At 44.6% G+C, this 277,566-nt stretch overlaps 1 protein-coding gene, 1 long non-coding RNA gene and 1 other non-coding gene across 7 annotated transcripts; 2 read left to right on the top strand and 1 right to left on the bottom strand.

Moving 5' to 3' along the window:
* The first annotated feature begins 111,122 nt into the window (after positions 1–111,122).
* LOC102549787 (uncharacterized) lies at positions 111,123–218,149 on the top strand. Of its 3 annotated transcripts, none has more exons than XR_360903.5 (6): positions 111,123–111,289; positions 192,681–192,883; positions 193,729–193,882; positions 213,350–213,580; positions 217,102–217,202; positions 217,798–218,149. It is a non-coding gene; the product is annotated as an uncharacterized LOC102549787 (long non-coding RNA). The 3 variants fall into 3 exon arrangements; XR_596662.3 differs by having other exon boundaries at positions 217,793–218,149; XR_010059118.1 differs by lacking the exons at positions 192,681–192,883; positions 193,729–193,882.
* LOC120098037 (U6 spliceosomal RNA) lies at positions 156,979–157,085 on the bottom strand. The gene has a single exon (XR_005495967.1). It is a non-coding gene; the product is annotated as a U6 spliceosomal RNA (small nuclear RNA).
* A 16,134-nt stretch (positions 218,150–234,283) lies between the features above and the next one.
* On the top strand, positions 234,284–255,948 carry Mylip (myosin regulatory light chain interacting protein). 3 transcript variants are annotated; one of them, XM_063276374.1, is made up of 7 exons: positions 234,284–234,615; positions 235,724–235,914; positions 247,593–247,778; positions 249,033–249,230; positions 249,920–250,078; positions 251,677–252,103; positions 254,354–255,944. In XM_063276374.1, the coding sequence occupies exons 1-7, from the start codon at positions 234,529–234,531 to the stop codon at positions 254,441–254,443; spliced, it is 1,338 nt and encodes a 445-aa protein (XP_063132444.1). In that variant the 5' UTR covers positions 234,284–234,528; the 3' UTR covers positions 254,444–255,944. The 3 variants fall into 3 exon arrangements, with proteins under 3 accessions (XP_063132444.1, NP_001100814.2, XP_063132445.1); NM_001107344.2 differs by having other exon boundaries at positions 234,303–234,615; positions 249,920–250,084; positions 251,683–252,103; positions 254,354–255,948; XM_063276375.1 differs by lacking the exons at positions 234,284–234,615; positions 235,724–235,914; positions 247,593–247,778 and adding an exon at positions 247,785–248,515.
* Positions 255,949–277,566: the final 21,618 nt, after the last annotated feature.

Genomic DNA, 277,566 nt, shown 5'->3' with positions numbered 1-277,566 from the left:
ATACATAATATGCTTACATGTTTTAATTAAATATTATTAAATATCATTTATATTTATAATTAATAATTATATATTATTCTAATTAAAGAATAAGGAAGATATTCAAGGAAGAAGAACATTACCCAGAAGATCTACAGGCTGAGTACACTCAATCTAAAAGCCCCAAAACTTCTAAAATTCAAAATCTTTTGAGAGCCAAAATGCCACAAGTAAATTTTCCATACTCATGTTTATATGAAGACTCAAGTTATTCACAATGTTATATATAAAATTATTTTTAGGCTATGGCTTTAAAGTATATATAAAAGAAAAATGAATAATTTTTTTGGCGCAAACTTTGGTCCCAGCCCCAAGATATCTCTTTATGTAAATATTCTACCTCTTCTGTTTAAAGCAACCTTCGAATCTGAAACACTTTTAGGTTCAAACATTTTTGACTGCAGGCTACTCAACATTTATTATAACACACATGGTATATTTGAATTTTTAAATATTATTTTACCTTAATTTAGTTTTGGGTGCTGGGGTTGAACCCAGGGCCCACACATGCAAAGCATATAGTCTACCACTGAACTACATTTCCAGCTTCATGCATCTCAATAAGAAGCATTAAATGTTCAACCAGCCACTGTGGAAGACAGCGTGGCATCATCGGATGCCTGGCCTGTAGCAGGTTGGTGTGTTGAGTATGAAATATTAACTAATCCTGTTTAAATCCTGAAAAAGAATAGGAACTTCTCTGAGTCCTACAGCAGCATGGCTGGGACATCTCCAAGGGAAGACCATGTCATGTGAAATGTTAACAACACAGTGTGGATTCAACATTATATTCCAAAAGCCCGGAGGGAAGTGGGGGTGAGTTCTGATTGGATATGGAGCACTTCCTGCCTACTATGGGGATGCGGGGCATTTCTGGCCTCTGTTTGCTCACGGCCAGGAGCACCTGTACACAACTCAAGGCTCTGGTTTCAATTCCCAAGATGTCATTACAAACGTCTGTTTCAGACCCTGTAAAGGTCACCCTCGGGAAGATGAAAAGCCTTGTAAGAGCTGTGTCTTGGTCTAGTATTCTTGCTTTTGCAGGATGGTATGGAGCAGTCTCCTGCTCACCCAGATGGGACACGTCTGGGACATGGGACTTCCAGAAGGACATGTCTGGAAGTCGTGCCCAGAAGCTGCTCATTAGAAAATGTTGCATGAATGCTGGGCTACACAAACTTTCCACCAGATGTTTTCTAAGGATGCTTGGAGGAAGTGGCTGCCTTGTGGTAGGAGGCATTTGATGTCCCTTGTCATTGTCTCTGAATACGGCGTGTCACAAACCTGATCGTCATGGTGCTGTAACATGACCAGGTAAATATGTTCAGCTTCCAGCTGGTGCACACGGTGTCACCACTTGTGCTTTAGGGAATAATTTGCTTATTCCAGGGGTCTTCCTTATTTTACTATTTCCCTGAACATTTTCTATTGTCTTTGTCCTGTTTCTTGGCTTACTTTCCCCCTTTCCCTTTTTCTTTCTTTTGGTACTTGGGTTCAAACTCTTTATGTGCTTGACAAGTGCTCTCCTTCTGACCCATATTCCTAGCTTTTTTTAAAAAAACTTAGTGAGACTTTAATTTGTTAAGTTGGCAATTTCCTCTTTTTCTTTCTCCTTCCCCTCAACCTTTACCTCTTCCTTTACCTCTTCCTTTCTCCCTTCCTCCTCCCCCTCCTCCTCCTCCTCCCTCTCCTCCTCCTCCTCTTCCTCCTCCTCCCCCTCCTCTTCCTCCTCCTCCTCCTCCCCCTCCTCCTCCCCCTCCTCCTCCTCATCCTCCTCTTCTTTGTTGTCCTGGTCTTCATCTTCATCTTCTTTGTCTTCTTCCTCTCCCTCTCTCCCTCCCTCTCCCCTCCTCTGTGTGTCAGTACTGGAGATGGAACTCAGGCCTTGTCATGCTAAGCAAGTGTACTACTCCTGAGCTGTATCCGAAACCCTTTCTTTACTTTGGTTTTGTTTTCCAGGTCTCATGTAGCCCAGGCTGGCTTCAAGGTTTCTATGTGAGCAAGAACGACTTTGAACACTTGACTCCTCCTGCCTCCACCTCCTAAGGGCTGGGTCTGCAGGCATGAGCCACCTCTTTACTTTTTATAGTAAGAGGGGGGGTCTCACTATGCTGTCTAGCACTGTGACTTGCTCCATAGTTCAAAGCTTTGAACTTGTGGTTTTCCTGCTTGTGCCTCTTGAGTTCTGGGACTATAGGTCTGTACCCCTAGGCCTGGCTTCTAAGTTGTCTTCAGGAAATAAGAATTTAGCTTTGGTCTCCCAGGATTGCTGTTGGGATGTGTGTATGGAGTCATGTCATACCTTGGTTGAGAGAGAACTGTATTAAGCTATGGTCTCTGCAGCCTGAATTCCTTTTTCCACCTATGTATCACCCCTCACCACCCATCAGACTCACTCTGGAAAACAGAAGACTGTGCTATAGATTCTCTTGAGTCCCACTCCTGTCTTTCCATTTAGATTCCCACCAAAGCTCTGGGGTTTCTAAGTGTGCGGGCCACAGAGATAATACTTTCTTGGCAGTGGTGCATCCTCCTCATGTAAAGACGTACTTGTGTCTGAAGGCCCTAGAACATGTGAGTCAGGATTCTCTTGCACATATGTTTGCACATATGTTTGTCAACTGGAAGTCCTGGAACTCAGCCTGTTTGGCTTCATATGAGGGCTTTATTACATAGGTATGGTTGACTAAATCATTCTGTTGGCGACCAACTCAACCTTTGGATCTAGCTGACTGCCCTTTCTCTACCTTAGCAATTCTCTTTCCCCTACTCGACTGTCTGCCTCTTTTGTTTCCCCCACCCCCTCGGCCTGGATGACTTAGAATGATGGTTTAGCCTTCTGTTCATTCACAATATGACTTGGCTGGTTTCTTATAACCATGGTATTTTTCTGAGAATGCATTCTCTTTCATTCTTTCAGCAGTTTGGTAATTTGACCACAAAGCCGAGGCAGCAATTTCTTGGTAGTTTTTTTTTCCCCACCTAATGGTATCTGTCCAAATATGTCATTTCTTACCTTGTTTCCAAGTTACATTTCATATTCTTCAAGCTCAGAAGTTTGAAATGCTGGAGTAGCCCGTGCAGCAGTCCCCAGGAGCTCTCTTTGTTGATGTTATCGACAGGTTTCTCCCCTGTGAAAGAGGGGCACTGTAATTAAAAAAAAGAAAGAAAAGGAAAAGGAAAAGCTTCCAGGGGAGGGGAGAATCCTATTCTTCAGTGGTGTAGAGGCTGTAAGTTGTCCTTGTTCAAGTAAATGGCTCCCCACCCAGACTCCTGAAAACAACACTAGTTAAACTGGGTGCCTCCCTCAAAGACACTGAAGTAGGAGGGCATGGGTTTAGTGGGCAGGAAAGGGTGAGAAATAAGATAATGGGAGATCAATATGTGATCTGTCTGTTTATACAACTGTGAAAAGAATGAAAGAACACAAAGCATCTATCTTAGAGGAACATAAGCCCTTGAGGTCTAGTGGAGGAAGAAGGTGGGCTTTTCTCACTGGAAAGTGAACCAGTCAGGTAACTGCTCCCATCATGCTATGGGGGAAGCTACCGTCACTGCCATGTTAGGAATTAAAACTTCCTCCCTTTGTAGATTTTGGTGATGGTGCATTAATGACTTCCGGTGAGAAGCACTGAGGACTGAACCCAGAGCCTTGGACTGCTAGATAGACATTCCATCACCAAACTACACTGCCACTACCTTTTATATTTAACTTTGTGTTGTTCTGTTTATTTAGAGACGTAGGCTTGCTGTGTTGCCAAGGGTAGCTTCTATCATCTGAGCTTAGATGATCTTCCTGCTTCGGTGTCCTGAATAGCTGGTACTAATTCAGGCCTGGGCCTTCATACCCAGCTTCTTTGACATCTAAAAGCTATTTTTGCTATGGTTTGGATATAAAGTGTCTCTCCAAAAGGCTCATGTGTGGGCTGTTGCCATTTTGAGAACTTTTAGAAATTGTAGGAGGTGGAGCTTAATAGGTGTTTGGGCTTGTCCTCCGTCCCTTCCTCTGTTTACCTTCTGCCTGCTGTTATGAGTTAGGCTGCTGTCTAATGCCTTCCTTGGCTAGAACAATCTGCTCCCAATGCCCCACCCACCACCATGAAGTGGAAACCCTGAGACAGCAAAACAACTCTTTGCTAACAATGCTTATGCCAAGTGTTTCGATCACAGCAACACGAAGTCAGATTGACTCACCTCTGGTTAGCGCCATCACCCTTTTACCCTCTATTTTTAAGGGCAGAAGAGACTTTAGTAACTTAAGCCATGCTAGTGAGTGATTTCTCTAAAGCCACATGAGGAATTAGAGACAAACCCAGGAATAGTAGTAGGAACATATTTCAGGGTCAATGGCTGAAATATTTACTTTGTTTTTATGGCTGGTTTCTTTTAATTCCCCTTTTTATCTGGGGATTGGCATTTCATTTTAAACTCAAAGTAGGGTCTTGGTGTATTGAAGAGGACATTTTGACCTTTGGAAATGTAAGAGCTGTCTACAGTAAAGCAGTGCTCGCTTATAGGACATTGGAATCCTCACAGCTAAAGAGATGGTTCAAACAGCACTGAAGTTGAACCTGGGGTTTAGGGTGTGGATGGGGTTAAACCCCGCCATGCTTATGATTTGGATCCTGGAGAGGGTCAGTTTTATGGTGTTCTGATGACGTATTTCTCACCCTTGTTTGGAGCACATAATGGGATTAGTTTGTGTGAGGGGAGGGCTTCCCTCCTCCTCCTTTCCTAGAGGATGTCTGTCCCCGAGCTTAGCTTCGCACCTCATGAGAGGCATCATTTCTTAATTCAGCAGTCCGCTCTCTTACCCAAGTACCATCACTCTTAGGTGCCCAGAGGACCCCTTAGGTGACACCTCTTTCAGTGGGCAGCCCTCTCTGACTTCGGTAGCTCTCTAAATGTTGGCTCCAGAGCAAACACTAATCCTCCTCTTCAAATCCCACTCTAAGTAAGAAGAACAAACCCCTGTGTTCGCACAGCCAGCCATTCCGGTGAATGACACTCTCTCTCTCTCTCTCTCTCTCTCTCTCTCTCTCTCTCTCTCTTTCTCTCTCTAAAGAGGGATCTAAGTGTTTTCTTATGATGTTTCTTCCTTTATGCTACTTTCAAAGACATCCAGTTCATTTAGTTTTCCAAAATAGTGGGAAGATCTTGCTATGTAAGCAATAAAAAAAATATTTTCTGAAAATGATTAATTCTAATACTGTTTCTAGGGTAACCAGGGGGAATAGAATAAAATGGAGTATCGGCTGGAAAATTGGTGTAAAATTCTGTGTATTTCTAAAATGAACCATTATCTTTTTAAAAAGTGTAAGCTGAAAAACTATTGTTTGGCATTGAGAACTTAACCCTGGATCATTTGATATAAATGGGAATATAAATTAGAAGGCTATGGAAGCAGATTATAATGCCCCTCCTTTTCTAAGTATAATTTCTGAGCTAACAGGTTATGTCAAATTTCTGTATAAGGTATTCTTTCTTTGGACATAGCTCAGGGAATTAACATTTGAATAATACAATCTCCTTCCTTTGGTGTTCAAAGAAAAGAACCAGACATGATGGCTTCTGAACTTAGCACATAGAAGGTCCAATTAGGGAGGTTGTGTGAGTTCTAAGCTAGGCTGGGCTACCACGTGCCAGCCTGGGCTAGAGTGTGAGGCACTTTCAAAAAACATACAACCACATTAAAACTTACTAATGTCAATTTGTATGCAGAATTCTTAAAGCACCCGCAAACACAAGAGTTAAAAGTAAAAATGTATCAATGGATTACAGGAGGCATAAAAGGACTCTGGTCCATTTACAAAGAGTCAAATTCTTTTTCTGTTTATAGATTGGCTTTTCACTCAAATCATCTGTTGTCTTTTATTACCTCTACAGATTAGTTCTCTCAACTGTCTTTCTCCAGAAGGTGATCTGTGTGGGGTGGAGCCTGGGACATTTTCAATCTTCTCCAGACATTTCCAGGCAATGAGATAAAGTCCTGGTTATATTCAGGAAACAAGTCCTGTTCTACACAAAGACTTAGCCAGTGGTTCTGGGTTAGAAATCTGAGGGGCTCAGCAGACAACACCAGGCTTCTCTGGGGTTGCAGGCAGTGAAGGAAAGAGTCAGAAGCCTGAGGGTTAAGCACATATCCACTGCATTGATGGTGTCCCAGGGACTTGGTCTCCTCCCTGCTCTGATAACTCTCGTTTCTAGTTCCACAAATGTGGACAAAGTCTTCGCCAGCTGGTTGCCCATGAGCATCCCTTAGGCCCTGATACCTGGAGGGTCACCTTCTCTTGTGGTCACCTGGCCCCTCATGCTTAGTTCCTCTCAAGATGCCCCAGCCCAGTCCCCCTCTCCAGGGCCATGCTCTCCTCTAGGGAACTCTGGCACCCTCTGCTCACCAAGTCATTGCCTATCAGCCAGCTTCCCTCTCCCATCACAGCTACCTACCAGCCCCTTCATCCCTCTGATTCCAAGGACAGAGAGAAGCTCTCAGGGTGGCTCACATTGAGCATTCTATGTCAGAGACAACTCCCAAATGACTCTGGAAAATGTTCTTCTGACAACAGTGGTACATTGTCTATACTTTCAAAATGGCTGCATTTTAAAGATACCTACGTAGATTACATTGTAAAGACATAAATGCAATGCCAGGCACTGGATATGCTTCTAATCCTATAATTTAATTTAATTGTTCAAGCTTCTTTTCTTGTATTTTTAAGTCATTTCCCTTCTTTATACAATAGTGTTACAGTGAAAGAGATAAGATTGGGCCACTGTCATCCACAACGGAATCCAGAGGTTTGGTTTTTGCACACACTCACTAAGCTGTGAGAGAGTCCTTTGCTACCTGTCAGTTATGGACTATTACTCCGTGAAAGCAAAAGAGGATTGATTTTCCCTCTGCATCAGAGTTCTTTCTAACCAGGCTCTCTAGGTATAGAAGTGACATCTAGACACTGAAATGTCTTCCATTTAAAAGTTCAACACAAAGTTCCTTCAAATGGTGTCAGGGTGCATTAGACCGAGAAGGCAGTCATGAGGTCCATGACTGGGGCATGGCTGACAGCACGAGGTTGTTCCAAGGAGGCAGAAAGGGCAGCAGACAGAGTACTTGCACCTTCCATGTGTTAAGGGAACTAATGTCTAGGCCTTTAAGAAGTCCTTGCCAAATGCTTTCAAATAGCAATATTCAATGATCGAAGACGTTGGGTCCAAGTCACGATGACAGTTAAAACAACATCACTATGTTTATCCAGTGGTTTGTGTCTTTCAGTCTTATACTTTTATTGTCTGATCCAACCCTCACAAAGGATACTCCCAGAATGCATATGGGGTTCTGTTCCTTCCCAACTTAGAGTCCTTTACTTGCCTTTCTATGAACCCAATGTTTTCATCGCAGACATTACTATTCCAAGTCCCACTGAGCTAGCTCCTGCCTTTCTCTGACTTCTCCCACCTCCCACCCAAGCCTGCCTGCTCCGTGTGTCTTAGCTGTGCTTGGCTTTTCCTTTGTTATGAGAGTTCATCATGCTTCACTCCTATTCTAGGGCTATTCACAAGCCAGTGCCCCATCTTCCTGTTCGCAATCCCCCTCATCATCCAGGACTTTGCCTGAACGCCATCCGTCTTTAGTGCCCAGTCTGAAAGGAAATTCTGTCTGCTCTTCCGTGTTGCCTTGTGTTACCTCATCACAGCCCCCTAAATTACCTTAATATTGAACTCAGTCACTAACTACTGCTCCATGCATTTAACTGGCATTTACACACTTAATACTAGGAGCCAGAAGTGGTGCTGAGTGTTTTTGCAATGTTGGCCTTAATATACTTCTTTTGGGCAAAGAAATGGTGACATAAGAATATCTTCAAGGTCACTTACTGCAGAAGGGCATAGACACAAGTATACTTGTTTTTCTATGAAGGTCTTGTCTATTCTACTCAACACCGAATGTCCATCATCTAAAAGAGTGTCTAGTGCTTAGTAAGTGCTCAATTAATGTATGTTGAATGACAGTGACCCCGAGTCTGACTTTCTATAAGGTTATCCTGCATGTACCCTAGTATCTGTATGACCCTTAATGTTACCCAGGAGCTGTCCCGTCTAACAGGTCCTGAGATATTTCAGTGTCTTTAACCAGAAAATTGTTAGACGTTAAAGGCTTCATCCATCTGGTCTCTTCCCAGTTGCAACTAACATCAGCACGGTAATGTGCCGTTTCTAGAGAGCTCTCCACGTGTGTCTTGCCATAGAACAGTAGCACAAGGAAAGAAATGGTTCCTAACCCCTTCCAGAGACAGAAGCAGTCACTGCTGTTAGCACTCAGCAGGTTAACAGAGTAACTCCGAAGCTGCAGTTAAACCGAGATAGGATCACCCACGGGCTACGAGTTGGCTTGTGTCGTTTATGTCACAGGATCTTGTATCTGTCTTAGTAACACTAATCTGGAGTAGGGGTGGATCTTACTGAGAAATCCACGTATAAGAAGTTTTTTTTTGGGGGGGTGGGACAAGTTTTATATATATTTGGCAAGACCAGGTAGAACCGACTTCATCAAATAATGATGCTAGTTTATTTTATTTTATTACTGGGCCGGTAGGGCAGCTCGAAAGTAGAGTGTATATCAATATGTGTGGAGTCCTAGGCTCAATCCCAGAGCAACAAGAACAGATTGCCTCAGTCTTTCTGTTCTCTGTGGAGCGGTCTATGACAATGCCAGCAGTTCACTGTAACACTAATCTTTCCAAATCCTATTTTTAATGACGGTTCTTAAACACTTTAACCTTCCTTGTAACCCACCGCCCACCAGAGGTATTGGAAAAGAAAGGATACAGGGGAAGCGAACCTGTGTAGAAAGGTTCTTCAGAGTAGCTCCTGTCTGTGTCGTCTGGAAATCGGCAGTGCAGTTCACAGGTCAGCAGGCAGCAGCAGCTCGATCCATTCGCAAACACCTCACGGATGCACCAGCAGTCCAGTTTGGTAGAGTTGGGTTAGCAACAGCAATGATGTGGCCTCGTAGTAGAGATAGCCAGGCCTCAGCCAAGTCAGCAGGAGGGACCTGGAGAGACACCAGGAGAAGTTCTCTGCTGGGCAGCAAAGATCAGTGAAGATGAGAGACCCACAAGTGTTGCATAGCTAGCTCTACCAGCAAGCTACGCTCTGTCTCCACCACTCTGTGGAGTCTAATACCCTCCAACTATCACGTGTCCTCGCGTGCCTTGCCTCAGTATGTGTATCCAATCGGCCCAAGTCCTTGGAAGCGGCAAGAGACTGCAGCACACCACCGGAAGTTTCTTGGTGCACTTCTCTCTCAGGCGTCCAAATGCAGCTCAACTACGCAATGTAAGGTAGACTAATACACATGTGTAGTTAGCACAGAATCTTTCATCACGTGTCCTTTTATGTGTTTGCTTTCGCAGAACGTCCTCTCTCCTGTGTCTGCTTCAGGGAAACATTCCTACACCGGTCGGCCTTAGCCTTTCACACCTGTGTTCACTTGAGTGAAACGTTCCTTCACGTGTTTGCCCCAGCAAAATACCATCCAATTGACTTTCCAAAGAACCCTTAAGTTTCCACTTCAGCTCGCACTGGCACATTTCCCTTATTTCTCTTGATCTGACTCAAACATTTCCAATGGATTCCCTACCCTTGGCTGATTCTCTACCTTCGGAAGCCCCCTTTCCAGTGCCCATTTACCTCATGCATCTGTTGAGCTGTCCGGAGATATTTGATGTGCTCCCTCTCTGTGTTGTTTATACCAGCTGGCCTAGAGGTGTCTGAATTGCTTGGTGTCTAAGTCTACAGATTTTCTTCTGCTCATACACAGCTCCTTAGTTTAAATTGATATTATTAGAGCTTAAAGGAGCTCCCTTTGACTCCCCCACGATGCTGAGAACAGTTGAAATCCTAAACATACTTGAGGTGCAGTTGATTCCAGAAAGTCATAAAGACATTCCACTGTCCTGAACTCACCTTCCTCTCATCTGAGCTTGGGTTGGTCATAGTTAACTGAAATTGTAGGATTTTAAAACCCAGGGGCAAGGGGAAACTATGAGCAGTTGTGTTGGGATGGTGGAGCGTGAGAGAGCTAGGCAATTCCTGATGGTTTCAGTTGTTAGGCTCTTAGATGTAAGTGATTTTACACTCTTGCCTCCTGCTGCTCAGCCTTGGCATATCTCCTGGACAAGGTTGCTCCATGCTCGAGTTTGGGAAGCCTCTGGGCATGGAAATGGCTATAGGGCCTCCTATATCATCCATCAGCTCTGGATTCCGTCTCTTCCCCAGGACCACATGCTACGACAGCAATCTGTCATATTTACAATGGCAGCCTTACAGAGTAGGACGAGCTTGGATCGCTACGTTATTGGGTGAAAGAGAACATAGAAGACCAGTTTCATGACCTGCACAGACAGACTGTTATTATTTATTGGTTTGTTTTTTTTTTTTTTTTTGTAGCACTGGGAATAAAACCTAGGGACATGTGCTTGCTAGACAAGTTCTCTCTTGGTGAACTATACTCCCAACCTTTACTTTTTTTGTTTTTTTGGTTTTTGTTTTCATTTATTATATATAAGTACACTGTAGCTGTCTTCAGACACACCAGAAGAGGGCATCGGATCTCATTACAGATGGTTATGAGCCACCATGTGGTTGCTGGGAATTGAACTCAGGACCTCTGGAAGAGCAGTCAGTGCTCTTAACCGCTGAGCCATCTCTCCAGCCCAACCCTTACTTTTTTTTAAAGAAACTTTTTAGATTTTTTTTTTTTTTACTGAGTTGATGGCAATAATGCCTTGGCCTCCTATGTATTTGAATAAGGATGACCCCATGGGCTCATAGACTTGAATGCTTGGTCACCAGGGAGTGGCACTATTTGAAGTGATTGGGAGGTGTAGCCTTGTCAGAGGAAGTGTGTCATTGGGGGTGGGCTTTGAAGTGTTCAGAAGCCCAAGCCAGGCCCAGTGTCTCTCTCTTCCTGCTGCCCGCAGATCCAGATCTAGAGCTCTCAGCTACTTCTCCAGCATCGTGTTTGCCTGTGTGCCACTGTGCCTTCCGCCACGATGATAATGGACTAAACCTCTGAACGGTAAGCAAGCCTCAGTGAAATGCTTTCTCCTATGAGTTGCCATGGTTATGGTGTCTCTGCACAGCAACAGAACACTAAGACACAGTGCCGTCAGGCCTGGCTAAATCGGTGTATGACTGACTGTGGAGATCTGGGGATTATGGCAAGTGGAATTCATGACCACCACTGATGTAAGAGGCTGAGGAAATGAAAACTGAGGCTCCACTGTACATTTTTTCCCTTTTCCTCAGACACTGAAATGGCCCCTGGTATCAGGATTCGCATATGTTTCATGGATGGGCTGTACAGCTCTTTGTCTGACGTTAGTGAACAGGAGGGAAGGGGAGCGGATTAAAACTCTGCATGAAGCATTCTTGTCTAGAAGGTATCCCCAGGCTGAGTGGCGGGAGCCAAGAGTTTAAAATTACTTATGTCTAAGAGCCTAACAACAGTAACGACCAGGCGATCGCTTGAGTCTCTCTCTCTCCCAGGTTCCAACAGAACTACACAGTTTCCCCTTATCCACAAATTCTAACTTCCTCTCAGTTTCAGTTAACTATGACCAACCCATTGTTAGATGAAAGGAACGTGAGTTCAGGACAGTGGTATGTATTTTGAGCAAGTAAGCGAGAGAGAGAGGAGAGAGAAAGAGAGAGAGAGAGAGAGAGAGAGACAGAGACAGAGACAGAGACAGAGACAGACAGAGAAACAGAGAGACAGACACAGAGATAGAGAGACACAGAGACAGAGAAGAGAGAGACCGGGAGAGACCAGATCCATACATTTTATTATTATATATTGTTAAATATACTCTATTTTATTTTCAGATATTGCTGCTTTCTTACCATGCTACATTTATGAATAAAACTTTAGCTAGATGAAAAATACAGTAAAAAGTATAGCTTGCATAGGATTAGGTGTTTCCTCAACTGGGGTTCCTGCGGTTCCCGGAACAGATTCCCTACATAGAAGGAGGACAGACTGTATTCATACCCGATTCCCAAGAGACCCCCCTCCCCATTCCCGCTCACAAAACCCCATGTCAGAAACAAACACCAAACAGGAGGGAGTTACTACGAGACCCAAGAGAGTGCCAGGGGTTTAAATGAGCTCGGAAGTCTCACCGAGGCAAGGATTTTAAGTGTGTCTCAAAGCACTAATAAGGTCCTTAACAAGTAATGAAAATGAACCCAGTCCCCACAGCAATGACCTAGAAGTGTGTCTTTGTTGTTTAAATTATGATTACAGTGTCCTGGACTGCATTTTATTAATGAGCTCTAAATGGAAGTGTTTATCTCAGGAGGAAGTACTGTTTCTTCCTCTTGTCCCTCGTGCCACGCTGAACACACTAATTGATATGAAGCCGATGTTTCAGGAGACAGGAAAGCCCCAGGGCCTTTGTCACACTGACAACTGGGGCTGGACTCATGACGGGGCCTGTCAGATCCAGGCTGGAAACACAGTCTCATTTCCCAGCATCCCTGGGCACAGAGCTTGCATGACTCGCCAGTCACTCTGCGTGTGGGGAAGAGTGCCCTTTCTTTTCCTGGATTTGCTACTGAGTAGGGACCTCCTGGGCCTCTAGAAGGCCATCCACTCCTTGCTATCGTATGAGAACTCGCCCAGCACTTTACCTCACCCTCTCCAAGTTCAAGGGTGAGAGAGTCACCGACCAAAACGTCAACCGTCTCTTCAAAACTGTGGGAAACTAGAATGGGGTGTGGCTCAGTTGCAGAATGTCAGTCGTGCATGCACAGACAGGGTCATGAGGTCAATCTCCAGTGCTGTCACAATGTAAAGTAATAATAATAAATAATAATAATACTCGATGATGATGATGATGATGATGATGATGATATAAGCTTTAACCTTAATGGAAGACAAAAGGTTTATTCCTAAGGTATAAGGAAAAAAGTACTCAAATCAAGGACAAAATACTGAAGAGAGTAATGGAAAATTCTGGGGTCCGTGAGATGATGTTTTAGTGTGTAAGGTTGCCAAACCCAAGGACCTGGGTTCTCTACATAGAACTGACATGGTGGAAGGAGGAAAGCAACTTCCACGAGTCATTCTCTGACCTCTGTGTATATCCCATATGTGTGCACTATGCACATATCCATCTATCTATCTATCCATCCATCCACCCATCTATCTACCTAGCTATCATCTTTCTCTTTCTTTCTTTCTTTCTTTCTTTCTTTCTTTCTTTCCTTCCATCCATCCATCCATCCATCCATCCATCCATCCATCCATCCATCCATCTATCTATCTATCTATCTATCCGTCCATCCACCCGTCTATCTACTAACTTATTTATTTATTTGTGTATGTGTGTATACATGTGTTCATTAATATGCCTGCAGTAGCCTGCAGGAGCCAGAAGAGGGCGCTGGGTCCCTTAGGGCTGGGGTTAAGCTGGCTGTAGGTGCTCTGATCCGAAGTCTTTGAAAGAGCTGCGGGTGTGTTGAATTGTTACATCACTACCATCCTTAACGAACATTATAAAGTCCCTCCCCCAAAAGCAAGAGACAAGCATGGAAATGGGAAATACCAGGGAATGTCTTAAATTAACTTTTGCAGCAAGTAAAAGAAAATATGAGCTATAGTATAAATGCCACAAAGAGAAATAGCTCTTTACCTCCAACCAGATTAGAAAAATTCACTTCTCATAGTAACACCTAATCACGCGGAAGGATTGCGAACACTGACATTTTTCAAACACTGCTGGTGGCAAAGCAGGGGAGATTGAACGACTCTTTAGAAATATTCATCTGAGATCTTAAAATGTGTTACTCTGTAGCAAGCCTCTTAGAGATGAATTCCAAGGAGTCAATACGAGTATATGTAAAAATTTACGCGAAGGGCACTTAGGACAGAATTATTTAAAACAGTAGAATTGGTAAGTACCTAAAATCCAACAGTAGGAAATGTATAAAATAAATGGGACATCTCCATAGACTGTAGTACAATGTAGACAGGGGGAGCTGTGTTCTAGAACACGTCAAGACAGAGGGAGGCTTTTCTAATGCATGGCTAAAGAAAGATGGCAGGCCATGAAACATGTTAGTATAATTCTGGAAAAATAAAAAGCAAGCAAATATATGTATGTGAAAAATAGAATAATGAGTGTCAAAATATTTAATGGTTATTACGTAAAAAATAAAAACCGCATATGGCCAGTAAACCTATGAAAGGATGTTTGATTTTATTGTGATTATAAGGATATATGTCAGCCCACATATACAGATGTGTGTAACTAAGGATGCGGACAAGCATTAGAGGGTAGGAGGCCCAACAGAGCTCCCCCATACATACTGGCAAGCATGGACGTACTCTGGAAAGCAGTTGGCATTGCCTTGGGAAGTTAAATATTCACATACTATATAATCCAGCAGCTCTGTGCATGTGTCTTAGGGTCTCTATTTCTGGGAAGAGACACTGTGACCATGGAAATTCTTAATAAGGAAAACATTTACTTGGAGGTTGGTTTACAGTTCCAGAGGTTTAGTCTTTTAGGGTCATAGTGGGAAGAATGGTGACACAGAAGCAAACACAGAAGCAGACATGGAGCTGGCAAAGGAGCTGAGAGTTCTACATCCAGATTGTCCGGCGTCAGGAAGAGTGATACTGGGCCTGGCTTGAGCTTCTAAAACCTCAAAGTCACCCTCTGTGACACACTTCCTTCAACAAGGCCACACCTACTCCGACAAGGCTGCACGGCTGAAAACGTCGCTCCCTTTGGGCCTGTGGGGGCAATTTTCATTTAGATCACCACATCATATCTGAGAGAGCAGGAACGAAGCTGAGTGTGAAAATCCAGGCAGCTGGGAGGTGGAGATAGAAGATCAGGCCTCAAGGCCAGACTTGGCTGTGGGGAACGTTTGAGACCAGTCTGTGTTACACGGGACGGTCTCAAAACAACAAACGGAAGGCATGAATTCTTTATAATAGCAAAACTTTGGGAATAACCCAAATGACCACTGACCAGAGAATAAATGTGAAGTGTAAATACACAGTAGAAAATTACATGCCAATTAAATGAATGGATATGAGTGAATCTGTGCAATTTAATATTCTGTATAAAGTGGTGAATCATAGACTATCAATAAAAGTATGGTATCCTTTTTAGCTATCAAGAAAATGCCTCACCCCAGACATGCCACTGGCCTGTCTGATGAGGGAATTTGTCAACTGAGGTTTCTCTTCTCAGGTGTTTCAAATTGACAACCAAGATTAGTCATCACAGTAGATAAATACATTTAAAAAGAATCTGGAGAGAGACATGCTTGAACTCGCAATGAGGGTGCAGTAGAGCAAGAATGTTATTTTAGTTCCCTGCACCTGTGCTCCAAAGTCAAGAAACGGGGTAAGAAAAAGGCAGGGAACTTTGGTTTAAGCCCAAATAATTTCGGGGAGGAAAGGGTTTATTCAGCTTACAATTCCAGGCCACAATCCATCCATCACTGAGGGAAGTTAGGGTAGAAACTCAAGATGGAATTTGAAACAGAAACTGTGGAAGAATGTTGCTCGTTTTACACAGTCCATGACCGCTTGCCTAGGGATGGTACTGCCTACAGTGGGCTGGGACCTCCTGAGTCAATTAATAATGAAGAGACCCCGCCACAGATACTCTCACAGACTGATATAACCTAGGCAACTCCCCAGTTGAGGATTCCTCCGTCAAATGGCTAGTGTCAAGGTGAAAATTAAGGCTAATCAGGACAGTTCCTAAACTATTTTTGAGATGGCTCAAACATAGGTTCTGTCTGCCAGGACCTCTTAGAACCTCACCAGAAATGGAAAGAGTATAAAGAACACTACATGTCCTTTCAGTCACTCTCTTACCCCTCAGAGAACCTAGAGACACCATGGGTATGAGTTCTTCTTAGAAGACAAATCTATTCAAAGTAGAGTCTTGATCTACAAGAATTTTGACACTTTTGGTTATCTCAAACAATTCATAAGGTGCAGGGGCATTTTATTTCAGGAGAGGGCACTCTGTTTCCAGGTGTTTAATTCTAGGTAACAGATCCGCCCAGCTAGGATTAGAAGCCCCTGGGTAAGGAGCACCCCCTTGAGAAGGCAATCAGAGCTTTTAGAGGTAGGGCATTTCCCAACCCGAGAGGTTCTACAAACAGAATGAAGGAGACATAAGGAGGATGCTACTGAGGAAATTTGAACCAGATAACCTTGAAGGTCTCTTTAACCCAAAGAAGGGGTGGGGATGGGGGAGTGGGGAGCTCAGGCTTCACTGCCTTCGATGGGTCAATTAGAGCAGTGCCCTGTCAATTAAGTGACAATTTAATTCTATCCATTACCTTGCAGCAATTTTGTCATAATAGACTGTCCATTAACTTAGATTACAACACTAATTAGGTACCTGGCATATGGATTTTTATGAGCCCTGAAAATGGAGGCCAAGAAGTCATAAGGCCCGAAACATTGCATGAGCACACCTCTTCCCCTATTAAAGATTCCCACATTAACAGGTATGAAGTAGAAAGAAGAAATGTGGTTGACATTCTTCATGTCTGCCATTATTTCTCAAGATAACAAATATCTTTAACTGATCTTGACAGCCAGAGAAAAGTTTATTCAATATGTTTCATAAGGTTCATTTGATAATTTGTCAGGATTTCAGGCTTCTGCAGATGACTTTGTGATGGGGCTGTCTGATCTGGGAACATTAGTCACTAATATTGGATGTATAAAGAACTTAGGGTATTTCATATTTTATTTGTTGAACAGAAAGTTCATGTCAGTGGTCTTATTTTTTTTTAATTGATTCAGTTACTTGTTACAAAGAAGCTTAACGACAAGTCTCCAAGGATGTGGTAAAAGATATATTTTCTATTTTAAAAGCTAGGTTTGAAATATAGGGTAACTCAATGAATGTCCACTGGGGCGAATGGTTTGACCCATAAGAAAATCATGAATTTGTCCGTTAGCCACTTGGAAAAAGAGCCAAGATTTGGGGGAGAAAGGAGGTATAGGTAAGGGTTTGGGTAACCAGTGCTTCGTGTCCATTTGAGACCTATCATTCTCTGGTACTATAATGTTATCTTCAGGATTGAAATTCAGAGTGAAAGCTGCTTTTATTTTGGCTTAATAAATTCATTCTGAAGATTCTCCTTAGTGACTGTTTTAGTGACTGTCCTATTGATGTGACAAGGCACCATGACCAAAGCAACTTGTAGAAGGAAGAGTTTATTTGGGGTTTATGGTTTCAAAGGTTTAGAGTCCGAACATCATGACAGGGAGCCTGGTAGCGGGTAGGCAGACCTGGCACTGGATCAGTAGCTGAGAGCTCACAGATTAAGACACAACCATGAGGCAAAGACAGAGCTAACTGGGGGGGGGGGGAGGTGAGAGTCTTTTGAATACTCAAAGCCCACCCCCAACCCCCCAGTGATGTGCCTTCTTCAACAGGGCCATACCTCCTAATCCTTCTCAAAGAGCTCCACCCACTAAGGACCAAGCATTCAATTGTGTGAGCCTATGGGGGGCATTCTCATTCAAACCACCTTAGTCACCATAAAGATTAGGTTCTGATTGTAAAATGATTGAAGATGTAGCCTTACATGTGAGCCACCTAGGAACCCAACAAGAGTCAACTTCAATACATCCAGAGAAGGCAGGCATTTATGAGGTGCTGCTAGGAGCCAATGAGCAGCCATGCAAAGCAGGCAAGACTTAGCCAGAAGGTTCAAAATGGTATATGAGAGGTGAGGTCAAGAAAGTTTTTGAAGAAGCAAAGTGGAGTAATAAGCTACTTTGAAATTTCTTACTGCTTCAGCAGGGGACAAAGAAAGGATAATTATGTGTATCCAGGCAACAGAACACAGACTTCAAAGTGTTCTTTAAATGCCCTCTTATCCATTATGAGTGTGTGCTCCAAGACCCTTACAAGATGCCTAGAGCCTGCCAGCGTTGAGCTCTATAAATACCACATGTTTTCTGCCCCATATACCCTACAGTGTTGTCCCAGTATCAGAGTTAATATTTCCTCTCTTATTTAATAACCTTGATGCATACCTCTTTTGAATCACTATCCTTGTGGTTTAGAGCCATTATCAAGTAAAATACGAGTACCTCAACACAAACACTGGTGTATAGAAATAATTGACCTTGTTAACCAAGATGAGGACTGAGTGACGAGTGGGTGGGCAATGTATTCAGTGTGGGTTCCTGGGACAAACGGATCACTCTTTGGGCGGGATGGAATAAGGAACGAGTTCATGGCACTTCTCAAAGTAGCCCATGCTTTAAACATGAGAAATTGTCAGTTTCTTGAGTGCTTTTGGATGGGAATTGACTGCAAGTCACCGAAACCACAGAACGTGAAACTGGGTAAGCGGGAAACTTACTGTGGTGTGTCATATTGTTGAAAGCCATTGAATTGATTCGCACTTGTTTTTATGTTGCTTTTGAGATCTTCAGTATAACTGGTGAGATAACAAGAGGTACTTTATGTGGTGGCCTTAAGGCAATATGGTTAATTTTTGTTTGAGGTTGGTATATGTATTTTGAAGACTATCCCAACATTGGAACCAGTGTCCCCTCCTCTGTACTATGAGAGCCAAGTGATTAACCATGGCATCTATACCGACGCCCCTAGCCTCCTTTGAGGTCCTGTGGCAGTTCCTAGGAACTCTTAGAAATAGGAGCATGGTAATTGGAGAAATTTTTCCTGAAAAACAAAATCTGCTGGAAAACAAAAGGGCTGAAATATTGTCTTTTGCTTCACCCCACCCCCTACTGAAGTCACACATGAGAAGAAGGAAATTCTCACATCCATATGCTCAAAGGACACACAAGCCTGTAATTACAGATGAGCTGAGAGCATGAATTTTAGAGTACTAAAGCAGTTAGTGATTAATGACTTGATTAGGGACAAATACTTGGTTTCTTCCAGAATCCCAAGCCCATCAGTCCCTCTGGAATAGTGGACACAAACAAACAAACGAACAAAAACAAAACCTTTCACAGAAGAGCTGGATGAGGAAGGGAACAGTTAGAAAGACTCTTGTCTCCAATAAGGTTCTACTGAAAGTCCAGGTGTATCATGGTAATGAGTCCAATTAAAATGAAAAAAAAATGGCAGGTTGCAAAAAATTTACTCTTCATAAGAGGATAAAAAGAACACTTTAGAAATGGTTATCGTATTGGCTAGTTTTATGTCAACTTGACATAAGCTAAAGTCATCAGACCAGGGACCCTCAATTGAGAAAGTATCTCCTTAAGATCAGGCTGCACGCAAGCCTGTAGGGCATTTTCTTCGTGATTGATGGGGGAGGGCCTGGCCCATTGTAGGTGACTTTATCCCTGGGCTGATCCTGGGTTCTATAAGAAAATAGGCTGAGCAAGCCATGGGGAAGCCATCCAGTAAGCAGCACCCCTTGTGGCCTCTGCAGCAGCTCCTGTCTCCAGGTTCCTGTCTTGCTTGAGTTCCTGTCCTGACTTCCATCAATGACTAACAATGATATAGAAGTATAAGCCAAATATACCTTTTGGTCATGGTATTTCATCAGAACAATAATAACCCTACCTAATATGCCTACCCTTGAACTTTCTGTCAGCCACTTAAGGAACTGAATTCTGCAGCTTAGAACCTGTAATTAGTTTTGTACAAAAGCCATGTGAGCATATTATAGCCAGTCTTTGCGACGTTGTGGGTTCTTCTTTTTCCACCTTTTTTCCCCTCAGTTCCACCCCCTATCACTAGATAGAAGAGAAAAGATAGAGGGCAGAGAGATAAAGATCTGTGAATCTAATTTCTTTCTTTCTGTTTCTTCTTCTAGCACAACTGTTAACAAATCACCACCAGCTCCTTTTGAACCACCAACCCCTCCTGGGGCCCTTGCATTCATATACTCTAAAAATTTCCCAGAATTCCAAATGTCATACAATCCCAGAAGCTATCTCTAGTGGGCAAAAAACCACGCTTCTGCCAGAGCATGAGGCAAATCCTAGAGCACGAAGCAGCACCATATTCCCAGACCTAAAAACATAATATTTCTGTGGTTGTTTTTTTTTTTTTTTTTTTTTTAAAGAAACCAGAATTCCGGAATTGTCCCTATGGCAAGATGGCTGGGGGAGGAGCTGGAGAGGTGCCATGCAAGCTTGACTAGGACCTTAGTTTAATTCCTAGGACCCATGTAAGGATAAAATCAGAGAAACAGCACAGCACGAAGGTGTCTCTGACCTCCACACATGTACAACCTCCCCATGCATATCCTCTGCACAAATGATAACTTAAAGCATTTAAAAACATGTTAGATTTAGAAGCAGCTAATTAAAAAAAAAAACCACAAAATGGGGCTGGAGAGATGACTGAGTCATTAAAGGCTAGGCTTGCAACCAAAAAAACCCCCAAATGTTCTAGCTTGCCTGTTTGTTTGTTTATGTCTTTTTGCTATGCAGCCAGAGCTGCTCCGAATGTACTTATAACCAGAGCTGGTCTATATGTGAAATCTTCCTGCTTCAGCCTTCCAAGGGCCGAGATTATAGGTGTGCACCTCCGTGCCTGGTGCTTCTTTTTCTTTAAAATTTTCTTCACAAATACAAACGTCTCCATATTTCTGTGTATTGGCTAAGCTGTACATATTTAGAGACACCATCCCTCTCGATTATTTGACTTGACAATGGTCCATTTTGGAATTATACAAGCCAGAACCTTGAGCCTCTACCTCATTGACATTGTTCACAATATTTTCAAATTCATGGGTGTAGCTATTTCAGATGTGATTTTTTTCCTTATTTTGAATTTCTGCTGTATTTTAAAATGATTTTTATTACATCCTTATTTCTGTATGTGTGTGTACACATGTCTGTGTACATGTGTGTGATCTTGTAGCTGTGTGTGTTCTGTAGTGCCCATATGGAGGTCAGAGGATAACCTGTTCTCTCCCTGCATCAGTTCAGTCCCTGGGATCGAACTCAGGTCCCCAGGCTTGGCAGCAGATGCCTTTGCCTGCTGAACCTTCTTCCTGACTCCCGCCCCTTTTAAAAAAGAATTAAATTTCTGCTTCTCCTCCTATGCTGCAATCAACATGATGATACGGTTATAAGCATTGTTATGCGGCCAATGATCTTATGACAGTAATACTACAGCAAAGCTGTACTAGAACATTTAATTGTGTCATAATCATGATCTCAGAGTCTTAAACTGTATTCAGAAACGCTGGCTAGGGATTGATCTGCTCTTTGAGTGACTTACAAACCCTTTGCGCTTAGTTTCTCTCTAGCTATAAACCAGAGGTTAACAGTGTCTACCTTCATGCTTATAAGGGGGCATAAAGGAGACAAGGTGTGTAACGGTGGCAATAAACTCGAAGCACTATAAAAATGAATGGTGGGGCTATAAAAGCAGACACAAAGGCATGTCGGGTAATGGCCACTCGGAAAAGCCCCTTTGTCTTTTGCTCTCACAGAATCTTACTGTTCTGGCACAGGGCTGGGTAAACTTAATGAAATGTGTGTGAGCGGATGAATTGGTTCCCACCTTTTTGAGTGCAGCTCTTGTGTCTTCTGCAGACAAGCAGCCTAAACAATCCAAAACGGGCTTCTAGGCAAAGTGTCTGATGTTTTACAAGCTTTGTGTAATAAACATACATGGTTTCAACACAAACAGAACAAGCCACGATCCAATTCTTTTTAGACTACTTTCTAGGGAAACACAATAGGCCATCTTGTGAGATTTTTTTTTTTATACAATGTCAATAGGACTGTCTCTCCCATTTCCCCCTCTTTTGGGGCTGGCAAGAATAATGTCTTGGTCTGTGAAGCAAAACAGTATTATTGACTTAATGTCAGGAATTCTAGTTTCTAATGTTTAAGATAGTTTTGAGTGGTCAAGGTAGAATAAACTGGGCTCTATTAAGAGGGCACAGGATGGCGAGAAGCAAAAATAGAATGTTCCTGGAATAATAATAGAGACAAATTGAATCCCCAGGCCTTTATTTGTATGCATGTGCATGTGCATGCATGGTCATGTGTGTCCATGTGCATGTGTATGTGTGTGTGTGTGTGTGTGTGTGTGCACTGCAGTGCACTCATATGTGCCCATGTATGTAGAGTTCAGTAGTCTTCTTTGATCTCAATCCACCATAATTTGAAGACAGGGCATCTCATTGATTTTGGAATTCATTGGCACTCATAGGCTGACTGGCCAGTGAGTTCTAGGGATGAACGTTTCTCTGTCTCATTATGCTGACACTGTAGATAGTCTGGCTTTTCTTTTTAAATATACGTCATAGCTAGGGATTTGAACTCAGCTCCTCATGCTTGTGTGGCGAGCCCTTTACTGAGTCATTTTCGTCTCAAGCCAAATTTCCAGAGTTACAATGTCCTTTAAGCAGAGGTTGGGGTGTAGCTGAGCAATGGGGTGTTGGCCTAGCACTCAGTTCTGCTCCCCAGCACCAGCCTCTCGACCCCCCCCCCCCGAAATCTTTTAAATTTATTTCAGTGACGGTAGTGGTTGTCGTATAAGGTGGCTGTGGTAATTTTTAAAAGGAATGTGACTAAATTGACCAGTCATTCTTTAGTCCCTTCATCATCTCTGAGCCTATGTCCCTGCCATGAGAGCCTTCTCTACCCAGGAGAATCCTCCTACAAGACTCCTTGCCAGCTTTCCCTGTTAGGACCTCATGAACCACGAGGGTCTCAGTCATGCTTACATATGCACCCATCTGTAAGTGGTGGTGCACACTAGAAACTCAAGCCCTTGGAAGGCTGTAGCAGAAGGATCCTGAGTTTGATGGCTCTGAGCTACATGGTGAGTGTCTTGAAATACCAACTGATGTGACCTAAAGGCTTGCCTTGGTGTTAAGACTTCAGATCCACAGGAAGGCAGGTTTTTATAGTAAACAACACAAGGTGGTACGGGTTGGATCTCGGGTGTCTCCCCCGAAGACCTGTGCCAAGTATTTGCTCATTACCCAGTGATACTGTTGGAAAACAGTGCAAGTTAGGAGGCAGAGTCTAGTGGCAAGAAGTGAAGTTGTTAGAAACTTGTCCTTAAGGAAATTTCTCTTCTCTCTCCTCTTCTCTCTCCTCTTCTCTCTCCTCTTCTCTCACCTCTTCTCTCTCCTCTTCTCTCTCCTCTTCTCTCTCCTCTTTTCTCTCCTCTCTCCTCTCCTCTCCTCTCCTCTCCTCCCCTCCCCTCCTCTCTCTTTCCTTTCTTCTCTCGTCTCCTTCCTCTACCCCTCATCTCTCTCTCTCCTCCTTCCTGGTCATTATGAGATAAGCAGCGCTCCATGCCAAAATCTGCCTTTCCATAAGCCCAAAGCAACAGAGCCAAGTGGTCATGAATTACCATCCATGATACTGTGAATTAACACCATTCCTTAAGTTGAGTGTCTTGGGCGCTTTGTCATTAATTCTCTTTGTTTTTTAATTTTAGAAAAAGAACGAAAAAAACAACCAACCAACTAACAAAACACCAAAGCTGTTGTGCTGACATGCCAAAGCACCCCGGGTCTGACTTCCACATATCCTGTTGAATTCCACCTTAAATTTGGGAGCAGGTTGAAGTTAGAAACCGCCAAGCATTTCTCATTATTCCCATTCTCTTTCATAGGATGATTAAAAAAAACTGGGGTATATAAAGCACACCCCAAATAAATTGCAAGGGGAATAATTTAGAATTAGTTTTTATCAGAGTTTTGGGAGAGCTTCTAAAACTCCCAGAGTATGTGTAGGTGGATCCTGGCAGGGGACACAGACAAGCTGGGGGCGATGTGATCAGCAGACCTGGAAGGACGCAGTCTGTGTCTTCTCCAAGTGGAAGCTGGGTCACCCACTTCTTATTTTGTAATCCTTTTTTTAACTTTTTTTTTTGTATTTTGTATGTGCCTGTATGTCATATAACATATGAGTGCCTGTGGAGGCCAGGAGAGGGCATAAGATACTCTGGAACTGGAGTTACAGGCGGTGGTGGGCCACCAACATATGTGCAGGGAACCAAATTCCAGGACTCAGCCGGTGCTTTTAACTGCTGAGTCAGCTCTCCAGCCCCTCTGAAATGTTTGTTTATTTTTTTATTTAAATTTTGCTGTTTCCTAACAATCTTCCAGATTCCACTTAAATCCAGTTCATTTGTGACAATGTATTCCTTTTTCTGCTTTTGGAGAACTCCATTTTCATCTTGCTTTTCAGATGCTCTAGTTTCTGAGTCTGAGAATGGGAAAGGGTTGGTTTTATCCTGCGCGATGAAGTAGTCCTCCTGTCTTTAGGGTGTGAGTGAGGCATGAAAATAACCCTTCCTGTAGTATTTAGAATCAATATCCTCCAATACAGAAATGTGTTTAATACACATTAATCTCACATAGTGTGAGAGTCCTGAAAGAGACTGAAACTACTTTCTTTTAATAGTTTTCCAAGATTATAAAACAATTATATCACTGTGCATTTCACTTTTTTTCTGTCTCCAAAGCTTACCACCTAATCCTCCTTTTTAAATTCAGTCTCTTTTCTTTAAATTGTTATTACACACATATGTTATACGTATACATGTCCTACATATATGAATACAGCCTGCTGAGTCTGTACAATGTTATCTGTATGGATGTTTACAGGGATGACCATTTGGTATTGAATGACCAATGGTGTGCTTTGTCCTGGGGAGACTACTTTTTCTGCTCTCAGTATTCCTTAGTTGCCTGTAGTTGTTTGTCTAGGGTTGAGGCCTTGTGAACTTTGCCCCTTCTGCCTTAGCATGTTGGTTGATGTAGTCCTTGTTCAGATCATGTTAAGGCAGTCCTGTTGGCAAGACTTCATGTCTGTGGCATCTGACTTTTCCAGGGGACACAATCTTACAGCAAACCTCTGTTCCTCTGGGTCTTACAGCCCTTCTTCCTCCTTGTCAGTCTTTATATCCTTAAGTCTCAGGTGTAGGGACTGTGTTAGCGATGGATCAGTTGGGACCTAACTCCACAGTTCTACCTTTTGATCAGTTGTGACTGACTGTAATGGCCTTCATCTCTTACAAAGAGAAGCTTCCTGGATGACGGGTAAGGACCACACTTATCTGTGGGTATAATGGCAAAAATGTAGGATGCAGATAGGATTTTGTACTTTAAGAACTCATTTTTCCCCCCCTTGAACATCATTTCCTTCCTAACTCCTTTGAAAACTTTAGTGCTGTGCTTTGTTTTCAAGATTTTCCAGGTCAGAAGATTTCACTTCAATCTTGTCTTGGTTTTGATGCTTGATAGTCCTTGAAATCGGAAAGTGATGGGGGCGGGGGAGGGCTTAAACTCTTGCAGCCTGTCAGTGCCTGACCCCGCTTGTCTTAACCCAACAGGAGTCTGGAATATCAATAACCCATGCACTTGATACAACTCATTTGTAGCAGTCTCCAGTGTTTATAAACTCTGGCGTGGGCCATCTTGCTTGACCTCCCTCTAGGAACAGAGTGACTTTCCAATTGTATTTCCCATCTTGCACTGTTCCAACCCCCAGTCTGGGCTGACTTTTCCCATCCTTGGAACATCCATCTCTTTCCTGTCCTTGTGTCTGTGCTGTGTTCCTGCTGTGTCCCCATCTGGCATGCCCTACTTTATCTTGGCCATCCAGATGTCAACTCCAGGAGTTTCCAGGCTAGGACTCTACTACTTTTGTTCACAGTTGTGTCATTAAGTGCATCCCAGCTGCACAGCTCACAGCAAATGCCTAGGACATCATTGGGCCCACATTTATAGATGCGGATTCAATGACAGTTGAAAACGACTATCGAAATCCTACCCAGACTTCAGAGTTTCTCCAGGGAAAGAGAAGAACTGAGCCCATCATTCATTCAATACAACTGAATGACCATTCCCAACAATCCAACATTTGCTCCTTCACATGTGGGTACTGGCCAAGGCCTTACTAATACTGAAATGGATGGAGCCTCAGCTCCTCATACAAAATGGCAGTAGTGCATGTTACCAATAATACCCTCCCACAGAATTCAAATCACTTCTAGATTATTTATAATACTAAACACAATGTAAGTATTGTGCAAATAATGTTACACTGTATTATTTAGAAAAGACAAGAAAACGGGATCACGTGTGTTTATTATTAGTACCGATAAGCTTAATTTTCCTCCTTTTTTTTCTTTTGAGACATGGTCTTGACATGTGGCTTAGGCAAGCCTTGAACTTGAAATCCTTCTCCTGCAGTGCTGGGATTGCAGTCACTAGTGCTTGGTTGAGTCTGCTGATGCAAAGCCCCTGGCACAGAGGTTGTCTACTATGGTCTAAGTCTGTTGAGTTGTTTCCACAACCACATTCATATCTCCCTGAGGCACAGAGTGTGCACCCTGCAGTTGTTAATGAGAGAAAACACAAAGGCAAATCCCCTCATTGCAAACTCAGGTCACCACGAGATAATACTTAGTATGACTAAGAGTTTGGTCCATTTGGCAGAACTGACTGTGGGCCAGGTTCTGCCTTAATGCCTCTATATAGCTTAACTCATCAATACTTTTTACCCTTGTGTACATTAGTTGTAATCATTATTTCTGTTTTATAAGTATGGATACGTAGAAAAAGAGATCAGATAACTGGCCCAGCTAGCAAATAATCACTCAGCTAGCAGACTCAGGAGGATCCAGGCCTAGTCTAGCCTGGGTTTTGATCTCTCTGTCATATTGCTTATGTCTCTTGATTTCAGGTCTTCTGTTCCTCTCATCTGCTTTTCACCTGAGAGGATAGCCCCTGGCCCCTTTCTACTTTTACTAGAAGACCATTCCTTCTATGTGAAAACACTGGTATTAAAAGTGAAAATTTCAATATTAAAAAATATAGAAGGTAAAATAAACATTTTGGCAGGGTGATAGTGACACGTGCCTTTAATTCCAGCATTTGGGAGAAAGAAGCAGGTAGACCTCTATGACTTTAAGGCTAGCCTGGTCTATAGAACCAGTTCTAGGACAGCCAAGATTACACAGAGAAACTGTCTCCAAAAACACTCCCCCATTTTTTTTTTAAACCTAAAAGTTATTTCCCTTCTGAACTCACACTCACCATGTGTCCTGATTGGTTTTTATCATCAGCTTCATACAACCTGGAGTCATTTGAGCAGAGGGAACGACAACTGAGGAATTGCCTCAGTAAGGTTGGCCTGTCATCTTGATTGATGATTGATGATTGATAATTGATGTGGGAGGGCCCAGTCCACAGTGGGAGGCACCATTCCTAGGCCGGTAGCCCTGGAGTGTGTAAGAAAGCTAGTTGAGTAAGCCACAATGCAGTCCAGTAAGCAACACTTTCCATAGTTCCTGCTGTACTTTTTCTTGGTTGTGAGTTCCCAACTTCTGATACAATGCTTTGCGGAATAGCAAGGAATCCTGCCTCAGGCTCCTGCCTTGATCTCCTGCTCTGACTTCCGTCAACAATAGCCCATGAACCGGAAGTGGAAGGCAGCTAAACCCTTTCTTTCCCAAGTTGTCAGATTGTTATATCACAGCAAAGAAATGAAGCGAAAACGGAAAAAAAAAAGTCTCTAAAATCCCATGTTTACGGCATGCTTTCCTTTATCCCTTTGTGTGACAATACATCTGTTTCCCGTTAGACCAGAAGCAACTTTAAGGAAAGCAAACAAGGCTTCCGCATTTCGCCTGCTACTCCCATGCTCCAGAATGCTGTACAGTGCATTGTATAGGGGTAGGTGTTCACAAAGGTCTTTAGAAAGAATTATTTATAGACTGTTGTTTTCTTTCAAAGCTAGTCTGCTCATAAAACTGAAAAAGTTTAAAATGTATCTGTCATATCGGAGATAGATTGTAGAAAAGAATCAATAATCTACTGCGGCCGTGGGAGTCTAAGCCTGGATGAGCAGCTGCGGAGGCCCAGAGCTTTAAGGATTAGAAATTTTCAACATTTATAAGGTATGTTGGAGTTTCAGTGGCACAGTGGCCATTGGATGAAAGAGACGCCATGACCAAAGCAAACTCTTATAAAAGAAAGCATTTAATTAGGGCTGACTTCCAGTTTCAGAGGTTTAGTCTATTATTATCACGGCAGGAAGCATGGTAGCACATAGGTTGGCATGGTGCTGGAGAAGTTCCGGAGAGCTCAACATCAGGATCCAGAGGCAGCGGGGGTGGGGGTGGGGCGGAGGTAGGGGTGGGGGGTGGGGAAGTGGGGTGGGGAGGCTGATTCTGGGCTTGAAACTGGCTTTTTGAAATCTCAAAGCCAGTGACACACTTACAGATAAGTCACCCCAATGATGAGAGCCCCCCCCCCAACTCCTAACTCCCAAGCAGGAGCAGTCTTTCAGTGACAAGATCTCAGGCTGCATCCCCAATTATAAGCAATCATTTTAAGGTGGAAACTGAACCTCCCTTCAAACAGCGATTTCTCCAGGACCTCATAGAACCAGACAAGAGATAATAATCAACCAGACCACAGTTCAACCAAAATTAACTAATTATCTATTGGTCTTGCCATCTTATTTTACATTTAATTAGCTTACCAGAACTTATTTATAGCCTGTCTTAATTTGGGTTTTATTGCTGTGAAGAGACAATATGACCGTGGCAACTCTTACAAAGGAAAACAATTAATTTGGAACTGACTTACAGTTTCAGCGTTTTAGTCCATTATTGTCACATTAGCAGGCAGACGTGGTGCTAGAGGAGGAGCTGAGAGTTCGACATCTTGATCCACAGGCAGCAGAATGAGACTGCGTGCCACACTGGGTGTAGCTTGAGCATAGGAGACTTCAAAGTCTGCCCCAACAGTGGCACATTTCCTCCAACAAGGCCACACCCACTCCAACAAGGCCACACCTACTCCAACAAGGCCACACCTCCTAATAATGCCCCTGGCCAAGCATTCAAATTCATGAGTCTATGGGGGGCAGGGCACACCTATTTAAACCAACACATAGTCTTATAAAGATTTTAGTTCTTCAAAGGCAGGGTACACTGTTTATCTTTGTATTATCTGAACTAATTGGCTTTATATTCTATAATGAAATACCGAGACATAACTTACATAAATGTCATAGCTTAGCTGTTAAACGTGCCGCATAGATTCACGTGTTGGAACGCTTGGTTTGCAGATGGTAGCATTGTTCTGGTACAGTGTAGAACATTTGCTTGCTTCAGATTGATCCTCTTGAGAGAATTAGAGAGGTCACAGAGGTGCATCCTTCAGTCACAATGCACCCCCAACCATGGCACCATCAAATTTGTCGATGGCTGGTCTTAGCTAAGAGAAGTAGTTTGCTTCAGGGTGGACCTTGAAGGATGTATCTAATTTTGATTGTGTTCCAAGCTCTCTTTGCTTCCTGATATGCTAAGATCTGAGATGTGGCTGTGGCAAGCTTTTGCTGTCATGGAGAGAGACACTTCATGCCTCCCTCACCATGATGTACTAAAACCGCAAAGCAAAATCAATGCTTCTTCTAAGAGTTGCTTCTCTCAAGTATTTTGTCAAAGCAAAAATATAAAGAACTAGCAAAGTAGAGAGAGTTCTCATTTAGCTCACACACAGCTTAGACAGCTCAGAGTGCAAGATCAGGAAGAGGGAAGACATTTATTTGTTTAGTTGATGGCAAGGGTGTGGACGGTGGCACATCATGACAGGAGTCCTCAGGGAGGCAAACAGTCACATCTCAAGCAACAGCAGAAATAAAGAAAGGATGAGGGGCCCACCTTTGCTTGTTTCAGATCAGTTAGAGAGGTCACAGAAATGCATCCTTTAGTCACGATGCACTCTTGTGGAACATCAACCATAGCACTATGTTCGAATTTGTTGATGGTTCATACAGTACATTCAGTGGATGAACATACAAGGTGCTATGTGCAAGTATGTTACTAAGACAGGGTCTAACTTCTTGGGGTGCATCTAAAATTGGGATAATAAGATGCATAGATATCTAAGATGGTTCAGAAGTGCCAAGTGTGTGCACAGGAAACAACTGCAGGAGACTACTGGTCATTTTCCATTGAGGAAGGCCTTGAAAGTTGGAAAAGATCTTAGGAGCTGGAAAAGATGAAAAAAAAACATGGAAAAAGAGTGGCTTGGAACATGGTTCAGTTTGGTAAATTATCTGCTATGCAAGCATGAAGACCTGAGTTCACATCCTCAGTGCCCATGTTAAAGTTGGGACAGTGGTGTGTATCTGTAATTGTCATGCTTGTAGAAGGGGACAAAGATATGTCAATCCCTGGAACTCGTTGGCCAGCCATTAGAGATGCCACGTCAAAAAATGAGGTGGAGGGCAGTAGAAGTCATCTAATGGTGACATCTAGCTTCCACACACGTGTGCACGCATGCGGTTATATACCAACACGAACATGTACACACAACACACACAGAGGAAATAAGTCACAGGAAACAGAAAGGCATCCATAGAGCGACACAGCACCATGAAAGCTATTGAAATTGTCATAATCAGAGCAATCAAAGTAAAACCTAGGTTTACTATGTTTCTGCACACCTAAGGTCCTTGTCCTGTTGACTGACCAGCAAGAAAATCACTCTATAGCTTTTTGCATTTCACACTTTAATGTAGTTCCTGGACTAATCCTTCCTGTATAATATAAACAAATAAGTCCTCATTTTTATTTAGACTCTATACCCTACAGGACATAGTCTTTCCAACTTACTGGGGAGTTTTGTTTAGGAGGTGTGTGTGTGTGTGTGTGTGTGTGTGTGTGTGTGTGTGTGTGTGTTTTCTGTTCTTCTATCAGCAACTTGAAAACCTCCCCACTCAGCTTTTTGCCTAAGATCAAGGGAAAGTCATTAGCACCCAAGGCTTTCTTCCCCTGGATAACTCTAATTTTAACACTTGTGTCACAGACACAAGGAGTTACCAGGCAAGACTGGTGGCTCCTTATGTAGTTTTCCATCATGAATTCCTTGGCCCTGCTGATAAAGCCAGGCCAAGATGGTCATCCTTCAGGAAGGAGACAAACAAGGAGACGGTTGGGAAGGGAATGATGTGGTAGGAAGGGAGTAGAGATAAAGTGGTCTTGAGTGTCCGGGATGGACTTAGGAGGAACTGGTTGGAGAGCCGGTTTCCTGTTACATCTCCAGCATCCAAGTACCTACTGGGCTCTCAGATTTGTTAGGGGAGCTGTATTAGATGCGCTGGTGATTGTTAGGCAAAAATAAAAGATAGGAAATACTTACCCCCTAAACCCTCTAGTTTTGCAAGCTCTTTAAAACATATGGGCATGGTTCATCCTTTACCTGTGAGTGCACACATGCATCCTTTGCGTGTGAGTGAACACACATGTATGAGAGCCAGAGGTCAACCTTCTGTGTCACTCATTGGATGCCATCCTACCTGTTTTCTGTCTCTTTTACCTGATGAGTACCAATTTGGCCAGGCTGACTGGAGGTGGAGCCTAGGCACCTGCAATGCTGCCCAGTGCTGGAATTACAAGCAATCCCTCACACACTGTGTGTGTGTGTGTGTGTGTGTGTGTGTGTGTGTGTGTGTGCTGAGAACAGAACTCGTCCAGCAAACACTTCACCTACTGAGCCATCTCAGCCCTGGGACCCCTTTTGCCCTTTCTAGTCTGTTCTCAAATGCACTCAGAATTCCTACACATCGAGATTCTCCCTGCACCTGACTGTCTCTGACAACAGTTGCTTCCTGCTCATCTGGCCCTCAGCAGCCTGCTTTATACTGAGTATCATTTTCCCTATGGGGCATCTTTCCTTCCCCCGATAGCCCCACGGTCCTGCTTCTCCATCTATACGAAGCAGTGTAGTTGTTACCTGTCTCTCTGCTCAGTTGCCTTGGGCCCCCCCCCCCACCCCCTGTTCACTTCTCTTCCTCTGGTAGATGAGGCTGTGTCTGGTGCATCGTATCTCCCCACAGATATTTGCTGCTTGAATGAATGATGAGTGATGGGTAAACAGAGAGCAGACCCCTTGTGAGCAGGGGCTGTGCCACTCTCTGTGTCTCTGGTGCCTTGACCTGAGCCCTGAGCAGAACTTAAGCCTGTGTCTTCTCTTTCTTTATTGTAACTGGTGCTTGGGGAATGGCTACATGTTCTTTCTTTTTTTCACTCTTTCCTTTCTTCCTCTCTTCCTTTTTACTGAAGGCACCACTGAACTACACTAGCCAATCTTAAAAAATTGCTCTTTGAGACAGGTTGTCATTCTGTAGCCCAGGCTGGACAGGTACTCACTATAAAGCCCAGGCTGGCCTCAAACTCATGGCAATCCTTCTGTCTCAGCTTTTGCAGATCTAGGACTATACGTTTTTTTTTTTTTTTTTAATTGTACCTAGTCTTCCTCCCCCAAAGAGCTTAAAGTAAGTGAATTAGGCTTGGTTTAATTTTCTTTCCTTTTCCTTTTTCCTCAAATGTCACAAACTGCAGATGGCTCTTGGGTCCTCTAGGGTTGGTTTCATTCTTCATGAGAAGGCCCTTTATGGAGGAAAGGTAGGTGCTGTGTCTGTAGGATTTAGCTCAAGCAGTTCCCCAACACGAACAGACATCAGATGACCTGGTAGCTTTTAATACTCCATCACAAGTACATCTCTGTCTGGACACTCAGTTACAATATATTGATTTTTTGTTTTTAACCCACTTCTCGCATCAGCATGAACTTCCCCTGGAGTGAAGGGTCATGGTTGGGTTTATGGGATCATGAGGCAGATCTTCCTGTGGCAGAGTTGGATCCCACCTCAAATCAAATCAAACACACGTTCTGACTTCAGTCACCAGTACTGTCCCTGGCAGCCCAGACCTCCTCAGTTCACACCCCCTGTGCGATTCTCTTCCTCCATTTTGCCCTTCCCCCACCCTCCTCTTTATCTCCGCCCCTCAGTGAAATCATCCGTCTCCCAAACAACCACGGTGGAAAAGTCATCAAAGTGGCTATATTTCACTTTAAAGATTACCCACCCTGGACACCCTGCTGTGTGTGACCAGATGTGCTGGCCCTGGCGGGGCGCCAGCTCTTGCTATCACTCCTCCAGGTGTGTTCTCAGCCCTGAGTTTGTCACGGTCCAAGAAGCTCTTTCCAGAGAGAGTTCTCTTGCTGACATGGAGGCGGGAGGAATCTCTCCATCTGTGCTTTTTCTGACCTTTGATTTGAAACCTCATGTATGGAACAGTTTGAAGGTGGGTGACTGGGCTCCATGGTGTTTTGGACTCTCAAAAATCAAGTTTTCATGTTCTTTCTTTGTGTGGGAAGGTGGTGGTAGTTGTATGTGTGTAGGTGCACATGTCTGTGCAAGTGTGAGTGTCAGTGGAGATTAGCCGCTGCTCCTCTGCCTTACTGGTTGTTTGAGACAGGGTCTCTCAGTTGGTCTGGAACCCAGCAAGTAGTCTAGATTGGAGAATCAGTGAGCAGTGGGGATCTTTCTAGAGCTATCTTCCCAGCAATGGGGTTACAAACACACACCACAATGCCTGGCATTTTCTACATGGGTTCTCCGGTATTGAACTCAAGTCCTCAAGCACTTTACCAACTGAGCCATTTCCACCCTAAGTTCTCATTTTCTGACTTACTGGGATAGGCCTAGAGATTCCTGACCACTGTCAAGTGGACGTAAATTAGACTTGACCGTGACCCTTGCCACTCCTCCTTCCGGCTGGAAGCCATTCTCCCTCAGTCCCCATTCAGGGTTCTCTAACTCGGCTGTTACAGTATGAATTGTGTCCTGGAAAAGAAAAAAAGCAAACTCTCATCTTTGTAGCTCAGAATGTGACCTTGGAGGAAAAGGGTCTGTCAGAGGTCATATGAGTGGTCCTAATGCAACCCATTGGTCTCCTTTAAGACAGTAAGAGACAGAGACGTGCCCAAACAGAGCTCACAGAGGGATGGAGGGAGATGTTGGTAAGCTAAGAAACACAAGCATGCATGCAAATGGGGATTCCCCCCAAGAACCATAATGAAGACTGCAGCAGAGATCTTGATTTTAGGCTTCCAGTACATCTAGGACAGTGAAAGAGAGAAAGAGAAAGGGAGAGGGGGGAGGGGGGAAGAGCGAGATGGGGAGGGAGAAGGAGGGGGAGGGGAGAGATGTTTTAAGTCATCTGGTCTTTGGCCCCTTGTTAGGCAGCCTCAGGAAATGAACACAACTCTCTCTCCCACTCCTTACCAAAGCAGCCACACAGCCTGGGAGGCTCCATGGTTGTATTCCCTCTGGTCACCTTCCAAGGGACAAATCTTTCCCTGCCTGTCTTTCTGCTCCCTTTGCCTTCTTGCGGAATGACCAGCTCCTGGTGAAGCACCTCCCACAGAACAAAAGCGGCCGGCTGGCAGCAGTGATGCCTACTGGGAATCACACTTCTGAGGAAGATCCTGGGGTTAAGTCAGTGCAGGTTTTAAGATGACATCATCCTTTAAATCAAGTTCCTCAGATGAGGGTTTGCAAAACACATTTTCCTCTTTACACAAAGGGTGCTTTATTTCCTCCTAATGACATCTGATTTTTAATGTGTGTGTGTGTGTGTGTGTGTGTGTGTGTGTGTGTGTGTGTGTGTGTGTGTACATGGACATAGGTATAATGCGTATGATGGTTAGAGGGCAACACTTGAGAGCCAGATCTCTCCTTCCCTATATGGGTTCTAGGGATTGAACTCACGTCATCAGGTTTAGCTGCAAGCACCTTTACCTACTGAGACATCTCATCTACCCATTTCTTAGAAACCTGAAGGAAATAGATGGTCTGCGTAGAACCTGGTCCAGGAGGCCCTCTGGTAAGGTTGCTGCTCAAATCTTTCTGCCTGCTTAAAACAGCCTTTCTAAATACCGCTTGTCCTTGCCACCCTCTGTAGAGCAAATATGCTCTGAGCTACTTTAAAAAAATCAATTATTCAGAGTCTTGGAGGCTGGAAAACACAGTCGAGTCCTTGGGAGCATTCTGAAGTCAGCATCACATCAGTAATGAAGAGCTCTTTATGGATAGGCTGGGGAGTGGGACAGACACTGTGTGCATGGGCTGGATTCCAAACAGCTTCTCCCTGTCTAGACCGTCAGGAAAATTAATTCTCCAGCAGGGGTCTCGGTTCACCTGCTAGGAAGGCTGTGGGAACCCTCAGAGGTTGTGGATTCTCTGTCTCCAAGTCTGGTAAAAAAAAAAAAAAAAAACAAAAAAAAACATTCTCTGGTAAACGTTTGTGTGTATCTTGCTTGGTTTTGTTTTTTTTGTTTTTTTGTTTTTTTTTTTTGTCATACTGAATGCAGAACCCAGGGCCGAATGCATGCAAGGCAAGCACTCCACACCCGAGCCCCTGGATGTATTGCTGAGAAAGACCCATGTTTCTCCAGGCCTACCTCCTACCTTCTGGTCATCATGTAGCACTAAGAACGATTTGCTCTCTCAGTTAAGGCCACACTGAGGGAGGTCCCCATGGTGGGTAGGGACCTAGAGGGTGGGGCAGGCCTGACTTTGATAGGCAGAGAGCCCTCTGCTGGCTGTCTAGTCCTTTCAGGGCTTACCCAGAGTGGCAGGCTTCATGGCTTCTAAGAGCAAAGTGTATGTGACTAGGAAACAGTTCCATAGAATATGAAAGACAGTCTCAAGTCGACTTTGAACTGCAATATGGCTAGCACAGCATTTATGATTAGATTCCTCTGTAGTTTGGATTTCCAAAACGGACCATTTCTGCTTCTTTCTCCTTTGTGGTGGAGCCCTCTCCACTGGGTGTGGCAGCCATTACCAAATTAGTCAGAACAGCTGTGCTGATCTGCAAGGCACTCTCAACAAAGATCAGGCTTTTCGAGGTTCCTTCACAGAAGGAAGAACATTCTCTCCTGTGAACCCCTCCCAGCTTACAGAATCCTGCCCTGTTGGGCTTCGTTTGGGGGAGATGTTTGAGTATTTAGGAGGTGGAAAGTTAACTGGAATCCGGTGGGGTAGGAAGAATTACTTGGTAACTCCTTTTGAGCAGCTAGGAGGAAGTCAGTATCCACACGGGAGGGAAGGAGACTCTTCAGTGAGGAAGTGGTTTGGAGTCTCCTACGGTTCTGTAAGCGACTCCTCATTCACATTGCTTTTAGGATGCCAAGTAATCCCATTGGCTCACCAGGTTAAACTTGAGTCGAATCTTTAAATTGGCCCAGTGTGCGTGCCTTATCTAGGGTGAGCAGACATTTGCTCACGTCTCCCCGGGAAAACGTAATGTAACCTCTTCACAGGCAGCTGTGGAAAGTGTAAGCAGCTGGAAAAGCACCTCTGAGGTAGGAAGGCTGCTAGGCTTGGCTGAGAGAGCACGGGTCACATCGTGTTTGCCAAGTCCCAGAGCAATCATGGTAAGCAGGTACACACAAAATCCTCACAGCATGCATTTTTAAAATATTTTTAAAATAACACATGCACACGATGAATTCATAGCGTATTAAAGTATATTCAAAAGCCAGGTGTGCTGGATACTTGAAACCCCAGCTACTATGAATACTGAAGTAGAAGGACTGTGAGGTCAAGGTCCGTTCACACAACGAGACTTTTAAAAGAAAATCCATGCACAAAGAAGTAAAATAGAATGCGTTTCAGTATATAACTGCACGAAACAAAACAGAAGCAAACACCCAGGCTTTTCTTCCACGAGAGACTCTCTTCAGAGATGACAGACGTGTCCTTCCAATTATCTGTGCATCGACAAAGCTAGGCATTCACCAGTAATCATATACTTGACACTTTTATTAGTTATTTGATGTGTGTATGTGTGTTTATCTGTCTGATGCTGTGTCACACATGTGGAGGTCAGAAGACAGTTTGTGGGAGTGGGTTCTCTTCTTACTCTCCTTTTTCTTTCTACTTATTTGTTTAGAAACAGGTCTTACTATGTAGACTTTGCTAGGCAGGAACTTGCAGGGTAGACGAAGCTAGCCTGGAACTCAGAACTCACAGTGACCTGCCTACCTTTGTCTCCAAAGCGTTGAAATGAAAGCTACGAGCTACCATACCTGCCTCTGAGTGCCCCTCTAACGCCTGCACAGCACGAACTGATGCGTTTTAAAAGCCTTCATCCTCTGGGCACCCCTTGCACATTGTGCATACACATCTCTTCTTGGGTATGCAAGCCTGTTTGTCAAACGTGGCTGTCAGAGAAATGGAGCCGTTAGTTCAAAGGCGTGTGCATCCTCCATGGTGATCAACGCTGACAATTGCTTTCTATGGAGAGCATGCTGGTTCCTATTCCCTGTCTCTCTGCCCTCTTAGCCAGGTGGTCCCCCTTTGCCTTCCTGAATGTTGCCAAATAGGTAAGGAAACAAATGTATCTCTCATGGTTCTGTGCCAGCCAGCCATTCTCCTTTTTCCTCGCAGTGGTAGTATGGATATAACCTGGTACCTCAGGTACATGATATTCTCCCTCCTCCTTCATTGCTTCCCCCACCCTCCCCTTGTCTATTCCTCCCTCTTTATCTTCCTCTGTAGCTGCTACTGTGGTTCATTTTACTTGCCACGTCGTGTATCAACAGCGGCGGCGGCGGGCTTCCGAGTGACACGTGATCTGCCTTAATATTGTGACTACAAGGTGCACGCGCTCATTCTTCTGCAACGATCAGATCCCGCTCCTGAGGTCTCATTCCTGACACCGATTTTACAAATTAAATGCTACCGCCTACTCGAATTAAAGACAGAAGCCTATCACTCGTGGAATTTAGATCAAGATAATAATAGTAACTGCAAGTTAATGAGGGCCCACCAAATGCCAGACACACCGTGGATTTCATTACCGAGCTTCGCCACAATTCTGCCAAGGCAGGGATGATGATCACTTCCATTTGCAGATGAGGAGGTGAGGTTCAAAGGGTAGAGGATTAAATCAGAGTCACTAAGCGTGGACGTGACGGAGACAGTTTTTGGGTCTCTGCAAACCCAAGCTTCTTCTTCCCCCCATAGCAGACAGCAGCTCGGATAATGCAAGACACAGCATAAAGCCTTTAAAAAGAGTTTCCTTTATCTTACTTTTTAAACTCGCCCCCAACTCATCATTTTAAGAAATAGTTCTCATTAATTCTGAGTTGTAATCTTTGCCACTTTTAACATTATATTGAATATTTACTGAGGATTGTAGAATGGGGAGCTAAAGAGAGGGTTCAGTGGTTAGGGCATGTACTGCTCTTATAGATGGTAGAGGAATCGAGTTTCAGATCCCATCACCTATGTTGGATGGGTCACACCTATCAGTAGTGTTGGCTCCACACGCCTACACACAGATACACACACATGCATACATATAATTTTAAAATAAGGTAAATCTTAAAGTATAAAATGCAAGGAAAAGTGAGTGCGTAAGGGAAGAGAAATGGGGTAATATGTTTCTTTGGAAGAGGAGTAAGGAGGTATATCTCTGGTCAGAGGTTGCTTTAAGTCGGGGAAGGAGAGAATTTGTAGAGGTGTCAGGGGTGGAAGCTAGGACTTGTCCCTGGGCCGAGTGTTCTTGGCTCTGTATGCACAATAATGTGGAATTTCAAGCCGATTTGAGCTGTGATTTTGTTATTTATACTCGATAATGGATTTCTCTATATTCTTCTTAGAAGGTTTTTTGTTTTTATTTTTAATTATGTGCATGTGCTCATGAATACAATTTCCCTTTGGAGTCTAGAAGCCCGGATCTGTAGTTAGGGGAGCTGTGAGTCACCTGGATTTGGGGAATTGAACTTGGGTTCTCTGCTCATCGTGGCTGAGCCATTTCTCCAGCTTCTCCCTTATATCTTAGAGAGGATATTAGCTTGGGGAAATTCTGTAGGCATACATTTTGGGCTACTTTATTGGTTTCTTATATCTACCACCCATTCAACCCTTATTCCACCCCAGTCCCTTTCAATGTACCAACACTAGGTAGGAGAGAACAAAGGTTAGAGAGGAAAAGAGGCGTAGACCTCTCCAGACTACTGTTTACTCACTAGGGGTATGGAGTTCCCTGGGGCAAGTCCAATATTCCTTGTCAGACTATGTCCAATATTCCTTGTCAGACTATGTCCAACCAGCAATAGCAAACATAGCAGCAGCAGGAACCAGCAGACCCTCTCAGGGCTCTCCCGTTTATACCCTCTCCAGAGTTTCCCAAAGGCAGCTGGCAAAAGTCACGTCCCTCCAAGAGCACGAGACAATCACAGTGGACAATCAGCTGTGGACAATCTCAAACAGCTCCATAGCCCACACCCGAGATTAAAACAAACAAACAAACAAAAAACCATTCACGTGGTTTAAAAAAAACCCAAATCCTCACCACAAGATTCCCTTACACCCTCAAAGCCAGCTGTCTCTCCTGAAGTCAAGGCTCTCGGTCACCTCTGCTTGGCTTTGCAGGACCTGCCCCTTCCCTGGAGGAGCAAGAGTGAAATGCGAATGAAACTTGCCTGGGAGGCTACTGCTCTTCTGGGAAGTCAGGGGCTTTTCAGCAAGGACTCATTCACTAAGCAGAGACCCAAGTCCCTTGTGTATGGGAAACAGGGTCCCGTTTAAATCACACGTGTATTCTTACATCACTCAGGGCAGGCTTGGGGCCTTTCACACCAAATACTTCACTACAGGGGACTACAGGAGATTTTCTAAGCAGGAAGAGATAGGGGAGTGAAGTGGGAAGAGGAAGAGATGGGGTAGAGAAGGAGGGAGGGAGAGCAAGAGCGAACAAGCGAGCATGACAGACAGCTATAGGGACAGACACCGGAGAACGAGTACAGGATGGGTGGAGGGAAAGGGCTTAGTTCTTCTTACAGCTTGTAGTCCATTGTCCTGAACGGAAGCACAGACCACGGAAGGCTGCTACTTACTGGCTTACTCTACCCCACGGCTGCCGTTCTCCTTGGTGGCACTGGCATCTCCAAAATGCCGGGGTCTTCGCTGCCACTGGATTGGAACTTTTACTGATAACATAGTGCTAAGCCTCCATTTCTCTCCATGATTCCTTTGTTCCCAGGGCTTCCACTGCATGTAAAGCTGTTACCCCCGCCCCCCAGTGGTATCTCTTGGCATCGAGCCTCAGGGGCGGGACTCTCTGTGACCCCCATTCACACCTTCAAAATCAGAACCACCTGGTAAACTCTTAATACATTAGCAAACTCTGCTGCCAGAATAAGGTATGGCCTTAAGGGCTTCTGAGCCATAGGTTATATGTGTTGGCCTGGAGGAAACTCCTCCCAGAAGATTTTGGCCCAATCGTGTTTGTCTCTTCTTAATCACTGATAATTCCGTTCTTGCAGAGGACAAAAATTCATTTCAGGCAGCCCCCAACCACCCGTAACTACAGATCCAGGGGGATCTGACACCCTCTTCTGGTCTCCATGGTACCTGCCTGTGCACATAGACTCCGCCCCCGCCACACACACACACACACCCTCACACAGAACTTTTAACAAAGTCTTCTGAAAGATCAAGAATGAAAAGAAATACCACTCAGATAAGGCTGCTGCATATTAGCTTTGGGACAGCCAATAGAACTAGAGAGACGGTTAAGGTGGGCGGAACTGCCCACTCTCCTAACAGCCATGCCCGCAGAAATAGAGGTAGAACTGTAAGTTAGACGTGAAAGGAAGTTAAGTCACAGCCATGTTGTGTCAACACATTGTGTGCTGCTTCAATTTAGCTGCGTGAAGCAAGCACCAGGCTTCTGCGAGCAGGATGCTGCTTTCTATCCAATTAATCACTGAGGTGCTCTCCCAGGGGAACCATCTGTCAGGAAGACACATTTAGGATGACAGGAGAAAACCACAGGCTATTAGCCAGTGGACTGATGTGAACCTTAGACTCCCATCCAAGGTTTGAGAGAGCCACGCTCCAGACAGACCTGATGCATCTTACTTTGTTGAATCTCTTTCTTCTTTCCACTTTGCAAACTTTATGGAAAACCAGTATAAGTTTTTATGTGTTTATGGATTCTCAAAGAACGTTTCTCCTGGGTTATGATTTACATAAACTTAGAGTATGCTATAGATGGTGACAACTCTGCTAATAAAAAGTGACTCCTACTATTAGCATAGGTCAGGGCATTGTGGTTATATAGGACTTTTCATTTGTGTGAAGATGTTTAATCATAAATAGCAGGTCTGGCTGCAGCCCGTGGTGGCTGAATTAGGTAGAGGCGAATAGGAATCGTTAGTTAATTCTGTGCAGTACTGTGTCCTTTATCTCTCTTAGCTTTCCTTTCTTCTGCCAAGGAAAAACACTCAACACTCCACACTGACCCTCGCTCTGTTTTCTGGGGGACCAAGGATCTAGAGACACTAGATTTCAGCCCTCACATGCTGCAGTGGTTTGAATGAACATGGCCCACATAGGCCCATAGGGAGTGCCACTATTAGGTAGTGTGGCCTTATTGGAATAGATATGGTCTTTTTTGGAGCAAATTTGTCATTGGGGGTGGACTTAGAGACCTCAGATGCTCAAGCCTGGCCATTGCTTACATTCTCTTCCTGTTGTCTGTGGATGTGGATATAGAACTCTCACGTCTGCCTGAATGCCACCATGCTTCCTACTCTGATGAACGAAATCTCTGAAACTGTAAGCCAGTCATAAATTAACTGCTTTATAAGAGTTGACTTGGTCATGGTCTCTTTTCACAGCCATGAAAACCCCTCAAAGTCACACGTAGAACTCTTAACCACACAAAGACTCAATGAAGAAAGAGAATTTCAGACCAATTTCCCTCATGAACATTGATTCAAATATACTCAATAAAATCCTCGCAAACAGAATCCAAGAACAAATCAAAAACACCATCCACCATGATCAAGTAGGCTTTGTCCCAGGGACGCAGGGATGGTTCAGTATATGAAAATCTATTGGTCTAATCCACCACATAAACAAACACGCCATCTTATTAGATGCTGAAAAAGCCTTTGACAAAATCCAACACCCTTTCATGTTAAAAACCTTAAGAGCAAGGCCCTGGGTTCGGTCTCCAGCTCCGAAAAAAAAAAAAAAACCTTAAAGAGATCAGAAATACAAGGTACATACCTTAGCACAATAAACGCAATATACAGCAAGCCAATAGCCAACATCAAATTAAATGGAGAAAAACTTAAAGCAATTCCACTAAAATCAGGGACAAGACAAGGCTGTCCACTCTCTCTGTATCTCTTCAACTTAGTACTTATAGCTACAGCAATAAGACCACTAAAGGAGATCAAGGGGATATAAACCGGAAAGAAAGAAGTCAAAGTATTGCCAGCCACAGATGATATGATAGTATACATAAGCGACCCCCAAAATTCTACCAGAGAATACTCCTATTGCCAATAAACACCTTCGGCAAAGTGAATAAAGGTCATCAAAGAAAGCTGACAAGGGTCCCCATGAGAGCTGCATCTCTCTCAAGGGCATTGGCCCCAGTGACTTAATTACCTCCTACTAAGCTCTACAGTTTAAAGATTCCTCTGCTTTTTAAGATTGCCACACTAAGGAATGAGCTTCCAATGCACAAAGCTTCAAGGGACGCTCTCAAACTATCCAAAGCCTAGATAGCCACAAAGCACAATGGCGTGTAAATGAACCACTTTCTGAGTACCGTTGAGCATGTGACACACACACACACACACACACACACACACACACCTGGATTGTGTGATTTTGAGTGGAAACTCTGGTTTTGATCACTCTGGGGAGTTGCGAAGAAAGTAAAGCTACTGAAGATAGATCAGATGAGTCATGGGATATATGTTGTTAGATCAGATGAGTTATAGGATGTATGTTGTTAGATCAGATGAGTCATGGGATGTATGTTGTTAGATCAGATGAGTCATGGGATGTATGTTGTTAGATCAGATGAGTCATGGGATGTATGTTGTTAGATCAGATGAGTCATGGGATGTATGTTGTTAGATCAGATGAGTCATGGGATGTATGTTGTTAGATCAGATGAATCATGGGATGTATGTTGTTTAGAAACCTTGAGGAAGAGTAGACCTTAGTGAGGGACAGTGGGTCCTGAGCAGTCAGGCACAAGTAGGACTAATAATAGCTACTGTTATGACACTTTCCCCGTGCCAGGTTGTCTTGTATGGGCTTTACCGTTACCTCACCTAATCTGTGCACATTAGGGGGGTGCAGCTGTCACCCCCAGTCTCCGGTAAGAGAATATATATGTAAAACTGCATGATGAGTAGACAATGGGGTGGTGCCTCTTAATTTTGGATTCGAGAATCATAATTTTAGAGTTAGAAGAGACTAGAAGTCATTAGTGGTGGTTTGGGAGCCTGACTCAACAGCACAGCACTTACCTAACATGAACATGGGCCTGGGTTCAAGTCACGGAAGTACAAAAAAATTTAAAAAATTGAAAAAAAGATAAACAAAGCTAAACTATGTCCTCATAAGCAGAGAAGGGAAGGATAATTGTGAACTCAAAACCAGGCTAGGTGACAGAAAAATCCTGTCTTAATAATAAATAATATAAAATAAAATAGAGCAGGGATATGGCTCAGTGGTAGAAAACTTGCTCAGCATGGATGAGGCCCTGGGTTTGAGCTACAGCACCTCCAAACACAATTCCTGTAATAGAAGATTTCAGTATTTAGGGTGTACTCACGATTAATCAAGAAAATGCCCCCGCAAAGTTGCCTTTTGGACCAATCCAATGAGGCAGTTTCTTTCTCTTCTTAGACAAGAAGCTGTGTCAAGCTGACAAAAAACAAAAACAAAAACAAACAAACAAAAAAACTAGGATGTGTTTATGCAGTAAAACAGCTTAGAATGACCAAGCATGTCAATTACAGAGCTATACAGGGGTCTGCCATTGTTCCTTCATTTACGGGGCAACTGTTCATTCAGTGAACTAGCGTTTACTGAGCACTCACCAAGTGGGGCCTGCTGTAATCTGTACCTAGATCCTTCTTTAGGGGTGAAGTAATGACCAGCCGTTGACAATGCTCCAGGTAAGGAGCCTGCAACTGTAGTTTTCCGTAAAGAAATTCCTCTAAAACCACATTATGTTGTCCAAGGTCTACCCACCAATTGGTCCTGTGGCTGCTCTCTTCTCACAATGCATTAAGCAGAGGTATAATTCCTTTTTGCCAACACACGACAGTTCTGAAAGTTCATCCCAAGCTCAGAACTCCCTGCAGGATTGGCCTTGGCTCAGAGCCTCTTCCCCATCCCTCTTCCCAGTATATTAAGTCATTCAACAAATATTTATTAGACATTTTTAATGTGCCAGAGTCTTCAGGCAAGGGCACACTGGATATATATAGTCAATATATTCTATATCGCATCTATATATCATGTTTATGATATAAAATATGTCCTCTAGGATGGAAGGCATCTAGCAAAATATCAATATTAATTCCTTCCTTAGATGTCCGCCAAGGAAAAAATGTAAAGACTTTCATTAAGCTCTTATTTGATAGGAAGAAATAATAGGAAGAAATAGTAGTAAATTAAATCAGTTCCCGTAGAACTAATGGAAAAGGGAGTTGATAGATGCCATCCCTAAGATCTAATGAACTCATTTGGTTGACGTCCCAGATAGTATTTGTGGTCTTCTATTTGTGTGGTATAAGTCTCTTTGCTACAACCTACAAGAATGATTACATGGCTATTTCTAGCACAAAGTCAGAGTCATCTGAATGTTTGTGTGAGCATATGAGGAGTGTGCCGGCTACTGTATGAATCTGTAGCAGAGTTAATAATGATACATACCCGCATAAGATATAAATACCAGAATGTTTTCAATTGGGTAGTACATATCAATGATAAAAGCTAAATCCAGGTACAATGGCTCATGCTTGTAATCTTAGCATTCAAGAGGCTGAGGTAGGAGGATTGCTAACTGAAGCCAGCTCCGGCTACAGGTGACCTCGCCCCTGTTCTTCTAAAGCTATTACGACGGCTTTCACACTGACCTCCAATGTTTGTGGTGTACAGGCAAACTGAAGTCAGTCTGGGTTACAGTGTGAGTCTCTGTCTCAAAATGCAAATAAGGGACTCGAGGTGAGATGGCTCCTCGGATGAAGATGCTTCTGAGTTCGATCCCTAGGATGCATGTGATGGCAGGAAAGAGCCAACTCTGCCAGGTTGTCTTCTGATCCCCAGTTGTACATGGTGTACCTACACTCCTACACACACAGACACACACACACATACACACACACACACACACGCACGCACACACACACCCCACACACACGCACACGCACACACACACCACACACACACACACACACCACACACACACCATACACACACCACACACACACACATACGCACACACAGACACACCATACACACACCACACGCACACGCACACACACCATACACACACCATACACACACCACACACACAAGCACACACACGCACACACACCATACACACACCACACACACACGCACACACACCATACACACACCATACACACACCACACACACACGCACATGCACACACACACACGCACACATGCACGCACACACACACACACACACACACGCCAAATAAGTAAAATGTAATGCAAATTTAAAACAGAAACAAAAAGCAAAATGAATGATCGATAAAATATGTTCTCTTTGAGCAAATTCTTTGCTGAAGGATAATGAGTTGCAAACATTCATGACCTTTTCCTGTCTGGAACCAGTACTTGAGGTTTTGTGGGCCACATCTGCATTGTCCTGTGAATGAATACATGCCACTAGTACACACACACACACCCATACACACACACACACGCACACACACACACACAGACACACACATAGACACACACAGACACACACACACAGAGACAGACACACATACACACAGACACACACAGACACACAGACACACACAGACACACAGACACACAGACACACACAGACACACAGACACACCTACATACAGACACACACACAGATACACAGACACAGACACACACAGACACACTCACAGACACAGACAGAGACACACAGACACACACAGAGACACACACAGACACACACACACACACACACACACACACACAGCCCATTTGATTTCACCCTCGGGCTTTAATTTACTGATCTCTGATTTAAACGACAAGAGCAAATACAGTTGCCCTAGTGAAGCAGGTTGACTTGAGTCTAGTGAGTTGGGGGAGCTCCTAGCCCTCTTGACACCACCCCAGCATGTGGTGGCCCTGTAGAAGAAGGTGAGCTTGCATAGCCCAGTCTTTCTATTTTTCTAAAAGTAGCCAGAAACCTGCATTTTTCGCCTCCTGGTTTTTAAACCTGCACAGTTAACTCACACAGCAGGGCCACACCTAGGGACTGCCACTTGGCAGATGGCATTTGGCCTGCTGTGTAGCTTGTGTTACACAGCAAGTTTTTAAAATCATCTCATCTGCTTAAGAGACAGATCGGAGATTTCTGTCACCAATCTAAGATAAGCAAACACCAAGCCGTGCTTACGTGGGAGGCATGGCTGTGCTTGTTTTGTATGTAGGTATTCATGAATTATCCTCATAGCAACCTTGCAGGAGAGTGTACTTATTTTGTCTCATTGCTGTAACAGAGTGCCTGATAAATCACCTGACAGAATAGTTTAACTTTGGCTCATGGTCTACGGTGGTGACAGGCACGGGAGTGGGTGGTCACATTGTGTCTACAGTCAGGAAGCAGATAGGGAGATGAATGCTGGTGTTAGCATTTCCTCTTTCCATTCAGTCTAGGACCCGGGCACATGGAACGGTGCCATCCATGTTTTGGCTGGGTCTTTCTCGGTTCAAGCTTCCTGGAAACACCCACCCATCTACCTATTCCCACGCCTACCCACCTACCCCGCCATACCACACACACCAAGCACGTGTGGATGGTTTGTAATCCATTACCAAACTGATAACGAAGACATTGATCATGGTAGTAGGTTTGATAGCTGCTTTACCAGATCACTCAGCACAGACAATGTGCAACAGAGCTGGGACTCGAACCCTAGTAGTGATAGAGTCCGTGCAGGTAGTGTCCCTATGCTGGAAAAGGCTTCCTTTCTCCAGCTGCCTCCTTTTTTAACCCTGCAGTAAGTGCCAGCAATCGAGTATAGACCACAGACTCATTCTGTTCCGGTCTCTCTTCCAGCTGGATTTGAGCTCCAGAATCAAGGTCCCTTTCCATCTACTTGTCTGTGGGCTCAGCTCTGGACTTGATGGCTCTGGGGGCTTTATTAACTTGCTGAGAGGCCAGCTCCCAAATGTTGGGTCATAGAGGTCTTCGTCATTACGTCTGCTTGTGTATTTATTATAATTCATTATTTCCGGTAAAGCCCACTGCTTTGGAATTTGGATGAGCTCTACAGAACAATATATGGTTTAGTTATCCATCCTGCTTTCCCTTATTTGTCCTAACAGGCCTCAAGCACACGATTTTAGATATACGCAGATTTTTCCCCCCCTCATAGCGTCACGGCACCAATCACAGAAAAGAAATCAAGCAGAATCAATTAGAATTGGTTTGGAAGGACAGCGAGGAATCCGAGTCTAAGTTTGGTAAGGCGCAGTTTTTCGAGAGACGTGGAAATTTTTATTTTCTCCAGCCAACTTAAAAGAAACGACAAATGGGGCGAGGGTTTGTTTTTTCTGAAGTGCCGCTATGAGTTTTCCTGTTGGTTTTGAAGATAACTCTGAAAAGCAATTTCAGCTACAAAGGGAATGAAGGAGGCAAAACAAATTATGGCTTCTCTGTTTTTAAAAGATGCAAATACCTCAGGGAACCCACGGAGCTGCCGGTCATGCTCAATTCAAGACGCAAGACTTTATTCAGCAGTCCTCCCCTTCTGATGCTCAGGGAAGCTGGGTCCCTGCTGCGGAGGGAAAAGCTGCAGTTTTAGAGCTCAGGGGCCATGTGAGGTGTGAGGAAAGAGTGGATGTGGACTCCGGAGAGAAAGGTTTACTTAGAATTGCTCCGGTTTCAAAGCTGTCACAGGAATGTCCTTAGTGTCGGACAAACTTGGTGACCCTAATAAGTTCTTTGGACCACTTCATGAATCCCTTCTTCTTTCTGTTCCCACTTGCTCCATTAGGCCTTCTTCATTTCTAGGAAGGCAGGCTTCAGGGCTTTGGGCAGTCTCCTTAGGTGTCTTCTGGATTTCCTGAATGTTCCACAAGACCTAATTTCCCAGCATCCCCTGCTTCGCATCCACAAGTTTGGAGTAGCTCCTGGGAGGCTGAAGTTCACCAAATCCATGGTCTGGAGTTGGGTGGGGGTGGAGGTGGGGATTGGAGAAGACAGACTATATGGCTGAGGCCAGCGCTGAAGACAAAGCAAGACTGAAGAAAGGCTGAGAAATGGAAGTCATTTCAAGGCCACTTCCCTGTAAGGTGGGGTCAGGCAAACAGAACAGTAGAAAAGTAACAGGATGAGTTAACTATTTCAGGTGACTCGAGGTGGGAGGGTTAATCAGAGGAAAAGTCCTTACCGTATTGACACAGACCCAGTCTACTGGGCTATTGTATTCTGTTTCTCAGTAGGTCGGTTGGAAGCTGAGTTTTTGCTCGATGACTGCCTTAGGGTTTCTATTGCTGTGACAAAAAACCACGACCAAAAAGCAAGTTGGGGAGGAAAGGATTTATTTGTCTTAGGCTTTCATACTCCTTGTTCATCATCAATGGAAGTCAGGACAGGAACTCAAGCAGGGAAGAAGCCTGGAGGCAGGAACCGATGCGGAGGCCATGGAGGGATGCTGCTTACTGGCTTGCTCCCCATGGTTTGCTCAGCTTGCTTTCTTATAGAATCCAGGACCAGTAGCCCAGGGATAACACCACCTACCATGGGGTGGGCCCTTCCTAATTTTACAGATGCCTTACAGCTTGGTTTTATGGTGCCATTTTTACAGTTGAGGTTCATTCCTTTCCAGCTTGTGTCAAGTTAAGACTAGCCCCCACAGTGACCTTTTAGCATAAGTGACTTTTTGACTCTTTTCTTGTCCAGTGGAGCAAGCTCTGGGAGGAGCTTCCTCCCAAACAAAGGCCTCTTATAGTTTCATTAGCAAGCTTGGGGCTTAGGACAGTCAGGAGCAGTCCACACCAGGACTCGCTGTTAGCCTCCGGGTACCCAGAACAGTCCCTACACACACATTTAGAGACTCTTCCCCAGGGTGACCATCTAAGAGGGTCTCTGGTGCTTCCTGCTCTCCTAAATCTTTGAAACTAGCTTGTTCAGGGGTTCTAATCATCAGTCACTGTTCTCTAACAATGCCTGCCTGTCCACAGACAGGAGCTTGGAGGCAGGAGCTGACCTGCAGACTGCTGAGGGGACACTGTCCCACTGTCCCCCTGCCACTGGAATTGCCCCTGATGAGCCTCCACAGGCCATGAACTTCACCCATTCTCCCCAAATGTTTCAAGAGATCCCACAGTAGGGGAAGAATGGGAAACAAGATGATAGTCTGGGTGAGTGCCCTAGAGACAACTGTAGAGGCTGAATTCAACAGTGCAACCCTGGCCTTAGTTTCTTAATCTGAAAAGGGGGGGGGGGAGGCTCGTCTAGATTTCATTTCAGTATGTGGTTAGAACTTCAGAACGCTGTCTGATACACACTAAGCTCTCTGTAAATGCTAGCATCTAACTCATTACTGACACTCTTATTGTTGTGATTATTATCTTTAGCAAGAACTATGAGAAGAGTGATAAAGGAAGAGATCTGTCTGTCTGCTTATCTGTCTATCTACTGCTTATCTATCTATCTATCATCTATCTATCAATCTGTTTATCTGTCTGCCTAATTTATCCATTTATTAATTTATTTTGTGAGAAGGTTTCATACAGACTAGAACCTGGCCTGGCCCTAAACTCATGGCAATCCCCCTGCCTTCAGACTTCCAGATATTGGTTTTACAGCAATGTCGCAATGATTCTATAGGATTTCCTCTACATTGTGAGTTCTTACTTTGTTTTTATGAGACTGGGGCTTCACACTGTACATAATTGCTAATTAAATAGTTTTGCTATGCAGCCCGGGCTGGCTTAGAACTTTCTGTGTAGCTGAAGCTCCCCAGAACTCAGACTTCTGCCTTGACCCTTAATTGCTGGTGTTACAGATGTGACCCATAATGGCTTGCACTTTGGGGTTCTAAATAAACCGTCTCCCTCTTCTTCATGTCGATATCCTTCCTCACCAAGCCATAAGATGATAATACCAGCCACTGTTTCCAAATGAACATTGATCTGCGGTGGGAAGGCCAGTGATACCAGTGGGATTCTGACTGTGCCATTGACTTTGCTTAAAGGAGGGAAATTTGAGGCTAAGAATGTCAGGTAAAATTACACTGGGTACATGGAAGTGTTTTGGGAGGAAGGGGATATCTTTAAACCCAGTCTCCTTTTGTGTGGTAAACACATTCAAAATTACAGGAGCTCATTGTTTTTGATTAACCTCCTGTGTTGGGCCCCAACAGGCTACACACCAAAATGGAGTCATCCGTGCTAAAGTTCCTTCTCATGAAGAAGGGCTGTAGAGGGGGACACACACTTCCTGAGAAATTAGGACTAGAGAAGAAACAGACAAATGTCCCAGCAGGCCAATTCATTCCCTGTTTTAACCCTTATAGAAAAGCTAATGTGATATTAACCCTTTCCTCCTGTCGGCTCCCTGTCCCTGCCACAGTCACAAGTCCTAGAGCTTGCTCTGTATCTGGAGCCAGATGGAGGGCTGTGAGCCCAGCCAGCGCTTGGAAGCCAAGGCAAGTGGACTGGGAATTCAAGGTCACCTTGTCAAGGAAGAAAGAAAGGAGAGAGAGAGGGGGAGAGAGAAAGAGAGAGGGAGAGAGAGAGAGAGAGAGAGAGAGAGAGAGAGAGAGAGAGGAGGGACAAATCCCAATAGCCAACTTGCATCTGGATTTTAGAGATATAACCCATTGCTATGACAACCCTGGCTGTGTCATAATTTGTCCCACACCGGCGCCGGAGTACTCTTCAAAGGGAAACACATTTACATGAAACAATTTATCTTTCATCTCGTATCAAAGAAGCCAAGCAGATTATCTCTGCCCGGAGAATCTGTAACTGGAGAAACAATTTTTCCTTTTAGCCTCTGCTCACTGAAAAAACATCTTGTTTATGGTACTCACATGAAAGGCAAGGCCCTCTACACACGAAGGGAAGCCCACTGCCTCAGCAGAAACCCCCTCAGCAACCTCACTGCTAATTCAAGAATCTCCCGATAAGCTCTCTACATTTAAGCACGGTGTTGAGTTTGAGCCAGGAAAGCTATCCTATACCCCACAATGTTCATGTGTTTGAACACTTGGTCCCCAGCTACTTGGGCTATTTGAGGGGATTGTAGAACTTTTAAAAGGTAGGACCTGGGGGCTGGGGAGATGGTTAGGTGGAGAAAGCATTAAGGACCAGCATTTGGATCCCAGCATATAAACGCTAGGCCAGTATGGTGATCTTCCAGTGTTTTGTGTATCTGCCCATGAGGTGAGCCCATATGCATGCAAACACTCATGCACAACCCCCACCCAAACAGTCATACACAGGTGCGTGCATATCACACGCAGACATATGCCAAGAAGGAGGAGTGAGGCCTGCGTGTGAAAATGGGTCACTGGGTCAGAGCTCTTGAGACTACAGCTCGGCCAATGAAGGTGGTTACCACCAAGCCTCGTGGTAGAAGCAAAAAACCAAATCCCAAAAGTTGTCCTGACTTCCACACGTGCTCTGTAGCACACGTGCACTCTCATTTACACGTAGCATACTCTAATAATATTAAAAAATTTTTCAGAAAGTGATGGCCTTGCCCCAGTTCTAGCCTGAAGTCCATCCTCCACGATTCACCAAAATCCTGCTAGTGTGGAGTCACCGCTGCCATGCCCTGCCCCCTCCCATCCCTCCTCAGTGTGATGGATTGATCGTAGCCCCTCAAACCAAGGGCCAGGATACATCTCTCTCCTTTTAAGTTGCTTTATCACATCGAAGACAAATGTGCCTGATGTGCCTGATGTGCCTGATGTTAGTGTGTTCTTGAGTTGACCTTCATCAGAAACAGCTCCAGTTTCTAGTGTTTGCATGTAATAGCTGGGATTGCATGGGTGTTACAAGCGAAGAAGGGCTGAGATATATCCGTTGTGGCTGATAACTCCCTCCCTCCCTCCCTCCCTCCCTCCCTCCCTCCCTCCCTCCCTCCCTTCCTCCCTCCTTTCCTCCCTCCCTCCCTCCCTCCCTCCTTTCTTCCCTTCTTCCTTCCCTTCCTCCCTCCTTCTTTCCTTCGTTCCTTTCTTTTTTCTCTCTCTTGATGAACCTTTAAAGTAAAAATGGCAGGTATTTTACTTAGTAGGAGATTTTACTCATTTTTTTTCTCTTTTGCTCACTTGTTTTATTTTAAAACAGGGTCTTGCTATGAAGTCCAGGCTGGCTGATCCTCTTGTCTCAGCCTAACAAGTGCTAGGATTACAGGCATGCACTACACTGGGGCAGAGGAAGCCCTGAGGAGATGGAAGAGTGTGGACTCATTGTGTGAGGAGACCCGTGAGCAACACTGACATCACTCTACTTTGGGTCAGGTCTCATGGGATGGGGATGCAGTGGCTGTCATGGATGGGGATGCAGTGGCTGTCATGGATGGGGAGGGAGTGGCTGTCATGGATGGGGATGCAGTGGCTGTGTTCTTGGAGGTAATGCTAACAGCTCTGCTTGCTGCTCATGAGACTCTTGACAGTAGCTCAGTGGCATTGGGGGCCTTCGTGCTATGCAATCAGCTGTCTTCCACAGTGCCCTCCCCTTCCTCATGGTTCCACTGGAATCACAGCACTTGGTTGTACAGTATTCCTTCTTCCTGCTTTCCTTGGTTGCTAGAACCTTTGCTGAAACCAGCTAGAGTGGACGCTAGAAGATGCTGGACTGACAAGGGGGAGTCAGGGTAACAAGAAAACACTACATATAAGTAGTCTTTTACAGGGCTCTCTCTGTTCCTGCTTTGGTGTGATTCTCAAGGCCCAGCTATCAAAGTACTGAAGTCCAGCAACCAAAGCCCCTTTTGGGTCCCCTAATTAACATGCCCAATTGAAATTAAACACCTCATCCTAACATAGACTTTCCCCATGTACCCTTATAAACAACCACCTTCCTATGTGCATATCTGTCTCCTCTTTATCCAGAGGCAGGCCTTTGTCCTCCGAGACAAATACCCTTCCCCCTTTTTCCTTGTTCCCTTCCCCTTCTCCCTGGTCCTCTATCTCCTGTCTTTGTCTCTCATTCTCTGCCCTCTGTTCCTCTGGAGCAAATAAATATCCTCTGTCACAGGGGTCATGAGATGCACGTTTCCTTTCAGGAAGAATACCCAATGGGCTGTCATCCGATTATTTTGAAATCCACATACCCTTTTGCCAACTCTCTCCTATCCTTACTTGGATGTGAGCTCCCATAACCCTTACCCCAGCTGTAGTGAGCCCAGGAAGTTCACTCAGTGCTTAGAAAACTCCAGAGACAGTGAACCCATGGGCAGACAATGGAGCACACCCTCCCCGTGCCTCAATTCTCTATCCAACTCCAATCCCTTCCAGGCCAGACTTCCCTGTTATAAAGTATCAGTCCACACGACTGAATCAGGAAGGGGTTGTTTTCCTCCAGGATCCTAATATGTGGAAGGGAACATACAGAAGAACAGAAAAGAGGAAAGAAACCTACTTCCCACCACACTTAGCTCCCATACTGGTATTTTTAGGATCGAAGTCTGGACTCTCCTATCCCCATCAGACTAGCCTAGCCACCCATCCCCAGTTAAAAACCCAGGTAATAGTTCAAACTAGAGAAGGGAGAGCTTTTCGATGTGGTCACACTGCAGAGAAAAACTACAATGGAATCTAGGAAAGTGGGAGTCCATCTTCAGGGTACTGGCATAGCGTTTGGGTATGCGTAGAGGGTGAGAGATCGACACGGTTAAGCAATCTGGTCAGTGTGGTCCTGCCCACCACTGACTCACCTTACCACTGCTCTGTTTTGCCCACTAAACTGCTCAGTATGGAGAAAGGGTGCCTTACTAGCAGGTACCAGGCATTCGTCATGGGACTCGTGGGGAAGATGAATCACTGGTCTCATTTCCACTGTTTCAATGACAGCCAAAAGGCTGGGCACCTAAAATGGCCCCTCTTCTGCCAGGATGCATACGTTCTTAGTGGGCCCATCTTTCCTATGCTATAATGTGTGGCAGTGAATAAGACTGCCACACAGGAATTTGGGGTGCCCTTCCCCAAAGACATAACTCGAGGGGGTTCCACCCAATGTCTGGGGTCCACATAGAGACTAACATTGCTTGTTTCCCCTACAGGAATTGTTTTAAGATTTCAATCATATGCCTACACTTTAGTGTGTGTGTGTGTGTGTGTGTGTGTGTGTGTGTGTGTGTGTGTGTGACTGTTTTTTTGTCTGCTTGTATGTATTTGTACCACATGCAGGTTTGGTCTCCAAAGAGGGAATTGGATCCCTGAAACTGAAGTCACGGATGGTTGTGAGCCACCACGTGGGTTCGGGGAGTTGAATCCTAGTTCTTTGCAAGAGCAACAGGTGCTCTAACCACTGAGCCATCTCTCCAGCCCCTCCTGCGTGGTTCTAAAAGGTCTTGAATCTCCAGTCTTATGCTGACTCATGGAATTGTATATTTTTCTTTTTCTTTTTGCCCTCTTTCTTTCTTTTTTATTATCTTTATTTTATTTTATTTTTATTTTGTTTATGACGTTTTCTTGCTATGCCCATTTTACTACAAAAGGAAAATTTTAATAGGTCAGAAATCAAAGCTTGACTTTACTTTAAGGTATATGAGGTCAGAGAGGTCTGAAAATGTCCCCAATTAGAGGATAAAGAGGAAATGGGACAGGCAGGGCGCAAGGAAACACTTCTTTCTTACCCATAGGTACATCACAGAAAGACCCGATCTGTGAGAAAGATTAAACAGATGCTAGAATGGATTCAGGACAAAGGCCATAGCGACAAACACGAATAACCACATTTCTGTGGTCTGAGCATTTGTTTATTAAGGTTTCCATTGTCTCAGAAATGGTGAGAAGATGCCTGGCTAGTCCAACTGGACTGAAGGTCTTTTCTGGAAAAGAGGAGCTTAGGAAAGCAGAGAAATCACCATTTTGCCTGGTTACATCAGGGACCAGAGCCCTTCCCTAGCAGAGGTGTGTTGTGACGTAACAGTGGGGTCATCTGCTATCATCTCTGTAATATAGTGTGCATGTAAGGCCTCGTCGACTTTCCCCAGCTTGGGAGTGTCAACGCATTGTGTTGGCACCTGCACCGCCAGTGTGTGAGTATCAGGCGTAGGTCTGCGGGATTGAAAGAAAACACGTACACGGGTCACCCGTTTTCAGCGAGTGCCACCAAGGCTTTAATGAGATCTCCTTATATACCCCAGGCAAAAACCAAGGAAAACAAGGCAGGTGAAAATCCCCAACCAGGAAAACAGGAAAAGTCTATGTGGTGAAAGTTCCAGCCCAATCAGGGGCATAAACAACTTCTTAACAACAACAAGCAAGAAGGCACAGTGGGGAGGAAGGGTGCCATGGAAAATCTCAGCCCCAAATCAGGGGCTAAGAGCAGCTCCCAAGGGTGTAAACAATTTCTTGCTATAGCAGGCTAAAAGGCTCAGCGAGGGGGGAGGGAAACACCAAGGTAGAGCCCAACAGCATTGATTCATCACACCTAACATTTGACCCCCTCAGTCAGGAGTCAATAGGCTACTCTGGTTGACTAATTCAGTGACTCTTAGTAGCAGAACTTACCCATTCATTCTAGAAACATCTGCTGAAGTTCTGCTGGATGCCATGTCTTGCTCCTGAGAGCTCACCTAATGAGGAAGACAAACCCAGACAATAGGGGGAAAAGTCTATCAGGGGGAGACATAGGCATCCCCAGAGAATCCTCTGATTCACTAAATACCAGTGTCAGTAAAGATGAAGGGGTTAGTGGTCAGAGCACCAGGGATGGGTGTACATACGGTATGTGAGGTGTGTGCGTATGTTATGTAAGGTGTGGGCATTTATGTATCTATGGTTTATGTGTGTTATCAGACCCTTATATTTGTGTTTGTCCAAGGTATATATCTATTGTAGATATGTATGTGTGGTATGTAAGGTGTGTGTTTATGTTTTTCTGAAGTGTTTGTGTGCATGTGAGATGTGTGTGTGTGTATCTATGGTATGTGTGATGTGTGTGTTTTTCTGAAGTATACACATGAGTGTGTATGTGGTCAGCGTAGCAGTAGGTGACAGCTACAGATGTTTACAACCAGTTTAGGAAGTGGAAACATGAGGGTGGAGGAAACAAACAGGTCAATACGGAGAAGCAGGCTGTGTCGAGATGCTGTTTCTCGGGGACCAACCTTCACCGGATGAAGCAGGGAGCATTTCCAATCTCCGGTCATGAGAGCCCTCCTGGAGTTCGACAGGAAGTGGAGTAGGTTCTGGAAATTGTACAAGGACTTCAACGCTGAGACGAACAAGCAGGTTGAAGAGGGCATGGGGTTACTCAGTCCCAGGTAGGCCTGTTACAACACGCCATGGCAACCCTAGCAGCAAATGTTACTGAGGGGAGCTTCGGGAAGCCCCGGGGAGCAGGTGGTCTTCAAGGCAACTTTGTGATTCTCTTAAGTGCAAATCCTACTCCCTGATTTGTATTGTATGGTCAACAATACAGGAGTAGACCATCTCACGAGGGTCTGTGAAGGGAAAGAAAAGAAGCCAGTTATTGTCTGAGGATGTCCTCCAATGTGCATGTGTTGGAGATGTGAGGACCATCCTACAGTGTGAGGATGTTGAGTGGTAAGGTTCTTAAAGTGTGATTAGTTTATCTCTCACGGGATGGTTGCTCATCATCAACATACTGGGTGTAGAATCACCTGGGTTCAGTTTCCCCGATCCACATAGCAGCCTGCACCAGTTAACTCCAATTTAAGGAGATCCGATGGCCTCTTCTGGCCTTCACAGTACCATATGCATGTGATACACACACATACATATAGGCAAAATGCTCAAACACATTAAATAAAAACACACCTCAAAAGAAATGATTTTAATCAACAAGAACTTAAACATATATAGAAATTTCTAGGGTCAAATATAAGGGTCTAAATTTAATACATTTTAAAAAGTAGTCAAAAATCCACACTTCTCCACATCCAAGTCATTAAATAGTCTGGGACTATTATTCTGGAATTTCAGAGTAATGAGATTTGAAGTATTTTATGCAGAACCTGACTCAGACTAATACTCATCCATTTAGGAGATGCTTAGCACAGATTTCCCTAAGAAAAATGAGAATTTTTTTTTCTAGTAAGTTATCTGATTAGTTACTTTGAAGAAAGATAAGGAACCGCGCTTCCTGAAATAAGACATTCAAATTACAAAATACTGTGCGAATTTTGATATTCTTTGAAAAAGGCAATTTATCCCCAGAGAAAGGACAAATTTGGAGTGCCTTCTGGAAGTGGGCTGCTCTCGATACTGGTGAAGACGGCGGCACCATTTTAAGAGGAGTTGCATCGCTTTACCATGGGAAGTGAGTGTTTAACAGAGAATCAAGCTGGGTTTGGAAAACAGCCTGGCATGTCAGCCAGGCTGGTTAGGCATCTACCCTGAACCAGGTTATACATTTAACCAAGATTGTCAAAAGATCGTGCTTATTACTGACTGAGGTAAATTATCTCTACACTGAACAGCTTACAGCTGTTCGATTAGATTAAATTACCGTGTTCTATCTCCGATGGTCAGGAATCTGGAGAGTGTTTCTATCAGTGTTTCTCAGAATGTTGCGGTCCAGATGTTAGTGTAGGGGAGAGCTTCCATTTTCTAGAGGTTTTCGAAGGTCCGTCTCATGATTACTAGTTAGATTATGGTTTACCTCCCTCCCAAGCGTACATGTTCTCAAAGCTTGGCCCCAGTATAAAGTATTGTTAGGGTGGCAGCATTGTAAGAAGTCAAGTAGACCACAGGGCATGTTTTCACGTGGATTCATCTTTCCTTTCAGGAGTGAACTGTATTTGTTTTGGTCCTGTCTCACACACATGCTGTTGTTCATGTGCCTACTTTTCAACCATGTCATAACACAGCCAAGGAACTCTTGCCAGACAGTGTACTATGGTGTTTCCACCCACCTGAATGGTTAGACAGTACTTGGCTATTACAGTTGCTATCTATGTTGGCTTTAAGTGCCAACATGCCACAACTTAGACTCACCTGGGAAGATAGTCTCATTTGAGCAATTGTCTTTATCAAGTTAGTCTGTGTACATCTATTGTCTTGATTGTGGGTGGTACCACTGTGGGTGGCACCATTCTCTACGCAGGATGCCTGCCCTGCATATGAATAGGGAAAGCTAGCTATGCATCAAAAAGGCAGACAGTACTGGTGCACTAATTTCTCTCTGCTCATGACTATGGATGTGACTAGCTGCTTCCTTTATTTCCTGAAAATGATGGACTATGACCTGGAATTGTGACTGAATAACCCTTTCCTCTGCTATGTTGCTTTTTGGTTAGTAACAGAAATAAAGTTGGAACAGCATGCTGGTGAATATGAGGTGGCATTTCATCGTGGATTTGACTTGAATTTCCCTAATGTGTAGGGGTATTAAACATTTTTTTCCTCATGTACTTTCTGGATATATGTGAATCTTTGGAGAAATGTCTAAATCCTTTGCTATTTTCCGCCTTTTAATCATGTTGATTGAAGGAAGGAATTCTGGGGGAATTGGAGGCATTAGCCTCTTAGTGTTTCTGAAAGTTTTCTCTCATTCCACAGGTTTTCTTCTCTTGATTGTGCTCTGTGAAGCATAGAAATGAATACTTTTGACATGCATGTGACCCTCTTAAAGGAAATATACAAGAGACATGCACAAATAAATCAAGACAGTAATTTTCCTAAGCAAAAATGGGCCTCCCCCTTTTCTCCCCTTCCTCCTCATCTTCTTCCTTTTCTTCCTTCTTTTCTTTTCCCAGGATCTCCTGAGTTCATTGAACTGAAAAACCCCCGGAGTGGGGAGACCCTCACTCAAGTCTCGGGATGATCGACCCCCCAAGAACTCACGTGAGACCCTCCTTGCTGTAATAAACATGAGGTTTATTGATAGGAACCAGTGCACTGGGGTCGAGACTCATATCCCACACAGGGGCAGTGGACCCCGAGAGGCTGGGAGAAAGGGTATTTAAAGGGAGAAACCACAACCCAAGGGGGCAGGGGTGGCGTCATTGGAAAATCACAAGAATACCAGTGAAAAATCACAAGGAGAAACTCCCTGTTTCTCAAGATTGCTCTCTAAGATTTTAATCTAACTTCATGGTCAGCTAGTACAGGTAGAGGGCAAGGTCTGGAGTTTGAGGTATTTAGGGCTTTTTTTAAACTTCTGACTTCTTAGCTGCATTTTTTATTCTTTCATAACAAGGTTTAGCAATGAACTATGCCCCTAGAACTTAGATGTGGTTGTTTTGTTTGGTTCAAGGAGGTGCCATAAATGTTTTTTTCTTATTTTAAAATGAAAAGAAGAATGGGGAGAGGGAGGGAGAGGGGGAGAGGAGGAGGACAAAGACAAAGATGAAGACAGAGAAGGAGAAGGAGTAGGAGCAGGAGGAGGAGGAGCAGGAGGAGGAGGAGGAGGAGAAGGAGCAGGAGCAGGAGGAGGAGGAGCAGGAGGAGGAGAAGGAGGAGGAGCAGGAGCAGGAGGAGGAGCAGGAGGAGGAGCAGGAGGAGGAGCAGGAGGAGGAGGAGGAGCAGGAGGAACAGGAGGAGGAGGAGCAGGAGGAACAGGAGGAGGAGGAGCAGGAGGAAGAGGAGGAGGAGGAGCAGGAAGAGGAGCAGGAGGAGGAGGAGCAGGAGGAGGAGGAGCAGGAGGAGGAGGAGCAGGAGGAGGAGAAGCAGGAGGAGGAGAAGCAGGAGGAGGAGGAGCAGGAGGAGGAGGAGCAGGAGGAGGAGCAGGAGGAGGAGGAGCAGGAGGAGGAGCAGGAGCAGGAGGAGGAGGAGCAGGAGGAGGAGGAGCAGGAGCAGGAGGAGGAGGAGCAGGAGCAGGAGGAGGAGGAGAAGGAGGAGGAGCAGGAGGAGGAGAAGGAGGAGGAGCAGGAGCAGGAGGAGGAGCAGGAGGAGGAGCAGGAGCAGGAGGAGGAGCAGGAGGAGGAGCAGGAGGAGGAGCAGGAGGAGGAGGAGGAGCAGGAGGAACAGGAGGAGGAGCAGGAGGAAGAGGAGGAGGAGGAGCAGGAAGAGGAGCAGGAGGAGGAGGAGCAGGAGGAGGAGGAGCAGGAGGAAGAGGAGGAGGAGGAGCAGGAGGAAGAGGAGGAGGAGAAGGAGGAGGAAGAGGAGGAGGAGGAAGGGGAGGAGGAGGAGGAAGAGGAGGAGGAGGAGGAGGAGGAGGAGGAGAAGGAGAAGGTGGTTTCACTCATGTTCTCTCCAGTTTCCATCTGACCAAAGACAAGAGAGAACAAAATAAAGGTAGAAGAAGCAGAAGCAGAGCTCTGTGCCAGCGCTGACCCCTCTTCTACACAGGAATTGAGCCAGCTCCTAACAGACCCTTAGCTGCTCAAGGTGAAGGACAGGATACCTCTGAGTTCAGGGATAGACTGAGAACACCGGTCTCAGCCTCCTCTCTAATGATTATCTTGTAAAAACTTGCAAGCGAGAGCAATTCTCCTGTCACTCTTCTCCTTTGAAATGTAATAGGCTGCAGGTCTCACTTTTATTGTTTCTCAACATAATCTGTTGTCTCCTGGTTTCTGGATGGGACAGTGGTTTGAAATGTGATCTGGTTTCACTGCAGGAACAGTAATTATCTCAACACACCCTGCCGAGGTGCCATTTGGCCCCTTGATAGACAGGCTTTCCTAGGGTGGCAGCTGTCAGTCCCAGGGCTATTCCCGAGGGCAATCCCAGAGCCAGCTGGGAGTCATTCCTGTGACACATTCTCTTCCCATAAGGCCCCAACCTGTAGGCCCCTCTTAGAAGACTCAAATTTCAAAGACCAGTGGCTTTCTCTCTTAGGCAGCTCACCCCCATGGCAGTAGTGTTATGCTGTGGGCGTGTGAGGTTTGCACGGGCTACATAACATATGAGTGAATACAGCCACCGTCTGGGAGCAGCAGCAATCCAAGTCCTCAGAGTCAGTGTTACCATCTCAGATGGAGGTTGTAAAAGGAGGCTCCCAGAGTCAGGGAGTTCTAGGAAGTTGTGAACCCACCCTTTGAGGTGGAGCAAATGCTAGAACTTGATTCCAAGCCAAAGCTAAAGGGGAACCGGGGAATAAAAGAACTCTGCAGGGTGTCATTCACCCGCAGGTGGAAAGAGCACAGCATCAAACCCTGGTCCTCTATTGAGAAAACAAAGGCCTTAAGACCATAACTTACTTTCTTCATCCCATCCCGTGTAACTGGATAAAAGGTCTTCTGCTGCACGGCTATGTTCCAGGGATCCTATAGGGTGTGAAGGAGCCAGCACCCAAGACGACCTCAATTCTTCCCTCCCTCATCAGATTCATTGCTTCCCATGTGACACTTTCCCCTGTTCTCCTAACAGACACTGGTTCATCATCACCACCAGCACCACCATCATCACCATCATCACCACTGCCACTGCCACAGCCACAGCCACCGCCACCACTCCACACAAACACACACACAATGAGGAAGAATTAGAAGAGTTCAGGAAGCATTTGATCAATTGTATCTCCTATAGGGTGGCCAGACTTACAAATAAAATTACAGATGCCCACTTAAATCTGAATATCAGGTAAAGTGAAGTCAATCTTAGTAAGGATGTGTTCTAAGTCTTTGTGTTTTTAAAGGCAACTTTCTTCAAGAAAAATAACAGTGAACATTCTGGGGTGTGTGACTAGTATAACAGTGGTGACAGAGGGGGGCGTGTAATGGTCTTCAGATTTGGTTCCCAAGGGAGAAAACAAAACTTTTTTTTTTTTTGGTCATTTTATCTATGATAAGGTGGCCTTAAGTTTCTGAAAATTACACTGAAACTGAAACTCTGATCTTGTGAATTCAGGTTCCAGCTTATTAACGGTGATCTCTTGTACATCTGAATTAATTGACTATTGAATTAGGAGGAGGGCAGTTAATTCATCAAGAGAACTATAATTTCATTGTTGAAACATCTGGCATCTGGCTCTTTAAACACAGCGCTCAGGACTCACCTATGCTAAGATCAAAACTTCTCCATGCAAAAGGGGGAAATGGAGCTGCCTGCTAAGATTAAGAGGGACAGAAATATATGCTGTTTACACAATTAAGTGAGTTATATGTGATCATCTCTATGGTAACCAGGGCATCCAGGGTGAGGGAAGAGCAAAGGTTTAGTGTAATAGAGGGTTTACATATGGATGTTTAGAAAAAGGAAATTGAATGCATCTGTGATGCCTCTAATGGAAGACACGAAGGCAAGTCTACTCAGAGAAGCGTAGCTCTAACAGCGTTCATCAAGTAAAACCTGCGTCTTCCTTTTAACTTCAAGCCAAGAAAAGTTCTGAGGATGCTGGCAGAGAATAGGTGATACCCGAAAGATCAAAGAATGGCTTTAAAGCCTGGTGTTCTTTGTTACATCCAGTGGGTGACTCAGATATATTCATCCAAATTGGACCAGCGCAGTGTGCACATGTAGACAGTAGTCGTGTGGTGTTGCTTTCTACCCAATTGTCCTAATTAACTCTAACTGTTCATCTAACACAGCCTAGAGTCACCTGAGTCTCATTTGAGGCACTAGCCAGATCAGACTGGTCTGTGGGCATGTCTGCAGAAGACTGTCTTGATCACTAGTTGATATTGGAAGGCCTAGTCCACTGTGGGCAGCCCAATACCTAGGCAGCTCGTCCAGGGCTATGAAAAAAAGCCAGCTCAGCAGGAGCTGGTGAGTGAGTCATTCTTTCATGGTTCCTGTTTTCAGGTTCCTGCCTTTATTCCCTCAGCGATAGACCGTGACCTAGACAGTGTGAGATGAAGTAACCCCTCCCTCCTCTAAGTTCTCTTTTGTCACAGTGTCTTATCATATCAACAGAAAGGGGAGTGGAGCATCGGCTCCCACTTTCTTTTACAATCTTAAGACCAGATTGACTTCACTCCAGGTTAGGGAAGCACAGTAGGAAAACTCCATTTTGGGGAAGCAAAGCAAGGTATTGAATTGCTGTAGCCATGGAGACAGAGAGGGCTATGATTGGGCCACCAACAAGGTAGTGGAGATTCATTGATTTAGCAAGTCAACAAGTATTCAGTCCAGAGCCTCTGGGCTAGAATACAACCACCACCCCACCCCCAAAACCCCAGCAATCAAAATCCCTGCTATAAGGGAGGGACCACATTCTAGTGAAGGGGGGCCAAGGATCTGTTCATTTATTCACTTGGTAGCAAATAGTTCTTGGACCTTGTGTGCAAGGAATTACTATAGACACTGGGATATATTACTGAGCAAAACACACAATAACCCCATGGCCTGTGCATATAATATAGAGGCATGGGAGGGGGTGAGAATCATAACAATTTGGTAGGCAAATTCCATATTTGTAGATAAGAATGGGCACGGCTGTTTGATGGACAGAAGAGAAATATCACCAGGAACTTGGCAATTGGGTGAAGGTGGCCCTCTCAGTGTTTGTGTGACTTCATTTGCTCCATGAACTGAAAGGGTGGGTGTTGCCCCCTGCGCCCCAGCAAAGTACGTCTCATTCCCCTCTTCTCTGTGCGTGCATGCTCTGATCAACTTACACGTCACAAGGGCTCTAAGCCGTTGTTCATTCTCACCCTTGTCTTAGGAAAAGGCAATGACTTGAGGTTTTTCCATCCATATAAAGGGCTTTTGGTGCCTATGTGCTGCTGGGTGAAAACTAGAATGGTGTCATGTTAAAGCCTAGAGAAAACCTAACCAAAGCTTCTAATCGTTTCACAGGGCAGCTGAAGCCCAGGAAACTGAGTCGCCCGGCAAATTCTACTCCAGAGTTACATCTCCTGGGCTTGCTCAGTAGAGATTAGAGAATGGGATTATGTTCATCCAAGCTCAAAGCCTCTGTCTTCTGATACACATATTGCTGTATGACAGTGGTCTTCCAACCTCTGTTTTTTCGTTGGTACAAAGAATTCTAATGACAGATACTTCTAACGCTTTAATAAGAGAGGATTAAACAATACCTATAAGGTGCCTTATATAACCTCTGATGCCTTAAATTGCTGACTTGCCCACCTTCTGCTAACACTCCACTCCCTCATGAAGATCTAAAAGAACTCAGTGTTCTCCTCCCTGTCTCTATTAGGCAGGGCTGTCTGAAGCAAGGATTTTTAAATGGTGGGTCGTGACCCTGTATGAAGTTGTTCAAGTGATGCAAGGGGTCATGAAAACTTCGTCAATAGTAAAAGATTTCTGAACATGCAATCGCCAGACATTAATTCGAAGTCTAATACGTGACTAGTTTAGTGCGGTTCCAGAAGCTCTCCTCTGTGCTGCATCGTATGACTTTCCTGCAGCCTTGGCTCTCAGTGGCCTGCTCACTTTGTACAGAGCAGGCTAGCAGGCCTTGCTATGCTACAGAGTGCTGTCCGAGGAGACTCCAAGACTCAGATTTTGAGGTGGCTGTTATGAATGGCAGGGTTTTTCCTCGACACAGGAGTTTTCTGTCCTTTTAGAAGCATGGCGGTTTCATTACAGAAAGTGAAGGATTTAACCACTTTTCTACCACAATTCCTTAGGAGGTTGGGTTTCAAATCAGTATATCTTTGGGTTATACTGTGTGAGGATGCTTGTTTTTTTTTTTTTAAATTACTGTTTGAATTGTTGATTTGAGTTTCATAAAAGAAAAACACTAAATGAATTTTAATTAGGGATTAAGACAGAATTCCCAACAAGTTCTGAAATGGCCCTAAACCATCCTGTGTATGTTATTTATTCAGTGTGGAAGAATATAAAATCAAAATGCCATCAACTCTGAAAAATGCTGATGCCATATGTCCTGCAGTATCAAATATTTGGTCAAGATGTACACGCTTTAAGGATAAATAAGCACACTTATCCCATTAGTATGCATGCAAATTTGCTTTTGTCTTTAATAAATGATAAAATTTTATATATCCACGCACACACACATTCAAACAATTGCTTTAAAATAAATGTTTTTATGGCTTGTTACCAGTAAATGTGTCATTTATAGTCATATACTATATACCTATATTCAGTCCATGTTTTCCATGAATTCTGTCCATGTAAACATCCTTGAGATTGCAATCAAGAGCCAAGAAAATGGTCACAGAGGGAGGAGGAACAGAAATGCTAGCCCAGGTCTTGGGATCTCTAGTGGAAAAGGTCCAAGGAGAAAAGAAGCCATAACACTTCCTGGAAGCGGTGGGCCACGAGGCGGAAATCCAGGAGACTGTGGTAGCTGGATGGACAGAGCAATCTGTAAGGCTGCTTTGTAACAGTTTGCAGAAATGAATAGCAAGGCAGCAAACACTCGAGAACAGGCAGGAGTGAGAATCCATGGCTGTCCCAGGTCCCTGAGAGCTTAGAGCAGCGCTGCTGTTAGGTTCAAATGAAGGAGATCTAGGCAGAAGCCGCTTATGAATTTATACTTTGACCTTTTCTAATCAGGTTGTACCCGGGGCTATGCACGCAAAGGAAGTCTATATGAGAAACCAGACACATTCAGAGGAAAGGAAAAAGTTAACCTTTGGATTAGAAGCTCATCTCAACTACGAGATATTAAACATGACTCCCATGCTGCTTGCTAATACCTAACTATCCATCACCCCCAAATCCCCAAATGCCGAATTCTCAGTGGCCTAAGCTGTTTCACCCAGAAGGACATCGGAAGATGAAGGTCAGCCTCTCTCCTCAGTCATGAGTTATGTTGGCCCTCCGTCTTCTTCCCTCATTTGTAAGAAATGGAAACTTTCACAGTGTTTAATGGGCTTCTTCACATGTTATTTCACGGACCATTAGCATAACTGGATAATAAAATTGATGGCTAAAATCCCCTACCTACTCCATGCAAAGTGGGAATGTGCAATGACTAACAGGAGGGCGGGGTGGAGGGAAAGCCACCGGACACAAATTGAGGATGGCATTGGAGCACAGTGAGCTGAGATGTATGTCCTATCCTCATGTTTCCATCTCCCGACGTGTGGTCCTCACTTGGAGAGAGAAATACTTTTTGAGGCAGAGTCTACTCTTACCGTGGAGCTCAGATTGTCCTTGAACTCTTGATCCCTTTGCCTCAGCCTCCCAAAGACTGGGATTATAAATGTCTGCTACCTCACCTGGCTCTGAGCGGAATCGTAACTAAATAGAATTATTAGGTATCTCTGTCAAGAAGGATGTATTTGTTTTATCTTTTGAGATTTTTTTCCCCTGAAAAAGGTTCTAACCCCCCAGGACCTCAGAATGTGAGGAATTGGGAGTTGAAGGCATTAAAGAGGTAGCTGTTACATACATGGGTCATGTGGGGAAGACCATGGGGCTGTGTCCTTAGAGAGAAAGAGTAACATGCTTCTACTGAAAGGAAAAGGAAGATGGTCACACAAACACCAGGAAGGTAAAGAGGTGGCCGGCTGCAGGCCGCAGAGAGAGAGGTCTGAGAAGAAGCCAACTTCCAAAAGCCTTGGTCTTAGACTTCCAGCATCCTGTGAGGATTTGGTTTCCATGGCAGCCTGAACGGATTAGGCAGGCTACCATGTGCTCAGTGGGTAGCTGCCTGGAGGCTCTGTGGAGCTGGTCTGCTTCATCTTCTGCTCGAGAGGTTGGACTGAGATAATCATGTCTTGGTCACTGTCCTTCCCTGATCAGGGCTGGTTGTGAGGCTCACAAATCCTTCAGGTTTGTGAATAACCAGAGAGCTGACACGGATGTCAAAGTGGTGAAATGCCAGAGTTCTGAGGCCGTCCATATTGGTATGTGGCTGGGAAGTACAGCTCAGCTTTCTCTGGGGGTACAAGGGCTTTGCCAAAAAAACATTAAAAAATGAATATGCATTTCTGCAAGAGGACGGAAAGGAAAGGAAGAGAAGGAAAGAGTCTGGCACGGTCTGGGTTTTGTGAGATATTGCTTTACTTCTGGCCCATGGATCCTGGGGGCTTCTCCGTATCCTTCAACCAAGTTCTTTTACTTGCCCAGCTTGGATGAATTTCTTGCTTGCAACCAAACTGGGCCCTTCTCTTGGCTTGTCAGACCGTTTGTGGCTGTGACATAAGACTCGACAGAACAATTTAAAGGGAAGTGTTGCTCTTGGGGGGTTGACAGTGCTCCTTGATAGTTAACATTCAGAACCCCTGGGAAGAGTCCTAAAGCAGTGAAGGAGTGTGCCAGTAGCTACTCACCTCCAGGAAGAGGGGACAGAGATTGGAGACCAGGGCTAGATAACCTTCAGAGGTCATAGAAGTAGACCTTCTTCTTCTGGTCTGGCCCACCTTCTGAAGTTTTTAGTATTTTATGAAATTGGATTTCTGGCTGGGACTAAGTAAGACTTTACTAATGAGTTTTGGGGAAGGACATTTCACATTTAAGTCATTCGGGTTCTTTCCCTGGTGTTTGGTATGCCAGTGGCCATCAAAGCAGGTCACAGCCTGGTGACATTCCTGAGTATGCAGGCTCAACCTCATTCACAGCATCTACATTAACTCTATAAACATACAGATACACAAGGAGACAGGGTTCTTGTATTTAGCTGAACCAGGAGTCAGGTTTAGTTCATCTCAGTAGGAGTAGGCTCTGTTGGTAAGCAGTCTTCAGGTCATAAACATCCAGGGGCAGGGGGGTGGAAGAGAAAGCTATGGTGGATATTTTCTGCACATACTACCAACATTTACACTTTACCAGGATGAATGCTTTGCCATTTTCCCAAGGGTTCAAGGCTGTAGTCTTTGACATGACCATACTTATGTCAATCACACACATCCACTCAGGACTTCATACACTCAGGGGTCCTCCACTAACCACAAGTTGACCTCAATTAACTGGAAATATGGTGATCACATCCACCACATACCTTAGAAGAAATAGGCCAATGTTTGACTGAGTGGACTGGGTCCTATCGCTTAGCTCCGCTGGCTCATAAGAATCCTCATCCCCGTGGTCCATGGCCTTCTGGTTCTAAGGAAGTAGGGACAAGACAACTGATGATGATTCTGTCGTTAATGTGTCCCCATCCAGGGAGGTGAACTCCAGTCATCACAGAATAGGAACCAAAGTGCTAGTCACACCTCATAGATCATGGAAGGGTTAAAAAAAAAATCAGAATATAAGTCAGACTTCCAAGGATCTACAGGGTTTTGATGCAAAGAGAGGAGGGGGAGGAAGTTGCCCAAGAAAGTAGACTTGGCCAAAGGTTGCATCTTCTTAAAGCCAAGACGAGTGTGAACCTGCATCTGGAGGCATCTGTACAAGCTCAGAGGTTTCCAAGAAAGCAATAGATATGCCAAGAGCTGTAGCCCTAGGCATGGGCAGGGTTTAGGATTACACTCTGTGGTAGCCAGGTGTACGCAGTACTTTTCCATTGCTGTGACCAAACATCTGAGAAAAAGCTTAAGGAAGGAAGGGTCAACTCTGACTCACATAAATTTGAGGTGATATGGTCCATCAGCAAGAGGAAGACATGGTGGCGGGATGGTATGACGGCTGATCACGTGGCACCCACAGTCAGGAAGCCAAGGGATGCTTGGAATGCTGTTGCTCTGCTCTTTGCTCTCTTTTTTCAGTCTAGGACCAGAGCCTACAAGATGGTGCCTCCCACCACTTCCCACCTCAGTTATATCTCTCTGGAAACACACACACACACACACACACACACACACACACACACACACACACACACACACACACACACAGAGGTGGACTTCCATGGCTATTTTAAGTCCAGTCTGTGTTTCCATCGTTCATGTCGGCCGTGAACATTCACTACTATTGAGCTGTGGCTGATTAAGATGAGTTTGGAAGAGAAGTGAGTTGGGCCTAAAGCATGGTGGCTGGCGATAGAATCCTCTCCACTGGGTACTGAGGACAGGCAAGCTCACAGGACCCTGGGTTTAACAAGCAGCCTGTTGAGGAAGGATCTAGTGTTGGCAGCCTGGAGCTTAGACAACATGAGTCATCCTTTATAAGTAAAGAAGGGGAAAGTAGAAATATGGTGTGGGTAGAGGCTCAAACTAGTAGGGCATTCCTTCTGGCTTTTCATATTCCTACACTGAACACATAAACTATTAAATGTGTCCATTTGCCATATATATATACATATACATATATATACACATATACATATATATACATATATATATGTATGTATTTGGATAACCTTGAGTTTTCTCTTGAGAAGCTTCTGGAAAGTAGAAGTTTGTCTATCTGTGTGTTATGTACTAGTGACTATGTTGTCATCCTCTTTCTCCTCATCATCATATCACCATCATCAATGTCATGTCACTAGTGTTAAAAGATAGAGAGGAGTTGGTTCGATAGGTTCTTTCTTTCCCCTTTTTCCTAGGTTCCTGGGATCAAACTCTAGATTGTCACACTTGCTCTACAAGTGTCTTGCCCTCTGAGCCTTCTTGCCCGCCCTACCATCTTGGCATAATCATCTGCAGAGTTCCTTTCTTATAATGACCCTTTAAAACAGGCTTTCAGGACCCGAAAGGCCCTGAACCTGAAGAGGACTGGGTACAAAGGGGCTGCTGGGCAGAGGAGACCAAAACTGAAATGCAGAATGTGGGCTGACTACTGAAGACCCTTGGCAACGGTGACAGAAGCAAGGACTGCCAACAGGAAAGGAGACAATGACAGACAGAGGACAGAGGAAATTGGAGTCGGCAGAGGGGATGGGAAACAATTCAGTTCACGTGAAGTTGGTCTAGGTGAGCTCTTCTGCATTAGGTGGAAGATGAACCTTGAAATTAGGTAAATCCAGTTACAGGAGCTTAAAAATAGCTTCCGTTTCTTGCTCAGTCAACCTTAAGGCTTATACCTGCTCTGTGTATCAAAACAATGACCACTTGTGTACTGGCAGGAGGCAGAGAGGACTGCCTCAAAGAGGCATCTCTGCCCAAGACTCCAGCCGTCTCACTGGAGATTGGACGAGCACAGATAAGACCATCTTGCTCATCCTCAAACATCTGCCCACAAGCTGTATGCCCAGCAGTGTCCGTGTTTGGAGGGGATAGGAGCACATTCAGGAAACAATCCGAGACAAGTAAAAATGAAAAGGAGGGATGGAGATGTGGCTCAGTAGTGAGGAGTGACTGCTTCACAATTGGGAAGACAAAGGTATGGGTCCCAGCATCCACATCACAAACTGGGCCTCCCATCAGTTCTCATGCCGCGTAGAGATGTATCCAATGTGGCTGAGAGAACCAGAGCTGCAGATTCAGGGAGAAACACTGCTTTAAAATGTGAAAGGGAAGAAAGATAGAGGAAGACCTTAGGTTGTGTGTGTGTGTGTGTGTGTGTGTGTGTGTGTGTGTGTAGGAGTATATGTGCATACCCATATGTATGTGTACATGCCTGTATGCATGCCCATGTGTGTGTGCAGGCCCATGTGCATGTACACATAAATAAATGAATTTAAAAAAAAACAAATCTTTAGAGAGGAAAAAGGAGGAGGAGGAAGAGAAGGAGGAGAGGGAGGGAGGGGGAGAGAGAGAGAGAGAGAGAGAGAGAGAGAGAGAGAGATTGATTGACATTCTTCCATCTCTCATTCTTGGTGGTTTTGGTTGAAAGTTCGGTGCATATATTACCTTGACCCTCTGGGGGCATCACCAGCACATCCGGCCTTTGGTATCTGACCATCTTCCTTCATGGATACCTTAACATCACCACCCTCTCCTCCTACTCCTCCATCCCATCCCCATCTTCCCATTTTTCTCCACTCTCTCTTTCCATCTGGTCCCTCACTGTAGCTTCTTAAGCAACCTCTACTGCAGCCACACACTGCACACACACGCCCAGGTGTCTCCTGCCTTCTTGTCTTTGCGAACTCTGCAACTGTCTCTTCTAACAAGTCCGGCTTTCTTTTGTTTCTTTCAAACTTGGCATCCTATTGCCAGCTGCCAGTAAGGCTCACATCTGGACTGCAAGCAGTTTTTTCTTGTATCGTCTTTCTAATGCTTCACAGGGTGTGTGTGTGTGTGTGTGTGTGTGTGTGTGTGTGTGTGTGTTGCTGCAGATGGAACCCATGACCTCTCTCATGCTAGGTGATAAAGTGCTCTACCACTGAGCTACATCCTCAGGCCCAGATCCCAAACCCGCCATGCTCCTACCGTGTCTCTGCAAAGCCACCCTGTCCCACTTCAAACTCCTCGAGAGAAAGGATGTTGTCTCATTTAGATTTAATAGCCTCCACAGCCTCTCGAAAATGACAGACAACTTTAGAAACTTTAGATAGGAACTTTAGAAAACTTGCTGATCAATGAACTGCTAATGGCAGGTGGAAAGGTGAGAAGTAGAGACCCGCACCAGGCAACAAGGTGACCTTGGCCATGAATTCTGGGGCAATGGGAATTACTGGTTTAATATGATTTTAGATCTAGGTTTGGTGAAGGCTGGATATCAAATATTTTAAGATCTGTGGGCCATTCCATCTCTGCCTCAGCTTACCCAACTCTGTCTTGTGTAGGCCTCCCGGAAGGAATAAAGACACTCTAAATAAACAGCCATGAGCTTCCTTTGCTCATCCGAGGGGTTGGGGAAAGGAGAAGCCCTGGTGCCATTCAGGGGAGGAACTTGTTTCCAGAAGGAGACACCATTCTCACAAGTCAGACTACCTCACAGGAGAGCCTGGCACTGAGACATTGAGGATGGGCAGAGCCACACCCTGACCCTTAGCTGTGCACACCTCGTGATTTCTACTCTAATCTAAACTTACTGTCAGCACCTAGAAGATGGCCTTGGGGACACCAAGGAGGTCATTGGACCTCTTTGTTTCTCTTCCCAGTATGGCTGCATTGAATACAATTATTTTTTCTGCTTTCACTATTATTTCAGTTGGTCTCCTGCTGAGCCCGGCTGACAGGGCTGCCAGAGTCTAAGCTCTGACGCTAACTCCTGCTATGTCCTTTAAGTCTGAAAGTAGTTGGAGGTAGCATGTAAGCGAGAGCCATGGCTATGTTCCAACGCAACTTTATTTATACACACTGAATTTTGAATGTCATACAATTTTCCAATATCACAAAATATTATACTTGAAGGGTTTTTTTTCCTTCACCACTTAAAAAACTTTGAAAACTATCATTAGCTCACTGGCAGTAGAAAAATGGGTGGGTGGATTGGCTCTCGGGCCACAGTTTGCCAAACCCTTATTTAGAGCAACAATTAAAATGTTGCAATTAAAGAAGATTCACATCAAAGTTTTTATGTTGGTCAAAAGGACAGTGATTGAGTAAATTATAGTACAATTACTTGTGAAATTCTTTATAGCCAATTAAAATAGTATAAAGATTGTGGGGCAACATGGAAAATGCTTATGATAAATTGCAAGTTGAAAAAGCAGGCTCCAAAATTATGTGTGTTCTGATTCTGACTATGTTGAATGCATCTTAAATAAACTCTGTGCAAATTATGCATGCACGGGATTGAAAGGGAAAATGAAAGCTTGTTTGATTTGTATGGAGTTGGGACTGTGGGTAATTTGTTTTTACTTAAGCGTGAGGATCGAGCTGCCTCCTGGAACTCGCAGGTTGCATGATGTGATTTCCAAGGACGTTCAGCTCAAGTTATTCATCAGGCAAGGAAGGAAGAGGACGTAATGTAGGTTGGTTAGAGGTCAGCAGAGTATGAAGTGGAGTTTCAGCTCACCATTGCTATGGGATAAATGGTCCTACACTTAATGTCCTAAAAGAACACCGACGTATGCAGTATGCTCATGGGTCTGTGCGTTAGGTACAGCTGTAACCTTTTCTAGCCTCAACTGGAAGGACCTGAATGTCTGCTTTATCAGGTGCCTCATCAAGGAAATGCCAAGGGTGGTGCATTCCTTTCCTAAGGCTGTGAGGGTGAAGTGCCACAAACCAGGCGGGTTGACGCCGAGGCTCGGAGCTCTGGAGCTCTCAGGTCGGGTGGTTGGTAGAGATGGTTTCCTCCAGGACATGTGGGAGACGATGTGTTCCAGGCTTCTCTTTAAGCTCCTGAAGCTCTGCTGGAGAACTCCGGCATGCGGCAGCCTGCGGAGACACCGCCCTGCTTTCTGCAGTCGTTTCTCCACACTGCCCTCCCTGTCTATTTAGTTGACTCTGTATCCAAATAACTAATTAATGTTTGGTCCTTTGAGATAGCTTCTCAACCCGTAGCCTAGGTTGTCCTGGAACTCACTATGTATAGCTCAGGCTTAAATTGATAGCAAGCCTCCTGCTCAGCCCCCATACCCAAGTGCTGGGAATACAGGCGTGGGCCACGACACCCCCTCCCCTCCTTAATTCCACCCATTTCATAAGAACACCAGTCCTATCGGATTGGAATCTATGACAGTGACCTCATCTTCACTTGATCTTCTGATATGACTCTGTTTCCAAATAAAAGTCACACACACAGTGAGATGGTTAATTTTTGTTGTCAAATTGACTGGGTTTAGAATCTCCTAGGAAACTGAGTCACACCTCTGGGTGTGTCTATGACAGTAATTTGGAGAGTCACTGAAGGGTAAGACCCACCTAAATGCAGGAGGAGGCATTCCATGGACTGGGAGCTTGGGTGAAATAAAAATAAAAGGAAAGGAGAAAGTAAACTGGGTGCCAGTATTCTGTGTGTGTGTGTGTGTGTGTGTGTGTGTGTGTATCTGGGTGTCTGTGTCTGTGTGTGTAACTGTGTGTCTGCGTGTGTGTATCTGTGTGTCTGTGTGTCTCTGTGTGTGTGTGTATCTGTGTGTATCTGTATGTCTGTGTGTGTGTGTGTGTGTGTGTTGTGTGTGTGTCTGTGTCTGTGTGTGTGTGTGTGTGTGTGTGTGTGTGTCTTTGCATCCTGGTCTATGAAATGTGAACAAGCAGCTACTGCACTCTCCTACCTCAACACCAGGCTTTCCCAGACATGGACTGTATCCCTTCAAACTGTGAGCCAAAATAAATATCCCTTAAGAGTGCTTTAGCCAGCAGCAAGAAAAATAGCTGGTAGACAGATAGGCACTGGGGATTTGAACTAGGGCATTTTGGGAAATTCAATTAACCCTATATTAGCTGGACCCCATAAAACAACTTGGGAGGGGGTTATTTGGCAGTGGCTGCCGCCGCTTCTCCTTCTCCTCTTCTTCCACCTCCTTTTGGGTTACAATCTGTCACTGAGGGAAATCAGGGAAAGAACTCAAGACAGGAACCATAATGCTTACTGGCTTGCTTTCTGGCTTCCTCATTGCCTGATTCTTAGCTAGCTTCTTAAAATATAACTCGGGACCACCTGCTCCAGAATAGAGCATAGCCCACAGTGGGCTGAGCCCTCCTGCATCAATAAATGATCCATAGGGTCCCTCACGGACAAACCTGATAAAGAAGCTAATCAACTGAGACTCTTTTCTAGACTGTGAACAGTTAATCCTTACTGGGAGACCCTGATTCAAGATGAGGGACATTAGCCTCACCTGTGCACGCACGTCTCAGCCTATTTCAGACATTTACATCTTTAGAGCAATTTTAGGCAAACAGCAACACTGAGAGGAAAGCAGAGAGGCGCACATACCCCCATGCTCACTCTTCCATGGCCTCCTCTACAATCTCCCACCACAGTGGCGCATTTTCAAAGACAGATGAACCAGACAGGCCACCGTCCTCACCCACACCCTCAAGTTGTTACCTAGGCTCCTTCCTGATGTCCATTCTTTGAGTAAGGACAAACGTGTAATGGCATGTATTCACCATTACGGTGCCCGATGGACTCATTCCCGTGCCCTAAAATATTCCTGTTGGCAGCCATCTTTAGAAACTGCCACAAGTAAAGATTTTTATCCTAGAATTTATGGGCCCACTGGGGACCCACAGTGGGCTTATTAAGCATCTGTGAAGCCACGGGAGCTAAGCAGTGCTGACTGTGGCCGTGCCCTTTGTTTCTGTAGCACCAGCCCTCAGATGGCATTCTGTGCTCTGAAGGGTCTTTGACCCACAAATGATGGAGTTCTGAAAAACTGAGTCCATCTGCTGCTTCCAAACGGAAGGGCATGCCTTCCTTTAACTCGGAAAACATTTTCTCTCTAGCTTGGCATCAATGACAGCCTTTCTCCTTCCCCTAGGCAGTTCCTGCCATCTGGCAAATGGCATTGTTCTGTGACCCCAGTGTCCTTGAAGCCATCCAGCAGCCCTTGAGTGGTCCCAGGATACTCTAGCTTCTCAGTAGACAGTGAAGGGGTTGAAAGGATTCTTTTTCCCCCCATTCTCCAGATTTGGGAAGCTGTGTGGCCCCTCACCTGCGTCTTAGAGTGGCCGTGGAGAATCAGTGACCCACAACACCCAAGCCTTCCTGTATTGATCACAGGTTTCTGTTGTTTGTATGCCTGGCTATCTCTTCTTCTGCCTATCAAATGCCCCAGAGGGCAACTATCTCTTACATTTCTTCTTTTATTAAAAATATTCAGTCTTGGTGGTGGGATAATTCATAATATGGCTAATACTTTACAAACATCAAAACCAAGCTTTTGCAGGTCAGCTCAGATTGATAGCACCCTGGTGTTAGTTATTATATACATGGTTAGAACCAGGACCTTAGGAAAATGGGGGACATATCAGCTACAAGTGGGCAATCATGGGATAAGGTAAGTAGTTTGAGAGGGAGACTTGGGAGGGGTGAAACCTAGAGACTTCACGTTGCCACTAGTAATGATGGAACATTGCACTTGATCTTAGCCAAAAGGCCGAGAAGCGATGATGATGGAACATTGGTCAAGATATTTCCGAGGACATTATAGAAGCTAAATGTGAGTCATGGCTTATATATATTACCTATCAGATGGAGTAGTCAACAGACTGGGAAGGTTGCTGGCCCTGAACTCAGACTTTTGGGATCTAGCCCATCCTCTGGTTGCCTGTGTGATTGTAGGCATTCAGAAGCCTCCTGGGACCCCAGCTTCCTCTGTCAAACACCAACATTCTGCGCTCATCAGCCTCTTTAATGTGCTTGCAAGTGCCCAGTCCTGTTGCAGGTACTGTGCAGTACTCACACAGTCCCTTAACAATGCTGAGTTCTCTGTATTTGCATAACCCTCAGGTCCTTATCTCGACTCTGCACAGAGATTGCACTGCTCGCCATTCACCGAGAATAAAACTGAAACACCCCCGCCTAACTCTCTCGTGGTCACTTCATTGCCAACTGGTATACCTGGGATGCAAACCAGGTGGTCTGGTTCCACAAGGTAAGCAGCTCCTTCTTCCATATGCTGCACAGCCAAGAAGTACACAGACCAAGCAACCATGGATTGAACACTCTAAAAACCAAGCTACCTTTGTTTCTGTCAAGTCTTTGATCACAGCTTTATAAAAGTCATCAACACAAGGAAGAACACACACGAAACAGGCATATCTGTGTTCCTAGTGCAGGCTTCATGCTATAAGTGGAGAAAGGATTCCATTAGAGATCAAAATCCCACTCTTTCTCTTCCTTCTTCTCTTCTTTTTAGCACTGAGTATCAGTTTCAGAGCTCCACAAACTCTAGGAAAGTGATCTACCACTGAATCCAAATGTCTGCTCTTAGGGCAGGCAGCATCCTTGTTAGCCCGGGGAAGCAGCTGCTGCAGAGGAAGAGAACGTGCCTGACATCAGAGAGTAAGTAACCGCAGTGCTTTTCTCATTGCTGTGATTAGATCCCTGATGAGAAGCAGCTTAAGGATGGATAGGTTTATCTTGTCTCATGCTTTAAGAAGGGCTATGGTCTATCATGGCAAGGACTCATTGTGTCCAGAGTCAGGAGGAACTAGAGAGGACACAGGAAGTGGGGCAGGCTATAACAGTTCAAGGTTCTCCCTCAATAACCCGCACCCTCCAGAGAGGTTTCATCTCCTAAGGATTTGACAACCTTCAAAAACAGTGCCACCAGCCGGGGACTAATTAGTTCAAACATGCAAGCCTGTCGGGGGACATTTCAAGTTCCAAGCACAGCACTAAGGCTGCAGGTTTCTGTAGCATCCTTCCCATCTGTGCCTGCTCTCCTTGCCTCCTCATGGAATAACATCCAACTGAAAGCCCAAGAGACACACGAAGAAGCAATTGGCAGAGATTCCATTTGAGAAGCTGCCGAGTACCATGAGGCCTGCTGGTACCCCTCGCTCCAGAAAAGCCAGGGGCTGAACATCCATATACTAGCATCTTTAATGAGGTCAATGAAGTCTGGGCGGTGTGGAGCAAAAGTTTCAGAAGCCAGAGAAGCCAGAGAGATTCTTACAGAATAAAAACAAGGTTAATCCTTGAATGGGCCATTCAAGTTGTAACGAGGAAGTCACTATTGGCAGGAGATGAGAATCTAAAGGAAGACCACAAAGGTCTCTTTTATACTTTGGAGGAAAGGGAGATTTTTAAAAAGATGGTGTAGGGAGAAAAAGAGGCCACGTAGAGAGATAAAGGCAACATATGGTGGTCAGTTAGACCCACCTGCCTACAGGAGAAGGCCCCCCAATCAAATAGAGAACTCGTGCTAAATGCGTTCTTTTTAGACAGAGAGGTGTCACGTTCTGCTTTTGTTTTACTAGGTTTGCTCTGGCTTGGTTGTGGAAGCTGCAGTCGAAAGGGACAGAGATGGAGACAGAAAGACTGCCTAAGAGGCTGTAGTCCAGGGGAGAGGGGGTTGTAAGAAACGGGAAGCAGAGAAGCGATGAAAGAAAAGGGTGGTCTGAGGTGAAACTGGCGGGCTTAGCTAAGGATCAGAAGGGACATCACTCTGTTTCAGGTTTCAGCAACTGGGTATGAAGAAGCTGAAGACCAGAAGTGAAGTACTAGAGAAATGTTGGTCTGCTTAAGATGGTGGGGGATGGGGGCATATGGTGGAATGACGCTGCACTACACTTAGGGGTCCCCAGCTAGTCACGCACTCTTACAACTTGAGACCCAAATGGCTCTGGTCCCTCAATCAGCTACACGCCCGAGAGTCCTGATTTCTGGACCGAGTCAGGCAGGGTGAGAAGCAGCAGAGCCTGAAGCCCCCATGGTGCTGATGACGACAGCAGATGCTGCTGACTTCTGGCACCCACTGCCCCAGTCAGAGCTGTCCCAGTGCAACATCTGAGCTCAACTATTTGGGAAATCGGGTTTTTCCAGCCCTCAGCTTTCTGCTTCTATCAAAGAGAACATTCCCCTTCAAGGGTAAATTCTGCAGTATCGTTCTGAAATCCATCCCTAGATGAAGCCTAGGGCTTTCTTTATTCTTTCAACCAGTTTTAAACATGAGCTTCCCCAAACACCAACAGAAGTCACTTTATGTAAAAAAAAAAATGCCTCGAGTGGTCTGTGCTGTTGAGAACTCCAACTCAAGAGACAAATTGTGAGCTCGGTGGAATCTAAGGCAGCCCAGTGCTAACCCAAGGATGATAAAAGGATCTGATTTGGGAGAAAGGACCAGACTGCCAATTGGTAAATTGTTAGCTCCTAGACTAAAGGTTGTAGTCACCCTCAGAGCGATTTAGCCAGTGAAAATTTTGACGGGAGAGAAAAGGATGATTGAAACTCTGTCACTGTGACGACTGGGTCCTCAACAGGAGTCACAAAGGCTCTAACCACTGAACCATTACTGTCCAAACCTGGTCACAGATTTTAAAGCGATAGTCAGAAAGGCAAAGTAGCCACGGCAGGAAAGATGGTCAAATGCGGATGGTAAACTGGGGGCTGCTGGTATCATAGGAATTAGTGGTAGCTTGTGGTTCTCTAAGAATGGATCAATATAGCAAATGCTTCCAAGAGGTCAGGCAAGCTGAACACTGAACGTGCCCACAAAAATCATGTTTTATGGCCCTAGGAAAGAATAATTCTGATTCAGTGATGACAACGGGGTTAAGATAAAAACATTAGCCCTCGGTGAGAGCTAATGAGTCGAGGCCAGGAGGGAAGACAGCCAGAGGGACTTGACAGTCCTTGGAGGTGATATAGGATTAAAGGAGGGTCATTTTATTTTTAAATCCTTAGGCAAGCTAAGTCACACTCCAGAATGAAGCATTAATAAGGAGCTTGGGAAGTGGTGTTATACATTTTACTGAAACAATGAGCTTCTTTCGTGTGAGAGAAAGAGGTGTATGTTTGAATGAGGACAACATGAATCTAGGAGGCAAGAGAGAGGGAAGATAATGGAGACAGAAGGTTTTCATGCTATGTTTGCTGTAAGAGTGGGGGTGGGAACACAGGCGGGAGTGTGGTTTTAGACAGGGAAAAGAGCCCCCCTTTCTTGTGCTGCCCCAAGAGAGAAGATGAGGCAGAGAGAGCAGGTGTTTCAGGAGTTAATGGTTGTGGGCAGGAGTTTGAAGACTTGTGGTACCAACTCTTTTGATGTTGTGATAGAGTTCTCTCTCTGGTTTGTGTAGGGCAAAGCTCAGAGCTTTCTGTGGAGTGGAGAAGGTTACAGTGGCTACACTGGGGACTGGAAGAGCAAACTCATTAGATCGCCACCCATGTTGGGGATCATCTTGGGACTGATGGCCAATGACCAAGCAGCACTGGTCTGTTAAACTGTGAAATCATTCCTGGCGCTATCACAGGCTCTTAGAGGGAGTGATTTCTAAAAACCACTGTCTCCTCACTTGAGCCCACAAGGTACTTAAGAAACAGGGTAAGCTGGCACCTCTTGCCTTCATTTGGTGTCTGTCGCCTTTGTCTTAGACTCCTGTGTGACCCCACTTAGGCTTATTCCTCACTTAGGGGACAGGAGCCTGCTTGATCTATGTCACCCTCCCTCAGGGCTCAGCACAGAGCTAAGCTGTTGTCCTAAATGTGAAGTCACCCCGGATCGAAGGGACAGCAGAGCCTTGTGGGAAAGGCCACTGCTGAGAAGAGGGCCCTTGTCTGTGAAGGCAAGCCTTACCTTGAAGTGTGAATAATCACCTTAGCAGAGTTATCTCAGCCTGGCGAGTAAAAAGGACTTCCTCAGATCACTTTTAGACCCAGAATGGAGGCAACAATTATCAGACCACCCTGAGCAGGACTGCCTAATTATGCATTCCTCTTGTTCCCTGTCCCAATCCTCCCTCTATTTAAACCTAAAACTCAGTCATTCCCCTGAAGACAGACTTGGGGCTGCCGAACCCCTTTTATCTGTTCTTCCAAATAGATTGATTAAATCTCCACGTCTCTCCATCACTTGTCCCTTTAATTGATGTCTCTGGGTAGGTGGACAAGCGTAACCTGTTAGGGACACTGGAATCTAGGCTTTTGCCCTAAAACTGGTGACAGCAGGATCAGGCACCTATTTCCTGGCAGGGAACACTGGTGGTCAGTTCCAGTCCTCGGGCTTGGGGTATGTTCAGCTTGCTATGATGGAAGGACGATGCATAAGTGACAATACACGAATCCAGATGTTCTGTGGGTGTGGTGGTTGGAAGCAGGTAAGGCTGGTTTGGGTTGTTACAAGGATCGGGAACACTATTTGGGTCAGGGATGTGAAGCTGCCCGCGGTGTTTAGAAAGGAACCTCATTACAAGTAGGCATCCCAAATAACTTTGTCAATCACAGCTGCTGACGGAGAAACCCTGAGCTCTAGTTAGGTCCAATAGAGGGGAGAAAGTCAACATGAGGGGAATGGAGCAGGTCAGAGGACAGGAAGAACTGAGCCATTGTGGAGAGACTGGACCAAAGGTGAAAGACTGGGTGTGGAAGGCAGCGGAGGTAAACATTGTGACCAGGTAGATAGTGGGTGTTTAAGCCCATGATTTCAGAGGCCGTCTCTTCTTCCAGGATGGGAGACGCCTCGGCTTAGTCCTCTGAGGACAAAAGCCAAAATGGCTTTCCACGAGCAGAGGTTTCACCTGGAGCAGACAATACAGGGGGGTGCATCTGGATGAAGGACTGACTCAGTAGAGAAAGGAAAGGAAAGGCAGGAGGGCTGGGCAAGAGTCCCAGAGCAAAGAGCACCCACCACTACGGTCCCATTGGTGGCAGGATGGCCAGGCTCTGGGTGTCATGAAGGGGCACCAGAGCAAGGTACCTCCAGGGCTGCTACGTAAGGAGAGAGAACCCTGCTGGTCATTCAGGTCCATAAACCCCTTGCTTCAGTTTCCCCATGTTCCAAAGATATTAAGAAACAGAAGTTGTTAAAAACAAAAACAACTAAACAACAACGTAGCTGTATTTCCAGTTCAACCAACAAGAAAGCCCAATGCCCACTTCATGCCCCCTCTTCCTGTGGCCATCTTATGAGTTATAGAAAAAAAAAACAGTGTTAGAATTCATGTGGTTAGTTGTGAGACAGCCAATACACATGCTATTCCTTTGACTTGGCAAAAGACATCATCTATGGAATGTTTGCTCAAGAGGTGATCAAGCATCAAAGGCTTATTCGCAAAATAAAAGCTCACCATGTTTTCAGTTTCTGTTTTGTGCTGGGCCCCAGTCACAACTCTCCTGAGCCACACAAGGCTTTAGCACATGGGCAGGTCTTTCCCTGAAGGGAGGTGACTTTGGGCCTCAGTAACATTTTTTTTTAATTCGATTCTGGGTTGAGAAAGAAAAGAGGGCCTTTAATATCTTTCAGTTTTGAAAAAAAACCAATTAAAAAATAACATGAGATCCTTATCCATTCTGGATGCCGCACAGTTCTTTGTTCATGGGTTCATGGAGTGAAAGATTTGGAATCAGGACTTCCGAATCTTTCCTTTGGACATCAGCTTCTGTCCTGCATGCAAGTTAAACACACTTAACTACCCCACAGCTAAGCCTACATACATACTCATGCTTCCTCATGATTTTCTTCAAATTACCAGATGGCCACAGGCACATCAGTCATGAAATTCAACTTCTGTCTTCTGGTTTGACTGAACTGTAAACAAATCCAAGTTCCTTTACCATTTCTGTGCCCCGATTTCCTTGGGACATGGGGAAACTGAGGCATGGGTTCAGGGACTTGGATGTCCAGTGTTCTCTCTTGGATCTTGCATTACTCACATGCTAGATCAGACCCCCGTGAGGGAGCCCAATGCACACAGATGAAAAGGCATGGTCCTGGGATGGCAGGAGGCCTGGGAACCGGCATCACTTTAAAATGTCTCCTCCCGTCAGAACTCCAGCCCAGGATTACAGTGAAAAGAAGGGATATTTCTGCGTCATAGATCTTTTGCTGTTTATAGTATCTTATCCTTATCATATTGTGTTAATGCCCTGTGTTTACTGATCTAGTTGGCAGGCAGCACGAACCTGGGAAAGTAGAGCCTAAAAATAAGGTGATCTAGTGCACTAGCCAACTTTACTCAGAGCATCAGACAACTGGTACTCTGAGGGGTAAGAAGAGCCCTCTGAAGAAAGTGTACAATCACAAGCTCGAGGGTTGCCATCGGGGCATATAAACAGACATCAATAGTCAGGAGTACCTGAAGTCCACTCACTCCCGTCTTCTACACCTAGGAGGCATAGGAGCACATTCCAAGAACAACCTGTGTTATGGAGGACTTAGTTCCTTGGAGTTTTATCACAAGGTCTCGGAAATCTCACACAGCTTCTTTCACGGACCATGTTCTGACATCTTGTCCACTCAACCTGCCATGCTAAAGTTTGTCGGGGAACCAACGTGTACATATCAAGAAGCTGTAAACAGCCCAGCCTTGGGGTGCAGCCTGCCTGAGGGTCAGAGTTCAGCTGCAGCCCAGAGTAAGGTAGGGAAGTCATTATCAGATGAGAGGGATGATAAACAGCTCCCATTGTGGGTCTTTGTGGGATTAAAGGACTTCTCAGGAGGAAGGGTAACTCAAGGTCTGCAAATAGTATCAGGGCCATGTTAACCACTTCCAGTAGGATGGTTCTGCCCCTTCTCACGGATGTCAAGGTGAACAGAGCTGTGCTCTGCTGATTGGACTATTTTCCTGTTCTGTGTTAAACTCAAGGATCCCAGTGTGATAAATCCTTACTCTTTGCTTTGCAAATAGTTTTATTCTTATTACTTATTTTTTATTTGTGTGTGTGCATGTACGTATGTGTGTGCACATGTGTGAATGTGCATATGTGTGTGTGTGCATGTGTACATGCACATATGTACAAATTTAGGTCAGAGGACAACTTGGGGGAGGTCGTTCTCACCCTGTGGGTCCCAGGGATTGAATGAGGACACCAGGGTTGGCAATAGGAACCCTTATCCTTTGAGCCACCTTATAGGCCCATCTTGCTTTGTAACTCTCCCAGCACCATATCGGGCATTCAATGACTTCCATCATCCAGGCAGATAAAGGTGAAATGAGGTGACAGCTACCCCACAGGCATAGTCAGTGACTCAGCTATGGCTTCTTGGGTGAGAGCAAGAATGGGAGAGTACTCAGGCAGGGAGCAGGCTGGGTTTCACCAGTCTACATAACTATTACCCTGGATCCATGTCTTCTCTGCCAGGAAGCAGCAGCAGCAGCAGCTTGCTTTCCTCTCAGAACAAAGCCTGCGCTTGTGTGAACGTCTCCAGAGAGAAATGTGTTTGTACATTAGACTGGTAATTAAGGGCTCCCAATAAACCCAGTCTCATTACTCAGCTTAAGGAGCTGCCTACATGGTGTCTGGCACTATGTCAAGTGTCTGCTTGTGTAACCCTGAGGTTGTGTCTGTGCCGCTGCTAGGGGGAGGGCACAGTGGGCGTGTGGGGACCTCTGCTTCTAGGTCTTGTGTATAGCGGACCGAAGGGACAGGAGCAAATCTCTACACCTTTCAGGTTTCATTATTCTTATTCATAGACCTTGAGAGGCTGCTAAGATAGTGTCAGGTCCACTGTCTGGTTCACTGAATATGGCTGGAGTTAATTGTCAGGAGTTTGAAAAACCACAATTCCCAGACAGGTTACTCTCTTTCAGCCAGGGAAGAAGTTGCTGCCCATCACTCTTGTCAGGATGCAGAGTACATCTGAGCCGGGGTCAGGTAAGGAGAAGGCGATCACCCCAGCTCCTTCTGCACAGAATTAAATGGGTTTCCACTTCGTTTATTTCTACAAATAATTGTCTTTTTTCCCTTTGAGTCTTTGTTTCTTTCTTGTTTTCCCTTTCTTCCTTCCATTCGTTTCTTCCCCCAAACCCACTCTCTCTGCTGTCATTGCTGTCGAGATAGGGTGTCATGGACACCCAGCCCTTAACTCCTTAACATTGCGTAGGATGCCCTTCAATGCCTGATTCCCCGACTCCACCTGAATATGGGTCTGTTCCATCACACCCGGCCCAAATACTCCTTAGTCATCACTCCCATTGGTTAAGAGAACACACCTTCACTCTGTCTATAATTCTTCCTTTACTGTCTATATTCAGGGTAGCCATTACCACCACCACAGCAGCTAATTTTTATTGATTTTTTTCTTTTTTTTTCTTTTTATACCAGCTTTCTTTATACCAGGGACTATTTTAGCTGAACTGATAGAGAAGCCGGAAGAGAGCGTGATCCAGAGTCTGCTCTGAAAATATTGCATTACAGGGATGTTCTAGGGGAACTTGGTAGGCACTTTTTTTGTTTGTTTGTTTGTCGTTGTTGTTGTTAGCTCCTGGCATCCAAAGGTGATTTGAGCTGGAGCAATGGCTTTTGCAGAGGCCGGAGGCAAGCTCTCAGCCTATGTTAGGCAGCCTGCAACCTCCCCTAATTCTGGTTCCAAGAGACCCAGTGCCCTCTTCTGGCTCCCATAGGTATTGCAATCACATGCATAGCACACACACACACACTAATGCACACACACACATGCACACACACACACACTCATGCGCACGCGCGCACACACATGTATAATTTTAAAACAAAAATCTTTTAAAAAACTGATTTCCGTTTTCTCTGTTTTAAAAATGGCTTTCAAGGCTTCCTGTGGTTTTCTGTTCTCTCAGGTCTTTCTGAAAGGGTGACTAATTGTTAACACCATTGGGTCACAGCAGGTATGAAACCTAATAGGAAACCTCTAGGCCATCTCTCGTTTAACTTTCTCGGCCACCCAACAGAACAGATGCAGTTGTTACTCCTGTTCCCCAGGGGCCTGAGCCGCAGGCTGACGATCTGCCCGAGAACTCAGAGCTGGTCAGTGGTGGGCTGAAAATCTAACCCAGTGCTCATGGGCTAAGTCACCAGGTGGACACCACATTCCTCTTGTTCAGCTTAAACATAAATTGTCTCCAGCCGTCCTGAGACCTCTTTACTCTGTGTGAAAATATGAGAGACCCAAGGAGGCCAAGTGGCCGCCTAAGGAAGCCATAGCTTAGACTTCAGTAACCTAAGTCTATCATAAAACAAAACAAAACACAGCATGTCATAAAAGGTACATATACAGAATTAAATATGCTTAATATCACTCAATAATTACATATGTTCATTGGATACACACACACACACACACACACACACACACACACACACACACTTCTTTCTTTTTTGAGACATGTCTCACTATTAGTCCAGGATGACTTCAAACTCAAGATCTCTTGCCTTAGCCTCCAGGGTGCTGGGATTACAGACACAGGCTACCACACTGACCGGTGACTGTTCTTTAGTTTTGCAGTTAGGTAGCTGATAATTAAATTCAATTATTCTTTTCTCCATAGAAACCTTTACTTTTCTATACAACCCTGACTCTTAATTGTTTGGTCTTATTTACCCGTTGGCCAGCGGTTCTCTGGGCCTTTGAGAATTCACCTCCAAGGGATGGAGCCCACGTTTCTAAGCTGTACTTGTAACTTGTTATTGTAAAAATATAAAAAATAAAATGGTGTCTTTTATCCCCACTAGGTCTACACTGCAGTGCCCCAAGATACCTGCTAGATATCTTAATTCTCAGTCAGCAAAGCCTCACCCGCTTTGCTCCATCCCATATCACACTGCCAAAGGCCTCTCTCTGAGCCTGGCAGTAATCTCTCTACCTATCTAGTTCCCAAGGCAGGTTTTCATGCCAGAAACACACATCCCAACTCTGAGGCGGCCCAGTGTCTCCTGCTGCCACACACTTTCCTACTCTCAAACCGTCACATAAAAGAACACACAACACAATAACCTTTGACCCAATTGATAATATATAATTGCCCACCTAAACATATAAAGCGCAGCACACATCCATCCCTTAAGAACATTAAAAACAGCCTGTAAATACACAGAATGGAATCTTAACGTCTCCTTCCACGTCTTGCCAGGGCTTCTCCCTCTGTCCCTCTGGTCTCTTCCCCTTTCTGTTCCAGTCTCCTCCTCTTCCTTCAAACTTCTCTCCCGCCCATCTTCCTTCTTGTCCAATGGCAGGCCTCCTTCTATCCTGTACCTGCCCTCACCTGTATTTTACAAATTAAATGGGGAGAAGGTTCTGGTGAAGTCACCTGAGTCCTGAGTATGAGACTAGGCAGCGTCCTTGGGGCAGTGGAATTAGCATCAAAATACAGATAACTCTAGGGCAACCACTACAGTACCTTGGCTGTCCTCCCTGCGAAATCTATTAGAATTATTTTACAATTAAAGAAGCCTCGGGGGGAGAGGGCTTTGCTTGGGAGCTCTGTCCTGGGTAAATGGGTTGACTTTCGATACCTATAGCTTATTCTGGACAAGAGAATGCAGTGTATACAGAACAATGAGGCCAATGCACTTTCACTAGCAACGACGGATTTCTGACACTGAGTTCAAGCTACTCAAGATGAGGCTTTCTGTAAGCTTCCGTGGGAATGTCGATTATGAAAGAAGATCCATGGAATTGTCCCCAGAGACAATCCTCCACTACCTATCTGTTTTGAGAGAGAATCTCAAGTATCCCAGGCTAGCCCCCGATTCTATGTAGCCAAGGATGATCCCCAACTAAGAGTTCTCTCACCTTCAGCTCCCAAGGTGCACTGCCACACCTGGGTGTTGATGGGGAAGTAGGACTAGAATTCATGGGGTTGGGGATTTGGTTCAGTGGTAGAGCGCTTGTCTAGCAAGCGCAAGGCCCTGGGTTCGGTCCCCAGCTCTGGGGAAAAAAAAAAAAAAGGACTAGAATTCATGTTGAGCAGGCACCCTACCAACAGGGCTATACCACAGGCTCCCCCCCCCGCCCCCACCATTTTGTGGGTGTGGCCAAAGCTTTATTTCTAACCTAATTAGAGGAAGCATTTTAAGTGACCAAGGGTTTTTGTTTTTTGTTTTTTTTTGGTTTGGTTTTGTTTTTTTTAACATAGAGAGGAGGTTGTTCTCTACCCGCACATCAGAACAACCAATCAGACCCACCCACTGAGGCTGCTTATGAAGCATTCAGGAGGTCGGGCCAAGGGCACATCCACCTGCCACAGTGCACAAAGGCCAGGCATGTTCATATGGTCACGTTTTAATATGGTTATGAAGACACAGTATCTGTAGGGCTTGAAATGTCACCGTTACTTCAATGGTCCCATGAAAATAATCTTGAAATTACAGGTGCCAGAAGGGAGCCCATTTCTTTCGAGAGTGCGTGCGCACGCACACGCACGCTGACACGTACACCATAACAGACACAGAAGTTACCAATTCTCCAGAAAGCCACCAGCACGCTGTGCTATGTACAACTTTATTCAATCTAAGACCTGCCAGTTCTCCACCCAGACTACAGGTAACACCTACCTAATCACCACATGCTAAGCTTCAGATACCCCAGTACCCTGGGAACCAAGAAGTAATTGGTCACTGAGGGCTGGAGACAGGTTCTCTTGGTGAGTGTCCTAGCAATTCTAATTAGCTAGCACTGAGCACCCAAAGTAAATGTTAACTCAGGGACAGAGGGCGAGTAAGGTCAGGCTTGAGTAAATCCCTTTGTTTTGGAAAAGATTTGAGAACAGTGAGGGTGATGATGAACTCTTTATAAATGAGAAATTCCAGCTAAGTGTTATCTTCCCACCTCCTGAGGGTCCCAAAGGAGTCTCTGTACCTCTCTACTGGCTTATAATCCACACAGGAGCCTCTGTGCCGAGTTGATTATTTTATAATTAAAGAAAGCTCTAGGGGAGAGATTTTGCCCAGGAGCACAGCATTGCAAACTGGGTCACGGTGAAGCCGGAGTTCCCAATCCATCCATCCTCAACACCAGGAAAATACCAGGCAGGTCCAACTTTCTCTCTTTACTCCCCAGTTGGCTTCTACAGTGCGTTGTTAGCGTCCCGAGAAGCTCCCTGATGTCTCTAGTTTACACCCATCCATGTTTTCCAGCTGCCCTGCTGGCGTGAGAGAATGCCACACACATCAGGGAGACTTCTGGATGTCTGTGGCTCTCAGTCCCAGAAATCACCCCGGAAGCTTCCCAAATCCCAGGCTCAGGCTGCATGGAATCACATCCGACTCTCTGCTGTCTTAGTGAGAACTGCTGGTGGAGATTTTAAATACAGCCCCGGGGCTTCTGCCTCTGGTCCTAACTCATCATTGCCAGACAACTTGTTAGAAAGGAAAACTCCCAGGCACCCACCCTGGGCCCATGGAGTCAGAGAAGGTGGAGCTGCCTAGCCTAGCAATGAGTGATCCTGTTTTGCTTTAATTTTTTGGGTTTTTTTGTTTGTCTTGTTTTTAAAGTTATTAATCTTAATAAATCTGAGTAATTCTAACATGCCATAATCTCTCTAAAATTAGTCTAGGAATGGGAGGGAATGTGGATGTGGGTGTGGAATCGTCTGGCACTTACAAATTATTATTATTTAAAAAAAAAAAACCTAACAACACTGGGAAGATCTTCACTCGGGCCACCAAGTGAAACGAGATACAGCCTGTTCTCTCTGCCCCCATTTTTGTGTCTGTCTCCTTTACTTTAGGTCACCTGCTTACCTCTGCAAGCAGGAATCTTTTTTTGTTTCTTAAAGGTTTATTGTTATTATTTTTAATCCTGGGTCTGTTTCCGTTGTGTGCAGATACCCCAGTAGTCGAGTCATTAGACACCCTAACACTCCAAACTGGGGTCGGCCGTCAGCTGCCCAATGGGGGTGCTGGGATTAGAACTCAGATACTCTGTAAGAGCAGTGAGGGCTCCTGACCACCGAACCATCTCTCAAGGCCCAGGTAGGCATCGTTATCATTCAGGGAGTGGCTCTCTAAAAATTAGTGATAGCCTTCTAGGGTAAAGACACAAAGATAAGCGTAATTGAGGCATCTTACTGCCAGATCCTTACAGTGTTCTGTTGCATGTCCTTTCCCCGGAGGCAAAAAACTCCAGTGGTGTCCTAGACTGATGTTCACTCTGGATTCCAGGAACAGCCAAGTCTCATGGGACAGGCCACTTCCTAGAAGAGGACAATTATCTATTATCTATTACACCCTGAAGCAGGAGTTTCTGAGGCTCCTCAGGGACAAAGGCACTCCTAATAGTGAGCATGCAGAGTAGATGAAGTGAGGCGGACTATTTTATAACGTCTCATAGCTGGGCATCAGGCCAGCGTGGCATGTGTGCTGACTGAGGGCAGAGAAGGGGTTTTATAAATTTACACGGAGTTTCTTCTCCCCTCTCCCCACTGAGTTGTCAGAAGTGTACAAGCTTAGTGTCCCCTGCCTCTGACCTTTCCCTCAGCTACTCATGTTTGTCCATTTCTTAACATTTCTTTTGTCATCCCACTCCATCCCGGCTTATTTTAGAGCTCGTTGGGTACTTGACAAGCTTGGCTAATAATACTTTTTCTACTCTAATGTTTTGGGTTTCTTGGGGGTGGGGGTGGGGGTGGGGGAGGGTAGCTGGGCCAGCAGGTATTATGAGGGGCCCAGTGTTGTACGTCTAAAGCTGAGCCAGAGGCACTTTTGAAAATGGACCGTTAGTTTTTATTTCTTACAAGCAATAAGGACTTCTAGCCACCTTGTAGAACTAGACTGGAGACAAAGATCAAGCAGTTTTTAAAAATAAACAAGACAGAACCACCCTGCATTTATGTGTATGCACCTGTATGAGCTGATGGGCCCTTGGAAGCCAGAGGGTCACCTGCTGTGGGTGCTGAGAATTGAGCTGGGTCCTCTGCAAGGCAGGTTAAGGGAGGGGCAGGGAGGGAGTGAGTGCTCTTAACTGCTGAGTCATCTTCCAGCCCCTGACCAGGACTTCTTAATTACACCTGCCTCTTGCCCCATATCCCGTTCTTCCTGTATTTAAATCCAAAGTGACCAGAAGAGAACTTGGGATCATTCACGACTTTTGGACTTCTGTGTGCTCCTCTTAAATCTCTTGTCCCTGCTTTGCACCATGACTTTTGTCTCCGCTGGGCTGAAAGTTCCCTGATCTCCCCCTCTCCCTCTCTCTCCTTCCCTCCCCCTCTCCCCTTTCTCCCTCTTTCTCCTTCTCTCCATCTCTCTCCTTCTCTTCCCCTTTCTCCCTTTCTCCCTCTCTCTCCCTCTCGCTCCCTCTCTCCATCTGCACACAGACATTAAGCTGCTGGTATTTTCTTCTAGTTACATCAGTAGCAGAAAACCTCAATTCCCACTTCCTGCCTCACCTGGGATACAAACTCAAAAGCTCCCCCTGCCCCCCCAAAAGAAATAACCCTAGGAAGCGGTGAAGGCAAATTACTGCTCCTCTATAATTAGACGCGTGCTTTGGATTGTTTGCCGGGGTGAACCTTTCTAGTCTTTACTTATTGTTTCTCTATCTGTTTAGCTTAAAACTGCCAGGAAAAGAAAATATACCCCAACAAGGCTTAATTAGATAGTAGGTTGAAGTTCCCTAGAGAAACTATGATACTATGGGATGGATGTTTATGATGTTGAAGTACGGACAGACATCCTAAACTTCCTCTGACTAAACAGAGCTGAGGCAATCACTGGAGGCTGGAGGAGGAAGGCAGAGCTAAGGAAGACAACCTGCTGACCTCTAACCTCTGGGGAGTTATTAAAGTTTCGGGAACTGAGATCTTCGCGATCAGGAGTTCCTGAGAAATGTTGATGATTCTTTTTATATCAAGGGAGCTCAATGATAGGTCCTCTACTGTCCTTCCCTCCACTAAAAGGAAAATTTCCTGAGACCAGTTAAATCCAGTAGTTGATTTGATAGAGCAAACTTGGAAACAATAGGCAAAGGAACCGGGGCCCAGAGAGGGCTTCCTGGAATTCCAACCAACGTAGGAGAGACAGCTTTATAGAAAAGGGGAGACAGAAGCTGGAGAATAGTCAACTGGCTACAGCTTACCAGTCAACGGTTTATAGCTTACTCAGCCCCTTGGCTGTAGAGCTTCCTACCACCAACTATCTCCAGGCACTGTGAGGAAACTCCTCAGTGGTTTGACCTCTCAACCCAGTGCAGGTACCCAGTCTGAACCCACAGGCAACTGTAAGTCTTTCTTAATGTCTTCAACTTTCAGAATTAAGTCACAGAGAAAGGTGAAAAAAAAGAGCGGACTTTGCCATGTTCTTATAAGAGTCTTCACCCAGGATGCGGTTTTTCTAGTCAGTAGAAGGATGGTAGGAGAGATTACCCAGCACAGCTTGTCAGCAGCCAACACTCTCACCCAAGGACCAATAGATGTAAACTAGGTCCCTGACTCTGAAGTCAAAAAGGAACTCAGGATGAGCCTGAATGAACAGAGTTAGAGTTCATTAAAAGGAGAGTTCAAACCCAGATTTAAACAGACAGGCTAGGTTCGAGAGATGGCTCAGTGGTTAAGAGCACTGACTGCTCTTCCAGAGGTCCCGAGTTCACGTCCCAGCAACCACATGGTGGTTCACAACCATCTGTAACAGGATCGGATGCCCTCTTCTGGTGTGTCTGAAGACAGCGATGGTGTACTCATATAAATAAAATAAACAAATCTTTAAACAGACAGGCTAATAGATGCTCGGGATGAATAAGACACACCCAAGGGCATGACGTGGGCTTCCAAAGGGCGGTTCTGCACTTCATTCACTATCTTCTTTACGATAGCCATATGTCGGATTTACCAGGACTCCAGAGTTACCTCTTTGAAGGCTTGCTAAGGAGTTCAGATAAGCTAATAGAGGGTTTCCTCTGGTTTCTTGGATAGGATTATAGTCTGTAAGACCACATCACTGTTGCTCAGGAAGTTAGCATGTTTCCATTGGAAACAAGTTAATAGTTTTGTTTGGGATGTAGCCAGAAAATATCCTGGGAAAGGAACAAGGCCTTATATGTTCAGTCTTGACTTGTGGTCTAATACAATTTAACATTTTCATTTAATACATTTAATAAGAAGTACTGTCTCTATGTAGGCAAACTTCACAGTGCATGAAATTCTTGACTCAGCATTGTGAGGTTTCAGACAGAGTCTGGACTCTAGAGCAAGGGGGGCCCCCTTCCTTTCCCACATCTCCCTAAGTTCCTTTGCCTTTCTATCCTGCCTCCAAAAAGCAAGCAGGTCGTCTACCAGGTGATGAAGTGACACTTGATGATATTTTAACATTCAATGGATTTTAGTCCTTGTAATAATATTGCAAAGAAAGCCCCTTTGGCCCCAATTTCCAAATGAAAAGTGAAGGCCAAGTGGTTTGTAAGCTTTCAGATCTGCACGCTGAAGGACAGGCTCAGGTTCTAAAGCAGAGGTCCCCAGCCTTAAGGCCTCAGTGGACTCCCTTGGTCCAGTAGGGTACGGCTTGGAGCTCAGACTTAGGTAATCTGCAAGCATCTTTGTGTCCAACGATACACAGATAGATCAGGATGCTCTGTTAGCTTCCAGTTCTCTGGGGCGTCTTCTACATATCACATGACAGCATCTATCCCAGATTACCTTCTTTAAGACATATTTATGTAGTGAGCAGCTGTGGAGGGGAAATGTCCCCAGTCAAGACTTCCCTTGATTAAAATTGAAATGCCACCATCAACAACATCATCATAATCTTTTACTCTAGAGCAAAAGCGGGGCAAGTTTGCTCAGACCTGCATCATAAGTTTGAAGGCTCTGTCTTGTGGTTCCCGAGCCAAGACACAGACCTATCATGCACAGCATCCATCCTCCTGAGCCTACTTCTTCCTTGCCCACACAGGACTTGTTTAGCATGGACTAGTGTGCCATGGCCTTTATCTCTGATCTAGGTGTCTCTCATCTTCTACCTAGAGCAATAAAACTTCTGATCAGGTTCATTTGTTAGCCAACATGCAAGGAGAGGTCTCAGACCTTCCACAGCCTTACCAAACTGGGCCTCACACCTTTGCATGCATGCCAGTGTGACGTATTCCTATGTATGTCTCAGATCTTTGCACACATGGCCAGCTGACTGACTCAAGGCTTACTTACTTTGAGGAAGAAATGGAAAGCCACTGAAAATAGCTTTAGACATGCAAATGTGGTAAACTAATTTTTAGAATATCATGAATTAACATCTCTTTGATGGATACTCCAACTAAAAATTATAGGCAAATGACTCAGGGCTTCCCCCATCCCTGCCGTGGTTCCTCTCTCTAAGGACATACACACGGGGATAAATCCCTATCCCTTAGTTATCATCCCCCAACCTAGCTCTATAGCCCCAAGTTGACTTGGGGCTAGATTCCACCTCTCCTCAAGCATGGCGACCAGGCCACACATATTGTAGGCATTCTTCATCGCTCAGTTCTTTAAAGAAGCCATCTGAGTTTGGAGCAGGTAATATCCCCTGGCAGTATACAGCTTGGAAGAGACAAATATGTGTCCTTCCCTCAGGGCTCTACCCAAGGCTGCCTCCTCCCATCCATCACGGCATGTATCTCTTTCCTTCTGAAGATGGTCCTTACAGGTAGAACACACAATGTGCAAACAAACCTGGTATTTACCAGCCCCAAACCTGCTCTGTAATTGTTCCCTTTTGGCCAGCTGGTCAGGGGAAGATATTAAAAGGTCAAGTTTTAGCCTTAAGGTCAGTGATTTATCTCAATTTCTCAGCCTAGCTCAGATTACAATGTCTGATGAGCAGTCTCTAGTAACTGCCGTTACAATTCTCTGCCCGTGAGCTGTAGATGGGTCCAATCTTATAGCAGAGTACATGTGGCTTATTAAATGAACTAGCTAGCTTATAAAGAATGGGGTGAACTATCAGATATGTCCAAATTGAAAAATATATCCAAAGGCATTAGTAAACACTATTACCCAAGGGGCAGAATGGACAAGAATAAATTACATGTTCAAACTATTCTCTGATGAATGCCTCAAATTCAAACTGGGGAGGTGGGGGCAAGAGGATCGGGAGTTCAAAGTCACCCTTAGCTACATGTGATTTCAGGACCAGCTTGGACTATGTGAGACCCTATCTCCAGAACAAAACACACACACACACACACACACACACACACACACACACACACAGAGAGAGAGAGAGAGAGAGAGAGACAGAGAGAGAGAGACAGAGACAGAGAGACAGAGACAGAGAGAGAGACAGAGAGACAGAGAGACAGAGAGACAGAGAGACACAGAGACACAGAGAGAGAGACAGAGAGACACAGAGAGACAGACAGAGAGACAGAGAGACAGACAGAGAGAGAGAGAGAGAGAGAGAGAGAGAGAGAGAGAGAGAGAGAGAGAGGAAAAAACAAAAACCAACCAACCAAACAAAAACCAAAACCCCAAACAACAATAAAAGCTAGCCTCAAACTTTCAGCCTTTTAGCTTTGGCCTCCTAAATGCTGGGATTGCAGGCTGGAGCCACCATGCTTGGCTGCTACACATTTTTAAATCTGTAGATAAGTAAGAGTTTCAGATGTTTCTCAAATGAATGGATGACAATATCAACCAACTCTAAAATCACTAGATCCTTCTGAAGGGTGATACGTGTTTGTCCATAGTCCATAAATTTATGTGTGTGTTTCTGCGTGGGTAAGTGCACATGGAGACAAGATGTCTGCCGAGGAGGCCAGAGGTATTGGATCCCCTAGAGTTAGAGTACCGGGTGGTTGTGAGCCACCAGATATAGCTCTTGGGACCAAGCTTGGGTCTTCTGTAAGAGTAGTGTGCACTCTTAAGGTCCTAAGAGCTGAGCCATCTTTCCAGTCATGGTTTCTTTGGGGTGAAGGGTGGGGCTTCGAGATAGGATTCCTCATCCTGGACCTGCTTTGTAGACCAGGCTGGCCTTGAACTCAGAGATCCCCTGCCTTTGCCTCCAGTGCTGTGATTAAAGGTGTGTGTGCCACCACCTCTTAGTCCTGGCTTCTTAAAATTTACAAGGCGTTCATTGTCACCTTCACAACCTCTCTATTCCCCTGGCTCTAATTCATATCAGCTGAGTTTGAAACTGAGAAAATGGAAGTGTCAGGGGGACACAGGCCGAGGGATTCGCTCTAGGGACTTGGCTTTTGGCTCTTGTAGGCACCTGGTGTTTAGAGTCTAATGCAGGATAGGTCCAGGTGGCAAGATACAGAGCTATGAAAGAGCAGGGCTGCCTGGAATCTCTGTCCACATCACCTTTTCTAATTTTAATTGGAAGCCTCTCGTGACCCTCTGGCCAGGTTCTGAGAGCAGCCTCAGCAGCAGGCATCTGACTGTGTTTCTACATTATCTTCCAGGAGCTAACAATGGGCCACAGTTGCCATGGTGATTCTGCTCCCACCTTTAAATCGGCCCCCTCTTAAATCTGCTGTAAAATGGCTCTTTGGCTTCCTTTGCCGAGAACCAATCAGGAGAACCAGGAGTTCAAGGCCAGCATGTCTGTGTGTGTCTACACAGAGAATTGGGGGCCAGCCTCGACTATTTGAGACTCTGTTCCAAAATAACAAAGACGATTTACAATAAGAATGTTTTCTGGTGAGGTAGGACAAATCCAGGCATTTGAATCTACAAGAACTTTCTCTAATTGGGTGTGACCCAAATTTGTATGGGTAAAGGGGTGTGGAGGTGGGGAGCAAAATTGGCCAAACGCTGTAGAAATCAGGGCAGACTGCACCTGGAGCAAATCCAGGCTGGAACGGAGTGCCTAGAAGATGCAGATGTTACTGTTCTGGTAGAGGCTCCCATTAAAGCCCCAGTACAGAAGCTAATGGGGTCAGGGGACTGCAGGCAGCATTCTAGGAAGGGCCGGTTTTGTTTCTGGGGCCTTTGTGACTCCCTGTACCTCACAAAGACCTTCCTTCAAGATTGTGAGATAGATGCTTCCGTCCCTTGTTCAATCACAGGAGACAACCTACAGTTCTTAGTGGCCTCAATGGTATCTTCATCCTTCACCATGCTTGCAATTTCCAAGGGAAGAAGAAAAAGGCCTTTTAACAGCACTAACGCGCGCGCGTGCACACACACACACACACACACACACACACACACACACACACTTACAAATGCATTTTTTTTTTAAGAAAAAAGAAAACACCCACACTCAGTTCTGACTCCCCAGAGTCTAGCCGGACCCTCCTGCATGCAGCTTTGGATAGCTGTGAATATGGCCCAAGGCAACATTGTGAACCTAAAACATCATGAAGGTTTTGTTGTTTTCATTTTGTTTTTTAGGCTATTATTATTATTATTATTATTATTATTATTATTACTTTTTTTTCGAGGTGGAGGGGAAACTTGGTTGCCTAGTTCTTGAGTGTGGACTCATAGATGATAATGTCATTTTGCCATGTCACAAGGTTGAACAAGCCTGGTAAGGGAGACCTGGTGTTTGGCTCCTCTCACAGCTGATTTCTAAGCCAACAACAGTCAAGATGGAGAATGATTGCCCAAAGTAAACGTGTCAGGGATATAGCAGGGGGAAAGGTCAGCGTGCTCGCCCTGTTGTGTGTCTTCGTGGGTGTGGAGAGGCCGTCGGGAGCAGAGGAAGGTCAGCTGACTTCAGCTCTCTTTCTGGAGCTGAAAAGGGACGTTAGTCATGTTTGCTGCCTACAGATGTCCTGACCCGATGTGGAGGCCTTCCGTGTCATGTCCAAGAATCTTCAAGTCAGGCTGTAGAACAGGTCTTTTAGGTGAAGAGGATGGGCCTTCTGGGGAATTCAAGACAGAAGTAGAGAAGATGCCCTGAAGGTCAATGTCAGCACTCAGATCTATAATTTTTTTTTTTTTTTGCTTTCTTTGAACTCAAATATCCCCACAAAGTGCCAAGTTGAGCATGCTGTTACAGTCAGCAGTGACTTGCAAGAGGATGGCTGTGTTCTGTCTCTCATAAACCCGAGTTCCCTTTCCCTCTGCATCTCTACTCAAAAGCCCCTCAAAGAGGCATTCTGAGCACCCCAGAGTCTCCGGCGTTTTCTCCTTCTCCTTCAGGTGTTTGTCTGCTTTATGCTCACTTCTGTGGTTGGTGTTGACCTCCATTCTTCTGATCTTGTCACAGTGTGTTCTGTTCCTTCTGGAAGTGTGCTACAGTTTTAGCTATCCCCTCTAAGAGGAACCCAAGTGGCCATTGGTGAGGATTCCCGCTCCCCACTGACTTTAACCAATCTACTCAAAGTCCTCGGAGGCATAAGGCCGGTGGTACTTGGTGAAGCTAAACACCCAGGTGGTCGACCTGTCACAGAGCAGGGTCAAAGACTTAACAGCACGAGGTATCTCTGGTCCTAAGGCAGTTTACCTCCCAGAAATTACATATCTAAAATCAGATACTGCAAGCATTCCACATATTCTATCCCACTTGGTTCCTCTAGACACCCTGTAAGAACAGGTGTTCTTTGAGACCATCTTAAAGATGGCGGAAGCAGGTTCTGACACACTTGGTAATTCGTTGGTCCAAGGTCTGAGCAGTGTGAGAGAGGAGACTTACACTCTAGCCATTCTCGCTACGGCTGCTAAGAAGTGTGCTCATCTCCTTTTTGTGAGAGCTGGGATGAGTCTGGAGTCTAGTTAACCTGCGGGAGGCTTCTGAGCAGGAACATTGCACAGCTGGCTGGCTGCTCTATGTCTCCCTACAGACCTTGTTTTGCTCTGTTATTCCTCTTCAAGACAGCATGGGCCTCATTGCACCTGGCCAGCATCCTACCATCTATGTGATCTCTTAGTGCTAATGGAGTCATTTATGCGATTCCCACAACCACTGTTTGGCTTTAGAACAGAGACCCCCCCTCCCTTTTTATTTTCTTCCTTCAAAGATCATTTTAGAAAGAAGTTAACCACCAGCCTAAAAATCACATAGGCTACCACAGGGCTTTCACAAAAATATGGTTTTTTCCCTTTTCTTCCAGAAAAATTTTCTCCCTGCGATTTCCATCTCTTCCCCCAGCCGCCCCTAGTGCCTAGCAATAATTTGTATTAACACGTGGGTGAATAGAGTTTCACAGTAGCTCATAATCATTGTTGTCTAAGGATATACTAAAAGGACAGTGATTGTAAGGTTACCTAGGAAAGTTACTGTGTCTCCATCCATTTAGAGTCCTTCTCAACCCAGTACCACAGGAAGATACTTGACTTTGCTTATGCAGTAGCTGGTGGGTTTTGAGTGGCCTCTGACAAGACCAGCAACACATAATCCAGAAATAATAGACTGGGGTTAGATTTAAATCTTGGCTCATTAGCAAAATAATTGGTTTAATTGATGCAGTTAATCAGTGGATTTCGTCCTAGTGAAGTTGGGACCTTCATTTTGTCTCTCCTCAACTCCTCTGACTCCTCCTCTCACGTGATGAAATTCTCCTCAGCATCTGTCTACATGAGACATTGCAAAGCCTTTCTGTGGTTTCCTTTTTTTTTTTTTTTTTCTCTCCTGAGCATTCCCTCCAAGGATGGATACAGAGTTCTGGTGAGAGGGTCCGAGGAAACTGTCAAGATATCTTTTGTCAGTACACACTAATTAATGAGAGTGGGCATCCTAACTTTAGTTATGGTTAGCAACAGTCCACCTTAGTAACCTTAGCAACGCTATTGTGAGTTGAAATATGCTATCAAAGGCTCCTGATACCTAGTACCTGCAAAAGTGACCATATTTGGCTGTAAGGTTTTTGCAGGTGTAACTAATAGAGAGGATGTCATTTCAGAGCAGATAATGGCTTATCTGATAAGATTACGGTTCGGTAAGAAGAGTCGGAAAGGGGCTGGAGAGATGGCTCAGTCGGTGAAGTTCAGATCCCCAGCAACCACACAAAAAGCCAAGTCTGATAGTTTGCTGTTCCTGTGGTCCCAGGGCAGGGGCTTGTCGGGGAGCAGAGGCAAGAGGCTCACTGAGACAAGTTGACTAGCCAGTCTTTCCATATCAATGGGGTCATAGATTCTGTGGGAAATCTGTCTCAAAAAACACGGAGTAGAATGACTAAGGAAGACACTTGACATTAACTTCTGGCTTCCAATACCTGCATGCACATATGTATGCATGCAGATTCGCCCCGCTACCCCCACGACAAATCACCCTCAACTACACACATATACTGCACACACACACACACACACACAAAATAAGAAAGTAAGAGGCGAAGGGAAGTTACATAAACTTACGAAAAAGCCATCTTGTGTCTGAGGCAGAACTATCTCCATAAGCCAAGGATTCCTGGCAATGACTGGAGTTAAGAGAGGGCATGAAATAGGTCCAAGGCTGAGAGAGAATCCATTACTGTTGTTTTTTAAGCCAGTCAGATGGGGGCAATTCATTGTATCTGGTCTAGGGTATTCCTGCAGATGGGAGAGAGACGCTGGCCCTGGTATACAGACAGCAGGCTTCCGTGGAAGTAGAAAGCAGGAACTGACTCCCCTGTTGGCCGTGGAGCAGAGGCAGGAGCCATCGGTATCTCCGTTTGGCTAACACGTCCTGCCTTGCAGTCATTCCACCTGAGGGAAGGACCTGGGAATTAACCCGAGTTCTGTCGGTGCTGTTACTCCTAAGGAACAGCCTGGGATGGGGAACAGAACGGCACTTTGAAGAATCAGGTGCTTGGCTGAGTGCCAAAGAAAGAGGAAGCAGCCCAATTTCATCTCTTTCACAACTCCGCCCAGGGCCAGTTTCCCTAACAGGAGGCAGCACAGAGCAGCTCTTTCTTACATGCAAGGCGGGAGCTCATTGCCCAATGCCTGCTCTTGCACAACCCTTCCTAGGGCTCACTGCTGATGTTTTCCCTCTGTTGCAAGCTTTGCCTGCCTTCTATGCTTATTTCTTGCCAGGAAGGTAATTCAGGGAGCCAACTTACTTGCCTTTCATCTGCCAAATCCACTGGGTACTCCACAAAGGTTGATAAATAGATTTTTTTTCCTTTGCAAGCAATGGGGGATGCCAGGTAGGAAATTCACAAGAATTGGGGACAGATTTATTCTTCTTGGTGCTGGGAATGTTATCGACAAAGACTTTGTTGGAGTCTTACACTCTCTAGGCTACCCATGTTTCAAACAACCTGCTGTAGCCAAAATTATGTCTTTCTATGCTATTATGGGCACAGCCTTCATTTAATAACTGGTCAAATGTACAAAGGTCTCACCCCCTTAAATCTCAACACAGAATCTCTGAGAAATCACCTCGATTCAGAACTTTACACATGATTGATGAGGTCTCTCTTTTTTTTTGTTTGTTTGTTTGTTTTTCTTTTTTTTCGGACCTGGGGACCGAACCCAGGGCCTTGCACTTGCTAGGCAAGCGCTCTACCACTGAGCTAAACCCCAACCCCCGATGAGGTCTCTTATACCTGCATGGACTGTGTAGTTGGGCTTCCTCACCAACCAATCTGTGTCCTGACATGTCGGTTTGGTGTTAAGAATTTCTATGTCCCAGCAATCTGCAATACAGTCTGTAGCAATCCTGCATACAATCTGTCTCAGAATCAGATTTCCAGGCATCCTGACCCAGATGCCCTTTCACTTGACAATATTTAGAAGAGAGATACACTAAACACACTTCCATATACCAACATTGAATCTGAAACCCATGGAGCAACAAGTAGAGAAAAACAAAGTCTCTGTGTAGGCTCGTGGCTGGCTCATTGAAAGCTCACGAGTATTGTTCATTTCCCAGCAAGGTTTCGATGGATAAGGTAACGAGAGATATGGCCACGGAATTTGACTTGGTCCTGGAATGAGTTAAATTGAAAGGGTTTCTTCCTTGTCCCTAATAGGAAGAATGGTCTTTGTAGTGTGTATGAGCTCTCTTCTCATTGTTGTGATGAAATAACCTGACAGTTGACTTAAGGAGGAAGGGATTATTTTGGCTCACATCGTGAGGGTAAAGTTCATCATGATGGCAAAAGTGTGGCGTCAGGATGGCTTTAGCTGTGGCAGCAGGATCATGAGGTAGCTGGTCACAGTGCCTCTGTAGTTAGGAAACAGAGAGCCAGGTGCTGATACTCAGTTGACTTTTTTTTTTTTGTTTTTGTTTTTTTTTTTTTTTTTTTTGTTTAGTCTGATACTCAGGCCCATGGGATGGTGCCACCCACACTGGGGTTGGTCTTCCTTCTTCCATCAAGCTTCTCTGGAAATACTGTCACAGGCACCCCAATAGGTTTATCTCCCAGTAGACAATGATGATGACCACCACAGTCATGTCCATTGACTATGTGCACCTTGGTTATGCATTGAAAAGGCACTTGGCCTTTGGGGTCTTCCTCCCAAAAGTTCTAAGTGAGAGAAAAGCCAAACACATCTAGATCAAAGGACATTGTACAAGCTACCTCACCAGACAATAAGTCTGAGAAAGTGTCACAGCCAAAAGAATTCCAAAGACAGATGACAACTAATCGCAGTACCTAGATAGAACCCCGGATTAAAGAAAAAAAAAAGGTTGCTAGGTAGACACAAAGGAAATCCAAGCAACCAAATTTAGTTCTTAGGAACCATCAATATTGGGTCAATAACTGCTCTAAGTGGCAGGGCATGGTAGTAGGTATCTGTAATCCCAGTCTTCAGGAGGTTGAAAAGAGGATCATGAATTCAGGGCTAGTTTGGACTGCATAGTAAACTCAGAATCAGTGGAGGTTGTATAGTGAGATTCTGTCTCATGAACAAACAACCCATAATTGTAATAAATATATTATCCCCATGGAAGTTAGTCACAGATAAAACTAGGAAAAGGATATATGTAAATTCTGTCTTTGTATTTTTATAAATGTAAAATTCATCTACAAAAAAAGAATATTTAAAATTTGAATTTAAGGAACACAACCAACTTTCTACAAGCATTAGTGTTTCTGTATTGGGCTCAGTACACACACTTGTGTCTTCTCTGGCCTTTTGATATCAAAGCCCTAGACATACACTGGAGAATAATTATGGCAAGGACGCCATGCCTTTGTCTTTAAACTATGTCTCTAAGTCATTGTTAATTACATGCTTGAGATTTTTTTCATTCTAGACATGGTTTAGCCATCCATCTATCTATCCATTATACATACATACTACATACATACATACATACATACACACATACATACATACACACATACACACATACACACATACACACATACAGTGGTCCCCAAGCTTCCTGAGTCTAGATAACTCTACATATCATTAGTCCTATAGCATCATGTGGAATTACCTGGAAAGGACTTATCAGGCTTCACCTAGCTGCCCAGGTGACTCACTATGCCGCTATGTGCCTCACCCAATGGCTGTCAGCTGTGCTATAGGTGGCCCTAGTTACAGATCTTACCACCTCCACCTGAGCCTTACACTCCTAGCTGTAGAGAACTAAGTGATCTTCTGTTTCAACAACTTGTGTATAGAATTCCTTTTCCCCTTTAGTAAATTGTCTTACTTGATAGCTATTTGCGATTGGAAAGCAGAGAAGGGCTTCTGTAAAATACGGTTCATCCCCAGTGGTGATCAGTGATACTCATAACGCGTAGCAGACAGCAGCACTGACCAGTCAGATCACTGGTGGGAGGGATACAGCCGATACGGGCTTATTGGCTCGGTATCAATTCTGCCTTTTCTTCTCTAGCTCGGTTTAACTATAGAATAAAAAGGAGCAGGTGTGGAGAAGGAAGGAAGAAAACTCATCAGATTTTCCCTGATTTTGTTTTTAATGGAATGGGAGCTCTGGGCTCCCTTGAGGGAAAAACAAGATGGGGATATGTTTTAAGTTTTAGAGAGAAAGCTCAGTGTCCAGCATCCCCAATGGACTAAACTCAGACACCCATCCCAAAACCCCAATAAAGAGAAGAGTAACCGTGAAAGACAGAGAAAGGAAATTTAATCAGTGTGTAAGAAGCAAAACCACACTGGAAGAGGAATAGATATAGGGGTTCAATGGCCCTCAGATCCACCTTCAGGATACCAACATGATAGAATACGAATTGGGGGGATGGGGAAAGGGATGCATAATTAAGTAGTCATGGTCAGAGGGTGGTGGAGTCAGGTTGATTACTTCTCGTTTCTAATTCAAGAAATCCTTCTTGCTTCTGGGGTGGAGATGGCCATCCTCTGAAGGGGAAGGGGTCCTGTCCTTCAAGACTCTGCTGTGTGTGGAATTCAAAGTGACCACATGCTTTGACCTGCAAGTGACAACCAGTAGAGGCATTTAGATGCCTTTAAGGGGTTCTGAAATAGTCTATTATAAATAGTTGACAGCAAGAGGTCTCAGGTCTCAGCAACTCTTTGTGCTTTGAAGGGGAGCAGGATGGGTTCTATACAACCAGTTTCCAGATGGACACTCGTAATGGAATAACATGCATATGTACAGAGGAAAGCAGTTAACCCAAAGTAAAGCAGGCAGATGCACAATGGAGGCACAGATGCCAGGCTCTCACCTTGCTCTTAGTTACCTCGTGGGCACAAGAGAAGGGGCTACAGTTCTTAGCAAAAACAGCTTCTAAGATCCTATCTGTCACCCATCAAGGGGCAACCGGTGTGACCTCAGAACTTTAAGAAGAAAAATAGACAGAAGCCACCTGAGATAATGATTTCTGTCTCCTCGAATACTCTTGTTGCCTCCAGAAAATGAATCTTCCAAAAGTCACCTTTGCTGGGTGACAGCATCTGCGTTGAATGCAGAGATGCGGCACTGCCCCCCCCAACCCCCCAGCACAACACAGGAATAAAGAGGTTCAGAGGACAGGTCTTGAATTTTTTTAAGCTGGGCTGCAAGAGCCAAAGGGCAACTTGCACGAGCTTGTCCCCCACCGTTACTGTTCAATTGCTTTGACCTATTGACTTTGCAGCTGGCCAGGCGTCGCCATTACTGCCCAGGCAGCCACAGTGTGCCCCAACTGAGCAAATGTTGACTTAACCTATTGGTCTCCTAATGCTGTTATAAAGTCCACCCCATTGGAATGTTTATTCATCACCCTTCAAAGCGGGTTTGTACAACATTAGAATATTAGAATAGAGCCACTGCATGGGACTCCGGGTACATCGGGAGTAGGGAAAGTACATTTTATTTTACAAAAGGCTGGTACTGGGGTTGGGGATTTAGCTCAGTGGTAGAGTCCCCAGCTCCAAAAAAAAAAAAAAAAAAAAAAAAAACCAAAAACCAAAAACAAAAGGCTGGTACCCCAATCCTCGCTGTGTTTCCTGTTACATAATTAAGGTCTTGTTGCCCGTTATTTTGCTGTGAAATATTATTTACACTAAATAGTAAAGGCATACATCAATTGCTACATCAATTGCATCTGCCTAGTTCCTTTATTTATTTATTTATTTATTTATTTATTTATTTATTTCAGAGGGCTTCCTTTTTAACATGAAGCTTCTCTAGGCCTAGACTTGTTCTGTTCATCTCTCTTCCCCAAAGCCTTCTTAAAATTTTTGATGAAATGTAAACACACTGCAGACATTAAAAATTCTTAAAGCTTTAAAGTCTAAAATGAAGTGTGCTTACATGCTAAATTTATCATTTGATCCATTTTTTGCTGTTTGTTTGTTTAAAAAAATGAAGTTAAGTCCTGGTTTCAACCCTCAACTCTGAAAAATAAGGTAAGGGGCCAGGGATATAGTTCAGTAGTAGAGGGGCTTGTTTAGCATCTCTGAAATGGAGAAGGGAGGGGGAGGGGAGGGGAGGGGGAGGAAAGGAGGAGGAAAATGAAGAAGAGAAGGAGGAACAGCATGAGGAAGAAAGGAAGAAACAGGAGGAAGGCAAAGGAGGGAAGAGGAAGGAGGCAGGGGGTGGAGGAGGGGCGGTTTCCATTGCCATCTGAACAACTGTACTAATGCCAACAACTGGTGGCCTGCACTTCCCTGCATCTCCCCTGCTTGCTTGAACATGCCTGCTGACCTGAGACTATAGTTGCTAGTAAGTCTGATTGTCACACGACTTTTCTTTCACTCAGCAAACTCAGCTCGCCATGATCGTTTTACCATCATTTGCTAGTGAGTCTTTGAAAAGAAGCGTTTTTTTTTTTTTTTTTGAGAAGTGATTATTTATGTGAAAAGTTGGCTGTTCAGAGCTCTCTGGTCCCATCTACAAAATGGAGTATTTTTTGGCTGTAAAGAAAAGGACATAAAAATCTGCAGGAAAATTGATGGGCTTAGAGTGTAAAATATTAAGTGAGGTCACCCAATCTCAGAAACCAAAACAAACAAAAACCCGAATTTTCTTCCTTTGTATGTAGATCCTAACCTGCATTGTATACATGTAAACAGTTATATATGTGTGGTGCAGGATGACATGTAGAAAAGACATCAAGAAAGGGTGCTTAGGTGGTCAGAAGGGTAGAAGGGATCTATGCGTGTGAACGAGAACAGAAAGTTAACTGTTTCTCTGGTTTCAGCCCTGTCATAGTTTTTTCTTGTTTATGCTGGATACATCCATAAAATAAAACTGAGAGTGAAAGTGGAAAACTGTAAATGAAGCTCTACACCTGCAAAATGGCCATTCTAACTTCACGGAAGCTCACTGAGGTATAGAGAACTCATAATACTGTTTATCATAAAGGGACCACTTATTTTTCTTTCTTTTTGCATATGTATGTGTGTATGTGATGTGCATGCATGTATGCATATACACGTTTGGGTGGGAACATGTGTGTGCACAGCTGCTAGTACACAGGGAGGCCAAAAGTTGACATCAGATGTCTTCCACAGTCTCTATCCACTCAGGATCTCTCACTTCCACCCAGGGCTCACTGATTTGACTAGCTAGATAGGCAGCTTGCTCTGGGGATCACTTGTATCTGCCTCCTGAGTGTTGGGATTGGACAAGTGGCCATATCTGCTTGGTTTTATGTAAGTGCTAGGGAGTGTAGGTAATGGGTTACTTACAGAATTATGGACAAGTCAAAGATAGCTACATTACTGAAAGTTCACACTAGCATAAATGATAACTCGTGTAAGCTGGAACCCTGAAGGTCTTACTCCAAGGTTTGCTGGCAGTTTGGCAACTGGAGAATCTCCTCACCTCAGCAATCCTTATTGCTTATGTGATCTTCATGAGGAAGGGGCCTTGTACATCTGGCCAGTTTCAGGGACTTTCTGAGACTTCTAAGTTGTCTACTCCCCAAGTTTTAATGCCCCCCCAACTACTTAAGCCTTCAAAATCTTACTTTGGGTTGGAATGTTTCATATCACTACTATACAACCATGCTCTTGGTTCTTGGTTCTATATATGGCTCTTATTAATGCTTCCATACATGTTTTAACATCTGTTTGTGTACATGTGCATATTTAGGGTTGGAGAATTGAAGGTTAAATAAGTGTATGGTTCTGCTTAGTATGTTACTAGTTTCCATGGTGACTATGGTAGCTGTTTGCCATTTCCACCCATAATGTTACCAGCTAAGTATGAGGTTTCCTTTGATCCACAGCCAGATAAATTTGATGCTAATTTCAGCCTTGTCAGTCTTCATGGCCATTCTGTGTGATGTGTAGAGATGTTGTATTTTGGGTTTAATTTTAATATCTCTGGTAACTTCCAATACTAAGCTTCTTTTTTTATATATATTTATTGGACATTTGTCCTCCCCACATCTTGTGAAATGTCTCTTCAAATCTTTTGGGTTTTCCCCCCTCACAGTTTGGATATCTCTTCCTTAATATGTATAATAGACTTTCATGAGCCAAGTATTGTGTTCCTGTATTAGGTAACATTTCAACTGATGGGATAGAATACCATGAACAAAAGCAACTTATAGAAGAGTTTATTTTGGTTTATGGTTCCTAGGGGACTAGAGTCTATTATACTGGGGACGTATGGCAGCAAGCAACAGGCATGTGGCAGGAGCAGGAAGCTGATAGAACACATACCCAACCACAAACTTTCAGCAGAGAGAGCAAACTTGAAGTCGAGCATCTATTAACTCTCAAAGCCCACTCCCAGTGATGACTTCTGTTGGGAGTTGGTCTGGTGCTGCTATGTTTCATCTGTCTTCTCTGACTGGTTAAATAAAAGTAGCTGACAGGCAATTCCTGGGTAGATGGGGTTCCAGTTACCAGGCTGGGGATCACAAGTAGGGACCACAAGAAAGGGAGAGAATAAGGGGGGGGCGGGAACTGTACAAGTTGGGTATGGTAGTGCATAGCTTTGATTCCAGAGGTCGAATGCCAACAAAAACCAAAAGGATAGCTGGGTGTGGTGGTACTATCTTTAATCCCATGGTGGCAGGGGCAGAGGCTAGTGGATCTATGTAAGTTTGAGGCCAGTGGGGTTACATAGCAATTTCTGGACCAGCTAGAGTCACACAGTAAGACTGTTTCAAACCAAGCAGCTAAGCAGCCAAGCAATTAAACAACCAAACCCACCCACCAACCAACTCATACACACACCACCAACCCACCAACTAACCAACTCACTCACCCACCCACCCACCCACCTACCAGCCAACCCACTCACCCACCAACCAACCAACCAACCAACCAACCAACCAACCAACACAAAACCCCAAAATAATTATTATATTCATGCTTCTATATCAGTTTTCTATGTCAGTAATACAGTTGTTTTAATTTTTAAGGTTTATAAAATTTACATTTTGTTTTATATTTATTTTACCTTCCACATTTTATCTATAAGTTGATATTTAAAGCTCGAGTTAATGAAGAAGATAGGTTTGACACTGTGAGGGACCATATTTAAGAAATAGCTACAAAAAAAATCTTCATCCCTATATTCTTCTAGAAACTTGGCACTGTTTGCAGCAAGGATTAGAATCATCTCAATTTTCCTTGAGCCTCAGAGGGATTTTGTTGACTGTCCTGCTTGAGGTAGTCCTATGGAAATGAGACTTTCTGTTTTCTTATTCTAGGTCATAACAGCAATACGGCTTCTGTCCTATCTATCCATCCTTGGGAGATAGAGTTCTGGAGCCCTGAGCTGTCATGGACGAAGTCTTACTAGCCTGAAACTGTCATTCTGGAGAAACCACATTATCAGGCCACACTGACACGGAGAGAGTGGCCAAAGCATCCCCAGTTCTGTAGTCCTCCCAGCACAGGCACCAGATGTGTGAGCAGAGAGGCTGCTTAATTAACCCAGGCCCAGCCACCATTTAACTACAGAGCCTCCCACATGACTTTGAGCCAGAACCATCTAGTTGAGTGGTTTCCATTTTTTTTTTTTTGGCCACAGAAGCTATGACCAACAGTAAATGATTTTTTTTGTTTTAAGCCATTACATTCTGGGGTAATTTGTCATATGGGAGGATCACTAAAACACTTACTGTAAAACCAGTTAGCGTGATTGAGTCCAGAGGGAAAAAAATGAACCAAGCTCCATTTCATTAAGCATGTGTTCCTCAGAGGACAAATTTTGGCAAAATGAAAGCAAGGCCACCTCTTACTCCAAGTATTCAACTCTATACCATATCTTAGTATCTTAGAAAAAATTTGTGCAGCTGTATTATTTTCCCAGCTCTCTCTAGTGTTCTTCTTACTCAGAAATTTAATGGCTTTGACTTCCACATCAAAGTCTACTTGCTTCTTGAAGGCAATCACTCTCCATTCTTCCAGAAACATCTTCAAGTCACATCAAGCATTTCTTCTGTTTGCAACATTCAGATGGACCTGCCCAATCTCCGTGCATTTTTACCATGGTTTCAATTCAGTTTTAGGAAAAAGGAAAGGGGAATGAAAAAAAGCACAGAAATGATTCCAGGAACACATTTAGAGCTGGAATTTTCTAAAGAGATGTGAACTTCTAAATTGCTTAAAGTAATATTATCTAGTTGATAGGTCATTTGTAATTTTTTTATAAAATAAAGAGAAAACATATTATGCTAACTTTATTTCTTTTTTTCCTTTCACTTCCCCTCTCTCTTTCTACCACTCACATAATATTCCCAGGCCATGCTGGTTTTATGATGGAAAACTATGGATCCAGAAAAAAGCAGAAGAGCTGCCTTGTCCTTAACCTCTTAACAATCAAAGTAGCTTAGTTACAGCCCTGTCTGTGCAGAAAACAACCTACAGTGGGGTTCCCAGTTCCTTCCCATACTAGCTAGGTGACAAAGGTGATGACCCAAAGCTCTGTGCCTCAGCCTCTTGTGCATATGATGGGGACAAACCCTCATTCCTCATAGGATCTTTCAGTGAGCAGATTCAGCAGTCTATTGGTGGTCACTGGTAGCATCAGTTTCAGCAGTAGGAGACTGCCAAGCTAGTCTTGGGACAGTCACCTTGTTATTTTTGTCCTTTCCCAGATAATGGAGTTCTTAACCCAAGTTATCAGATGTTTATGAGTTTGGGTTTTATTTGCATAACCTTCAATCCTAGCCTCTGCCTTAATCTCTCCATTTCAGGGAGCATGGCAAAGATAAGAGAAAGCATATTAAAGACAGATGGTGGGGTAGCATGAACGGAATCATGCCCTATAGTTTTACAGCAAAGATTTTACAGTCTTTGTCATTTGTTCCTTCAAAACGTAATGCTATATGCAGTTTATGTATTTATTAGACACTTATCCAATAGCCAACTTCCCTCTGCCCCCACTATGGGCAGCAATGAGAGATGCAGAGGCTATTTACAGGAACACAGATTGGAGGAGGAAGAGATTGAACTGAGCTCCAGAATCAGTGGGATGTCACCTTATTTGGAAGAGGTCCACATCAACGCAGGGCATGAATGAACAGGATGGTTATAGGATGCTAGAGGGAAGATTCTGGCTACACACAAGGTGCTGACATGTTGAGAAGCAGCTCACAATTACCTCAGACACTGGCCTTCCGGCATTCCATCCTCTCACTCCACAGACTTCTGTTTGGTCTCGTGAGGACTATTGTTTCAGAAGACATTCTGAAAGAGATTGAAACATTGAAATCTCATTGAAACACGAGAGTAACGAGACAAGGAGTCATGTGCAGAGAGAAGCCAAGGAAGAGAAAAAGTGAGGCCCGTGCTGGGAGAAGGCAGGGGATATGAGAAGAGAGGCGATGAGGATTCCCATACAGTGAAGAGAATGTTTGGGGACCGCTGAGTAAGATGGAGACTCAAGGCCTACGCCAGTCTCACATTATTTGGAGCCCATGGGAGGTGGCTCAGCCAAAGGAGTCTGGGAAGAGCACTACTTTGGTTTGCAAGAAAGAGTCTTTGAAAGATGGTAGCTGTCTCTGTTATGCCATGATGATCAGTCTTCTTGCACTGTGATTATTTCTGTTGATGTCCTGAGTGGGTGCCCAGCTAACCTTCTCCCCACCTCACCCCCTTTTATTCAATCTGTGATCAGAGCTCGGGGGATACTGCAGACCACTTCCAGGGCGTTCTTCCCTTCTCAATCCCCTCTGGATATACCTTCAGACATGCTCAGAATAATACTGTCTCTTAGGAAGATGGAGAAAAACAAGAGAAAACTCCTAATGGGTTGTAGAGCTGTGTGTAATCAATGGAGCTGTTTATTTTTCTGAGAAAAGTTGGGTGACTTTCTGACTTCTTAGTTGGAAAGCCTTTCTGCGACTCAATACAGTCAAAGAAAAGATCAATAAGCCTGTATAAGGATACATGGGACTATTTTCAGTGGCAAAATATGCCACAAGCAAAGTCAGGAGACAAATGACCAACTGGGAGAAACATTTGCAACTTCTATCAGGAAGGGCCTGAACTCTCTCCCAGTTAGGTAACACACTCTGAAAATAAATCAACGAGCCTGATAGGAAATGGGCAAATTGCACACACACACACACACACACACACACACACACACACACACACACACACACTCCAATTCACTGGGGAAAAGGAACTAGCTTTTAAGCAAATTTTTAAAAAAAAATTCAACTAGACTTACAGTAAGAAGAATTCTGATTAAAAATATTCTGATCTATTTCTCACTCACAGACTGGAAAACAATTTAGAAGTTGAAGCAGCCATACATTCCGTGCGCTCAGACACTTTACATAATGACCCCATATAGATGGAATCATATCGTAATGCATCTGTGGTGGTTTGAGTGCAAAATGTCCTCTATACGTCATGTATTTGACTTGCTCCTGAGTCGGTGGTGCTGTTTCGGTAATCTATGGAGCCTTTAGTAGGCGGAGTCTTGCTGGAGGAAATGCGTCACTGAGGCGGGGCTTTGAGAGGCGGGGCTTTGAGAGATTTTAGCTTTGCCTCCTTTCCTGCTCTCTTTACCGTACCTCCTTGACGTACCACCCACTTCACCTTGCTTTCGGTGTGCAGATGAAGTGTGATCTCTGCTTCCTGTTCCTGCTTCTATGCCATCCCTTCCCTGCCATGATGGATGTTGTCCCTCAGAAACCGTAAGTCAAAACAAAGTCTTTCTCCTACCGCTTGCCTCTGGTCATGGTGTTTTATCACCACAACAGAAGTGAATTCATACATCTAACCTACAAACATGGCTTCTCTGCCTGGAGTGTTTGGCTCTTTCACAGTCAGTATATTTAGCTCTACACGCACGCACGCACGCACGCACGCACGCACGCACGCACGCACACCCCACCTGCAAACACTGACTGAGGCTACCCACAAGGGCAGTGTGCTAAGCAGAGCAGTGTTCCAGAAACATTTGCCTGGGTAAACCCAGTCACCTCTGACCTATATATCTTCTTGCTTCCTCTTCCCCAGGTTTTCCCTTCCTTTGTAGGAGTCATCAGAAACTACCGGGTAGGAGTTTAGATTCTTGACTTGTTCTCTTGTGTTTAGATTTTGGTTTTGACTAAGAACAATGATTCTGTCTGCAACAGGGAAAGAAACATGCTTGGAAATTTCCCTGCAGGAGATTCAAGTCTTTGAGCTCACAGGGGCTGGAACCGGGGTCTAGACAAAGTTCCTCATGCCTATGATTTTGTCTTAGAGAAAGGCAGCGTGGCAGAGTCACTTGGCCCAAGAGCGATATATGCACTTGGCTCTAGTGTGGCGAGAGGATGCATACAATTAAGAAGCTGTACTCTGGTCTTGGTTTTAATCATACTTCCAGGCTGATAATCAACTTGTAGACCTATTTAACTCACTAAGACAAAATGAGACAAGAAACCAAGTTAACCCCCACCCCATCCACGCCTCCAAAGCTAGACACAACAGTGAAATGTTGGAGCAAATCTCTCCTTAAGCCAGATCATTTCTTCCCTGCTTAACACACTCATTTACATACCACCAATTCTCACACAGTGAGCCCCCATTACACTAACGTGGGCTCCAGTCACAGAGAAAAAAAAGGAAGTATGACTGTGACAGCCTGCATGCTTGAAAAAAACAAGTCAGAAAAGCTCTTAAGTCTCAGAGTCACGAAGAACCTCAGAGGTCATCTTATGTCAGCCTTCAGGCTCCGGAATAAGGAACCATAGCCCAGAGCATCCCTTCCCCAAACCACAGGTCAGCAACTTCAGAGCAAAGCCAAGAAGAAGTCTCACCAAACCCAGCACCATTTCCATCACAGACTGCTACTTCTAGATCCCTTCTGCAATGTGTGGATAAGCAAGAAGGCTGGAAAACATGTGCTACCAAGAGAAGTAAGCTGATGACTTAATTTTCCTATTTAAGATGCTGGGAGAAAAGCATTCTTCGAGGACAGGTGCTAAGTGGGTGAGGAAGATGCATTTAATTAATCATTTGTGATTCACTCGCAAATATGGGCTTCTTGGGATAATATCCCCTAAGATTTTGAAGGAAGACTCCAGCATGCTCCTCTGTGCTAATATTGAGAGATGAGTAACTTTACTGTCTTACATATTGGTCTCCTCTTCAAAATATGTCTCCGAATTAAAAGGCCTTGCTGGTGTAGCTGAACTTGGATTCACTTGGTCTCTATGGCAACTGTGAGCGAATCCCCACAAGTCACAAGAAAAGGGCACTTGACATCTTGAAGCACAAGAGACAGGCCCATTAAATCATATCCATTCCTGTCGAGGCTGCAAGGTAGACTAAGGGGGGAAGACACCATCAAACACACATTCCAGAACCGTAAGACAAAACCTCTCTGTGCTCGGCCTGATTCTTTGTGCTACTGTGCGGAGGTCAAGAGCCATTCATACATACTGCCACCTCCAAGTGACAACTCTCCATGCTCCTCGACACTCTTCTTGCTGCACTCACCCCACGCCCACACAGAGGAAAGACCCACTTGTCTCCAGATGCATCAGACCCGAGTCTTGCCGTGGTTCTACAGAGGATGCAAATGAGCAGTGACTTAAACATTTCTGTGTAATGAGCAGTGACTTAAACATTTCTGTGTAAAACGCCCAGGGGAAGGCAGCCCTGGGTATCCATGGCTGTTCACCAGAGACTCCAAGAATACAGGACTCCTTTCCAATAAAGTACTGTACCATCTTTATGGGGTGGCTTTTTGCCATTAAAGCCCCATTCCATGTAACAGAAAGAATGATGCAGGGGGAATTATCTCTCTTTCAAGGAAGCTGCTGAACGGCATTTGTGCTAATCATTGAGCAGTTCATCATCATCACCACCACCATCACCACCACCAACATTACCACCATCATCACCATCACTACCACCACCACCATCACCACCATCATCATTTCTAGGACCTGATCCCAAAGTCTCATGCATGTTAGGGTAAACCTTTTATCTCTGAGGCTCACTGACTCAGCCAGTGAGCCAGCCTGGACCATCATCTAATGACTTGGTGATACTCGATGATAGGAAAGGCAGGGGAATGTGGTCTTTATGCCTGATAACTGTGTGCACCTTCCTATAATCTCTGTACCCTGAAGGCTGAGGCAAGACGACTCCAAGTTTGAGGCCAGCCTGTGCTGTGTGTTGAGAATCTGTCTCCAAAATCCCAAGACTGAACAAAAAGTAGGAGTTTTCTTGTGAAATTTGAGGGAGGGGTGTTCATGTGGTCCATAGTCCCTGGAGTGTATGAAATCTTGCTCTTTTTGGGGATGGAGTTAACTTTTAATGTCTCTCTCAGTCCAGGCTATCATTTGATTTTGCCTCCTAGCTGAAATGAATCATTTCCTTAGAACAGTGGACCAGTGATCCTGAGGCTAGAAAGCACTGATGGAAAGAGAAACTTCATGCAGAAGGCAGCTGTCTAATGACATGAGCCCAAGGGACCTGGGGACTTAGACATCATGGATATGTACTAGCTGGGACCTATGGAAAAATGTCCCCCAGAGAGGTACAGGTTCCTTGTATCTCTTGCAGAGGAGCAGAATGGAGAATAAGCAGATGCAGCACAAAGCAGACGTAGCCCCTGGTAACTTTGAATATACCTGCTGAAGCCACTGGGTGTTCGCTCCCATGCCAGCTGCAGGGAAAGGCTGAGGAAGCTGGAGACAGCACCTGAAGGCCCACAGCGAGCCCGATGGCCCATTGTATTCACAGCAAGTTGAATGCAGGGACATTTTCCACTTTTTTTTTTTATAGGCCTGCCAATCTCACCAAGATTAGAGACAGTCTATTTTTCAGGCAGCCTAGGCTTAAGGCCTCAGGGAAGGAAAACTATGGAAGAATGACTTCAGATCAGAGTATCCCTTTTAGCTTAGGAGGTTCAGAAGAGACTTTTGAACTCTGCACAGTTATAATGGGTTGTCAGAATGGGCTTTTGTGCCTCGGTGCCTGGATGTGGGGTATTAAGAGCAAATGGCTCTACATTAAGCCCAGATTTGAAGGAAATGCTTCCTCATAAGGTTAGGAATCGATGTTTCTGGTGCTTAGTCCTATCCAGGATCAGAGCCGAGAGCAGCCAGTTAGAGGTGGTGACAGTGGGGTGGCCCTGCTCCCTTGGGCTTAATGTTGATGAGAGGCAGGGTGCCATGATTTTGAAGTTCAGGGGCCCTAGGTGACATCAGGGACTCTATTTTCTATTCTGCTCTGACCCGGGAGAAGAAAGGAGATCTGACAGCTTGGGGTGCTCAGGGAGGTGGACCTCACATGGTTTTGTATAAAATCCCTGGGGCCCACCAGTGGAGTTGAAGGACACAAGAAAACATACCCACTAGAGAAAGGTTCCATTTTGCTGAAGGCAACCAAAGACCAGAAGTGAAGAGAAGGGGTCCTTGAGCCAGATGCAGTGGGGAGGGGTCTTGATTGGGAGTGCACACAGCAGAGCGACACAAGCTAGCCTTGCTGAAGTAAATTTTTGTCTTTCGCCTGCCTCACCCTACCCCATGTCCAATGTATTTGCCTTCCCATATCTACTGCCCCTGGAAACCCTATCCCTTTATCTCATCTCATTTCCACAATACATTGATTGCTCTTTCTTATAAGGATATCTAAGCACCGACTGTCACCACTACTTCACATTTTCACTTCCTGTTCTAAGAGACCCCAGTATACCCATGCATAGTATTGAAATAGGAAAGTCAAAATGTATATGGTCACGCTTGTCGCTCTCTCTTTGGTCCATTTACTATGCAGGGCCCCGTCACTGAGTAAAGAGCCTAAAGGATGTAATTCTTCCCACGAGACAGGACTGGGACAGCAGCATTTGCTTGGGGACTTCAGAATGGACAACATAAAAGGCTGAGTGATACAGGGTAGGAGTCAATGTAGTAGGGACAGGAGAGCACCTCAGTCAGCCAATGCAGGCGAACTGGCCCATGCCAGTGTGCACACAGGCCAGGACATGTGTGTGAGCATTCTCTCAGTACCTTGACTTTAAAGAAAACTCAACTCCTGCTAATTCAGCTGGCAGGCTGAAGTCTTAAATTGAAAGCGTTTGACACGGAAGACTGAGAAAACTGTATAAACAAAGCAAGTCACTCCTGCCTCGGAAAACATTTGGCTTGGGCCAAAAGTGAGTCTTCTTATGAAAACACAGAGAACGTTACCAACTTGGTGGCCTTGAATTCATGGCAGGAGGGATTTGAAATTTCTATAAACTACATATCAACTTAGCAAAAATGAAAACAAAGGTATTGGACTTTCTATGAATGCATCTGTAAGAGAGAGAAGCCTAGGAGGTCTTGTGAGTGGAGAGACTTACTTCTTAGAAATATGAATAATCTTTTATTAACAGTGTACCACATTGATCATATGACTGTTTAATCTGGCCTTATTAATATTTGCACATGAACAACTGCACAGAAAACTTTGTTAGATGGGGGTCTTCCAAGGAAGAAATAACGGTTATCACAGTCTCCCTGGAAAAGTGATATCTTCCCTGCATCCCTTTCCCAATTGTCCCCAACTTTACTGGTTGTCTCCCACGACAGGTTCTACTGTTCTTCCTGGAGCTTCTAGGAGTCCCCACAGTTTCATTCTGTTTGTCCTTTACAAAATCTTGGGAAAAGCTGGATGCCAGTCCAACAGGACGGCTGTGGATACGAGTGTTGGAAGATAGTCTGACTGACCGTGTGCTGCTTTCTCATGTTCGCAGTGTATGGCATTCTCTAGCCACACAGTGAATGAAGATTCTCACCTCGTCTTCCGTGAACTGAGGACTCTGCCTCTGGTTGCTTACTTGGCAATGACTCTCCTCCACTCACTGGCTGTGAAATTCAGGCCCATAATGTAACCTCTTCTAACTTCTATCTTCTCAAAGCCTAAAAATTGGGATGTTCATACTTCTGCCCAGAAATGTCCTAACAATTGATATAAGTCTCATCAGCTGGTATACAGTAGATACTCATATAGTGGTTTTTTTTTTTTTTTGGTTCTTTTTTTCAGAGCTGGGGATCGAACCCAGGGCCTTGCACTTCCTAGGCAAGCGCTCTACCACTGAGCTAAATCCCCAACCCATATAGTGGTTTTTTTTTTAATTATTATTCTTTGTTTGTTTGGGCACACACAGGGAGGTCGGAGGATAGCTTGCAGAAATGACTTTTCTCCTTCCTCTACGTGGCTCTCCGAGATTGGCACCAGAAATCTTATCTGTTGAGACTTCATGCAACTCTCATTGTTCTTGCTAAGCGCCCTTGAGAGTCTCCTCTGCTCCCAGCTCCCATTGGGATCTCCTAATAGAATTTTCTGAAGGTCAGCTACAAGCCAGAACTGCTGTAGGTCACCCACAAACTCCTATAGCCATCCACTGATCTTTATTTTTAAGCAGTCTGAACATTTGACCTCTCTTTGGGAGGCATATTGGGAGGACTTGATTATCTCAAAGGGGAAAATGATCTGTCAGCCAGATAAGTGTATCTAAGTTATAGGAAATTGAATTGACACACAGGAGTCCATTGTTTCTATGGTAGGAATTGAATTATGTTAGGGAAAGATCAGAGAGCTGTTGCTGGCTTCCCAGTGGATGCTAAAATTAGATAAGATGCTGCAGTTATGTTTTCTGACGCAGGGGTAAGGAGACTTTAAAGAAAGCATCTAGCTGGGGCCCGTTCAAAGTCAATCAAGGTTTACTTAAACAAAGGACAACTAAATGTAATGAGTTCATCGAAAGGCAGAGGGAAAATAATCAAAATCATGTTCTGTATTGGCCATTAAAGTGAAAGACATGGGGCAGAAAATGCCATTCAACAAATACAGCAAAAAAAATAAAACCAGAGGCTGGAAAATGTTGATTATCTTGGAGCCCTTTAGAAAGGAGTTAATGGTTGACTTTATATTTTCAAGCAAAGATCTTTTAAAAAGGATTTTAAGTGGTGGGTTTCTAAAAAGATTGCATTCTTTTTACAAATTCTCGGAGTATGAGGAATACAATTTAACACCCCTGGGGTGTCAATGAAATTATATTAATGTTATCATAGACCCTTTTGTTGATATGATGATGCCCTCAATATATGCTTAAGTGCTTGGAGCTAGCTGGCTTTAAAGTGGACCCAGACTTCCATTGAGTATCAGTTTTCTCTCTCTGCCTGGATGTTACTTCTGACAGCTGTCCATCTCTAGTGTCCTTTGTCACTTGCAGCAATGGCTAGGTCAGAACCAAGGTTTTCAAAAGCTACTTCTAGAGTGTTAAATTCTCCCCACGGGCTTACACATTTGAACAATTGGTCCCCAGATGGTGACACTGTTACAGGAGGCTATGGACCCTTTGAACATGTGTCCTGGCTAACAGATGTGGGCCGCTGGGGGTGATACCCACTTCCTGTTCCAGTCTGAGCTCTGACTCCTGTCTAGCACTACAGCGTGACCACGTTCTCATCACCATGGGCAGGAGCCAGTCCTGATGGCATGTCTTCCCCACAATGATGTGCTAAATACTCTCTAACTGTGAGCTGAGATCATCTCTCCTTTCACTGGGCTGCTCCTGTCAGACATTTTGTCACAGCAATAAGAAAAGTTACAGATATATAAACTAAATTCTAAATGAACATTTGAGTGTTTATGTGGAATAGATATGGGATGTCATCTTTTTTTTTAAAAAAAGATATTTCAGTTATTCTATTATCTTTTATTCTGAACCTAAATTAGAAAGAACACTCCAAACATAATCAGTAGGATGAATATATAATAGAAGGGAACTTATTAGATTGGTTTGGACTGTAAGGACTGGGCAGTATCTCACACTGGATAGCCTGAGAGCCGGGTAGCTTCTCAGCCTATGAGGCTAGGTGTCAGCAGCCCCAGCATGACACTGCAGGCTTGGAGGATTCCCAAAGATTTAGTTCACATTGGACACTTGAAGAAACTGGACTCTGAAGTCAGCAAAGAAATGCAGCGGCAGCAACAGAGTAGTTGAACTTGCCAGCAAGACCAAAGGCAAACAGGCAAAATCAAAGCTTCCTCTTTTAACCTCTTTTAACCTGTCTTTCACCAGGAGGTACTGCCCATGTTTAGGTTGGTTCTTCCCACTTCAGGTAACCTGATAGGGAACATCTCTCACAAGTGTGCCCAGTAGCTTGCCTCTTAGTTGACTTCAAATCAAGTTGACTACGGAGATTGACCACCCTCATACTTTAGTACCAAGCAACGCCTCCTGTGAGAATGCTTTCCATAAATTAGAATTGTTACTCAAATAGGAAGACATGTGGTATTTTCAGGGATGGTCATCTTTAGCTGGTATATCCCTCCACACACTGGTTACCTTTATTATTGGGTGAACTTGGGGAGATGACACTGGCAATGCAGAAGATACTGTACCTGGATCCTAGGTCTTATAGTAAGGTAGTTACAGAGGCCTAATGACTACGTTTTGCAGGAAGTATAGTAGGTCAGCTTGGCTGCTTAGTTGTCTCAGACACCAGGCTTCCTGGATGACTCTCAGGCCAGTCTCCTGCCATGAGCAGCCTATGTGCTTTTAGCCCAGTCTGTTCTTCAAGTCTCATTTCTGTGTATGTGCACCATGGGATGAAGAGTGCCAACTAGCCCTGTGTTACGTGACATATTGAATCATTAACCTATGCTTATGGCTGCAGGCAGTTCATGCTTCCTTGAGTGTTATGTTTGACATGCTTTGCTGAGAGGGTCAAACAGCTGGGTGACAGGAAAGTTTGCTCTCACAGAGCCACTAACCTTGACCTAGCTACTTGGTTCTAGTATGAGAAACATTTTAAAAGGTTCAACTCAAGACTTCAAGTTGTGTCATTTTATCTGTAAATGCAGTGTTCTGGAGTGGAGGCGGAAGTAGAAAGAACATGAGTTCAAAGCTAGCCTGGGCTACATGATGAAAGCCTGTTTTATTTTGTTGTTGTTGCTTTGGATTTTTTGGTTTGGTTTGATTGGTTGGTTTTGATGTATTCATTCAATAATTCGTTATGGAGCACTCTTTTGGTTTGGTTTGGTTTGGTTGGTTGGTTTTTATGTGTTCACTGGATGTTTCCCTATGGAGCACAGACACTGGGATAAACTCTGAGACACCAGAAGAAATACCTTGAGCAGCCTGCTCTAGGGACCTGCAGAGATAATCGCAGCCCAAGGCCGAGGATACGAGCACCACTTAGTTCTGATGGTCGAAGTGGAAAAACCTGTCTTATCCTTGATCTCTGGTTCCAAACAGGACGCTAACAGAACCTGGCTGAGGCCTCAGGCGCTTACCACTTCCAGGAAGATGTGTGTGTGGGAGGGGCGAGCTGTTGTGTCATCTTAGAGCTCACTCACTGGGCAATCTCCTTGTCCTGACACAACCTTCAGCGTGGGGCTCCCCGAGCCGCTGTGACAGCTAACGTTTACCCGCAGAGGCGGAGGGCAGACTTGTTGATGGTACCTGTCATCCCAACACTGCAGATAAAAGGACAGACACAGAGCACAGTTGTTGTGTCTCCCTGAGCCAAACGTGTGCTTGGTAGCTTTGTTTACCGTCCACTAGGACCGTGTGCCTCAGCAGAAGGCTTTCCTCTCTGAAGGAAACGGAGACTATTGTTCAGAAAGTTCAAGAACGGGAAAGATGGAATTCTAATGCCTTTTCCCTCAGTGTGTTATAAAACGAATAACTTCTGACCTACAAGAGCAGAAGGAAGCTGAGCATGTAAACAAAGCCACTTCTGAGGAGGCATCATGATTGCCTTGTTTTGAAATTACAAGAACATTCTGAGTTTCCAGAGGAAATGCCTTTGTACACACAATTTGGACAAAGTGATTGGACATTTCATTCCAGAGAAACCTAAAAGAGCTTTGTCTCCCCAATACCTGTAATCAGCAGCTGGTTGACGGGGACTCAACTTCCTATCCAGTAAGAACTACAACTAATGTTGGCACATTTGTCAGAAACTGTAACAGATAACTTGATACATTATCTTGATCAAACTACAGCATGATTAGTGTGGGTCAAATGTTATATTCCTTGTGTCTGTCTCACAAACATATTTTATTGCATGATAAAAGATTCGAAAGATACAGAAGGAAGACAAACAAGCTATTTCCTAGTGCAGGACCTGGCATCGCGGTTGTCCTGGTAATTATCTGAATGCAGTGAGTACTTCTGAAAACATACTCTTTACCCCTCTGAACCCAAGAGTGGAAAACATGTTTGTCTTTGTTCAGATCCTGCTTCATGAGGCCCAGTATTGAGCCAGCAGTGAACTTAGCTCTCCCACACTGAGCAGAGGGTTATTTTGGCCTTGAAACTGTTTTACAAGATGAAGACCTCTCCTCACTGTGTGAAGAACTTTAGAGTTTGGCCATGAGAATTTTGGTGCCTGGGATAGGAACGTAGAGGCCTTCTTGGATCAGTGAATACTCCATCCACTCAAGGGTTCAGGGAAAGCTCAAAGACAAGAAGGCAGATGAAGTATCCTGCCTTTTGTCTGCCAGGGTAGCCAGCTCCATGCACACTGACCCCACATCTGACCCTTGAAGATGTCACCTTGTCATTTAGCTCAGTGCCTTTTCATCTGTTGTAACCTCTGCCTAGAATTTCCCCTGCTTCAGCACATCTTCCTCTTCTTCTTCTTCTTCTTTTAAATAATCATTTGCTTTATTTATATATCAGTGTGGGGGAGGGTGTGTATGTGAAGGCCGGGGGAAGTTTCTGGCAGTCTGTCCTTTCCTGTTTCCATATGGGGTTCAGGCATTATCTCAGGTCAGCAAATCTTGTCAGCAAGCTTCTGTACTCACTGAGCCATGTTTCCAGCCCATCAGTTTCCAGTCAGCCTATTCATTCTCATATTTTCTCTGACTTTCTTAGCCGTGGCTGACGCCTCCTGATCCGAGCATGTATCCTAATCATGTGTGTTTACGCTCTGACTCAATTCCCTGCATGCCATGTTCAATGACAGCAGGGAGAGTCTGCGTCCCTCTTGGTCTGCATGGTATCCTACTGCACATGATCATAGCTCATTGTATATGTGTTGAGTACTATGAGTGAGTAATGAATGGATAACACTAAAATTCTTATTGCCTATCTTAGTTACTTTTCTATTGCTATGACAAAACACCATGACCAAGGCAACTTATAGAAGAGAGCATTTAATTGGGGGCTCGCTTACAGTTTCAGAAGAGGGTAAGTCCATGGCCATCATAGAGGAAGCATGGTGGCGAGGCAGGCAGGCAGGCAGGCATGGTGCTGGAGCAGTGTCTGAGATCTTACATACTGATCTGTAGGTAGGAGAGGTGGGAGAAGGGAGAGGAGAAGGGAGAGGGGTAGAGAGAGAGAGGGAGACAGACAGACAGACAGACACACTCTGGGCCTGGCATGGGCATTCAAAACCTTAACATCTACTCCTAAGTGATATGCCTCCTAATCCTTCCCAAACAGTTTCAGGAAGTAGGGAAAAGCATTGAAATATATGAGCCTACAGGGGGCCGTTCCCATTCAAACCCACCAAGTTAAGAAAATAGTAATATATTGATCCTTAGTACTGATGTTTCTCAGAAGTATGTCTTCTGAGAATGCAGTGTGTGGTGAACAAGTATAAACATGAGTTAGGACATAAACGGCAACATGAAAGCCAGCTCTGTGTGTGTGTGTGTGTGTGTGTGTGTGTGTGTGTGTGTGTGTTGAGGGAGAGCGTACATGTGATCCCTGCCATCACTAGGGACCTAAAACAGGAGGTTCATAAGTTTGAGGCCAACCAGCTTGGGCTGCATAGAAGACTCAATCTCAAAAATAAATGAATCGGGGCTGGGGATTTAGCTCAGTGGTAGAGCGCTTACCTAGGAAGCGCAAGGCCCTGGGTTCGGTCCCCAGCTCCAAAAAAAAGAACAAAAAAAAAAAATCAATAAGTAAGTAAATAAATAAAAAGTGTAAGTAACACTATGGAGATAGTACGTTTACCCCTGGAACGGGGTAAGGAAGTCTGCCTTGAGTCATCTTTAAGTCTTAAAAATATTTTATCTTCTAAAATTCTGTCATTCTTCAGTTGTTCCCCAAGTCAGTCTTATCTGGAGAAAATAGAAATGTCCACCCACACTCCTGATGGCCTCATGCTTCCCATAAAAATTAAGGCTGGTGAGACTGAGAGTGGATGTGGGGAGAAAGTATTTAAACTGTTCTCAGGGGGAAATCCCTGTCCCCAGCCTTAGGGTCTACAGCGATGTGCAGCAGCTTCCGGGAAATGAAGCCATGGCACATGATTCTGACTTGGATGGGGTCAGGGGTTTGGTTTCAGAGCTGCCTGCGGGCTGGAAGATTTTGCCAGGTCATGGGAGAATCTTTGAGAGGAGGGGAAAATGGCATGTACCTGAAAGAAAATCCGCCAGAGATTGCCAAGTTGGGGGGAAGAAATGGGTGTGGGCTGTGCTGTTCTTGGAACTCCCTTTCTTGGATCCCAGGCTGCAGGTAGCTTTTGGAATTTTCCAGAGCTTGAAAATGAGAGGTGTTTTCTGCCCAGAAGTAAGAGATGGCCTCAGCTGTGCAGAGAGAAAGACTCGGATGGTATGGAAACTCCTCGTCTCCACCTGGATAAGGCGACATGCACCTCTCTGCTACCACACCTGCCTTCTCTGGATGTTGGGGTTCTCCAACTTGCTGACATTATTTTTCTTCAGATTACTGGTGGTCTCTTCTCCCGGGGCCTAGGAACCACTTAGGAGGCACCACTTCCGCTGACGATGTGGACCAGAGAGAACACACTTCCTTTCAAAGGTCAGGAAAACACAAGAAAGCTGATGTCTGAGCCTTCCGTGGAGCTGGCTCAGAAGGAATTGTGGGAGTAGCTGGTGGCACAGGGGGAAGAAGATAAACAGGAACCTGCTGCCTTTGCTTGTGGAGAGGGGAGAGAAGGAAGTGATTAGGGATGGGTGGAGTGAGAAATGTTCTTACAAGGAGATATCAGAGTTAAAAACCAAGGCGGGGCACAAAAGTAGATGCTAAGAAAACACCATTGCCAAAGATTGGCTCTGTCTTCCTCAGAGCAGGGCAAGGAGAGGCATGTTAAGGAGTCTGAAATGCCCCTGTCAGCTCATGTTTTGAGTACTTACTCTATGGCTGTTTGAGAGGCTTTGGAACCCTTAGGATGTGGCAAAACACTCGGGGTGCACCTTTAAAAGGTGAACTCAGCCTTTGGTTCTGGTTTCCCCCCCGATGTGAGGAGCCTCCTCCCCATGTACCCATCACCATGAACTATGCTCGGCCATAACAGTACTCTCAGGGAAGGAGCCATGGAGAGGAAGCTGGATTGAAATTCTCTGAAACAGCTGAAACAACGTTGCTTCTGCCAGATACTTTGGTCATAGCAACGTGAAAGACTTCATGCAATGCGGGGCCCATCTTGTCTTAGGCTGCAAAAATGATTTCGTATGGTTTCACTCATTTGTTCTCCCATTTATATTTCCCCAGCCTCCCTCCTTTCCTCTCCCTCTCTCCTCCTCTACCCCCTCTCTTTCTTGTCTTTCTTCCAGACCCCACCCCCATGTGTAGTCGTACGTAGACCATAACTATAAACAATAAGAACTAAATCCATTGCCCAGTCAACTGGTGACAGAGTAAGCAAGTACCAGATAACGTAATTAAGCCGTGATGCTGGTGATGGAGGAAAGGAGAAGCTAGTGTGAGTTGTGAGGGCTCAGAGAAAGAAGAGTGAGGACCAAGACCCTGAGGGAGAACGTTTATGGATATAATGTAGATCCCACCTCCTCTTCCTCCTGTCCCTTCCTCTCCCCCTTTCTTCTTCCGTGAGGTTGGAACCGACAGCTTTGCACACTCTAGGGTTCTTATTCTACCGCTGTGATACATCCTCAGTCCTTTTGCATATTTGAATTTTGAGACAGTATCTCACTGACTTGCCTAGGCTGGCTTTGAATCTACTCTGTAGCCCAGACAGACCAGGACGTGGAATCATCTGTCCTCAGCCTCCCAAGTGGCTGGGATTGCAGACCTGTGCCACCAGATACAGCTGTTTCTCCTTTTAAATGCTATACATCTCGGGGGGGGGGGGGCTGTAAACCGAGGCATCCTCTCAACCACAGTGTAAGGGAAGCAGAACATTCGAGACCATTGCCGTCAAATTGGATGAATGGGTTCTCTCCTCGTACCTCCAAAATGGGGACCAGGGCATATCCCAGTCTTCTGTTCTCATTCATTGGCCCCCTACCTGATGGTGGAGGGTACCGGCTTACAAACTCCAACGGAGAATGGTAAGACGAGTATCTCTCCCCTCCCTGAAGACTCTTGCTTGATGCACTGCTGAGCGGGTGTCTAACCTAGGAGCCTGCTCAGCAGGTTGGTGCACGGGGCCAGCTCCAGCCTCGCTGTGATGCTTTTACTGCTAAAGAGGCTAAACTCTAGGGGACTGCCTTCAGATACACAGGAACAGAACATGGGTTTGAGGCCAACTGGACCAACTTATCGGGAAATCTGAAAGGAAGATTGGAGCTGAACCAGCAAGGAGAGGAGTTCTAGGCAGCATGGCCTTCACCTTTGCACGACGAGTGAATCACCTGGGGAGATTTTTAAACTCTCAGGGTCCGAGTCTTCCCCAAGCCAATTAAAACGGCATCTCTATAGGCAAGACCCAGGTACCAGCATGTCAGATGATGTACCCAGGTGCAACCTCCTAGGTGATGCCAGTGTGTAGCCGTGGGCTAACGGCAAGCTCAGTTGTAATTGTAAAAAATAAAAATGTTCTCTCTCTCTCTCTCTCTCTCTCTCTCTCTCTCTCTCTCTCTCTCTCTCTAGTACTGTGATAATTTGTTATTTATTTCTTCCTTCCCTAACCACTCCAGAACGGTCATTTCTCAAGATAAGAAGTCGGGTTAAATGGGTATAAAAACACGAATAAAATTGAATGTAAATTGCCAAGTGAGAAATAAAAGCGATGAATAATGTAAAAGGGGGAAGAGTTGAACAACTAGGGCAGAAAGCAAGTCCACGAGGATATTATAGGCAGAGGACCACTTGGGGAAGGTGCTATGGCATTGGAATACAAATGCAGGAAGGGAAGCTGATACACAAACCCTGTCTTTTCCGAAACTCAGGAACAGTTAAGTACCTTAGACACCAGGGGGATTTCAGCTCTTACCGATGATTGACAAGCTCTGGCCACAGGCAGCCAGCGCCTCCCTAGGACAGCTGCAGCCTTGGTCTGCTCAGCATGTTCAGAACTCAGAGGCGACATTGGGAGAGCAAGAGGACTCAAGTGTCACAGTCCTTTGCTCAGCTGGGACGTGTGGTGGGAGGCAAAGGTAGCGGAATCCAGAGGGTGAAAGAGAAGTCCCTTGTTAGTTTGGAGAAACCGTGGTGGTTTGTCATGCCTTTTGCTCTCTCTTTCACTTCTGGTCCTCGGCTGCTAGGATAAGAGTTACTGTCCTTACAAGACCATCTGAGCATTGGATCAGCTTCTCTGTAGGTCCTGAGCCACTGGAGCAGTATCTTCTTTGTACTTTCTAGGCAGTTACCTGAGTGAAGACTCCCCTAGACTTGATGGTTGGTAAAAATGGCAAATCTCTGTCCCTCCACAACTGTCATTGATCTCCATTAAGGTTCCGAGCCAAACCTCCCAAAAAGAGCAAAGGCCGTGCTTTTTGATTGATAAATACTATATTCCCTAGGAAGACTCTCCTCGAACCAAATTCTCAGCAGTCTTGGGCTGTGAATGATGGACTTATTATTTATTTATTTATTTTGTAAGCTCAAAATATTTCATCTAACAGTAACTGTGGTTTTGCATAATGGATTCAGGATAATGCATTCTCTCTTAGGCACAGCTCACTGGAGGGAGACGTGCTCTGGCGAGTTTTTCTGACACGGTTCTAGGCTGCAGGTTGACAGGACCATACACCTGCAGGTGTTTGTGGGGCAGCTGGCAGGCACTGAATGACATCTGTGAAACTAAGCTTGAGCAGGGCCAAGGCAAGTGGCCCCTTGACTGGACTGTTTACTTTCTGATTCTGTAGAAGCTAAGAGCGTGGGCTTGCAGAGCTTCATGTATTTTCCCTGCAATCTTCTTCTTGAGAACAAGGGAGTTCTAATGATCAAGTGTACACAGCACTTGATCTGCTTGAATCTGCCCTTGTCTGCAGATTCTGTCTTTGTTTCTGTTGTGGTGATGAAACTGACTAAATGCTACTTAGAAGAGGATGTGTAATTCCAGGTCAGAGTTCATCACTAAGGGAAGTTAAGGCAAGGAGCGTAAAGGCAGGTCTGCTTGCTATTTCACAAAGCATCACTTCCAACCAAGGGACTCACTTCACAACCAAAGGAGTACAACAGGAGCCATAGAAGGATGTTGTTTGCTTGTTGGCTTACATACAGTTTATTCTCAGTTAGCTTTTGTTTAGAACTATCTGCCTAGGGATAGTACCACCCACAGTGGGCTGGGTCCCTCTAATTAGCAATTGAAGTATCCCCATAGACAATCCTACGGGCCAATTTGATCTAGGCAATTCCTTGATTGAAGCTCTCTTCTCAGAAGAGTCTAGACTATGTTAAGTTGACAATGAAATCTAACAAGGGTTTTAATTATAGAATAAATAGATATTACATGAATATATCTGAAAAGGAAATATTTGTATGGAAGATTCTCTCCTTAGTACATTTCCATCCACCCTTAAGTACCATTTTTTCTAGGCTTTATGAAGTGGACTATTTTAGTATGTTTTCAAAGCAGTGACTAGAAAAGCAGACATCTTTATCAAGGTGTCCTAAGAGATATCCACCCTCTCATTGACTCACAGTGTTACTATGGCTTCCTGAAAGAAGAAAAAAAGTCCTAAATTTGTAGATTGGCAGATATCATGCATAATGAGGTAACTTTTTGCTTGTCCAGAATAGCGAACTAATGATGTGATATGAAATGCCTTTCTGAGTGCCTTCATACCCATGAGTAAGTGTGTGAAACGATGCCGTGGTTCCAGGTAAGTAGAAATTTGCCAAAGGCATAAAACTCCCGAATAACTAACTCTATTGAGGTGGACAAAATGTTCCCATCGAATAGTCTTAAGTGAGCTCTCTGTGCCCACACAAGATTAGTCAAACTCCATTTCTGTATGATTACATCTCAGGCAGAACTGCCTCCAGAACTAACCTACTCCCTCAAGTATGGCTGATTTCCATTCACTGATGGGAAAGGACACCTTGAATCTCTTCAAAACATGACCAGGTTGGAAAAAGGAGAAACAGGAAAAAAAATGTTGATCACCAGACAGATAAAGAATAAGTCAGAGAGTCAATAGTTTGAGGATTTGCCCACACCCTGGCATGTACATAATGCCATATCAAGAAAAGTCAGAGGGTTGGAGAAATGGACCAGCTGTTAAGAGCACATTTTGTGCTTCTGAAAGACCCAAGTCTAGTTGCCCAAACCCACGTCCAATGTCTCACAACTACCTTTAATGCCAATTCCTGGTGTCACAGGCATCCCAAGAGAGGCGTAAATGTGTGCATAAATAAGGCGCGCGCACACACACACACACACACACACACACACACACACACACACACACACTGAATGAAAACACGTTTTACAAATCCTTCTGAAAGATGTTGAACAGATTCTAGCTGGGAAAGATCAAACCTTTAAAAGAAACCGAGTCAGCAAATTTTTTCTTTTGTGACAGGGTCTCTTTATAAGCTATCTGTACTATAACTCACTTTGGGGACCAGGCTGTCCTTAAACTCAGAGACACATCTGCCGCTACTTCTGAGTGCTGGGATTAAAGACATGTACCACCACATCCAGTAAGACAGCAATAATTTTTAAAGGAACCATATAATAAACCTTTTTTTTTAACCTTTGTAGATCTATGATGTTTATTGCAACAACTCAGTTCTGTCATCAGGGCACAAAGGTGACCACAGGCTATATGGAGACAATTGGAACTGGCCCTGTTCTAATAAAACTTTATAAAAATGATATGAATGCTAGGTTTGCCAAGGGCTGTAGTTGTCAAAAGCCTCCCTCTATTTATATAACTGAGAATGACATGTGTGCATAGAACACAGGTGACCAAATTGTACAGCCTGGTTTTTAGGGCCTGTCTTAGTTAGGGTTTTACTGCTATGAACAGACACCATGACCAAGGCAACTCTTATAAGGACATTTAATTAGGGCTGACTTACAGGTTCGGAGGTTCAGTCCATTATCATCAAGGAGGGAGCATGGCAGCATCCAGAGTCATGGTGCAGGCAGAGCTGAGAGTTCAGCATCTTCATCTGAAGGCTGCTTGGAGAAGAGTCACTCCCATGTGGTTAGGAGGAGGGTCTCAAAGCCCACCCCCACAGTGACATACTTTCTCCAACAAGGCCACGCCTACTCAAACAAGACCACACCTCCTAATAGTGCCACTCCCTGGGCCGAGCATGTACAAGCCACCACAGGACCCTTTTAGAATGTAAAAAAACAGATTCTGCATTTCCACTTGATAACTGGGTGAGCTTGAGCATTTTGTTAAACATTATTTATATTCATCTGTAAGACCTTATTTTGCTCAGCTATACAAGGAAAACAACAATATAACTCAATGTAAAATGTTGAGGACATTACAAAGAACCCCAAGGAAAAGACTTCTGTGCAAATGGTTTCCTTGAGATCCCAACATTTATTACTGTAAAGGTCACATTAGTTGACATTTAAACACATCTCACCCTGGCATGGTTTGACACAGTAAATAGGCAAAAAAAAAAAAATCCCACTGACATAAATTATTTTGTATACCTATAGAAAGGGAGGGAGGTGTTGAATGGGTGAAGTTCTGAGTGAGTGTGTTTTGTTTTGGTTAATCTGAGCTGACCATGTCAAGGACCAAGGAATCTGACCCATGGGAAAGGGGCAAAGCTTTCTCCTCTAGCTCAAGTTCAGAAAGGTGAAGCCCTCCTCTGCCCAAGTATGAGTGTTTATGAGCGAGCGGCAAGTGTATGTGAACATCAGCAAGTGCAGCTTCCTGCCCTTCAATGTTTACAGCCTGAGACGCTCACCTACAGAGACCTCCTACAGAGAATCACCAAGTCCTCTCCCTGGGCTGCACCTAAAAGATGTGCTGAGATTCTAGGTTAGTGTGGCTGCGTCAGAGTGCACATAACCCATCTAACACCAGCTTTCCCATTCCTGTGTCTATGTGTCTGACCTTTCTTCATTCCCTCAAGCCCCTCATCAGGGTTCCAGATCCAAGCTGCATAGGTTGAGACATGCTTCCAAATGTTTCTTCTTCCCACCTGTGCCTTCTCCAGGATGTTGAGCCGGGAAGAAATGGATCGTTTTCCTCAAAAGACCGTTATATCCTTGGAGTCCAACCTTCCCTGTTTACAGCTTTCCTGACACTAATAGCCACCATTCTCACCTGATCAGGTGTCTACCACGTTGCTTCTATGATCACATTTGCACAGCCTTAGCACTGTATTGTGATGGGCTATAGAGAGTGACCTCTGGTCCCAGGTAACCCAGACAAGGCAGCAACATAGTAAACCTGAGGGCTGGGTCTTCAATGTCTATTCTTCACAGTACCTCAGCCACCAGGGTAGGCCAGTACCTAGTTCATGTCTTGGTGCCCAACCATTATGCTCACTTTGGTAGAAACCACAACAAAAGCACTCAGCTCAGTCCTGCCTTCCAGACATAAGTCTGGCTCATGTTGGTCCAGTGGTTCCCAAGCAGATTAAGAACCCATTCTTGGTCCTGATCCTTGAAAATATTCTCTTGAGAGGATTTGTTGGTTCCGGTGACCCTCCCTACACGTCTGCTTGACCCTGAAGTATTCAGTTGTTTCTGTCCAGCACTTTCATAGTCTCTCACTTTAAATCTCCAACCAGCTTGAAGTTCAGAAGATATGTCTCTGCTTTGATCAAATGTCGGCCTATAGATGTTTTTGACTCATAACCACTCTCCTAATACCACCATGGTGTTTGCTTGGAAATGAATCTGTCATTTCTTCTTACACCTTTCCACTGAGTTTTCCTCTCCCCTCCTGACCTCACATCTCCCTTGTCCTGTTTCTGCCAGTTGTCCCCTTACAGAGAAACAACCACCAAATTCCAGTTCCCATCAACATGCAGAAGATGGTTTATGTATCCATGAAAAGGGGAACACACACAAAAGCGCCCGTCCTGGGCTTGCAAATGCTTCCTACAAATGGCCAGTTTTACACTATCCCCCTTCGCCGCCTCCCCCGGCACCCATCGGCATAGAAACTAGGAGGCTACAAATTGCATAAATTCAATGAATGCTTGCAGAGGCTTGCCAAGTGGAAGCCTAATGTTCTTTCCCCATCAGCTGTAGCTGATCCTAGTTTGTACCCATGCAAATGGATGCTGGTATTTATATAACTTTAAAAGACTTAGAAAGTCCACAAAGGACTCTGACACTCATATTAAAGCGGTATCCTTAGGTCACCTCGCTGTGCAGAAAGGTTGGAAAATATTGGGTGAAGTTAATCCCCACTTGGCCACATCCATGGTAGCTAACCAAAGCAGGAGAAAATGAGAAGCATAAATGCCAGGCATGCGTTATGATTTATTTGATATATGCGTTCTAAGCTAAAGCCTAAATATGAAGCATATATTTGGTTTTCAAAATAGGCTGTGGAAGAGCAAACTGAGTGTAGCAGTTCTGTTGCTGTCTCTGGGGCTCCTGGATCCTCAGATTTATTCTGCTTTTTTTGTAGCTGGGTGAGGTTGGATTATATTTTTTTTAAATGGTATTTAATAGTGCACTTACGTGGTAGGTACTTTTGACCTCATTTGAAGGACTGTGATACAGGCTGTGATGTCTACTCCCAGTGGTTCCTTTGGGACCCAAGAGATAGCAAGGTGAACAGAGATGGGTGTTGGCACATTTTTTAGAGTCTAAAATATAATAGTGAGAACATGGGTTTATGGGAATATTTAGTAGCGCTCCCTATAAAAGTCATTAAAGGCAGCCATAGATGCTGCTTTATAACCTGCAAGGTTGCAGACTTTTAGAACCACCTCAGTCATGACAGATGTGCCAAATGCTGTCTTGAGTTTAAAAAGACCCATGACCAGCATTTGTTGCACTGGTTTGAAGTTCAAGAAGGGCAGAAGCTCCCTGTACTATGTAGAGGAGCCATATCTACCCTTCCTTAGAAACTAAGGGAGCCCATCCTCTTTAGAAGCCTGAAGTTGAGCTTCCTCTTTCTCCATTTTTAAAACATTTTTTTCCTGAGATGGGGTTTCTCTGTGTAGCACTGGATATCATGAAACTGTCCCTGAAGACCAGGCTGGCCTTGAACCCAGACTGCCTGCCTCTGCCTCCTGAGTGCTGAGGTTAAAGGCATGTGCCATCACTGCATAGCTGAAACTGATCTTTGAAAGGTCAGTACTTGGAGGAGAAAACGTTGACTGGGGAAGCCAAAGCAAAGCAAAGGACTGGGGTGAAATGGGGCCAAAGTACAGGATAACGTAATGATGCCTCACCCAGACAGCAGGGGAATAAAAGGGAACTGTGGACTTATGAGCATATAACAGACTCTGCTCTTTAATTGAAAGATGAATTTCTAATGAGTCTTCACACTATTCCAGTATTCCTGGCATTTTACAATAAAGCAGGGGTATTTTAAGTTTGCCTTTACACTGTAAATCTCTCAGGGAAGTACTTGTGAAGGGCTTCAGGATGCTGGTGAAATGCAGGCGGTGGGCACAGGCCGAACTGTCAAGGGAAACACTTTCTGGATATACAGCAATGTCAGCTCTTAGACACCAGGGACAATAGTCTCAAAAGCAATGTATCTTGGTAAGCCTGCCTGTCTCCCCTGGGGCAGGAGGAAGCAGCGTGGTATGGGTTGAATAGGAGAGGAGGGTTTGCTCACTCATTTATTCCTTCAACAAGTATCCATGGGCTTTGTGAAGTGTTGTGTGCTATGCTCAGCATGCTTGGAGGATACAACCATTTTTGAGTGTGAAATGTTTCCTATAGGCTCCCGCATTTGACCACTTAATGACATAGTGGAATTGTCTTGGGAGGTGACAGAACCATGATGAGGTAGGACCTATAGATGGAGGAAATGCATCACTGTGGGGTGGCTTATGTGGCTTGTAGCCCAGCCCCTGTTCCAGTCTGTCTTAGTTAGGGTTTTACTGCTGTGAACAGATACCATGACCAAGGCAACTCTTATAAGGACAACATTTAATTGGGGATGTCTTACAGGGTCAGAGGTTCAGTCCAGTATTATCAAGGCAGGAGCATGGCAGCATCCAGGCAGGCATGGTGCAGGAGGAGCTGAGAGATCTACATCTTGATCTGAAGGCTGCTAGCAGAATATTGACTTCCAGGCAGCTAGGATGAGGGTCCTAAAGCCCACACCCACAGTGACACATATACTCCAACAAGGCTACCCCTACTCCAACAGGGCCACACCTACTCCAACAGGGCCACCCCTATTCCAACAGGGCCACACCTACTCAACAGGTCACACCTACCCCAACAGGGCAACACCTACTCCAACAGGGTCACACCTATTCCAACAGGACCGCACCTTCTAAAAGTGCTACCCCTGGGCTGAGCATAAACATGCCATAGCATGCCCAAGTTCCCTTTGTTTACTACTCTACTTAACTTCCATCGTCTTTCCCATCATGCTGTTAAGAAAAGCAACACAGCTGTGAATAAAATTGTCCTAAGGATATGGCCCAGGGGTTCAGTGCTGGCCCACTATGCACTTGGACAAGGTCTGGGATTCAAGGTCTGGAACTTCAACAGACAAGCAGGTTCAATTCCTTATGGTGGTTCATGTCTGGCAGGGAAGGCAGATAGGTAAGTAAGACATGCCAACAGAATGTGAAAGTTTACAAACAGGCAAGTCCCAAGTGTAAGGACCATATGGAGGGATTATCTAATTCAATCTTAGGATGTTGCTAAAGCCAAGGAGCAGGACAAAGTCATCAGGGCTGGAATGGTTGCCTCAAGGACATGGCTGCAGACAGGGAGGAATAAGAATAATAATGGAGTCTCGCTGTGAACTGGGATGTTGATCTGAACATTCAGGTCAGGGCAGTCGGACAATAACCATTATCCTGAGTGGGATAAATAATTGAAAAGGCTGCCAAAAGAATGAGGACACCAAGTGCATGGCATGCATCTCCTGTGGTTTGGGTTATTCATCTCATTACCTTGGGCACTCCATTTGCACTTGGGCCTGGTGAAGCAAATAAAACGTATGTGATGATACGTGCCAGTGACCGTAAGCATACGCCTAGTTTACTACTGCACTACACAGCAACTGAGCTTAAATAACTACAATCCATAGCGCTCTCACAGAGTTAAGCCATTTTATTTTCTCCCTTCTCTTAGCGCCTAAGTATCTATTATGGTTGAAATACCAACTCTTCCTCACTTTATTATGCTAAGGTGATTTCAAGCAAATCAGAAGACAGAAGCTCACTGCCTTCTTTCCCAGGTGTGGAGGGTTCCTCATAACCCTCTGCAGGAGATATCCGTGCTGGACCAATGTACACATGAATAGCTCTGACACGCAGGCAGAGTGCCATGTGGCTCCGTGTTAATAGCCTGAGACAGTGGCAAGCAGACTGTGGCCACGAGTGCCTTGAAGGAGTCATGTTTGTGCTTGGCAGTGTAGGGACAACCAAACCAGAAAGGGATTCCAGGGAAAAGGTGACCAAATGCCGGACAATGAGCAACTTGGTGAGGGGAGATTATTTTTGGCTCATGGTTTGAGGAGAGACAGTCTATTGTGGCCAGAAGGCATGTGGCAGGAGGGTCTATGGCAGCAGGAGCTTGCAGTAGCTGGCTCACATCGTGGCAGATATCAGGAAGCAGAGAGACTAGGGTTGGGCTGTAAACCACAAGACTTGCCCTCAGGCAACCTACTTTCTCCAGCTACTGGTCACCTCCTAAAACAGTCTCCCAAAACAGCATGACTAGCAGAGGAGCAAGAGTTCCAACACGTGAACCAGTGGAGGATAGTCTTCATTCAAAGCATCACTCTATCCGATGTATGAAAACATGGGATTTACACACTGAGGGGACATTGTAACCATTCTATCAGGCACAGCTTTCCTTTTGGGGGGTGGCACTTTTGCACAAAGAGAGTTGTGTGAAGCCTTGGCTGCCTAAATTCATAGAGCTCTGCTTGCTTCCGTGAGTGCCGGGATCACATGTACGTGTGTGTCTTTTGTCTGCTTTATGTCACCAAGAGACCCAAGGGATTGTCTTTTGAGCTTGCTGGGGGTAACTTAGCTTTGGTCACAATGACAGGCCCTAAGAGTCTATACTTTTTGACCTTTACCACTGCTTATTGTTTAGGACTGTCTTAGGGTTCTATTGCTATGTAGAAACACCGTGACCATGACAACTCTTAGAGAGGACAACATTTAATTGGGGCTGGCTTACAGTTTCAAAGGTTTAGCTATTATTGTCATGGCAGGAGCATGGCAGTGTGCAGGCAGACATGGTGCTGGAGGAGCTGAGAGTTCTACATCTTGATCTGAAGGCAGCTGAAGGAGACTGTGAGCCACACTGGGTAGAGCTTGAGCATTGGAAACCTCAAGCCCACTCCGTGGTGACACACTTCCTCCAACAAGGCCATACCTCCTAATAGTGCCACTCTCTAGAGGCCAAGCATTCAAACACACAAGTCCACGGGGGTCATTTCTATTCAAACCACCACAAGACCAGGTGTCCCTCATTTTCCCTAAAATAAGTTGGAAGAGTTTTATGTGTGTCCCTAAACCATTCCTATATGGCATTGATGGGCCTTGTCACCCTATCTGAGCAAAAAGCACTTGATTTCTAGGGATAGTAACCTTGCTGGGTCCGTCATGTTTGGGGACGTAGTGGCTTCCACTGATCAGTCCTCCCTACCACAGCTGATGCCTCTGAGCAACCAGAGCCAGGTGGAGGAGGTGTTCCCTCTGTCAAACAGCTAGGAGAGTTTGCTGAAGGTCACATTGCCTCCTTGGAGACATGTGCTCTCTTCTACAAGCAAGAACACTCATCTTGGCCTTGCAGGGTTAATGGCTCAGAGTGAGGACATTAGCTGGTGTGGTCATTTACTGTGAATACATTTCCATGGGTTTTGCTTGATGAGGTCTGGAAAGCTAGCCTAGTGCTATTTGATCCCCTTAACAGAGCCTGAGGATTTCTGAAGGCTGGAGGATATAGGCTAAGGATGATCCTATTGTGGCTTCATGTGCCTGATTGATCACCAGCGCTGACAGGCTGATCCAAATGGCTTCGCTCATGTGCCTCTATGAGGCCATTCCTATTTAGAAATGAAGGCAGTGAAAATAGCAGATCCTTGCCCAGACTCTTTCCTGGCCTTGCTGTGCCCTCCTCCCTCTGTATCAAAGGATTTGAATCCTTTAATTGCCTGACACAAATGTACCCTCCCTCTCACACACAACACACACACACACACACACACACACACACACACACACACACACACACACTTCCCCCCACAGCAGGCATGGAATTTTGAAAGTAACATTTCAGGAAGCTCATAAGTAACAATGGTGTAGCTTTCTTCTGATTCAAGCTCCAATTTCCAAACATATCACGATGTTACAGAGCAAAATATCAATATCTCAGTCAAGTATATAGCAACCTAGGAATATGGCTCCCAAGCTCATAAAAGATCTGAAAAATATCAAGAATCACATCCCAGCACTAGGTAGTTTTCAGGATCTTCCACCCAGCTTTTCCCCGCTCTTCTTCTGGTTTCTGTTCCGCAAGATGATTGGACGGAGACAGTAGTATCGCCCATCTGCAGCTCATAGCTTTGCTGTCTCCCTGAGGTGGTTCTAGAAGCTGTGAGGTCGAGACTCTGATCTACCACGCCATAGCTGGGACATTTGGGAAAGGGTTCCATCTTTCTGAGCCCGAATTACTCACCCAGCAAAGAGAAATCATAGTATTACAACATAGTGTTATCAACAAGGTTTAATGGAGAGTGTAAAACAGTGCTCTGAAAAAACCTAAATATTGCCTGGTTCTGATGCTACAGTATTTGCGGGAATTCTCTCTTGCCTCTTAGCCCACGTGTATCATTATGGCTTGGTTATTAAATGCATTGATCAAAGAATGTGCATTGATCCTCGACAGAAGCAGCACTCAGGTGTGGAGCTTTGGGGGAGGTGATTGGATCCCGAGAGCTCTGCCTTTGTCAATGGATTAATTCATTGGTAGATTAGAAGTCGGATTAGACTGTTGGGTGGTGGGAGAAACCTGGAAGGTGAGGCATAGAGGAAATAGGTTACTGTAGAGGTGACTGTGCAGGGCATGTCTTTGCACTAGCTCCTTCCTGTCTCTCACTGCTTCCTGACTGGCGTGAGGTGAACAGTTTCCTGTGTGCCCCTGCTGCCATGTTCTGCCTCACCACAGCCCTGAAACAAAAGGATCCAGGTGACCAGGAACCAAAACTACAGAAGCAACAAGCACACATCCATCCTTTCTCCTCAAGCTGATTCTCTCAGATATTTGTCATAGCAAGGAAATGCTGCCTAACCGATGTGCACATGGGCTTACGTATACACATACAACAACACTATTTAATATAACATATGCTATATATGTAATATATACATAATGATTATATGACAATAAAGCACGCTGTACTGTATATTATGCCATATTACATTATGAAGTGTGTCCTGTTGGGCTATAGTATTAGCTCATTTTCTGAACACCATAGACTGGGTAAATTATAAACATCAGATAGTCGCTTACCTCATGGTTCTGAAGGGAGGAATCTAAGAACACGGTGCTAGCATTTCCTTGGCAATTGGTGAGGGGACCCTTTCTGTATCATAACATGGCAGAATGCATCACATGAGAAGCCTGAACAAGTGTGCCAGAAATGGCTCCCATAGAAGTCATCCCTACAGTACCCTGCTAATCTGTGAGTGGTTAATCTACTCATGAGGTCTGTGTTAATCATGCCTCAGGGACTTCCCACAGGTTCTACTTCTCAACTCTGCTTCCTTGAGGACCAAGTTCTCAGCACATGAGCCTTGATGGACAAATTCAAACCATGGCAAACATAGCACTTTCCTGTGGCACATTCCATTACTTATTATACTGTGCTATTATTAATATATAAGCTAGAAATACCATGTGTGTGTGTTGTACATCCCCGTTATACCATGTGTGTGTGTATTGTACATCCCCATTAATCCAAGGGTCTAAATCCACAGACTGTGAATCATTCATAACTGCCTGTCTCTTGTAAGGGTATAGGATTGAAAAATAACTAACAATACTTTATTTCAATCATTTTTTTCTTTCCATAAATAGAAATAAAATGGCCTCCAAATGAGAGATTTGGCGGTATATTCTAAGGATATCTCCATCCTTAAATATAATAAAGCTCTCTACTTAATTTTAAACTGATTCAACCCAAAAAAAAATTCTGCATCCGATCCTGGTAAGCTTCCCCAGCCAGGTCACCCTAACCATGTTTAATCCAAATAAAATTGAAAATGTAAAAGGATCAGTGCAGAATTTTGGTAGTTGGTAATCAAACTATTACTTGAATTTAGCCACAAGATGCTTTATTTTCTCCGAAAGGTAGCTGTGAGCACTAATATCTCTTTTGGATTCTGTTCTCTTCCCTCTTGAGTGCCTAGTGGAATGAGCACACTTGTCTATGAGGTCCCTTTGTATCACATCAGGGCTTCTGTGATCTTCTGGGAGACAAGGCATGTGTTTCTTCTCCTGGCAGTAAATGTACTGAACCCCTATAACCAAAGTCAGCTATAATATTTTATTAGTGTTCTAGAGGAAAAAAATCTGAACTCAGGAGTGAGTTAGTCATACAATTAAATAAAAGAAGGAAGTTGTTTATTTTTACCAGCCCTGCCTACCTATCCTGCCTGCTTACTTGGGGTTCCTGGGGTTTCCTGGGAGCAGAATAGTCCAGGTTGCTGACCCACTGATACCTGATTCCCCCCCAACTCACCATGACCTTTGTCTCGGGCATACATCCAGAAGGCCACAGGGTGGTATTTAAGTGAATTTAGAGAAACTGGAATGGCAGGTGTGAAGTCCCTGGTCTTCACATTGGTTTTATTTTATCTTTCTACATCAGGAAGAGCCATAACCCAGCTAACATTTGAATTTCAATTGAATTAGTGATCCTGTTCTCAACCTTCTGTGCATAAACCTGAATAATGAGGGGTTAGTTTAGCTAGGAATTTAATGAGGGGTTAGTTTAGCTAGGAATATAGCCATTTGCCATAGATACGACTAACATCATAGTCTCAGGGGAAAGCACTAACAGCTAGAGAGAATGTAGGGTCTGTGTGTAGGGAGCAAAACAAAATTAGAATGAAACATAGTTCTTTGGGATGGGATGTGATGCTGTGTGTGTGTGTGTGTGTGTGTGTGTGTGTGTGTGTATTCATTCATATATTTCCTGCTTGGAAAAGTGAGTTAGTGAGGAAGCATTCAGGGGGCCTTACTTCCCAGTGTACTTGAGTTCACTTGTCTAAGCATAGGTGTCTCCTCGTCTTCACCAATGTTTCCATTCCAATTACCACCTCCCCTCCAAACTTACCACCTTACATGAAATCCTTCTATTCCATGTAACAATGTTCTACCATCTCTAGTATTTGGATCTCACAGTGTTGGTGAAAGCACCTTTTGATAACTCCTCTAAGCCTTTAAAAGGATACCAAGCATTTAACTGGGTGTGGTGGCAAACCTCTGTAATCACAGCACTTCAAAAGCTGAGCTACAAGGATGGTGAGTTCAAAATTAGCCTGGGCTTCTAGTGTGTTCAAGATCAGCTTGGGCTATCTTGCTCAAACAGTAAAAATAAGACAAAGAAGGAAAGAAAGCCTCAGAAAACATGGCATTTTACTGAAATAAGAAACAATTGGAAGTGGCATGTTTTAAATGATCATAATAAATAAAATGTCATACACATACATACACATACACATGCACACAGGCATGCACAAAAAGTGGAATTTTCAAGAACAAAATTATGTCACTTATGAAATGGATAGGACTAGAGACCATCATGTGATGTGAAATAAGCCAAACTCTGAAAGAAAAATCTCTCTAATTTCTCTTGTATATGGAATAATGTATAGGTACGTGTATGTGTATGTAATGTATATGATACACACATGGCATCTGTGTCTGAAAATGTCATAGTGAAGTCCGTCCTTCTGTACAATTTTGGGACAGTTTAAAATATTCACGGTACAATAAGGATGTTGTTTTTACCCTGTTGAGGGGAGATGGAAAGCTAGTAGAAGCCTAGTATAGGAGTTCTTGGAGACCTCGGGGACCGTCTTAACCACACAGATGTGAAACCGACAACAGTAAAGAGCTTGTTAACTGTCAGGATCACAACTTTGACCCAAGATCAATGGGTGACGCAGCAATAGAATGCATTATTATATCACATAATAACTGATCTGTGAACATTATCTTAACAAACCTAAACGTATTGGCTGTAAGTAGCAATTGGTAAATGGCACGAGTTACCCTATATGTTTTCACAAGACTAAAAGCTCAAAATCCGCATTATTACATATATGAAGGCTTCTCTCTCCTCAGAAGTCAGACCTGGTTGGACAGATCCTCTTCTTCATGGCTTCTCTTCATGGTCAAAGCAAGCAGAAATGTTCAGCTGCTTAAAATAACACATCATCTTACTAATCCACATGGAGATGTCGCCTATACAGATGAACTATTTTGATAAAGAAGGAATATTCGAAATATGAAATTGGTAGACTTCTACTTATTATTACAGGGCATTTTTCAGAACTCTGAGAGAACAGAATGGAAGTCCCCCCCCCCCAATCTGGAAATAAAACTTCATTTGTCCATTAATGGAACCTATAAGGTATTTTAAAGTTGTTTTTTTTTTTAATTCTCTCTGAGGAGGAAATGAGGTGATCTGTAGAGGGATGAGTGATGGGTGACACCTGAAGTGTAGGGAGGGGAACAGAAGATGGAGCCAACCAGCTCCAGCTCGAAGGCTCACAACATGGCTCCCCTTAGAGAAAGCAGGGTTGGGGGTGCAGCTGAGAAATGGGCAGGGACACAGATTCTTCAGAGCTCAGTTCCAGCTCCTGTTGCACACCTGCTACCTTGGGCAATGCCTCCTGACCGCAGGCTCTAACAGTGCACAGCAGCGTGGACTGGATGCTCTGTCGCCTGTCTCCAACCTCTCAAACGATGGCTCTTCTTCATTGCCTGCTTTCTTTCAAGAGTGGAGCTGTGGGTTTGAGGCAGCTGGGAGAGTAGGAGGTAGAGCTAAGGCAAGGCTAAGCTTTTCATTCAAAAATTGCCAACAGAGGGCTGCCATGTCAGACTTTGTGAAGGTGCCGTCGAGCTCCCTGTTGGAGAAGTCTGTCTAGTTGTAGGGCCCTCGTTTTAAAAATAGGGATCCACGCTAAATATTCAAAGACCTTCCTAAATGCTGAAGGAGCTTCTTCTCTCCCCTCCTTTCTTTCCCCTCCTTTCTCACTCCTCACCCCCAGCACCCTGACTCCTTCTACCTGTGCTTTCAAGCAAAGGAGGCACCAAGGAACTTGACCATGGCTCATTTTAGAGCAGAAGGAGGCTGAGAGCTTTCTGCTCTGTCCTCTGGGATATAAAGACGAGTTAGCGGGAGCCCCTGAGTTAGAGTTCAGAGAACAATCGGTGATTCTCCTCACAGCTCAGTGTCACTGTTCCTGGCCCAGGGCACTTTTCTTTCATGTAAATCATGGCTCCACTGACCACTGACTCCTGGGTGTCTGGAACCTTTTGGGGTGGGCTCTGAAAGAAACAGATCTTCCCAATACTCTGCCTCATTGTTTATTCCCATCTTAATGTTAAGAGTTGTTTCAGAGCTTGAGGAATTTGTGAGCCATCAATAAAGATTCACTAGGCCCAGATGTGCTGTCTGTAGAGATGTCCTATATAACTGCAGACACCCTGAGCTGGAAAGAATGTGACAGAATTGTACACAGTCTCAGCTTCCATATTCTCCAGAGACCATCAAAGGAAGTAAAGTCTAGTGTTAGACCTTTACGTTGTCAATTACAGATATATAAGAAAGCTTGATGTTGTCCCTTGAGAGCTTGTTTGGAGGTTCTAGCAGGGGAGAAGACCCCTTGAATGAAGGCTGGTCCTCCTCTATTTGGAGAAGGTCATCACCTGAGGGCATGGCTTTGGGAGGGAAGCACATGGAGTGTTGAGGAAGGGAACACCCACTTAGCCAGCTAACCTGCCTAATCAACCCTGGCTATGAATGGGGTGACAGATGCTGCAGCCAGATTGTCCCCCATACCTGAAAGTTTAACATTGGAAGATGTCAGCCCCCTCCAAATTTATCTCTAGTTTAAAGTAATCCCAGTCAAAATCCCAACAGGGTTTGCTGTCTTTTGTTGTGTTTTTAGAAGGAAAGAAACATACTGACTCTCAAGTTTGTAAGCAGATGATGGAGGACATGGGCAGCTGAGGAAACCTTTAAAAAGCATTAGAGTGGGTGGGCACGAGCCACCAGACATCAAAGTGTTAACAGAGTGTTAACAGAGAGAACGCAATGTGGAAGTCTGGGAGTGAGTGTCAAACCAAGGGGACAGAACAGAACAGAGCTGGGAGAATGCACAGGGAAATGGCCACATGAGTTTTAACAAAACTAACCCTTCAGAAGAGTAGAAAAATATGGTCACTTCGATAAATTATGTTGGATCAATTGATAGCCATCTTAGGTAGTATTATAAACTGTTATGTAAAAAATTTCAGTCACTGATTGTTTCTGAGACCCTGAACCAACCTCCAACAGAAATCAAACCACAGTGGAGTCACTCGAATTGAAGCTCCTTATCACGGAACCCAACCCAGGCTGTTTATTTGATCTCTTGAGAAACCAGGAAAGAGATAAAAACTTAACCCTCTTCTCAGACACAAACAGAAGCAAAGGAATGCAGTTCTAGCAGAGCCAGTTTTCGTTTCCTGAATCTGCTTTCTTTGGCCTTTTATTTCTAAAAGTATTTCTTTATTTCGTGTGTGTGTGTGTGTGTGTGTGTGTGTGTGTGTGTGTGTGTGTGTGTGTAAGAGCCTATGGAGTTAAGAAGAGGGCATCGGATTTTCTGGAACTGGAATTAAAGATGTTGTGAGCTGCTATTGGCTGCTGGGGATTGAACCTGGGTCCTCTGGGTCCTAACCACTGAGCCACCTCTTCAACCTCCTCTCCTGCTGTTGAAACCAACTTTGTCTAGCGAGCTCATGGGAGTCTCTTTTGCGTTTTTAGAGGAGAGTCTGTATTTCATGAATTGCAAATAAAATCCAATTAGATGATTTCAGCAAATTTGTTGCCTTGAGATTTTGTCTCTTGACAAAAGTAACAATAAAGACAACAGGTCTTTCAGGTTCCTCCAACAGAATGGGAAAAAAAAATACAGCAAACAGGAAGGAGGATCAACTGAAGGAGCAGACTGGTGTAGATAGGAGCTTGGCTTCATCAAAGGATGCAGCTAAGGGGAAGGCAAGTGACAATGTCAAGGGGTGTGTGTGTGTGTGTGTGTGTGTGTGTGTGTGTGTGTGTGTGTGCAATCCTGACATAGATACAGAATCTTCAGCTCCATAAAAGAAGATGGAACAACTGTCCAATACATATGGCGCTAGACATATTTCACTCTGGTGGCTAACCAATTTCCTACCCCGGGATCTGCTCACTCATGAATTTAAACAGTATGTTTGAAACAGAATCTGAGCTCTCACCTGTAATCCCAGCACCTCAGAAGTAGGGGGGTTGAGGGTCAGGAGTTCAAGACTGGCCTGGACTCCATGAAACCCTGCCTCAAAAATAGAAGAATTTGAACACAGAGAGAAAACAAAGACAAAGAAACAAAAGAAAACAAACCCCTCAAGTTGCTTCAATTCCACCCTCCCATGTTACCATCTGGAGCTTTGTTTCTGTTGAAAATTTGAAACAATGAAACCGAATGCTAACTGCGAGGTGTAATTTTGGTTGGTAAGTGCCAATTTTACTTCATGCATGTACTATTTTTGTTGTTATAATAACATTTTAGCTGAAATTTATAATTTTTAAACAAAGGACATAGAAGGAAAGTGATGTAATTACTTTTAAAGTCGACGAGGCCTCACAGGCAAAGAGCCATATGGACGTCTCTAGATAGGGAATACCTTAGGTCGGATCCCCTCTACCCAAAATATTATAAATTTTATTGAGGACATTAAAGACTAGAGTAGGTAGAGAGACATTGTGTTGAAGGATTAATAGACATTATAAAGCTAATTCTTCCTAATCTAACTCAGTCATAAGAACAAATCAAAATCCTAAATTCTGATTGATTGATGGAAGGATGGATGGATGGATGGATGGATGGATGGATGGGTGGATGGATGGATTGCAATAGGGTTTCTCTGTGAATCTCTGGGTGGCCCAGAACATGTTGTGTAGGCCACACCAGCCTGGTGACATGTGTTCAATCCTCAAAACCTATGGTAGAAGGAGAGAGCTGATGGGTTATTTCTTCACCAGTGAAATGAGCTGACTGAAGCCAGATTAGATTATATAAATGCAGGGCTATTGGGAATGTGCTCTTGGGTGAGTTCATTGACCCCAAGGACTGAAGCCAGAGAAGTCATCATGGGGAGAGAGGTAGGGAGGAGGGAAGAGAAAGAGAGAAAGGAAATGTTCAGAGGAGAAGTAAGAGAGGGAGAGAGAAAGTGAGAAAGACAGTGAGTAAGAGAGAAAGACAGTGAGTAAGAGAGAGGGAGGAGAGGGGAGAGGAGGGGAGGAGAGCACCCAAAATGCAAAATGTCTGGATTGTATAGGGAAGAACCTCTGAGTAAAGGACAGCTCAGCCCCAGGGCTGGAAAGTTCAGGGTTGGGGACAGGATATGCCAGGTAGGGACTGAGGGATGATGGGAGAATCTGGAGGTGGGGTCTACTTTGATATATAAAATATGCACTGTAGTCTTATGTCCCCCCAAACTAAACAAGAGCCAACTCCTAAAACTTGTCCTCTGACTTCTACATGTATGCTGTAGAACACACACACTAACACGGGCCCGTATGAACACATACATACAGTAACAACAATAAACTAAATCAAAATGTGTTTACTGAAGATCACTAATAAGAGAGTAGAAGAATACCAATTGCTATGATATGATATTTGAAACACATGGTTGACAAGGAGCTCACATTCAGAATAAAATAAATTGAGACACAAAACACTGAATGAAAGATTCCAGACACAAATTCATGTTTGGCTCATGACTCCATTGATAGTAAAGTTTAAAAAGCAAGGTAGATTTTAAAGGGTTGTCATCTTAGGTGGCACAGGTAAAAAGACAAGGAAAGAAGCAGTTGCCTTGAAAGTTAGGAGCATGGATGTCTGCTGTGGAGGCTGCACGCATGTGGAGTTGACATTGATGACAGTTGAGGGAACAGTGTGTTTGTGCACATGCCTCTCTTTGGGGCTTCTGGTTCACAACCACACACACACACACACACACACTCTCACATACTCACACACACACTCACACACACTCATTCACACACACATACTCACACACGCACACTCACTCACACTCATACACACACATACACACACTCACACATATGCACTCACGTGTACGCACACGCACACACATACACACTCATTCACACACACACACACACACACACACACACACACACACACACACACACCAGCAGTGGAAAATGATGGGGGAAGCAAACGAGTGTGTTCAAGTCTTTTTCTCAAGAATCTTCACGAAACTGAGAATGGTGGAGCATGCCTGCAACTCCGGATCTGGATGGGCTGAAGCAGGAGGGTGGCTCTGGATGGGCTCAAGAGGGAGGGTGGTGAATCCAAGGCCAGCACGGGCTGCACAGGAGCGCTCTCTAAGTACTTAAAGACTTTGTTTATTATCCCTTAGTGAACCAGCATTGCCAGGTCACAGACAGGCAATCCAGTGGCCAATCGTAGACAGTTTGGTCCCACGCAGTATGTGTTTTACATCTGCAAATACAATCACGAAGTGTCAAGCCCTGTTCTGATGCAGTGTTTTCAGGTAATTTATTGATCATATAGCATAGTCTTTCCAGAACTTTCTCCAGGGTTCTCACCTGGAAAGCTTCTTACTCTCTGTGTATCTCATTGCACAATGTTCTGCAATGGTTTCTTTCTGGCCATGCTGACCTCATGTGTGACCCATATATATGTTTTCACTTCCCCAGACCCCCCTCCCGTGTCAGTTCTTACTGCTACTCTGCTGCTGGGTGGGATGGTTATACCCCCTGCCAATGGCAAGTGCAGAAACTGTCACAGGATTGAAGTTTTCAAGAGCAGAGAGGCTTTGGATGAAGTTCCCAACATCCCGTGTGGATGATGCACATCTTCTGGTCTAATGGGTTGCGTAGTCTGATTTTTAACTAGATGTCCTTTAAAACTATTAAATGTCTTTTAAAACATGAAGCCAAACAAAGCAAAAATATCCAAGTCACTTTGCAGGAACATTTTGAAGATGAATTCCCCATTTTTAGCAGTCGAGTGTATGAACAGATTTTATTTAGTGTTCATTAAGTTTATGGACTAATATTATTTATGTTTGAGAAGAGGCGGTAAAGGCAATCATTGGGTCTAAAAATGTGTGTGCATAATAAAACCCCATATAAATCACCTTGTCCGCCTCCCATCAGTTTTTAATCTGTCTTATTAGAACGCTTTGTATTTTCCTATAAATAAAAACCCATCCCTGTTTCCTTTTTCTTTTCCCACATCAAAACCCACTTCTTCTGCATAGACGGAATGACCTACTGTGGGCACTTTAAACATCTTGAATTTTTTTTTTTATTTTGTAAATGACAAATGACCACAGTGTTAAGGACACATACAACTCACTGTTGGATGGCTTGTTTTACTCCAGTTTTCACTTAACATGAGCTCTTTGGGCAGAAAATAAGGGGGAAGGAGTGTGAAGGACTCCTGTTAAATATTTTAGTCAGGTCTAAAAAGTATGTGTGCGAACACCACAGCAGTAATAATGAGTGATAAGGGCCGTTCTCCAAGGATTCAGTGCAGTGGTCATTTTTCATCTTTATTAATTTTTTGTCATTTCTTTTTTGAAAAAAAACATATACACAGTGCCTTTTTATGTTATTTTATTTGAAATGTTTTTCCCTTAAGATTTCCGGGTGTTGCTATAGCAAAAATAATGATGAAATGCAGCTTCGCCTAATGGTTTTTTGGCTCCTGAATTTCAGATGAAGAGCAGTGGGGCCTGCCATGTTTCTCGTGCTAACCACAGCCGAGTGTGCACGGGAGAGAAGGTGGTCTGCTTGTCCCAGGGATCACTAATTTCACCAGTGAACTCCCATTTCACCGTACCTCCTATCCATTTCCACTGATGACGGTTTGGAATTGAATTTAGATAGTGTTAGTGAGATATTGTTCCCCTAAATCTGGTCCACACCATCTGCAGAATGCTTAGGGATGCCATAACAGGGTGGGCAAGGAGAGGAAGCAAGGGTGTTTCTCATGAGTGTATCCACTCGTTCCACACCTATCTGTTGTTGTTATGATTTGCTAGGGAAAGGGTACAGTGTTGTAGAGAGATGTTGGGCCATGCACTTAGCAAAGACACAGGCTCTTGTCAACACAGAAAAAAAAATTATATCAATGTGTTATGAAGGAGCAGAGCCAGGTACTATGGAAGCACACAGACGTTACTTGCTTTGGGTTATAGGAATCACAGAAGGCTTCCTTTTTAAAAAGTGGTGGCTAAACAATCTTTTCAAAGGCTCAGAACCCAGGAGAGGGGATTAAATGCTTCCTCTGGAGAGCGGATATCAGGGAAATTATGATGCAGGGGCAGTGTGCAGGAGGGAGCTGGAAACTTGGACAGGGGCCAAGGGCTGGATTCCGAAGGAGAAAATTTGTGGAGTATTGTAAGAGGAAATAAAAGTTGGGGTTTGATTATCTGGGTGATAGGAAGCCCTTGTAATGTTTTCTGAAAATGCACCTGCATTTGCTGGGTCTAGAAGTTGATCCTGAGATAGGAGTTCTGCTGAATAGAGGTGACTATTTCATTCTGAGCCCACTGGAGCCCATGTCTACCGCTCAAAAGCTTATGTATGTGTGTGTGTGTGTGTGTGTGTGTGTGTGTGTGTGTGTGTGTGTGCATGCTTAGAGGGATGAGAGTGTGTATGTATGTGCATGTGCCTAGGTATGTGGGGGCCACAGGTTAACCTCAGGTGTAATCCTTCAGACACTATAGAACCTGTTTTGTAAGATATGGCGTCTCAGTAGTTTGGAGGCTTATGAATTAGTCTAGGTCAGCTGGCTAGAGAGCCCCAAAGGTCTATGTGTCCCTTTCACTACAGTGCTAGATTACAATTTCACATACCACACCCAGCCTTTTCACGTGGACTCAGGATTGGACTCAGGTCCTGATGCAAGCAGGATAAATACTTTGTTTGCTGAGCTGTGTCCCAAGTCCATTCTTGGTAGATTCGGTTGGTGGAAGACACTGTGGTATCCTTAGCTGATGACTGGCATCAGGAAAGGGCATTCTTTGTTTATGCTCAACTGGAGATGATCTTTGCTTTGTATCACTCATCTTGAGAGGGAACTTGGAAGATGGAAACGAATTATTTGGTTCTGTACGAGGAAGTTCAGTACACTGGACAAATTGTTCTTCTTGAAGCCTCACCAGAAGCTACTAAAAATAAGACCAGCATTGCCAAGAAGGAAAAAGAGATTGTTCCTACAGTTTGCTTTCTTTCAGTCTCCCGATACTGAGTGGGCGAATGGTATGAACAATGAAACAGAATGACCAGGAGATGTGTCCTTGGCTATTTTCCTGTGGATTTGACTACAGTGAGATCCTTACACAGTAAACTGAACCCTGGTAATGATGGGCTCTGCTTTTAAAAGTATGTAGTATTATGATCAGAACTGAATCAAATGAAGAACTTAGTGTTTCTCTGCTTGGATAAACTCTTCTCTCTGAACTTCAAAGAGACAAACTCTTCCTCTCAGATCATTTGACAAGATGTACTGCTTCTGTGAGGCCTGTTCAACTCCCCCAGGGTGTTTTCTTCCCCATGATTGGAAAGAAATGCTGTGACTTAGGCCAACATCTTCCATCACAGGTACTGTGGGACACTGCAATGATCCAGGAATGAGTGAAATGTTGTTCTCTCTGAACTCTCAGCAGCTGTGATTATACCAGGAGATTGGGTTCATTAATGTTCATCATCGGAACGTTTTCTAAGGACATATAAATAGTTAACGGCCTCTAGGGTGGAGGAAACATTTATTTTCAGTAGTGTAACTCTCTATAAATCGTCCGTGTGTGTCCCCATAAATAACCTCTCACCTGTATTCTGTGGACAACTCCATGAACTAACTGGCTCACCAGTTGAGTGCGCTGGTTAGCTTTTTGTCAAGTTGACAAACAAGCTAGAGTCACCTGGGAAGAGAAACTGTCAGTGGCCCTTGGGCAAGTCTGTGGAAGCATTTTCTTGATTAACAATTGATGTGGGCCAGCCCAACGCTGCAGTGTTCCTCCGTGGCCCTTGCTTCGGTTCCTGCCTCTAGGTTCCTGCTTGAGTTCTTGCCCTGACTTCCCTTCATGATGAGTTACACAATGTCTGATGAAATAAACTAGTTCCTCCCCACGTTGCTTTTGCTTATGGCGTTTATCACAAAAGAAAGAAAACTAGGACCCTAGCCTTGGTGGAATTCTGTTGTATTGTTGGTGCTTATATTGAGTATGATGGCATAATTTCCTTCAGCCCAGGAAAAGTTAATATGTGTGCTAATGGTACAGAGTAGCTTAGATAGGAAGGAAAGGGGGGTAGTGGGAAGATGGCTCAGTGGATAAAGAGCTTGCTGCACAAGTATGATGATGAGACTTCAGAACACACACAAATGCCAGGTGGGCATGGTAGCCTGCCTGTAATTTCAACACAGGCTAGAAAGACAAAGATAGGCTAGCTAGGCTAGCCAAATCAGCAAGCTCTGGGTTCAACTAAGAAAGTCTGCCCTGATACATCCAGTAAAAAGCAATGGAGAACAACTCCCTATGTTAAGCTTGGACCTCCAAACACACAAAATGGCACACGAGCCTTTTTTCCCCACACACACGTGTGGCTAAAAGAAGGAATTTGACAACGATGAAGGTTAACAACACCAGCAATGGGAACCCAAGATTGTCATGCTTTAGAATCTGGGTCTGTTCACACCGCTAAGGCGTGTGTGTGATTTTAATGGCGGGTGCAGGGAAGAACATGGTGGTTGCAGGGAAAGAGCTCTACAGGGGCTGTGAACATGGGGTAGGGAAGATGAGGGGCATCAAATATTGTGAGCATTCACAGGTCTTTGCAAGCTCCTCACTAAAAATGTCTGGAAGCCATTGTCTAGCTTGCTTTTAGACTTTTCTTTACTCAACTCTTTCTCCAAACCCTCCGTCCCCTCTTTCCAGGAGCTGTGGTAAACAGATCTTCCTGAGGCTGCCATTTTCCTCACAGAGAAAGCCTGGAGTTTCTAGTAATGGCTGATCACAGGCATTTGGGAAAACCAGCCTTGGTCTCTCTCTAATTAGGCGACCACAGCCATCTCTCCTGACCTGCCTGTGAGGGCTGGAGCTGCTTGGCAACAAACCTGTCAGTCACACAGAGCACAAACGGGCTGGGTCAAAGGCAAACCTCGCCTCTATTCCACATGACTTACCCAGAAATTGGTTCGCAGGCTTGAAAGGGAGGACACGAAATGTCATCAACATATAACACATGGGAAGCATTTCGTATTGTATTCTAGGTTAAGAAACTTGAAGTGCGAGTTCTCCTATAGTAGTAAAAATGACAGTGTTCACAAGAAGAACCAATAGAAGATATAAATAATAAATTCACAAGGTCAATACTATTTCCATGTGCTAGAATAATATGATTTTTTTTAAATTCTGAAGCATATTCCTGTACTATGAGAAACTCTGCATTTTAAGCTGTTTAACGATCTGGATTTTCCTGGACATTCTGTACGCTGGCCATGGCGTTATAGAAAAGCTGTTGTGGTTTGGGCACTGGTTGTTGGCTCTGCCTTCCCTGGGTCAGTTAAGCTACCACAACAAAACAGAATGAACGCATAGTAGGGAACACAGTGGGAAACATGTAGGGGGAACAGATATCATGGAACACAGAGGGAACATATAGCAGGGAACACATAGGGGAAACACATGGAGGGAAACACATAGCAGAGACTGTCATACTTAACTCCGCTAGGGTTCCATTATCCTACAGCAGTTCTGTCCACAGGCAAGCCACACACAACAACCAGAGATGGTTTGTACCCAGGGATTCAGGATGCAGAAGGCAGGGAGGCCTCTAAGCCAGGTGGGCATGAGCCACTGACTTCTTCTTCCCATGAGTAAAGGTCTTATTTTTCCAAGTCAGGGCATCTAAGAACATTTCCTTCCTGGGAACGGTGCTGGGGAGAGGATATTTCTTGATAGCCAAGATAGATTAGGCTCTAAAGCATCCTAGAACAAGATCAACTCCTTTCAGAAATTCAGAAACAGGGAACACAAATGCGAACCTAAATCCCACACAGGTCTGAGTTTCAAAGAAAACAAGGAACAATGCCATACAGAGCTGTCATCATTGCTAAACTCAAGTCACATCCCTAGGCCTACCTAACCATGGTATGGTGTGCACTGTCGCAAACAGGGAAACTAGAGGTATTTGAGGTTTAACTTTTGCTCAGTGTCATGACTGACAAGTGGTAATAGTAGAATTTTAATTTTGGGATCTGGGTGTAGGGATGAGCTCCAAGATATTATAAGTGTATTGGAACTGGCAAATCAATTGGAGCTGAACTCTGAGCAGTGTTACCTGTTAACCCTTCTGAGTGTTCTGTGTCCTTATCTTATGAAGACCCCAACTGGGCTTGCTAGAAAAAAAATTGTGTGTGTGTGTGTGTTTGTGTGTCTGTGTGCATGTGTTTGTGCATGTGTATATATGTTTGTGTGAGTGTGTGTGTCTCTGTGTGTTTGTGTGTATATGTCTGTGTGTGTTTGTATGTCTCTGTATGTGTGCTTGTGTGTGTGTGCATGTGTTTGTGCATGTGTGTGTGTTTGTGTGAGTGTGTATGTGTGTTTGTGTGTGTGTCTGTGTGTGCATACGTGCATGTGTGTGTGTTTGTGTGTCTGTGTGTGTGCATGTGTTTGTGCATGTGTATGTGCATGTGCGTGTGTGTTTGTGTGTGCATGCATGCATGTGTGCATGCATGCATGTGTGCATGTGTACATGTGTGTGCATGCATGTGTGCATGTGTGTGTGTATGTCTCTGTGTGTGTGCTTATGTGTGTGTGCATGTGCATGTGTGTTTGTGTGTGTGAGTGTGTGTCTGTGTGTTTGTGTTTCTGTATATGCGTGCATGCGTGCGTGCGTGCGTGCGTGCGTGTATTGCCTTTTCACTCTTCTAGAATGCACAGTAGCGATTGCTGCTCCTCTCAGAGCCTGTTTGCCCTGGTTTTAAAGAGTACTCTTAGTCCTGATGGAGTCTTCATTGTCATCTGTCTGGAGGCAAGGAGATGAGAAGGAGATTCCCCACTTATCCCTTGCTAGATTCTCAGCTCTCCAAGTCAGCCTTTAACAAGAACAAAGGGATTCCAGGTACAGACAAGGAATGTTTCTTCTGATTCCATTTTTTCTTTAACCAAACAACTGTGTAGTAAGTACCAAAGCTTCCTAAGATATGTTCTTAAAATGCATTGTTAACGGTGGATGCTTCCTTGAGTATTGGTATTAAGGCTCATGACGATGCGAGGTGAATACCTTCCCAGTCCTCTCAAAAACACACACGAGTGGTCACTAGGGATGTAAAGCTGCGTGGGAGATCGACCTTCACAGTGTCAGGGAGAAATTAATGCCCACCTAATCAGATCAACAGACATAGCTCTACTTTTTAATCTTGTAATCATCCCACATTTATTCTTCCCCCTGACCCCTCCTACCCTTCTTTACCAGGTGCACTTCACCTTTTCCTGCACCCTGTGTGTTTGGAGTGGCCACAGCCTTTCCCGGCTTCCCATCACTTCCCATGAAGACTTTGATTGTTCTACAGCATCAAAGTTATTGGCCTTTCTCAGTGACTACATCCTCAAAGGAGCGGTCTCATCCAAAGGCATTCATTGCTAATTGTATTAGTTACATTTCTGATTGCTGTGACAAAATACATGACAGAAAGACCTTAGGACCTGAAGGTTTGTTTGGGCTCACAGTGTCAGAGGATTCTCCATCGTGTAAGAGATGGCAAGGCAGAGCAGTTAAGTTTATATTACGGTGGGCCAGAAAGTCAAGAGTAGGTGATCTTGACCCTCATCATGGCTCTCTCCTTCTCTCCCCTTTGTGTCAGTCTCCAGCTGTATTCTGGGTAAATCCTCCCTCTCTGTTCATCAGGTCAGGAAATGACTTCAGATCAGCCTGGAGCTGTACCTCTCTCTGCTAAGTGATTCTAAGTCTGCTTAGCCACCACATTAACACAGACTTAACAATCACCTGTCAGCAGTAACCCCTATCAACTAGTATTTTACAGACACGATTCTGAACTACTGCTGGCAAAGGCAAGACATTGAGGGACATGGACACATGGGTAAGAAGCTAATATCTGCAAAACTCTTTCTGTATGGGCTTTGTAACACAGGGCTCTCAATCATACCACAGTTTCTAATTTGAAATGGCCACCATTTATCTGGGCCTTCTGGAGCTTTCTTCACTCTGTATGTAGTTTCGTGAGGAATTCTATTTTCCTCCATAAAGATTGATGTTGTTAGTCAAAAACAGCAGCAGCAAGTGTAAATTTGCATTTTAAATTTGGGATGATTCATTTTCAATGAAAAATACACGGCTGGCTGCCACAGCAGTTAGTCCAACTCTAAGAGACTACAGATAGATATTGAAGGATTATCTGAAACATGGGCTTCCCTAGAGAGGGAAGAATGGTATGTTTGACTTCCTAACTTAAAAGCTACGTATGGTAAAAGATACCATCAACAAAATGACGTACTAAAAACAGATGTCGAAAACAAAAAAATAAATAATTGTAACACACATAATTAAAGACATGTTACACAATGCTCACACCAGGCCTCCACAACCTCCTAAAGCTGACAGTGCTCAAAGAAAACCAGCTTACATATTTGAACGGACCAAAGAAATGGTTCCTCTTGTGTCTAGATCGGTGAAGCGGTGAGCTTGATTAGAGTTCTTTACAAGAACACAAGTAAGGGATTGTTCGCACAGCCACGGGCAACTTACAAGTAGCTACAACAGTGAGGAAGGCATCCATCTTTTGTCTAACAAGTGTTAGCTGCTCATGTATCCTAGGGGAGGGGTAGGGCTCTGGATCAGCTCCCGCTTTCATGATGGAATGTTAATTGGCCCTTGTGCATGTCTCCTGCAGGCAAGCACAGCTGCTCGGTGCTCAAGAGAACTACAACCATGTCATGCCCTTAGGACAGCATCCCAAAACAGTGTTCAACACAAGACCAACACCAGTTACAGAATTCCGATGTTCCCAGTGGGGTCAGGAAACTGCAAAGTTTATGTCAGATATTCTAAGTGATAATCTTATATTTTTACATTCTTTTGTGTCTCTTAAGCGAGCCTTGCTGTATGTTGGTTGCAAATACTGTATACAGTTCAGTATCCTTTGTGAGAATGGAATGAACTGTTATCGTTTAGTTACAAAGTCTTACCCGCAAAGGCCCATATGTTTAAAGGCTTGGTCCTCAGCTAGTGGAATTAGTCACTGAGAACAAATTGGATCACGAAGGCTCTGACATAACCAATGGATTAATCCTTAGGTAGATTAATGATAGAATAGTTGGGGGTTAGTAGTCAGTAGGGGGTGGGCCTCGCCGGGTGAAAAGGGTCACTGGTAGTGGCAGGGTAGAGAGTATGGGGTGCAGTTGTACGAAAGTTGTCTTGTTCCTGGCTGCCCTAGTTAAGTTTTTACTGCTGTGAAGAGACACCATGACCAAGGCAACTCTTTACATTTAATTGGGGCTGGCTTACAGGTTCAGAGGTTCAGTCCATTATCAAGGCAAGAACATGGCAGCATCCAGGCAGGAATTGTGCAGGAGGAACTGAGAGTTTTACATTTTCATCCAAAGGTTGCAAGCAGAATACTGCTTCCAGGGAGTTAAGATGGGGGTCTTTAAGCCCACAGCCACAGAGACATATTTCCTTCAACAAGGCCATACCTACTCCCAATAGGCCACACCTTCTAATAGGGCCATTCCCTGGGCTGAACTTAAACAAACTACCACACTGACCCTTACTTGTCTAACTCTTCTTCTTGGCCACAATGAAGTAAACAGAGAGAGGTACCCTGTAGTCAGCATAATGTCCTGCCTTACCATAGCAATGGAAGGAGATAATCAGGCACCGAAACCTGTGCACTCATGAGCAAAAGCAAGTACTCCTCCTGTTTAGATTCTTTGTTCTAGGAATTTGAACCACCCACAAGAACTCAAGCACATACAGATAAAAAGAATAGAAAGTGTAGGAGAGAATTGACTCACCAAACCTAGGATCTGTGAGCTGACTGGAAAAGATTAGCATTTGGTGCTAATCTTGACAAATCGCCCTGCCAGGGTAGACCAGAAGCCTTAACTGGCCTGATTCTGTAGAACAACTCAACATTTATCAGAAATCTGTAAAATCACGTATTTCTATAAATATATTGTTATATAAATATGTCGCTGTATAAATTATATAACATGCAGCTGTATTATATAAATTTCTTTCGGCTCAGTAAATTTCCCAAGAATCTAGAAAGCATAAATATTGGAATAGTGGACAAATGTATATTCAAAAATCTTGAAGGCAGTGTTGTAACAAAGACATTTGGGGAACCATGGCATGATTCCCCAGTGTGTTGAGGAACATCCATATTGCAAACACACAATATCTGAAAAAATGAACACAAGTATTTACATGAAAAGCTTGCGTCTTCCTTATTTTTAAAGTTCTAGCACACAACCAATAAACACCCTGTTTACATTTTTTATTACTTTTATCCTTTTACAGTCCAGTCTTTGCCCCCTTCCCAGTTTGCCTTCCCACAGTTCCTTATCCCATTCCTCCTCCCTTCTTTGTCCCTGTCTCCAAGAGGACGCCCCCCCAACCCTGTCAGGCCTCCCCATTTCCTGGGGCCTCAAGTCTCTCAAGGGTTAGACTCGTTTTCTCCCATTGAGACTAGATTAGGCAGTCCTCTGCTGCATATGTGTTGGGGAGGCCTCGAACCAGCTTGAGTATGCTGCCTGGTTGGTGGCTCAGTGTCTGAGAGATCTCAGGGGTCTGGGTATATTAAGACTGCTGGTCTTTCTATAGGATCACCCTCCTCCTCAACTTCTTCCAGCCTTTTTCTAATTCAACCACAGGGTTCTGACTTCAGTCCAATGGTTTGGTGTAAGTATCTGCATCTGTCTGTCAGCTGCTTGGTGGGCCTCTCAGAGGACAGCCATGCTAGGCTCCTGTCTGTAAGCACATCATAGCATCAGTAAAAGTGTCAGGCCTTGGAGCCTCCCCTTTAATCAAGAAAACCAAAAGCTGGTACTTTGAGAAAATCAACAAGATAGATAAGCCCCTAGCCAAACTAACTAAAGGGCACAGAGATAGTATCTGTCTTAGTCAGGGTTTTTATTTCTGCACAAAACATCCAGGCCAAGAAGCAAGTTGGGGAGGAAAGGGTTTATTTAGCTTCCACATTGCTGTTCATCACCAAAGGAAGTCAGGACTGGAACTCACACAGGGCAGGAACTTGGAGGCTGGAGTAGAGGCAGAAGCCATGGAGGAATGCTGCTTACTAGCTTGCTTCCCCTGGCTTGCTCAGCTTGCTTTCACCAGCTAGGGATGGTACCACCCACAATGGGCTGGGTCCTCCCCCCTTGATCACTAATTGAGAAAATGCCTTACAGCTGGGTCTCAAGGAGGCATTTCCTCAAGGGAGGCTCCTTTTTCTGTGATAACTCCAGCTTAAGTTGACACAAAACCAGCCATTACAATATCCAAATTAACAAAATCAGAAGTGAAAAGGGAGACATAACAAAAGGAAATTCAAAAAATTACCAGATTCTACTACAAAAGCCTATAGTCAACAAAACTAGAAAATCTAGATTTTTCCTATTAAAATAATAGGAAATGCCATAAATACATATGTGGATATAATTGTTAAGTGAAAATAAATTGATGATTCTAAGGAAGTAGTTTAGGGTTGAAGTTTGGAAGTGTCTCTATTTTTAACTTTTATTAATTTTTAAGTTATATTTTAAGACTGTCTTTTTTTTTTTTTTTTAAAAACATGGAACGCTTCACGAATTTGCGTGTCATCCTTGCGCAGGGGCCATGCTAATCTTCTCTTTATCGTTCCAATTTTAGTATATGTGCTGCCGAAGCGAGCACTAAGACTGTCTTGTTATTAACATACTAATTTTCTCAATTTCACTTCCTGTTACTGTGACAAAATATGTTGATGAAAACATTTAGCTGGTAATTTCAGGTTATAGCCAGTCTTTATGGGGAAGTCTGGGCACCAGACACTTGAAGTAACTAGTTACATCACATTCATAGTCAAGAGCCAAGAGCAATGAATTAACATATACATGCTAGCTAGTGTTCAGCTCTCTTTCTCCACTCTCCTATAGTTTAAGATCCTCTGCCTAGGGAATGATGCCACTTACAGTGGGCAGATCTTCCTAACTCAACTGATGTAATCAAGATAACCCCCATAGACACAATCTCAGGAAAACCTGATCTTTGTAATCCTTCATTGAGAAATCATTCATTTCTTCCCAAGTGATTCTACATTATGTCAAGTTCACAACTAAGACTCTCATACCAAAAAAGACAAGAAATGGTTGGAATTATTTTTATTAAACTATGTGCCAAATACCCACATTCCATTACGATATGATTGTTTTCTGGAAGAACTTATCTATTTCAATGCCTCTGTTCATAGTGGACATTTACTTGCACTTCTCACCGATTAAAATGTTGGGGGCATATGCGAGGGTTTGGAAGGAGGAAATGGAAGGGAAAATGTTGTAATTATAATCTCAAAAGTTTTAAAAATGTGAAGTGTAAATTCCAGTCCCAACTGTGTTATATTCTTAATGTCTGTCTGCAGACCATAGTTTTCCTTCGGTTCACATTTAGAAAGTGGAAATTGGCAAGATCAGTGGTTTTCTAAATTCTTCTTCCTGAAGATGCAAGGATTTGTGTTCAGAACCCCTAGCCACCCACACTCTCCGCTGAGTCTGTCACAGCAGCTCTGCGTGTACACTTTGCCTGTCTAGCCAACCAACGGTTGAGTTCTGGAACAAGTGTCAGGTGAACACGTCAGGACAACTTGATTTGAAGGTTCTTTACAGACCAGTAATTCTTGAATCTGTAAGATCTAGGCCTTGGTTAGAGGCCAAAGAATTTTCTACTAACTCTAGCTGGAAGCTGGAGTCCCTGGTTCCCTTCCTTCATTAGCCAGAAGCACAGCTTCATCTTTTCTCTGAGGTGCAAAGTTGTGTTATCCAAGCCACCCTGGAGATGAAAGAAAGGAATTGGGTGAACATGTCAGAAAGCCAGAGAGAAGGTGAGATGCTGGAGAAGAACAGAAGGAATCCAGAACCATCACATTTTAAGTGGCTATTGAGTCAGGTGACACTTTTGATGATGGGTTTGTTAGAGGGTGTAGGTTTCTCTGCAGTTCGTGTCTTCTTGAAGGGAAGAATTTAAGTGAGTGAAACAGTTTAAGCAGAAGTTTATTTAAGAAAGCAAAGGATAGTGTGGGGTTGTGGGGATGCGTGGGGAGATGGGGGGCAGGGCTGGCTGACCCCTGGACAAGTAGCAGCTTACTGAGTTCTCCATTGTTAATTTTAAGTTTTTATGGATATTTATAAGGTGGTTGTCATTCATGGGGATAAGCTGACCTTTGTTCTCCTTAGAAAGTCACTATGGATTGGGTCTTCTCATGATCTTCTTGAAAAGTTCACAAAGAGTGGGACTCAAAACCATTAAGATGAATGCTATTTTTATTGTATTTTAAAGTTATGTGTATGTGTAAACCTATGTGTGGGGGTTTCTGTGTCATGCACAGACCAGGTGTGGAAGTCATAGGAAAACATGTATGAGTGATTCGTCTCCTTCCACCGTGTGCACTCAAAGAGAGAACTCATGTCATCAGGCTTGGTGACAAGTGCGTCCTTCCACCTACTATGCCATTTCCCAGGCCCACACAAATTACAATGCAAGGAAGATACAGTCACTTGCAGTCACAGCCCTTCTATTGGTGCATAGAATTGGACACTGGGAAGGTGTGCTGGTACCTGGGTTTTTGATATAGTGTGACAAGCCTACCTCAGCTTCTGTCACTAAGGGACATTCAGACCAGTGGGATACACAGCTACCAAGATACAGTGGTGGTTTCCTTGGCTGCCTCATGTCTAAACTCCCTGTGTGATTGGGAGACAAAGGTGCGAACATTCAAGCACCATTTTCCTTGGTTACCTCTTATCTAACTCATTGCCTACCAGATCTCAGTTTTGCCTTTGCTTATGAACATATTCTTTTGAGAAAAAACAGTCGACAGAACGTGCTGAGACTGTTTCCACAAGGAATTGTAATCCATTCCATTCTGTAGCAATTCAGACTAGAAAACCACCCTGGAACTGAAGCAAAGAGCTTCCTCAACAGACACAACACAACAAAAAAACAACGAACAAGGACTGACCTCCTCTCGGCATCCGTCCAATGGAAAGCTTATGTTCTGAGTCTCCCGCTTACCCCAGTGAGGTGGGTACAGCCTAACAGAACGGCTTTTTCTTTCAGTGGAAAAGTAAAAGTGAAAGCTTCCAGAGAGTCCTCAGGGAGAGTAGATTCTACAGGATTAAGCTGGACATGACGGTGTTTTTTCCAGCTATCCCAACCTTCCAGGGCACAACATCATAGATACTTTTCATAACATTTCTGCTGCCTCCCAAGATAAGCGACTATGGAACTGTTTGCCAAACTAGGAAGTGAAGCATCGAGGTGCAAGTCATCATGGGTCGGTCACACTTCCATTTCAAAGCCCAACCACAAGCCGAGGAGAGAAACACATCAGGCAGGCATTTAGTCTGTAATCACATCCCCCCCCCCTTATGAAACTCTTAATACCATACTCAAGTATCACAGACCAAATTCAATGGGATTCCAACTCTCTGAAGCCCACTGTTGCCTCTTACCTATCTGCTACAAGTCCTTGAAGGGAATTCTTGCCACTCAGATATGTGTATTAGAGAAGGAACTCTGTCTCCTATTTCTTTTATATCTCCTCTGAGACCCAAGTAAAATGCTAAAAGGAGCCTAAGTGTGACTGATATTGTGTTCTATTAAGGAGCAGAAACAGTCTGGATGCCATTTGAAATGCATGCGGCAAATTGAAAAACACACACGTTCATTTACTAGCGTACCTATGTTAGCATACCTCAAAGTAACAACTCCAAGAAAGGGAAGAATTGATAGATGGGCAACTGCCTCTTATTTAAATAAAAACCAATTTGGATCATCAAATGACTGCAGTAAACAAATTTCAAATGCCTCCTATGTGCCAAGTCCTATATAAGTTACTGACATGAGAGTGCCGGATCACACTCCCCCATAACTCAGTGGCCTAAGTAAAACACTGACATTTAGCGCAGTGGTCTGAAGATTAGTGATTTGGATGGGTTCAGATGGGTGGCTCTTTCTCTTGATGCCTGGCCCACCTATCAGCCTGGAGGCTCGCTGTTTGTCAGCTGTCTGCTGGGCTGTTCAGGGTTATCTACAATCTACATTTTCATCCTCCAGCAGGCGAACATGGGCACATTTTCATGGTGTGCAGAAGGCAGAAGGGAGGCAGAACAAGTCCCAGTGTTAGTTGCTTTGTAATCCCCTGTTTCCGGATGGACCCAGAGGTAGAGAGGACGACGAGCATTGCAAAGCTACAAAGAACATAAATAGTTGAAGAAAGAAAAATTTGAGGCTGTCAACAACATCATCTCACAGATTCTGTGCCAATTCAATACATGCTACCTCATCCTTGTCAAACTTCACAATATTATAGAAATCCTTATTGTTGTACCTGTTCACTAGTAGTGAATATTGCCGATAACAGAAAATTACTAATGAGCTGGTAATTAGCAGAATTAATAGTTCCTGTATTATAATGTGTGTATGCGTGTATGTATGCGTGTGTGTATGCGTGCGTGTGTGTGTGTGTGTGTGTGTGTGTGTGTGTGTGTGTGTGTGTGTGTGTGTTGGATTCCTTAAAAGACCAGAAGGGGATATTAGACACCCAGGAGATAGAGTTACAGAGAGCTTTAAGCCACCAGATATGGGATCTAAGCCTGAATCCTCTGGAAGACCCACAAGTGCTCTTAGCCACTAAACCCTGTCTCAGCCCCCACTCACTTGTTTATAAAAATATGGAAATTTTTAAGAGGGTTTGGGAAAGAATGGATGGATTATAAGAAGAAAATAATTTGTTCGTATTCTGCTTAACTCAGTTTATAATTCTTTTCCAAAAGAGATGGGTTTACCATATTTGAGTTATGGTCAAATAAAAATCAAAATAAAAGAAAGGAAAAGAAAAATAATCTTCCTGACTCAAATGCATACACACACACACACACACACACACACCTCTTTAGGAATTGGGATGGGGAACAGCCAAGATGAGCCTACAAAACAAAAGGGGAAAGTAATAACAACAAAAAAAAAATTCAGGAATATTTTGGAGGAAAAATTCAGAGTACCAGAAGATCATTTTTGCCTTTCCAGCTATCTCCACATTTTATAAAGGTAAAGTAATCAAAAGAAGCCAGGACTGTCATACGAATAGACATATCAGCAGAGAATTAGACAGTAGAGAAGTAAGTCAGAGTCCATCCAAGAATGCATCCTCTCATTATGGTGACAAGTCAGATCAGTACAGAAGCAATAGGGTCACTAACTAATGATGTCATATGCCCACCTGCTAAGTTACTATATGCTTGCAATAACTTACACTACAAAATTCCCCCTCTGTCAAAGATGTGACATCATAATTTTATCAGAACCAAACACAAAGTACTTAAACAAAACTAATTATAAAATGGGGACGATTCCTGGTCTTACACAAAAACCATGTCTCACCAGGTACAGCTGAGAGACAGGAATGTGGCCCACGATTGTCCCATTGAGGGGTGGTGAGGTATTTCCTGAGAACTACTCTTGCTGGAGGCTTCTCCTCAGGGCGACAATTCATAGCTCTTTCGACTTTATGAATTACTCCACAACAAGCGGAGGGAGCAGACAGCACCGGGGTGTTTGATGATTATAGAAACAAAATCTTTCCGTGTGCTTCATTGGGTGAAATGGTGAGAGGCCACTCTCCTTCCCAACACTTGTCTCTGCATTTATGACACACAGCCATGGGAGAAACAATACTACACAATGATCGCTTTCTTAAACTCTAGGGAACATCTTTTAAAATAATCCCCCAAATTAAAGAAGCTGTAGACTGAAACCCAAGCTATCTCACCATGTTAACAGTTTACTTCCCTAGGTGATAGATTTAGGTAAAGTCAGTGAAAAGCAATGCTGGAGAAATCCTTCAGATTGTTTGAATCTTGAGGGCCAGAAGAGAGAGTTACTTGAATTCCTTTTTAGGTAGTTTAATTACATTTATCTTATTTGCGTATGTCTGTCTGTTTGTGTGGGTCAACAGACAAGTGATGGGGATTGGTTCTCTTTTTCAACCTTGTGGTGCTCTGGGCTCCAACTCATGTCATGGAGCTTAGTGTCAAGTGCCCTTACCTGCTGAGTCATCTGGCTGGGGCTCCTTGAATTTCAACTTTGCCCAGACTCAGGGCCTTCTCTATGTAGTCATGGGCCACTGTCATGACCAGCGGCCTGAGGAGTATGGCTATAGGTTGAAGCACTGTGCTTCTTTCTTACTAGAAAATGCACACGGAAGCAAATTGCTTTTAACTTTGAAGAGAATACCTTGAATACGGCAGGTGAGAACCCCCACCCCCAAAATCTTCACTCTGATTCATCAAGGCCTCTGAATTTTCATAAGTCCTATCATTTGCCTTCTGAAGCAGGCAAGGTTTGCCAAGATGTCTGTGTTACTGGCTACTTTTTTTTTTTTTGTTGGGTTTGATCAGCACAGTGCGATCAACATAATGGAGGTGAATGTTGACAGACAGGGTGATGAAACGATCACGTCTCTACAGACCAGTTAAAACAAAACAAAACAAAAAAAAAACAAAAAAAAAAAGAAAGAAAAATCCAACAAGTAGGAAGGGTGCCTGGAATTAAACCCAGGGCTTGATGCACGCTAGGCAAATAACTCCACCAGCTTAGCTGCATCCTCTGCTTCACGTCCCATGTTCTCTTGCTACCGTAACATCTTGGCCAAGGCAAAGAGGAGAAGCAATCTGAGGCACGGAGGGAAGTCAAATGCCACTTAGAAAGCATGGCTGCTTCGTTGCAATATCTGTTCTTGCTAGGGTTTGAACGGGCCCTAGACTTTATGAGAAATGGGAAACTCCTAGAGAGTTGTTAACCATTAACACAGGCTACTAAGAGAATGTGAATCAGAGTAGACAGTGGGAACAGGGAGAAAGAGTGGGCGGAAGGGGCGTCTTTTAGATGGCTGATCACCCTCATGTACTGAGTCCACTCTCATAGATGAACAGTTGCCATGGTATTCTTCCCTCTATCTGTCAGTCAAGTATGCCTTGGTCAGGAACGTCACCTCTTCTGGCTTTGTGTCCCTCTGAACCTTAATACATCAGTAATTTACCTCTAATGTTGGAAGGATGTAATTTGTGTTAGGTGACCGAGAATGAAAGATTTTTTTTTCTGTCCCCAATTACAGGGAAAAGAGAATGGAGAAGCTTCTGGGGGGAGAGGAGAAGAGGGTTCTCTTGGAAAGAGAAAGCAAAAGCATTTTTAGCAAAAAGATCCATGTGGGGTGCTGAAAATGGATGACTTAGGAAATTTGGGGTGTTGTGTACAGTGTGTCCCTTTGTACCACCATCTTATTGCTGTTTCAGCAGAATTCATGTGGCACAGATTGGCATGGACTCACAAATATAGAATGATTTCCAACTCAGTCTGTACGCTGCAGTCACCCAAAGAGCTTCTAATAAATGGCCACTGTGCTGGCTCAGATCGCAGATCCTCTGTGTCTTAAGTGGGTCTTTAGCTGTAGTGCGTGTTTTAAGGTCTCCACATGATCAGAGACTCTGAAACCACTGGTCCAAGGTCCACAAGAGCGAGCTTCAATCCCTTGAATTATCACGATCACCAAGGAAGCTCTTAATGATTTCAGATGGACCCACCCCCACGCCAGACCAATTTGTTCAGTATCTCTGATCGTTGGTGGTGTCTACAAACTTTCCCAGGTGATTCTGATGTAAGCTCAACTTCAAAAATCACCATTTCTAGAGGAGACTGATGCCAGCACCATATCTGCACCTTAAGAGACAGGGTGGAAAACATGAAGTCTTAATAGCAGCCAGTAACTAGTTTCCCATAAGACCTCACTCTCAGAATATATTTAACACATTTTGTTTCTGTGCTAAAAAAAAAAACAAAGAAAACAAAACAACTAGAGATGTCCAAGGCTAAAATAAATCTCTGAATTAAAAAAAAGGAATAAGGACTGGAAAGATGTTTCCGTGGATAAGGATGCTTACCACCAAATCTGATGACCTAGGTTCTATCCCTGGGGCTTGCATGGTAGAAGGAAAGAAGTTATTCCTAGAAGTTGTCCTCTGGCCTCCACAAGAGCACCATGACATGCAAGAACCCACATCCGAACAACAACGATGGCGACAACAACAACAACAATAATAACGATATAATAAATTATTTAATTTTTCAAGAGGAAGTGAAACGTGTTGGATAAAAACATTCAATACAGCCTTTATAGCACTCATTGGTCTAAATTTGGATTTGCTAATTAAAAGCATTTCAAAGTGGGAAATCCTAGGAACCCTGATTTAGAGTCGAACAACATAAAAGGAAGAAATTGACTAATGTAAAACCATGAAAACTAGCACTCTTCAGCAAGAAAGCCTCCTCACATCTTATCACACCAGTGTGGGGCATTGTCCATTACTAAAGCATTGTAGCCTAGAGTTTGTACTCCTAGAAATGTATACATTCATGCACATACAAACTCAAAAGCATATAGATACATGCCTGCACATATACATTAGAACATGCACATACGAAAACAATTTCTTGGCTATATGCACATGTGTAAGAACACATGCAAGTGATCATGCATGTAATTTCTTTTAGCTGATCTTGTGTATTGTCCTGTTCCTAATGTAAGAGAGCCACTGACCACAGCTGCAGGGACTCTTCCAATGATTAGGAGAACGGAATAGACTTCCTACAAACCACAAAGGCTCATTAACTTAAATGCCAACACTTTGGATTTAGGTGAGATTAGTTTCTTACTTTGAGTAGGGCAGAATGGCAATGATTCAACACCCCCGTCTTTTTTTTTTTTTCTTGCTGAAATCACAGGCACTTAAGAAAGTAACACTGGGCCCAGGAGGTGGCTTAGTGGGTAAAGCATTTGCTTTGCTAGCGTGCGAGCCTGTGTATGAATTCGGGCACCCACAGGAAAAGCTGAATGTGGTGCTATGCTCCTATGATCCCAGAGCTGAGAGGCAAAGACAGGAGGATCTCGGGGCCTCACTGACCAGCCAGTCTGAACAAACACAGCTCTGCTGTCAGTAAGAGATCCAGCCTCCAAGAGTAAAGGTTAGAGAGCAATAGACAAAGACACTTGATGTCAATATTTGTTTGACTGGTAAGTGTGTGTGCACGCACACACACACACACACCCCTAAAGAGCTGTACCTAAAACTCCTAAGGAAGGCCTTCTCCTCTTCCGGCCTCTCTGGTACTCTCGCTACACATTCAGAATCAGAATGGGTTCTAATTTGTCTCCACTGCAGAACCTAACTATCCTGATACATCTAACCCCAGAGAGAACTCTGTGCTCATCTTTCAAATGAATGATGTTCACCGTGGTTAAAATATGTAGACAAATTAAAAGGGGCTTGTCATACCCTGCCCTGCTTCTCTGCTGGGGGTGCCAGCATGCCCTCAGGAAAAAGCAGGGGAAAGTCCAAAGCAGGGAGTCCACAGTGGTTTCCAGTCTCCTCTCTGGGTGCGGTAAGGGGGAACACTATCTTTAAAACACCTGAATTTGGAAGGGAGGATTGGTTCAAAAATTCCCATGCTGTCTTTTTCAGCGTGAGAAACAAAGCAGAAGTTAAATCAAGAGCAAGAACAAACAAAGCCGTTAAATCAAAGTTAAATCATGAGTCTAACTTTGAGAACTGAACAGAGTAGGGCCTAGAGTCAGAGCAATGGAGGCCATCCCCATCATCCTGCCGAATCTCGGGCCCCTCCCAAAGGCCAGTCCCACTGAGTTACAACAGTGCCAGAAAAAGACTGGAATCTGCAAAGATCCCTTTCTATCGACACACGAGGATAATTCAGCAGGGTTTGTTTTGTTTTTGTTTTATTACAGCACAACTAAATAAAACGAAAACCTCCATTCCGATACCAACTGCCATTATAGACTTTTTAATTGGTTAGGAATCTAATGGTGGCGTTTTATGCCATATTTTCCCAAAACACTGCCCGTATTGACTCAGTGATTAGGGTGGGTTTGTTTCCAGCACGGCTGTACTTTTTTTCCCTTTGCTTCTGTGAGTCAGAAACAGACAGCAATGAAGTCAGCATCAACTCATTCAATATTTATTGACTGGGCATCAGGGAGAGGGAACCGGCTTAGAGGCGGGAACGAGTACATCCATGTGGAAATCAACGTGACAGGGAGGCCTGGAGAGACCTGGCATCTCCTGTCAGAGATGCAACTCCGGAGAACTGACTCGGTTTGCATCTACCAGAGTAGGTGTTAGAAGGACCAACTGAGTTAGCACATGTGAAGTGCTTAGCACGGCCCTCGATAAACGCTATTTCCTCTCAGTCATCTTTCATCTGCTTCCTACATCTGTCTCTTTGCCAAATCCCATGGACTCCATCTGAATAAGATCTCATCCATTGATTATCCCCACTTCACCCCCCTTCTCCATTCCTGCTGCTGTCCTGTGTCAGGCAGGTCCCTGTATTGTAGAAACTCTCACACCGACCTCCTCACATTCCCTTTTCTGTGTCTTCTATCTATATCAAGACAAAATTCATCTTTTGGAACTGCACTTCAGGCCACAGTCTTCCCTGTGCAAAGCCCTGTGAGGGCCAAATTATCCCCCAAATAAAATTTTAGCTACAACAGGCTTCCTAGGCTGACTCCCTTGATGCCCCCCAAAATGGCCCAGATACATCTGTCCCAAGCATTGGAAAGGCAGAATTACAATGGTTGGTGGCTTAATGCTGTCCCTAACTTTGGCATGGTCTAGCTCTCAAATCCTGCCCCCCTCTTTTCTCTCTGCCCCACTTCATCCCTATGACTTCACCCACATGTTTCTGCTGTTTAGATCACAGCCGTTCTTTATGTTTGAACTTAAAGGCCACTTCTGTAAACCAACCTCCCTCCATCAGTGATATACTGTAGGAATAGTGTGACCCCCGTGTCTCAGTTTGTGCATCTGAAACATGGGGATGCTTACAGCATCTACTCAGGGAGAGTGTCAGGAGAGCAGCAAAGGAGTTGGGGAATGTGAAGTGATTGGGGTCTGAGAAGATTCTGCACTGAATCTTGGGGACCCCTGCTTCCCTCTTCTCCCTGTGACATAGCCATGGTTATCTGTGTAATCCTTCTGCCATTGAAAGCTTCCTGAGAGCTTGATCCTGGGTCTTCTGTCATTTGTCTCCACTGCAGAACCTAACTATCCTGACACATCTAACCCCCAGAGAGAACTCTGTGCTCATCTTTCAAATGAATGATGTTCACTGTGGTTAAAATATGTAGACAAATTAAAAGGGGCTTGTCATACCCTGCCCTGCTTCTCTGCTGGGGGTGCCAGCACACCCTCAGGAAAAAGCAGGGCAAAGTCCGAAGTAGAGAGTCCACAGTGGTTTTCAGTCTCCTCTCTGGGTACCCAAGCTCTGATGGTGCAGTACAGAGAGAGGAAGTCGAGAACTGGGGTCCATGCGTCTACCTTTCCCTCTGGGCATCTTCGTGCTAGTCAGACAGGGAAAAGGCAGAGCCTGGGGCAGGCGGAACCCATTCTGATTCTGAATGTGTGCCGAGAGTACTAGAGAGGCTGGAAAGGAGAAGGCCTTCCTTAGGAGTTTCAGGTGCAACTCTTTCAGATGAAGCCCTTCCCCACCTGGATCCTAATGAAGAGAGGAGCCTTGCTTGTTCATACTGGCTTATTTGATGGCGGATGTGAAAGCGTACACTTTATTCAGGGTGAACCAGGGATTAAATACTTTTTTCAGGAAGGAGTGCCAAGGAAAGGAAGCTCATTGATTGAAGGTTTGGGGGCCTGTCTAGATACCTCATTAGCGTGGAGAACTCTGGGTGTTTATGCTATGTGACCCAGCACCTCTGGTCCTTAGTGGGGTGTTGTGGTTGGGTTCCCTGAGGTAGAAGCAGGGAGGGAATGGCTCCACTCCTGGCCACTCTCAATTCTAAGATTCCCAGGGTTTGAACTCATTCAACCTTACCGTTCTTATTGCCTGCCTGGTAACAGGGTTCCACATGCCCTACAAGGGTGCTTGAAATGAAGTCTTTTTTTTTTTTTTTTTTTTTTTTGGTTCTTTTTTTCGGAGCTGGGGACCGAACCCAGGGCCTTCCGCTTCCTAGGCAAGCGCTCTACCACTGAGCTAAATCCCCAACCCCGAAATGAAGTCTTAAAACATGGGAGGCTAAGACTTAGAATTTGAGAAGGAGAGGGACAAAGGGACATAGATGTCATCATATGTGTGTGAACCTGTGAGATAATAAATCATTTGAGAGTGCACTCCGAGCGCCAACAGTGCCTTTTGCATGTGTATCTTTACTGTGTAGTCTGAATGTGTGCCCTCTCAAAGCATACGGAAGGGATTCCGTAAGGAACTTTCTGTCCTTTGTCCTAATTAGTAATGAGGTTTCCTGGGTATGTGTGTTCTTACAAGAGAGTAGACTGTTCATTAGCAAACACCCTGGTCTTCAAAAACATGCATGCACACTAGTGTTTTCTCTTTTGGGCTTGTTAAGATCTCGTGTGATCCAGGCTGGATTGACTAGAATTAGTCAAGGATGACTTTGAACTCCTAATTTTCCTACCTCTGCCACCAAGTGTTAGGTTCCAGGTACCTATTACCATATCCAGTGATACATTAATAAATTAATAGTTAGATGTTTGACCTGGAAATCAATAGGATGTAGAATCCTCTTTAAGGATTTCTGAACCTTACTGGTGAGGTGCCAAAGGCTTCTAATGAGGCTGATGACTGAGACTCTGTACCTAGGTCCTCTCTCAAGACCACAGAAGGAGAACTGAGAGACCCGAACCAGTCAACAAGTGGGGCCATCGTTCTTCAAGAGCTCAATGTCCTCATCTTTAAACAGGTCCAACTCCTTCCTTGCGATTTTCGGACTCATTCCTCTCCCTTTGGTATCATCTCCCCAGCCTCCTGTACACTGCTCAGGGCTTGATCTGAAGCTACAGGAGAGGTCGTAGAGTAGAGGCCTGTTTCTGCAGGTTATAAAAAACAGAATTGACTGAGTACCCTCTTTTCCCCTGTGCCTCCTATCTTTTTTTTTTTTTTTTTTTGGTTCTTTTTTTCGGAGCTGGGGACCGAACCCAGGGCCTTGCGCTTCCTAGGTAAGCGGTCTACCACTGAGCTAAATCCCCAGCCCCCTATCTTTCCCTTAAGAATGTGCGGCTTCCTCCCATTCCTCCTTGCTCTGATAGAAACCTCCCCACTCTCTCCCCAAGCTTGGTTTGCTCTGGTTAGAGCCTGAATGTCAGCCATGTGTGTCTCCACGCATCTCTCTCTGCTAAACTATGTGATGCTGTTAAAGTTGTATGTATCAATATGCAAATTTATGCGACAACTAATGTGTAACTTAGCATTTTTTTTTTTAACTTTTGAGCCAAATAATGAAGCAGGATTCCTTCTAACCATTTGGTCCCCGCCCCCCATCAGGAAGTTTCGGTGGCACATACACACATATTGACGACATGTCTGGTTAGCCACTGTCTTGGTGGCTCTTGGGGCCACTAGGAGGAAATCCTGGGGGATGTAACCAAATATCTTGAAACTAGTTATAAAATAAAATAAAATAATAAAAACAAAGCAAAAAGAGGGGTGTGCAAACTGCTACCATATGGAAGTCAAGACAAGAAACCGGAAGCTGAAGACGGTGAGTATAATCACTTCGAAATGGCACAGCATGAGCCAGAGGATGTTCTGCTAACCAGTCTCTAGAGAATTGCACTCCGCACGAGAAAAGGGGAAATCAATAATCCCGAATGACCCGAGGAGAAAGCAAATACGTGGAGACACTCATACACACCATAAAATTAATGAGGAAAGTGAGCTCGATTTTGCTATATGGGTCTACATACTTAGAAGAATAGATTTTCCATGAAAATAACATCATGGTATTTCCTATCTATTTCGTTATACAATAAATCAAGAAGTGTGAAGGTGCTAGATATTTGGGGGTGGGTGTTATATTATTTAAGAGATACCAAGAGGGTTCTTTCTTCTTTTTTTTTTTCTATTTTCTGCCCTTGCTTTCTAAGATGGTTAAGGTCATTTCTCACTGTGAGGACAGCCCCACACTGAGTGACCAGACTTGTAGGTTAATAACTCAAAGGTTATCATTTCTTGTCAAGCAGCCTCCAGCTCATGTTTTAAACTGCTCTCAGAAGTCCCACTCAAATAGCAAGATGTCTGGAGTCCCCAAGGAAACTGAGCAGATGTCCAGACATGCTCGAATATGGTGCTTGGGGGGAACCTCAGACTGCCTGGCTGTGTTCCTATGGATAAACAGGAAGGGACATGAGAGGCGACCTCTGACCTACGCGTCTCTACAGAGCCATCTCATTGTGTGAGCATCTCTGCCCCCTCTTCTGTCTCACTCACTAGGCGCTCAGTTCTGGTGGGTGCCAGGGTTGTGTTGGGCCACAGTGTGTCATGTAAGATGATGGTGGGTCACAAATGGCAAAAAATGAAAGCCATCTATAGAGGCTTTGGCCACCCTAGGCTTTAACCCTGTTGTCTGGATACAAACTCCAAATGCTGCCAGAGCAGAGAAGAGGTGGAGATAACGTCAAGGCTCTTCAAACAAAGTCTTTCCAACTTCTTATCCTGTGATTCTTGCTAGGTACTTGTCCGTGGCGGGTATAAGAGGAATCCTGTGGGCACTTCCTGTAGTCTATACTCCAAGCAGGAAAAGGAGGCTGAAAGGAGTGGCATGGGCACACAGTCTGATCTTTAATGGGATGCACAATAACTTGTTTGGAACCCCCTTCCCACAGTCCACAGTCACGATGTCAGTCTGGTCACATGGCTCCTCCTTCCTGCGTGGACATAGAGTATCTCATCCTGAACAGATTCACTTCCTCTTTATTAAGAGAAGGATGAAAGCATTGGGGGATTTGTAGGAGAGGGGGAATGAAGGAAAGAAAGAGGAAAAAAAAAACATTAAAATGTTGACTTATGGACTCAGAAGATGGCTCAGTTGGTAAAATGCTTGCTTCACAATCATGAAGACCTGAGTTTTAACTCTCAAACTCAGTGGAAAGGCAATTAGTGATGGTGTGCTTACAGTCCCAGGGGTGGAAGATGGACACCGGCCCTGGAGCTCACTAGCCAGCCTTCCTAACTGATCGTCAAGGGCTACGTAAAAAGTGAGAGACCAGAGTGCTAGCATGAGAACCCGAGTTTGGATTCCCAGGGCCAACGCTAAAGACAGGCAGATGTGATAGCTCTGGGTACAACTCACCACTCAGGAGGTGGGGAGGATCTTCAGAACAAGATGACTTGCTGAACTAAAGGGCTGAGCTCTGAGTTCAGGGAGAGAGGCTGCCTCTTTGGAGTATGATCAGGAAAAGCACCTAATGTTTACTTCCAACTTGAATTCACACACACACACACACACACACACACACACACACACACACACACACTTGGGAATGTGCACATCACACACACATGCATCCACACACTTGGGAATGGGTATACATTTGTGCATATGACACACACACACATGCACACATTAAACACACACACATACACACGTGTATCTACATACTTGGAAGTGCACATACATATGTGCATATCATATACACACATACATATGCAAAAAGGTGAAGGACTTTATCAAAAATATGGAATATAACTGAAGAGGATATCTGAGGTTGCTCTCTGGCCTCCATACCTGCATGCACACACATTCACAGCTCAACATACAACACACCTACATTTCCCCCACTGCACAAAGATCCAGTGACTTAGAATTTGATGCTTGTAGTTGTGTTGCTGTAAAATTACATATATATACATACATACATATATATATATATATACATACATATATATATATATATATATTCTGTCTTTTATCCCGCACTAGATCTGGCACCGCAGCGCCCCAAGATATCTGGTAGACATCTTCATCCCAGTCAGCATGGCCTCTCACCAGATCTGCTCCATCCCATATTACACTGCCAATGGCTTCTCTCTGAGCCTGGCAGCAATCTCTTTACCCATCCAGTTCCCAAGGCAGGGTGCCACCATGCCAGACATACACATCCCAATTCCGTGGCGGCCTAGTGTCTCCAGCTGCCACATACTCTCTTGAACTTAAATTGCCACATGAAAGAACACACAACACAATAACCTGTGATCCCGTTGATAAGATATAATTGCCCACCTAAACATACAGAGTCCTGTGCACATCCATCCCTTAAGAACATTCATAACAACCTGTAAATGTGCAGAGAGGAATCTTAACACCTGCCTCCACATTCTCTTGGCTGCTTCTCTCTCCTCTTGCTCCAGTCTCCTCCCCTCTCTCAAACTTTTCTCCTGCCCATCCTTCCTTCTTGTCCAATGGCAGGCCTCGTTTTATCTTGTACCTGCCTTCACCTATAATGACGTCATCGTACATAGTTGGCGTTGGGAAGTCTCCAACTTTGAGACAAAATCACCATTCTCAAGTTGTTTAAGGTGTAACTTCAGAAGCAAAATACTATCGAGTTTGATTTCGCATCTTTTACTGAACATAAGTAAAAGGAACCGGTAACAAGTGTTATTTAACATCCTGTGGCAATTATGATTGATATATGGAATAATTACACATTCACAGTAGCTAAATCTCAACCCACACTGGTTATTCAGACTCTGCAGTAAGATCTCAGTCATTTACACCCCACTAATTCCAGGGGGAGTTGAGCCTGTATGTTCAATGAGAGATTAAGTATGAATGAGGCACGGGGTGGGCCATTTACCTTCTTAAGAAGCCACCCTGCTTAGAAGCCTCATTCTCCTTTCACAGACTAATTATAGTAAAACTCGAAAACTGCATTCGTGAAAACTGCTTATTTTATTCTTACATATCTATTAATTTATCATGGAGGGGCGTGCTCATGTTGGGGGTCTTGTGTGACTCAAGGGCAGAGGGTGACAGAAAGCTTGCAAGAGTTGGTGCTTTCCCTCTAGGTTTCAGATTTTAGGGATCGAATTCAACTCGTCAAGCTTGGTGGCAAACACCTTTAACTGCAACCTGTGGGCCGCGACCCCCCCCCCCCCCGCGATTGACCTTTTCACAGGGGTCATGTTAAGATTCGTAACAGTAGCAAAATGACAGTTATGAAGTAGCAACAAAAGTAATTTTAAGGTTAGGGGGTCACCACAGCATGAGGGGTGGGTATTCAAGGTCAGAGCATTAGGAAGGCTGAGAATTACTGCTCTAGACTGTCTCGCCAGCCAGTCGCAACTCAGTATAAACACAGTGTCTGGTGATTCAGAGCTCTCTTGCTCCATTTGAGATTTGTGAACTTCGTATCTTATGAAGATCTAGTTTTATCTCACGGTTTTGACTTTGCCTTTCTCTGGGGGGCTAAGAATTCCCTCCACCCTGTTGCTCCTGGGTGCCCATCGTGAGAAGGGGCTCACTGGCTGGGGATGGCCTTTAGTGTGGACTCAAGCACACACGAGAAGATCAGATTGTGTTGTGCGGGTTCACTGTCGTCAGAACGAAATATACACACAGATCTATCTGCCTGCAGTTTCCTCTTGGGCTGACTTGCTTACAAAATGGCGTGCAAAATTCTCCACTTCCAGCACATCTTTGAAGAGGACTTCCAAGAGTCTGGCTCACGGCAGCTGTCAAGCTCCCAACTGGAATCTGGCTCCCTGAGCGTCCGTAACTGGTTTTAAGCAGCATTGTGGATTCCTCACTCCCCGTCCCTGCTGCAGCAGAACTTGTGGGTTTTCCTGAGCACAGCCCAGAGGCAGGCATTTGCTCTCATGGGAAACCTGCTGTACCATTTGGTCCCCTCTATCTAACACCGTCTTCAAGGCTGAGCATGTACACCCTGCACAGTGATGGGGCCAATCTAAGAGGAACTCTGGAGCTGATTGCCCACTGGCCCTCAGAAGCTGGCCAGCCAGCTCTTTTGAAATGTCTTTGATGACGGCTGAACCAGACAGCACCCACAATCATAGTGGGCCTCAAAGAGAAAGAACAAAGGCATATTACATTGTCCTGTGAGTACTGGGTGAGAACTGAGTAGCTCATCGAAGGCCACCCCTGGGAAGCGAGCCCCTTCTCACGAAATCGTACGAGAACAGCATCTTGGAGGGACTCTCTAGATCCCAGAGAAAGGCAAAGCAAAACCACAGTGAAATACCTCCCCAAAGGCAGGGATGGGAGGGTATGGTAAAGGAGAGGAATGGACGGGGAAGGATAACTAGCTCTAACCATATCTGCAAAAGCCATCTGGAAACCTACTATTATATAAGCTTCATATATGCATATATGGAGAGAGGGAGAGAACCAGAGAGGGAATTACTTGGAATTATCCAACATAGGAGATGACATTCCTCCAAGAAACAAAACAAACCCAAACGCTCAGTGCCAGAGGTGGGAAACTCTCCTTAATCTGTGGGTCAGTCATCTTCATTCGCCAGAACGTGATGGTAAAGTCAAATTGCCGAAGACACCACACACTTTTGGTTATAGGACATAAGGAAATCAATCTGCAGCTAACCAGGAAGCTTCCTCCCTGCTGGCTAAGTTTAAAGCTCTAGATGACTGGCGACCAGGAGGTCTATGCAGACTGCTGGGGGAGAGAAGCTATGAACAGCTTTACCCAGATGTGAACTCTGACAAAATATGTCTATGAATGCAGCCGTGGCATGCGTACCAGTGGGGTAGCAGCCATCTGCTTTCTGGTTGGATTTAAGGGCCACTCCCCAGGAGAAAATGCATTTCTGGTTCTGCAGATTTGATCAAGAAAACCATGACTTTGGAGCTCACTGGCTGGCCCCAGGGGTGAACCTAGTACTACTGTTTTGCTACAAGGACATAGCAGCAAAGTGTACTCCAAATTATTAGCTCTATACCCATGGAGTAGTAAAAGCTTGCAGTTTTGCTAAAAGCTTTCTCATCAGAGCAAGTTTCTTTGTGTAGTAAGCAGTGGTTGACTGGTGAATGCCCAGAGAAGTATTCAGGGAGATACCAGCCATAAGTGGGACATCTACATCAGGGTTCCCTCACCCCACCGCCCAGACTCAAGGAACATGGTGGAAGAGAGGACAGTTAGATTATAAGAGATGGAGGTCTTGGAAGACCAGGATGTTTTCTGAACTGCTACATTCATGAATTTACAATAGCCATGATCATTTGGCGCAAGGTCAAGGCAGTCAACATTCTAGCTTGGGAGGGCGGGGTTGCAACCTCCGCCCCTAACCAAGGAACTACCAACAGATGAAGGCTGCTGGGGAAGAGAGAGTTAGTTCACATTAAGAGTACATCCCCAAGTAGGTCAAACAGGCTCCAGGGGATGGCCCCACACCCCTGGGTATCTAGAAAGCACTAATTGAACTCAGTGGGTTATATGAAAAAATATATATATAGGAGATGAAATTGAAAGGGAATGGGAGTTGGGGTAGATCTGAGAGGAGTTGGGGTTAATGTGATCAAATATATTGAATGGATATATATGTATATGCATATATATATATACATGTGTGTGTCCATACATATATGTGTATGTATATTATACATGTATATGTATAGAAAGAATCAGGCATGGTGGTACATATTTTTAATGCCAACATTCTCCTGTAAGATGTATAACAAAACATGCACTCACACAAACACACACACACACACACACACACACACACACACACCCTAAAGAAAGAAATGAAAGAAAGAAGGAATGAGAGAGAGAGAGAGAGAGAGAGAGAGAGAGAGAATGAATGAACGAACCCCTTTAATCCTAGCACTTGGGAGGCAGAGACAGGTGAATTTCTGAGAGTTCAAGGCCAGCCTGGTCTATATAGCAAGCCCCAAGATAGCCAGGGCTACATAGAGAGACCCTATCTCCAAAACCAAAATGAAAAAAAAAAAAGTAAGCAAAAAACAAAAGAGTCAGTTAATCAACATTGTAGCATGGTGTAGGAAGGGGTTCATAAAGCCCTCCTCCCCCTTCACTGAAGAGCTAGACTGGTTGATGGCTTCTGGGGGAGGGGCCAAGAGTCAGTGTTCTTGAAGGGTGGGGCTTCTGGAGGTTCACAGGATGCCCCACATTCAGAGGTATATGGGCAGAGCAAAGAGAAGGTAAAGTTGGGGATAGGGAGGTAGGGGTGGGTCTCAGAGGAGTTAGGGGAAGGAATAGGGAATCAAGACGATGAAAATACATTGTATTAAATTCTCAGAGAAATGATAAAATGTTCTTTTAAAAGAGAGAGACTATAAAGAGATACCATTTTATACTCTTTAGGAGCCATATTGAAAATAAAAATAAAAACTATAGCTGGTTGGATGGCTTACTGAGTAAAGGGGCCTGCCAGCAAGTCCGGCGAGCTGAGTTCAATTCCTGGCACCCCACGTGGTAGAACTGACGCCCCCGATTGCCCTCTGACGTGCCCACGAGCACCACGGCAGGCAGTGCCCACACATGTACACACGAAGTGAGCAAACAAATGTAATTTTTAAAAACGAGAGTAATGGGTTGGGGATTTAGCTCAGTGGTAGAGCGCTTGCCTAGCAAGCGCAAGGCCCTGGGTCCAGTCCTCAGCTCCGGAAAAAATAAAAAAATGAAAAACGAGAGTAATTAGAGTTAGCCAGGATGTAGAGAAACTAGAATCTATAAACATTGCTCTTGGGCACGTAAAACAGTGCCGCCACTGGAGAAAGAGTTCAGGATAGCGATTCCTCAAAAATTAAATGCATGATCCAGTAATTCAACCCCTGGGTACACACTCCCCCAAATTGAAAGAAGGCTATTTGTACAGTAATCTCAAAAGCCCTGTTCTGCACAGTAGCCAAAGACAGAAACACCAAACGGTTGGATGGACAGAGCAGAGCATATGCTGGCAATGGAATATTGTCCAACAATACACAGAAGCGAAATGCTGGTCTGTGCTTCACCATGGAGACATCACACTGACTGAGGAAGGCTGCCCGATTCCACATGTGGAGATTCCTCGATGGTCAGACTCATAGAGACAGGGGGTAGAGTGGTGGTTACAAGGCATGGAGGGAAGAACGAAGCTGTACAGTTTAACGAGTACAGAGCTACCGTGTGAAATGATGAACTGTTCTAGGCATCGATAGATGGTGGTCGTGAAATGATTTTAATGTACTTTATGTACTATTAAAAATAGCTAACTTGGTCAAATTGATATGGATATTTTACCACAATTCAAAAGAATACAGGGTCTGTGGGATAGCTCAGAGAACAAAGGTATCGGCTGCCAAGCCTCATGGTCTGCGTTTGATGCCAGGAAACCATACAGTGGTAGGAGAGAACCGACTGCCACAAGTTGTCTTCTGGCCTCTACATATGGTGTGGGATGAAGAACAACAAGGGGGTGTGGGGGAGAGAGAGGGGGAGAGAGAGAAGAGAGAGAAAGGAGAGAGAGAAAGAGGGAGAGAAAGGGAGAGAGAGGAGAGAGGGGAGAGGGAGAAAGAGGAGATGGAGAGAGAGAGGGAGAGGGAGAAAGAGAAGAGAGAGGGGAGAGGGGGGAAAGAGAGGCAGAGGGAGAGAGAGAGACAGAGGGAGAGAGAGGAAAGGGAGACAGAAGGAGAAAGAGAAGAGAGGAGGGAGGGAGAAGAGAGGAGAGAGAGTGAGAGAGGGGGTAGGGAGGGAGGGAGGAGGAGAAGGAGAAGGAAGGAGAAGGAGGAGGAGGAGAAGAAAAAGAAAAGAAGAAGAAGGAGAGAGAGGGAGAGAGGGAGGGAAGGAAAGAGCGAGAGAGCGAGAGAGCGAGAGAGCGAGAGAGCGAGAGAGCGAGAGAGAGAGAGAGAGAGAGAGAGAGAGAGGTAGGTAAGAAAGCAAGCCAGCCCTTTAATCCCAATCTTTGGGAGACAGAGGCAAGTGGATTTCTGAGTTCAAGGCCCACCTGGCCTACAGAATGAGTTCCCAGACAGTTGGGGGCTACACAGTGAAACTCTGTCTCAAAACAAACAAACAAAACAACAAAGCAAGAAAAACAAAAAACCATAGAGAAGGCTTCAGTGGGCTTTACTCCCTTCGTTCAAAGGAAACCAGGAGTCTGAAGTGACTCTCATTACTCCTTAAAGAAGTAAAAAGGCATGTATATATATGTATACACATGTATATATATATGCATATACATATATATGCATTCAATATATTTGATCACATTAACCCCAACTCCTCTCAGATCTACCCCAACTCCCATTCCCTTTCAATTTCATCTCCACACTTATATTGAATCACAACTTATAAAATCAAGTGGAACTATCTAGAATTTCAAAACATTAAAGTAAATCGCCTAATATCAAGACAGAACAAGTTTAAACACCAACTGTTTGCCCTGAGGACGGAGCAGGATGGTGTGAGCCTGCTCTCGGGGGCAGAGTCACTTGAGCCAGAGGAGGAAGAGACAACACCAGGCATGGAGACCAGGGCTGTGCAAAGCTGGCCACGGTGTTCCTGGGCCAAGCTCCAGGCTTGCATGCAGTACAAGAAAGCAAACTTAGTCCTAGTACCCAGAGTAGGACCATAATGAGGGACACTGTGTAAAGCTGGGGTGTCCCTGGACTTCTTTCTTAGGAAGAGTAGACCAGAAATAAACTCCAAGGGAAAATGCTGCCACCATCTTGGCTCTGAGTCTCTCTGCGGAGGGAAGAAAATGAGAGTTGAAAGCTGACTTTTGTAGAATTCCTGCCGAAAGCCCCACCCCTTCGCTATCTTTAACCTTCAAACTAATTAGTTTTAAAGCGCTGTGGAGTGGTCATGCTTCCAGGAGCCTAGAAGAAGCCAACACGTTACTTCAATTCTCAGTATCACAGTAGAAGGGGGAGGAGCATGCACGCTTTCTAGAAAACCCGGGAGGAATTACCCATTGCTCCAAGAAGAATTACTACTAGCGACTATGAGTCTGAGTCACAAGCCACAAAGAACAAGCCACCACACACACAAAGTACCAGGAGCAGCAAGGCCTAGAAATGTCGAACCTGACTATGCTTAAATATCACTGACACACAGACACAGAAGAAATCGGGTAAGGTTTAAGTCATTGAGGATTTAAAAGAGATTTAATATGTGAATAAAAGAATAAAAGTAATAGACAAAGGCAAGAAATATCTCAAGTCCTAAAAATATCATAAAACGTGAAGGGCGTTTCCAAACTGCAGCTTAAGCCCCAATTTAAAACGGAAACTAGCGAGCTGAAAAATTGATTTGAAGAAATGGCTCCGAATGCCATTGGAGACAAAGAGACAGAAACTATGAGAGGTTAATCAGTGTCCCGGAGACTGGGGAGAGGGGTCCCCTCTACATCGCATTGCAGATTATTAAGAGAGAAGAGAGAGAGAACGGGAACGGGAAGATTTAAAGAGATATGCTTCAAAATTGTTGCAAGGTACTCCTCCAGTCAGACACCCAAAGGCAGCAGGGGTGGGGGGTGGCGGTGGGGGTGGGGTGGGGGTGGGGACGTGACACGCCTACGATCCAGTTTGTTCTCCCCCACAGCGAGAACACAACGTGCCAGGCGTTGTAATCGTAGTTTATAGAAGGCAACTTGATTGGTGAGATAGGCAAAGGTGTGTAAGAGTTTTACACCTTGGTAAAAGTCCAGGCGACGTCCTTCCTCTGTGCGCCATTCTGGTACAAGGCCTTCGTCCCACTGCTCCCGTACGGACTCTGGGGGCATGGGTCTCAAGCTGGACCAGTCATTGGTTGGCCACTCCCACAATTTTTTCATCACCTTTACCCTAGCATGACTCGAAGGCAGGAAAGATTGTAGGTTGATGGTTTTGTGGCTGGGTTCGTGTCCCACTCCTTCCACTGTTTTTTGTCTGGTTATAGGAGATCTTCCCCCTCATTGCTAGGGTCACACTCACAGATTCCTGAGAGTTCCCATTGCAAGGTTTCTATCCTGTCTCCAAATTGCCCTCTAATTCCAGTTGTTTTTCCCAGTACTCTCTCCCTCTGTCTCTCCCTTAAGGAGAATTTTTTTTATATCCCAGGAAACTTACAGTATGCAAAGTAGTCAGAGAGAAGACTAAACATGGAGACAAGTCCTGCAAGAAAATTGGTTTTTAATCTGTGTTTTGTAAGGCTGGCACCATGATTGAAGGCTATCGAGGACCCCACCGAAACCAGTGGCCGAGAAGTACTGAGTCGCCTCAGCTATCTTCAATCCCAAAAGTTGTCTCTCTCCCTCCTTCCTCTCTTCCCTCCTTACCTCCCCCTTTCCCCCCTCTTCCTTCTCCCTTCTCCTGTGTCCTCTCCTCCTCCTCCTCTTCCTCCTCCTCCTCCTTCTTCCCTTCCTCTTCCTCTTCTCTTCTCTCTCTCCAAACCATGTGACCCTGGGCAACTGATCTCCCATCTTAAATGCAATCCTCTTAATCTTTCTTTTGTATTTTATAGTTTTATGCTTCAGGAAAAAAACCTCTCAGAAAAGACAGATTTCTTTCGTTGTTGTTGTTAAAAAAAGAAAAGAAAAGAAAAGCGTTCTTCCGGTGAAAGCCTTTTCCCTTTTATTCCCCTTTCACGGGGCTCTTCACCCTTCTGTGCCTTGCCCTAAAATCTTATAAGCCAAGACCGGTCCCTTTTATAATTCATGGCATGTGATGCTTTGAGCCCTTCAATTTTCTTTAGAAGATGAATGGCCACACCACTCATTTCTCTGGCATGGGGCAAGGCATCTCTGTTTTTCTATGGATGTTGGGGATTTGGGCTTTTCTTTTTTCTTTTTGGATCAAGTCAGATGCCTGTGTGCTGCTGTTTCAGATCAGAGCCAAGCAGAGAAATATAATCAAGTGTCACTTTTATAAGAACTAACTGGGTGTGAAGCCAGACCGAATCAATGAGAAGTTTTGAGTTATGGACTCCACTTCAAAGAAATTCAATTTTGTACCTCTTTCCAGTATACATGAATTCGAGATAGGCCAATCAAGTGTTTTGTGATAAAGGCCCTTCGGGAGTTTTCTTTAGCAAATAAACAAAAATAATTATCCCAGTTGGCTGACTAATCGATATCCTTTGATTCCACTGGTTTGTTGGCTCACCAATACCACTGGGTCTCTTTGGGTGTGGATGTGGGGGTTGTGCACCCAATCTCTATGCATTCATCTGGGAGCCATAGGTGACCGTAAGGTGTCTTGTCTTCCTCAATTGCTTTCAGCCTGCTTTTACTTGGACCTCACAGATCATGTGACACTAGCTGGCACGGGACAGGGCAGGGATCCACCCAACTCTGCTTCCCAAGTCTTAAGTTTGTATTGCATTCCATCACACCATCACACCATCACAACACCACCACACCATACTATACCACCACCACCACCACCACAGCATACCACACCACCACCACCACACCATACCACACCACCACCACCACACCTCTATACTACCACACCACATCACCACCACACAATTGCACCACCACCACCATCACCCCCATCACCACCACCCCCCATCACCACCACCACTACTACCACTACACCACCACCACCCCATCACCCCCATCACCACCACCCCCATCACCCCCACCACCACCACCATCACCCCCATCACCACCACCCCCATCACCCCCACCACCACCCCATCACCCCCATCACCACCACCCCCATCACCCCCACCACCACCACCATCACCCCCATCACCCCCATCACCACCACCACCACCATCACCCCACCACCACCATCACACCACCACCACCCCCATCACCACCACCACCACCATCACCCCCATCACCCCCACCACCACCACCATCACCCCCATCACCCCCACCACCACCACCATCACCCCACCACCACCATCACACCACCACCACCCCCATCACCACCACCACCACCACCACCATCACCCCCATCACTCCCACCACCACCACCATCACCCCCATCACCACCACCACCACCATCACCCCATCACCACCACCACCATCACCCCCATCACCACCACCACCATCACACCACCACCACCCCCATCACTACCACCCCCCACCACCACCACCATCACCCCCATCACCACCACCACCACCACCATCACCCCCATCACCACCACCACCACCACCATCACCCCCATCACCACCACCACCACCACCACCACCACCACCACCACACCACCACACCACCAGCCTATTTTCCTATCTGCCTTTTAGGGATGAAGCTTAGGTCCTCATGCTACTCACCAAGAACTATAGCAAACTGGCCAGGTGTGGTGGCATACACACCATTATCTCCAGCACTCAGGTGAATTACCATGAGTTCAGAGCCAGCCCAGTTCACTTAGTGAGTTTCAGGCCAGGCAGAACACCACAGCGTGAGACCTTTCTCATCGTCATCACTGTTGTTTTTTTTGTTTTTTTTTTTTTGTCTGTTTTTGAGACCCTTCTTAAACTAAACAACCTAAGCTGTCTCTCTCTTCCGTGGTTTCTTTTCATTTCACAAATGATGCTCTTACAGCAGACTTTCCAGGCTTATTCACTTAACACTTAAAACCCACAATGGCATCTTCTTTACGTTTTTCAACTTGCTTAGTAAAGTTTAGTTTCGATCTCATTATCTCAGAACAAAAGTTTAGAGAAAATCCAGGACAAGCAAGGTCTACAGCTAAGTGACGCCTAGCTGTCCTGATGATCCCTTGTAATCAACTCTGGTTTGGTGAAGAAATAAAATTAAAAGAAAACCCAGATCTGGGCCGAATGACTTCCCTTCTGAGATAGTTCATTTTGGTTCTCAATTTGATTAAATTCAGAACTGCCTGGGGCCTGCAAGATGGTTCAGTGGAGAACAGCACTTGTCACCAAGCCTGATGACATGATATCCACGTTGTGAAGGAGAGAACTGACTCTTTTTTTTTTTTTTAACTTGAGTATTTCTTATTTACATTTCGAGTGTTATTCCCTTTCCTGGTTTCCGGGCAAACAATCCCCCTAATCCTTCCCCCTCCCCTTCTTTATGGGTGTTCCCCTCCCCATCCTCCCCCCATTGCCGCCCTCCCCCCAACAATCTAGTTCACTGGGGGTTCAGTCTTAGCAGGACCCAGGGCTTCCCCTTCCACTGGTGCTCTTACTAGGATATTCATTGCTACTATGAGGTCAGAGTCCAGGGTCAGTCCATGTATAGTCTTTAGGTAGTGGCTTAGTCCCTGGAAGTCTGGTTGCTTGGCTTTCTTAGCTTTCTTCAATCCCAAAAATTGTCTCTCTCCCTCCTTCCTCTCTTCCCTCCTTACCTCCCCCTTTCCCCCCTCTTCCTTCTCCCTTCTCCTGTGTCCTCTCCTCCTCCTCCTCCTCCTCTTCCTCCTCCTCTTCCTCTTCCTCCTCCTCCTTCTTCCCTTCCTCTTCCTCTTCTCAATGTTGTTCATATGGGGTCTCAAGCCCCTTCAAGCTCTTCCAGTTCTTTCTCTGATTCCTTCAACGGGGGTCCTATTCTCAGTTCAGTGGTTTGCTGCTGGCATTCGCCTCTGTATTTGCTGTATTCTGGCTGTGTCTCTCAGGAGAGATCTACATCCGGCTCCTGTCGGCCTGCACTTCTTTGCTTCATCCATCTTGTCTAATTGGGTGGCTGTATATGTATGGGCCACATGTAGGGCAGGCTCTGAATGGGTGTTCCTTCTGTCTCTGTTTTAATCTTTGCCTCTCTATTCCGTGCCAAGGGTATTCTTGTTCCCCTTTTAAAGAAGGAGTGAAGCATTCACATTTTGATCATCCGTCTTGAGTTTCATGTGTTCTATGCATCTAGGGTAATTCAAGCATTTGGGCTAATAGCCACTTATCAATGAGTGCATACCATGTGTGTTTTTCTGTGATTGGGTTACCTCACTCAGGATGATATTTTCCAGTTCCAACCATTTGTCTATGAATTTCATAAAGGCATTGTTTTTGATAGCTGAGTAATATTCCATTGTGTAGATGTACCACACTTTCTGTATCCATTCCTCTGTTGAAGGGCATCTGGGTTCTTTCCAGCTTCTAGCTATTATAAATAAGGCTGCTATGAACATAGTGGAGCATGTGTCTTTTTTATATGTTGGGGCATATACCTCAAGAGAGGTATAGCTGGATCCTCAGGTAGTTCAATGTCCAATTTTCTGAGGAACCTCCAGACTGATTTCCAGAGTGGTTGTACCAGTCTGCTATCCCACCAACAATGGAGGAGTGTTCCTCTTGAGAGAACTGACTCTTGAAAGTTGCCCTCTGACCACCATACTTCTATGTGGGCACATAGTATAATACCTTGTGTGTGTGTGTGTGTGTGTGTGTGTGTGTGTGTGTGTGTGTGTGTGTGGAGTTATTTCCAGAAAGCATTCATTGAGCCAGGAAGACCAACCCTTAAAGTGGACAGCACCATCTTGGTGGGCTACAGTTCTCGACCAGATAAAAAGAAAGAGAAGAAAAAGCCAGTAGTATGCCAGCCCTCCACTTTCTCTATTTCCTGGTCCACCAAGATGTGAGCATGCAGCTTCATGATCCTCCTGCCTGAGAGCCACCTGCACCATGGCTTCCTCACCAAGATGACTCTAAACTCCAGCCCTGAGACAAAACAACTCTGGTTGCTTCTTGTCTGGTATTAATTTGGTCGTAGGGAAGAAAAAAGTAGCTACCACATCCTTCCCTTTTTTCTTCAGATTGGGGTTGGTTTATACCTGAAAAGTTTGTAAAACAAAACAGGTTTTTGCCTGATGTGAGCTACTGAGTTCTTCGTGGACAGCAACATTCTTGCTTATGTGGGGTATGAATATTTCCGATTCTGGAGTAATGGGGCCCATGTTAATGAGATGACTCTTTAAAAATGTATTAAAAGAATTTGTTCAGTCAGATCTTCCCTGAAAGGGATCCTGCTTTGTGAATGAGGAAGGTCACTGGAAGCCCCAAGGGTTGGTGTGTTTGCAAAGTACAATATTTATAAAAGAAAATTGTACCTCTACTTGGGGATCCAAATTGAGATGTGCCTCTTCCCTGAGGGCCTGATGTGGTTTATCCCAGTGGTTCCTCTGTCTCCTCTCATCACCTGGAGCCTGGATCAAATTTGCCAAGTCAGCACTGAAAATGCTCCAAGGTGAAGATATTGGGGTGCACTGGAGTGGAGTGGGAGGGGATAGGATCCAAGGGGAGGGGAGCATCAAGTACAAAACCTATGTAGAAAATACTTTCTGCTAAAAATCATTACCTCTTCTCCTCTCTCTCTCTCTCTCTCTCTCTCTCTCTCTCTCTCTCTCTCTCCACACACATGCACACATACACACACACATACACACACATCATATATGGTATTATCTATATGGTATGATTTATATATGCACAGACACACTTTTGTGTATGTCTAGGGAGTTAGCTGTCTTGAGACAACTAGAAGCCAGGATGGAAATTTGGTGTCCGTGCCTTCCCTTAGTGGCTGTCTATCTCCTTTACTTCAGCAGATGTCATAGAGATAGGGAATTGTCCTCAACCTCTCCTCTTCGGTCACCTTGGCTTCTCAGAGCATCTGAACCTCAAAGGATCAGCTCTACACTTTTCCAAGGGAGACCAATTACCCATGAGGGAGAAAGTTGCATCCTGGGGCAAAATCGTCTGCGAATCAGCTTGTCCCCTCTGTCATGGACTTCTTTGTACCACCTTGAATGCCGAGAGCCAAGACTGTGATCATCAGATCTCATCTTAGCCAGGACTGCTAACAATGCACACCTCCTACACCTTCCCCAGCTCTTCCTTTACCTAATGTTCATAGAGGGACCGTGAAGACAAACTTGGGGTCACTGCATTTGCTCATCTTCCCAACGAGGCCACATTGGATAATCACCATTATCTGCTTCTGACCAGAGTTGACTCTAATTTGCATATCAGGACAGCTATCCTGCTTAGGGCTGCCAGAGCCCAAGCCTTTGCCATAAAATCCCCAATTACACAGTGAATCTCTCAAGTCCAGAGTCATGATAGATGAGGGACATATGTTAAACATCACAGTAGAGGGGACAAATCGTACTGACTGCAGCATAGAGATAAAAGACGGGGTTCTGACCCAGAGCAGCAAGGTAGGCTTTTGGATGAGAAGAGATTATCATACGCTGTCTCCAATTTGGGGAAGGAGCTAGGTGTCCAGTTGAATCAAACCCGCATGCTCTGGGATGGCTTTGGACAACGTAGGGTTGATCAAGGCATCGTGAGATATACAGTAGGATGCCCCGCTGAACCAGATGGAATTCTGTATCCCTAAACTGAAGTATAATTAAAAACAAACCAAACATAACAAAACAAAAGACCCCAAACACTATTCCAAGATCGGTATGGTGGCACAGGCATATAATCCAAATAATTTGGGTCAGCCTGGATATATGAGACCCAGTCCTGAAAAACAAACAAAAATGCCGTTCTTTACTTAAAACAACTTAATCCAAATTCCAAGATTCTAAACCCACGAAGATGTTGGAAGATTCCATCTGGGCCATGAACAGCCAGGTCTCTCTGTCTCTAGTACTGCAGGGTGCTTGTGGCAAACCACAGAAAATGCAGCCAAAGCCTCTGTGTGCAAGACAGTCACAGTCCCCATTGAGACCTATGGCTTGCATGCCTGAGTGGCCATATGATGGCTTTGTATTTCCTAGTCAAGAGTAAAGACCTTGTCTTGTTTCCTTGGCTAGGCGCACCAAGGCCAGTGGTCACCCTTTATGCCCATCTCTCACCTTCATGCAATCATTTCTCCTGAGCCCCAGAGCTTACCTGGGATATAGACCATCTTCTGTATATAGGACATCTATCCCCTTTCCCTGTTGGGAAAACCAACCTTCCACCCATTGATACTATAACCCTTCACCATCTACTGTCTCAGGGATTCCTCTAACCGACTGCTATAACAGGGTAACTCAAACAAGAGATACTGCTTTTCCCACAGTTCTGAAGTCAGCAGGTGACACATAAGGTGCCAGTACTCTAGTTCTCCACAGGGAATATCTTCCCTTCTAGTTTCTAGTTAGCCATCTCCTTGCTGTGTGCTCACATGGTCTTTCCTGACTGAGCCATGCTTGGAAAAGAAGAAAGTGGCACCACAGCAAAGTCAATTGTTCCTCCGTGTTCTCAGAGAAGGTCCTAACCCCATACTCTCATTTCAACTTAATTGTCTCTCAAAGGCTTCGCTTCCAAAGATCATCACATAAAGGTTAAAGATGCACGATGTGGATGTCAGGGAGAGAGAGCTCCTCAGCCCCCAACAGTGATGCAACAAGCATGAGATTTTATAACTGGCAAGGCTGTTCTTGGCTCTCTGTTTGAAATAAGTGGAAGGAAAGGTAGAAATAGAGATTAAAGCTGAAGGATAATAGCATTTTATGGCTTTTCTCCAATGACTGTATCTCTGATACCTTTTTATTTGGGTCTGTTTTTCAACCCATTTCTATTGTGGGTATCTCAAGGCCAACCAAAAAGATGTGGTCTTACAACAGTTTGTCTTTTGTAATGCGTAGGCAAATTAAATGATCAGAGAAAGCACTCGGAAATACTTGGTGAATGGCAAGAAATGAATGTTCTCCAAGACGATGCAGCATGGAAGGGAGTCCATGGCTTCTTGGAAATAAAATAGTCCCAATCATTGGAACATATGTACACATGTAAATATGCACATGCAAACATAAAAGAGCGCATGCATGTGCGTGCGCGCATGCGAGCGCGCGTGCGCACACACACACACACACACACACACACACACACACACACAAACACACACATATGCTTACTTCAAGGACTACATAAGACCTCAAGATCCCAGGAGAGTTTTGTGTAGAAACTGCTTTTCTCTGTGCTGTTGGGTGATGGAGGATTTGGCAGGCGTTAACATTGCAGGAAGTTGCAGTTTTCTGTGTAGCCTTCTTACAGGCAACGTACCCAGTAAATGAGACATTGGGACATTATATATATAAAAATGGCAGCTTCTCATAAGCCACACTTCTACAGGTTGCTGTGGTTGAGAGGCATGAGAAGCAGCAAGATGGGAATGTCTTCATTTCCATTATAATCAAACCAAATGGACTGGGAATGCAGCTCTTGGGTAGATTGCTTGCCTGGTGTGTATAAGGCTCTCGGTCCAGTCTCTGACACAGGAAAAAAAGGGAGGGAAGAAGGGAGGGAGTGGGCATTAGTGCTGTGGTGGCTTGAATGAGAATGCCCCTCCATAGGCTTATATATTTAAATGTTTGGTCCCCACCTGGTGGAACTGTTCTGGAAGGATTAGGAGGTGTGGCCTTGTTGGAAGAGATATGTCATTAAAGGCAGGCTTTGATGTTTCAAAAACCTAAGCCATTCCCAGTTAGTGATCCTCACCCTGACCCCTGCCTGGTATGGCCAGCATCTTCAGATCTCCCTCTGCTGTGTAATCCTGCTAATTTCTCCCCTTGTGTCAATCCTCCTGCCTCCCTCATTTAAAAAAAAAAAAAAGTACAGATAAATACATTTAGGGTTCACTTGGATACTCGAAGGCATTTTTCTATCTTAAGATCCTCAACTTCACTTGCAAAGACTCCCCCACTCCACCCCCTCTGCTCCACACTACACACTTCTGGATTAGGGCCTGGGTAACGGCTGATCTTGGTTATCAGCTTGGGACACAGCTTGTGTCAGCAGGGGCACAGCTCTGTACATGACTGCAAAGGTGTTTTCAGAGAACTTTAGCTGAGGAGGGAATGTGGACAGCACCATCCCACAGGCTAGGGCCCTAGACTGAATTTAAAGAGAAGTAAGCCAAGTGTTAGCATTCACCTCTCTCTCTCTCTCTCTCTCTCTCTCTCTCTCTCTCTCTCTCTCTCTCTCTCTCTCTCTCTCTCTCTCTGCTTCTTGGCTGTGGATAGGATATGGCCAGCCATGTGATCTCCTGCCATCAGGACTCCCCCACAGTTGTAAGCTGCACACTCAAACCGTGAACCCAAAGAAACCTTTCCTTCCTTATTGTTGGGTTTTGGTATTCTTGTCCTGGCAATGGGAAAGCCACCCAACTCGGCCCTTTGGGAGGGACACTGTTCAGCCCACCACAGAGCTATTTGGTTTAACTTACCCTGGACGCCCTCTGAGTGCCAGTGGAATGGATGTCTGTCATATAGACTATCCGGGCTTTTACTTTCCTTCTCTGATTTTTCTCTGGACTATTTTTGACCTCATTATCCTAGCAGTTGAGGAATGAACTCAAAGAAATCAATTTAACAATTACCAGCTCTGGCAAAAGCTGATGAGGAATTAATTAATTGACTAAAAGGAAAATAACGCTACCCGGGATTTGTTTATTCTTTGCCCAATTTAACTCAGATAATCAAGAATCAATAATGTATGGGGAGCTAAGAACCCAGGGGAAGATCAAATAAATTCATTTTCGTTGGGCTTTTCTATCGCTGCTAGCTTAACAAAATACAGAAGAATGAGCTATGCAAAGGTAGATTATGAAATCCGACCTGACAGGCTGGGTTCTCTGCTGTTTCTCATTGTATACACTGGATTCACTATGCCCAGTCACTTAATTTCACTGTGGAGAGACTGAGACGTGGAAAGAATGACGACTTCATTTCGTACTAGGATTCTTTAAAGATAATGTGTCTTCGGGAGCACTCTGGAAAAGGTGCACGAAGCGCTTTCTCTCTTGTTTTCTTTCTCAAGGAACAATTTAATACTGCAATTCTGTTTCCAAGGTTGCGAAGTCCCTTATCCGTTCATTCATCAACTATTTATCTTTTCCTCAGTGCCAGCCATCAATTTGGGGCTGTTAGAGTTGTAGGGCCATCCGAGGCGAGAGTCGGCATCACACAGCGCTCTTAGGGCACAACATAAACGCCTCAGAATCTAATCTAATTACAATAATGTGATTGGTCTTAGGTTGCCCTGAGGAGGAGGGTGTTAGAGAAATGAGGGTCAATACTGATCTTCCCGGGCTCTTCCGAGCCCAAGGTCGTCCTGACTAAGCTGTGGTGTGGAGGCAAGCGCCTTTTTGCAATTCCTCCTTAGCCTGACATATCAGAGGAACAAAAGCTTTAGGTCTGCCATCGTGGTGGTTTGAATAGGTTTGGCCCCATAGACTCCCGTGTTTGAATACTTGGCCCAATAGGGAGCTGCACTTTTAGGAGGCGTGGCCTTGTTGGAGGAAGTGTGTCACTGTGGAGGCGGGCCTTGAGGTCTCCTATGCTTAAGCTACACCCGGCGCGGTAGTCTCTTTCCTGCTGCCTGCCAATCCGGATGTAGAATCTTCAGCCCCTTCTCCAGCACCATGTCTGCCTGCACGCTGTCATGACAGTAATGGACTAATCCTCTGAAACTGTAAGCCCCCCACCCCCTTCCTGGTTAAATTAAATATTTTCCGTTATAAGATTTTTCTCTTGGCAGTAGTGTCTCTTCGTGGCAGTAAAGCCCTAACACAGCCCTATTCCCAACTAAAGCATAGACCAAAGTACTCCCTCCCTCTGATGTGGAAATATAGGAAATGAGGAGCTGACCAATTACCCAGCTGATTAGACTGATGAAATTGTTTATAAAAACACCCTCATTGTAGGAAGAAATTCTTTTTTATGTGTTATTCTTTGACACTCTCTGACACATATATGATGTATTCGACAGTTTCATCATTCTATATTTCTCTCCCTCCCCCACTCCCACTCAGGTTGAACTCCTTTTTTCCAGCAACCCCCGTCCCATTTCCCTGTTTTTGTTTGTGATCCATTTAGTCTAACTGGGGTTGCTCGCAGGAGAGTGCATTTTCTACTAGAAAAAGGGTCAAGGAGAAGATGCCAAGACTTTTAGGTTCAGGCAGAGTTGGGGGGGGGGCGTTTCTACCTGTTGCTATTACATAAGAAAGCCACAATATTTCACCAGTTTTTGCCAGTTTCTCCTGGGAGAACCGGAGAGGGGGTGGGGGAGGGGAGCGCTGTGTCCCAGCACAGCTGCGGAGGATCTGCTGGGATTACCTCCTTGGCATTCCTCTGGCACAGTGAGTGGTTACTTAAGAAGTATGTTAGTGATATTTCTCATTTTTGTGCCCGATTGCTCGGCAGCGCAAGTTAATGGAGGGGAGTTGGGCTCATAGTTCCCAGGAAATGTTTCATCACGGTGTGGTAAGCACCATGATTTGGTTTATGGCTCTGGCACAGCAGTTGGTTTAATCATGCAGGAGCAGGAGTAGGGGCAACTAAGAAGCAGAGAACCCAGGCTTAGGAAGGCAGGCTTTAACACTCTAGGCTTCTAGCGGCTTACCATAGGCTGTGAGGACCCATATCCAGAACGTTCCAAAGTCTCTCAAACAGCCCCACCAGATGGGGTCTGCGTGTTCAAACACGTGAGCCTGCTAAGGTCATTACGTATTCAAACTAGGACAGGTGGCATCTTTTTTGTGTCCTCTTCTGTCAGTCTGTGTCTGTATATAAAAAGGATAAAGCAGAGGCGAGCTATGGGGTTTACAGAAACCTATTCTAGCCAGCCAACCCTTCTCTAACAGTCCCACCCCTTTTCTAACAGCCCCACCCCTTCTCTAGCAGCCCCGCCCCTTCTCTAGCAACCACACCCTTCTCTAGCAGCCCCACCCTTTGTTCTCAGCTCACAGTGAGTGCAGCACCGCTCTTCATTTTCCTTCTAACAATTCCACAAAGGCACACACTGCCACGCTCCCCTTTATAGTGTTACCATCTTACCTAGCACCTGGCAATTTATAGCCATTGTATAAGAGTATGTAAAAATAAAATGAAATAAAGAGAACGAGATGTATGCCAGGCAGGCTATTTCTCTTTTAAATATAAATATAGCTGAAGTTATGCACCCATGCATGTATCAAACTGAGAACTTTTTATATGAAAGGATCCACCCCTTTCTCCTAAATTTCAAATACATAAAACCGCCTGTTGAGCTGATGAGGAAAAATAAAACTGAATTTTTAAGTGACATGTCTATGGTAATTAGGCATTTTTAAATGCTTCTCGCTACAGACCGTTGCTTTGTCTGTCTGTGCACAATCCTGCACAGATCTGCATGTGTAATGATGTTTCAATCAGTAACTAAATGTTTCAGTCATGTATAACTGCATTTCTAATGACAATATTACCTCATCCTTTATTCCCCATGTATGTGAGTACACCCCAGAATGTCCAGACAAGGACAAACTTACCTAATAGCTTGTTTTTCTGAATGTGTCCCTCTCGTTAGGGAACATGCAACCCAGTAGACCACTTCAGCCACTCTATGTGTGGATCCTCCAGGAGAAAGCCTCCTTTTGGGGAGATGCCACTCTGTTACAAATGGTAAATAGTACCAGCAAATGATAACAGCAAAATAATAAAAATGACTAATGCTTGCCCAGCACCTACTTACTGTGTGGTATTATTCAAACCGCTATCTACTCAGAAAATCGCCTTCACCCAATGAGGCAGCTGGTGACATGTGACATCCTGACGTGTAGATGAGGAAACCAATGTGACATGACTTGGTGGGAGATCCACCCGGGGTGAGCAGAGGAGCCGGGATTTGAACTCAGGCAGTTGGTCCTCAGTGTCGAGGCGCATAACAGCCACACTCCATAGGCTTCCTGGAGTAACCAGCATGGGCAGGTAAGTAACAGATGCTCAGTGAATACCCTCAACACAGGAAATGTTATTAAAAGGAAAGGTGGTGCTTCACTCCTTCTTTAAAAGGGGAACAAGAATACCCTTGGCAGGGAATAGAGAGGCAAAGATTAAAACAGAGACAGAAGGAACACCCATTCAGAGCCTGCCCCACATGTGGCCCATACATATACAGCCACCCAATTAGACAAGATGGATGAAGCAAAGAAGTGCAGACCGACAGGAGCCGGATATAGATCTCTCCTGAGAGACACAGCCAGAATACAGCAAATACAGAGGCGAATGCCAGCAGCAAACCACTGAACTGAGAATAGGACCCCCGTTGAAGGAATCAGAGAAAGAACTGGAAGAGCTTGAAGGGGCTTGAGACCCCATATGAACAACAAGGCCAAGCAACCAGACTTCCAGGGACTAAGCCACTACCCAATGACTATACATGGACTGACCCTGGACTCTGACCTCATAGGTAGCAATGAATATCCTAGTAAGAGCACCAGTGGAAAGGGAAGCCCTTGGTCATGCTAGGACTGAACCCCCAGTGAACGTGATTGTTGAGGGGAGAGCAGCAATAGGGGGAGGATGGGGAGGGGAACACCCATAAAGAAGGGGAGGGGGAGGGGTTAGGGGGATGTTGGCCCGGAAACCGGGAAAGGGAATAACACTCGAAATGTAAATAAATACTTAAGTTAATAAAAAAAATTACTTAAAAAAAAAAGGAAAGGTGGGTGGCAACACCCTCATGACTATAGCCAGTCCATCTCCCTTTGTTAAAATAAGAAATTTCTTATTAATATTGATTTTACTTTCTTTATATATTCTTTGATGCATAGGTATGCTCCACAAATCACATTACTCAAGCCTCTTCACTTACATTGGACTATTGGAATTTAAGTAGGTGTCTGGAACACTTGGATGCTCGACCACTCATCTCTTTGGTTACCCAGTATAAACCCAGCTGCAGTCATACAGGATCCTTGCTCCCAGGTACACGATGTAGTGACTTGGTCTGGAGATGCCAACTTTGAGACTTCGCTATCTGTTATCTAAGCACTTCAGCTTCAGTTCTGTCCTGTACACTGTTGTAAAACCAAATGAGATCCTGTCTGTACACGGCTTTCTCCTCATGGATAGAAAACTACCCTATAAACAGTAGGTCATCTAACGACACATCGTAACTTGTTGCTGCTAAAGAGCTCAGAATTACCCTACGTGGACTATGGTTTGACTGTCTTCTTTGCCTTTATTTTTGGAAACAGCAACTTTCTGAAGTTATAAATAGAAACTGATTGTCCACAGTAGAGTAGACTGATAAAATAGTGTTTTCCTTTATTTAAAACTTTTCCCCAAACTAACCCCCGTCTTTCTGTCTCTGTCTCTGTCTGTCTTTCTCTGTCTGTCTGTCTCTCTCTGTCTCTGTCTTTGTCTCTCTCTCTCTCACGTGTATGTGCCAAATCTAATTCTTGTGATTCAAACCCATGCCTCCTGATTTCAGTAAGTACTTGCAGCTATCACATCTGTGAGGTGGCTGTGTCTAAACCACTGTTTCAGTCATGTATCACTGTGCTTCTAACGACTTGGTTGCCTCAGGTATTATGGCCATCTCACCACATGTAAATACTGCTACCATGCCAAGTCGAGACGTTCCCCCAGGTTCAGCCCGTATTTTCAAGAGAAACTGATGAGTAAGCCAAGTTGTACGGTAACAGAAATTAAGACACTGGCACAAAAGCCTTGTAACTCTCTAACCAAATCAGATAGGTAGATCAATAATTGGCAGCGGCTATTACTGGCTCCCTGAGTCAAGGTTATTCAGTAACCTAGGGACAATGTCTTGGGCTTGTGACGTAATTGACAGGACTGGCCAGGCCAGGAGGCCTTCGGATGCCTGTCAGAGGCTACTGAATGTGTGAAGGTAAAAGACTAACATCCACAGTGAACAAAGGTCGGTCAGTGTGGATTTGGTAAACGTTCTGTGGCCATGCTAGCCGGACTGCTATGTCTTCCTGGTCATGCAGAGTCACTCACTCCATAAAATCTGACTGGAACCATTTGACCTTCAGCTAGGTTATTTTGGGCAAACAGAAGCAGCGTCATAATCATATATGCTACATAGCTAAATAACATTAATCATGTCATATAGCTGGGACATGAATCTATGGGACATATAGCATGTCACATAGAATCTGGGATTTAATATTTATTCGGGAGACGTGAGTGATCCTACCTGCTCTCCTGGGATCTTTCTACATCGCTCTCTCAGTTGATTCTATTTAAACAGAACCAAGACTACCTCAGCTAGGTCAGAAGAAGAATCTGACAGGATGAGCTTTATCTTGCAGCTCTAGCAGGCCAGTGTTGATGGCACCAGAGACAGTCCTATCTGCAGGCCAAAGGTCTCTGTGTGTAGGCTAGGGAGTCCTGGTACTCAGCATGGGAGGGTCAGAGGAGTAAGAGATTCCAGCAGAGCTTGGTCAGCAAGAACGATCATTGTTACCCTTTCTCAATGTGAGTCCCGATCTAGAGGTTATAAAAAGGAAAAATACTGAAAAATAAAAATAAAGGGTATGGATGGAGCTAAGCCTGAAGATTATAATTCTGTTGCCTCTTAATATAGACTGTCTTACTGGAATTCCAAAGGGGAGGGGGGAAGAAGAGGGAGGAGGAGGAAGAAGAGAAGAAAGAGGATGACATGGATCATTAACGTTCAGATGATTTCATTTTATAGAATAAAGGTATTTGGTTGGACACTGTGAAGTTGTCATTATGAAACCTTGGCCTAAATTATGTTGCCTAAACTCACATTTTCATTTAATGCTGATAGTTAATCATATCAATATTTTAGCCTATTATAATACTAGAAAAAGTATACATATACATATATATATATATATATATATATATATATATATATATATATATATATATATATATATATATAAACGCATGGTGTTTCTGACTCAGGGTATTATTAATAGAATGACTCTATAAAGTTACCACCTGAAGCCAGACAAAACCGTGTCAAGAATTCACTACTCAGTTAAATGTAATTTAAGGTATGCTTAAGAGCATAGTCCTAAAAATATAAAGAAGGGTAAAATCCACCCAGCTCCGGGATCTTTCAAATGGTATTTCTTAGGAGCCATAGAGTTCAAAGATGTTGTTAGAAAGTTATTTGTGTGTCACAGAAACTTACCACCTAAGAGGAGCGTCCCAGTGATTGAGACACTTGTTTACCTTGGATCCAGAGCAGGAAAGAGGCAATCACTCTGTTTTTGAACCCAAGGGGTCATTAACAAAACAACTGTTGATAAATTAAACACCCACTTGGGAGGAATCCCAAGAGAGAATCCAGGCAGCCTCCACCTAGTACATGTGACCAACTGAGCTAAATGGCGACTGACGATGGCCTGGAATTCTTCCAGTCTGTTGACTATAATCCACAGGACTTTGGAGCTCAGGAGCCCAGAGATGCCAGCTCAGCCCTCTCCTTCCAGCAACTGGAAGGAAGCCTGCCTGTGCTGTCCATGTTCTTTCTCTTCTGTGTCCTTAGTTGGCCAAAGCATGAACACCCAGACCCCAGCTAGACTCTCAACAGAATACCCACAGCTCCTGGGTGTGTAAGGCTGCAGCAATTCTGGAAAATGGCCTCTGTGGTTGGGGCAGGAGCTGTGAGCACACGTTAACTTTTTCTCTCATTAGTCACTTCTGTCTGTTCTATTTAGTAACAGGGATAAGGAAAATAATGACTAAAGAGGCCCTTTCACATGACCTCATCTCAAAAGATCAGCAACTTCCAAAACTAACAGGACCAACTGGGAACCAACTACTCAAACTCGGGCCTCTGAGGAATATTTTTGCATCAAACTGTAACTCCGAAGGACTGTGCTCTGTGAAAGTCTCTTAACCACTGAGAGAGAGAGAGAGAGAGAGAGAGAGAGAGAGAGAGAGAGAGAGAGAGAGAGAGATATGACTAAATTAACTACCTCCTCTCAGGGGTCCTATGATAACTTCCAGTAAACCTTGGCTACTAAGCCACAATTTTATTAAAGCTACTATCAAAGTAAGAAAGGCTGGGATAAACAAACAGGTGCCTGGTGTAAATAGACTTTTATTTTCAAATTAGGGAACTAGAGATGGCCCAGTGGACCCAGTTTTGATTTACAGCACCTACATGGTGGTTCAAAACTGTCTGTGACTCCAGTATTTCAGTTCCAAGGGATCTACGTCCTCTTCTGGCCTATGAAGGCCTTGCATGGACACAGTACACAGACAGACATGCAGGTAAAACACTCACACACGTAAAATAAAAATAATAAATAAACATCAGAACATAAATATCCCTAGTAGCTTGCTCCATTGTGGCCTGGTTCTGTATTCTTTAACAAATATCATGACTCCATTTTTAATGCCTTTGTGCCTATACATATAACTTGCCATGTTTATTACCCTCACCTCAAAATGCATGATGAATACGGTTTCAAGTTATGACCTAGAGGTTTTTTTTTTGTTTTGTTTTGTTTTTTGTTTTTGTTTTTGTTTTTTTTTTTTGGTTCTTTTTTTCGGAGCTGGGGACCAAACCCAGGGCTTTGCGCTTCCTAGACAAGCGCTCTACCACTGAGCTAAATCCCCAGCCCCTGACCTAGAGTTTTTAGTGTATGTTTCTTATGAAAACACAGATCACTTCGCATATGGACTGCAGTCAATTCTCTAAGGTGTGGGGGAAGGGGTCTGTGTTGTACGCAGAATGGAACCCTGTGAAAATGGTGTATGACAAATTCAAGTAGAGCTGCTGCCTGGCTTTCACTGGGCTGGGGTATGGTCCTTTCACTTCTCCCTGCATGTAAATTTTTATAGGAAGGAAGGGGAACAAAACTTAAAACCTAAACAAAACCCTAACTCATTAGTAGCTTAAGTGATTTTGTAACTGGCTTTAAAAACATCTATAATGCTTGATTAGTCTCTCCGAAACTCCAGGGTGTGACTGGGAACAAAAGGGCTGTGGAAAGCACACACCTGGAATCCTAGTATCTAGGCAGCTGTGGTGAGAGGTTACGAGTTCAAGGGTAGCCTGGGCTAAATAGGAAAACTGTTGCAGAAAGGAGAAAGAAGGAAGGAAGGAAGGAGAGAGGAAGGGAGGGAAAGAAGATAGGGAGGATGAAAATAAGGAAAGGAGGGGAAGGGAGAGAGGAAGAGAGGGAGGAAGGAAAAAGGATGGAAAGAAAGGGAAAAAAACAGGATACAGGGTTGCTTTCAACGGTTGCTATTGTTTCTCACATTAGCAACATATTATCCATGTTGTTACATTTACTAGGGGCTGGAAGACAGCGCGTATCAGGATGTGGTGTTTTCTTAATAATCAAGAGCGAAGGCAGGGGCAAAGCTACTGAGTTGCTCATCACAGCCCTTGGCTCCTCTTCACCTGCTCACTTACATTCAGAGATTCCCTTATATTATAGACTCCATGGCCCCACGGTCATCGTACAGCCATGAAGAAGATGAAGAAGAATTTAAATAAGTTTTAGAGAGAAAGGAAGGGATTCGAAGCAGAACACACCCAGGTACACAGGGGAATTGATTAGGGGGTGCACACTGAGGTAATCTTGCATATCCCTGAAGCAGTAGCAGTGATCAAAGGGGAGATACCAGAAGATGAGGCTAATATTGGGTATGTATGTGTTATACACATGCTCGTGGAGGCCATGTACAGGTACACACAAACCTGTGGAAGCTAGAGTTGTCCCTCCACCACTTTTTTGTTGAAAATTTTTTCATACAATGTATTCTAACAATGGTTTTTGCCTCCCCCAGGTCCTCTGAGATCCTCCCAATTCCCTACCTGCCTAACTCCATATCCTTTCTCTCACACACACACTCTCTCATTAGAATAAAACAATCATCTGAAAGAATAATAAAATAAGATAAAATAAAAGCAAACAAACCACAACAGAACTGGAAAAAAAAAAGCACTCATTAAGCAAACAAAGAACCAAGGAAAAAACACAAGAAACACAAATAGGCATTTGTGAAAGCAAAATCAAAAGCAGAAACCATAATGCCTATGCAAAAGACCTTCGAGGTTAAAAAAAAGGGGGGGAGAGGGGAGCAAACAACAACAACAATAACAAAAACTCTCAAAATAGCAAAATATCAGAGTTCATTTTGTGTTGGTATGTATTGATGGGTGTGGGACCTGCCCCTGAGTGTGATTTGTACACCCAGTGAGACTCCATTGGCAAAAACTAAGCATTATCAATTGGAAACAGTATCAGGGTTATGGATGGAGGCTGGTGTCTGCTTCCTCTTTCGGCACTGGGACCCCATTTGACGTAGACATGTGCAGGTCCTGTGCATGCTACCGTCTCTGTGAGCTCATGTGTGTGTCAGCCTTGTTGGTTTACAGGGCCTTGTTTCCTTAGTGCGTTCCACTCTCACTGGCTCATACACTCTTTCTGCTTCTCTTTCTGCAGGGTTCCCTGAGCCCTGAGGGGAGGGGTTTTATGAAGACGTCCCACTTAGAACTGAATGTTTCCAGGCCTTTCGCTCTCTGCATATTTTCTAGCTGCGGGTCTCTCTTTGTTCCCATCTATTGTCAGAGGAAGCTTCTCTGATAATGGCTGAACAAAACTCTGGTCTGTGAGTATAGCAGAATGTCGTTAGGTGTTATCTTATGGCAACATTCCTTTAGTATAAGAGCAGTATTTGGTTTTTCTCCTAGGTCCAAGGCCTTAGTCTCAGGTCTCAGCCACCTAACCAGTGTTGTCATGGAGACCGTGTCATGGAGTAGGCCTTAATTCCATTCAGATACTGGTTGGTTTATCCCACAACTTCAGTGCCACAGTTGCACAAGCATTTCTTGTAGGCAGATCATCATTGTAGAGTTCAGGTTTCGTCACTGGATTGGTGTTTACTTTCCTCCTCTGCTAGTGTGCAGAGTACCTTCCAGTACTATGAACACTAGTCATTAGGGGGTGAGGGTTCTAGGTAGACACCAGCCCGACTTCCCCATGTTCTGTGAGGTGTTGCTTCAGCAATCACGCACTACCATCAGTTTAGACAAGCTCTCTCACAAAACCTGGAGCTTACTCCTTCAGCTAGACTGGCTAGCCAGTAAGAGCACTCATACCCTGTTGCATCTGTCTGTCTTGCTGTCCAATGAAATGTACCACCATGCCTGGCTTTTTATAGGGGTCCTGGGGATCCAGTGCTTGAGTCCTCACTCTTGCTCAGCACGCACTCTCCTCACTGACTTATCTCCCCAGCTTGACTATGCTATAAGTCACTATCCTGTCATATGTCAAAGCTACTTAGGAGAAACGGAATCTGTGCAGTGTTTTTCGAGAAAAGCGTGATCAGATAAGGCTCCCTTCAGAGTGATCAGCTAGGTGACAGTTTTAGGGGAATGAGGACAGACTAGAAGGAGAAGGTTCAGAATAACCACAAAAGTCCATATGGGAGAACTTGGACTTAAGCTCTGCTAGTGTTGGCATCAGAAGCTGTTTACATATGGCCAGTCTTAGAATCCAGCGATGACATCATCCCTAGGTGACAAGAACACACCTGCATCTGTTGCCATGGCAACCACCATACACTCCCTGCACATGCATCACCTGTGTGAGTCACCACCTATGTCACCTATGTCACAGCCTGGATAAAAGGCAGGGACCTCAACCCATCTCTCTCTTTCTCTCTTCTCTTCCTTACTTCTTTCCCCTCTTTCAATCAAGGACCTCTCTTGTGGGAACTGTGCTGGCTTGGTGTGATCTGTCCAGGAATACGCCGTTTTCAACTAACGGCTAGGACTGTGGCAAAGGAGAGATCATGCATCAGTTGCTTGGCGTATAGACCAGCCATTTTTCTCATAGAACGTGGCTGAAGCAGATAGTGTGGTCGAAAATTGGGGTGACCTGAAGCAGTTCCAGCCCCAGTCTTTTATCTAATATGATTGTTAGCCCAGCACTCCCCCACAAAGCTGTAAGTTTTCTAATTTCCAATAAGAGAAAAATCAATTTGGGACACCCACCCCCACGACCCCCACATGATTAGTATGTCTCTTACAACCTAGACAACTCCTCAGGAGTTCATCAGTATTTAGATGGTTTATTTTATGCCAGATGAGATAAATCAACCCAGATTGGTTATTCTCTGTTGGATGACAGAAATCCTCTGTCACGCTTACATGTTCGCATACAGACTTCCGTTGTAGTTGCTATTCTACTGCTGTGAAGAGACACCATGACCAGGGTAACTGGTAAAAGAAAACATTTAACTAGGGCATGCACACTGTTTCAGAGACTTAATCTATTATCATCATGGCAGGGGACACGGTGGCAGGCAGGCAGGTGTGGCACTGGGGCAGTAGCTGAGAGCTTACACCTGATCTGCAAGATCACATACACTACTTAAAACATAATATATAATATTGGTGGGATTTTACATTTTATTATTTAATTTAGTGAGCAAGTTTGTGGGGCCTCAGGTGCATGCCAGAGCTGTCTTTTTTCTTTCTCTATGAGTCCCACGGATGGAATGATGGAGTTCGGGTCTTTAGGTTTGTACCACAAACTCTAACCAATGGATCCCATCTTGCAGGCCCAAGTTTACAGTCCTGTGTTTGGCCATATTCCTAGTTGTCCTTGCTATATGCAGCCCACCAGCCACAGGCGAACATGCCTGCTAGAACCTCTAGCAAAAAGAAAAGGAAATGAAGGGGAAAACTTCTTAATAACTGGACCCAGAATTGCATCTATAACTTCTCTGCTAGAACTCAGTGATAATGACTTTACCAAGTTGCAGAGGAGCCTGGGAAATGTGGTCCAGCAACATAACAAGAATGAAGAGGAGCCTGGGAAATGTAGTCCAGCAATATAATGAGACTGAAGGGACATGGATATGGGGAAAAACATCCATAGATTGTGCCACATTACTGCTCCAGTTGATACTCAGTCAGCAAGCTATATCATTTCATCCATAGGATGATGTTCAGCCTGGGATTTCCGTGCAGCCAAACACACCACTCAGGGAAGCTCAGGGCATCACATAGTCCTAAATTCCAGCAAACCTCACTGCTCTGAAATAGTTCAGGCACAGTTAAGGCACGTTACAATTGGTGTACAGGACATTAAATGCAGGCTAATTAAATTCACAGAGGTTGTTTTGTGTATGTGCACAGCCTCCCCGAGGCAAAATATGACTGGTTCTTACTGTAATAGAAAGGATGGTGTTTAGGCCCAAACCTTACAAGCTCTAAATAGAGCACATAAGGTTTTAGCTTTTGGCTTCATTTGGCAGGCAAATGCACTCGGAGTTAGAAGCACCTTTAAGGGACTATCAGGTTGATTGTTCTTTTGAAATACATTAGGGGCTTGATGAGAGCCTAAAGTCCACCTGCAGTGGAAGACCGCAGGGTTCAACACGTTAAATATGTTGCAGAACACTTGCTTACTTCCCAGATAGCCTTTGGAATCATTCATTTCAAGTGCTACAGTAAAGTCATTCACATCTCACAGAACGTGTATTGGGTGTGATTTAAAATGTCATTCAGAGACATGAAAAAATGTCACCATAGCTCGATCTGAGTCTTCCTTATTCCAAATTTGATTTCCTCATTTTCTTCAGCATTTTTCTGTTTTCTCTGAAAGTCCCTAAAAATGAGTCATGCTGTGGCTTGCACAACACGCTGTGCATGACCATTCCTCACCCAACACACACACACACCTATACACACACACAGACACACACACACACACACCTATACACACACACCTATACACACAGACACACACACCTATACACACACACACATACACATACACACACACACACACACACACACACACACACACACACACACACACACAGAAGAGAATGGTAGTCTGTGGAAGTAAAGAGCTGGCGTTTCTACCCAAGCTATGCCTGCTGTGACCGGGACACGTTGCTGAACCCAAGCCCTTATCTACTTTTCCAGGAGATCTGAGCAACTTCATGGCCAGGCACAAAGCACATGTTCAAAAATAATGTCCCAATGTCACGGAGACTTGTGACCTATGCACAGACTTTAGTCTCTTGATTCCACTCTTCGATCTTTAAGCATCAAAGAGACCCTGTCACTGCCCTCTTCCTTGGGAAGAGGGGAGCACCAGAGCCTGGCCTCAGCCTGACTCCAGGGCAGGGTGGATTTACTGCCTGCAGCTGCGTAACAAAGCGGCTTGGGCTAGATGACTGCACAGACCAGAAGTCCTCCCTCCTAGCTCTAGAGTCTGGAAGGCCAGGACGAACGGTTTGTTTCTACTGGAATCTCTGAAGCGAAACTTGTTTCAGAATTGTCTCCTGGTAGCTGCTGCCTGGTGTCGGCATCCTCTGGCTGGGTCACCACATCATCTTAGTTTCTGTCTCCGTATACCTGGGGCCTTCTCCCTCATGTGTGTCCGCATCTATTCTCTCCTCCTTTAAGACTACCGACTGGGGGCCCAAGTCACGGCCATAGGCTCTGCATAGCTTCTTTTCAAAACCCAAACACAGAGAAGGCAAAGTAGTGGCCATGGTTTCTAAGTTATTGACATCCCTCAGTGCCTTGGACTGCTTCTTCTCTTTGCCTTGGACAGGATGTGACAGTAGCAAGGGAACATGGGGCCTGAGGCTAAGGGTATAGCTCAGATAGTGAAGTTATTTGCCTAGCATTCATCAAGCCCTGGGTTCAGTCCCCGGCACCCACAATTGAGAAAAACGCCTCCATAAGATTGCTTATAGGCAAGTCTGCTTATAGGGCATTTTCTTGATTAATGGTTGGTGTGGGAGGACCCAACCCAGGTTCTGGCTGTAGGTAGGGGGCTGCCACCCCTTAGCAGAAAGCAAGCTTTGGAGTGCAGGCCTGTAAATAATGCTTCTCTGGTGATCTGTTTCCAGTTTCACCTCCAGGTCCTGTCTTAAGTCCCTCCATCTGACTCACCTCAGGGACTGGATTACAACCTGAGAGTTGAAAATAAACTGAACTAAACCCTTTCCTTCCCAAGTTGCTTTTGTTTGTGGTATGTATCACAGCAATAGAAACCTTAACTAAAACAGCCCTGTAAATTGGACAGAGTAGCCCAGGACTGTAACTCCAGTATTCTAAAGGTAGAGGCAGCAATACCAGGAGTTCAAAGTCATCCTCAGCTACATATTGAGTTCAAGGCCAACTTGGGCTGGGGGAGGGGTAGCATCAATGAGCATTTCCAGGGAACCTGTATTCACGTCACCCTTAACCCACAGGCAACGTCACTAGGGCCATTTCCCCTTTAAACACATAACTGCCCCTAGCCACATCTTAGATAAGAGCTTGCTCTCCTTTGCCTTGCGAAACTTTGAAGAGGAACCCAGTGTCATCCATGGACTGTCTCCACGTCTTCTGTGTTCAGTCTGGACTCTGTCCCAAAGGAATGTGATAATAACACGTAGAAAACTGTCTCTGCAAAATAGCTAGCTTCTTCCAAGTCTGCCTGTGGTGGCTAGGGAGGCAGTCAAGGGCTTTAGTAACATGGTATAGCTATAGAAACTCGTTCAACTACCCAAGCTAAAACTTTAGGTCAGAATGGATAAGATTTCTTGGTTATACTTACTGACACCACATAGTTTAAGCTGGGCATGTGACTTATGCCTACAATCTCAGCCCTTGAGAGCCTGAGGCAGGAGGATTGATAATCTGAGGGCAGACTGAGTTCCACAGAGAGTTATGGGAAACCCTAGACTTCAGATGAGGCCCTGTCTCTGAAGGAAAACAAAACAAGATCCCCCACGGTTCAGTTATACTGCCCTACCTCTGTTCTTATATCTTCCTTGTGCTCTGTTAGACTTCTTCTATGTTTATCACGAGAAATAAACATTTGGAAGGAAAGATATACAGAGCATTAAAAGATAAGGTTATTTGCATGCACGAGTTGCACTGAGGAATGTTTTCAATTCCAAAATTGTGAGCGTATTATGAGAGCCTGGGATGGGAAACAGGTGCTGGCTCCAGCTGTTCCCCTTCTGCCAACAGCAGCCGCAGCTCGAAAAGCCTAAGACCACCATCCTCCCTGCAAGCTGTCTGATCTGGTAAGAAAGTAAGAGGGGACGGTCCCCCACGTTCATCGAGGAAGGACACTGTTTAGATGGTTTTTGACATGGTTCCATGTTCTAGAAAGCCAATAGAAAGAAGACCCTGCTGTCTGTCTTCCTGGCTTGCTCAAATGTACCACTTGCCTATCCTTCCTTCATAATTTTAAGGCAAAAGTTCAGGGCGGAATGTTTTGGGAAGTAATGATGCCTGTGTATTTCCCACAAGTACTCAACTCTAATTTGCTCAAAACTCTGAAGAGGGGCCATAGTCACGCTGGAACATTCTGACCAAATCAAGGCCGATCGATGCTCTCTACTTGCTGAGTTCCGTTTGACAAGAATGGAGTCATCCTGTACTTGATTAAAGGCTCCAGGAGCACAGCTGCTTCCGAGGTCAGGCTGAAAGGTTGCCAAGCCTAACCTGACAAGTTAAAGGTCTTGAGATATAGACGGTGACAAAATATTTACAGATATATTTTTATACTTCCTCTCTCTCTCTCTCTCTCTCTCTCTCTCTCTGTGTGTGTGTGTGTGTGTGTGTGTGTGTGTGTGTGTGTGTGTGCACATGAACACTTTTGTGTAGTGGGTGCCCATGAGGGCCAGAAGACGGTGTCCAGTTCCTTGGAGCTGCAAAGTTAGAGGCAGTTGTGAGTCACCTGATGTGGATCTTGGGGAGGGGATTCAGGTCCTCTGCAAAAGCAAGTACTGGTCATTACTTAGTCATCTCTCCAGCCTCAGGAACCTTTAGTGTAAGACTTGTCCCTGCTCAGGTTCTGCTGCCTCTGATAACTGCAACAATAAGATCTAAAAGTTGAGTTTCCACACTGCTATGGGAAGCTTCTTGGGAGAAGTTGCTTAACTTTATTTTAACCTTCAGAGATTTTTAAAAATAGAATGCTAAGTGGAGTTTGGTGTCTCACACCTGTAATCCTGACACTCTGGCGGTTGAGGCAGGATGAGTACCATAAATTCAAGGTTTCTCCTGGGCTACATACATATTGAGTTCAGGGTCAGCCTGGGCTACCTTAAGGAGAACGATGAAACTAATACAGGTGCCATTGTTTCTTATACCAACGTGGGATGCTGAAGGGAAGGATATTAAATCAAGTTCTGTTTGGTACAGAGGAGGCTTGACTATTGGTGTTGTGTAAGATTTTAGAGTTTGTAAAACAGTGGCTTTCTTTAAAGGAACAGGTGGTTTCTTCTGGCTCCCATTTCAGCAGTCCATCATGGTGGGGAAGCATGAACTTGAAGTGCTTGGATCCCTTACTTCCACAGTCAGGAGCAGAGAACATGAGATTAGCTTGTGTTCACACCAGTGTTCAGCTGCCTTTCTCCCGTTTAACATATCTGAGGACTTCATACATACATTCTATATGTTTTGATCATATCCACACCCCTCTTTCTACTCTCCGGTGGCCCAGTCCTCAACTCCTCTATGCATCTGCCTCCTAACTTCTTGTCTTCTTAAAGAAAAGAAAAATCCCTGATTTGAACCAATGCTTCTTAAATGTATATAAATATGGGACCATCCAGTAACATTAGACATCCTACCCATGACCACATCCCCAGCAGCCATCAGTTGCCAATAACTTCTCGGTGCAGGGTGAGGCTCCTCATGAACCCCTTCTCTAGCCACACTGGCATGTTGACTGTCTTGACCTTGTACATGCAACCACAGCTGTGGTGAGTTTGCAAGTATAACAGCCATATTGTTTCTAGACCCCAGCCCTCTCCCCCAACTTCTACCTCTTATGTTCTTTCTGCTCCTTAGTCCTCAATCGTGCCGGAGCCTGGAAGGGCAGAGCTTGATCCAAATGTTGCATTTAGGGATAAGCATTCATGGTTATTTATTCTTAACCTTTTGACTAGTTTTAAGTCACTATATTAATCATGGCCCACTGCAAAAAAAGAAGCATCTCTGGCTAAGGATGACAAGCATCACTAATCTATGGGTATAAACTTAAACTATTCAGAAGACAATTTGACAGCATGTCCACTTAGCAAAACAGTAGTAGTGAGCTAAACCCTAAGTCCTATGGTCTCTCCAGCCATGGGGTTTAGACAAGGTGTACAGAGTCAGACATGAATTCTTCTTCTTTGGGGGCAGACCTCAAATTCAATCAGAATGTGTTTGTTTACCCCCATGACAATCATGCCACTATCACACCAGTGGGCACATCTCGCCTGGCAGGTTGGCATTCTAGCAGCCCTTGAGAAAATCACTGATGTCTTTTCTCTCCCAGTGGACTATACTTTACCTTCCATCAGTATGAAACTAGCCAGCAGGGAGGATGTTTCTTGGTCAGTTCTAGCTTGATTTCTCTGTGTCCCACAGTCAATGTGTATGATGTCTTTAGCAATTGTGTCTTAGCATCTAGTTAGAAAACCATAAGGTTTATAAGAACAAGTAATGAAACATTTTAAATCATCAATACCTCTTCCCTTTAAATTTTTTATACTAAATTAGAACACTGGACTGTTTCCTTAAAATTGAATTGTGGGCTGGAGAGATGGCTTAGCTGTTAAAAGCTAGGCTTGCAACCAAAAATAAAACTGAATTGCTTCCTTTTTCAGTCTAATGTATTACTGGTGATGTTTAAGGTGGAACAAGCTAAAAGTTAGCATGCAGAATAGCATCATGTAACATGGTGTGTACACAAGTGCGCATGCCAGGTATATATATTTGAAGGCCAGAGATCAGAACCAGGTGTCTCCCCTATGATTCTCTACCTTATTTTTGAAGCACAGTCTCTCAATGAGTCTCAGGCTCACTCATTTGGGTAGACTAACTGTTCCACAAGTCCCGGAGATCCATCTGTCTCTGCCCTTTCACTGGAGTTACAAACACACACCACTGTGCTTGGCTTTGGGGTGGGTGATGAGAATCTGAACTTAGATCCTTCTGTGTTTGAATGGCAAGCACTTTGCCCAATGAGCCATCTCCCCAACTCCCCCAAATATAAAATAAACATTTAAAATCCGGGTAAAGTTTAAGCATTCAAAATTAGCTTTGGGCTTATTTTGAAAAATTTGGCATCAAGTTTTCCTGAGTGTGTTTTCTATGTCAAATATATAGTGATGTACCATGTGGTGATAAGCAGTCAATGAAGATGACATTTTATCTGTATTAACTTGTATACGTTCTCTTAATGGTGTCTTCCTAGTAACAAAATTGCTTGGTAATGAATTTATTAAAATGCATCTCTGACACTAACGTATATGTGGCTATAGACAGATATATCAGTGTTGTTTAATGAAGTAAACATTCCTACCTGTGCATTAGATACCTTTAAGTTGTTACTGACTCGGTTAATGAATTACATATAAGTGTCTTAGTATTTTCTGAATGCTAAAATGGAACACCTGAGATTGAATAATTTGCAAAGAGAAGAAGTTTATTTTGGTTTATAATTCTGGAGGTTGGGATGTTCAAGCTGTACCTGGCAAGCCCCCTATCACATGAAGGATGGATGGATGGATGAATCATCTGTGAGGGTGGCAGTGGGTATGTGCAGAAGAGTAAGAGGAGACAAGGAGCTGACCTACAGCACAGCAACCTGTTCCTTTGAGTATAAATTCATTTCCCAGAGACATAATCTAGTCTCCTGAGAAAGCCATTCATCCTTTATGAAGGTTCACCATCAACTAACAGTGCTATATTGGCAAACATAATTCATCATGAGTTTCAGCAAAAACAAAATCACAGCACTTTTTTATTGACCATCATAATACTTTCCATGTCAGTGCTGGGAGAGGCAGAAGAAAATCTTTCTTTTTTTTTTTTTTTTTTTTTTGGTTCTTTTTTTTTTTTTTTCGGAGCTGGGGATCGAACCCAGGGCCTTGCGCTTCCTAGGTAAGCGCTCTACCACTGAGCTAAATCCCCAGCCCCGAAAATCTTTCTTTAGTCATCATTGGTCACAAAATGCCAAATAGTTCCTCTGTAAAATGCTCCCTTCTGAGAGCCATTAATCACCATTCTAGACAGACCATCTCTGAGTACCTACTAGAATGCTTAAGGTAGGACTTGAGGACAATTCTTCATAACAGAAGAAGATGCAGATAGCTATCAGACCCTCACCTGAGATGCCAGACACTACTTTTGTGCCCCACCCCCAAGCTATATGTAGTTGTGCCTCAGCTACATGTGGTCTTAGGAGCTGATGTAGTCTATGGAGAGGGGAAGGGTAAGTGCAGGACTCCACCGACACAGCTGAGGGAAGTCATCCTTCATGACGGTTTAGTGATTCAGCTGTTTTGAGCACATCCAAAATCCTTAGTGACCTCAATGAACTCTTTGGTTCGCTCAGCTAGACTTGGATGGAATCACTGATCTATCCTTGGTGCCCTAAAAAAGAGTTCACGTCTGCCCAGGAAAACTACTAATTATAACAATTACTCGCCTAACAACTACTGTTGGTTGGAACTTGTGGTACAAGTATCCGGATGCTAGAAGTGCACCTTACTTATTTCTGTTTCTTTTTTCTGTACTGTTGGTAGAAAGTAGCAGCCTTGACGGCAGTCATTCCCCTCTGACCTCCATTCACAGATACTCACCAGGCATCTGGAATAGCAAATGACAAACCACTTGTTACTCATGAGGCATGGTCTGACTCCCAGTGTCTCTCTGTGTGTTTGGCCTCGGCTCTGTGGTCAGAGTCTGCTCTCACAGGGATACAGTTTTGACACCAGATGCTGGCAGTGTTCCTCACCAGCTTTTTGTGATTTTCCATATCATCTGGTAAGCCTTACAGTTCCTCTCCACACAAAATAAAGTCTTCATTTTATTGCTGGCCATTTGAAAACAGTACTACCTAACAAGCGAGTCTCTCCTTCATTCTACCCAGTTCATTTAAGTATCCTTAGGTGTTAACTTTCTTTGGTTAAATAAGAACCATACCGGATGATAAGGAGGATAGAACCCTGATGAATCCTTTGTGTCTTAGTAAAGGAAATCCCATGAGAAGACACAGACATAATGCCAGATACCTGATAGGGTTGAGGAATTCTCTGTGACAAGGATCAAGGCTCTCCTGCCAGGTCCAGGTGTCCTCTAGATAAACACAGATTAATGAAGTAGTGCATGAGGGTAATTATTTGCAGGAAGGTACTGTTGTGTTAGAAAGCAGCTTGTATCCAGACAGATCACACCAGGCCAGCACAGTTCCATGAGAAGAGGGTTTACTTGGGGGGAAGTGGGGAAGAGAAGAGGAAGAAGGGGGGCAAAGAGAGAGGAGGAGGAGGAAGAGGAGGAGGAGGGAAAGAAAAGGAGAAGGAAGAGGAGGAGGAGGAGGTGGCGGTGGTGGTGGTGGTGGTAGTAGTAGTAGTAGTAGTAGTAGTAGTAGTAGTAGTAGTAGTAGTGAGGGATCTGGGGTCTCTGCCTTTTATTTGGGCCATGACATAATCACACCCACTACCCCACACAGCACAGGTAAGATAGCATGAAGGTAAAATGGACTCTGGGAATGTGTGGTGGTTGCCATGGCAACAAACACACCAGTCCTTGTCGCCTAGGGGTGACGTCATGCTGGATTTGGAGGCTATTGGCCACTTCTGAGACTAATAGGTATCAGCCTGATTTTGTCCATGGTGGAAAGACTGGCTGTGGCCTTTACTCCAACTTGAAACCATAGCTTCGCTTATAGCCACTTAGACTATGCTTGCTAAGGACTAACTTGCATCCTGTCTATAGGGCTGGGAGCAGCAGGCCTTCTGCTAAGCTGCCATGGTCAGATTCCTATGCATGGATGAAATGAATGTGCAAGACAAGTTGGATATCACCACCCATTTGTTTAACTTTTACTGTGGAAACAAGGAGAAATTCCCTCCAGATAGGATCCAAGGACAGAGCAAGGAGACCATTCCACTTAGGTCTGGTTTGGTGAAGCTCAATGAGTGTGTTAAGGTTACTACAAGAGCACAGGTTAAACAAGGAGGTAGAGCTGGAGAGGTGGCTCAGTGCTCGAGAGCACTGGCTGCTCTTAGGAGCTGAATGCAGTTCCCAACACGCACGTGTTGACTCATAACTCCTGTTTCAGTGAGTCTGGTACCCTCTGCTGACCTTTGAGGGTACCAGGCAAGCACATGGCACAATGCCAAAGAAACACTCATGAACATAAAATAAAAATAAATATTTTTATATTTATACTTTTTTTTTAAAAAAATGAGGGAGAAAACTTAAAACCTTTTCAAGTTTTCTTACTGTTTTATTTTCAGACTCCAGTAAGCTGGCCTTCCATTCACTGGTCTAATAACTTGAGAAATGATCTGAGCTTCAGTTCCCAGGCAATTCTGTCCCGAGAAGTCTCCCTGAAGACTTGGTACTGTCACATCGAAGACGTCTGCTTTAGCCAAGGCTGGGTGTTGTGGGCCTAGGCATTCCCATCCCTCCAGCCTCACACAACTCCAAGAAGTTTCTAGGTGCATGCTGAGGTTTCCTCTTCTCTTCTGATCTTAAGCAAACAAAATCACTGGTGACGACTATTTATTTCCAACCCCAGCATTCCTAAATACAGCACAGTAAAAATATTTGATGTGCGTGTTTGTCACAGTATCTGTTCTATCAGCCTTCGAGTCGTCGTGAGCATCTGTCACAAGTCATGTTTGTTTCTCATGTAAATGGAATTTAGTAATGTGCCTGTTGTGTACCATTGACATTCAAGGTGGGTCTTCCTGTCTCAGTCACATCTGTCTGGGAGCATCCTCACAGACACGCCCAGAGGCATGTTGCTTAGGTGATTCTAAACCCGGTCAAGTTGACAGTGAAGATTAACCATGATACTTTAGAAGTAAAATTATTTTAAACCTTGACAGTCATGTTATTTACCTGTTACAGAAATATTTGTGCAGTCCCTTGGATAGTCAGAATATTTTGCTAGGCCATGGATACTTTTTAAGAGGAAAGGAAAGACGAGGGAAAGGCAATGGGAAGGGGGGACAGAGAAGAGAAAGAGAGGAGAAAGGGAGAGGAGGGGGAAGGAAGAAAAGGGGAGGAGAGATAAAGACAGCTAATGGCTTTCTCAAGGGAGCTCTCTGGTAGGCACTCACTCTGTAGATGTGGCTTCTGTCCCATTTCCCTCAGTAGCCCATCCTAACATGTCCAGAATCCAAGGACTGTGTGAAGCTCTTTCCATGTCTTCTCACCAGGATGAGCTGCATTAAATATGTAAACTGTGTTGATATGGATGGCTAAGGTCAGAATGTAAAACTGTGATTCCGACGTGTAAAAAAAGGAAACATTTTCTTAATTGGTCTTCTCTTGAGCTCTGAAAATGATTCATTTTTGTCAACTGAAAAGTGACAAATCCTTTTAGCGCCTTTTGCAGAAACTACTTAACGTGGAGGGCCAGAGCACTATCTTTAGACGGGCCTACGTGCAAGGCTGGATGCTGGGAATTTGGATGTGGAGACTAGAACACTTCCCTGTGCCTAAGCTGTGAACGCAAACAATATGGTCCCTGTCAAACACCTGCCTTCCTTCCGGGACTCTGAAAGTTTGCTATGTGCCATACTGAGGTGCCTGTGTGACCAGACTTCTGTATAAACTTGGGCTCCCCCACCCCCAGTCTTTAATGAGCTTCCCTGGTAAGCAGCATTAAAATTGTGGCCGTCCTTATTGCTAGAGAAACCAAATGTGTTCTGTGTGATTCCAGCTGGAAAGACCCTGTGGAAGCCAAGTATGAATGCTCTGGACTGGTCCCCTGGTTTCTTCATTCAGTATGGGGTTATGCTTGGTGCCCTCCTGCAATAGCAAATGTCCCCGAACCTAAGGAGGCCCTGGAAGTCCCAAATAGGCTCATCATTACTCAGGCTCTCCCATGCGCCTAGGAGCTTTGCCCATATATCAGGGAGCAAAGCCAAGTTCCTGACACATGGGCCAGTATTCTCTGGAGGACAGGGAGGAACCAGGTAACACAAGTAAGTTATGCAGTGTGCCTGACGTCGAGAAGGGTTTTGGAGAAAATGAATCAGACAAGGAAGCATGGAGTGCTGGGGGCGGGGGGTGCTTGACATCTTGAACAAGGGTTTCTTTTCTTGTTGCTGTGATAAAATTCACTGACTACAGCAACGTAAGGGCCAATGAGGTAGCCCAACAGTAAAGACCCTTGCTGGCAAGTCTGACAACTCATGTTTGATCCCCAGGATATACACGATGGAAAAAGAGAACAGATGTCCACAGGCTGTTCTCAGACTACAAGTGTGTCCACACACACACACACACACACACACACACACACACACACACGGGAAGGGGGGAAGGAGGGAGAGGGACAGAGGGACAGAGGGAGAGAAAGAGAGAGGGGGAGGGAGAGAGAGAGAGAGAGAATATAAATGTGATGTCAAAAATCAAATTAAGTAAAAATTTATTCTAAATCACAGGTTCGGTCCATCTTGATGAGGAAGGCAGAAGAATGAAAGTCTGAAGTAGCTGCCACGTCATATCCACAATCGGGAAGCAGAAAGATGTATGCAAGGCATGCAATGAGGGTCGAAGTTCTGCTTTCTTTCTTCACTTACACAGACTGGGACCACAGCTCGGAAGCAGTACAGACACAATGGCATCAATACAATCAAAACCGTCTGCCTACATACCCAAAAGTCCATCTCCAGGTGAGTCTGGATCCTTACCAGTTATTCTGTCTGGTGGCATGGTCCACTTGACCAGCATCTATACAGTCTCAAAGTCCCTTTCCCAAAGTACTTAGTAGTGACAAGGAGGAAAATAGATTTACAGTGGAGAAGACAGCTTAGACACTACTATCTCAACCCTTGAGTTACCGTCACCTACAGTGGTATAAACTAGCATTCTCTCCTCTGATTCAGTACACTGAGAATACATCGTATCCCTGCCAAACATGTAGGACTGTGCAGTTGAATATGAATACACATTAATCATTAATTGAGAGATATTCTATAAAATAGTCTAGACTTGTCAAAAACATCAAGGGTGTGTGTGTGTGTGTGTGTGTGTATGTGTATGTGTGTGTATGTGTGTGTGTATGTGTATGTGTGTGTATATGTGTGTGTGTGTGTGTGTGTGTGTGTGTGCGCGCGCGCGCTCCACATTATAAGATGCTGAAGAGATTTGGCTATGTGTGATCCTGGAATGGCCCCTGGACCAAATTGATTTCTTCCTCTATTTTATCTTATTTTTGTTATAAAGAACATTATTGAGGAAATTGGCCAAGTTTGAATAAGGTCTGTAGATTAGATAACAGTATTTTATCAGCACTCATTTCTATTCCAATAGATTATTGAGTTGCTATTTTAAAACAATGACCTGTTGCCGAAAATGCACTCTGAAGTATTTGGGGATGAGGCGAATAATTGGCAGTGTAATCCCAAGTGGTATAGAAAAGTATCCCATGGCGGAAGCATGGTTGTGGTAAAATGTTAATGATTGAAGCATCGTGATGCAAGGCACACAGAACAACTCGGGTACAACCTGCTTTTTGTATTATTCTTACAGCTTGGTACATCTCTGAATTTTCTCAAAGCGCTACAGAAGCAGCCTGAGTTTACTGTAGGGGAAAAATACATAAAATCAACCACATTAATTATCTTTCAGAGTAAATCCAGGCAGTGGCAAATACATTCGCATTGTCATACAACTGATCTGGATATTTTCATCTTACAAGACTGAAACTCCGTATTCGTTAAATGAGACCTCTTTAGCTAAACCCAGCCTAGCTTCTGGCCGCAGTCTACTTCCCATGTCTGTAAGTTTGATTTATTTAAGGACAGGATGGAGGTGAGGTCTGCCTACTACATTTCTCTTTTGGGATATGTGTGAATGGACCTACCAGTTAGTAGACCACATCTCTATCACTCTCTGCCTCATTCCCTAGAGTCAAAGGTGTCTCATTAAGCCTGAAGCTTGAGAATCTCGATGTTTGAGCTAGACTGCCTGTCAGGGAGCTCTCAGGACCCACCTGTCTCTACCTCCAGGGTTGTTTCTACATATGCCATGATTCTATTTTTCTTTGTGGATGAATAAAATTCCTTTGTGTCTGTGCAGCATGCTTTCTTCTTCCTGCCATGTTGTCTTAGGGTTTTACTGCTGTGAACAGACACAATGACCAAGGCAACTCTTATGAGGACAACATTTAACTGGGACTGGCTTACAGGTTCAGAGGTTCAGTCTATTATTATCAAGGCAGGAACATGGCAGCATCCAGGCAGGCATGGTGCAGGAGGAGCTGAGAGTTCTACATCTTCATCTGAAGGCTGCTAATAGAAGACTATCTTCCAGACAGCTGGGGGGAGGGTCTTATAGCCCACACCCAAAGTGACACACCTACTCCAACAAGGCCGCATCTACTCCAAAGGACCACACCTAATAGTACCACTCCCTGGGCCAGCATATACGAACCATCACACATGTGTTGATCATCTAAATTAGTTCCACTTATTAGCTACTGTGAATAATATGGCAGCAATAAACACAGTTGTGCATGCGTCTTTGTGGCAGGACTTGAGTCCTTTGGGTACATGGACCAGGAGCAGAACACTGGGTTACATGTAGCTCAGGTTAGTTCTGTGAGGAATCTCCTTTCTGATTTCTGTCATGGTTGTGCCAATTTATAATCTCTCCAGGAGTGAATACAGCTTCCTCTTCCTCTTCTTCCTCCTCTTCTTCCTCTTCCTCCTCCTCTTCTTTTTGCCCATGTCCTCTTCAGCAGGTGTTGACATTTGTTTTCTTAATAACAGCTATTCTGAGTAGAGTAAAGTAGAATCAAGTCATTCTCCTGATGGCTGAGAACATTGGGCACATTTTGAAAACATCGTTGTCTATTTGTGTTTCTTTCGAGAACCATCTATTCATCTCTTTAGTCCACTGATTGGAGATTTATACTTTTGGTATTTGATTTTTGCCGTTTTTATAGGTGTAGATATTAACTGCACTTCTGGTTTTTTTCACCCGCCCAGTCTGTAAGTCGCTCCTTCACTCTGTTCAGAAATCTTCTAGTTCCATGGAACACCATTTGTTGATTCTTTGGGTTATTTCCTGCGGTATTAGATCTTTTTTGGAAAGTTTGTACCTATATGCATATCGTGAAGTGTTTCCCCCTACCAATTCCAGTATCTCAAGTCTTATATTAAGGTCTTTGAAATGTCCTTCATCGATTTGTGTTCACACTAAGAGGTATGCGTCTAATTTCATTTTCTGTGTATGGATACCCAGTTTTCCCAACACAATTTGTTGAATGGAATGTCTTTTTTTCCAATGTATGTTTAGTCAAAAGTGAGGTGGCTGTAGTCTGAGAGCTTTTTTTTCTGGGCTCTGTACTCTATTCAATTGGTCTATGTACCAGTTTTTGTGGCAGTGCCATCTGCCTTTGTCACCATGGTTCTGAGGTCACATATGTGCTCTCTAACATTGTCCTTTCTACTTTCAATTGTTTTGGTCATTTGGGTCTTTTGTGTTTCAATCTAAGTTTAAGGATTGCCCCCTTTCCCAGTTCTGTAAGGAATGCCATTGGAAATCATTGGGGGATTGCATTGAATCTGCAGGTTATTTTTGGTAATACAACCGTTTTCATGTTACCAATTCTGCCATCAGTAAGTATTTAAAGCTATTTCCATTTTACTGTAACATCTTCAAGGACTGCACACTCAATTGCAACCTCAAGGCCTGTCTGAATTACAGAGTAAGTACGGCTCAGGGATGGTGCTTGCCCAGGTGTGGAGGCTCTAATTTCAACCCCTGGTACTACACACACACACACACACACTCTGCATACACACACATACACACACACACACACACACACAATCTGCATACACACACATGCACACACACACACATGCATACAATGAAGGGGGAAGATTGGAAAACTGGCTGAAAGTATAGATAAGGAAGCTACAGATACCAAAAAATGGTCATTGATTATTCCATTCAAGCCTCAAGTTCTAAAGAATACCGCTATCATGATATTGAATGGATGACCTGTAAAAAAAAAAAATCCAAACAAAACAAACAACAACAAAACCAGGCTGTCACTAAGAAGGGAAGCCTCCGTTATTGGCTATTAGATTCTATTCACCACCTTGGTAGAAATCAGGGCAGCTCCTTTAACCCATGTGACCATCGCAATGATCAAATGCTGTGTTTCCTCTTGTGACTTTAGACTGGACGTCAGCACATCCTGTAGAAAGCCCAGAGGATGCAGAATCAAAGTCTCTGTCAGGAGGGTGGAGGCCTAAACAGGAACCATCACCCATTCATAAGGTAACAAGATGAAATATATAAGTATATAGTGTAAAACTGCACTGTATCTTAAAGTCTGTTCTGTGTGCTTCAGGGATTAGTTTGGTGCTATTTGCTAATGTGTGGGGAGCTATTTCCTTTCCTCTTTTGCTTGTTTTTTTGAGATAAAAGGCTACCTAAACCCAAGGGTCTGAAGTGGCTAACATGTGTGGCTCATGTGTTAGTAATTAGATAGTAAAATCTAATGCCACTAGAAAAACCCCTCGTTAGGGCAGCCATCTTCCTTGCTCATCTCCAGGCCTCCTGATCGAGCTATGCGCTCTGTTCATATCTGCATGTGTTTGTCTGCATACCCCTACCGAGACTCAAAGAGGAAGTGCCCAGATGCCCACGTGTTACATAATTGATCACCAGCCTTTGGCACAGTTTGTTTAGGAGGCAATAGAAACTTTGGAGTTCGAGATTCAGGACCCAGGTCCTTTAAGTGTGGGAACAAGGAGCCTGAGCATTTTCTACAGCTCTGTGTATGTGACAGAATTATATTTTTAAAAGTCTTCTTTTAATCAATTAATCGGATACAAATTTATATCCCAAATCTTATGAATTCGAAGTTTAGATCTCTCCAGCTTGGAATTAACAGAGGGGAAAAGCATCAGACGGAGAAGCGTGGTTTAGCAGCTCGACATGGGAAGGGAGGTGTCTGTGTGCTGATGCAGAAGTCGATGCTCTGGACCCTTGTCTGTGCACAGGCAGGACGCCGCTGTTGTGGTGAGAAGATGTGAGTCAAGCCTTGGTACAGAAGGACTTAGGATCTCACCAGGAGGAGGAGGTTCACACCAACTTCTAGAAAATACCAAAAAGGGGACTGCTTCCTGGCTAATCCTTAAGACCAGTATTACCCAAACCAGATAAGAATGTCAGAAAAGCCAGCAATCGCTTGGCTTTATCTGTGCGTGTAAGTCTGTTTATATTTGTTTTGAATTTTCTTTTTTTATTGTTGTTCTCCATACCCACTCCCCCTTTTAAATCATCAGAACAAGTTTTTATTTCCCCAGTCACATTGATACATACCTATAAGTCCAGCTGTTGGGGAGGAATGGCAAGCTAGAAGCTACTCTGAGCTACATGATCCTGTCTGGGACAAAACAAAGTCACAATCAGCAGCGAAGAAACCCCTTATTCATGTCTTCTATGATGTCATCCTCTAGGATGTCATCGCCTCCCCGTTTGCTTGGAGCTGGTGTCCAGAGAGAGGCAGGCTCTTCCTCTTGTGGCCTTCCATGTTGCTGTGTGGCTGAGCAGAGCTGGCAGGAAGGGCCTTGCATTCTCCACACGGTTCTTTGTAATTGTAAAAGATTTCTTTTAATTTGAGCATCCAGTGTAGATTCACATCATAGATGTTGTAACATATATTTATAGGCTAAAGAGAAGGTTTGGAAAACCATAGGATTTATACTTTAAGGCTTATCTCCTTATAATTTGCTCTTTATGAACTATTCCTTCCAGCTGGGCACAGTGGCACATGTTTGTAATCCCAGCTCTAAGGAGGGTATAGCTAGAGACCAACCTGGGCTACACAGTTAGACCCTACCTTTAAAACACACACACACACACACACACACACACACACACACACACTCATACACACACACTCATACACACACACACTCTCACACACACTCACACACACACTCACACAATACACACTCACACATACATATATACACACACTCACATATATACTTATATATACACATACATAGGCATAAGCACACACACATACACATACATATACAGACATACATATTCATACATATACAGACAAACACATTCATATGTATACATATATTTACACATAGGCTTAAATACAGATATACATACATGAATATACACATATACACACATACTCACACACATACATTCACACACACACAGTCACACATACATACACACACACACATACACACACTCACAGTCACACACACATTCACACACATACACTCACACACTCACATATATTTACTTATATATACACATACATAGACAAATACATACACATACACACACATATACAGACACACATATTCATACATATACAGACAGACACATTCATACGTATATATACACACATAGGCATAAATACAGATATACATACATGAATATACACACATGCACACACACATATATATACATAGATGCACATATGTACACACATATACATAAATATACATATTTCACTCTTGCAAGTGAAATGATCTTTTGAAGACCTTATCACTATAGTAACAACTGAATGGATATTAACTACTGTTTATGTTATTTATAAAAAGATGAAATACAGTAACAGGCACTTATATTAGCATGTCAAAAGAATAACCCCCAAACTGTAATCCATATAAGTAAACAAGTTTAATGATGAGAGACTTTAACTTATAACTAAGGTGTCAAAAACATTCTTACGCTAATCACCCCAGGTTCATTTAGACAGAAAATAGCACTAAAAATACTTAATATTATCCAAAGGATAATTTTAAATATAAACCCACGAAAATTAACAACATGTATGGAACTCAGATGATAAAAAAGTTGAATATAGCCACATACTGGTTGTTAAACCTGTAACCATGTTCAAAATGCATGGAACGAAAAGTACTAAAAATAATGACTTTTTTAGAGGCAGGACACTCAATGGCAGTGTAGATAACAAATTATATGACTTTTAAGAGACCAATCCATAGATTTTTATGCTGCTGCATAGCGAGTAATTTTAACAGTTATATCCTTCTCCTATGTGACATACTTCAATCCTCTAAACCTTACTAGAAAATCGTGTCCTCCGTTGCCTGCTCAGCAAATCTGTTACATATGTGGATGACACTGTCTGCTACCTATGTTGTTCTGCTTCTAATAGCCCAGTATATACAAGAGATAGACAATTTTCCACTTTACAAGTGATGAAGTTGAGCTTCTGGTTAATGCTTGTGGCTGACACCTTACCAGGTCAGCACTGGCTTTTCAGGTATAGTCTTTTGCCCCGAGGTTATGCTGGGGTTTGAACCCACAGCTTGATGCAAGTTAGACCGGTGCTCTACTACTGAGCCACAGCTCTCACTCCTCTGAAGACCACCTGTAAATCCATGAACGCGTCTTTTTGGACCCCTTGAGCTTAAGTTTGGGAACTTACAGTGATCAAATTTTCATGGGTCTTGGGATCGGAGTGGGAACCCGAGGCCGTAAACAAATGTCCTCCGTTTAATTCCACCCCTAAATGTTTAGAGAAAGCACTATTCCATTTCTCTCTTGAAGCATCTCAAACATCGTCATGTTAAAAGTATGCTTCCTTTGCACATGTAGAAAGACACATCCTTCTGGTTAAAGGGGAAAAAGGTCTTTGGCATGGTGGAGCTTGTTCTGGTTAAATTCGTACCTGTCTGGCTACCTCACCTTACCGTTTGCCTCGGGCGGTGGGATGGCATTATCCTAATTAGCCAGGTTCAAAGGAATTTCAGGTAATTAGAATGTACTAGGCCTGGAAAAACTAGAAACAGGCATTCAGTGACATTTAAAGTCAACTAGAATTCTGAGTCCACTTCCAGTAATCTTCTTGTCCATCTAAAACTACCCGCTCTACACGACTTAGGGAAATCACCTGACTACTTAATTGGTACCTTAACTCGACAGAGTGGGAGGATAGTGTTCGTCCTCATCTTCTGAAGTGGGGCTAATGGAACTGCCTTCTACTCACACCGGAGTGCCATATCAAAGTTTAATCCCATTGGTTAGTTTTAAAATAGCTCATTAGTATTTCAAATAGTGCTCAAGAAATAACACACTCGATATTTTTCCCCCAGAATTATTTTTAGGCCCATTAAAATAAATTTGTGATATTTAAAAAGCAAATCAAGTGATTCTGTGCCCCCACCCTGTCTCTCAGGGAGGCCAAGCAAACCATAAACCTCCAGTGCCTCCATGTTTTGTTTTTTTTTTTTTAATTGCTTTTATAAAGGTCTACGGCCCTAAACAACCTCAGCCAACATTTTGGACCGTTCCCTGCAGGGTTTTTCTCATGCACAGATCTTGTGTGTATTTTATGTTTCCTTAATAATGCTCTGGTGACTCTTAAATTTGAATCAGGGCAGAAAGAAGATAAATTGCAATGTAGCTCCTGGGGCACCTCGAAGATTCTCTCAGCTTTGCTGTTCCTTCTCTGTGTGATTTTGGATTGGCCTGGGGGAAGCTGAACCCTTGCTGATACTCATCCCAGAGGTCTGCAGGAGAATCTGACTCTTGAGTGACGTGGGGACAAATGCTGTGTGGTTTGCAGCAAGCACAGGAAAGAGTGACTGGGTGTCTTGGTCAGAGTTACTATTGCTGTGACGAAACATCATGACCAAAAGCAATTGGGAGAGGGACGAGTTTATTTTGCTCAAAGTTCCACATAACAGTTCACCATCGAAAGTAGTGGGGGAAGGAACTCAAGCTGGGCAGGAACCTGGAGGCAGGAGCTGAGACCAAGGCCATTGGGAAGTGAGGTGCTGGTTACTGGCTTGCCAGGTTTTGCTCAGCCCGCTTTCTTATAGAACCCAGCACCACTAGTCTAGGGCTGATATCACCTACAATGGTCTGGGCCCTCCCCAACTGATCACTAATTAAGAAAATGCCTTCCAGTCAGCTCTTATACAGACATTTTCTCAGTTGAAGCTCCCTCCTCTCTCATGACTTTAGCTTGTGTCAAGTTGACATCAAACTAGCCAGGACACTGAGTGAAGGAGTTTGAAAGCATCCACACACAAGGCTTAATGACACCGGTTCTCCCTGCCACTCAGTCAGAAGGATGCTTGCTTCATTTTCCATTGCCATGAAGGGCAATGGGACAGCACATGGAGGACAGACAGGGAAGCTGAACAGGAGCCCAGGGTGGCATCGGCTGACCAGACCCCCACACGAGAGAGGGCAGGAGCGAAGTTTGCTTAACTAAGACCTCTTAAGCTGTTCCTACTTATTAGCCCTTTTTCTATGTGATTGGGGGAGAGGAGTGGGGTGTGTGTGTGTGTGTGTGTGTGTGTGTGTGTGTGAGAGAGAGAGAGATAGAGAGAGAGAGAGAGGGAGAGGGAGAGGGAGAGGGAGACAGATAGACAGACAGACACTGGGGTGGGTTTGAGTGCACATGAATATGCAGATAACACCAGTCTACGTGTGCACATGTTGCAGCCAAAGCAGGATGTCATATGCTGTCATCTATCCTTCCTTGTCACCTTGAGATGCTCTCTCACTGAGCTGGGAGTGCACTGTTATGGCTACGGTGGTTGGCCAGGGAGCTTCTGGAAAGATCACCCATCTCTGCCTCCCAGTGCTGGGGTTAGAAGCTTGCATGGTCACACCTGGCCTTTTACATGGCTGTTGGGGAATTTGAACTCAGGTGGCCATGATTATAGAACAAATGCTCTTAGCCACGGAGCTACCTCCCCAGTCTCTTCTTTTAAAATTGTCTTTAAATGTCTTATGTATTTGAGGCAGGGAGAGGGAGAAAGAGCATGTGTGAATGTCATGACACAAGTGGAGGTGTTGGCTTTCCCCTTCCAGGTGTGTGCTCAGGGGACTAAACACAGATTATAAGGTCTGAGTCATTTCAGGGTCCCTTGCTGCCCAAGAAAATTTTACATGACTTGTGTCTATCTATACGAATAAAACATTCACTGGTAACAAATCATAAATAAATTTTTCTTAGGATACTTCTTTGTTACACATATAATTTTATCATTTACTTACAATGAACGCAAATCTGCATGCTAATGAGTAGTTATGCCTGTTTATTTTTAAATAAAGAACTAAATCTTGGCTGGATATTTGATACCGCAAGACATAAAACATATTCAGTGCTGCAGTTGGTGGGTATTTTGGTTTTATTATTATTAATGCTGAGAACACCACTTCACGTGAAAACATTGTACAAAGGGCAATTGTATAAGACTATTTCGGAATTTGTTGGAATTCTTCCCTAACCGCAAACCCAAATTCATTTACTCACTTCCTTCTCAGGAAAGTCAAGGCATTCAGTCAAGCAGAAATTCCGAAAATCAAACGTGGTAACACAATTGGATCCAAAAGGATACTAATTTGATGTTTACATGAGAAAGAGAAAATACAAAAATTCTTTGCTTTCCTTAGTGAAACCATTATGTTTCTATGAGAGCAGGAAGAGTTCCATGGACAGTAAAAATACTGCAGTTGATAACCAATAATAGTCTGGCATCTCAGCACGGATGTCCAGTTACACTGTGGCAAAATGCATGTGTTGTGTGTTCAGAACTAGCTGACCAGCGACGTCTTTTACTACATTTTTTTTTTTTTTTGGTTCTTTTTTTTTTTTCGGAGCTGGGGATCGAACCCAGGGCCTTGCGCTTCCTAGGTAAGCGCTCTACCACTGAGCTAAATCCCCAGCCCCCAGTGACGTCTTTTGAGGCAACCACCGTTGCCTCGGTGAAAAAAACGTTCCCCATTGGTGCCTTTTGGGGAGGTATGAGAGGTGTGGTCCCTGGGGGCCAGCTTTGAGCCCTTTGATTTATCTTGGCTCTCTCTGCTTCGAACTTGCATTTAAAGATGTGAGCTCTCAGCTTCTTGCTCAGCCACTGACCCCTGCCACACCTCCCTGGTCTTGAGAGACCCATTTCTCTGGAGCTGAGACCCCAAGTAAACTCTTTCTTCCATGAGTCGCCTTTTTTTTTTTTTTTTTTTTTTTTTTTTTTTTGGTTCTTTTTTTTCGGAGCTGGGGACCGAACCCAGTGCCTTGCGCTTCCTAGGTAAGCGTAAGCGCTCTACCACTGAGCTAAATCCCCAGCCCCAATGAGTCGCCTTTTATCACAACAACAGAGAGGTAAACAACACAGGAACCCAGGACCGCACTTTCAGAAACCCCTTGGATTCTCTGTGCACCGGAGTTTGAGTTATCTTTTGGTTGCTTTACGTTCATAAACTTTTACTTCTGCCAAATATTTTCACAGCTCCCACACTCAGTTATTAGACCCCTCTGTGGGGACACAATCCATAGTTTGAAAAGCCGTAGGGGGTGGGGTGGGGGAGCTGTGATGGAAATAGGAAATAGAAAAGCAGGTTAGAGGGGTTGATGGGTTCTAGGAACCAAGGAAGGGAGTGGCAAAGAGTAGATTCCCTGGTTTAATTCATCTAGAGGCATCTAGAGGGCCTGCACAGCTTTGAAAAACTTGCAACCCGGACGAATGCTCAGCCAGAGGGGAACGGCCAGCCCCACCCAGCAAATGGACTTTCTGTCCAGAGCACTGGGGCGGAATGGGAAGGGGAAGGTGTTACAGCAACCATGCTCTTCTCCGTATGACCTCAGAATACAATTCCAACTAGCAAAGGCTTATACATGACCATTGATTTACTTTGTGTCCCCACCTCCCCCCCCAAAAAAACAGCAAAAGACTTATGAGGGACCTCAAAAAAGGCCTCCTTTTAAAATTTGTATTCATTATTTTACCATCTCACACAGGCACAATATACTTTGATGCTTCCTCCATGGTCCCGTGTTATCTATCCCCTCCCCCTCCTATTAAAGGCCTTCTTTTCATCAATCTCCCTCCTACTTTAATGCCTCCCTCCCCCACCCCCATCCCGCCATAGCTGTATTTAATTAGTATTGCTTGCATTAGCAGGAGTTTGAGAGGAGATTATTTACTTGAACAAGGGTAATTTTCCAGTGGCTACACCACTGAGGAATATGGCTTCCCCTCTCCCAATAACCATTAACTGCCTATGACTTCTCCAGAAAGCACGGGGTCTCCTGGGCCCTTATCTGTGATGGAACGTTGATGGGCTCAGTCTCGCGCAGGTGGCCACTGCTGCTGTGTAGAGTGTAACCCAGTGTCCTATTCAGGAGACAGAGTCACAGCTCTCCCCACATCCCTCTGAGCCTCAGAAAGGGTGAGCTAGATGTCCCGCTCAGGGGTGAGCCTCACCAGTTACTTATGCTCAATGCTTTGACCAGTTAGAAACGCCCACCCTACCCATTGCACACGGCAAATGGGAGCTTCTCAGACCAAGGCTGAGATCTTCTCTAGTATATGAGTATGAACCTGGGTATTAGGAAGAAACTTTGACACCGCGTCTACTTGGGAGAGCATTAGCAGTAGATTACTCCCACAGGAGGAGGTTTGCCTCTTTTAATTAGCCTGTTTGTTTTTGTTGATTCTTTGTTTGAATGGACAGTGTTACATGGTTGTATCTGTCTTTGCTTAAGATGATTACTCTATAATTCAGGGATAGTCCACAGAAATGAACTCTTCAAATGCCAAGGCCACAAAAAGCAAAGACCAGATGAATTGTCCCAGGTTAAGGGATGCAATATTCAATAAGGGTGATGTTTTATTTTTCCTTTTGCAATAGAAGACATTACGAATGGGCCCATTGGTGGAAAAGGAATAACTAAAATATAAATATTGTACCAATGTTAATTTCCTGATTATGCTATTTAGGATTCTATAGAAAGTATCTTACTTTGAGATTTATAAATTAATACCACCTTGAAGCATTTAGGGTCAAAGGTAGCTTCATACATAAATCTAAACATTTCAGGAAGAAGAAAAAGGAAAATCAACATGATAAAATGTTCGTAGTTGAGATCACCAGTGTGAAACTACATAATTCTTTGTGCTATTGTTTTCTATGTTGATTTAAAAGTTAATAGTGGTGGCTTGGGATTTATTTCAGTGACAGAACTCTTGAAAACGTGTGATGCCCTGGGTTCAGCCCTAAAGCACTACAAAACATAGTAATCATTAGATCCAGTGTCTTAGTCAGGGTCACCATTGCTGTGATGAAACACCAGGACCAAAAGCAACGTGGGGAGGAAAGGGTTTATTTGGCTTACACTTCCACACTGCTGTTCATCACTGAGGGAAGTCAGCACAGGAACTCAAACAGGGCAGGAACCTGGAGGCAGGAGCTGATGCAGAGGCCATGGAGGGATGCTGCTTACTGGCTTGCTCTCCTTGGCTTGCTCAGCCTGCTCTCTTATAGAACTCAGGACCACCAGCCCAGGGATGACCCACAATGGACTGTGTCCTCTCCCACTAATCATAAACAAAGAAAATACCCTAAAGGTTTGTGTTGACATAACACTAAGCCCACACTCGGTATGGTGGTGACTGCCTTTAATTCCAGCTCTTTGGTGCAGAAGCTAGAAAGTTGCCATGAGTTCAAGGCCCAGCCTGATTTACACAGTGAGTTCCAAGCCAGCCAGAGATCCACAGTGAAACTCTGTCTCAACTATGCAAAAATCTAGGTTCTTGGAATAGCTTCTCAATAAAGTTTTTGCTGCTCAAACATAAAGACCTGAGGTGGATCCCTCAGAAAAATTCCAAATATGATGTCATGACCTTGTAGCTTCAACACTAGGACATGGAGACAGGTGAAGTCCTGGGGCTCCATGGCTAGCCAGCCTAGTCAAATTGGCAAGCTCCAGTTAAAAGAGAAAGACTCTCAAAATACAAGGTGGGCTGTGTCTGAAGAATGACACCTAAGGGTGATCTCTGGCCTCCACTTGCACCCACACACATGGACACACACACACACACACATACTCACTCATACACTCATATGGACACACACATACATGCACACACACATAGACAAACATACAGACACACATACACTTACACACATATACTCACACACACACATGGACACACACACATATACTCATATATACTCACATACACAGATGTACTCACACACACTCTCAGGTATATGCACACATAGGCATACATTAATTTGTACAAAATTTTAAAAAGTTAAAATATTAAAAGACAGCTTTTTAGTGTTATTATTTAAGCTTATTTTGCTAATATCACACAGAGATATAAGCAAATAATTAGCATCCCCTTTTAAGTATTGATAATGTATGCTATCGTTTTAATGACATACAAAGTCTCTAATGGGAAAATATAATTGTACATTTTTATGGGGTAATCTAATTGATCTCATAATGTGTCACTTGGGGTGGCAAACCCTGTCAGTCATCCTCCAATATGATTTGTCCCAGAAGAGAACTGAATGTCCCTTAGGAGAGCTGACAACAGAACCCACAACACACAGGAGCAGTTTAGGGGGAAACCATGGTCTTACCACAGTCCGTTTGCTTAGTATCTCGCCTGAGTTTTCTTTCTATATTTTGCCTGTATGCACCATTTTAGACTCGTAGCTTTTCAAAGAAACACTTGCAGCTTGATGAGATCTTTAAAAAAAAAAAAAAGAAAAAGAAAAAAAAAAACATTTGAAGCTGGTTAAAAACAACTACAATCCGAAAAAGACTTCTTGTTGTCTAAAGTGGGACTGGGAACTGGGAGAAGGATTTTATTCTTCTTCAAAGTACCCAGAAATGTTGACTTGCTTAATTTATATAGACCATGATCCTCAAATCTAAAAACTGCCCCAAGCGATCTGTCAGTGATAAATCTAAGTATCTTTTCCCTGTGACAAAAAGACTGATAGGGATCCAACTGTCATCTTGTTTTCATGAGTATGTATTTGTCCTAATCTTTTACAGTTCAGCTAATTATAGCTTCATATTAAAAGACCTCCCATCTAATTCGGGCTCCAAGATAAACAGATTTGCTGTTTGTCTTCCTTGTATATATCTAATCCAGCTGATGAGTTATTAATAATCCTTTTCCCCAAAGACAGGAATATATATATTTGAACTTGCCATTGGATAGGAAATGTAGTAAGATAAAAACAGAGTATACATGTGTACAAATTTGCTGCCTTCCGGGACAAAATCAAAAACCAGATCATCCAAGATGAGAAAGAAAAGGTAAGCGCTCCTGAGTTTATTAGTTGGGCTTCTCAGCTTGCTGGAGAATTTAGGTTGCTGGACAGCTCATGCTTGTAATTCTAGCACTTGAAAGGTGGAGGCAGAAAGAATTTTGAGGTCATATTCAGCTACACAACAAGTTCAAGGCAGCCGGGGACCACAGGAGATTGTCAAAAACAAACCAACAGAAAAACAGAAAGGAGAGATTGGGGAGGGGAGAGGCAGGAAGGGAGGGGCAGGGTGAGGAAGGGAGAGACAGACTCTCCTGGAGTTACTTACAGTCTGGCCTGAACCTTCAGATTTCTACTTACTTTAAAAACTCTTCAGGGCCCTGAAGCCAGTTTTCACATATTCTATACCCATAAAAGACCAATTAGCTATTTAGCTGTTTTTACCAAAGACAACAGGCTAACCAAATGTAACAAGGCACGCATCTGCTGTTTGTGTGTGCTTTGTCTTCCTAAGATTCCTACAGCGGCAGCTCATTCTCCACAGTGGTTTGAATCTGTTGGACCTTTAGCAGCAGAGTCTATTGGAAGGTGGTTATGTCTTGGAGGCACCATCTTCCCTTGAGAATGGGTTATTATAAACTGAGTTCAGCTATTAGATGTCATTCTCTTGCACAAGTGTGCAGAGAGGATCTCTTATAAACATCATCTGTCAATAAAAAAAGCTGATGATCAATGGAAATAGGGGGTGGGACATCCAGCAGGAAGAAGATTCTGGGAAATAGTAAGAGATAAAAGAGAGCCCCAGGGGGACCCATGGGAGATGAGATGGGAGACAGACCAGGGAGACAGAGTAAACCAGCAGGTAGATGGAGAGAGACTCTGAGGAGACAAAAAGCAGGAAGCCGTCTGGGACTGGAGGAACGATCACTAACCAAGTGGTAGACACGGAATGGTTTAATTGGATAAATAGGTAAAGAACTAGTCAGGGAAGGAGCCAAAGCTTATGGGCTAGTCATTTAATGATAACTAATTAGTCTCAAAGTTGTCATTTTGGGAGCCAGGGCTGAGAAGGAAAACTTGGAATTTTTTTTTTTAAACACAAATGCCCTGTTTTCACTTCTCCTTCTATTTCTGTACCACACTGTGCAGCCAGAGAGCCCTCGTCAGGATATCGGCAAGGTGTACTTTTGACCCCGAAACCACCAGAATCACTGGCCAAACAATCTTCTAGGCTCCATAAGTTAGCCAGCCTCAAAGTGTCTGCGATAGCCTCGCAAAACGCCCCGAAATATTGTTGCTTCACGAAATGTGGAGAACAGCGTCTCAAAACCATAAGCATCACTCAACTTAATGACAGTCCCAACGTGAAGGAGATCACAAATGTGGCCTTTCAGGGCACTTTCATTGTCAGGGGACAAATAGAAGAGAAGTTTGTATTTGATTTTTTTTTTTAAAAGAGGGGCGAGAGGGTTGGCTTAGCCACGAAGAGCATGTATTACTTTTGCAGAGGACCCAGTTCAGTTCCCAACAGCCATAATAGGCAGCGTACAACCACGTGTAACTGTAGGTCCAGAACATCTGGTGCCCTCTTCTGGCCTCTGAGAGCACTCGCAACCTTGTGCACACACACACACACACACACACACACACACACACACACACACACTTAAAAAATAATTATTAAAAAAAATAAAGATTTGAGAAACCATAATAGCTAGTGTGTGTGTGTGTGTGGTATTACACGCACCACATCACACAGGTGGAGGCCAGAGGACAACTTGCCAGTTCTGTCCTTCTGCCATGTAGGTCCCAGGGATTGAACTCAAGTTATTGGGCCTAGCATCAAGCCCCTTATACCTACATGGAGCTGTCTCACCGGCCCCACAGTATCTAGAGCACAGCGTATGCAGTCAGAAACATGATCCCATCAATTCTAAGCGGAACGTCCTAATAAAAACGACATCCATTTCATTTTCCTCCGAGCACTCCTCTCTTTCAAGTAATCTGTCAGGAGAAGTAACTATCGTGAAAACTAGAGAGAAGAAAAAAAATCATTTAAATGGCTATCCAATTAAGACAATGCCACTTCAGATCACCCAGTTTTTATTTAATACAGGAATTCTTCCTCTGCCCCCTTTCCCCTTTTAACCAGCCGGTTCAGGAAATGAGATGCAGTGCTTTGATGGTAGGCACTGATCAAATTAAACTACTGAGTTTCGTGAGGCTAATATTTCAAATTAGAGACTTCAGCTCACTCAACTTGCCCTAAAACACTTATGCCTGATGAAGCTTTACTTGCGTGAATAATTAGCTCAAATAATGTGTGAAGGCAGAAGGGCAGCTTTTCAGGCAGTAGATAACTGTTCTTCCGGCAATGCTCTTACAAGTAAATGTGGAGAGAAAGAGGCAGGTGTGGCGGGTGACGCAGCCACTTCTCCCAAGGGCCTCACCTGGGACCCAGCGCAATGCTTCTACAGCCCTGCGTGCAATGCCGAGAATATAACGAGCAAAAATAGGTCCCCAGCCCTGTTGAGCAGACCACATGCTCAACCAGGAGAATCCGTATGGGCGTAACCATTACCTCACATTACATGCATTCATATATTAGTTTTGTAGCCTGGCATACGAGACAAGAGAAGAAAAGCCTATGTTTGGGTCTATTGGAGCAGCCAGAACTGTAGTAGTAAGCTCATCAATTCTGCCCCTTCGATACAGCCTTTTTGTTTTTGTTTTCACTTTTAATAATCTACATTCATGTAGGCCATATTTTTACCTATTCTGGGGGTTCTGGGGGTGGAGAGAAGGCACAGGGTTTCCCAAGCTGACAGAACTGAATCATAGTGGAGATTGGCCTCAGATTTATGGCAGCCTTCCTGCCTCAGGCTCCGGGGTGTTGGGAATTACGAGCAGAAGCATCATGCCCTATTTGAGCGCGAGCAAAGGGAGGCCGACAGCAAGAGTGTCTTCCCTGGCTTCAGCCACGGCTCAATACGACTCGCTTCTCAACCTCCGGCCTTGGATATTCCGAGTCTCTTATTTTGGATCTCGACTCAGCTGGGACTCGAAACTGACTCCAGACGCTCTGTAGCTTTAGCAGATGGTGGAGTCTTCTAAGAAGCAATTCTGCGGTGGGTTTTCTATTCCCTAACCGAGTCTTTTAAACATAATGTGCTTTCTCTCGCAGCCTTCCCATCTCTTAAGCAATCTCTGTCTTATCACAGGGAAGAAATGGCAGGAGGGAAGAGACGGCCGCACAGCCTCCTGCTCCACGTACACCGGGAGAAACCTGGATCCTTTTTTTCCCCAGACATAGGAGTTCTTTCCCTTTACCATGGCCCCCGTTTTTTAACCTTTTTTGGTTTGCTCGTTTGGTTGTTTATGTTCCTGTGTGTTTGCTCACATGCACGGGGAGACGAGGGGTTGACATTAGATGCCAATAACACTCTTCACCTTTTTTGAATATTTTAGTTTTATTTTTCGAAAAGCAGAGTCTCCCACTAAACCCGGAGCTCACTGATTGGCTAGACTATCTGGCCAATGAACCCCTAGGATCCTCCTTTCTTCTCCTCCCAACACTGGGATTAAGAGCACCCTCCGCCCTGCTTTTTTATGTGGGGGGCTAGGGATCTGAACTTAGGTCTTCAAGTTTACACCGGCAAACTCTTTATACACTTGGATTTTTAGACAGAGTCCCACTGTGTAGCCCAGGCTGGCCTTGAACTCATGATCTACTTACCTCAGAGGCCTCCCAAGTGCTGGGATTCCAGGCATGTGTGCATATGTGCCACAACACTCAGTACATAATTTTAATTATTTAGTTCGTCGATTCATTGTTATTTGTTTAAATTTATTTTTATTTAATTAATTTGAGGTCCAGTCTTTGGCTAAGGCTATCCTCAAACATACTTAACCTACAATGACCTTGAGTTTCTGATTTTTCTACCCCTACCCCTGCCAAGTGCTGCTGGGATTGCTGGCCTGGTGGCACACTGCTGCCATTACACACAGTGGTGGCACACTGTTGCCACCAGGACCAGTTGGTGGTGAGGCAAGCACTCTATCAACTGAGTTACAATCCCAGCCCTTGATCTCTTTTGTTAAAACCACTTCTTTTTGTCAGTAGTAACTGATGATTCCTTATTTTAATTGTTATATCTTAGTGTTCACATGTGTAACGTGTAGAGGTCAGGGGACAACCTGTGGGAGTTGCTTCTCCCCGTCTACTATATGGGTCATGGGATCAAATTCAGGCCATCAGGCTTGGCGGCAGGTGTCTTTACCCACAGAGCCCTTCTACTGGCCCTCATCTGGGGATACTTGGTTTTAAAATGATTAGCTCTTCACTGAGGATCCCACAGAAGGAACTCAGTGGGTATGGGTTGGAGAAATGTCCATGTCTATCTTAACCACTCAATTGTTCTGTAAGTAACTGACGGTTGTTACATTTTCTTAACCTAAAAAATTTTTAACCTGATATTTTCTACGCTTCTACAAATTATTTAGCTGCTCATATTAAAAATATAAATATAGAATCGTTTTTATGAAAAAAAAGCCATTTAAAAAAATCCCTGCCAAAACTCAAAATAAGACAGTTTTAAAGATAGTTGCGCTACAAAAATAGAAATGTTTCTGTTTTATTTTCTTGTCTTGTTTTTGTTTATTTTGTTTATTTTTGTTCTTCCTCGGCTCCTTTCTACTCCCAGTTTCTAGGAATTCCCCCCAAATATGTTCCCTAAATCCCCCCTTCCTTAAGCTGGTTAAGTTTTGGCCTTTGGAAAATATTAAGCAATACAACCGATCTTGCCTTCTCTCCTGCCTGGTGCAGAAATTTCCAGGGATGCACCATAGATTAGATAGCAGTAATCTAAATGTTATCTCCCAGGTACTCATGCCAGCCCTGCTGCCTGGAAGGAATGAGCCGTAGACCGGTGAATGAGTGCAAGCATGCACTGGTTCTGCAGTGCAGGAACTGTAACGTGTTCACGAAACACAGCGCCATGAGCTTGCCCTCTCCGCGAGGGCTCTGTTAAGATCCCAGTCCTTTTTTAATACTTTTCCCCTCATCAGAAATACATATCACTGAGCCCACGTATGAGGTGCGCCACTAGCTTGAGCGATACAGCAAGACTTCGTCTTAGATACACGGCAAACAAACAGGACAGAGATAGGGTCATTGGCAGGCAGGGATGGCTAGATTGCTTCACAGCAATGCTCGGGGAAGGTCTAAAAGATAGCTAGTCTCCATTCTACTGTGAGGACATTGAGCTTCAGAGAGATGAAGTTGTCCAAGGATCCAAGGCTGAAACCCACATTTCCTGGTTTATTTTACAAACCAAAAGGAAGAGAGAGAGAGAAGTGGGGAGGGAGGTAGGGAGAAAGGTACGGAGAGAGGGAGAGGGAAAGGGAGGGAGGGAGGGAGGGAGGAGGAGGAGGAGGAGGAGGAGGAGGAGGAGGAGGAGGAGGAGGAGGAGGAGGAGGAGGAGGAGGAAGAAGAAGAAGAAGAAGAAGAAGAAGAAGAAGAAGAAGAAGAAGAAGAAGAAGAAGAAGAAGAAGAAGAAGAAGAAGAAGAAGAAGAAGAAGAAGAAAGACAGTATAGGCCAAGAGAAACAAGTAGTAAATATGAAGATTTCACACCTTTAACTACTAATCTCTTGTATTGCGATACTCTTCCTGCTAGGTCCCAAGATAAGCCTGTTACCTTTAAGATGGGGTAACATCTGGTTGTCTGAAAGAAAGGACAGGGAGTGTATCTGGTATATTGCAAATGAATTCGATGAGAGATAGGATGGGTAACATAACTATTTAGCAGAACCCACGCCTAGAAACCCTTGGCACGTGTTAATGTAAAGAATGGTGCTTGGATCAAGTTACCGGCTTATTATGGGTCAATTGCAAAAACTTTTCTACTCAAGAGTGTTCTTTTGAGAACTCAGAGGCAAATCCTAGCGGAAAAGCATCAACTTTAGGCTCTGACTTGCTCAAACCACCGGGTCATTAGAGTAACCCCACGCAGGAGTCCTGAGAACCGTGGCATCGCAGGAGCGTTTGATCACAGTACTCTCAAACCGGGACAGAAAGGCGTCCCCTGGAGCTGCGGGCGACAGCGGGCTGGGAGGAGCGTCGCCCAGTGGCAGAGGCCGCGACGGTACCCGGGGTTGGGGAGAGAACTGGCTCCCACCTCCCGCAGCTCCACAGGCGGTGCCGGGAGGCGGGGCTTCAGCTATTGAGACTGATTATTGGCTGCCGGAGCTGGGGAGGAGGGGCAAGCACGCAGTGATTGGTGAAGACCGGCGCCGGAGGGGCGGGGCCTCTATAAAAGACGAGTGCCTGTAGCGGCGCTGGCAGTGGGGCTGTCGGAGCGGCGCGGCCGTGTAGCTCCCGGGAACTGGCTGTCGTGGGGGGTGGCGGGGACGCGAGTGGCGGCTGCGTGGGGTGCAGGGCGGGTGACCGCACGGCTGCACCTTCCTCGCGGTGCCCGGAGCCGACTTGGAGCAATTGCAGTGAGGCGACAGCCCCGGCGCACACCGGAGAAGAAGCGGCCGTGGCGGCGGTGGCGGCGGCCCCAGCCATGCTGTGCTATGTGACGAGGCCGGACGCGGTGCTGATGGAGGTGGAGGTGGAGGCAAAAGCCAACGGCGAGGACTGTCTCAACCAGGTGATGGCAGTGATAGGAAAGGGGATCCCTGCTCATTACCGGGAAGCCTCGGGGCTCAGGGATGCTCCTCCGGAGCCGGGCGACGTTGCAGCGGCGGCCCGTAGAGCGCTCCCGGGATGCCAGGCTTCAGCCTCCTCCTCCCTGCCAGCTTGGGGTGGGGGGGGGGGCATAGAGGACGCTTACGGTGGGGGAACCTGGGCCTGGAGACCAGGACACTGCCGGAAACCTCCACCCTGTCTCCTAGCCTGGCACTTTTCTCTAAAGAAGGTGGCAGGGCACACCTGCCGCAGGTGTGTGTATGTGATGCCTCCCGTGGAGTCCTTGCAAAGCCCGGCAGCGCCACCCGCGTCCCGGGATGAGGTGGCTGCAAATGGTCGCTGGCCCCGGGGTTCCCTAGCTGACCAGGTGAGCCCTTGTCTCAAGCTGCTTCTTAGAAGGACTGTTCGTTCACCTGACACACTCCAGGTTTGCTGGGGATCCAGAGTATGCCCGAGTAATTTGCGGGGGAACGGTTCTGCCGGCAGTCTCCTGCTTGGGGTCTTTACACGTGTGTTTTCTTAAGAGTGACTAAGGCTCTTAACAGTGTGTGCATAATGGGTACAGCAGACCCATTTGACCCCTGGAAACACTGTGCCTTCAAGACCTGTAGACCTGAGCTATTTGGAGAGCTGTGTGTAAAGCTTAGCTGACACTTGTGGCATGCTTCCTCAATGCGTTTGTGTTTTTGGAATCCAGATGGTTAAAACTGTCCAGATAATAAGCTGCCGAATCAGCTGTGCAGATGGTGCTGGTGGAGGGAATTGCAGCGATTGGAATAAGAAATAAAATACCCTGTGGGTTCCTCTTCCTCAGCCATTTGGGAAATCTGTTTGGGGGGACTCCTTTCTCTGTGCAATTGGTCAGACCCTAGAAATAATCGAGCAATGCGAAGCCTCCATTGGAGAGCTGCGTTTTGGCTTTGCTGATACCTTAAAACCTTGTTTTTCCGGTCTACCACTGGCATTGCAACAAGGTAGAACTTTAGAAAAGTGGTTGCCAGCCCTTCACTCAGATGTTTGCATTGGGTTTGCATTGCTCATCTCCCCATACCTTTGGTTCTGTTTTTTAGGTGTGCAGGCGATTGGGAATCATAGAAGTTGATTATTTTGGGCTGCAGTTCACGGGTAGCAAAGGTGAAAGCTTATGGCTGAATCTGAGAAACCGGATCTCCCAGCAGATGGATGGGCTGGCACCTTACCGGCTTAAACTGAGGGTCAAGTTCTTTGTGGAGCCCCATCTCATCTTACAGGAGCAGACAAGGTAAAGCGAGGCGGAAACAAACCAATGTCAAGTACACCTCTGATTCCATTTAGAGGCAGCTATCCTGCCCTCCCAGAGATGTCCCCTGGCAAATTTGACTTGGTGCAGAGAAAGTTCTGGAAAAACTTAAATTCGTTTTTCGAAGCACAGTTGGCCTGGGTGGATTTTTTTCTCCAACACCCCGCTCCCCTCCAATCTGTATAATATTAGTGAGAGAACAGGGCTGACTTCGTACAAACAAAAAGAAAACCTGACACCGACTTCCTGACTGCTTCATCTAATGCCCGCGAGTAACCCCGCCTCAGCAGTGTTACTACAGGTCACTGTAGACTGTTCTAACCGAAAGCAGGAAACTGTTCCTCTTGGGTTGCTTAAACTTGGTCAATCTTCAGCCTAGTGTCAGATTACAGTGTGTAGCGGGAGTGCTCTGTCTGGCCTCCTGCAGATTTGAAAACTTTTTTAAGTTTCACAAAAAATTAATAAAAGGACTCTTTGAAGGCCACTGTAAACTGAATTCCACCCTACAGATATATTAAACATGATTGATTGTTGGGCATGAGGTTTTTTCTCCCCCCTCCTTGTTAAACGGAGGGCCCCCAGCCTTGGTAGACAACTGAAGCCTGTGGGTGTGGCCTCCTTTTTCAAACGACCAAAATACATGCACACACACACACACACACACACACACACACACACACACACACACGTTTCCCTCTGAGCTGACTGTAATACTTTTCTCAAAGATGAACCAAAATAGGAAGGCGGGGTTTAATATTTATTACTGAAATGCAAGAGACTACAGGAAAAAAAAAAAGAAAGAAAATGATTGCTTTTAAAACCACAGCAAACTCTGGATCCCAGCACTGATGTTTTCCATACTCCTGTGGCTTGGAAGTGGGCCACGCATGTGAAAAATGTGATCTTGTAGATTTCTACTCCTAATGGGGGAACAGGCTCCTCAGAGAGATTTTAACATACCGGTTTTTGTTTATTTACTAGACAAACAATGGAAACATTAAAAAATACCGTCCATTTGGGTTTGGAATGTCCACGTTGCCTTACCATGGTATTTTAAAGGTTGGGAGAGATTTTTGTTTACAGACAGACAGACAGACAGACGAACAGACCAACCGATCTGGTTTGTGAAAGCTTCCTTAGTTCAGTAAGTGAGAAAAATACATGACACAGCATTTGTTCTGTGTATGTGTGAGTGTGTGTGTGTGTGTGTGTGTGTGTGTGTGTGTGTGTGTAGCAGTCACATACGGCGATTTCAGGGCTTCCAGGTGCAACCCAATTCTAGTGACACAAATTTATCTTTGAAATCAGGCAAAAGTTGAGGAAGAAAATAACTTCATTTAAATAGTGGGAGGATAAGAGCAAATAAACTGTATGGGGAGTACGTTCCTGTTTTTTTTGGTTTGTTTTTTTTGTTTTTTTTTGTTTTTTTTTGTTTTTGTTTTTTGTTTTTTTGTTTTTTTTTTTTTGGTTCTTTTTTTCGGAGCTGGGGACCGAACCCAGGGCCTTGCGCTTCCTAGGTAAGCGCTCTACCACTGAGCTAAATCCCCAGCCCCACGTTCCTGTTTTATGACTGACTGTGAGGAGGTTCTACTGCAATGCGCTCTCCCGTAATTGGGTCAGTGCCTGTGTTCAAATCTACTTTATCCATGGAAGACGTTTGTGAATTAGTACTTAAATCAAATCTCTTACGTTGGTTTTTTCCATCATTGACTCAGTTATCTTTGACTCTGGGATTTGTATCTAATGGCATTCAAAGTGGCTCAACTAGGTTATTTCAATTGATTCATTCCTTTTAAGAGATCCCACGGAGTGGTCAGTGTAAGCTGTGCCGGGTAGTGTGTCTGTAATCCCAGCTGCTTTGGAGCTAGAGGAACAACGATTGCGAGGCCTGTCCTGTTTGGGGTTACAGTGTGAGTCCAAATCTAGTCTAAGAACTTAGTGAAATTCTGGGTCAAAATAAAACATAAACTGGAGTTGAGAACACAGTAAAGCTTGCCTAATTTGTCCAAAGCTCTTCTTCTGAATAAAGAAGCAAGGGAGGCAGGGTGGGAGGGAGGGATAGAGGGGGTCTGGGGTGAGGCAGGGGGAGGAACAGGGGAAGATTTCAGGTTACATTTATTATGTTGGTGGATTTTGCACAGTTTTGTGGGGTTATCTAAAATATAAAGCTTTTTTAAAAAAATGCCTAAGGTTGATAGCCAGTCTGCTTTTAATATCTTTATCAAGTAATATCAACTTTGTGTTTGTGCCCTTTAATTGGGATGTCAAAGTTGTGCTAGGTCCAATTTCCTATTTAATTATTTATTTTAAGTGTGTGGGTGTTTTGCCTGCACGGTACTAAGGAGCCAAACTATTGGCCCCAGGAAGTAGAGAGGCCTGGTGGGATGGGGTGGGGTGGGATGGAGACTGGGGAGGAGGAATGGGATGAAGAACAGTCGGAGGGCAGACTGAGAGGGGGATAGTGACTGGACTGTAAAAAAAGATTAAAGATAATTAAAAAAACAAAACAAAAAAGAACAAAGCTATTTTTCTTTAATGTTATATTAGTAAAACAAAAAGAAGAAAAGAAAAAAGAAAACCACACACACACACACACACACACACACACACACACACACAAAACCAAGACTGTTGACAAACTTTTTGATGTTCCACTGTTGGCAATAAAATATCCGTGTTAAATGCTGTGATTCTACACTAGCTCTGTCTGTGTAGTGAATGAACACAGCCTCGACCACTCAGTTTAAAGAGATGGCTTCACTGAGGCAAGCCATGCTGTACCGAGGGTATCTCGACACTTCATTAAGAGGAGATAGCAGGGTACAGTTGCCCTCTGCAGACCACTAATCAGCAGGCAGGTTTAATATGCAGGGGTGGTTAATTTACCAGTCAGTATCAAACCAGGCAGGCTGCCAAACCAGGCAGGGGTGTAGCAAAAAGGCCTAGGTACCACAGGGGGTCCTAGGTTCCAGGAAGATGGCATCTTTCTAAAGAGGAACGTTGGCTTGGTTCAAATGTTATGTAGATTGGTAGAACAGCTAATCTGGTCTTGGGCTGGCATAGATTATAGATGGAGACAGCAGGTATTTCCAGCAGATGTTTTACCATCCCGTGAATTGAAAATGAAAAGCGAAACGAATGAATGCGTTCTGGAAGTAAGTCTGAAATAATAATCACCTTCGTAGAGACTCGTGCCTTTCTGGGGCTCTCCGTTCTTCACGATGAATTTTGCTAACATTTTCAAAACCAGAGATTAGGAAAGTATACATTTCATTCACGACGGTGAATTCTATACCATCCCCTGCTGGCAGGCTCTTTGTGCTCTCCTGACTTGGCCACATTTTCGGAGCTCTGTGGTCTCTGTTAGGGACAGTTCAAATTACTTAAAGTTAACCAACATCTGGATTCTCCCTGCTCCCACCCCAGAAAGCAGCCCCAGTACATAAACTCCATGAGCATTGAATTGAATGTCCAGAGAAATGTCATTATCTTGGACATGCATCTCTCAAGATTTCTGTGTTGGGGCAGCAAGGATCTAACCTCCCCAGTTCCTGACCCCAGCTCACCACTTTCCTCTGGAAAAGCCTTCTCTAGCACTGCCTGGGAGGCTGCATTCTCCTGAGGCATCACCTATCTTTCTTTTAGAGCATTTACATGCTTCTAACGTTATAGCTACTTGCGTTCGTTGACAGTCACTCTGATACTATAAATTCCAACCAAATTGATCAGCACCGTATCCACAGAGTCTAGCAAACCTGCACTGTGTAAAAATCTGGTTAATCAATAAATTAAGAATTTCCAAGTCTGGAGCTAGGGATGGGTTTAGAACACCATTGCTTTTGCAGAGGATCCAGATTTGGTTCCCAACAACCACATGGTGGCTCACAACCACCTATACAGCTCATTTCCAGACACCCAACTCCCTTTTCTGGCTCTGAGGACATCAGACATGCACATAAAATAAAAAGAAAAAAAATATCAAAACAAAATCAAAGCAAGCTTATGAAGCCACATACAGACTCAAAGCAAATGGGCTGTGGTCATTCCAAACCAATCCAGGACCAGTCAGACTGGTCCTAGACGGGGTCTGGAAGGCATGTTCAAAGTCTCGCTTAGCATCAGTTTGGGTGAAGGTTGCTTCCATAATTTACCTCTGCATAATTAAGAGTGAGTGCGTTCTGCATGAGATTGCATTGCGGCCAGTGCGTGTCTGTTACAGAGGTTCCTGTCACCATTACAGAGGCTCTTCACACTGTATGTGCAAAACAGCAGAATCAGCCTCCCTCTCCCATCCCCAACTCTCCCCTGTCTTCCTCTCTCCCCCCCACTCCCTTCCCTGCTTTTATTTGCCAAAATATTAAATAGGACCTGGGAAAGTTAAAGAAATGAACAAAAATAAAATAAAATAAAATAAAAGCATACGTATTTCCAAAGAAATTGTAAATTGAATTTCTGAATCCTACTTAAAAGTTTTTCTGAGCACCTTCAGCCCATACAAAGAGCATTTCTTTAAAATGGTATTTCGTGTATTTGTTTGTGTGTGCGAGTAAGTTAGAAGCATGTGGTGTGTGTGTGTGTGTGTGTGTGTGTGTGTGTGTGTGTGTGTGTGTGCGCGCGCCGTCTCTCTCAGGACTGGAAGTCTCTCTGTGGCAATCCTCAAATCATAATTGCTTTAGGACCTAAGGAGGAACATTTTTAAAAGTGATTCCACTTGGAGCTTGAAAAAGATCCCCGGAAGCCCAGGAAGAGATCTGACTTAGTAACTCTGATAGCCATCTGCCTCTGACAGGTTTTTCAGCTGTCAGCCCTCCCTCCATGAAGTAGGCCTAATGGTCTGATCTCGCTGAAGCTCTTTCCCCACTGGCATTCGGAACCTGAGCCCTGGTGTTGTTTTCTCAGCCTCGTGAAGTGTTTCAGACATCGAGGAAAGTTGAGGGTTTTTATCATGAACACCCACATAGTGCCCCCCCTCCCCAGAACCTACTATTAAGTTTGATATGTCTACTATCCATCAACTGGTTTCTTGATTCATTTTTAAACAAGTCACACATAAGCACCCTTCCTCCTAAATACTTTGGCGTGCTTACCACTAAGTAGAAACTGCTTGCATGTGCTTCTTTTTCCTTTTAGCTAAAACATACGTAGGATAACACACTGATCATATCTCTTAATGAGATTCAATGGGTGCATGCTTAAACAACACCTCTGCTGAGGTTAAGGACAGCAGGCAGCATCCCCATCTCAGGGAGTCCCTCACCTTTCTGCAGACACTGTCCCCTCTCACTACCCACTGCTGTGGTTCTCCACTCTAGCTTTCCTCTGCCTGTTTAGCTTGATGCACAGGGAGTCTTCCATAGGCTGTGCTTTATGTCCGCCTTCTTTTACCCACCGTCGATTTCTGTCTCGGTCCACGCATGCTCTTGTAGGCATGTGTGGGGTTTTCGTCACTTGTTATCTCTTCTGCTTTCTGTTTGCTTTGCTTTGTTATGTGGGGATCCAGTGTGGCCCTGAACAGTCTAGGTTAGCACTCTGACAGCCTGCTTTCTTTCTCCCTATTACTGGATAGTACTCTGTACTGTTTGTTGATCCACAGTCCTGCTGGCGAGCGCCCATTGTCCATGAGTAAGGCTGCTATGAACATTCTAATACAAGCTTTTTTTTTTTCTTCTTGTAGACACATGTGTTTTCGTTTTCCTTGAGTAAATACCCAAGAATACAATAGCTGGGTCCTGATTGTTTAGTTGTGTGAGTTACTGCCAGACACCCCCCCCAACCCCCACTCCGTGGCATCTGTACTGTTCCGTTCTCCCACTCCCACTCCCACTCCCAAGAATGTCAGGAAGCCGAGCGTCTCACGTCCCTGCCAGCCTTCTGGTGGATGCATGGTGGTAGAGCATTGTGGTTTTAATTTGCATTTCTCTGATGATTAATGATGTCTGTCAGATTTTCATGTCTTACTGGCCTCTCCTGCATCTCCTCTGGTGAAATGTCCAAGGCCCCCATTTTGATCATTAGCCTTAACTTTGGGCGGCCCGCATTCCTTGTATATCCTAGATACCAGCTCATTGTAAGATCTGAGTTTTATAAATATGTTTCCCCTGTGCCTTGTCTGCTATCCTCATGCCTTTTGGTGAGTTGGAGGTTTTCACTCTGGTGAGGTCTAGTTTATTCTTTTACTTTTCCTTTCTTTTTCTGGACTTTATTCAATATGTCCTGAAAAGTCTTGTTTCCCCCTAGCCAGGAAGGCACTCTTAGGTTTCGCCTTCAAGCCGGTATGGTTTTAACATCTACATGTAGGACTATGCTCCATCCTGAACTAATTCTGTTTTACGAGAATGTTACAAGATTAAAAACAAAACAAAACGGAAAAAAAAAACTCTCATAGCAATTCCTGTTTCCATTTGGTCGTTTTTAAATATAACTTGGCAGTCGGAGTTTGGTTTAAAATAAACCGACACGGTTAAGTGACTCCTTGGACAGAGATGGGATGCTTGGGATGCTTGATTGTCATGGGGTCTGCCTGGGGTGAGTGGCTGTTCAGACAATACTTCCCAGGCATGTGCTTCAGGGGGAATTATGGTTCAGTTATTAGCAACCATGTTTTCGAAAATAACTACTTAGCCATTCTGAAGTCGTGCTGGATTCACGGCTTACATTTTGAACACAAGGCTGAAGCTAGTTACTTTATATTTGTTCTCAAACGTTCTTCAAAATGGCGTAGCGGGCCAGATTACTGGGTGACTGTGGCCAACGGTAGCCATTTTAGTTACCTGTCTGTTGCCATGACCAAGGCAACTTAGTAAAGAAAATACTTAGCTTGGGGGCTCACAATTCCATGTGACCTTTGCAGCAGGAGCATGGCAGTAGGCAGACGGGCATGGTGCTGGAGCAGAAGCTAATAACACGTAGCATGCTGATCCATAATCAGGAGAGAGAGAGAGAGAGAGAGAGAGAGAGAGAGAGAGAGAGAGAGAAGGAGGAGGAGAGGAGAGGAGAGGAGAGGGAAGAGAGGGGAGGAGAGGAGAGGAGAGGAGAGGAGAGGAGAGGAGAGGAGAGGAGAGGAGAGGAGAGGAGAGGGGAGGGCGCACTAATAGGATGGCATAGGCTTTTGAAACCTCAAAGCCTATTCTCAGTGAGGCATCTCCTCCTAATCCTTCCCAAACAGTTCCTCCAACTGAGAGCCAAACATGAAACACAGGAGCCTGCAGCGGCCATTCTCATTTAAAGCATCCCAGCAATCTACACAGGAGCTTCCACTCAGCTTCTGGAAAGTTCTGTTGTGAATACCAGAGGGTTTTTCTGTGAGATTGCTGGTCTTCAGACAAATATATATTAAGAATATTAACCTTATGTGTATGAGTGCCTGCATGCATGTATATATGTATGTATGTGCACCACATGCACGCTTACTGCCTACAGATCTAAAACCCTGGTCCTCTGCAAGAGCAACAAGAGCTCTTAACTGCTGAGCCATCTCTCCAACCCCTGTAAAGGCACGGATTTTAAAAGAGAAATTGTTGGAGAATTTTGAAGCAAAACTATAATAAGAGTGTGTGCTTTGTGGTCATTCAAGAGGACATAGTAGATAAAGGTGTTTGCTGCCAACCTGGCCTGAGTTCAGTCTCTGAGGCCAGCATGGTGGAAGGAGAAAACTGACCCATAGGCTGCCCTTTGGCCTCCAAAACTGCACTGCGTCACTCACCCACAGATATGCAATAAGTGAACAAGTAATTGTAATTTTAAAAGACTTTGCTTCTTTTTCCAAATTGAAATCCGACGTCTCAAATTGGTGTATGGGTGCTTTGCCTACACATACACACACACACACACACACACACACACACACACACACACAGGCACTACACGAGTGCCATTGCCCAGAGATGCTATTAAGATGACATCAGATCCCCTAGATCTGGAGTTAAAGGTGGTTGCTAGCCACCATGTGAGAGCTGGGAATTGAACCTGGGTCCTCTGAAAGAGGTGCCAGTGCTCTTAAGCACCGAGGCACGTCTCCAGCCCCTCATCCTCTTCACAGCATGTGCAAATTCATTTGTACCTACGATGCCAACACTCGACTTAACTAGAATGATGCACCCTGGGCCCCACAATGTGGTCCATATACTAGAAAGATACCCATTTTCTTAGTAACTGGGTAAAACTTTAAACACTAATTTCTAAGGGTAGCCCTAGGAATGTATAGGATATGTAGTATTAGCTTGTGTTCATGAACATTTGCTTAAGACAAAGTAGGTATTTTCATCTTTATTTTTTCTTCCCCGGAGCTGAGGATCGAACCCAGGGCCTTGTGCTTGCTAGGCATGTGCTCTACTACTGAGCTAAATCCCCAACCCTAAAGTAGGTATTTTCAAAGCCTTTCTTTTGTGTGTGGTTCTGTGTTGTAAACTATATGGAACTAGATAGGTTATCCACTTGTGAGATGTGCTTTTAAAAAAATATTCTCTACAGGCCTGACTTCTTTGACTACATCTGCTTGTTTTGATATTATTGGTAACTTTTGATCACTTCCATTAAAAAAAGAAAAGAAAGGAAAGAGTAAAGGGGCAAAATGCAGGAGGAAAGATAGTTACAAGTCAGATGTGTAAGGCAGGAAGCTAATACGAGAACGAGTCCTCAACTCAAAGCCACTCACAAATCTGAGCCCTCCCTCAATTCCCTGTTGGAAATATGTCTTTGTGCACTGCCATCTTCCCTCTTGGAAAGAACACACTGATAGATCTTCTGATAGCTCATCAGAGCTGGTGACCTTGGCTACCTCTGCTCCATCACACTGGTGCCTGGACCCGTGTCACCCAGAAACCCACCTGTGGACGAAGTCTTTGATAGGATATGTGCCTTTCCCCCAAAGACTGTATGTTCCTTCAAAGGCAGTAACAAAAACCAACAACTATCAGACATGTCCATCCCATAACTCCAGTGTGGGGCAGGGCACAGACCCCTCTATTCACTTGAGAGCCACAAAAATGCAGAAAGAAGCCTGCAGTGAGGAGGAAGAGGAGGACAAGAAGGTAGATGGAGAGGAGGAAGAGGAGGACTGCCAGTACCTGCTGGATGTTGTCGAGCACAGTCCAGCCTCAACTGGCTGGAGACCACCAGTGTACCCCACCCCCATGCCTTCGTTCCAGTTCTCAGCTACTCCTGGGGACGGGTGAGCATTGCTCTAGGCTCCTAGCCTCCTGTTTACGTTGGGCCACCATTTCTTTCCTTTGCTTTTGGCAGCTGTCCCTCCAGAAGTAGGCGTAGAGAGATTTGGAAAAAGAAATTGAATAAATTTGAAAAGTCGTCTTTGGCAGCTCTCTGTGCTGTTTAATAAAGCAGGAAGCAGCTTCGAGCTTGACGGTAGGAAAATAAGTCGAAAGAGACCTTTACACGCATAGTCATTAAATCGAGAAGGCTCAGTTTGTGGTGCTAATCTTAAAATCTTTTGGCACATGGTTTCTTCTTGAACATAAGCATCGATTCCAGCTTTAGGGCCCAGAAAACATACGCTGGTTATATAGGCAGATGTATGTCAAGATTCCATTTTCCCTGTGAGCAACACCAGCTTTTTTGAGAATTTTAGACCCGCATCTTCTTCCTCTTCCTTCCTCTTCTTCCCCGCTTTAAGACAGAGTCTTACTCTGTAGACCAGGCTAGCCTGGAACTCATAGAATTCTACCTGCTACAGCTTTCAGAGCTAAACGTATGGACTACCACAGGCTATCTGTATAGATATTTTAAACCTTTATCATTACTGAAAATGCAAAAAGACTGAACTGAATTTTTCTTAGTTTAGAAAGAAAAGGGCTCTTGCCAGCCTGGTAGTTTGAGATTCTCCACACAGCCCCTTGCATTCGTCACCCCTCTTGTCCTAAGTCCTGTCCTTACCTTTCTCATGCCAGCCCCTTGAGTGACAAACTCAGGCGTGCAGCAAAAGCAGAAGCAGGGTTGCCAGGCGGGACAGCGAGGAGCTGAGCTTACTCTGGCTTCCGAGCCTCACCAATGGCTGGAATTCATTATTGTGCCTGTAACCCCATGGGAGAGACTACCGAGAGTCATCAAAAGAGACAAAGTGTATGGCCTCGCCTCTGTGGCGACTCAGAGAACGCCTCTTCAGGATTTCGGACAATAAAAACAGTATCTGAATTTCCCCCGGAATTTCTGTGGCATGCATACCTTATAGTGAATGAATGTAGAGCGTAATGTTAGGGTAGGCTGGAATAGAGCAAACCAGGGGATGGGATATGAAATAAACACAGACACACCGTGCTTTACTCTGACTCATGGAGCTCTCTGATGTTAGAGGCCATTAAGCCCGCCCAGGTGCGACGAGGTGTTGTAACTTGTTATGTAACTTAACTAGGAAACAGGTGGGCTGTACGCAAGGCAGATCAAAAGGTGACTGAGGGAATGGACAGGAAGGAAGGCCGTCAGGGCAGGTTGCTGCAAGGCTGCATCTTCCAAGTAGAGGGATGGATCCTATCCAGAGCACAGTAACAGGAGGTGTGGCTGGAGTCAGCCACTGGGGAAGCCTGGGTTTCACCCACCACCGGGCATCCCTGTGAAGGACTTTGAGCAGAAAGATAGCACGTTTTCACAGGGAGCAATGGCAGCCAGCAGCTCTGAAGGTGGGGGACTCTGGAGGGGAGAGGTACCCTGGGGCCACAAAAACTCTTGCCACTTCTAAGCTGTGAGTAGGACCGAGGAGGCCCAGATGAGGAGGCAAGACTAGACTGGGTCTAGAACTCTGAGAAGTGGGCTGGAGAGAAGGCTCAGTGAGAACTGCTTGTCTGGCGAGCATAAGGGCCTGAGTTCGTCCCTAGCACCCATTAAAAAGATGCCAAGCGTACACTTGCCAACCAGGCTAGCCGACTAGGTTACATTTAGGCCGTGAGGTGCCCTGCCAAAGGAGGTAGTTGGTACTTCTGAGGATGACACCCGAGGTTGTCTGTGTCATACTTTTCAACATGCTTAAGAACCATCTGGCTGGTGAAATCTCTGGTGGGTGGACATCAGAGTAGGATTCTGAGAATTCAAGGGACATCGTTTTTACTGTCCCTGAAGACCAGAATCTACTACAGTAGGTTTTCCAACTGAAAATAGTAGTTGTGTCTGCGTATAATCTGCAGAGGCAGGAGGGTCTTGAGTTGAGTACAAGCCTCGGCTGCATTGCAAGTTCAAGGCCAGCCTACCTCAAAACAAACAAACAAAAAATTTGATTTTTAAATTTCCTCTAAAACACTATAACGCTAATTTGCTCTGCTTCTACTACTTAAGTTTTTATGACATTTTATTTACTGATTTGAAGAGGGAGCATACCATGGTGCACACTTAGAAGTCAGAGAAGTCAGAAGACAGCCTATGGGGAGTCTCCTTGCACTCACTATGAGGGCCTAAGTCTTCAGCCCTGCCTGCAAGGTCCCTCATCCACGGAACCATCTCTCCATACCTGCTCTTTTTGCTTAAAAAAAAAAAAAAAGTGCTTGATTGTGAAATTACAAAGCTAGTTGAGTTTGTTTGGTTTTCTGCATCACTGGGGATGAAACCTGGGGCCTCGCACACACTGTGCAATTGTGCTGTCCTTGAGCCACACCCCAGCCCAGCAGGCTGCCCCAGATACTGTTATCCCAAGCCTCAACCGTTCTCTCCTTCTCTTGCAGGCATATCTTTTTCTTGCACATTAAAGAGTCCCTCTTGGCAGGCCACCTCCAGTGTTCCCCAGAGCAGGCAGTGGAACTTAGTGCCCTCCTGGCCCAGACCAAATTCGGAGACTACAACCAGAACACTGCCCAATACAGCTATGAGGACCTGTGTGAGAAAGAGCTCTCCAGCTCCACATTGAACAGGTGAGGCCGCCGGAGGAGCATGCTTGTTCACACCCACCAGCTTGATAGGAATCAGGAAACTGGCCCCCGTGCTGTCGTGATGGACTTCGGGAGGCAGAGCCCGGGCCATCACCAGGTTTATCCAGTCATTTCCAGAAGATTCATGTGCCTTTTACTTGAGAAACTTACCAACACAAAACTGCCCACACAGATAAATGCCCTTTTATGAAATGCCATAAGTAACAAGGGTCTCCAAAGTGCCTGACCTTTTAAATATGCAAATCTCCTACAATAAAAGTCTAGCATGTTTATTGGTGTTTGCCTCATCCAGGCAAGACTTACAGCAGGCGGCCTAATTTAGGCAGCTGGCTCAGTTACCCTATTTAAACAACAGGCATTATCTGATGGTGCTTGGGCAGGGCAACTAAAATCCCAACTAGGGAGGCCTCCGGGCTCAGATGCCTTCTTGCCAGCCTCCTCCTTGTGCCACCTGACCTCAGGGCTCTTTCATGGTGGTAGCTGGTGAATGATCCAAGAGGAAGAGACAAGAGCCAGGAAAGAAATCAGACCCCCATGACTCAACCCCAGAAGTGAGCTTCGTGCCAGGTCTTCCACCATTTTTGTTCACTGGAATCCAGTCATTAATTCAGAGCACACTCAAGGGAAGGTTACACTGGGAGGCCAGATCACCAAAGACCGCAGGAGAGACAGCCCCTGCCACAGCACAGAATACAGAGCTATGTTTTCTTCAGTTGCAGGTAATCTAATCAGTTCCTGTGGCGCTTGCCAATCAGGAAGCTTGTGAAGTCTATATAGATAAACATATGAGGTGATCTGGCCTACATGTTTGTCTTATGTGTATGTTTAGAGATTTTCCATAATTCTTTCAGTATTCTCAAATGACTTCTCAATACTTCTTGAGATCTTTTTAAAAGTGTGTGTGTGTGTGTGTGTGTGTGTGTGTGTGTGTGTGTAAGACAGCTGGTGGGAGTGAGCTCTTTCCTTCTACCCTGTGTGTCCCAGAGATCAAATTCAAGCTTGAAGCAAGCACCCTTACCCATTGAGCAATCTTACTGGCCCCATTGTTGAGATCCCAAGCCATGTCTTGGAAGTATTTTACAGTAAATTTGATTAGTAAAGGAAATAGTAAAATGCCATTTGGTGCTTTTGTGATTCCTAAATGACCAGATCCTTATAATTCACTTGTGAAAATTCCAAGCTTTATGGAATGCATAAATTGATCTGTCTAATCATGTACTGTTGGGTGCCCCACAGCATTGTTGGGAAGCATAAGGAGCTGGAGGGCATCAGCCAGGCTTCTGCAGAATACCAAGTTCTGCAGATTGTGTCAGCAATGGAGAACTACGGCATAGAGTGGCATGCCGTGAGGGACAGCGAAGGACAGAAACTCCTCATTGGGGTCGGACCTGAAGGCATCTCAATTTGTAAAGAGGACTTTAGCCCTATTAACAGGTAACTCAAGTCTTCAATATACATTCATGAATACTGCATATATGCATACACACATTCATACAATCCCAAGCATGTATGTCTACTCTTTGCTTTTGCTGAAAATAGAAAATGGACAGAAATTCACCGGACAACCTCTATGAATAAAGTGATTCATTTTCTAACTTGTTCAATTAATTGCATTCAAGTCCTAACTAATTATTTCTTAAGTACTCTTAAGTCTGCGCAAGGCCCTGGGTTCGGTCCCCAGCTCCGAAAAAAAGAACCAAAACAAAAGTACTCTTAAGTCCACTAGAGTGCCAGAATGACTATGACTATATTTCAGTAGCTGCTCAGTCCATAAATACCCGTCTGCTTCTGCATACATGCACACATGTATATGCACAGACATACATGCACACATATACATGCACACATGTGTGTATGCACATGCACACGCGCGCACACACACACACACATACACACACACACACACACACACACACACACACACACACACACGGTTACTCCAGCACTTGTTTCCACCCCACAGCTGCTGGTCCTGCTTAGCATAAGTAGTTGGCCTCATGACAGAACTCCCCAGGCTGAGTGTCTGGCTCCCCACCTGGTCATGGGCTACCTAACTAAAGGTGTCAGCACCATGCTGAGCTCTCCCTTCCAAACTTGCTCATTTTTCTCCTCCTGCCTTTCAGGATAGCTTATCCTGTGGTGCAGATGGCCACCCAGTCAGGAAAGAATGTCTACTTGACCGTCACCAAGGAGTCCGGTAACAGCATCGTGCTCCTGTTTAAAATGATCAGCACCCGAGCTGCCAGTGGGCTCTACCGAGCTATCACGGAAACACATGCATTCTACAGGCGCGTACCACCCTGTGTCTCGTTTGGGCGACTGGCAGGGTTCTGTGACTTCTCCTAGCCTTGAGTCCACAAGTCTTGTACAGAATGGGAGAGAATAGCTACTCTGAGTACCTCAATTTGTCGAGCTGGTGGAACCCTTCTCAGCACAGAATGGGCATGCCTGTGCTTCACTTACAGTCTCCTGCCCATCTCTCACTGTATCTCCTTCCAAGCCACCTCCCAGCATGACCCAGTGGTTGGCCCTGTTCTGTTAAGGCTTCATCCTTTCCCAGAACAGTGGCACAGGTCCCTCCCTGCTGAGAACCACCCTGTCCTGAGCTCTTACCCTTCAAACACTCAGGATACTTATTAAGTTAATTTTACTTGGTGTTTTTTGAGACCAAGTCTCACTGTGTGTCCAAAGCTTACCTGAAATTCGCTATACACCTCAGGCTGACTTCAAGCTCAAATGCAATCCTCTAGTCTTGGCTTCCTGACTGCTGGGATTGCCTATGTGGACCACTATACCTGGTCACGGGGAAGATTTTTAAATAACATTGGAGACTCTGGAGGGGACTTTTCAAGCTGAGTTGTGATTAGGCTCAGACTTTGAAAAAATTAAAGCCAAAACTGTAGTCGGTAGGAAACCTTCAAATGTTTTGTGTTAAAATAGACTACAGAGCAGAACAGAAAATGTGTAGACACGCTTAACATGAAAGCCACGACTTCAAAGAACAAATGTCCCTTTGCTTGCACAAGCTGCTGGGTGGCAGCTCACAGCCCTGGGGAGCTGGGATGTCACATCTCCATGTCTACAGCTGCTTCCTTGAAAGTATTTGGAGACCCCTGGGGTAAAGTCGCTGAGCTACTGAGCATATGAAATGGAAAGTTACCCTCAGACATGCACAAAAGAATAGTAACTGGCTCCGTCCATGGAATGCTTGCCTAACGTGCATGAAGCCCACATGAGCTGAGCACAGTACACATACGTGTCTATAATCCCAGCAGCACTAGGGGTTGTAGAACGAGGAGGATCTCGAAGTTCCAAGACATCCTTGGCAGCATAGTTCAAGAACAGCCTGTGTCACGTGAGACCTTATCTCAAGTGGGAAAAAAAAAAAAAAGCTGGGTTTGGCGGCATATGTCTTTAATCACTGCACTCCAGAGACAGAGGCAGGTGGGTCTCTGTGAGTTAAAAGCCATGGTGTTCTTCATGGTGAGTTTCAGGACCTACATAGTGAGATCTTGTCTCAAGAAAAGAGCAGCAGTAATATTGAATGTCTTTTAAGCCAGGCATGGTGGCATAGAACTGTAATCCCGACAAGCAGAAGGACCATAAGTTTCAGGCCAGCCTGGGGTATATTATCTCAAAAAGCAAATGAGTGGGGAGACAGATGGATGGCAGAGGGACAGACAGATGACGGATAGATGGATTATAGCAGATAAGAGGTAGAAGATAGATTGATAGATGGAGGATATAGATAAGAGAGAGACAAGATAGAGTACTAAATATCTGTTGCTGGGCTGTTTGTATTGATAGCAGCCTCTGATAGTCTGAATTATTAGGCCTCCTAGGCTTTTCAATACTAAGTCAGATGTTCACTCTGTCCCACATTTAGGTGTGACACAGTCACCAGTGCCGTCATGATGCAGTACAGTCGTGACTTGAAGGGCCACTTGGCGTCTCTGTTTCTGAATGAGAACATTAATCTTGGCAAGAAATATGTCTTTGATATTAAAAGAACATCCAAAGAGGTATATGACCATGCCAGGAGGGCTCTGTACAACGCCGGTGTTGTGGACCTTGTCTCTCGAAATGACCAGAGCCCTCCCAGCTCGCCTCTGAAGTCCTCTGACAGCAGCATGAGCTGCAGCAGCTGCGAGGGCCTCAGCTGCCAGCAGACCAGAGTGCTGCAGGAGAAGCTGCGCAAACTGAAGGAAGCCATGCTGTGCATGGTGTGCTGCGAGGAGGAGATCAACTCTACCTTTTGCCCCTGTGGCCATACTGTGTGCTGTGAGAGCTGTGCAGCCCAGCTGCAGGTAAGGATTCACTTACCCTCCTGTCCGTTCAGGGTCTATAAGTGTGTGATACCCAGAGCACAAAGCACCCATCTCCACTTGGAGAGGTCTGTGCGCTCTGTGACTGACATCACTGCACCCTTTAGGAAAGTGGATCAGCAACTCTTGTCACCATTTAGTTTTGGATATGAGGTCCAGACCGATAAGGTAATATATCTTGAACATAAACCAAGAATTAGAATCTCAGCTTGATTCTTCCGTTTTCTGTTGCCTCCTGATTTCTGGTACCTCTTACTAGGAATATCTGTATTTTTGCCCAAAATTCAAGCTAAAGAATGCATAAATTTTTATATTATTGTTAATGGTGACTTATTTACCATATTTGTCATTAATTTATCTTTTTCTCTATGTTTGCATTTATGGGTGTGTATGTGTGAGTGTGTGTGTGAGTGTGTGTGAGCGTGTGTGTGAGTGTGTGTGTGAGTGTGTGTGAGTGTGTGTGTATATGTGTGTGAGTGTGTGAGTGTGTGCGTATGTGTGTGTGAGTGTGTGTATGTGTGTGTGAAAGTGAGTGTGTGTATGAGTGTGTGTGTGAGAGAATGTGAATGTGTGTGTGAGACTGTGTGAGTGTGAGAGTGAGTGTTTGAGAGTGAGTGTTTGTGTGTGAGTGTGTGTGTGTGAGAGAGTGTTTGTATGTGTGTGAGTGTGTGTGAGAGTGTTTGTGTGTGTGAGTGTGTATGAGTGTGTGTGAGTATGTGTGTGTGAGTGTGTGTGTATGAGTGTGTGTGAGAGTGTGTGTGTGTGTGTGAGAGAGTGTGTGTGAGTGTGTATGTGTGTATACGTGTGTGTGAGACTGAGTGGGAGTGTGTGTGTGTGAGAGTGAGTGTTTGTGTGTGTGAGTGTGTATGTGAGTGTGTATGTGTGTGTGTGTGTGTGTGAGTGTGTGGGGGGAGTACATGCACTATAGTACACATGTGGAGGTCAGAGGACAATTTGCAGGAGTCAACTCTTTCCTTTCATCATGTGGTGCTGGGAATCAAACTTGGGTTGTCAGGCTTGGTGGCAAGCGTCCTTACCCACTGAGCAATCTCACCAGCCCCTTAATTTCCTTTTATTACTGTTGATACTCTTTTGAGGTCTCTTCTATTGGCTGTTACTTGCTAGCAAGTCAAACTAATTTTCATACGAAAAATAAAAACAACTCACATATAGCATTTCTCCTTACATTTCTCATACAGTAAGCTTTTATTTGGTTTCACCTCTCAGAAATGTCTGCTAAATATCACCTGGGTGTATGTAAACCCAGCCTTGCATGTCACCTACTCCTCACAAGCTACAATTACGTAGCTAGTGTTAGGATTGTACAGTGAGCTCAAGACACCTGCACCTTCTCGGAACACAGCCTCTGCTGATGCCACGAGGGGTTCCCCTCCAGAGTCCTGGGCTCATCTTTTCCTCCCCACGGATTCTGACCCTGTTGCCTGTTTCCCTAATAGCCAATGAAGGGTGTGTGCTAGCCAAAAAAACACTAGAGGCTTGTTGCCCCTGGCCACAAGGGCATCTACCCACTTATACTGACCCCAAGATAGCTGACCCAAGGTCTGCCTACAGACATTATCTCCAACATGGTGGCCAGAGGTGCAGTGACCTCCTCCTGTATGCATGGCTCCGCCTGGAAAGAAGGAAGGCTGAAGCTAACAGAAGGGTTGGGAAGATGGCTGGACCAATAAACTTCCTGCTCTGTGTTGCAGGGCACAGGGACCTGAATTCAGTCCCTAGAACCTGTCAAAAGCTGTGTGGGAGGGGTTCAGGGGTTGGAACAGTTGCAGGAATTCTTAATCCTCGCCCTAGGCAGGCAGAGAGAGGAACCCCAGGCCTCACATACCAGCCAGACTAGCTTAATCAGTATTCTCCATGTGAGAGACCTGTCTCCAAAAGAGTTTGAGGTGTCTGAGAACAGGCATGTAGATGACCACTGGTCTCTGAGTGAGGTGTGTATGCATACACACACACACACACACACACACACACACACACACACACACAGAGGCATGCAGAGTTAGACAGAAAATGCAATTTTCTTCAGTGGGTATCTTTTCCTAACACTCACTGTTAATCCTTGTAAAGTGTAAATATTCAAGCCTGTTCCAGAGCACCTAAAAGCTTAGAACTGGATCACAATGGATCTTATCTAGAAAACTGCTGGTGAGGCACCAAGACAGAACTCCCAGGTCCCGCAAATGTCCTAACCAGAGGTGGCTTCTTTTGCAGTCATGTCCCGTCTGCAGATCACGTGTGGAACATGTCCAGCACGTCTACCTGCCCACCCACACCAGTCTTCTCAATCTGACTGTCATCTAATGCGTCCTGTGCTTACTGGGCATGCCATGTCCCCACAAGCTGCAGTATTGTAAACTAGAAGAAGAGTAACTCTGTGAAGAAATAGTTCACTCTCAACACCCATTTGCCATGAGACGTTTCCAGAAACGAGGAGGAAAGGAAAGAATGCGACCACACCTCTTCTGTGAGGAGAAGCAACAGTTCCCATGGCAACCAGGAAGAGATCTGGAACATGGACACATTCCTTGGGCTTTGGGGTTTTTTTAATGATCAAGTAAAGGAGTAGATAAAATTGTCTCTGTCAGTCAAGTGGCAACATGGCCCAACCGTGGGCACCTTTAAGGAAATGATGTCATATGTCTCCTTCACTTGTCCCGAGGCAGCAGATTTTGTAAGAGTTTTAAGGATTTCCTTGGTTCTTTTTGTATGGTCATGGAGCGCTGAACATTTTTAATAGGATTTTTTTTTTTTTGTCTTAAAGAAATAGTCCTCATTAGAAAGTCATTTCTGTCTTTATAACTCATTCAAGAACAACTGGAAAGCTGGTAGTTTGGAAAGCAATCCCGTGACTTCTCAAGGGTTGAGAGCAACGTGGTCAGATTGGAACCAGTCTGGCTGAGAGTCAACAGGTAACCCACCGTGGGTGACTTCGCTCCTAGCTCCCCTGTTTCCCTCACTCCACATCCCATGCCTTTCACTGATAAAAATGCTACCAGTTTGGTTACATACATGGCATGGTCAAGCACTCCCTGGGCTTTGGAGCTAGTGGACTATTTGCAGATCGGAAAGGGAGAGTGGCAGAGAGGCTTCCTTGGAAGGGAAGGGGGGGGGAGAGAGAGAGAAAGAGAGAGAGAGAGAGAGAGAGAGAGAGAGGGGAGCCAGAGAGCCAGAGTGAGTTTTCACTTCCCCCAAGCACTCACTCCAGCAGCACCCATGGGTGTCGCCGTGCTTGAAGATCAAACTTTCTACAGCCTTATAGGTTTCTAGGTTGTATCTCCTCTTTGTGTCTGTCTTAATTCCCTTTGTTGGTGTTTTCTTAGGTCAGTGCTTCCGTATTCATTGTACTGCCTCCTCGGCATCTTCCAGAGGTGGGGCCACTTCATTATGTTTCTATATTCTTCGTCATAATTTCACCCCCACTTGGGCATTTTGGAAGCTAGTGAGCTAGGGGGTTTTCTAGGGTGTCCGGAAGCCTAGCTGACCTCATCGGGTGCAATACTAGCTACATTAAAGCTAGAAACCTACACTGTCACTTTACTGAGCTCTGAGTCTACGTTTCATATTGCCTTAATGTAGCAGTAATGTGTTTATGCATTTGTTTCTTTGCACAGACATTTTGTCAGATATTAAAACTCTACTTTTTTATGGCACATATTAGCATATAAGCCTTTATTCCAAGAGGTATTTATTTTTTCACTTGTAAAAAAAAATAATGTTTCCACATTTAAAAAAAAATCAACTCTGTTATATCCTAGAGGACTTCTGTCTTTTATATTCAGGATAATAAAGACTTTAAAGCAAACTGGGCATTTGTGTTCTCGTGTTCATTGTTATCTAAGCCGTTTTTGCAGTTGAGCAAGCGCTCACCTTAAGGATGGGAAATTTAGGGTTTTAAGATGTCTTCACTGAGACGCTCTGCCCAGCTCTTCTCTCATCTGACTTTGGACATACAAGGTTTGAAGGTAGGTGAACATGATTCTGTGACAGACATGGCAGACAGAGAGGATCACTTGGGGAAGAGGGAAGCTAGGTGGCTCACCCAGTAAAAGTGTTTGCTACACAAGTCTGATGACCTGAGTCCACTGATCCCTGGAACCCACATAAAAAGGAAAACAGCCAACTAGCAAAGTTGTCCTATGACGGCCACACATGGGGCTCATAGGGCTCAGTCATAGCAGAAACAGATTCCACAGTCTGGGACTCCCTTCCTACAGTACCACCGAATGCTACTGCTGGGCCTTAATGGTCTTTAGTGCTGGTATGTGGTCATCTGTTCTGAAAGTGCTTTGTGTGGTAGAGAGTCTGTAACCGAGACCTTTAAAATTGGCAGACACCCCAACAAGCCTCCCATTGGTTTCTGGGAATCAGTTCACTTATTCAACATATTTATCAGACACCAACTAAATGGTTAACGAGCCCCAGAACTTTAAAAGAAAAAAAAATCGTCAAAACCACCGTTTATCACGTGCTTAAAGCAGCAGAGTATCATGTCTTTGTGATTTACAGTGTCTGTGTAGTGCCTGTGATGTGCATGAGTGCTTCTGTGTCAAAGTTAAATGATGTTCAGATGTGTGTGCATGGTAGTCTCAGAATGATAACCAGGACGGACGGGTGGATGAGCGACAGGTCAACAAATAACATTGCTTGTACTGCATGGGCCAGGGACTTCTTCAGCTTAGCGACCTGCGTGGAAACCCATGCATCACTTGGCATTCTAGAAGCATAAAGGATGACACACTGTTGAGCACAGGAAATACCGATTACCTCTGCTAAGGGCCCAGGGTAAACGTACTCCAGAAGGACATTTGAGCACGACTTTCATTCTGTAGTTGGAGTGAGTGCCAAGAACTTAGGCTCTGAAGGGATGTGTGGCATGAGTTAACAGTGAGTGGAACCTTCGATTCCAGATTTGACTGTGGTACTCCACTGCCTTTGTAGCCAGGAACTGGTAGTGCAGTTGTACAACAACTAACACATGAGACAGAGGAGAGCAGAAAAACAACTCAGTTTTGGTTACATATTGACATGAGGAAAGCAAGAAAAATGGACCAGGGAGATGGCTTGGTGGGTGAAGGTTGACAAAAGTGGAAGAGGGATGGAGAGATGGCTCGGCAGTTAGGAGCACTAGCTGCTCTTGCAGAGGACCTTGGTCAGATTTCCAGCACCCACATGGTGGTTTACAACCAATTGGAACCCCAGTTCCAGGGTATCTGATGCCCTCTTCTGGCCTCTATGTGCACCAGACATGTATCTGAGACACACACATACATGCAAGCAAAATAGTCATACACACACATGTATTTGTTTGTTTGTTTGTTTGTTTATAAAGAGGAGACGGAGAGGATTCTGTAAAGTTGCCCTCTGACCTCCAATGCTCCCTGTGGCGTGAACACACACAAACATACCATGCACGCACACAATAGTAAAGAGTAAGATTTTTTAAAAGGATAAGACAAAAGATAAGGCGTATCATAAAGAATAAGAACAACTGAAAGGAGAATCAGTAGGAGGAAGGGGTTAGTGACTCGTTGCTATGATCCAAATACCTGAAAGGAAGGATTTATTTAGACTCACACTTTAAGAGGAGACGCATATACTCCATCAAGAAGGGGAAAGCATGGCAGTAGGCACATGAGGTTGCTCGTCACATTGTGCCTGCCATTCGAAAGCAGACACTGGACAGGAAGGGGCTAGACTATAAAACCCCAAAGCCTGACCCCAGAGACCCACTCTTTTTAACAGGGCTCCTCTCCCTTAAGATTTCACAATCATCCAAGCCAGCACCACTGGCCGAAGACCAAGTGTTCAGATACACAAACCACAGTGGGAGCGATCCATAGGAACAGAAAGGAATTTGCTTTGGAGCCTGGGAAGCTAACACGTGCGCTACTTGGAAACTCCTGGAACCAGTTGGAAACCAGGGTCTGGACTTCCGGGGTCGGGACTTCCGGGTTCAGGACTTCCGGGGTCAGGACTCGCGGGGTTGAGAAAGAAATACTTTGGGTTAAAGATATGAAAGTGACAAAGAAGCAGCTGGTATCCCAGAGGAGCCGGGGCTGAAACGTGCTCTTGGAAGTTGTTTTTGTTAAAAAAAAAATAGTAACTATTTCTCTTCCTCTTGGGCCTTCAAAATAATTAAAAGATGAAAGCCGAGCACCTCTGCCTTCTTTTCGTACCTGTCTCCTTTCGCTTGGTTAAAGAGACAGAAATCAATGTCCTTAATCTTAAGCCCTAGAACTCATCTTAGATTCCCAGCACAGGAGAAGACCACAGGACAGAGTGGTCACTCCCAAAGATGAGGGTAATTACCCATGAAAGCCAGGCTGTACCCTAAGATGATCCTGTGGGGACCATCCTTTAAGCAATGACAGCCATAAGGGAGGACTTCTTCAAAGCACCTTCTAAGACTGAGACAGAGATCAACTGATACACTGCTTGGATGTTTGATTATGCATACCCCTTGTTCCTCCTCTATTTAAATCCAAAGTCCATGCCAGTACTGAATGAGAAAGAAAGGAAGGGAGGGAGGAAGGGAGGGAGGGAGGGAGGGAGGGAGGGAGAGAGAGAGAGAGAGAGAGAGAGAGAGAAGAAAAGAAAGAAAAAAGGAAGGAAGGAAGGAAGGACATGGGTATGCTAGGAGAGTCTCAAAGGTCATGACCCTGAACCACTTGGAATAGGGGGAGAGAAAGGGGGTAGAGTAGAATGGAGCCAAGTACAGTAGCCTGGAGACCAAAGGTGAAGAAGAAAAGAAGGGGTCGGTAACCAAAATGTCTGGATTATGCAGGGAAGAGACTCTAAAGGAAGGGCAGCCTAGCCCCTGGGAAAGTTCAGGGTAAAGAACAGGGTGTGTCAGCCGTATGCTGTAACAGGTAGGGACTGAGGGGTGCTGGAAGAACCTGGAGGCCAGGTCTGATTTGATATGTTAAGTAGGCACCTGGGTCACTTGTCCTGGGGCCTGAAACCAGTACTCCACAGGTGCCCTTAGGGTCTCCAGGCCCCCTTTATTTATTCTTCCTCCCCACGTGATCACATTGAATCTGTTTTCACCTTATTTGACACATCTGAGCATAGAGCCAAGCCTGTAAGACTCCACTATAGGCCCAGAGGTGTTCGTTCTGGTTCTGTGGTTCAGATGGATGCTCACATGGGTCAACAGAGAGAGAGAAATAAACCCGGACTCCAGGACCTTTGAAACCCAACTGGCTGATGACTCTCGGGGCTGGCCAGTCAATGATCCACTTTCCATCACTTGAGTAAAAACCCTTTCATCCTTTCCCTGAGAGTTACAGAAATAAGCAGAAAGCAAACTGTTTCCCCACCTCCTCCTAGCACATCCATCTCATGATTATCCTGTCCTAGAACAAGGGACTCAAAGCCAAGACCAGTTCATTCTGGAAGCTGTCTCCTTACCATCCACTGAAAAGGAGGAAGCCATGGGTCTCGTGGGAGAGCGCATGTGGATCAAACCTGGACGCATTTCCGCAGACGGCTTGGGAAAGAAATACTGCATAGAGTAAGAGTTTGTGGCGATTCCTGAACCCAGGCAGGGAGATAAAGTGTGGTGTACGTACTGTTGCAGCACAAGGGGCTGCAAAGAACGCTTGTGGGCTTACAGCACCAAAGAAACCGAGAGGACTGGAGGTGTTTGTTTCCAATAAACTGTGCCAGCATATATTAGTTGCAAATTAATGACGAGTCTCACTGTGACATTTTTCATACATGTGTGGGATGTAACTTGATCACATTCATGTCCCTTTCTTCCTACTGGTCTCTCTTCCCTTTTCCCTTGGTGCTCTTTCTCTTCCCCAAAACAGTCCCCTCCGCCTTCAGATTTTTGTTTCAACCTGGATTCCATATATATATATATATATATGTGTGTGTGTGTGTGTGTGTGTGTGTGTGTGTGTGTGTATTATGAACATATTTATTGCTTAACTTCATAATCTCACAGTTTATTGTGATGTGGTTCATTTTATTTATTTATTTATTTATTTATTTATTTATTTATGAGACGGAATCTCATGTAGACAAGGTCCCAGGCTGGCTTATAACTCCTGGTTCTCCTACCTTTACCTCCTAAGTACTGGTTGTATAGGCATGCCCTCTCACACCCAGTTTCTGAGCCTGTTTCGCTGCTGTAGAAAAGATCCAGAGCGGAGCCTGAGCACAAACGCTGAAGCAAAAGAAAATGCCCGTACTTCCGTGTTTCTTACTGAGAGTATATCCCAGGCCTTCTCGCAGAGCTCCTAGAACGTTAACAAACTCCTTCTATTCATATTCGTTTGAATGAATCTTTTCTTATTCTAAAAACTGGGAGTTATTAAAGAGTCCCCCCTTTGCCTCTCCGACGCAAATCACAGATTGAACACATCTGCCGGTTACTTACAGCAGTGTGTGCTTCAAGCAAAGCCACACATCTGTTCTTGCAGCTCGCAGCAGTGGGAACAGGAAGGAAAGCTTGGAAGGGCCGAATCCTCCCATTAAGGCTATTCTTCAGCTGAGAAGAAAGTCCACGGGTGTGTTTAAGAAACAAAACGCTAATCAATAGCACTGAGACCCGAAGCAAGACACGCGCTCATGTGTTCACCCCCAGATGAATGCGAGCGAGTGGCAGAAGGCGTTCACAAGGAGTTCAAGGCTTTGTCCAGAAGGAAGCTCAGAATTTGAGTGGCAGGAAAGGCAGACAAAGCCTGAGAGCAGGGAAGTGCGCAGAGGTCAAGAGCAAGAACGCAAAACAGCACCCCCTCCCCCCACCCCCACCAACAAAGGCTGAGGATGCCTAGGCTGCTCCAGAGAAGCCTCAGGGACTGGAATAAAGACTTCAAGTTTGATGTGATGAGCGCAGAGACACTACAGCGAGATGTTGGCTCTGTTTATTTACCATTGTGCATTTGATCCGGTCGGATTTGGATTCGTTAATTTGAGCATTGCTTTGTTGGCTCGGCACATATTCATTAAGGATGAGGCTATTAGAACTGGGGTAGTGGTTTCAACTGGGAGCAATTCTTCCCCTCCCCTCCCCTCCCCCTCCCCCTCCCCCTCTTTCCCCTCCCCCTCTCTCATCTCTGTCTCCTTTCCCTCCCCCTCCCCTCCCCCACTTTCCCCTCCCCCCTCTCATCTCTGTCTCCTTTCCCTCCCCCTCCCCCTCCCTCTCCCCCTCTTTCCCCTCCCCCCTCTCATCTCTGTCTCCTTTCCCTTCCCCTCTCCCTCCCTCTCTCCCTCCCCCTCTCTGTGTTTGAAAGTGTGCCTTCCCCCCCCCCACCCCCAAAGATATTAGCAATGTCTGAAGTTTTTTTTTTTTATTTTTGTTTTTGGTTTTTTTTTTTAATTGTCACACCGGAAATCTATCCTGGTTTTGCGGAGCAGCAAATTGTCCCAACCTAGTAAAAGTACCTGCCCTCAAGCCTGATAACCTGGATTCCCAGGGACTCACAGGGAAGAAAGGGAGAATAAAGTCCCGCACACTTTTTCCCACACACAGAATAAAGAAAATGTAATGATATTTTTTTAAAAAAAGCATCTTTTTGCCCCAAAATTCAATATTCCCACTGTTGTAAAACCTTTGGATGATGAGAAGAAATGTCTTGAAATGAAGAAATGAAGTCTTCAACCTCTGTGGGACACCGAGTGAAGTTGAGAGTGCAAATCAATCCTGGCAACCCACTTAGCTCCACAGCCGAAGCAGGCCTTCCGCACAGAGGAAGACGGAAGAAAGCGTCCCTGGCTTTGCTTAGGGTGAGATGGTTTTCTAGAAGTCATGTTGGCAAGGGTTCTTAAGAGGTGAATCAGCTTCCCTGGTGGGAGAGGTGGGTGGAAAGAGTGTGTGGAAAAACATGCCATAGCTGGAGACCAGCAAGACAGGTCGACATGACTGGAATATTGGATACATGGCCAGATGCAAAGAGGAAAATAGTGAGACAAAGGACTGAGAAGTGACACTGGAACATCCCCCAAGAAGGTGACATAGGACCCGGCAACTCCTACTCACAGCTTCACCGATAGGAAAGCTGGCGTCTGTTGCTGGAGATGCAGCTCGATTGGCAGAGTACTTGCCTAGGATGCACAAAGACCAGGGCTCGACCGACAGTGCTGTATCCGCTGGGCGTGATGGCGCATGCACGAGATCCTTAGCGTTCAGGACGTGGAGGCGGAAGGAACAGAAGGTCTAGGTTAGCCACATAGGGGATTGACTGCGCCATGTGAAACCCTGTCTTTAGAAAAGGTAACAAGGTTTGTAAAAGTGTCTCTAAAGATCCATGTGTTGAAGACTGGATCTCCTGCAGGCGGAAGGGCAGGAGCCTTTAAGAGAGTAAACCTAGGGGTTGGGGATTTAGCTCAGTGGTAGAGCACTTGCCTAGCAAGCACAAGACCCTGGGTTCCATCCCCAGCTCCAAAAGACAGAGAGAGAGAGAGAGAGAGAGAGAGAGAGAGAGAGAGAGAGATTGATTAAACCTAGCAGGAAAAGGTAAGGGCATGCCCAACATCTCTCTGCTTCCAGACTACCTTCCTAGCAGTGTGCTCTCCCATTTCCTCCTGCCATGACAAGCTACCTAGCCGAAGACCCAAAGCAGCAGGGCCAGCAACCGGGGACTGAGAACTCTGAAACCATGAGCCCAAAATCAACTTCTCTCTTTCCCAGTTGGTTCACCTCCGGCATTTGTTGCAGCAATGAAAGGCTGAGTGTCTGAGTGTCCAAAACAGTCATGAAATGAGATCAAGAAATATCTGGGTTCCTGTGATTCTCTCCACTGCCCTCTTGCCCAGGGTTCTGTCATTGTATCCTAGGCTCCAGTAAGTGTGTGCCTTCTGAGGCTTTAGTAAAGGCACTAGCGAAATGATCCCTAACTAAACGTTTGCCCCTAGCGATGGAAGCCATCAGGCAATCATCCTTCGTTGAAAAGTTCATCTCCATGGCCCTTCATGTGATGAAAATGGCAGGGGAAAAAAAAAAACCGCAGCACGGCTTATTAGTAACGACTTACCCATTTTTCCCCTAAACGGTTAGAACACGCTGCCTTTTCCTCTTTACCTCAGCATTCCGTTATTAAAGCTGTCTATTTTTCAGTGCTAAATCCTCAAGGGATTCTCCCCATGAATTTAACATGACTGAAGAAACTTGCTTGGGGGTAGAACCCGACTGCAAATTATCTGAGCTAGGATTCTTAGTAAGGAGACCGAAATGAATCACAGCATTCTGGTGGCTTCAAATGTGGAGTCTCGGTTTCCCTTCGCCCCCGAGTGTCGTGATTATTCATAATGGAAATGCGACAGCTTTTGAACACAATTACATGCAACAAATGCCCTCTGTGTTCAACACTGGAAAAGGGCTGCCGCTGCAGGCCAGAAGAATGCGCGTGTCAGAGTGCTGCGAGGACAGCAAGCCTCTAAAAAGGCCATTGTGGGTGCTGGAGAGATGGCCCAGCAGTTTGAAGGAATGAGTTTGGACCCCAGCACTCATATAACAAGCCAGTCATCCCTGGAAATGTCTGTAACCCAGAATCCCAGAGTGGGGGTGGAGGCAGGAGGATTGCTGGGTCTTGCCAGCTTCCAACCCAGCAGAGACAAGAGTCTTGTGTGTGTGAAGATACTTCTGTGTCTCAGGATTGTAGAAAAGAACACCTGATGCTGTCTTCTGACCTCTGCTATTGCACCAGAGTGCACAACTTCCACAAACACGCTTACTCTCATGAAGACACACATACTCATAAATAAAGGCACAAATAAATAATTTTAAAAGGATGGCGGTGGTAGAGAAGTCGCTTAGCAGTTAAGAGCACGAGAACCACCTATAACTCCAGCTTCAAGCAATGTGGGACCCTCTGGGTCTCTCCCAGGACTTGCGCTCATATGCATACACAAACTTGAGTGATAAGTGCTTGCAAGTACACGTGTATACATGCATGTGCGCACACACGCACACACACACACACACACTCGCATACACACCAAAATTAAATAAAACATCTTGTTAAATGCTGTCCTAAGCTGAAGATAATAGTATATGCCAATAATTGAAACGCTCCAGAAGCAAAAATGGGAAGTTGTCTACAAGTTAATGATAGCCAGGTTCATGTAGCACATTCTACATATAGTAAGATTCTGTCATCAAGAAGAAGAAGAAGAGGAGGAGGAGGAGGAGGAGAAGAAGAAGAAGAAGGAGGTGGAGGTGGAAAGAAAGAAAGAAAGAGAAAGAAAGAAGGAAAGAAAGAAAGAAAGCAAGCAAGCAAGCAAGCAGACCAACAGAATAACTCACAGCCGATGCTCATAGGAGGTAAACAGCTGATAGGACACCCCTAGAGTTAAGAAGTAACTTTATGGCTTCAGTTCCAAAAGATCCAGCCTCCTTCTGTCCTTCACAAGCATCCACATGCATTGAAACACATAAACAAATAAACGAATATTAAATCAATTTCTTCCTGTGACCTATGGACTCCCTACAAACTACACTGAATTCTAAGACAAAGGTTATTTTTTCTCTTCTTCATATCACTTTTGTGTTTGAAAGTTCGTTTTTCTTCTGCGAAACAGCAGTTCTATCCTACCCCAGTTCCTTTCTGATTCTGTAACAAAATGTCTGAGACCAGAAAATGTATAAAGAACTGAAGTCTGTTGGCCCCAGTGTTTGGGGCCTGTACTGGCTGGTTTTGTGTGTCAACTTGACACAAGCTGGAGTTATCAAAGAGAAAGGAGCCTCAGTTGTGGAAATGCTTCCATGAGAACCAGCTATAAGGCATTTTCTCAATTAGTGATCAAGTGGGGAGGACCCAGCCCATTGTGGGTGGAGTCATCCCTGGGCTGGTGGTCTTGGGTTCTATAAGAGAGCAAGCTGAGCAAGCCAGGGGAAACAAGCCAGTAAGTAACATCCCTCCTTGGCCTCAACTCCTGCTTCCTGACCTGCTTGAGTTCCTGTCCTGACTTCCTTTGGTGATGAACAGCAATGTGGAAAGTGTGAGCTGAATAAACCCTTTCCTCCCCAACTTGGTTCTTGGTCATGATGTTGTGCAGGAATGGGAACCCTGACTAAGACAGAGCCCAAAGTCCCAGCACTCAGCACCAACATCTGTTTGTTGCAAACAAGGCAAGGGCATCTCGCAGAAAACCAGAACTACCTGCTGCACCACACCCGCCCCCTTCTCTTACAAGACAGTCCCTTGGTCATCCTGGGGGACACACCCTTATGACCACATCTGATCCGTGACCTCCCAAAGTCCAAATCGCCAAACGATACTCCCAGGTGAATCTGGACAGCAAGTCCCCAGCATTGGAAGTTCTCAAAGACCTACCCAACCCATTACAGTTGTCCACAGAGGTCAATGTGGCTCTGAAGTCACTCGGAGCCATGACTTATCAAGACCCTCAGTTTACTGCCTTTGGCTTTGAACTTCAGATGCTCGGGCACGAAGAGAAAAAAGTCTGTTCCAATGAAGACCTCTAGGTCCCCAGGGGCTGCTTGATACCTTGAATTGTTTGAGCAGTAAGATCAAGCTGCTTGTTCCCTATCCAAGTCCAAGGACTCTTCTTGTCCAGGGGGGCCAGGAGGTGCCAGCCCTAGGGCCAGCCCCTGCTGCAGGTGTCTCTCCCATGACCAGCTCTGGCACCTGTAAAAAACATCTGCTCTGCTTCGGCCCCGTAAGGTGATCTTGCCTTCTCGTTTGGTTCTCGTACAAGGAGAGTCTGACTCTTAACTTATGTCCTTCTTAATTAGATTTAGCAATTAGGTTGCCTGATAACCTAGAGTTCTTCTGTTAGAGTCCACCTCCCAAGAAAGCGGAAGCAGGGACTATCTGGAGGCAGAAAGGAGATCTGTAAGAGAGGACATGACCTGGAGGAAGGAGGTGGGGAAGGCGTAATGACATATCTGTGTGACGATGCTGTAACGAAACCTGTGAGGTAATACGTTAACTATGAAGAAGAGAACTAAAATCGACAGAAATTGAGGAAAGACTATGCCGCATCCAATGAGCACTTGCATATTTAATAAAACATGAGGACTGGGCCTTGGCTCACATGGTAGTTTGCTTGCTTGATATGAGTTGGAGACCTAGCATGCCCCTGTCATCCCGGAGACAGGAGGATCAGCAGTCGAAGCCCATCCTCAGCTACACAGCGAATTTGGAACTACCCTGGACTACGGGACACCCTTTCTCAAAACAAACCAACAGAAAACCGAATTAAGGAAGTGCTTGCTAATTACGTTTGCGGTGTGGGAGGATAACCCCAATTTCTCTGTAAGGAAAACTCTGAAATTAGGACATCTACGTGCATACATCAGAGAGAACTGCTCTTTTTATTAAAAAGATAAAGGCAAAGTAACGGGGAATAAAAATAATTCTGGCAAGGCATGGGGTACACATGAGCTTATCCAGTAGTAGGCGGGAAGAGTGAGTTCAGGACTAGCCTCAGCTACTTAGTGAGTTGAAGGTCACCCGAAACTTTATGAGGCCCTGTCTCAAAAAACTAAAACCAACCACTACAATCACTCTCTGAAGAAGAAAAAAAAATAGAATTCATCTTGTTACCCCATCAAGTCTGCATCATAACTTCCCCTGCATGCCGAGATCCACTCTGGGCACAGCCTGGCAGACAGTACTCTCGGTTGGGACAGTGTTTAGAGTTTGCAAACATTCAGTAAGCTTTGGTTGGATGACCAGATAAATGATGTGTGGACACCTAAATGCCCCCAGAGTGTCTTGCTCTGTGCTCCCTTCACCTCAGAGTAGCTGGCAAAGCTATGCAAGGAGGTGCTTGGCTCTGGCTTCCAGCATCAGAGCCAGACAAGTGCCAGCCACCTGGGTAAGGCTGTGCATATCTAGTGTGCGCTGAATGGATGCGAATTTAACTGCCAATTACGCAGCTGTGGGGCTGTAAAGCAGGCAGACTCTGTGGAAGATGAGACTTTTACAGGGAAACTTTAGGTTAATGGGCAAGCCTAATTGCTAAATCTAATTAAGAAGGAAATCGGTTAAATTAAGAATCGTTCACGGAAGAGAAGCAAACAGGAAGCTGATGGGCGAAAACGTTTCCTTTTTCATTTGTTTTCATCAGCTTCCTCTGAGAAAGAGGCAAGCTAGCCAGACTTTTCAAGGAGGATGCTTTACCGGACCCAAAGCTCTGGCCCCAAGATGTCAAAGGCTCAGAAGAAAGGAAACTGTGGTCTGGTCAGCCAGCGTCTCTTTGGCTTGACATGTCGCCTCACCAAAGATCTTAAGGATGATTTGACAGCTTTTAGACTTGAATCTCTGCCAAGCACCTTCGAATTTGGAGGGCTGGTGCCCTCCTAATTGAGCAAAGGCCGGCTCGGCCCGCTGAGAAGCAAGTCGGCACCGTGCACACCACCTCCATACCCAAACCAGTCATGCGCATGCTCCTTTGTCTCTTCGTCTGAAAAGATGAACCGGTTTCTCGTTCACATCCTCAGTTTGTAATATGTTCACATCGTCTTCTGCAGCACCCCCAAGGGTCTTTGAGCTCCTCCTTTCTCCTTGAGAAACCCAACAGTGCAAATTAACAGCTCACTGGACATCCGTCGCATTCCAATAGAATGTGGCATGTAATTGTCAAGAATGTACCTAGATTTAGGAGCATGCGCCAGAGAGGTGGAAGAGGGTAACCTTAGCATTGGCTCTGTCAGGAATCTAGGTGGGCAATGTCACTGGGCGTGTGAAGTAGGGCATTACATACGTTGTCTAATCTTGGACTTCTTTGCTTCCAGAAGACTAGGGGCCCCCTGAGATGAAGCTCAGTGGGTACAATATGCTTGGAGCCCATGTTAGTAGCTGGGTCTGAGCTCCAGAAACTATAGTGTGGAGAGAGAATTGACTCCTGAAAGTTGTTTTCTGATCTCCACACAATCTCAATCTCTCTATCATACACATAATAATAATTAATAATAATAATGATGATGATGATGATGATAATGATAATAATAAATAGTAGAAAGATATAAACATAATATTTATTCACAATTTTTTGCTGAAGATTAAAGGAGATGGTGACCATCAAACATGCAGTATGCTCTAATTTAATAATCCCCCTGTAAGCACTACACTAATTTATTTACCAACCGTCAGGTACCCTCCAGATCACTGGCCCAGACCTTCAGAAACAATGGGAGTTTTTCTTAGTCCCTGAACAACTGGCTCTTGAGACCGCTGTAACAGCTGTGCTGGCGACCCACTGCGCCACCCCGAGGGAACGCTGTTCAGAGTTCATGCCTCAAGGATTTGCAATCGATTGCCTATCACAGTTTCCTATCACAACAACATCCTAATAGGTAGGAATACAGCCTTGCAGTGTAGGGACGGCTTTCCCTACTTTGTACAAAGGCAAATGCTGGCCCTGGGCACTCGAGACAAGCATTGGCGCCAGCTCCCTGAATGAAAGCGGCATGGCTTGGATACTGCTGTTCAGCTGCAGGCAGGCTCATTCAAGGGACTGGAGACACTGTGGTATTGTGGACTGCCACTCTTTTTGGACACTCCACTGATTTGTAATGTGAGTTGCTGTGCTGGCTGTCCTAATAATTAATATAGTTTTTGAGGCAGAGTCTCTCTCCAGTGTCCCGAAATGGCCTCAAACTGGCTACGCAGCAGAGGCCTAGTAATCAAACTTTCACTTTATTGGATCCCCTATTGTGTTCAAAGAGAGTCTGTCAAGTTCACAGAAGCCATGCACGCATGTCCTCTAAATAGCTTGTCAGCAACGTCCACCTGCTAAAGGCAGCTTCCGGAGGCTCCCCCGTGTTAGTTGGTCTTGGCTGGGATGAGATCTGCAGATTCTGCTTCCCTCTCTGCAAGGCAAACACAACCTGAGGACAGGGAGAGACGACAAAAACACCCAGCTTTGTGAGCCGAAGGGTGAGCAGGGGGAGAAGAATCAAACAAGAGTCTGGGGCCTTGGGAATGAAAGCAACCGATGAGGGCTGCCATGTGATCACGTGATCAAAACCCAACGTTCTGTTGGCCTCTTGAACCAGGTGTCCTGGAAGCTGTGTGTGGCCATGGGGACCAGATCATGGCTACAGTGTGTCTCTCACTTCTTCAAAGCCTATTAATATGTGGTCTGTGGCTCCCTGTGTGAAATTGTCACCAACCTTTGTGGAACCATAAAGAGCAAAGGACAAGAACACCACACACACACACACACACACACACACACACACCCCTCCTCTACACACACATACACACACCCACCCTTCCTCTACACACACATACACACACACACCTCTACACACACACACACACACACACACACCTCTACACACACACACCCCTCCTCTACACACACATACACACACACACCTCTACACACACACACACACACACACACGCACACACACACATCTCTGCCATGTTTAGCACAGCATTAAACCTATGCTAACTGATTGTAGACATGGTCACCAAGTGTCCCTAGGTAGCCCAGGCTGGCCGCAGACTAGTGATGACCCTCATACACCACACCCAATGTCCTGTCCCTTTCCTAGTACATTTTCTCCATCCTAGTTGTTGTGGCAATGGTTACACAGTTCTACGCAAATGACAAAGTCCACAGAACTGGAACCCACAAAGAGTTAGTGTCACTGCATATAAAGTAAGGGAGAAGCAGTGGGAGGGCTGAGGTGTGGTTTGGTGACAGTGCAATAGCCTGGCATATAGAAGGTCCTGGGTTCTAATTCCTGAACTGCCAATGACTGACAGACAGACAGACAAATAAACAGACCACTGGTGCCTACACAGCAGTTCCCTCACTATTTTTTCCTTTCTAACAACAAAACACCAATTTTATTATTTTTTTTCAACTTAGGAAAATATGCTCTGCTGATTCAGGTGCATAGCTATTTACCAATCCTCCTCCTTCAGACGGTTCCTGCCCCTGGTGCCTTGCAGGCAACATGCCACAAAGACCACACACACACACACACACACACACACACACACACACACACTCACACATACACACACATCAAATAGCCAGCATTGATTAGAACTCCGCCTTTCATTCATCTCTCCCTGAAATGCCTAGCAGAATAATCTGTTGAGTTACTCAGTAACTTAAATTGTTTTGAATTCAATGAAGTTTAACTTTCACAGTCCTTGTCAGAAGAAACACAGGTAACATGCAGGGGATTGGGCTTTCTATTCCATATGGGAAAGGACAGCCAGTCTGTTAGCGTCTTGAGATGCCCTCAGTACCAACTGAACAGTTATAATGGGGATTAATTAGTTCTAGTCTACTGCTTCATCTTCTGCTCACCCGCAGCTCCTGCACATTTCATTGTAATATGGGAAAATATCATTATAAGCAGGGTATGGTGCATGCCTGTAGTCCCAGGCAGTACTTGGAAGGCAAAAGCCAGAGGCTGGCAAATTTGAGGCCAACCTGCTCTAAAGAGTAACTTCCAGGCCAGCCAAGACTTCAGATGAGAGTGTCTCAAATAGCAAACCCAGGAGATGGGATAAAACTTAGTTGGTAGAGTGCTTACCTTGTGTGCCTAAAGACATGGGAGCTCTACCCCTGATGTTGTACAAACTGGAATGCTGGTACATGCCCATAACCCCAGCACGGCAGAGGCAGAAGCCCGGAGGCTCAGAAACTCAAGGTTTAGCTATCGAATGGCTGGCTAATCTTGGTTGCTAACGTGACATACCTGGAGAAAAAGGCCCTCAATTAAAGACTGGCCTCCGTCACATCGGCCTGTTAGAATGCAACTGTATAAAAGGGCTGCCGAGCAAGCCAGAGGAAGCAAGCCAGCAGCATTCTTCTGTGTTTAAACTTCAGTGTTTGTCTCTGGGCTCCTGCCCTGAGTTCCTTTAATGATGAACTATAACCTGTAAGCTAAAACAAACTCTTCCTTACCCAGGTTGCAGAAAGCAAAGTAGGAGAGGCTACACAGTCCAGCTCTAGCTAGGCTAGCCTGGGCTACACGAGATTCTTTAATATATATTTTTATATGTAATATTTGCTATATATCAATTAACTAATCAGTTCAGTTCTAGAGTTTGACCCTGATTAAAAGTTTGGTGACGTAGAAAGTTTGTAGCATGTGGGCTCTACTCATCCTTCCTCACTGGGGGTTGGGAGAGAGCAGAGTTTGTGTAGAGGCTGTCTCTAAAGGTCTGCCCAGCACAACGTTTGCTGTCACAATAAGATGACAGACAGCTGGCCCAGAATTTGTCACTTCGAGGGTTGAGCCTGAGTCTTTACCCATGGCTACTTCAAGTTGCATCTCATGAAGTCACTTGTTGTAACCAGGGGGTCAAGCACTGGTCGGGAACCTCAGAATAAATTAGCGAACAGAACTCTCACACTTGGGCGTAGAAGATGCTGGGCTGTCATAAATCTGCAAGCTCAGGGAGACATTGTTCTGTTTAGATGAATAAAGCTGGGTTGGATGTTGTGAGGCCATTTGAGTCAAGTCCTTACTTTATTTTAGTGTTTTTCTTTTTCCTTTTTTTTTCTTGAGGCAGAGATTCATGTAGCCCAGGCTGCCCTCCCACCCCCCAAAGTTGTTATGTAGCCAAGGGTGAGATTGAACACCTGACCCTCCTGATTCCACCTTCCACATTCTGGGATTATACGTGTGTACCACTGATCCAGCTCAGCAGTGTACGCTGAGAGGGTATACACAAGGAAGCCTTTGAGCTGCATGTGGTGGTATATCCCTGTATTCCTAGCATTATGGCGGTCAAAGGCAGCCTACATTAGAGAAAAGACTCTGTCACAAAAATTACTTAGAGCCCTTTTGCTTTTCTATGTTCTTCAGCTACTCGCTTCCTTTGTTCTATAATAAAGAACTTCTTAAACATTTCCTGCAAGGGCCCCCTTGACACACAAGAAAATTTTAAGTGCCCACAGGTACATGGGTGTATGAAATATGTATACATATCAGTTACTGATAATAAAGAAATGTATTTTAGAACAATTCTTGGTGTACGTATCATTTTACCATTTATTAAAGATGAAATCGTCAGCGTACTGATGTGCATGTGTTTGTTTATTTCTACATAAAGAACTAAACCTTGGCTGAATATTCGATCCTGCAGGGAGCCAGGCTATCTTCAATATTTCTGAGCTGATCAATATTTTGATTTTATTGTCATCAGTGCTGAGAATACTGCTTTATGTAAATACTTGCATAAATAGATACAAAATGGCAGAAATACGGTTAGGGCCATTTCAGAACTTGCTAGAAATTCTCTCCTAATCCAAGTCGAAATCCATAGAATGATTTTTTTTTATGAAATTCAAGTCAGCAACTCAAGCCCCAAGTCTAAAAATCAAACATTCTGGGATAGCAAGACGGATCAGTGATAAATCCACCTTCCAATAAGAGCAATGACACGCATTCGATCCCTGGGACGCACCTAATAAAGAGTAAGAACCGTGGGACCCCATATTGCCCTCTCTCTTCAGCCAGAACTTTCTACCTCCACACAGAATAAATAAATAAATGTTTGTTCAAAATCAGGCATTCTAGCACAATACAATCCAAAGAGAATTAGGCATTTGCCTGCTGAAGAATGATGGCAAGAAAATATTAAGTCGGTGTTTCAAAATTAAAACTCTGTGTTTCTGTTAGGAGCGGAAAACGTCGTATGTACAGTAAAAGCACAGCCAGTCCTAACACATAGCAGCCTCAGACCTGAGCTGAGGTGTTGCAGATTGAGTGCCGTGGCATAGGTGGTGTTGTATGTGTGGAAGTGAGCAGTCTGGGGATTCCGAACCAGGGCTGCAGAGATGGTGAGCAATGTAGCATGGGGCTCCCACGGCCACACGCACCCTAGATCCATACATTTTGTTCAGGATTAAGTTTTGGTTGTTGCACATTTAGAGACCTTTTGCTGCTGTTGCCAGTTAATTTTATTTTTGCCCTTCCCTGACATTCAGTTATGTAACCCCATATGGATTCCAGACCCACAGTTTAAGAAGACAGACTCTCAAGAGCGTAAGAAGTCCCTGTAGCCGCAATTAGACTTCCCAACAATTACCTTCTTTCTTTTCATACGAGAAACCTAGGAGTTCAGTCCTGCTTTAGCGAGTGTATCTGTCCGATTGCTTTACTATGTAAATTTCTGAATAGGAAGTGGCGACAATTCTATTATGCCCATAAATTATGAAACGGTCCTCAGCCTCTTGAGGAAGTGAAAAATGGCTGGAGATGTATGTTCTACTTGTTTGGAATCGTTAACAAACAGAATCAGAAAGGGCTATATACATATAGGGCAGTTGCGACCCACCCTCTTAGCAAAAGGTTTAGCAATGCAAAAGAAATGGAACTACAGACTTCTATACTGAGCCCTCTGGGGCAGCCATATTTGATTAGAAGAAACAGTTGCTAAACTCAGGCAGAAAGGAAGGATGCTCTCCTAAGTAGTCACCTTGAGAGCTCATTTTAACTTGGGGATACAGTTACTAAACTTCACAGCACCCATGGCTGCCTCTTCAGAGTTATCTCTTAGTTAACAGCTCACAATCTGAACTAGATGACCTCGTCTCACATTTAATCCTGCCTGTAGACCCACAGAGAAGTGAAATGCCATTTTTAATCTAGTACATATGTAAAGGGACAATATTCCTCTCCAGAGAAAGGAAAGCGTCCAGGCCTCTTCCGTACTTCCTGTCTGTAAAGGCACAAAAGCAGCTTCAGGGGAAGGCGAGCTCCAGAGCTGTCATTTGAACACCAACCCTTGTACTTTGGAGAAGCAAAGACAAAGGGCTTTGTACTCAAGCTCTTTGCCTGAGCTAAACCCCGTGTGTAATAACTGTTTTGTTCTTTGTAGAGGTTTCAAAAGAGCACTGAGTCAAAGCTGGCCTTTGGGAAACAATCTGGATACGAACTGCCTGTAATTATATAAATGTTTAGATTACCATCGGGTTTTAATTGGATTGAACGAGAGAACAAGAGCAAAACCTTGCACCTCCTTACCCAAGCCTGCTTTGTGCATTGCCTTCCAAGTAACCTCGGGACCTGGTGTCCATACAGAAAGCTTATTAAGGGGTGGAAAATATATGAATGAATCAGTAAAGGATGCCTAAAATTTGTGCTGTGTTTGACCCTCATATAACTTTTTTTTCCTATCTAAGTTTGTCAAGCATTAGTTTTGAAGTGTATTTCAAAAGCATTATTAACATGGGAAAATAATGAACACCAACAGTGATCTGCATAGTCCCTCATCTACCACTCTGTGTCGACCTCCTAATAAATTCATGGCCGTGGCTCTCCAGAGGTGCAGAGAACAAAGCCAGCTGGGATAAAAGCTAGGGTTTCCTAAACTGAGTTAAACTTAGTGGTAGGCAGATGTTTTATTGGCCCACCCTGGAGTCCTTGCCATGCAGGATCTTTCCCCGGTGACCGTAGGCTTGTTTTGTCAAAGCCTAGAACCACAGCTCACCCACAAGTTCTCAGGGTCAACCACCATCATTTCAACCCGCAAAACCCTCCCAAAGTCTCAAAGTCAAAACTGTCTCGTGTATTGGATGCAACTGGAGACAACCATATTAGGTGAATTAAGCCAGTGTCAGAAAGACAAATACTTCTTTTCTCTCATTCTTGGTTTCCAGATTTTGTGGGCACATAAAATCATGTATTTGTATTTAAATAAAAGCAGAAGCGAAGTGTCCAGGGGATCCAAAGAGGTTAACTGGAAGGGGGTGGGTATCAGAGAGTGGAAGAGTTGAGGGCAGGGAATGCTCGACAAATAATATACTTGTGTGAAGGAATCTTTAAAAGCTAAAGAACTTTTAAAAACAGTTAAGCTTACCAGGTATGGTGACATAAACCCAGCACTTAGGAGGCAGGGGCAGTTAAATATGTGTTAGGCAAGCAACTTTACCCATCCTACTGACCCTTATTTACTTTTCCTTGTCTACTTGTATTACTTCTAATCCAGTACTAGATACTAGGTGTTTGTGTACTGTTCTCTGTCAAATTAGCCAAGAAGGTAAGTCTTACAGTACAGTGCACACACACACACACACACACACACACACACACACACACACACGTTGTATACCACCCTTTCAGTCAGTAATAGATGGCATAAAAGATGATGGTAGTGACATGTCCCCTAGGTGTGTGACAGGCTATACTGTCATACAGCATACTCTATGATGGTCACACAATAATAAAATTAGCTAATTCATTTCTCGCAACACACCATGTCACGAAGTGGCACATGGCTGTATACGTAATCATATATTTATTGGCAACAAAGTTTATGGGCAGTGATCAGTAGTTCTCCATCTATGGATGCAACAAACTACAGATAAAAATGTATCTATATGTACCAATGCCTGCCTACCAGTTCAACTCACCTGCTTTATTGGGAGGATAGAAAAGGTTTATTCTTTGAGCTGGAGATGGGGAACAGAACCACTGAGTTGATGGAGCCTTTCGGAGAAGAAATCTCTGGATTCGTAGAAATAGGAGAACAGGCAAGGCAACCATCATTATGTGTTCTTTATGTTATGGACAACATCGTGGACCTATTGATCTTGAACTTGATAATAGAGCTGTGAACATCATCAATTAGTTCATCTTTTACCCTCAGGGGTTACTTAACATAATTGATCTTCTTGAAGTTTTTATGCTTATACGTGACCTACATCGAAGACCACGAGGGAAACATGTTCATGTTTGAGAAGCTCTATCATCTCTCTAGTATCTAAGTTTCTTCTGGCATCTCTTACCCTGACTCTAGATATTCTAATCTGCATTTTTTTTGGAGGAAGTAGTGACTGACAATTATCACACAAGTCCTTTGATTAAAAACAAAAGAGAGGAGGGGAGACTTATTACTACAGTATACAGTCTGAAACCAAGAGCGGGGAGCTAGCCTGGAAAAAAGAGGACAAAAGAAAAAAAATAAAATTAAAAGGATTTCATAAAACTATGTCTGCACTGATCCCCTACAGGCTTGTGACTATTCCCCAGATAATACAGCAGAACTACAGTATACTAGAAATCATGAGTAAGTTGTTTTAGAGTACACAGGAGGGTGTGCACGGGTGATAGACCAGCATTATGTCTTGTTATTTCAGGGATCTGAGGATACATAAGGGTCCAAAGACCAATTCCACATAAGTACTAAGAACTGACAGAACGAATACACATCATTTACATATCGTTATAGTTTTAGCTTTTCCCTAAAGGCTTGTGAGTTGAAGATTTGGTCCCCAGACAGTAGACTGCTCCTTGAGAGATGAGTGGATGGCGAGGCCTTTGACCTAGTCAATGGCTTCTTCAGCAGATGCGTTTAAGGGGAGATGATGGAACTCTTGCAACTAGAGTCTCCTTCGAAGATGTAGGTCCCTCGGGCTTGTCCTTGAGAGGGATGTGCTCTGCCCTGGGTCTCTCCTTCCTAGCTACCACGTGGGAACAGCCTTGTTCTCCCCTACCATGGTATTTGCATCTCTACTATCCTCTGAGGCAGTGGACTAAGTGATCAGTGCCTGACATTGTCTTCTCTTGGCTATGATGGAAAGAAAGCTTTCTGACACTGGCTGTGTGAAACATCTGACACAAGGAGCCATGTACATTTTTATTCCACTTATATTTTTCTCTCAGGTGTTTGCCGCACTGATGAAAAAGCCTAATATATCTGCATAGTATAGAACAAAACAGAAAAGGCACATGTCAACAAAAAGAAGGGTTGTCAATTGACATTTCGCTGAGTGCTTTCAGTGTGAGTGGATGTAGTGATGACTACGTGGGCTCTTTTTGGCCCTCAATAACATGAAAGATTATATTAGTTTTCTAATAATGACCCGCTTGCTTTCTTACAATAGAGTGCACTTGAGACATATTATTCCTTCATTTCAAGGATGATAAGTGTAAGAGTATGTGTGTGGGGGCCGGCAGTCGACATTGGATGCCTTTCTCAATCGCTTTCCACCGTAATTTCTGAGACGAGAGGTTTCGGCTCAGCCTGTGGCTCGCTAATACAGCTGGAGTGATCCTCTTGTCTTCACCCTCCGGGTGCTGGGATTATAGCGCATGTTATCAAGCCAGCTTCTTCCACGGGTTCTGGGGATCTCATGTTCACATGTCAAGCACTGTAGCAATCGAGCGGCGCCCTTTTTAGTGGCAACCTCACTTCTGCTGTAGGATCCAAAAGCAGTGCTGGAGGACCATATTAAAGATGAATCCAGAAGAACAAACAAACAAACAAGAATCTGACTCCTTTAGCAACTGAGAATTAAGAAAAAAAAAGAAAAGAAAAGAAGAGAAAAGAAAGGAAATGGACACAAATTAGGCCAGTGAAAAGCAAAGCGAGGTTTTCTTCTTTGATAACAAGCTAAGAGCATTTATATACCGTTCACATTTATGACTTAGAATTATCCATAGCTGATGAGGAACGTCCTATATCTCCCTGGATAGCAGCTATAATTAGAAATGATTCACGCACGCACCTTCCTTTCATCAG

This window comes from Rattus norvegicus, chromosome 17 (assembly GCF_036323735.1).
Source record: "Rattus norvegicus strain BN/NHsdMcwi chromosome 17, GRCr8, whole genome shotgun sequence".
NCBI classification, from domain to species: Eukaryota; Metazoa; Chordata; class Mammalia; order Rodentia; family Muridae; genus Rattus; species Rattus norvegicus.
The sequence above is the reverse complement of the archived record's forward strand: the minus strand, read 5'-3'. Positions and strand labels throughout refer to the sequence as shown.

Excerpts from the sequence above, each read along its gene's own strand:
- Mylip (NM_001107344.2), top strand. The coding sequence starts at position 234,529 with ATGCTGTGCTATGTGACGAGGCCGGACGCGGTGCTGATGGAGGTGGAG. Across the intron at positions 250,085-251,682 it reads GAAACACATGCATTCTACAG|GTGTGACACAGTCACCAGTG; the intron begins GCGCGTACCACC and ends TCCCACATTTAG. Across the intron at positions 252,104-254,353 it reads GCTGTGCAGCCCAGCTGCAG|TCATGTCCCGTCTGCAGATC; the intron begins GTAAGGATTCAC and ends CTTCTTTTGCAG.